Below are 284,703 nucleotides of genomic sequence, written 5' to 3'. Positions count from 1 at the left end.
CATTATCTCATTTGAGCCTCACAACCCTGGAAGGTGAGTGCTACAAATATCCTTATTCCCATTTGACAGAGGAGCAGACTGAGTCACATAGCCCATAAATGTGGGCTGGTCTTCTTACCTGAAGACCATAAACCAGATCTTCTCATGTCCATCTCTGGAACCACTCAAAAACCTAGATTTAGAATTGGGAGGAATTTCAAACATGACATTTCTGAGATGGTTTTCCACCCCAAGTCTTCCTCTCTGCCAGTCTATCTTTCTGAAATGACCTACCCAAGGTCACACAGCTAATCAGTGGTAGGCCCTGGATTTAAACCTGGCCTCGTGAGTCTAAGCCCAGTACCCTCTCCACTATGCCATGCTGATTCTCTAATGGTAGGATTAGTTAACAGAACTCAATTAATCTCTCCTTCTCCATTTCTACTGAATGCTCCACATTTTTCTATTTCTCTGATACTTAGAATTTCCTTATAATGCCTGCAGGCATAAAGTTTTTTTCTTGTTCTTTCTCTCCACCTCACTCCCACCCCTACCCTCCCAGCTGCTGTGCCATGACCTCAATAATCTCCCAAAGCCTTCTGAACCCTGCAGGGAGATTCAAAGCTCTAAGGCCAGCTCAAATGTTCAGGTACATTTTTCAAGGAAGTCAGTGGATTATTTTTATCTCTTTTACCCCTTGCTCTGAAAACTAATGGAAACAAAGGGAAGAAACCTATTTTACAGACTTCACCCAGAAGGGAGGCGAATGATGGAAAGGGTCTGCATTAGGAGAGGACAATAAAATCAATAACGATGCTAAAATGGAGTGTTGCAGGTGGGAAGCCAGATTTTAATTAGGAGGAATTATATTGTAGTGAGAAGGAAAGAACTCATTAGCACGGCTACTGATGAAAAAGCAGGGGAGGGAATATTTGGGATGAGCAAAGTAGAGAACCTTGCCCCAGGCTCTGTGAGAGACTGAATCTGAAGGTGAAATGAATTGGATAATGAACTGACTGAGCTCCTGGCATTTAGTTCAGAAAGTCACCCCTTGGTAAATTCGGGAAGGTGGTGGAAGAAGAGGAAAAGGCTGGGGAATAAGTGTGGGAGCTCTGAATGGGTGGGGCGGGGCCTGCTCTTTGAGGTAGCTCTCTGGTACGAACTGCACCCCCCACACTTCCCTCCACTGTTGTAAATGCAGAATCCAAGACACTAGCATGCCCTGTCTCCAACAGCATAGCTAGAAAACACCTCTGAGCCAAAGCTTACCATGATCTTCCAACGGAGATTCTAGGCTAAAAGGAGAAAGACATGAACAGAAGCTAGTGTGGAGAAGGAGAAGAATAGCCATAGGTCACTAAGGCTGGAAGGAACCCGACAGGTCATCTATTCCAGTCTTCTCACTCTACAGAGGAGGAAACTGAGATCTAGAGAGGTTAAGTAACTTAGCCAAAGTCACACAGGCAGTCAGTGACAGAGCTGGAATTTTAACTGAGGCCCTCTGATTCCAAATCCAGCAATCCTTCAGGCACACCACACTGATCATGGTGGAGCATACGATTGAGAGCCGAAAGGAAATCTCAACCATCTCGTTTAATTCCTTCACTTTGAACAGCAAAGTGCTACAAGTATCCTTATTCCCATTTGACTTATGAGCAGACTGAGAGAGAGACTTGCCCCACAATCATATAGCCCACAAATGTGAACTGGTCTTACCTGAAGACCATAAACCGGGTCTTCTTGTACAGTCACTTCACAGAGGAAGAAACCAAGGCCCAGAGAAGTTTAAAAACTCACCTGTGGTCACACAGCAAGTAAGTAGCAATCAGAATTTGGATCTCTAGGGGCAGCTAGGTGGCACAGTGGATAGAGCACCGGCTCTGGAGTAGAGAGGAACTGAGTTCAAATCCAGTTTCAGACACTTGATACTTACTAGCTGTGTGACCCTGGGCAAGTCACTTAACCCCAATTGCCTCTCCCCCCTCCAAAAAAAAAGGAATTTTAATCTCTCATCATCTGTCTCCTAATTCAGCATCCTTTCCACTCTACCATTCTGCCTTTCCCACATCTAGTCCAAACCCTCTACTGTTATGGAATATATTCCTTATAAAGAATAATAGATATTCTCCATAAAGAATAATAGATAAGGAAACTGCAACCCAGAAATGGAAAGGCACCTAAGATGTAAACAACATTAAAACTGACCACAGTCCAAGTCAATGTAAAGAATTCTGGACCCGGAGTCAAAGAAATTAGATTTAAAGCCCTGCCACCTACTCTCCATGTGATCTTAAACAAGTCACTTAATTCTCCTGAGCCTCAGTTTCCTTATCTAGAAAATGAGGGGGCTGGAGACCTCTGAGGTCCCTTCCAGTTCTAGAGAGATGCTCCTGTAAGCATCCTCCATTAGAACATAAACGAGTCCCTGCTGGCTCTAAACCTATGCACTTCTAGCCAAGAAAGAGAAATCAGCTGAGCCATTCAGGCAGAGCCTTGTGGAGTAACTGAGCTTGGTAGAGTCATGAATCTGGGTCCAGAATCTGGCCCTTGAGCTTTCTAGGCTCTGGGACACAATTTTCTCTGCCTGTCCTAGCGTAATGAGGCTCCTGGAACTAACCACATTAACAAGGTGTGCTACTGATAGGTACTGGAGTCAGGAAGACCTGAATTCAAATCCACCCTCAAACAGTTACTAACTGTGTGACCCTAGACAAGTCATTTAATCTCTGCCTCAACTGGAAAATAGATAACAACAGCACTGACTGCCAGGGTTGTTGTGAGGATCAAATGAGATACTTGGAAAGTGCTTTGCAAACCCCAAAGCGCTGTGGAAATGCTAGATATTATTAACCAAACTAAGGAGCCTGACTAGTGAGCCTCAACTTATTGGGAATTAAAGGACCTAGTTTCCAATCCCAGCTTTGCCAAAGCAAAGAAAATGTGCAGATTCCGTAGTGGCAGCATCAGGAGGAAGGTCATTACAAGCTCTGCCAAAGTCAAGTACATTTCATTATTATTGCGTTGTATTACTATCGGTTGCCAAGAAGCCCGGGATGAGTCCTGGATTTAAAGTGCAATGACCCGGGTTCAAACCCCAAGCCCACCACTTAACTACCTGCAAATCCCCTTCCCCTCTCTGGGATTGTTACTTTCTTCTCTGCAAATGAGAAGGTTGATTTAAGTGGTCTATAAGGTCACCTCCAAGCTCTAAAAAGCCTATCACTCTCCAATATCATGTTCTAACACCATCCCTGCACATAGGGGTCCCTAAATAGGAGCTTGATAGACACTTGTTGAGGAGAGCTTTTACGTTGGAGGGGAGAGGAATCAGGAGGGAGAGAGCTGAGAAAAGGGTTGTAATAGAGAGACGGTACTGGAAAATGACAACTATGTCGAAAAGTTTTAGTAAGACTTCTTTTTTTAATGTCATAAGTGTATCACTCTGACCCTGGATGTGTTCATCACTAACCAGCCTCTCTAGTGACAAATCCAATCCATTAAAGAGTGGAAGATTCTATACCAATTTAAGGGATTATAATTTTACAAACCTAGCATCTGTTGGCTAGCTTGTACCATCATTTGACTAACCCTGCCCCATAAAAACCCTCCATTTCCTTAATTCTCTGGATTATTTTTCTCCAAGGCTGGTATATATCGTACACCCCAATCAGGGTGCCATGGGAGAATGAGCAAGAGGCCCCCAAGCAATGTGTTCTCTGCCTCCTCAAATTCCTCACACTCTGCCTGGATCTCTCCTTTGTCCCTATCATATTCTCCCCCAGTATCTTCATTATCTGTGTACATGTCCTTTTCTGCACACACACACACTCTCTCCTCTCTCTCTCTCTCTCTCTCTCTCTCTCTCTCTCTCTCTCTCTCTCTCTCTCTCTCTCTCTTCTCTCTCCTCTCAAGCTCTCTCAAATTAGTAGATATGTCTTTTTTTAAAATATCTGTATCCCTTGCATTTAACACAATGTCTTCTACACATTAGGCAATTGATAATTGTCTGTTGGATTAAAATAAATCAAAGCACTCACCTGCCTAACTCTTCTCTTGGCCCCCATCCTAGAGAGGGGAAAGGACTCTCCAGGTACAGACACCTTAAACCTGAAGATGTTAATGCTTCCGGGTCATGTTGTAGAACAGAGACAACCCCCACCCAAAACCCCAGGATGCTGGGACCTCAATCCAAAAAGAAAAGGCAGGGACTGCCCTCTGGACACGATGCATTGGGGAGACACCCAACTAGTCAGAGGTCTCTGAACTCCAAGTGACTTCCTGTTATTTTTCACCCTGCCATTGACCCCTGGGATGGAGCCTCCAAGGAGGACTGAGCAGGAAGATAATAAAGGAAAATGGGTCATGGAAAAATGGAGCCTCAGAGGGCAGGTGGAGGGGTGAGAAGTTTCCCCGGAGCGTCTGCTCTTAAAGAAACTTTTAAAATTAAAGAAACTTTTGTTAAACACTTGTCAATCAAGCAGTCAATCAGCAAACATTCATCAAATGCCTACTATGTGTTAGATACTATGCTAGGCTCTGACGATATGAGAACCAAAATGTCTGACCTCAAGAAGCTTACATTCCATCAAAGGAGGTAATAAGTATGTGTATAAACAAAGGAGAGGAATAGGTGTTTGGAACAAATATTTCTTTGGTGTAGGGGACTCCAGGGTGAGGAACCTCCCCCCACTAAAGCAGATCAGCACCTTCTTAGCAACTTACAGTCTTACAAGTTTCCTAAAGCTTAGGTGATTTGACTGGTCACACAGGCAGGACTTAAACCCAGGTCTTCCTGGCTTGGAGGCCAGCTCTCTAGCCACTGTACCATGCTGCATATGCATGAAACAGCTACACGATAAGTATATACAAAGTCATTTAGTGGTAAGGGGGAAGCACTGACCATTAAGAAGGGTTCAAAAAAGACTTCCCATAGAAGGTGGCACATGATCTAAGCTTTGAAGAGAACTAGGGATTCTAAAAGGTGGAGGCAAGGAGTGCATTCCAGGCAGAGGGACCAGCCTGTGCAAAGTAACTGAGATAGGAGATGGAGTGTCATTTGTGAGGAGCAGCAAGAAGGTTAGTACAGAACCCTGGATTGGGAAAGACACAAAAGAAAGAAGGCTGGTTTGGGCATCAAAGGACCTGTTTGAATCCTGACCCTACAACATGCTATCTGTAGGTCCTTGGACAAGTCCCTTCACTTCTCTGTGCCTCAGATTCTACACATGCCGAACAAAGAGGACAGATTAAATGACTGCCAAAGTCCCTTCCAAGTTTCTGTTTACAATCCAAGGATCAAGGAGGGCTTCCTAAAGGAGATGACCCTGTACTTGGGCTTAACGTCTGAGTTGATGAGGAACTCGATAATTGGCGACACATACACATCTCACACTCAGCATATCCAAAACAGAATGCATTATCCTTCTCTCAAGACCCTCCCCTGTCCCTAACTTTTCTAATACTGTAAAGTGCACCATCTTCCTCATGACCCATATTTGCAATACCAGTGTCCTTCAAGATCCCCTCTCATTCATTCCCCGTATCCAGGCCCTTGACAAATCTTGTGTCCACCTTCCCAACATCTCTTGTATACATCCTTCTCTCTACTCACTTAGCCACCACCAGAGTTCAAGCCCTAATCACCTCTCACTTAGACTATTATGAAAGCTTTCTAATTGGGCTCCCTACCTCCAGTCTTTCCCCCCACTAATCCATCCTCCACTCCGCTGCCAAAATGATTCTCCTAAGTCTGACCATGTCACCTTTCTATTCGATAAGTTCAAGTGCCTCCCTATTACCTCCATGATAATTCATCCACTTGGCATGTGAAGCTCTTTGCATTCTGGCCCCTTCCTACCTTTCCAGTCATCTTATCCATTACCCCCATCCACACAGTTTGATCAGGCTATCTTGGCCTCTTGTTCTCCCTTGAACATGATACTCTATTTCCCACCTCTGTGGATTTACATCCATCATGCTTGGAATACTTCCTTTCCCTAAAAAGCTCTATCTCCTCTGGCTTCCTTCAAGACTCAGCCCAAACCCAACCTTCTGTAAGAAGACTTTCCTAGTGCTCCACAGCTCCTAGTGCTTTCCACTCACTTCCCTTCTGCTGTGTGTATCTGGTACCTACCTAGCTCTTTATGTGTTGCCCGCCCCCCCCACTAGAATGTAAGCTCCTTGAGGGAAGGGACTATTTTTTGCCTTTCTTTATATCTGCAACACCTACCACAGAGTAAATGCTTAATAAAGTTTTCTTGACTGACTAAAGATGAAGGAGGCCATTCCAAACATTGGAAACAGTCTTGGCAAAGGCAGAGAGGTTGGAACACATAGGGAATGGGCTGCAAGCACTCTAGTTTGGCTGTAGTGCAGAGTCCATGTTGAGGAGCAATATATGTCTGAAAAGTAGAGTGCTACCAGATGACAGAAGGCCTTGAATGAAAAAAAAATTGATCATTATTCATTATGCCATAGCAGACCATTAAAGTGTTGTTTGGGGTGGGGGGGGGAGGTTGGTTTTTGTTTTTCTTCTAGGAGGGGCAAAATCAGATTTAGTCACAAGAAAGAATGTACCAGCATCAGTATGAATGAAGAAGAAATTGGAGAAAGAAGAGTAGAGTTGAGAAGACCCTTTAGAAGCTATAGCAATAGTCTAGGTAGGTGTCAAATGCAAGGGGGCTGATCTGTTCTGCCCTAATATGCCAGCTGTAATGATGCAGATCCTCCAAGAGAATACTGAGATACCAAAGAAAGAGGGGCCCATGCCAACTTGGTTGTATAACAGGTTTATTAGTGTTAGTTAGGTTAATTGGATTAATTGGGAGAGTTTACTCATAAGATCCAGTCCTTGGTGGCAGGAGGATAGCATGGTATAATAGATCACCACACCTACCCTGGGCCAGGTCAGGTATTATATAGAAACAGAACAAAGAAAGCGTAGTGCCAACGATGGCCCAGGGTCACGTGCAAGTGTTCCCATGGGGTAGCTGGAGCTTCTTTTGCTATTTGCATGTACTCAAGGTAGTTTACACTCTCTGTTAGACTCAAGGTCACTTTCCTAGGCACTGGCTACCCTCCTACATTTTAGTGTCCAGTGACTAGTCATCATGGCATTGACTTACACAGCACCTCGGAGCTCGAGGAGATCTCAGCGACCCCCTAATCTGGGACTGCTCTCTACGGCATCCAGGCTAGAGGACATCTAGCTTTTCCTCAAAGATTTCAGTGATGGAGCCCTTTTGATCTCCTGGGGCAGCTCTTTGCACCTCTGTATACCTCTTTCCATACATTAAGCTGATATATATATATGTATATATATACACACATATACACATATATGTACACACATATATACACACATATATATGTATACACACATATACACATATATGTACACACATATATACACACATATATATATACACACATATATGTACACACATATATACACACATATATATGTATACACACATATACACATATATGTACACATATATTACACACACACACACACACCATATGAGAAGAAAAGAGCAAACCACTCTAGCATCTTTGCCAAGACAACCCAATGAAGACTATTGGTATGCTATGGTCCATGGAGTCACAAAGCATCAGACACAACTGAACAGCAATAAACACACACACACATGCATGTGCTTTGTGTATACACATGTGTGCATGTGTGTATATATTATATATATCTTACATATATAGGTCTGATATGTCTCCCTGCAAGTTTCTACCCGTCACTCCTAGTTCTGCCTTGAGGGATCAAGAAAAGCAAAGCTAATAATTCTCCTTCTGCATGATAGCCCTTCAAATACTTGGAAAGAGCTCTGGTGATGGGGTACCCTCTACCTCCCTAGAAAGCTTCTCCCACTTTTGAACTGCTCTTATGGTTAGGCACTTTTCCCTTTGATTGCGATCAAACCTCCTCCTTATTTATCCTTGTATCCCCTAAACAGCCTTGCATGAGTTTGGTATAAACAGTTGTTGTTGTTGTTGGTGGTGGTGGTGGTGGTGGTGGTGGTGGTGGTGGTGGTGGTGGTGGTGGTTCCTCGTTTTCAAAGACCAACGACATCACAGGGTGATGCATTGACTTACACATGAATTGGATTTCAGTGAGGCAGAGTTATACAAAGCTGTCAGCCTCACTCTCTCTTCCTGAATCATTGAAATCCAGTGGCAGGACAAAAGTCAAGACAGCTGTTGATGGTGGATGCAGTGGACAATCTTGGCATCTGGGATGTCTGATCAAGCTCTAAGCCCTCCATATTGCCTGCTTTATGACCACTGCAACAAATTGCTCTCATCCGCCCATTCCACTGGGGGAAGTCTTCACATGCTTGGGATATAGATATTCCCCTAACCCACCAACAGATGTGAGATCTGAGAGAAAGTAAACAGTAAATAAATGCTGAATCAACATGTAAAAATCATGTCCTAGCATTTTATCTATTAGCACTTATTTATCATGAATCTAAGTTAATGTTTTCCTTTTTTGATCCTCCTTCCAATTGCATCTTTAAATCTCCTCAAGATGACTTTTCTTAGTTGGGTCTAACTTAATTCCATTAAACAGATTCTGAAATGGAAAAAAAATCTATAAAGGTTTTCATAACAAATGCTTTCACCATCAAGCGGTGCCAGTGGAGGTGCCACATTTGGACTTTATCATCATGATCCTCAATTTGCCCCACAAGGAAGTGGAAATTGGCACTGACAAAAACAAAGATGAGAAAACCTGAATGAGATCAAATATACACAATGGAGACCTTACTGGAAGCAACACAGTTTAGGAGACATTGAGTAATAGATTCCTGAGAGGAAGAAACTAAGTATTTGGAGTTTATTATAATCACACACACACACACACACACACACACACACACACACACACACACACACATGGGACCAAAAGAATATCTATTGTTCTGAGTTCATCTAGTATATCCCCATCTAATGATTTATATGGCTACTTTCCCAATGGTCCAAGATCTTTGAAAATAATGTACAGTAATGACAAGGGCATCGTGGATGAAGGCTTAAGAAGGCAACACGTAGATTTTCAAAAATGAAATTCTATAGCAGACCACATCTTTTCAGTCACACAGTTAACTGGAACAACAAAGAACACAAGATCTCACTGAGATTTTATTGTTTGGGAGACTATAAAATAAGCATTTGATTCATTAGAGCAAAATAGAACCTTAAAGGGTTTCAGTGAACAAAGAGTCTCTGCCAAAATCATACAAGATTCCTTAAAAGATGTAAAAGACAGAGATTGCTTTGTTTAAAGGCTCTCTGATTTTAATATCAAACAAGACATAAAACAGGGAGACAACACATGCTCACCAAAGGTTCCAGTCAGTTAACAAGTGAAGGATTCCTTATAGATGGTAAACTCCTAAAGAAGAGCCTGATTAAGACTAGTGCTGTGCTGATTGCATTGAGCCCTACTACATTTCAGAGCTTTCTAATTAAAACACATAATCATTCAAAAGAACTTGGTTTAACTGTCCACCTTGGGAAAATGAAGTGGATAAAGAATATCTATTATCTAGACTATGGTATGCAATTATGTGGATAGCTCAGAAAGTTAGTCCATATGTATATATATATCTTTGATAAGATACTGCAAGATCAATGAGCGGGACCTGGAATTGAATAAGGAGCAAAATAAGTTGGATTGTCTTTGGGAAATGTCAAGGTTCTTAGAAACACATTGGGTACCTATCAAATGGGAAATAGCAAAACATTGTGGCATATGAACCTAATATAATATTATTGTGCTATAAGAAATAATGACTAAAGTATACAAAGAAATGTGGGAAGACTTGTATGAAGTGATGCAGAGTAAACAACGATGTAAAAGAACAGTTTGCACAGCAACCATAGTAATGGAATACAGACTTGATCAGTGCAATGACCAATCATGACTTCAAAAGACTGATGGTGGAGCATGCCTTTCCCCTTTCAGCAGAGAGGTAATAGACTAGAGAGGTTCAGAAGAAGGGAGGGAATAAGCATTTATTAAACACCTACCATATGCCAGACACTGTACTAAGAGCTTTACAAATATCTCATTTGGTGCTCACAATAACTCTGGGAAATAGGTGCTATTATTTCCCCATTTTACAGTTGAGGAAACTGAGGCAAAGAGAGATTAAGCAACTTACCCAGGGTCACCCATCTAGAAAGTATCAGAGGCCATATTTGAACCCAGTTCTTTTTGACTCTGAATCCAGCATTATATCCACTGCACCCCTTAGGTGCCTTGAAGGAGGCAGACATTGTCAGACATGGTCAATGACTTCAATTAATTAATAAACATTTACTAAGCATCTACTATGTGCCAGGTACTGTACTAAGCACTGGGAATAAAAAGAAGCAAAATAGACATTTTCTGCCTTCAAGAAACTTACAATCCAATGAACTTGATTTGTTTTGCTTGACTATACTTATTTGTCACTATGCTGCCTTGTCATCAGAGAGCTTCTTTTCGGGAGTGGAGAGGGAGAGTTAGTATTGATAGAGGGAAAAGAAAAAAGGAAGGAAGGAAGGAAGGAAGGAAGGGAGGGAGGAAGGAAGGAAGGAAGGAAGGAAGGAAGGAAGGAAGGAAGGAAGGAAGGAAGGAAGGAAGGAAGGAAGGAAGGAAGGAAGGAAGGAAGGAGGAAGGAAGGAAGGAAGGAAGGAAGGGAGGGAGGAAGGGAGGAAGGAAGGAAGGAAGGAAGGAAGGAAGGAAGGAAGGAAGGAAGGAAGGAAGGAAGGAAGGAAGGAAGGAAGGAAGGAAGGGAGGAAGGGAGGAAGGAAGGAAGGAAGGAAGGAAGGAAGGAAGGAAGGAAGGGAGAGAGGAAGGGAGGGAGGAAGGAAGGGAGGAAGGAAGGAAGGAAGGAAGGAAGGAAGGAAGGAAGGAAGGAAGGAAGGAAGGGAGGAAGGAAGGGAGGGAGGAAGGGAGGGAAGAAGGGAGGGAGGAAGGGAGGGAGGAAGGGAGGGAGGAAGGAAGGGAGGAAGGAAGGGAGGAAGGAAGGGAGGAAGGAAGGGAGGAAGGAAGGAGGAAGGAAGGAAGGAAGGAAGGAAGGGAGGAAGGAAGGAAGGAAGGAAGGAAGGAAGGAAGGAAGGAAGGAAGGAAGGAAGGAAGGAAGGAAGGAAGGAAGGAAGGAAGGAAGGGAGGAAGGAAGGGAGGAAGGGAGAGAGGAAGGGAGGGAGGAAAGAAGGAAGGAAGGGAGGGAGGAAGGAAGGTCAATAAAATACTTAAAAAAAATATACAGAAGGAAGTGCAGAAGGGGACAGAGATAAGGAGGGCAATTTTGTTACTACTTGATTAAATTTAATACTTACTTTAGAATAATAATAATCTAATATTTATTTTGCCAGTAAACAATTTCCCAGGTGACATCAAGTAACAGAGCTATGATTTGAACCCAGGTCTTTTTATGCCAGCTCTTTCCCACAATTGTTAGACATTTCATTGCCAACACACAGATCTAAGTGGAACTCTAAGACCTTAATCTAGACATTGATGTTTTTGTTCACCAACTTTGCTCTCATCATACTAGAGCTTGAGAACTGAGAATGAAAAATGAATCCAAATAATTTCCATTGACCTTCCCACTATATTCTCTTCTAGCAGGCCCCAACCCTACTAACAGCAGGGGGGAATAGTGAATTGAAGGCTACCACTGGAGTGAGGAAAATCTGAGTTCAAAATCCACCTACCTATGCCCTGCTAAACAATTGCCTTGGTTTCTTCATCTATAAAATAGAAGGGTTGGACCCATCTTCTAAGTTCCTTCCTTCCTTCCTTCCTTGCTTCCATTCACTCTAGATATATCTTGTACACACATAGTTATTTGCATGTGATGTCCCCATTAGACCGTGAGCTACTTGAGAGCAGAGACCATGTTTTTGCCTTTCTTTGTATCCCTAGCACATAGGACAGCGCCTGATACAAAGTAGGCACTTAATAAATGCTTATTGACCTGACAATTTTTAAAATATATATATAATAGAGGTTTATATTTTCACGATCCTTTTTGTTGTTATCGTTCTTTATACATTGAAACATTTGTGTTTGTTTATGATTGCCAGTTTTATAATAAAAAAGACAAAAATTAAGAAATCGCATCTTTTTTTAATTACCTCAAATGTCTCCTTGAGACAGAGACCATTCTTTAATGCCACCACTTATATGATGGTGCTGGAAGGCTTCAAGTCATAGCACACTACAACCTTCAAAAAATAGAAACTGTGAATCTTTCAAATAGTAACAGAGAGGTACGTGGTGGGCATGAACAGGCTGCAACAGAGGAATTACACAGGAGGAATAATATAAAAGATGCCATCAAAAAACTGGTATGACTAGGGGGAATAAAAGATGGGTCAATTGCATAGAAAGCACATGGGACAATCAATGGGCAACCCATGTGCTCCACTGGTAGCCATTCAATGTCAAGAGACTAAAGAAAGGTCCCCAGCACTCTGATTGAAATTCTTATGGAAGACAGATGGAAAGAAACAGGTGAACGTCTCCTGGGATAGGTAGACATGCATTGGTTCCAATCTACCCCATGGGATAGACACCCACATCAATGAAATTAAATCCATTGGAGGGAGGGAGGGAGAATCACAAGATCATAAATATGGAACTGAAAAGGAGCTTAAAAACCATCAAGTCCAATCCCCTCCCTTTAAAGATGAGGTCAATTCATCTCAGAGAGGTCAACCAAGATCACGCGGGTGGTCGATAGCCAAGCCAGGATTGAAATCCATACCCTCTGACTCCAAAGTCCTCACCATTTACACTGCACTATACTGCTGAGATCCACAACAGAAAGTTTCTCTGAATTGACATATCCAATCAAAGCAGTGTGATATAATGGGGAAAACTCTAGACTAGCAGTTCTGAACTTTGGACACTAGCCCACAACTTCCATTAGCTCTTTGTGAGTCCTTAGACGAGTCACTTCTTTGGTCTCAGTTTCCCTGTCTGTAAAACAAAGTGGGGGAGGGGAGATGCTGAACTCGATTTGCAAGGTCTCTTTTGGATCCAACAATCTATATTTTAAAGTTCCATCTAACACTGACATTCTCTGTTCTATGAACTAAGGTCCCTCTTAGCTCCGACATTCTACGCTCTCCCTTACGGCTCTAACGTTACATGTTCTGAAGTCCCATGGGCTCTATGAAGTTCTGATGTTCTGTGTTCTAAGCCTTTCGGCTCTGACATTCTACATTCCCCACATTGTACACTCTGGGTTCTAAAGTCCTTCCCAGTTATAGCATTTGATACATCACTCAGCACAGAGTAGCAATATCATCTGGCTACTTGGGAACTCATAGAAGATTGACTCTGAGCAGAGGATATTATCAGCCTGCTTTTATTGCCAATTATCATTATTAGAAAAACAAAGATGGTTCGAGCAGGAAGTAACATAGCCACACGGGAACCCGAGGCAAGGAACAGCCCTGCAGAAAGCTGCCTTTCTGGATCAGCGGGGAAAGCCTCCTATGGATTGTTGCCGTGGAAACAGAACCCCACGAACTCCCATGGATGCCATCATCACTGGGCTGGAGCGCACCCCCGCAGTGAAAGCCGGAGAGGAGTCAGTCGGGAATATCGGCATGCGCTCTCACTGCCGCAGCTGAGCCTCCCCACACCAAGCAACTGTCATCTCCAGGGGATCTGCACTGCCGCTCTAAATCTGTGAATCTGAGAGAGAAACTTAGGGGAGACCATTACTGTATGTAGTGCAGTTCCCCAGAGGTCTCCAGGAAAGCAGAGGGCTTGAAACTTCTCCAGTCCATGGGCCCCCTGGGCTGGGCAAAACCCTGCATAGACACATAGACACATAGACACTAATGGGCACCCACACATATACACAAACATACATGCAAATGGTAGGAACATACAGATAGGGCCTAGTATGTGCTAGATGCATGCTAAATGTTTGAAGGATTGATTGGCACACATTCACCCATACAAACACACACATATACAAGCACCACTCCCACTTGCCACTACAAAAAAAAAAAAACCTTCATTTTGGGAAAGTGGTGTCACTGAGACCTCAGAAAGGAATGCCATATGACAAACACTTATTAAACAAGAGCAAAGAGTTTGTCTTGTGAAAAAAAAATGCCACAAGAGACTCAGCCTCAAACCGGGTCTTTGGGATTCCTAGTTTGAGACCTCCAATGGTGAGCCCTCTTTGCCCCTAGCTGATTAGGCAATTAGAGCAGGGACTCATGAGCTTTTTTTGTCCTGGAGCCCTTTGGCAGTGAGTCTAGTGAAGCCTTGGACCCCTTCTCAGCATCATGTTTTTAGAAGCATGAAGTGAAATACACAGGGTTACCAAGGAAACCAATTATACAGACATACAGTTATCAAAATATTTGTAAAAATCTAGTTTTCATGCACCCTAGATTAAGAATCACCAAACGATGGGGCAGCTAGGTGGTGCAGTGGATAGAGCACCGGCCCTGGATTCAGGAGGACCTAAGTTCAAATCTGGCCTCAGACACATAACACTTACTAGCTGCATGACCCTGGGCAAGTCACTTAACCCCATTGCCTAACCAAATTAAAAAAAAAAAAGAACCGCCAAATGAGAGGAATCAAAGGCAATCATAGATGTGTTAGAGCTGGAAAGGAATGAAGAACATGAGTCTGACACCATCCTTTGACAGAGAAGTGAGGTCAGAGCTAGTCTGGGCTGAGCTAGTGTCCTTTTCACTAGAACCTACTGCTTCTCCCAGGCCCACTCCATTGAGGCCTGTCATTCACCAGGGAAGTTCTCCTCTTACTCACCCCAAATACACCCACTCTAGTCTTCATGTCATTGCTGTGGTGCAGTCACTTCAGTCGTGTCCAACTCTCCATGACATTTGGGATTTTTTTGGCAAAGATACTGGAGAGGTTTACCATTTTCTTCTCCAGACTCTTTTATCGGGGGGGGGGGGGCAGGAGGGCCCGGCAATTAGAGTTAAGTGACACACAGCTAGTAAGTGTCAAGTGTCTGAGGCTGGATTTGAACTCAGGTACTCCTGACTCCAGGGCTAGGGCTCTATCTACTGTACCACCTAGCTTCCCCCTCCAGCTTAATCTTCATAACTACTGCATATGTTTTAAAATTGATATATGACATAACTATTTGACTGTCTGGTATATCTGTCCACGGCTCTTATTTGCCTGTCTATATGCCCTATCCATGTATGTCTGTCTAACCTCAATTGGGTCCTCACTGTACAGTGGTTGGTTCTATCCCATTCCCCATAGAAGCCGTTACAAACCTTTTCTTCTCTCCTCAAACCTCCCATACTACTCTCTTCTCCCATCAACTCAACTGATGTCCTTGCCTTACACTTTGCTGAAGAAATGGTGACCAATCTTAGGCTCCCTTTCTCCCCTTCTGTGCAACCCTTTGGCATAATCCCCCATTCCCTCCTCCTTTACTTCAATCCCTAATAAACAGATCTTTTCCCTGGAAGCCAACCCCTCTACACATGCACTTGATCCTGTCACTTCCTCTTTTCTCCAGCAGACTGCCCCCATTGTCATCCCCCTCTCTCTCTAATTTTCAATGAAAGAAATTAAGAAGGGGCAGGAAGATGGTGCAGTGAATAGAGAACCACCCCTGGAATCAGGAGCAACTGAGTTCAAATCTGGCCTCAGACACTTGACACTCAGTATCTGTGTGACCCTGGGCAAGTCACTTAACCCCAATTGCCTCACAAAAAAAAAAAAATAAAAAGTTAAGAAATAAAGAGCTCTTTTGGTTATATCTACTAATGTCATACATTTATTTGGAGTCATTCCTCCACATTCAATCAGTCAACAAGCATTTATTAAACATTTACTGGGGACTAGGCACTGTGCTAAGTGATAGATATAAAAAGAAAAGGCAAAACATAGTCTCTGCCCTCAACGAGCTTACATTTTAATAAGAGAGACAACACGCAAACAACTGTGTTCTTACAAGATATGTACAGGGCAAATGGGACGTAATCTTAGGGGGAAGATGCTAGTGAGAGGAAGGAGCAGGAAAGGTCATATAAGCCACTATTTGTTCTTTTTAGAATTGTGATGTTAGCTCTTTCCTTCTCTTGCTAGACAGCCTGCTAATGGAGAGGCTTGGCCTGATGACTACACGACAATAGTTGGGTTCGTTTCACAGGAACTCACAGACCTGAAAGAATTCTTTTTTGGGGTCATCCTCTTGATCTACTACTCAGTGATTCTGGGTTCAGTTTCCCATCTGCAAAATGAAGGGTGGGTGAGTAAACTAGATTTTCAAGGTCCCTTCCAGCTCCAATGTATATCCAGAGGTCTGTACAGGTCCTATGTAGGTCCCATTGTATAGTGTTTGTTCTAAGATCCTCCTCCCAGCTCTTACATCCCTCCCATTCCTGACATTGTACGTTCTGTGCTCTAAAGTCCTTCCTAGTGATGGTATTGTCATTTCATCATAATAGTAATGCTAACTGGCTATCTGGGAGCTCAAGAAAGGATTGACTGAGCAGAGGGCATTATCATTCTATCTATTGCCAGTTATCATCATGAGAGGAAATATATCACGTTAAACTTGACCTAGACTGACCCTCAGCTTTCCCTCCCCACATTCTTCCTTTTGAGTGTCCTCTCCTTGCCTGCTATCTGCAATTTCTCTTGGTTCTCTGCGGAGCTGCCAGTCAGCTTCATCACCAGGGACAAGTCTATGAGGCAACGCCATGCAGTGGAAGGAGCACTGAACTTGGAGTTAACAGGACTAAGCAAGACCCAGACTCTATCTGCCTGTGTGACTTTAGGCACATGACTTAACCTCTCTGGGTCTCAGCTTTCTTCCCTGAAAAATTAGCTGGTTGGACTAAATTATCTCTCAGTTCCCCTCCAGCTCAAAACCCATGATTTTCTGAGCCTCTTCCTACTTATATGACCCACTGGCTCTAATGAAATCTTCATGACAGGGAAGTGTCTTCTGTTCACCATTGTAGCCTATGACTGTCTATTCATGTCCATCTGTCACCAATAGCACACCATCAGATCCAAACACTAGTGTGTCCAGCCAGAAGCAGGGACCAAGGCTGTCAGTGCAGCTAACTCAGCCATGCAGACAGACTGCTTTAAGGTAGTCCCAACATAAGCAATAATTTCATAATAATTTCATAACACATAATTTCTACGGTATTGTCCTCCAACACACACACAGTCAGTGCACTAACTCACCTGCACTAACATCACTAGGGCAAAGATCATTCTGGTCTCCCTTGTTATCTCAGCCACCCTCCCCACCATCTCCATCATATACTCCTTACACCTAGATCTTAGTCACCATCTGCAGGATGAGATTCTCAGAAGCCTTCTCTGCCTGTGTCTCCCACCTCACACATACCCCCTTACTCTTCTAGAGGTCAGTGTGCTCATTGTGTACATCCAAGACAGCTCAGTGTCTAATCCACCAAATGTCCTTTTGGTGTCTTCCACCACGTTGGCTTACAACCTCATCAGCCAATTAATTAACAAGCACTTATTAAGTGCCAACTATGTACCAGGCACTATGCCAGTTCTTTGGACACAACTACAAAGAAAGAAACAACTTCTACTCTCAAGGAGATTAATGGAGGAGACAGTACCTGGGCATGTATATATGTATGTATGTAATACATATATGTGTTGTGTAATACAAAGAGAACCATATGTAAGCAGAAAGAGAGATTTGGCATACATGTAAAGTAAAAACCTACAAGTATATACCAAGTAGTTAAATACAAGGGAATTTGGGAGGGAGAGTATAGCAGTTACTGGGGATGAGAAGGGGATCAAGAACACTTCACAGAGAAGATGATGCCTACACTGTGTCTTACAGCAAGAGCTAGAGGGCACAGTGGCTAGAGCACCAGACCTGGAGTCAGGAGGAGGACCTGGGTCTAAATGCAGCCTCAGATACTTATTACCTCTGTGACCCTGGACAAGTTACTTAATCTGTCTTAGCCTTAGTTTCTTCATCTGTAAAATGGAGATAATAATCGCACCTTCCTCTCAAGGTTGTTGTGAGGATGAAATGGAATGATCTTTATAAAGAACTACATAAAACACTAGCTATTATTTAAGGAAAGGGGGAATATTGTGAGAGTGAAATAAGGAGGAAGCACATTCCAGACATGGAGAGTGGCCAGTGCAAAGGCAAATTGATGTAGTATTGTATAAGGAGTAGAGAAGGCCAATTTGGCCAGATCACAAAGTGTGAGAGGAGGAGGCACAAAGAAGTGCCCACTGCATTTTAGAAAGTCGGAATATGCTCTTCCTTTGCTACAAGCAGAAACAAATGTCATTCTGTGTCATTCCTTTTGAGTGCAGGAAGTAGTGTTATTAGCTAGGAGCTATGGAAGGAGTAGGGCAGCTAGGTGGCAAGGTGGATAGAGTACAGGGCCTGGAATCAGAAATATCTGAGTTCAAATCTGGTCTCAGATACTTACTAGCTGTATAACCCTGGGCAAGTCACTTAACCAGTGCCTCAGCTATCTCTTCTATAAAATGAGCTGGAGAAGGAAATGACAAACCACAATATCTTTGTAAGAAAACCCCAAAAGGGGGTCACAAAGAGTTAGACACAACTATAAATGATCACATAAACAAAATGGAAAGAATGAGAGTCAAGAAATGCAAATCAAAACAACTCTGAGGTACCACATCACAACTATCAGATTGACCAACATGGCAAAGCAGGAAAATGACAAATGTTGGAGAAGATGTGGGAAAATTGGAACACTAATGCATTCTTGGTGGAGTTGTGAAATGATCCAACCATTTTGGACAGCAATCTGGAACTATGCCCAAAGGGCTATAAAAATGTACATACCCTTCGACCCAGCAATAGCACTTCTAGGGCTATATCCCAAAGAAATCAAACAAATGGGAAAAGGACCCACATGTACAAAAATACTCATAGCAGCTCTTTTTGTGGTGGCAAAGAATTGGAAATTGAAAGGATGCCCATCCATTGGGGAATGGCTGAGCAAGCTGTGGTATATGAATGTAATGGAATACTATTGTGCTGTAAGAAATGATGAACAGGCTGACTTCAGAAAAACCTGTAAAGACTTGTATGAGCACCAGCCCTGGATTCAGGAGGACTTGAGTTCAAATCTGGCCTCAGATGCATAACATTTACTAGCTATGTGACCATGGGAAAGTCACTTAACCCCATTGCCTAGGCCAAAAAAAAATAAAATAAAAAGACTTGTATGGTCTGATGCTGAGTGAAGTGAGAAGAACCAAGAGAACATTGTACACAATAACATCCAGGTTGTGCAATGGCTAATATTGATAAACTTAATCCTTCTCAGCAATACAAGGATCTAAGACATCTCCAGAGGCCTCATGATGGAAAATACTATCCACATCCAAAGAAAGAACTATGGAAATTGAATTGCTATTTTTTTTCTCTTCTGTTGAGTTTTGTTTCCTCTTTCTGATGGCTCCTCCTATTGGTTTTAATTTTTACTTACAACATCACTAATATGAAAATACGTTTAATAAGAATGTAAATGTATAGCCTATATCAGATTGTGCGCAGTCTTGGGGAGGGTGGTGGGGAGGAAGGGGGAGAAAAATTTTAAACTCAAAAGCATATGGAAATGATTGTTGATAAATCAAAATAAATTAATAAAAGAAAAGGAAAAAAAGAAAAAAAAATGAGAGTCTCCAGGACAGTGTGGCTTACTCTCTGTTTTCCATACACAATTTCCCATTTCCTGACTCCATGATTTTGCACAGACCTTCCCCTCTGCCTGGAATGCTCTTTCTCTTCCGCTCTGCCTCTTAGAATTCCAAGTTCCCTTCAAGATTCAGCTATTACGCTCACTTCAAAATACTTCTATTGGCTGATGTCCTTACTCCTAGATCCTCTTGATTTCCATCTAGGGCCCTACAATAAAAGGAGAGCAACACAAAAAGCTAACAGATATTAAATTCAGGACAGGCTTTATTTAACCCAACAAAAGAAAATGCAAGGTTACCCACCAAAGCCCATAGTCAAGGCACCTTCTCTAGTGGGCTTCCATCTCTTTAGGGACCTATGTAATCCTCCAGATTTATGGCACTGCCCTAGTGAGGACAATACCTTTCTACCTTCTCCCTGGGCCCCAAAATGGGGAAGCAATCTATGTTGCAAGAGAATCCAGCAACCTTCCCCTCTGGTGACTTCTACTTCCCCAGGGACCTATACAGTCCTCCAGACTTAAAACAAAATCCTTGATGTCCTTCACTATCAACAAAAAAGGAAAATAATCAAGGTTGCTAGAGAATCAACCAATCCAACGTAAGTGACCCCGCACCTTACAATGACCTATACAGTCACCCAAGCTTATGATAGCACCTTAAGTTCTCCCCTCTCAAGATGAGAGCATTCAGAGTCGGTAAAGAATTGATACCCCTGAGCAGTCCAAACAACATACAATGCCAGGGAAAGATAATGTTTGGGGTGGCTTTACAATATGTGGCTTTCTTTCTTAATATTCCTCCTTTCTGGTATTCCTACTTTTCCAGTCTTTTTACACCTTCCTTCCTTTCACACACTCTAAGATGCAGTCACACTGGCCCCCTGACTGTTCCTTGGATAAGCTCCCCACTCCACACATTTTCACCTCTCGTCTTTCATTCCTTGAACACTCTTGGTTCTCATCTTCTCCTCCTGGCTTCCCTGAAGTCTCAGACAAAGATGCACTCTCTACAAGAAACCTTTCCCAGTTCTCCTTAACAACTTCTATCTGGGAATATCTCCAATGTAACCTGACTGTAGCTTGTTTGTTTGTATGCTATCTCTCTCACTCAACCATGGGATCCTTGATGACAGGAACTTTTATCCCCAGAGCTTAGTACAAAGCCTGGTACATAGTAGGCGCTTCATAAATGTTAGTTGGCTGACTGGCTCCCAAATGATCTAGACTCTCCTCCTCTTGGTCCAGAAGGCTTGGTCAGGAACTCCTCAACTGGACTTGCATCTTCATGGCTTCTTCATTAGCCCACCCTATCTTAGCTTGTGTTCCTGCAGCTCCTGGTTTGGCCCAGGCACTCCCTAATCTTCTGTGAAATTAAGGACGCAGACTAGGTGAGCTTTAAGATCCCTTCCAGCTCTGCCATTTTATGAACCCACACACAAATGCTCATATGTCCAGCTAGTAGCCACAAACTTTGCTACTGGCATAGCCATCAAAAATGTGGAAATGGAAACATTATCATTCCCTGTTTTGTGACTTCCCCTCTCCCCAGGGTTTCATTTCACCTGGGGGTGCCACTGTTGAAGCTAAACCAATTCCTGCTTCCTTTTTTCTTGCCCACAGAAATCCGTGCCACCATTTCTATCATCTTGGTTTCTTATGAGTCATGTGCTTGGACCATCTGCAGGCCCAGCGTTTTCCATCTGCACCTCCTCGGTGCCCCCAACTTCCTCTTCACAGCATTATCCTTTTCATGTATGCTCAATAATTCTAAGTACCAGAGAACTTATGTCGATGTTCCACACCACCATGATCCTCATGCTAAGCCCTGAGAAAAAAAGAGGGTGGAAAGAATGCTGAAAGAGATCGATAATTTGGACGACTATATCTCTAACTAAATACTGTGAAGTCCCTCCCGGATCATAATGTTGGAGACAGTCATACAGAAGAGATGGATGAAGTCTATTTTCCATAGGTCATCAGTCAACAAGTATTTAACACTGAATGGAATACTGAAAAAAATAGACACGATGATCCCTGCCTTGACAGAGATCAGACTCTACAAGTTAGGGCTAACACATCTGGAACAATTAATCTTTTCCAATGATGATTGAGAGATTATGAACTAAAAAGCTGAGGATTAAGAATCAGAGGATCTCAGCACTGAGGGGCCTCAAAGGCCCCTACCCATTCTTTCTACAACATTCCAAACAAGTGCTCATCTGTAGCCATGGTTTGAAGACTTCCAAAGAGGGGGAAAACATCACCTCCTCAGGCAACCCATACAACTTTGGGTTGCTCAGTTGGAAGGGTGAAGCTGGTCTGCCTCTGCTGTTCCCCCAGCATGGTAAGAGAGAGACAGAGAAGCCATGGGACATAGGACCCATTAGAATCCACTCCAGCACAGGGTTCAGATATGTTTATCCTGAGTCAGTTAATCGTCTCCAAGGTCCTATCAGGGAGTTATCCCAAGGGAAGGTGCCATCCAGACACAGAAATGAATTTCTTTCAAACAAACAAGTCATTTTCCTAACAAGGCTTTTGCTTCTCCTAATTATCTCCCCAAGGGGCCTCTCAGTGTTCAGAGTTACCTGCAAAGACCAAGGGACCATTTCCTTTTTCTTGCCCGCACAGAAACTTTCAGTCTACCCTGTGTCCTCATGAGCTCTTATCAGACCTTTGACAGCCCTTTGTCTCCCTATTACTTATGTCTGTGTTCTGAGAGACACTGAGAAGACACGAATAAATTAACCAGGTATGATAGTCCAGGGAACCATTAAAATGAAAATAACGCCACACAGCAAAATTACATTCTAACCCACAAGGAAGCCTGCAGAAATTCAGCAAAGTTTATTTTAAGCATGTTTGGGTTCCCCTTTCTATGACCTTTCCTCGCCCATCTCTCCCCTCCTTTCTTTTTTCCCCTCCACCTAGTACCTGCCCTACATTCAGGAAAGATTCTCCTGGCAGGAGCTTAAACTTTACTATGAAGTCATAGCATCACATATTTAGAGATGAAAGGGACGCTAAAAGTCATCTAGTTGAATTTGAAAAGTTCACAAAATGCGATTTTCCACAAAATGTTGTGTGGAGGCACTGGAAATCGTCTGCTACTGCAAACCTCACAATTTATAGAGGAGAAGACTAAAGCCCAGACATTGGAAGTGACTTACCCAAGGTCATGCAGATATGGTATGTATGTAAGTACATGGTAGAGCTGAGATTTGAACCAAGGTCTTCTGCCTGCAAGTCAAATGTCCTTGTACTTGTGCAGGTGATTTTTTTTAACCCAAGTGAAAGACTTTACCTTTAAGTCTATTACATTTCATCTTGTTAATTTGGTCCATACAACCTGTCACGATATGTTAGATCCTGACTGTTGCCAAGGGGGATTCTCTCTCCCAGTTTCATGCTACCCAGAAATTTATTAATTATGCCTTCAACCATGTCACTGATTTAAAAAAAAAAAGTAGATGGAAAAAAAGCCCTGTGGTTCTCAGAGACCTCTCCAATGGTAACATCATCCCATTAATTTTGGTCTAACTTCCAACCAGCTCTGAATCCACCCAAATGCATTATCATTCAGCCATCTCTCTATCCTGTTCACAAGGACATTATCTGAGACCTTATCAAATACTTGACTGAAATCTGAGTATTTCTATTTTTCACTGACCCAACAGTCTTGTAACTCAAAAAAGGAAATTAGGTTCATCTGACATAGTGAACCCATGATCAATCCTAGTGGTCATTACTTTCTTTCTAAGTGCTCAGAGACAATCCTTTAAACAAAACATTTTAGAATTTTGCTAGGAGTTGAGGTCAAGTTCACTAGTCTTCATACCTACATTCTTCTCTTTTTTCAAAACTAGTTTTTCAAACATGTTTGCCCATTTCTCCCACTTTTTCAAAGACCATCGACAGCAGTTAAAGAATCACATCCAGTCTGGTTATTACTCCCTCTCTAAGGGATCTGTCTCTTCATTTCAATGCTGTTCCTTCACTATGGCATGAAAGGGTTTAGAGAATTTCAGACATTGGCAAGTGGATGGCAAGTAGGCGATAGAAGTATTTAGGAGTTCAGATGAAAGAGATTTTCCCCAGAGTCTGTGAAATCCCACCTCATAGGCGCCCTCTTACTCCACCTTGCTAACAGTCTTAGTTTGTATAAACAACAAGAAATGTGGAGGGTGGGGGAGGAAGCAGCTGTCCAATTTAGCAGGCCCACCAAACTCTCTGACTCACTTGAAGAAGTGCCTGGTCCTATATAGTGTTAACTGAAATATGCACTGCATCAAGGAAACATTGGTCCAGGTCCTGGCTATATCAAAGATTTACTGCATGACTTGGTGAAAATTAGTTTATCTTTCTGGGCCTAATTCTTCCCCTCTAAGAACAGCTCACATCAATAGAATGTCTTAAATCCAATTAGGGCAGGGGCTAAAAAGCCCCTTTCATAGACCCATGGGCTCCTTCTCAAAATAATATTTTAAATGTAGGAAATAAAATACATAGGAATACAAAGGAACCAAATAAATTGAAAGTTATTAAAATAAATATTTTTTTAACATCAAGTTCACGGGACCCCGTTAAGAACTCATGTTACAATTCCTTTTATGTTACAAAGTAACATAGAGTTGATCACTAGCAACTTTATGGTGATAAATAGTAATATTTAGATACAGTAATAAATGAAAAGCGCTCTGACATCCATGAAACAAGGGAATTCTACAAGTGCTCTGTTCCATGCTGCTATGGAAGTCTCATTCTAGAGCCCCCAAAATTCATTAAACCAAAAGTGGAAGCACCCTAGGGAATAGCATGCTAAGAAAAGAAGAATGCACCCTGGGACAGGAGCCCTTGGCAGCCAATTCCTTAAAGTCAAGATTTCCAAGATATCCCTCACTAAGCAGGACATCTCCCCAGATGGGCCAATCTAGAGCCACGTGGGGTCCTCTCCGAGTTCCTCTAGAGGCAGAGATAAGCCAATCTTTCCTCCCATACAGTAAACCCTAGGGATAAAAAAAAAAAAACACAAAAAAACAAACAAAAAAACCCTGATAAATACTAGGAGAAGGATAATAGAAGGATTATCTCAGGGAGAAGGAATCTTCATACTTTACAACACTGATCCAAGGTCATCTCCAGATGGAACTAGACAGACAGTGATGGAGATAGCCAGTGCCCCAAGGAGGCAAGAATTCCTAGAGAGGCCTCAGTGAGTCACACTCAAGCAGAGATGGTCTCTCATCTTCCAGGTCAGTCTAATGAGGATTCACACCCAGTCTTACACGCTCAATCACCCTTTGCTTCCTCTTCCTTCTCTATGATCCTGCCACCTGGGGGAAAGTGGTAAGTCAGTCGCGAGAGACGGAGGTGGAGAGGAGAAAACAATCATTTATTAAGCACCTACTCCCCCACGCTGGGAGGCAGGCGCTGCTGCTGCTGCTGTTCAGCCGTTTTCAGTCACGTCCAGCGCTTCGTGTTCCCTTTTGGTGTTTTCTCGGCAAAAATACTGCACTGGTTTGTCATGCCCCTTTCTAGCTCATTTTACAGAAGAGGAAAGTGAAGCAACTAGGGTTAAGTGACTTGCCCAGCCAGGGTCCTACAGCTAGTAAGTGTCTGAGGTCAAATCTGAACTCAGGTCTTCCGGACTCCGGGCCCTGCACTCTGATTATCCTCTGCACCACCTAGCTGCTCCAGGTGTTATTGTCATCTCCATTTTACAGTTGAGGAAACTAAAGTAAACAGAGGTTGCAGATAATAAGTAACTACTTAAACAATGAAAGGATGGCTTTGTAACTATTACAAAACCATAAAGTAAAGAAACAGCTAAGAAGGAGAAAAGTTTATTGTTCTACAATCAAGAGACTTAGAAACCCTTTAAAAAGCATTGCTGAATTCATTTAATAAATTTTTGTTAAACTGAGTCTAATTGGATGTGACTGGATTGGAGTGAAGTGGACTGGACTTGGCTGGATTTGATTAGATTGAATGGAAGAGAATGAGTGCGATGTTCTCTGTTACCTATGAAGTTGAGTATTTAAGGGCAGGTCTCTCTGAAGGCTGTTTCCTCCTAGACAAAATGTCTGCGGTTCAGAGGAGTTGTCGTGAGGAGTTCCCTAGTGGCTATAAGCCTATAGTACAAACAGCAGAGCTTCCCTTAGATGTGGTTACCGAGTTAAAGCTCATGACATGCTCTTCCACCCAATTCTGCTTTTTCTTTCAAAAATAGAACTCATTAAAATACCCAAGAAGAGCATCTAACCGCTAGCTCTATACACCAAGGGTAAACAAGGACAGAGCACACTAAAGAATGGAGTTTCCTCTGGAGCCCTAGAAAGCAGTGAATGCTAGCATTTATCTAATGCTACATGTTTGGCAGCTTGGGGCAGCTAGGTGGCCCAGTGGATAGAGTGCTGGAGCCGAGTTCAAACCCATCAAACACTTACCAGTTGTGTGACCCTGGGCAAGTCACTTAACCCTGTTTGTGTCAGTTTCCTCATCTGTAAAATAAGCTGGAAAAGGAAATGGTGAACCACTCCAGTATCTTTGCCAGGAAAGTCACCAAAAGTCAGATATGACTAAACAACGACATGAGTTTTGAGAAGTGCTACTATACCTATGTTATCTCATTAGATTCTCACAAGAACTCTGGGAGGTGGGTATCTTCAAAATTATTCCCATTTTAAAGATGAGAAAACTGAAGCTGAGAGGTTACGTGGTCTGCCCAGGGTTAACACAGTCAACTCTGTCCAGACTTCAAGTCCAGTCTCCTAGCCAGTCCACCAGTTGACACCTAACTGCCCCCTCCACCTCCCATATATACACAATGAGAGAGAGGAACTTGTCTACACCTTAGACATTCAAAAGGCTATTCGAAAAGATGTCCTGCAAACATTCTCAAAGGTTTTTAAATTTTCACATTTCCTCTGTTCTCCTGACTGTCCCTTCCCTGGGCCTGCAAAGTCACCTGATAACATTCAACCCACACATGCAATTACTGTCTAAGTAGCCCCTTAAAGTCTTAGGAGTCCTGACTCGACCATTATTCTCACCACTCATTATTTCATCAAGGGATATTTGGTGAGTGGTAGGTTGGGGGTTGGGTTTTCTTTTCTTTTTGATTTTTTTTAGGTGGGTGGGGCATGGGACCCTGGGGCTCCACTTAACAAGCATTAATATCTTTTACCTACTTTAACTCCTAAAACCCTCTCAATTTTCTCAAGGTGAATGATGAGATGGAGCTCCCTGTACAGATCTGGAGGAAAGCATGGCCAATAACTGAAGTATAGACTGGACTGGAAATCAAATCCTGTGGTGTGTGTAAGGAAAGGACAAAAAGCAATGATGAGTAAACAGGAGTCATAGCCAGGGAGAGAGCTCCTGACAGGTGCCTGCCGGGTAGCATCCTAGAGACCTGGTTTTTGTTTTTGCCTCATTAACAAATGACCAGTGCAACCCGGCTGACCTTTAGGCCTAGGAAGTAGAGACAGGTGGGCCTGATGGGCAGCCACTCAGGATGCACTATGCAGAGGGATGCAGGGAGGAATGCTTTTTAACATGTCATTTTATAAATGCAGATATTTTAATGCTAAGAATATTCTTCTCTCCATGGTCTATAGCTATTTATTTTAAGATACCAAGTCATATGCATTACTATAGGAAAAGCTTAAGGCTCCTACAGCTTAGCACAGTTTGCGGCATACAATTGGCAATTTATAAATGTTAAATGAGTGATCAATAGTGGACAGTTACAAACCTCTCCGAGGTGGCACAACTCCTTTGTCCTTGCTCTGCATGTTGTTGGAAAGAGAGCTGACTTTGCAGCCAGAGGATTTGGGTTCAGATCCTGGCTATTTGCTGGCTAGGCAATCATGGGCTGTCACTTACCTTCTCTGTCATCAGTTTCTTGCTGTAAAATAAGATTGGCCAAACAAGAGAAAAAAAAAACAACACTTTCTTTCTTCCTTTCATCAGAGAGGGAAGAGATTCCATGTGGAATGCTGCATACGCTGCAAGACTTAATGTGTTAACTAGTTTTATAAAAGTGCTTTCTTTTGTTTTCTTCTTGTCTTTATCTTTTATTACAAGGGACAATGTGCTGGTTAGGGTAGCATGGATTTATCTGAAAATGAAACTGATGGAAAACAAAAGAAGCATTTTTTTAATGATGGGTTGTACAAGATGACTCCAAGGTCCATTCCACCTCCAAGTCTATCATCTGTGATCTACAATCTTGCGGGGGAGGGCCAAATTCTGAGGTATCAGAATACCGGCTACTCCCACCCAGTGCTGCCTTAAGGGAAATCTGACTGGTTAGCCTTAGGGATTCAGCTTATTCCTCCAGCTACTGTCAGGACCAAAGGAACCCCCAGAATGTGTTGCCAGGCTTGGTAGTCCTCTGGCTCAGGCTCAGTAATGCTGGGTGGTTATTTCAGGTCCTGGGAGTTTGGCCAAGCTGCTAAAGAATAGCCCAGCAACATCCCCCATCCAGCACCTGAAGGCAGCAGCTTCAATAACCCAAAGAATCACAGTTCCGGTGCTGTGCCTGTCTGTGGCCTCATTTCCAATGTTCCAGCAGGCCTTGGGCCAAGTTATATTAATGGTCTTTGATCATTTGCCTCGGAAAGGTCTTTCTTTCATGGCCTCCAGAGGCCAGCCTCCCCATCCCACCCCTCACCAAAGCCCCCAACACTCCTTGTGTTATTAAGGTGATTCTAAAGAAAATAGTAACAATGAATTAGCATTTACATAGCATTTTACATGCGTTATCCTCACTACAATCCTGTGAGGTAGGTGCTTTTATTATCCTCATTTTACGTGATGAGGAAACTGAGGTTGACAGGTTAAGTAACCTTCCCAGGGGCACACAGCTTCCTGAGACTGGGTTTGAAGTCAGCTCTTCCTGACTCTAATACTCTATCCAGTGGATCACCTGGGAAGAGGGAGGAGGAGGGTGCAATCCCTGCCTGTGCCCATTCTGAGGATATCAGAGAGCTTCAGGCCTTGGCTGGTACTGAGAAAAGCCCACTTCTTATTTGGTCTCCCACATTCTCATTGCAGCAAAAACAAAGCAGCAGTGGGGGCTATGGGAGGAAATCACACCATGGTCATCTGGTTCTGCCTACTGGGACTGATGGAGAGAAAGGAGCTGAAAGGAGTCCTCTTTGTAATCTTCTTGCTGGTCCACTCAGTGACTGTACTGGGTAATTTGGGCGTGGTCATCCTGATCCGCACCAGCCCTCAGCTCCACACGCCCACGTACTTCTTCCTGAGCATCCTCTCCTTTCTTGACTTCTCCTACTCTACTATAAACACCCCTAGGTTGCTGGTCAGCTTCCTCACCAGTGACAGGTCCATCTCCTTTGCTGCCTGTGTGGCTCAGATGGCAATGATGACTCTCCATGGAGCAGCAGAATGTCTGCTCCTCGCCATCATGGCCTATGACCGGTTTGCAGCCATCTGCCACCCTCTGCTCTACCATGCCATCATGTCACAATGCTTGTGCACGGAGCTGGTGGCCATGACCTATGCTGCAGGCGCAGCCAACACAGCGGCGCAGACAGGGAATGTCTCCAGGCTGCCCTACTGCGGCCCCAACGTCATAGACCACTACTTTGGTGATGCCCCTCCAGTGCTCCACCTTGCCTGTGGTGACCAGGCTGCTGCAGAGGCTATCCTCTTCTTATCTTCTGCTGCCTTCACATTCATCACCATTTCTGTAATCCTGGTCTCCTACACCTATATATACCCTGCTCACCATCTGTAGGATGCACTCCCTGGAGGCCCAAAGGAAGGCATTCTCCACTTGTGCCTCCCACCTCATAGCCCTTTCCCTCTTCTATGGCACCATTACCTTCATGTATGCTCAGCCACGCTCCAGTAAATTCTCAGACCAGAATAAGGTTGTGTCTGTCTTCTACACCACTGTGATCCCCATGCTCAACCCTCTGATCTACAGCCTGAGAAATAGGGAGGTGAAGACAGCCTTGAGGAAGAAGCTCCAGGGAGACTCAAGAGAAAAGCTAGCCTATTCCTTCCTAGGGCAATGTCCCCTTCCTGATCCAGTGATGGGGATGTAATGGGAAAAGCCCTGGCTTTGAAATCAAAGGACCTGAATTTGAGCCTTGGTTAATCTACTTAATCTACATCACTGATGTTAATCCTCATCAGTGTGACCTTGGGCAAATCAGTGTCTCTTTCAGAGCCTAGTTTCCTCCTCTGTAAAGTGAAGGAATTGGACTAAATGAGCTCTAATTTTTTCCAACTCCAAGACTATAATTCTATGATTCTGTTTTTCTACAGGACGCCAATCCCACCTGCCAGGGCAGTGAGAATAACAAAGCAAGAAGCCTTCTGATTCCTGGGCAGCCAGGTGGTGCAGTGGATAGAAAGACCTAGGTTCAAATCCAGCTGCAGACACTTGCTAGCTGTGTAACCATAGGCAAGTCACTTCACCCAGTTTACCTCAGTTTCCTCATCTGTAAAATGAACTGGAGAAGGAGAGGGCAAAACTACTCTGGTATCTTAGCCAAGAAAACCCCAAAAGTAATCACAGAAAGTTAGATACAATTGAAACAACTGAACAACAACGAAAAGCTATTAACATCTGTAAGACGTTGGGCAAGTTCATTTGTCTCTCCATACATCAAGTCCTGCCATTTATCATCCTCATATTTTAGAGAGAAAATGGAGGCTTAATGGGACCATAACTGGATCCCCAGTCTGACACCAAGCTCAGTACAACACACTGCCTCAACGACACCATGCACTCCCACTTTACTGTAGGTCAAACCCTGACTGCCATGCTAGGCCAGTCCTAGACACCAAGCGGCTCCCAGGCCATTGCACTTCCCCCAGTCATAGCAACGAGTAAAGTTTACTTTACTTTATGAGCATCGAGGAAAGCATCAAAGGGGACAAGAAGAAGAAGGTCGCTAAAGGACAAACAGAGCTAGGCCATGGTGGTGTTTGGGGAAAGATACAATGGGGTATAATAAGGTAATACCAGGATGCTTAAGGGCGAGCGTATGCTTATGAACCACCTTTCTTTCTTTCTTCTAAGCACCAGTTGGGTAGATTGCTTTTACCTGTGGCACTTCTCCCTGAGTTGTTCCATCTTCTCGGCCCAGCTGGCAGGTCCCGGAAGCAAAATATCATTGCCCTGATTTTCTATTCACTGGGTTCATAGCCCACTTTCATATACTCAAGTAGTGGGATGTAGCGGAAAGAACTTTGGGCTTGGGATCCGGAAAGACCTGGCCTGGAATGTCTCTTCTGATAGTTATGTAACCATGGCCAAGTCACTTAAACTCTCAGAGTCTTTTTCCTTATCTATCACAGGAGGGTATTAATCATTGCCTTTCTTTATCTCACTCACAGGGTCATTGTGAGGATCAAAGAAATGGATCTGTAGGAAAGTTTTCAAAAACTGACACACTGAAAGGTTGCATGGCATAGTGAATACATGACCAGAGTCCAGAAGACCTCGGTTCAAATCCTACCCCTGACACACCAGCTGTGTGATTGTTGTTCAGTCTGTCCAACTTTTCCTGACCCCTTTTGGCATTTTCTTGGCCGAGATAATGGAGTGACTTACCATTTCCTTCTCTAGTTCATTTTGCAGATGAGGAAATGGAGGCAAACAAGGTTAAGTGACTTGTCCAGGGTCACACAGCTAGTCTGAGGCCAGATTTGAACTCAAGAAGGAGTCAGTCTTCCTGATTCCAAGCTCAGTGCTCTATGTACTATGGTGCCATGTAAGCTGCCCATTAGCTGTGTAACTATGGACGGATAAATCACTTAACTTCTATGTTCCCTCAGGCATTTCTCAAAGACTAAATGTTTCAGAAAGTAGTGAACCTGAAAGGGTGGAGGAAGTTTTTGCAAGGGCAGTTCCCCATCCTCATGAAAGCACCAGTCCAGATCAAGCTTCTACTCCCTCCTCCAATTCACTCTTTTTAACTGGACCTCAATTTTCTCTTCCACCAAAGTAGTGTTTTGGATTAGACAATCTCTCAGGGGTCTTATAGCTCTGAGTTGTATGAACACTTCGAATTACAGATTTATACCATGCCTTACATAGTTGTTTTTGTTCAGTCATTCAGTTGTATCTGATTCTTCACAGCCCTGTGGATGATAGCACACCATTCCAATGTCACATCTTTTAGCCTTTTCATATGGGCCATGGGGTTTTCTTGGCAAAGCTATGGCAGTGGTTTGCTATTCCCTTCTCCAGTGAATCAGGGTCAAAACTCTCCACTATGACCTGTCCATCTGGAGTCATGCTGTATGGTATGGCTCATAGCTTCATTGAGCCTACACAGAGCCCTCCATCACAACAAGGCATTAATTCAGGAGGGAGCCTTACATACAATAGGTTTTAATTAGTGTTTTTTATTTGAATAATCAATATATAATTCAGCTCTCTCACTGTAAATGGATGAGACCATAAAAAATAAAAAATTGCCTCGGCAATCCATTAGTAGGTACATATTCCCAAAAAAGTAAAAAGTGAATAAAGATAAAAACTAATAAAGAATAAAGGCCCAAGATATACCAAAATATTGATAGTAACACACTGATAGCAAAGAACTCGAAACAAAGTATGTTTCCACCAATTAGGAGATGGCCAGAAAAATTTGCTATGTAGATATAATGGAATATCATTGTACTAGAAGAAAATATGCATAGAAAGAATTCAGAAACCATGGGAAGATTTGTGTGGACTGAGGCAAGGTAAAGTCAGCAGAACCAGGACACTACAACAATACATATGAAAAGATTACTCAAAAAAAAGCTAAAAGCTGAGCAATTGGAAAGTCAGTGAAGGCCCAGATTATGAAACATCAAATAATGAAACATCCCTTCCCCTCTCACAGAAGAGAAAAAGAAGACTACTAGGACTGAATATTGGATACATTGCCATACTATTTTGCTTAATTACTTTGCTTTATCACAAGAGAGGGATCAATCTGGCCAGGAGGCATTGAAATGACTTATAGATAAAGAACATCAAAAAATTATACAATTTAAAAAAAAAAAAGGCCTCAGGTACCAGGACATTGCCTTGGGTATTTATTGTACATATCTGTAACCCCTGGGTATTACAAATGGTTTGATTCATTAAGCCACCTACCCTTTCTGATTACCATATAGAGTAAGAATAGACTTCACCCTATCTTTCAAGAGCTGCCATTTTAAAGAAGACAAGTCGAGGAAAGATGACTTGGTCTTCATTGTTGACTTTAAAAGATGGAAGGCAAACTATGAATGAACACTGAGGCACTACAGTGTTAGACAAGGCAAGGTTATTGATTAGTCGTGCTTAATTGTACTTCTTCCGCATAAGGATTATTGAGGTCTCATTAGAGGTCTCATTAGAAAGTGAATGCAATATTTTTTCTAAGCATCAGAACAGCATTTCTTTTAAAAAGAATTGAGCTCTCTCAAGTTCATATTTCAACTGTATGTACACATGTCTCTTACCACTGGGATGGTCTAGGCCAGTGGTATGGGTGGGTGTGAAAGAGAGACTAGGGAAATCAAGAAATGACAAACAAGGGTGACAGTAACAACATCTTAACTTGAAAACTGCTTGAGAAGAAATGGCTTGAGCAGATGTAGGCATGTGCAAATGACATGTAAATGTTATGCATATGTTGGTCCAAATTCTGTGTTCCTGTTTTCTCCATTCCAGCTTTAGCCATGGAGAAAATCTTCCCATAAACTATAGAGCTGAAGTATGGATTACCCTACCGCCATTGCCCTCGAAGAGATTCCAGCAACTTCATTAGGCCAGAGGTTTGCTCAGGGGCCTAAGCATTCGTTTAATAGAAAGAGCACTGGATTTGGAGTAAGAAGGTCAGGGTTCAAATCCTAGTTCAGCTACATAACATCTATACACAAGTCCATGAGCTTCAGTTTCTGTAACTGTAAAACGAAAAGAAAGAAAAGGGGCACTAAAGAAGAGAGGAGAAGAAGAAAGAGAAAAGGAAGAAGGAGAAGAGGAGAAAGAAGAGGAAGAATTAAGAAAATGAAGGCCTTGGTAGTTTGCTACTCATCAATTCTTACATGGATCATGCCTAGGTTGCGACCAGGAAGGTCCATTCCAAGCTAGAGTAAGGTCGACAACAGAGAAGAAGTTCAGTTTTAAAGAAAGTTTTAAGCCTAAGGCTATTTAGCCAGTAGCATCTCTGTTTTCTAAGGAGCTTGGTGTCTGGGATAAAGAAACTTCTCCTGGAAATGAAAATCTATTCTAGCCAAGGTTCAGAAAGAAACAAGAAAGCCAGGGTGGAGAGTTTAAGTGGAGGGGGCAGGGAAGTTTGTTTGTTTGTTTTCCTCCAGGGTGGACTTCTGCTAACTCATATGTGAGGACTATTGTTTTTGCAAAGGAGCTACAAAAACCTTTGAGGTTCTAAATCAAGATCACAGCAGAGTTCACTCTTATCATGAGCATGACATAACACTATAGCCAAGGGCTCTCTCCACAAGCTAGAAACAGAGAGAATCTTCATAACTGTGCCCAATGAGACCATGCCTGAGAGTAGAGAGCAGAGCCTACACAAGCCACAGGGCATCATATGACAGAAACTCCGCATGAAATAAAGGAGTGTTCAGCAGAGACTAAAACTGATAGAGATCCAGAAAAGAAGCTACATCAGGCAGAGGCATCATCACCCCAGAAGGTTTCAGCTCTTCTGCAGCGTCAGATCTGCTCTGGCCACACATGTTTCCTATTTGTTTGTGCCTCCAAATGTGGGCCCTATGTAAATTCCCTCTTCTCACTGATGCGATGACACTTGTGGGAGATTGTGCCCCCAGGTTTATGGGAGAAATGTTTTATTACTGCTCTCCTTACTATGCTATTCTATTAGATGCCTTTCTTCACCTTGAGGCAATTGTATTGTCTAGCTGGCTAATAAAGGTAAACACATGAGTTATGATGAGCCCCTTTAAGTAAGGACTTGTTTCATTTTTATCTTTCTAGTCCCAGCACCTAGCACTGTGCCTGGCACATAGTTGATACTTAATTAATCCTTGTTGATTAATTGATTAATATGGACCCACAGAATACATTGAACCTCGGCTATCCTCATCTGAGAAACCCACTCTGTGAATCAGGGTCAGGTGCCATGTAAAAGAATATCTTGCATCCCCAACAACTACTTTAGAGGCCTTAAAGATCTTCATAAGTTCAATTCATCCAACCAAACTTTTCTACTGCCAACTATGCCCAACCTGGTCTTAATGCTGAGGATACAAAGATGAAAAATTACCCAGGCCCAGTCCGCAAAGAGCTTACAGTCTAAGTTACTTACCTATCCTACCAGGGGTATATATCTATAACACAGTGCTCGGTACACGTGCAGAAGAGAAGATACTGTTGAACGGGATGGGAGAGAGTTGAATGAAATGGATAGAGCTGACACGAGAACAGAATGATCAACCTCTTAAAGCAACATCATTAGAAAACATCATTCTGATATATTCATGTCAAAGACAAGTAAGATTTTATTACTCTGAAATGAATTGGTTAGCGATCTCCAGCTACCTGTGTCTCAAAGAGGAGAAACTGCCTTGTGCCTCTTGTGAAAAGGCACCAACCTCTCTGCCTTCAACAGAGAAGGGTGTGAGCAATTATAATCAAAATCTTAGGGCTTGGAATCGGCAAAGAAAACAAAAGATAGAAATACTCAGTGTTGGAAAGGCTGCAGTAAGGCAGATACAGTAATACACTATTGGTAGAAATATGAATTGGTCCAAACAGAAAGGAAAGCAAGGTAGAAGGCTACTAAAGTGACTCAAATGTCCATACTCATTGATGCAAAAATCTCACTGCTAGGCATGTACCCAGTGGAGGTCAAACCCAGAAGAAGAAAAAGGTCTCACAGATATCAAAATACTCATAGTAATGTCTTGTGGTAGCTAACATGCCCGTTAATCAAGGGATTAACAATCATGGTGCCAGAACATAATAGAATATTAGCACACTATGAGAAATGAAAAACATAAAGAATTCAGAGAAACATAAGAAAACATAAGAACTGATGCAGAGTGAAGCAATCAGGACCAAGAAAATAACGTGCATAACGTTTGTGAAATTATAAGGACTAAGCATTCTTGGTTGTCCTGAAGAATGGAGAAAATGCACTTCCCTTTGTTCGTTGAAACAGAAAGGACCCATGAGTATGAGATGGCACATATCTTGTCAGATGTGGCTAATGTGTTGGTCGATCTTGCTAAATTGCTTTTGTTTTCTTTTTCTTTTTTAATGATTGTTACAAGGAAAAATTCAATGGAGAGGCAAGAGGAATCTATTAGGAAATAAATGTGATCTAAAAGCAAAAGATATCAATTTAAAAGTTTTGGACTTTGGGTTGAAAAGGACCTTAGATCACATGATTTCTGACCTGGAAAGGACCTTGGAGATCATGTCATCCAACTTTTCCATTATTACAGATGAGGAAACCACCAGAGAAGAAAAGCAACTTGCCTAAGGTCAAGAGATACAAGGGAACTCAGAGATCATGGAATCCAATGCCCTCATATTACAGAGGAAGAAATGGAGGCCCCAGATCATAGTCCCACTGCTACCACCAGCAGCAGCAGCAGCAAGTTGGTAGAAAAAGGAAGACAAAGACTGAGAGAAAAGGAGGAAAACAAAACAGAGAGAGTAGAAGACATGGATTTGGAAACAGAAACACACAGACAGAGTCCACAAAAGAAAGAAAGACTCGTTGGTCTCACTAAAGAAAAGACTCATTTGTTTGGACTCAATGATAGAAACAAAGTAGTTTCTTTACAGAATGAAGAAAGAAGGGTTGAGACCAAGGTCATTCCATAAAGACCTATTTTCAATAGAAAAAGATAGTTGGAAATTTTCCCCAAATAAATATTATTGGGGGAAAGGATCTCTCAAATTGCGATGGAAAAGAAAAACATTCAATATTCTTTTCTTTCTCCTTAATGAACAAACTACATAAAGTGAGAGTCAATAGAGGAGAAAAAAAATTGACACAACTACTTCATGTTCCCAGACCACTGCAGCCACCCAGGCCTGGTTTGGTAATAAAAATGCTGGTAATAGTGGTCAACTTTGTGCTTTCTTCTCCAGGGAACCTAGTGTGCCTCTTTGAGGCTTCCTCTGAGCCTCAAGGCGGTTCAAAGGTCCTGGAAAAGGGGAGATAGGGAGATAGAGGAAAAGGTGATGGGCATTCAAAAAGATAATAAAAAAAAAAAAGTTGAGTGTTTCCACTGCCAAAAAGGGTCAGGAGAAGATGCAGAATGAATGGGAAGGTAGCATACTGCCTGAACTCTCAGGGAAGTGAGATGTGAATTAGATATAATCATTCAAACTCAATGATTGTAAGAACTAGAAACTTCTGATTGAGAAGGATGATAGGCACACAGTTTCAGGGCTGCAATGGACCTTAGAAGGCATTGAATTCAACCTTCTTATTTTACAAATGAAGAAACTGAGGCTCAGAGACATTAGGTAACTTGACCAGATCCTGCAGCTAGTAGGTATGTGATTCAGGGTTTGAACCCAAATCTATCTGACTCATCATCTATTACACTGCAAGTTATGACATCTTGGCAAGTACCTAGTTTGCCATCTTCTACACCAGCAGGTGGGGCCATGGGCTTGACTAATAAGAGAGCTGGAAACGTCTCAACTAGACCTGAAGCATGTTTGCTCAGTTTCTCTCCTCCTTGTAACACTTGTAACACTTTCCAAAGGATCACAGACAGGCAAGACAGCTTTGAAAGTTAATCAATGAAATTGATTTTGTATTTTAAAAGAAAAACAAGCTGCACTTACTTGGGATCCACAGCATCAAATAGAATCTTCTTTGTTCTGCCCTGTTTATGGAAATGCTCGTTTTAATTGATGCTTATCAACATCAGAATTTAAAAGTGCCCCAGAGGATGTGCAAGAAGCAGGCAGCGGGGACAAAGATGGGAGTGCAGAGGAGGAGAAGGACAAAGAGGAGGAGGGGGAAGGAAGGCAAGACGATGACAAGGAGGAGGAAGAGGAAGCATCTAAGCCTCAAAGGGATCAGGTGCTAGGAAGAGATATAAGAGAAGTCCTGGACCACACCAAAGAGCTGTAGCCCCCCAGAGCCACGGAGCACCAATGCACATAGGCAGAATGTTAAGGAGCACGCTCAGATCTTGACCTTCACTGTTACTGTGAGGTGTGCACACTATAAGTACAAAAAGAAGATGAAAGGGAGTTCCAGCAGCTCCAGGGTCTTTCCTCTCTTGAGGAGCAGGGTAGAGGGAGGCCGGCCTTCAGACTTAGGTCTGGAGAGATGCAATGGTCTATAATACAAAGAGGGATGGACTCAGAGTTGAGAAAGGTCCCAGTCTGAATCCTTTTTGGCCTTTACTAGTTATCTGAATAGGAGCAAGGCTCTGACTCTCAGTTTCCTCATCTCAAAAGCTAGGGGACTGAAATCCAGGCCCTCTGAGGTTCCCTCCAGCTCTGAATCTACGAAATGAGCACAAAGGTAACAAAGCTCTTTAAGGTTGTCTAAAGTGCTTTGAAGACCATCTCATTCAATCCTCAGAACAACCCTGTGAGATAGGTGAAATCATCCCCATTTTACAGATAAAGAAACTGAAGATGAGACATGTTTAGTGACTCGCCCAGGGCTAGTATCTGAAGCACAAATCAGACCCAATCTTTCTGATTCCAAGGCTATTCACCACACCATTCTTCTCCTAACTACAACTGCCAAGAATCCTGGGCTCACCAAAGGAGAAGCCCTTCTGGACTGTCCATGGACTCCGTTTCAAGTGTAACAAGCTCGTCCTACGTTTCATGCCTCAGTAGCTGAGTGCTAGCGAGGGAACTGAAGATACCAGATGAGAACAGGGGACAGAACAAAGCTGGCATTCTTGGAGTTCTCTGGGAGGGGCGTGAGCCATACAGAGTATTAATTTTTTTATAATCTCCCAAGCTCAAATCTGGGTCCACATGAGTCTAGAGATGTAAAATTACATAAATATAACAGGGAAATACTGGGGGGAAAAACCCTCGAGTCCTTTATTTCTAGGCCCTACTTCTGCCAGTGCCTTGGTATATGATCCTGGCTCTCTTATTTCTCTGTGCCTCATTTTCTTTATCATTCTATGTCAAGACAACAAGCATTTATTAAGGACTTAATACATGTCAGGCACTGTGCTAAGCACTGGGGATATGAGGAAAGGCAAAAATGGTCTCTGCTTGCAAAGAGTTCATATTCCAATGGCGAGTCAAGCAAACAATTGTGAGCAAACAAGGTACAGACAGGATAAATTGGAGATAGTTAAAAGACAGAAGGCCCAGCATTAACGCGGAGCTGAAAAGGCTTCTTGCTGAAGGTGGAATTTTAACTGAGATTTTAAGGAAGCCAGAAAGGCCATGGGGTAAAGATGCTCTGCCTCCTGGGAGAGAATCCCAGGCATGGGAGATAGCCAGAGAAATGCACAGAGAAAGGAAATGGAGAATCTTAAAGAACAGCAGAGAGACCAGTGTCAGTAGATCACAGAGTAGATAGAGGGCGGCTAGGTGGTGCCATGGATAAAGCACGGGGCCAACATCAGGAAGACTCATCTTTGTGAAGTCAAATATGGCCTGAGACACTTGCTAGCCGTGTGACCCTGGTCAAGCCACTTAATTCTGTTTGCCTCAGTTCCTCATCTGTAAAATGAGCTGCAGAAGAAAATGGCAAACCATACTTCCAAATGGGGTCACAAAGAATAGACACAACTGAAAAATGACTCAACAACAACAACAAAAGGTATAAGAAGACTGGAAAAATGGGAGGGAACCAGGATATGAAAGGTTTTGAAAGCGAAACAGAGGATTTTATACCTGATACTGGAGGTAATAAGGAGCCTCTGGAGTTTATTGAATGGGAATGACCTTGACCTGAGCTTTAGGAAGGTCAGTTTGATAACTGAGTAGAAAATGGGCTAGAATGGAGAGAGACTTGAAACAGGGAGACTGCTGGTTAAGCAGGCTATAGTAATAGTCCAAGAATGAGATAAAGGCCTTCACCAAGGGTGGAGGCAGTGGCAGAGGAGAGAAGAGGGTATGTACCAGAAAAGTTTTGAAGGTAAAATCAACAGCATTTGGCAAGTGATTGGATATGGGGAGATGAGAGACAGTGAGGAACTGAAGATGACACCTAGGTGTCTGGGAGGATGGTGGTACCCTTTATAAGGGAGGAAAGATAATGAGTTCCATTTTTGACATGAGTTTAAGGTATCTATGAGATCCATTTCCAGATGTCTAATGGGCAACTGGAGATGGGACACTGGAGGTCAGGAGATGTTAGGGCTGGATAAATGGATCTGAGAGTCATTGGCACAGAGATGATAATTGAACCTATAGGAACTGATGAGATTGCCAAGAGAAATAATGGAGAGGAAGAAGAGCAAGAATTGCTTTGTGAATGAATGTACATGTCTCAAGTTGGGGACAAGAACCACTCATGCTCTCCACCAAAGCGAGGAAGTTGTGAACAAAGTACAGGAGCCTACGTCAGGAAAAGAATGAAGCAGTATGGCAGAGTGGAAAGACCTGGGATCTAATCCTGGTTTGCTTTGACCTAGTTGTGTGGTCTTGGACGAATCATTTGCCAGTGAGAAGGAATTCTGCTCCCTGAATCTCAGGATCCTCCTAGGTAGGGTTGATTTTGACTTCCAAGATTCTATCCAGCTCTAAAATGTAGGCCTTGGACTTCAAATCAATATTCAGAATCCAGAGCTAGGAATGCCATCTGGGGGCCATAAAGGGGCAGGGTCACATGGTAGAAGAATGGACAGATGCCTTGATTACCACTGGTACTCCCTAGCTGAAGAAAGAATGAGTGTGCCAGGAAGAAAGAGAGGGGTGGTTAACAGGGAGATCATCAACAGGAACTGCTCTTTCAATGTTAACAACCCCTGAGCTCTTCCTTATGCCCATTGGCATTTCCCAAGCTCTGGAAGTAAGCATTACTGCTGAGGGAAAAAAACAAACAAACAAACCCTGTGTGCTGACATAAATAAGAGGCCCACCTGCTTAACAAGATCCCAAGTGCCTCTTAATCAAATTGGCATCCCCAGAGCTCTGAGAGTCTCAGAGGACTCTGCCCAAGCCTTCCTTCTCTCTGCTACACCCTTTGAAAGCTCTCCATACCATTGCTGTTGGGTTTGCCAGCAAGAAGGAATTCTCCTCTAGCTCTAAGCTTCCTAGATCAGTTGGGAAAAGACAGAGGGTGCAAATAAATGACTCGGGGCTGGTCTTCAGTGGCTGGGCAAGGATGACATGTAAGCAACATGGGCAAGGCTGGTGATAGAGCAAAATATTCTCCTCCTCTTCATTCCATGGCCCTCAGAGAACCACATGCCACCCTAGGGGCGGCAGGATCTGGACTAGGGTAGAAAGGGCTTCCTCCGTGGAAGAATGTGAACCTGTTCCCTCTGAGGTTCCCTGATGATAAGACTGCTGGACACCTACAGTCAATCCAGAGACCCTTAATCCATCAAGGGAAAGCTAGACTCCACCCTCCACAGGTCCCACTTCCTAAAAACAAAAACAAATGACCAAGAGCAATTGAATCAACCTCCCCCAGTCCCTCTGGAAGCCCCTAAGCAGTCTAGACCCTCAAGGAGAAGGTGTGTGGTGGGTGTATCCCCTCCCCCAGGGCCTGGAGCATCTGAAGTCATGTCAGCTTATCTAGGAATGGAAGTGGAGCTATAAAGTTTGGGCAGGATGGGAATCGAACCGTCAGCTTGGGTGCAGCATTTCCAAACACCTCTGCCAGGGCCTTCTGTTTCTCAGTCAAAGCTTTTGTTGGAGGAGGGGCTAGAGATTAGTTCCAGAGAAATGAATGATGCAACATGGGACACCTGGAAGCCTCCTGACATGAGCACAATGAGGTGGACAATCATTACCAATGGTAAAGCACCAAGCTGAAGAGCTTTGTCTATCACAGTAAGTGATTATCTCTAAGTTTCTAAGTTGAGAGAGAGAAAGACAGAGAGAGAGAGGATTTAGACGAAGGGAGGGAGGGAGAAAGGGAACATTTTTTAAGCATCTACCACGTGCTAGGCACCAGGCACGATGCTTTACAAATATCTCATTTGATCGCCATAACCCTGGGAGATAGGTGCTATTATCATCCCCACGTTACAGATGAGCAAACTGCAAAAGACAGGAAGTTAAATGACTTGCCCATGGACCCACAGCTAGTAACTCTCTGAGGATGGATTTGAACTCAGATCTTCCTCACTCCAGGCCCAGCATTCCATCCAATGGGACAGCCTGTTTGGCTTATCCTCTGTGAGAACACAAGGGAAACCCGTGGGAGACTTTGCCTGAGAACCTACTGGGTCCTGGAGTGAGTTAAAGGAACCCTCTTCTGCTCCAGTAGAGTCATTCTTACTATATGTTTGGCGATGGTGAAGGCAGAGTAGGCCTTGGAGCATGCACTAATGGAAAGAGCACTGGATTTGGAGACAGAGGAATTGGGTTCAAATCCCAGCTCTGCTGCACACTGTTCTTGTGACCTTGGGCAGTCGCTTCCTCTTGCTGAGATACAGTTTCCCTTTCTGTCTCATGAGGGTATTGACCAAGGGAAAGAATGCTGGATTTGGAGTATGAGGACCTGTGTTAGAATGCACACTCTCGCACTTCTACCTCACTTAGCATCCCCAGGCCTCAGCTTTCACCTTTATAAAAGAAGGGCATACCACTAAGGTCCCTTTTAACTCTGAATCTCTAATCCCTTTGGCAGGGACTGAATGTGTATCCTGCTGTTCCTTCCACCTGAAATGCCTCACACACCCCTATCCAAGTGGCACCTCCTCCCTGACCACATTAGCATTAGTGTCCAGGACTAGAGAGATGACTGTCTAGTCCTATTCTGCCCACATCAGACCACACCTGCAATGGACATTGACAAATTGATTGGACTAGATCTATGAAATTTACAAAGCACTTTGCTTAAACCTGATCTCACACACACACACGCACACACACACACACGCCACTTTGTAAATGTGTCTAACACATTTAAAGTAACTTAAGTGTATACATTTTAAAGCAGGATTCAATAAAAAGAGAGATCACTTGGACATCATTAAACAAAGAAAGCTTCCCAGAGGAGACCTGAAAATAGCTCTGGAGGACAAGTGGGTGACCACTGGTGGTACTTTATATTCGAAGGATTTCAGGATTTTGCAGCTGAATTCAACAAATGTTTAAGTGCCTACTCCTTGTGAGGCGCTGTGCTAACGCTGTAGATTCAAAGACCAATATGGAACAATCCATACCCTCAAAAAGCTTCTCTCCTGCTCTGGAGATAAATATACACAAGTACAAATAGTACAGAATAATTTTACAAGAGGGAGAGCCCTAAAAACTGGGGGAGATGAAGAAAGTAGAACTTGAGGTGTGCCTTGTGAAGGTGTGTGGGATTCCAAGAAGGAGTGGTTAGGAAGGAGTGAGTTCTAGGTGTGGGTTAACTCATGTGAAGAAAGCTTCAAAGGCAGAAAACATGAAGTCATGTTTTAAGTATGGACAGCAGGTCAATTTAACTGAAATGAAGAATGTGTAAAGGGAAGAATAAGAAACCAATCTGGAAAGGTTGGTGGAAACCAGACTGGAGAAAACTGCAAATGGCAGGCTGAGGATTCTGTATTTTATCCTAGAGGTTTTTGTTGTTCGTTCGTGTGCAGCTCTTCATGACCCCAGTTGGAGTTTTCTTGGCAAAAATACTGGAACAGTTTGTTATTTCTTTCTCCAGCTCATTTTATAGATGAGAAACTGAGGCAAACAGGGGTCAAGTGACTTGCCTAGCATCACACAGCTAGTAATTATCTGAAGCCAAATTTGAACTCAGAAAGACCTGTCTTCCTGACTTCAAGTCTGGCACTTTATCCACTGCGTCAACAAGCTACCCATATCCTAGAGATAAGAGGGATGATGCTTGAGTATGGGGGCAACATGGTCAAATCTATGCTTTAGGAAAATCAGTTTGGCAGTTGTGGGAGGGAGGGATATGAGAAGGGAAAGACTGTAAACAAAAGTCTGGAAGAAGAATCAGGAAGCGTTTGCAATAGCCTAAGCAAGAGACAATGAAAGTAAAGTAATGAACAAAGCTACTGAAAGGTGAAAAGAAGGGAATAGATGTGATAGATGTTGGGACAAGAGAATTAACAAGATTTACTAACTGATGGGATGTGGATGGCAAAGAAGGAAGAGCTGAAGATGACTCCAAGATTGCAAACCTTGGAACCTAGAAAGAAGTGGTACCTTCAACAGAAAAATGAAGTTCAGAAGACTTGAGTTGGTGGCTAAAGAAAATCATTTCAATTCTGAGTTTGGGTTCCCAATAATATATTTAAGTGGAGATATATAATGGGCAGTTGACTTTTCAGGATTAGAGTCCAGAAAAGAGGATAGAGCTAGATATACAGCTTTCAGACAATTGTACTTAGATAATCATTGATGATAACGGAAGCTAATAAAGTCACTAAGTGAGAGAATACAAATGGAGAAAAGAGGGCCAGGACAGAGAGTCTGAGGATGTCCACATTTGGTAGGCCAGAAAAGGATGATGATCAGGGAATGGTCAGACTGTTAGGAGGAGAACCAAGAAAGCACAGTGAGGAAGTGTGCAGGAGGAGGGGTGCCCAACAATGTCAAAAACTGCAGAGAGGTCAAGGTGAGTGAGGCTTGAGAAAAGTTCTTTGGATTTAGTCTTTAAGAGAGTATTGGTAACATTGGACAAAGCAGCTTCATTTGAGTGGGGTGGGGTGGTTGGGAGCCAGCTTGCAAGGGGTTGAAGAGTGGGAGGTGAGGAAATAGAAATGAGTTTGGACCCTTCTGAAGAGTTCAGCTGTGAAAGGGAAAAGATATTTAGGATGATAGCTGGAGCAGATGGCAGCATCAAGTGAAGAATTTTTAAGGATGGGAGACTTGGGCATGTTTGTAGGCAGCAAGGAAGAAGTGAGTGGAAGAGAGATTCGAGGCAAAATAAAAAGAGGGAGTGATTAAAGGAGTAAGTTCTCAAAAGAGCCAGGAAGGAATGGAATCAAGAACACAAGAAGAGGGGTTGGCCTTGACTAGAAGGGCCATCTCTTTGTCAGACAATAGCAAAGGATAACAGAATGGGGGATAATATAGGGCTGGGGTTCTAAATGTTTTTTTGTTTCATGGGACCTTTTGGCAATCTAGTGAAGCCTATAGACCCCTTCTCAGAATAAAGTTTTTAAATATATAAAATAAAATAAATAAGATTGTGAAGGAAACAAATTATATTGAAATACATTTATCAAAGTATTTTTTAAAAGTTCAAGGACTTGTAGAGAATTTTTGAAGTATGAAATAAAGCAGGAGGCAGCCCTCACAAAGGATTTTATCAGTAAAGTACGATGTGAGGCCCTTTCCTAAAAGGGAGAGAGCAGAGATAAAGAAGACAATGTAGGAGGGTTAAGGAGGATAGACAAGATACAGAAAAGCATCTATGGGGAATGAAATAGTCAATTAGAGAAAAATGAAGTATTGAAGCTCCAACTGAGATTAGATTACATAAATTTGTAACAGACACAGTAAGCACAAATGTGTGACTTCCTCCAGGGATATCCAGCAATGCATAGCAGCAGAGGAGGCAGATGGTGAGGGTAAGACAAGTTTGGGATTTGACAAAGCATGAACAGTATAGGAGGATGCTATAGAATAGCATGAACAGAATAGAATAAGGGGGCAAGGGATGAAAGGGTAGAGAAAGGAAGGAAGGAAGGAAGGAAGGAAGGAAGGAAGGAAGGAAGGAAGGAAGGAAGGAAGGAAGGAAGGAAGGAAGGAAGGAAGGAAGGAAGGAAGGAAGGAAATTTGCCCTTACTATGTGGCAAGTTCTGTACTAAGTGCCAGAGATACAAATATGTAAATGAGACAGTCCCTGCCCTCAAGGAGCTTACTTAATGGAAGGGACAACACATTTAGGTGAATGGTAGCCAGGGAAGGGAGTTATGGTCTAGGAATTGACAAAGATGGAGTGGAACAAAAATGCAGTCCACTGACATGACCTTTCCAGAGGCAATGGTAGTGTGGATGTGATTACCGTTTTTAGAGCAAAAAGTAGAAAGTGAGATAAAATGGGAGGTGGGAGAGAGAAATGGTATAGATGGGTAGAAGGTGGCCAACATGAAGAAGAGACACCATAGTCCCAGGGAACATAGAGCTGAATGTCTTAGCTCATCAGGCATAGTCTCTGGTGATCCAGTTTGGAGGATGGAGAAGCAGCATCAGGGGCGGAAGAGAAAATAGTGCATAGCTGAACAAATTAACTAAAGGATTAGGAATGGAAAAGAAGGGGAGGGAAGCCAGATGGGATGATGATCCAAGAAAGCACTAAGGAACAAAGGGACTGGGGGACATGGGGCAGATAAAGAAAAGATAAACAGAGAGAAATGGAAGGACAGGCGGTTGTGGTCAATTAGAAGAATTTCAGAGTTTTTGTTCATGGAGATGGAGGATTTGTGATGGTGAGATCAAGGGTATGACCATCCCTGTCAGTCACTGAGAATGAGTGGAGGTCCATGGGAGTTGAGAAGGTTAATAAATTGAAAGTCAAGGGTATTTGAAAGGGCATCAACATATATACTCACGTTCCCAAGTAAAAGGGCAAAAAGTTGGGACGAAGGAAGTGGAGAAGAAAACCTTGAGGCAAAAACTAAACTCCTTGAGAAAGGAGGGGAACCTGGACAGGGTGCTAGAAATGGATGGACCATATTGCAAAGGAGAGATTGCTTAGCAACAGTTCTTGAAGGAGGATCTGGAAGTATAAGCAAAGAGCAAGGAATATTCCTACTCTTCCTTCTGGACAGTGGGTTAGGAAGTATGCAAAAAGTAGCACCTGGAGAAGATAGTTGGAGATGCAGTATCTTATGGTGGGGAGCCAGTTTTCTAGGAATGCAAGAAGATGGAAGGAACATGAATTGAATAGACCTAATACAAAGGGAATTTTGTGAGAAAATAGAGGTTCTAGATGGCAAACTTTCAGATTGTCTTTCAGAGGCATAGCTAACAAGAATATGAAATCATGGTGAACTCAGTCAACAAACAATTACATTATTTAGTTGTTTCCAACTCTTTGTGACCCCTTTTGTGGAGATACTGGAGTAGTTTGCCATTTCCTTCTCCACTTAATTTTACAGATGAAGAAACTGAGACAAACAAGATCAGGTGACTTGCCCAGGGTCACACAAGTAATAACTGCCTGAGGTTGCATTTAAACTCAGGTCTTCCTTACTCCAGGCCTAGCACTCTAACTACTGCTCCATCTAGCTGCCTCCAAATTAAACACTACAATCAAATACTAATCAAATAAATGAGAAATTGAAGTTGTTAGCTAAGTATCTTCAAGTATCTGAAGGGCTATTGCCTCTAAGAGGGCTTAGACTTCTGTTTGACCCCAAAGAACAGATATGGCAACGGAAACAGGGAATGCAAGTGGCAAAGGACAGATTATGACTCAGTGTACGGAAAAAAAAAACTTCGCAATATTAATTGCAGCCTCAAAATGAAATTGACTGCCTTAGGAGATATGTGTTGTCTCCAATTGTTAAAATATCCTCTTTGAGGATAGAGGGTGTCTTTCCTTTTGGATTTGTATCCCCAGGGTTTAGCACATAGTATGAGCTTCATAAATACCTTTTTATTTACTAATTTTATTTAGAATCTCTACTTGATAGGATGTCAGATAATCTGCTAAAGATGGTGAAGTTCGATCCTGAGGGAAGGGGTGAGGAGAGATCCTGATGAAAACATCCAGCAAACTGCTGGAGATGCAAGACTGGAGCCAGAAAGCGAGACAAAAAAGAGGCTGAAGCTAAGATAGATCTGGAAACAGATCATACCAGCCTAACCTTATTTCTTTTTGTCAGGGTCACTAGACTGGTCAATCAGGCAAATGCTTCAGATAGTTTATCAGATTTTAGCAAAGCATTTGACAATGGCTATCATGCTATTCTTATAGAAGAGATGCGGAGCCACGGGCTAGACAATAGCACAGTTAGGTGAAATTTGAGCTGTTTGAATGACCAGACTCAGAGAGTAGTTGTCATTAATGAGTAGATGTCACCTTGTAAGGAGGTCTGGGGCGAGGAGTGCCCACAAAGATCAGCGATGAGCCCCATGGGGTTTAATATTTTCATCAATATCTTAGATAAAGGCATAGATTCCATGTCAATGACAGAAGGCTGAGCTTTCCTTCAGATGGCCTCAAGCATCTTGATGAATTAGGAGGCCAGGACATCTGCTATATGTGCAGGCAAATAAGGAGGGGAGAGAGTGTATAGTTGGCTGAGGAGAGAACAAAGAGCTTGCAAGTTACCATGGGGATGAGATAAGGAATCAATAAAGACAGAGCAGCAAGACTGTTGAGCTGTACTGAGAGTCAAACTGAGATCATGCACCATGGATGTGTGGGGAATGAAACCAACTTGATTTCGTGTTTTACTCCAGTACTCCTCATCAACCCTGGAACAGGAATAGAGAATTTGAATTGGGAGAGGTCTTCACTCGGGAATGAGGAATTCGAAGTTGAGAACTACAAAGAGTACAGGCGATCAAGAGAGTCCATAAACCAGGAATTGCCAAATGAAGGGTAGAACCCTGTAGCAGCTCAGAGTGGAGACAGAGGTCAAGGTAGATTGGTATGGTAGATTGGTATGGCCAAAGAAGGCTTCCTAAATGAGGCAAATCTGGAACTGGGTCTGGAGGAAGTGAAGCTTTGGGGTAAATGGAGGAGAGAGGGAACATATCAGGACATACCAAGCAATGGGACCAATGTAAGCAGCCAGACTGAGTACAGTGGGTTTGGGGGACAATTGGGACAAGGTCTTCCAGATGATGAAACCAGTCTTCCAAACCTGTCACCCTATCAAATTCTCCTTTCTAATCATCACTGCCAGGGCACCTCTCAGCCCTTGATAGTTAGGGTAGTTTCTGATGGATTTATAGAACTGTCAAGGTCACAGAGAAAACTTTTCTGTGTGTAAGAGCCAAAGAACCTGGGTTCAAATCACACTTCTACCTGTGCATTCCAAGACCTTGATTTCACTGAAGCGCTTGCTTCTTCTGTGACATACATCATAACCATTATATTCTAAAACTTGGGAAAGGGTCTTCAAGAGGCACTGTAAGGGATATATTCCCTATTGCACAAGCAACCTGGTTATTAGGCTCTCTAACAAAGCAAAGTTGGTTCTCAGACAACAAACCTAAGACCAGTCCATACTTAAAGCTTTTTTCATTATGGTAGATGAACTTCTGCTCCATGGGCAGAGCCTACAAAGTTAGGGCTACGTCCATGGTTTCTTCAGTGGGAGACTTTAGTACCCTGATGCTATTCCATGTTCCTGGTCATATCACAAGCCAGAATTACCCTTCCGGAAGGTGGTCCATGAACCCCAAATCCCCTGAATCAAAATCACTAGTCCTTTTGTGGATCTGATCTTAGTGTGTATTTCTGTAATCATATCCATTTCTTCCTGTTAACTAGTGTGAGGGACTTTCAGGCTTATCCTCAATATATGTGTGGGAAAGGGAGAACAAGAAATTTGCATTTTTATAGATTAAGGGGAGCATATAGTGGGAAGGAACTTTACAAATTATCTAGTGCAACTTCATGCTGGCTCTTTGTATTCACCCAAAACTAAACTCATTAGCTTTCCTCAAAAACCCTCCCCTCATCCTAACTTTGCTATCACTGTCAAGGGCACCACCATCCTCCCAGTAATTCAGATTTGAAACCTAGATGTCATCTTCAATTCCTCACTGTTTCTCATCTCCCCATAACCAAACAGTTGCCAATTCCTGTTGATTCCACCTTCAAAACACCTATTTGCACACTCTCTCCTCTACTCTGGCACTGCCTCCACCCTGGTTTAGGCCCTCATCACCTCACATTTGAACTATTGCAGTAGTCCACTAATGGATCTTCCTGGCGCCAGGTTGCTCCCCAATCCAGTACTTCCTCCATTCAGCTGTTAAATTCATCTTCATAAAGCACACATTTGACCACGACACACACACATGTCTTTCCAATAAACTCCACTGGCTCCCTATTACCTCCAAGATCAAATACAAAACCATCTCTTTGGCTTTTATAGTCCTTCTTGCGCTGGCCATTTCCTACCTTTCCAGTCTTCTTACACCTGGCTCTTCTACATATAGTCTATGATCCAGTGACTCAGGCCTCCTTGATCTTCCTCAAATGAGACATTCCATTTCTCAGTTTTGAGCATTTTCATTTGCTGCCTCCCATGTCAGTGAATACTCTCCTTTCTTGTCTCCACCTCATTTCCCTGGCTTCCTACAAGTCTCAGTTCAAATCCAACATCCAATTTATCTGTATACATCTCATTTGTACATAGCTGTGTGTACGTTATTTCCCCATTAGACTGGGAGCTCCTTGAGAGCAGGAACTAGGCTTTTTGTCTTCTTTTGTATCCCCAGGATTTACGGCAGTGCCTGACACATGGAAGGTGCTTAATCAGTACTAGCTGACTAAGGCACTAGCTGGTGTGGTAGCTCCTAGGACAAGAATTCGGGTGTCCTAACTTCATATTGGGTTTCCTATCTTCATATTGGTTTCCCTTCCTCTACACTCTATGATACTAGTCTTGTGTTTAGGGAAGGCACCGGTTCACGACTCATACATAAAGAAGGATTTTATAGAGCATCTAGCCTACCCTTCCCCTATTTTATAGATGAGGAAACTGAGGCCCAGAGAGATGAAGAAGTAACTTGCCCAAGCTCCTACACTTATTCTTAGCACAGTGAGATCTGTTTAATTTCATCTCCCTACTTCTCCCTATCTCTCTGAACCCAGACCTCCAGAAGCCATGGCCCCAGTTCATGAGGGAGATTATCCACTCTTCTTTGGAACCGTCACCATGGGATGAGCTGAGTGATCACAAACTCACAGAACCTACTATATCTATGTGGCCCCAGCATAGACCATGATTCACATCCTTTCCAGCTCTCTGTGAGCTTAGTCCCCACCCTGATTTCCATCTTTTGCTCTAGTAATCAAATCGACACTACTTTTGTTCCTAAAATGGATGTATAAATCAATTGCCCTATGGTTCCTCTTACCATCCTAGTGATTTCCCAGACCAAAATTCCCTATCCACCACTCCCTTATATGTATTGTCTCTTCCATTAAAATGTAAACTACTTGAAGGCAACAACTTCTCATTTTTGTATTTATGTTTGCAGTGCCCATCATAGTGCCTGGCATATGTGCTTAATACAAGTTTTTACATTCACTCATCATTCGTCTCCACCATTTGCATAATCATTGGTCTCAGATAAGAGAAGGAAGTATCTCCTCCATGGTGTGGAGCCCAAGCTAAGGCTGGCCATGTGTCCATTTTATGTTCACTACTAACTATTCCCTTGAGTTACGTGGTAATAACAAGAAAAAATTATAATTGAGTAGAGGGGCTCCAGACCTTATTGAACAGAGCTCCTTCTGAGGAAACTCCTTCTATCTGTGTAGATCAGCACCTGCTCTGCTATTTACAGTCAGAGAGAATCCTGACACACTGAAAGGTTCAGTGATTTGCCCAACATCACACAGCAATTATGTATCAGAGGCAGGGCTCAAATCTAGGTCATTCTGACTCCAAGGCTGGTTTTTGATTCACTGTACTACACTGCCATCATCATCATCATCATCCTCATCATCGACATTTAGAGAAACCTTTAAGGTCTGTCAATCACTTGACGTGCATTATCTCATTTTACTCTCCAAACAGTTCTGTGAGACAGTTACTCCAGGCATCAGAATTTCCCATTTTAAGATAAGGAAGGAGAGACTTAATGGATTTACCCAAGATCACAGGACTAGCACGTAGCAGAGGCAAGATTTGAACCCAGACTTCTCCTGACTGAAGGCCAGGGCTCTTTCTACTATATTGTCTCTAAGCACAGTAGAAGCTGTATTGTCATGATTAATTGATTAATTGGCTGTTGATTATCATTCTGCAGATGACTCCTGGAGAGATAGCTCTTGCCAGTGGCAACTTTACCCCAGTAACTCAATTTATCTTATTGGGCTTCTCAGAGTATGCAGACCTGCAGATGATGTTTTTCTTCATCTTCCTGCTGATCTATGCCATGACAGTGATGGGCAACATGGGCATGATGGCCCTGATCTACATTGACCTCCGTCTTCACAGTCCCATGTACTTCTTCCTCAGCATCCTCTCTTTCCTTGACATTTGCTACTCTTCTGTGGCCACACCCAAACTCTTGGTCAACTTTTTAGCCACTGACAAATCCATTTCCTTCACCGGTTGTGTGGTCCAGCTGGCCTTCTTTGTGATACATGTGACAACTGAGAGTTTCCTTCTGGCTGCCATGGCCTATGACCGCTTCATGGCTATCTGCCAACCCCTCCATTACGCTTCTGTCATGACCAAGGTGACCTGCCTCCAGCTGGTGGCTGCTTCCTATGGGTTTGGTGGGGCCAATTCCATCATCCAGACCAGGAATGTTTTTGTCTTGCCCTTTTGTGGACCCAATGAAGTCACCCACTACTTCTGTGACATCCCACCGCTCCTCCGCCTGGCATGTGCTGACACTGCCACAGCAGGCAACATCCTCTATATTTTCTCTGCCTTGGTTACTCTTCTACCTGCCACAGTCATTCTCATTTCCTATGGCCTGGTCCTGGTGGCCATCGGGCGCATGCACTCAGCAGCTGGAAGGGAAAAGGCCCTCTCTACCTGTGCCTCTCACTTCCTGGCCATTGCCATTTTCTATGGCACTGTGGTCTTCACATACGTCCAGCCCCATGGAAATGACAGTGGCACAGATGGCCAGATAGTCTCAGTCTTCTACACTATCATCATCCCCATGCTTAACCCTTTCATTTACAGCCTTCGCAACAAGGAAGTAAAGGATGCCCTCCGTAGGAGGCTCCAAGCCAATGTCTTCCCCCGATAAGGCTTGTTGGGTTGGAGAAGGAATAAGGAAAGTGTGATACCTTCCAAGGTCTAGCACTGACTCACCCCAGTCCTCAAACACAACCAATGGGGTGAATAGTAGAAGAGGGTACAAACGGGCAAGGATGTTGAGTGGAAACTCTCAGAAGGAACAATAAAGAGTAAATAGCAATTACTGAGATGTCAACTGAGGGCAGACAGGACAAATGCCCCACCTCTCTCCTTTCAACCCTCCTAGACCTATCTGCGACCGAGAGAGAATCCCACCCAACCGTGCAAATTGCAGAAGAGGGTATAGATGGAAAAAGATGTTCAGTAGAAATTCTAGCTGCTCAGAAGGAATTATAAGCAGTGAACAGTAATTACTGAGGACAGACTGGACAAATACCCCAGTTTTCTCCTTTCAACCCTTCCAGAACTCTCTGTGACCAGGAGAGAGAATCCTACCGGATGGAGTAAATGGCAGAAAAGGACACAACATGGAGAAAGGATGTAGGATGGAAACTACCTACTTGGAAGCTACTACAAACAATGAACAGTAATTACTGAGAACAGGCTGGACAAATGTCCCATTTCTCTCCTTTCAACCCTCCAGACCCATCTGTGACCAGGATAGGAAAAGATCATTGTCTATATATCAATGTAATTGGTTTCCTTTATCATCCTATATATTTAATATTATGCAATTAAAAATATTATTCTGAGAAGGGGTCCAGAGGCTTCACCAGACTGACTACCAAAGGGCCACATGATACAAAAATACTAAGTACCCTTGTCCTTGAGCTTAGTACAATATCCAGTATATAATATAGAGATAAAATAGATTCTCGTTGAATGAATGGAAGCTATTCAAACTCACGAAGCTCCAGTTGTGGGGGGTAGCAAAAACTAGGGAGGAAGGCCTTCTCTCACCCTGACTGGGAAATCAGGTGAGGTCATAGATTTGAAGTTGGAAGGAACCATAGAAATCTTTATTTTACAGATATGCAAATTGAGGCACAGAGTGAAGTGACAATGGTAGGAAAAAGCAGAGTTCAGATTTAAACCCAAGGGCAGCTAGCTGGGCAGTGGATGGAGCCTTGAGGACCTGAGTTCAAATTTGCCCTCGGGTACTTGACACTTGCTAGCCGTGTGACCCTGGGGAAGTCACTTGCCAAACAAAACAAAACAAAAAAACCAGACTGAAATCCAAGTCCTCAGTCTCCACATTTCCATGCTTCCCGTATTTTTTGACCCACTTTGTTTGAATTGCTTTGAATGTCTATGATTATAAAGCTTCAACATGAAGCTCCAACTTGAGAAAGTTAAAAACAAACTACTCTGTACTAGGGCTAGAGGACAGAAATCTTGAGCTGCCCTTCCTGGCTCAAGGACAGAAAGCAAATAGAGGCTTTTCCCTTTAAAAGGCCTTTCCTGATTGATTATAAGGGTGAAAAATACCTCCCTCCTCCCTAGAGAGAAGTGGGTGACAATGGGTGTGGAATACTGCATGCATTATTGGACGCTCTCTGTGTTGACTGGTCTTTCATGTCTGGTTTGCTTTACTGTGATTGTCGTTGAGTCATTTCAGTCGGTCTTTGTGATCTCATTTGGGGTTCTCTTAGCAAAGATCCTGGAATGGTTTGCTATTTCCTTCTTGAGCTCATTTTACAGAAGAGGAAATTGAGGCAAGCAGGGTTAAGTGACTTGCCCAGAGTCACACAGTTAGGAAATATCTGGGGCCGGATTTTAACTCAGGTCTTCCTGACTCCATGCCCTGGTGCTCTGTCCACACCTGTCAAGAAATAACTGTGGTATAAAAACAAAATGTATCAACACATCTTTAAAATTAAAGAAAATAAAAGTGCTTCCTTGTAGCTGGGCTGAGTGTGAAAAGGAACCTTCCATGTACCTTCCAGTGCTTAGCACAGTGCCTCGCACGCAATAAGCACTTAATAAATATTTGACTGACTGATATGCCTGCCGTAGGCTGAACTTTGGTGATAAGCCAACTTAGTCAACCCAAGAAGGTTTAAGACACAAATGAAATAACATTGTGTCCCTTTGTATACTTCTCCAACATTTTGTGTACAGGTTAGAATAAATCTTAAGGCAAAAAATTCCCAACAGTGGGAAGGGAACTGAATTTAAAGACACGAAACCTAGGTGTGACTACCACTTCTGCTTTTTCCCATCTGTGGTCAGTCTGACCTTCAGCCAATCAGTCGACTCCTCTGGATTTCAATTTCCTCAGGTGTAAGGTAGGGGGTGGGAAGGACAGCCCATTTGGGAGAAGGCAACCAGCATGGTGAAGAGAGAGGAGATCTTGGCATGGTAGGCTTTTTTCAAGCAGAGGCTGGAAAACTACTGGTTGGCAATATTGTGGCTAGGATTCTTGATTGAGGGAGTTAAGGAGGGTAAGTGTAACATGTATTGTACATAAGTGCAGCCCCTCCTGCTTATGTGGCCTCAGAGCTAACAATTTGATTATATATACAAATATCTTTGAAGTGGGAAGCCAGGACAAGGAAGTCTTTCACAGAGCAGGAATGTGATAGGCAAGCAAGAGTAAGAGTGAGTGTGTGTGTGTGTGTGTGTGTGTGTGTGTGTGTGTGTGTGTGTGTGTGTGAGAGAGAGAGAGAGAGAGAGAGAGGAGAGAGAGAGATGAGATGAGATGAGATATGAGACACAGAGATAGTGGATAGCCAGCTGGAAGACTTGTTGGCATGTTGGCTAGTTTTGCTGAATTTTTTTTCATTATTCTACTCTCCTTTTTTTGTTTTGTATTACAATAGATAGCTTGTTGTATAGGAAAGGTGTTGCGGGGTAGGCAAAAATTCAAAAATAAAGGTGATGTCGCATAAAGGATAGCAATAAAAATTAATTTTTAAAAACAAGTGACACCTTCTCCTGCCTGTCTGCCTGCATGTCTGTGTCCAAGTTTATGGCTTTGTAAATCCAAGGTGATCAGCTGCTCTGTACCAATTAAGTTTTATTTGTCCCAACCCCCTCCCATTGGGACACACCCAGAGAAGTCTCCATAAGTTAAACACAAGTCAACAAAAGCCCGGCAGCCTTTTCCCTGAACAGGAATTGTGTTTGAGGGTGTTTTATAGCCATGGTGAGAAGTCATACTGACTCATCCATTCCACAGATCTGCAGGAAAAGTGATCTGGTATTCAGTCAGAGGTGAGCTGCAGTTCACACTAACCCAACTTGGGAGGGTGACCCTAAACACCCCTGACTGACAGCTCACCGACCCATCAGGGAGTTGATCTAGATGACCAATTCTCAGGCACCTAGCCCTGAGTTACAAAAGCTGAAAGAGGCAATCAAAGTGTTCTAAGCACCGATTCTCACTTCAAGGTCTTCTGCTCTCATCAAAGTGGGTTACCTTGAACTAAAGCAGGACCTGACCCATGGCCAAAAACAGTTTATGTATACTATGTTGGCACTTGCTCACACCCTGCCCCTCAGTTTTCTCTAAGAAGTAGCTGAACCTTCCACATTGTAAGAGAGAGGCTGCAATTCCCCCCGGTTGGCATGTACTAGGAGAAAGAGAGATATCTGATAATTATAGTAAGAAGTGACAGTAAGAAACACTTGATGGACAGCTGATCTCAGAGAGCAAGGAAGTGATGGGTTCAAATTCTACCTCTGACACATACTAGCTGAAACCCTGGGTAAGTCTGCTAACCTCTCAATGCTCTTGGCAGTTAATTCTTTAAGAGTGTAAACTGCAGAAAAGGTTAGAGCTTGAAAAGGAGTCTCCTCATCTGGGAATCCCCAATGTCAATGAAAGCACAAGTCCAGCCTCTCTCCCTAAGGGATGTTCATAATTAATAAATGCCCTTGGGTTTCTTTCAGGCTCAGGTATCTTCCCGGTCAGTTGACCCTTAGCCCTGCAGGGTTTTGGAATATTTAACTAAATGGCTTCTGGTTGAAGTGGAGGATCTAGACAGGAGACCACTCTGAATGACTGAAACTGCCTCTCTTCAGAAGCCTTTATTTCCAAACTAGGATGCCCTCTAAATGGTTGCCAGGGAGTGAGATGACGTTGTTATGCAGAAAAGAAGATATAATGCACAAGATGTCTACATGCCCTGAGACAGAGCCTCATGTTCTCAGCTACTTCTATGGGAAATGATAATGCAGCCCCCAAAATCACACCTGGAAGAAAACTCTGCCTTGGCATCTGAAGTGCGTGCCAAGGTTTGTAAAGCATTTTGCATACATTTTCTTGTTTAAGCCTCCCAACAAACTTAAATAAGAGCACCTAAGTTGGGTGCTATTCTTCTTTTTTGTTTGTTTGTTTATTTGTTTGTTTTAGGCAATTGGGGTTAAGTGACTTGCCCAGGGTCACACAGCTAATAAGTGTCAAGTGTTTGGTCTGAGACTGGATTTGAACTCCTGCCCTCCTAACTTCAGAGCCAGTGCTCTATCCATTGCACCACCTAGCTGCCCCGGGTGCTATTCTTATTTCCATTATACAGATGAGGAAACTGAGGATTAGAGAGATTAAGTGACTTGTCCAGGATCATAGAGCTGGTGTTGTCTGAGGCTGAATTTGAATCCAAGCCTTCTTCAATCCAAATCCAGTTCTCTATTCACTATACTTCACTGCTTCTCATTAGTTGACCCCACTGGAATATAAGCTTCTTTATTATAACACAGTAAAAATAAATCTATGTGAAATGATGCAGAGCAAAAAAAGTAGAGACAAGAAAAAAATATACCCGGTAACCACAACAACGAAAATGGAAAGACCTCCAGAATCCTCTGTATGTCTAGTGAAAAAAAAAATCATAGATTACTGGTTTAAAAATAGTCCAATCAATTTCGTAAAAAATGTCAGTGCTAACAAAAACCCCTATTGCAGTTTCTGAGAAGTTGGTCCCTGCCTAACCTGTTCCTCCTTTGCACTGAGTAACTGAAGTTTTTTTGTTTGTTTGTTTGTTTTGGTTGGGCAATGGGGATTAAGTGACTTGCCCAGGGTCACACAGCTAGCAAATGTTAAGTGTCTGAGGCCAGATTTGAACTCAGGTCCTCCTGAATGCAGGGCCAGTGCTCTATCCACTGCGCCATCTAGCTGCCCCAGAGTAACTGAAGTTTTGAAGACAAGGCAAAAGATCATAGAGTGGCAGGGAGGGTGGCTGGCCAGGGAAATGAATGCATTTAACATAGCAGACGTCGCACTGTGAGTGTTGAACAGCTTAAGAACCATCACAAAAGGAAGGCAGCTGGGTATGGTAGAAGCAGTGCTAAATTGGAAATCAAAAGCACTGAGCTGGCCACCCAGGCCCAGTCATGTACTAACTATACTGCTGTGTAACCTTGGGTAAGGCTACTCTCCTTTCTGGGCCTCAGTTTCCTCTTCTGTAAAATGAATGGGGTTCAAACTCTGAGGTCCCTTCAATCAATCAGCAAGTATTTTTTTTTTAGGCAACTGGGGTTAAGTGACTTGCCCAGGGTCACACAGCCAGTGAGTGTCAAGTGTTTGGTCTGAGGTCAAATTTGAACTCAGGCCCTCCGGACTTCAGGGCCAGTGCTCTATCCACTGCGCCACCTAGCTGTCCCTAGCAAGTATTATTTTTTAAGTGCTTGCTACCTGCCTAGGTACTGGCGCTACAAAGACAAAAAAATAAAAATAAAAACAACTCTGCCCTCAAGGAGTTTACGTTTCAACTGGAAGACAACATGTACAAATAAAACTACATACCGAATAAATACAAAATCTTTCAACTCAAGGTAATTAGGGAGGGAGAGTAGGGCAGCTAGGCAGTTCAGTGGAGACAGCTGCCAGATCTGGAGTCAGGTAGACTCAGCTTCCTGAGTTCACATCTGGCCCCAGACACTTACTAGCTATGTGACCCTGGGAAAGTCACTTTACTCTCTTTGCCTCAGTTCCTCATCTGTCAAATGATATGGAGAAGGAAATGGCAAACCACCAGGATCTTTGCCAAGAAAACCCCAAATGGAGTCACAAAGAGTTAGACGTGACTGAAACGACTCAACAACCAAAGGGAGGAAAGTCACGAGCAACTCAAGAGAACAAGAAGGGCTTCATGCAGAAGGTGGTGCTTGAAGGAAGACAAGGATTCTGGGAGGTAGAGGTGAAGAAGGGCATTGTAAGCATGGTGGCCAGATGGAATGTCATATGTGAAGGACATGGGTGAAGGCTGGTTTGGCTGGACCATAAAGTGAAGGAAGAGGAATAAAACTTAATGAGCCTTAAAAGATAGGTTGGAGTCAAGGTAAGAACTGTAAAAGTCAAAGATAGGCATAGGTATTTCATCTTTGAAGCAATAGGTAACCCTTTTCCTGAGGTCATGGTTCTCTTCAAGACCGAAGGACAAATAAGAATAACCTGAAGTTTATCAAGTAGGTGAGGGATATGGTCAGATCTACACTTGAGGAAAATCTCTCTGGCAGTTGTGTGGAAGAAGACAGACAGTCAGTTGAGAAAAGGAAAGTTTCTATAGTCTCAAGTGAACAATTATCTCATTAAAAAACAAACTCTGCCACAGGATGACTGCCTGAGCCTCAGAGGATGCCTGTACTACCATTTTTGACTCCTTGAGGTGTTTGTTGTATAGATGAATTGTTTATCTAATCAAAATTGCTGGGTTTTTAAAAATTCTTCAGTACCGCTTCATCTTCAGAATGAAGAACTATTGTTCTAAGGACAACCGGAAGCAACACGGTGAAAAAGGAAGAGGTCAACAAGCACTCAGATGAGAAAAACCCAGAAATAGGCAGTAAAAGAACAACTGGGCAATTTCCAATCCAAAAATTGTACTTCATAAGTACCTGGCTCTCTTTATCATTCCACCCACCCTGAACAGGTGACCTGGCCACCTTTTTAACTGAGGAGAGCCAATGTGAGCTTCTATTCCACCTCAATATTTCTTGATGTCTTTCCCACCTACCTAAGTGAAATGTAGCTGGTAGAATATTTCATTTGTGCCTTTAGAGCAGGAGCAGTTTCTTTATCTTTATATCCCCAGGCCTACCCCAGTACCTGGCACATACTATGCCCTTAATAAAGCTGGTTGATGGGGCAGTGGATAGAGCACCGGCCCTGGATTCAGGAGGACCCGAGTTCAAATTTGGCCTCAGATACACATAGCTGTGTGACCCTGGGCAAGTCACTTAACCCCATTGCCTAGCCAAAAAATAAATAAATAAATAAAATAAAGCTGGTTGATTGACTGCAGGTCAAATTTCATGGGCCAAGATGGTACTACCTGATTAGTGAACCATCATAGGACCTACTCTTCCCTTTTGTTCAAGGAAAGATAAATCATTTATTCATTTGTTTGTTTGTTTATTTATTTATTTTTGCTTTTATTTGGTGAGGCAATTGGGGTTAAGTGACTTGCCCAGGGTCACACAGCTACTAAGTGTCAAGTGTCTGAGGCCGCATTTGAATCCAGGTCCTCCTGACTCCAAGTCCAGAGCTCTACCTACTGCTGCCCCAAGGATAAATTATGGAAGTGTAAAGTTGCCTATATCATCAGTGGCCATCACTTCTAAGATATTTTAGTTAATTGTTCTCAGGGAATATACCTTGCTGGTGGCTAAAATTTTTAAAACTCAATTAAAAGGTAAAAATAATCTGGAAGAGCAGGAGGAATATGGATACTAACAACCCTCATCCCAACGGAGATCTCCAACCTCTCCATTTGTCATTACCTTACCCTCCTTCCCTTCCCAAATAATCAATAAAAATTTATTAATCACTTACTACATACCAAGCAAGCATTTGCCAGGTGCTATGGATGCAAAAACAAAGAATAAAATAATCCCAACTCTCAAGTTCCTAGTCTATAGGGTGAGATGCATAGATAGAGAACTATATAGTAGCAAAAATATATGGTATAATTAGAGAGGAAGGACACTAGCAGTTGGGCATGCAGGCTGAGTCTCAGGAAAAGGCTTTACAAAGAGAGGGATTTTCTGAGGCAGAGGTGAAGAGGGAATACACTCCAAGCATGGGGGAAAACCAGAGAGACATGGAGGAATGAGATAAAGTGCTATATGGGAGAAACAAAAGGAAAGCCACTTTTTTTTTATTGTTGTTGTTGAGGCAATTGGGGTTAAGTGACTTGCCCAGAGTCACACAGCTAGCACGTATCATGTGTCTCAGGTCACATTTGAACTCAGGTCCTCCTGACTCCAGGGCCAGTGCCTCTATCCGCTGCATCACCAGCTGCCCCGGGAATGCCACTTTTATTAGATTGTAGAGTATAGGGAAGGGAGCATATAAGGAAGAAGGAAAGATAGCTTAGGTCCTGGTTATGAAGGTATTAAAAGATAGAGGAGCTAATATTTAATCTTAGAGCAATAAGGAGCCACTAAGGGGCAGCTAAGTGGTACCGTGAATAGAGCTCTGGCCTTGGAGTCAGGAGGACCTGAGTTCAAATCCAGCCTCAGACAGCTTAACACTTACTAGCTGTGTGAGCTCGGGCAAGTCACTTATCCCTGATTGCCTCACCAAAAAGCAAAAAAAAAAAAAGGGGGGGAGCCACTAGAGTTTATGATGAGTAGATAATCGACATGGTAAGATCTTTGCCTAAAGAAAAAAGCCAAAGGAAGAACAATTAGGAAGAAAGTCAGTCAACAAACATTTATTAACAGCCTACCATGTGCCAGGCACTGTACTTAGTTCTGGGGAAACAAAGAAAGGCAGGGAGAGATGAGGAGGGGGAGAACTCCAGGCATGAGTGACATCTGGTGAAAATGAACAGAGAAGGGAAATGGAGAATCTCGGGGATCCTTGTTTTTCTCTGTGTTTAAACCACCCCTCAGTCTCCTTTGCCAGCTCCTCATCCATATCCAGCTAACTGTGAGTGTTCCCCAAGGCTCTGTCTTGGGCCTTCCTCTTTCTTTCCTTCAGCTCCCATGGTTTTAATATTGTCTTTATACAGGTGACTCATAGATCTATATATCCAGGCCATCTCTCCCCAGAGCTTCAGTCTTTATCATCGACCGCCTTTTGTTTATTTCGAACTGGATGTGCCCTGGGTATCTCAAAGTCAACATGTCCAAAAATAAAAATTCCTTCAGTCTTTCCCTCTAAACCAAATGCTCTTTCCAAATGCCCCACTTCCATTGAAGGTACCAGCACTGTCCTGGGTTTATAATCTAGTTATTTTTGAGTCCTTTCGCCCTCCGAGGGACTAATACTGGCTGGCACTTCCTGTTCCCCTCTTTGTCTTTTCCATCCATCCCTTTTTTACTATTGAATATCCCACTACTAGATAAAAGAAATGATCATGCTAATTCTGTTTTGTGTTTGATGTGAGCTGCATTGGTAGAGATTGGAGGGCTGAGCAATAGGGAGAAAAGAGAAGACACGTCCAGGACCTATCTTCAGGCAGCAGAATAGTGAGGCAGTGCAATGATTTCTTTATTGGAACACCCTACTCCTGGGGTCATCCTACAACAGGTTTTGGTTCACCAGACAGCTTGAGATGACAAATACAAGTAATACATAGAGAGTGATTAATAGCCTGAAGCAAGGGAAGGGTAGGTACTATCTATAATGGCTCGCTAATAAGGCAGTACCATCTTGGCCCACTGAATATGATCTCCAATCAATCAAAAGAAATTAGTGAACCAGAAGCCCGGAGGGAGAGGTTTACTATGTGCTCTCCTGGATTCCTCTGTCTCACTCCTCTTATTTATTCCCACAGGTGAAGTTCCCTTACTATATGTATACTGTATATACTTATATGTGCAAATATTTTCTCCCCTGATAGAATGCAAGCTTAAGAACAGGGCCTGTTCCGCATTTGTCTCTGTATGTCCAGTGCCTGGTACGCTTCCTGACACATAGTAGGCATTTAATTGCCTTTTGATTGATTGGAGGAATTGGGGATGATTAGCCAGAAGAAAAGAAAACTTGGCATGGGGGGAGTGGAAGGGAGGAGTAGAGAGTATGGGCCATGAGACGTATCTGAAGGGCACTTCTGAAAGAAGGACTACGCGTGTTCTGCTCAGTCTCAGAGCACAGACCTGGAAGGAATGGGTAGGAGTCACAAAGAGTCCTGTTTAGGTTTGGCTAAGAAAACTCCCTAACAGTTATCCAAAAATAAAACGGGCTGCCTAATGAGATTCAAGCCCAAGCTAGAAGGGTGACAGTTTGGATGGACTTGGTGGACCCTGAGGGCCCTTCCAACTCAGGCTCTGTGATCAGATTAGCTCCAAAGAGATTGAGCGGAGGGGTGGAAATCAGCACAAACTTTAAGAAGGAGGTGATGTTGCAGCTGGATCTTGAAGGACAGATACATGCATGTGTGAGCGCATGCACACACGCACGTATACATATATATGTGGATGTGGGTGTGTATTCAAAAAGTGGAGATATATGCATATTGGGGGCATTTTTTTTAAGGCAACTGGGGTTAAGTGACTTGCCCAGGGTCACCCAGTTAGTAAGTGTCAAGTGTTTGGTCTGAGGTCACATTTGAACTCGTGTCCTCCTGACCTCAGGGCCGGTGCTCTCTCCACTACACCACCTAGATGCCCCTCATTTGGAGTATTTTCAGGCACAAGTAATAATGTGAGCAAAGGCAGGAAAGAAAAGGTACGTACTGTATGAAATGGCAAGTATTTTAATGGGCCTAAAGTTTAGCATGTGAGATGCATTATTGAAATAGACTGACAATGTCAGCAAGAAACAGCCCACAGAAGACAACAATCCCACCGGTCTAGTTCCAACACTGGAAATTTCAATTTTTAGACTATTGAAATAAAAATAATCAAAGGAAGCATAGAAAGAAAACAAACGTTTCCTTAACGAGGTTAATATATTTCAAAGGGGTGGGACAGAGGGGGAGGAGAAAGGAAAAATCAACACAGAAATTTTAAATATGCCTCTGACAGGTCATAGACTCATAGAATCTGAGTTGGACAGGGTCTCAAAGGCCATCAGATTCACGCTATATGTACAAGCTATACATACAAGAATCTTTTCTACAATATCCCAGGCAAGGGACCATCTAGTCTTTACTTGGAGACCTCAAGTAAGGGGGAATAAATTACTTTATAGGTGGCTCATTCCACTTTTGAACAGCTCTGACCTTATGAAGTTTTCCCCCTATATCAAGCTTAAATTTGCCTAAACTCTCTCTCCTTGAATTTAGCAAACTATGCAACTTCTTCTGGACAGAAATATGCTTTGCAAAAACCAACACGAAAAGCAGATGAGGGCATCGCCTTTGTCTACTAGTAACAATAAATGCAGAAGACTGTACATTGAGGAGGTTGGACTAAATCATCTCCAAAATCCCCTCCAGGTCTGCCGTTCTCTTTCCATTCCAAGGCCACAGACTACCCCCTCAACCTTCAGCAATTGTCTTACATCAGATGTTCTTGTTCACAGGTTGAATACAGGAGACGAGAATGTGGATGACTCCTCCCAAGGGGAAAACAATTGGATAATAATTAGGTTATAGTTGCAGTTTAGCAAGAACGTGACCTGAAAGCCTCGAAATGGGACTAATTCCAGGAACTAGGAGAGATTCCACTGTGGATGGGACCTGCCAAGCCTGCATAATCTAATTTCCAAGCTTATTACACATTATACTTCTTCACAAACTAATTCTAGCCAAATTGATCTCTGTTCCTTGTACATGACCTTCCATCCTCCATCTTGGTGCCTTTACACAGTCTCCCCCCATACCTGGAATGCATTCTCTTCCCTTCGTCTGGTAGAATTCATGTTGTTATTGAGTCATTTTTCAGTCTCGTCCATCTCTTTGTGACTCCATTTAGGGTTTTCTTGGCAAAGATACTCCAGCTCATTCTACAGATAGGAAGACTGAGGCAAGGAGAGTTAAGTGACTTGCCCGGTGTCACACAGCTAGTAAAGGTCTGAGACTAGATTTGAACTCAAGAAGCTGAGTCTTCCTGACTCCAGGCTCTGTACTCTATCCACTTTACCACCAACCTGTCCAGGTAGAATCCCTAGCTTCTTTCAAATCACACTTTATATACCATAGGAAGTCTATAGTATAGCCATACACACACACACACACACACACAAATGACTTACAAATTTAATAGAAATGTATGTGTATGTCCATATGAATGTATATATATAACAAATCTACAAGCCCAAAGGAATGGCACATCCTTTGTCACTAATGGGTCCCTAGTTCTGGACTCATAAAGACTGGCTTCAGCACTCAGGGATCCTGCCCCCAAATCAAGGAGTCGGGTTCTTCTTGAACTTTGGGATTCATTTACATCCTTATCCTAAAGCAGAATTCTGGAGACAGTCTTTAAAATGAAACTTGTTTGGTTTAAGTCTAGGATGTTCCCAAAAGGAATGAACTTTGTACAAAGTAGAACAGGTATAGGACAATTATTTATTTCATCACAAAAGGAATGCTTAAAATACAAGACTCAAACACACATGTTGATCTAGAATTATAGCATGATACCCATAATCCCCCAGGAATACTGAAACACAGGAGGTTAAAACTTAAAGCATAAAATACTTTGTGGAGCTCTTAAAAGATATTGTACTTTTCACCTCAGATCTGAAGCCTTTCTTAATGGTAATACCTTCCTTATAAAATAGCCTAATTGCTCTTGTACACATCTTGTTTGTACACAATTGTTTATATGATATCTCTCCCATTAGATTGTGAGCTCCTTGAGGGAAGAGATTTTTTTTTTGGCCTTTCTTTGTATCCCTAGCAATTAACATAGTGCCTAGGCCCTCAATAATTACTTGTTAACTTGACTCTGCATTAAGTAACTATTAGGCTCTAGCAATGGTTTTCTCGGTTTTCTCCTACTGGGTGACCAGAATCCAGTCCCAGGAGCTCCTGCCCTCTTGAACTCAAAAGGTCAAGGCTAGAAAGATCCCTTACAGAATTACTGTTTGTTTATATGTGCTCAAGGAAGGAAACACAAAGCAGAAAACTTGAAGGCAGAGACCTGAAGCCTTGTCTAGAAGTATACATGTATTCATTACCGTGTTCTTATAGCCATCACAGCTAGTGGATGGTTTCCCTCCTCCCCAGGCTCTTCACCCCCTTCTCTCCACCTACTTCCCTGGAAGCCCAAGGCAACGTTGTTGAACACGCAAGGCACACATTCAGAAGAGATCCAAAGTAGAATTTGTTTCTCCATTTAAAGTTTATGGAGTGAACATGTCTTTCTGCTCATTAGTCAAGCCTCTTCCTGCCTCATGGGGATGAGAAGACGAGAGGCAGCACTCAGTCTTGATCTAGAAGTGCCTGGTCGAATCCAATATTCTTTAGCAGGAGGACAAAGCGCACAGGCTCATCTAAGACTCCTTGAGATGAGTCCTAGCCAGAACGCGTCACCTGCAGTGGTCAGACTGCAGGCCTATGTTGTCCCACTCTTACTCCGTGGGATTGCTGCTGTTACATATGCAAAGCTGTTTTCCCCCAGATAGTGCGCGGGCTCCTGGATTTCAGACCCAGCTTGGTTTTGTCTTTGCATAGGGGCAGCTAGATGGGGCCTAGAGTCAGGACAACTTGAATTCAAGCGTAGCCTCAGACACTTACTAGCTGTACTTGCTGAGCAAGTCACTGAACCTGTCTGCCTCGGTTTCCTCACCTGTAAGATGTAACAAAACAGCGCCTACCTCCTAGGACCGTTGTGAGGATCACATGAGGCACTAATTGTAAAGCACTTAGTACAGTGACTAGCACATAGTAAGCACTGCATAATGATGGCTATTACCATCCCTAGATCTAGCACAGCGTCTGGACCCTAGTCAACGCTTAACAATTTCTTCTGAGTGAATGTTAAGGAAAGAAAAGCACCGAGAAATTATTTTTCAGAAGCTAGCCCCCTCCCCTCCCAAAGTGAGGTAACAATATAAAAATGATTACTTTGTTCGCAGACGTGTGACTGTATCATCTACCAACATTTGGCCTCAGAGAGCGTGGGCCCTGGAAAAATCTGAGACAGGCAAAAGAGGAAGGATCAAAGCGCGATGGTAATGGCGGATGGGCCTTTCATGGAGTTAGCCAAATGGGTGATATTAATCTCCCCAAACGGTCAATTCGACAAATATTAATTAAGGGCTGATAAAGGGCAAAGCACAAGGCTAGACCTCGAAGACACAAAGCAAAGCCAAAAAGCTCCCTAATCTTAAAAAAATTTATGAGAGGTGGAGGGTGGGTCAGAGAAAGGGTCAACACAGAATAGACACATTTCATTACAAGGAAAATCAAGGTAGAATAAAACACTAATAATGGGAGTAGAGAACCACAGCTAAATGGAGCCTTGAAGGAAGACAAGAGAACGGAGGACACGTGAAGCATTTGTACAGAAGCTGTGGCACCCACTAACTCTGTCGCTCTGTCCATGGGTTCATTTGCGTCAGCCTATACCCAAGCTGGCAGGTCTAGGGGATTCCCAGAAAGGGAGGAAAGCAACGCAATTCACTCCGAGGAGTAAGAAGAGGACACTGGATTTGTCAATTTGAAGACAGCAGTTTGCGTGAAATGATGATGTAAGAAGCACATTGTAAAGAGTTAAGACAAGAGTAAGAGGAGAGGAAGCTGCCGCAGGCACCTATTATAGATGGACTTCTCAGAGTTCAGCTACAAAGTTGGGAAGAAATGGGACAATAGTAGAGATAGAAGGATCAAGTGAGAGTTTTTTGAGGATGGGGTGACCTGGGCATATCTGTAAGTAGTATGAAAGCAGCTAGTAGTCGGAGAAAGATTGAAGATAAGTGAAGAGGGATGAGAAAAGGTGAAATCTACTGGAGAGGAGATGGAATGGGATGAGATCACTTGTGCAGGTAGAGTGGTCTGCACCAGCAAGGAGCAGGGCCACTTCTCTGTGTGAAATGGATGAAGGAGATAGTGGCAGAAGGCATCTAAGTGATATCTGATGAGGAAGGAAGTGGAGCTCTCTGAGAATGGCTTCAATTTTTTTCAGTAACATATGCGGCAACATTCTCACCTGAGAGGGTGAGGGGAAGGTTTGCTGTGGGAAGCTGGAGGAAAGATGAAAAGTTTTGGAAGAGCTGTTAGGCAGAGTGGCATAATGAGCTGAAGTGAATTCTATGAGGAAGGTATAGAAGGATCACCTAGTAGTAGTGAGGGTCCAGTTGAGGTTATGTAGCATTAATTTGCAATGGACCCAATCAGAATGGTCTAGTTCTGATGGTTTTATTCACCTTCAATGAGCAACACGTGTGTAGGAATGAAGGCAGCAGATGGCGGGAGTGACCCAAGGCTGAAGATTGGCAGGGAAAAATTACAGAGGCAAGGAACTCAAGAGGACAGTGTAGAGTCAAACTAATTCAACAAGGGGTAAAATGGGGAAAGGAAGAGTGGTTAGTACAGGGGTGATGGCCTGGGAGAAAACTGAGGGCTTGAGGAATTGGAAGTCCTAGTGTGGATGAAGAATAGAGTTTGGTATAGCAAAGGAGACAAAAGAGGTAGCAAGCCAGTAGATTATGGGGATTTCAGGGTTCTTGATTATAGAGGTGGTACATTTGTGGGTGATGACATGATTAAGGGTATGACCATTTTTGCATGTGGCTGAGGCGAGGTGGAGGAGGAAATAAGTAGGATGAGGAACTGAGAGAGTAGAGTTTGAGGCACTATCTATCCCCCTAGTATGAAGGCAGGAGTTAGGGAGAAGAGAAAGATTAGCCAGGTACTGAACTTGTTAAAGAAGGAATGGGAGTGTCCTAGAGAACAACTACCAGGATGTTGATTGGTGGAAGATGTGGATTGTATGGATCTCAAAGGAGGACAGGTTACCTAGTGGTGGTGATAGGGAGAGAACCCAGAAGTGACAATGGAGAGCAAGTATTCTAATTTCCCCTCCTCAACTCGTGAGCCAAGGGGAATGAATGAAAGGGTAACCAGTGCTGGAAAGGGTGACTAGGAAGGCTGTGTCATTAAGGGGAACAAGGTCAAAATGAAAACAAGACGAGGGAAAGTGGAAAGGAAAAAGATTTTATACGAAAGCAGATTTGTTGCCTCTTGAATAGGCATCCCAGAGGGCACAGTAGAAAGGGTGGATATCATTTGGTTGGGACCTTCAGGTGGGTGGGTTGCAAGGAAATGAGAATGAGGAATTGGGTAGTGGCAGATGGGGAACGGAGTTTGGGTGCTGATCTACAGGGGTTCAGAATCACTGGAATATGCAGAGTATGACCAGATGGGCATCTTCATCAGTAAGTAAAAGGTGCCTTTCCTATTCCCTTGCATAGGCTAGAGTTCAAGCAGGAGATGTAAGTCGTGCGGTCAGATGCTAGATCTGTGTTCCTCTCCTCTTCCCTCGGAAGACTCCTCCTTGCACTTCTGCCTGCAGATAGGCAGGAGATGGGCTCTGAAAGAAAGCAAACTACTCCTCTTCCTACAGGAGATTTACTCAGCAAGAGATGGAAGGCCCACGGTGAGATGCAGGCCCTTTCTTCTTCCCAAACGAGCCTGCTCAAACCCTGTCAACTTATCTCATTGGCTTCTTCCCCTTGACTTTTTCAGTTAGACTCTGGACTGTCTGATCTCTGTGGCTTCTCATCTATCCCTTAAACCAGGGCCATCTCAATTTATGGAGAAAAGCAAAACTGCTAGAGATGACAGATGACACATACCATAGGTCACAAGCAATTCTTTTGGTGCAGAATTTCCTGGCAATAAATTCCAAAGTCCTGAAGAGAGTCACTTTCAGGCTAGCTGCTGAGAAGCCAAGATAGCCGCCATCTTTACAGTCAGGACTTTTGCTTTTAAAGGACAGAGTTCACTTGGGTCCTCTGGGAAGTATCTCTTCAAGTGCTTTATCTGAAGGGCTGTTTCCTCTCAGCAGTTTGTCTCTTCTCAAGCTGCTTTTCTCTGTCTCACACAAAGGCTCCCTTTTGCTGCCCCTTTCAGCAAATAAAATGTCCATAATTTAAAAGAGAGAGAGAGAGAGAGAGAGAGAGAGAGAGAGAGAGCGAGCAGAAGCCATGATAATGCTAGCATTTATATGCTTTAAGGTTTGCTGGGGGCTTTGCATGTTATTTCTTCTGATCCTCAGCACAGTCCTATATTATAGGTGTTATTATCATCCCTGTCTCATAGAAGACGAAAATAAGGCTGAGAGACTTTAATTTAGCCAGGGTCACACAGCCACGGAGTGTTTGAGACAAGATTTGAACCAATGTCCTCATAAATCCAGGATTCTGCCTTGCCCTCTGACTGCATTTACATAATTAAAGGCATGGGCAACAGCTTGTAGGGATACATGAAGGCAGGGGATAGAATACTAAGTTTGGAGAGACTTGAAAGCCAAACTGGGGTAGTATGAGGTAAGGCTGGAAAAGTAGGTGGGATCCAGATTCTAGAGGGCTTTAAAGGCTGAACTACCAAGATTTATTTTAGAGAAGCTTTTTGAGTAATGAAATGATAGTCAGACTTGTTCCCTTAGAAAGGTTATATTGGCAGTTGTACGGAAGATGAATTGGAAAGTTGAGAAACTGCGAAACAATTAGGAATGAATAAAGGAACGAAGCATGGGTTCGATTTTGGTTTTTTTGAGCCTGGGTTTCCTTATCTCACCCAGGCTATTAATTCAGTGACCATTCACAAGCCCAGTTCCACTATTGATTGGCTTGGAAGTTTAGATCTTCTGTTTCTAACCTCAGCTAATTCATCCCTTTGCCTCACCCTCTAGACTTGGTGGGGTCATGTGATTAGCTTTAGCCCAACTGGAGCTCAGAACTCCTGAGCTCAATCAATCTACCAACCTTAGCTCCTCCAATAACAAACATAAGTGTCAGTCACCATAGCCATTCCCTCTCATCTCAGAAACAGGTTCCCTTGCCTCTTCCATGAGGGGAAGTTGCATCAGCCAAGTACACCTGGTGGACTCACTAAGCCAATGGGCCAGTCCCCCATCACCACCCCCTCAAAAAAATAAAGTGAATTTGGAGTCCAAGAACTTGGATATCAATCCGAGCTGTGCTACTTCCTACCTTTGTCACTTCATTACTTCAGGCCTCACCTTACATATCTGTAAAATAAAAAGGTTAGACTATGTAATTTCTATGGTTCCTTCCAACTTCAAATCTATGACCTCACCTGATTTCCCAGTCAGGTGAGAGAATACCTTCATCCCTAGTTTTTGCTACCCCCCACAACTGGTGCCTCATGAGTTTGAATAGCTTCCATTCATTCAATAAGAATTTATTTTATCTATATATTATATACTAGACATTGTACTAAGCTCAAGAACAAGGATATGTAATATTTTTATATCACGAACCCCTTTAGTATAACATTTTTAAATGCATAAAATCAAAACCACAGAATTACAAAGGATGCCAATCATATTGAAATACTCATAACTATATAGATATATAAATGTATTTTAATGTACAGACCACAGGTTAAGGACCCCTGGTCTATGGACACAAAGACAAAAAAGAAACAGACCCTACTGTCAGAGAGTGCATGTTAACTGTCATGGGGGTGGACTGGGGAGTGAACATGTACATCATATATAATCTCATATTTAATTTCTAAATAATTTCTGGTGGAGTGGAAAACAGCAATCTATAGGATTGCTGTCTATAGGAGATGACACGAGCTGAGCTTTGAAGGAAACTAGGGATTCTCAAAATCAGAGGGTAAGAAGAAGCAGCCGGTGGCTCAGTAGAAAGAATGCTAGGCACGGAGTCAGGAAGACCTGACTTCAAATCCAGCCTCAGACACTTCCTTAGCGGTGTAACCCTGGGCAGGTCACTTAACCTCTGACGGCCTGAAAAAAGATCTACTACGGAAGGAAATGGCAAGCCACTCCAGTATCTTTGCCCAAAAAGCCCATGGACAGCTATGGTTCTTGGAGTCACAGGACATGACGAAGCACTAACAAGCAACTAAGGTGTGCATTTTAGGAATGAAGGACAGACAGTCTGCACCAAGGCACAGAGATGGGAGATGAAGGTCACCAGCCAGCAACAGGAGGCAGGCCAGTGAGGCTAGAAGGAATTTGTGACGCGCAGTAAACCTGGAAATGCAGGATGGAGAGAGACTGTGAAGGGCTTAAAATACCTTCTTCTAAAGGTGAGAGGGGAAGCTGGCTGCGTTTCTGACTTTCCCAGCTTTGCCACCTTGACTCAGCTGCCTTCTTATTCGGGAACACTGTTCCAGCTGCCTCTTACGTGTGGCCTTTTCCTATTAGAACACAAGCTCCTTTACTGTATCTCCTGCACAGAGCATAGCGTGTAGCCCAGAGTAAGCACTTAATGTTGTTGGCTTTACTGTCATCCTAGCTTCTATCCATCATAGAGTAGTCCTCAACTCTCTCCTGATCTTGTTTTCCATTTGACTTTTTTTAAACCTGCTATTGGACATCTTAAACTCGACGTGTCCAAAACTGAATTCCTAATTTTTTGTCATTCTTTGGCCATAGCAACCCACTGTTATCACTAGACAGAGGGCACACAATGTGATCTGTGAGGATCTCAGAAAAGATAAAAAGCTTTCAATAAAAAGAATTAAGTATAATAAAAGCACTGAAACAAAAGATATTTAGGAAGCATATAAGGGATTAAACTCCTGTGTTAATCTCTACCAATGGAGTACATACTTAGCTTATCTGGAAAACTTCTTACCACTCAATTTTCCTACTCCTTTAACCCTTGCTCTGGGTCAGTCACCTTCCTTGGGTCATTTCCCCCACTTGTGAGTTTTCTGGCAACTTTGGCTTCTTCACGAGCATTTCAGTTTATACACATATATGCAGATGGAGTCCAAACCCCAATCTGGGCCCAGTCTCTCCCCTGAACTCCAATCCCATCTCTTGCTGCCTATAGCTTATTTCTACCTCAAAGTCCTGTCAACCTCTCAAACATGTCCAAAACTGATCACCCTTCACCTACCCCTTAAAAAAATCTGCCCTCCCACCCAAAGTTGTTGCAACTGAGCACCACCACCACCTTCCAAGTTACCCAGGCACAAAGCTTTGGAGTACATTTGTCCCTTATCCTCATACCCAACGTACTGTCTCAGATATTTAAGCAGCAGCTGGACAGCACCACAGCGATCCATTGGGGCCCCTTAAAACATGGACTTCAGCAGTAGAAAAGAAAGCTTTAAGAAAGGGGTCAGAAAGGAAGGAATAAATGTGGATCAAAGACATTAGCTTAACCTGAACATTCTTCCTTCTGTATTGACCCATTTACAAGGCCAATCAACCAACCTGTGGCCAAATGAGCCGAGTTCTATATGATTAGGTTACTGTTGTTTTCCTTTTCTGCATAATGGAGAGATCTTTCAATTTGTGGAAAGGAAGGAATGAGAACTCCTGAAGCGGTTGTTATAGGAATTTTTTTTAAGTGAAGAAAGGGAAGTTGCTAATTCCTGCTAAGCTGGAATTCTCTGCAAATGATCTACTGCTGCCAGATGCAGTAACACAGTTGCCCTTCCTCTAAGAGGACCTTTTAGATTCTGTGATATGGCCAAGGGAAAGCATTTTTTCCATCAAATGCTACTGTTAACAGGAAAGTAGACAGAGGTTTGCAAAGTGCAATCTTTAAAGGTGAAGCCTACGACATTAGATAGCCAAGTGGCACACTGGCCTTGACCCATGTTCAAAACAGAGATTTGGGCAGACCATGGCCAAGTCACTTCCCCATTACCTTAGTTTTAGTTTCCTTACCTGTAAAATAATGATAGCAATACTTACCTGTTAGGATTGTAGTGAGGATTAAATGAGCTAACGAAAGGAGTTTACAAACCCAACACACAAATGCTAGTCACTATTTTATGAGGAGGGCACAGTGGATACTCAGAAATCCTGTAGCTCATGCTATTGGGCAGCTACATGATACAGTGGATAGAATATTGGGCCTGGAGTCAGGATCACAGATTCTTGAATTCAAATACGAACTTAGACACATGCTAATTGTGTGACCCAGGACAAGTCACTTAACCCTGTATGCCTCAGTTTCCTCATCTGTAAAATTAGCTGGAGAAGGAAATGGCAAACAACTCCAGTATCTTTGCCAAGAAAACACCAAATGAGGTCATAAAGAGCTGACTGAAAGCAACTAAACAACAAAGGAATAAAATATAGAATCCTCATAATCAAAATCCAGATGATTGAATGAGGACTATAAATTTTGGGGAGTCAAGAAGCCTTATTATAACTTTAACACAAGAGACAGAGGAAAACAGTGCAGTTTGGCTATGATACTTGTTTTAAAAATGTGAGTTTGTTGCAACATAGCTGAACATTTATTCTGGGCATGAGCTTATTTAAACTTGTTTTCTTCGGAAACAGAAAACTGTACTATTTCACAATAACTCATAAGCTGCAACCTTTCTGACGTCTACTTCCGTAAGCATACTTCAGGTCTTTGTCAAAGTAAAGTGTCATATTTATAGTATATAAAACTGGCGTACTATATATACCATACCAAGCTTTTATACATTCAAGGCATGGGCAACAGCTCATAGGAATACATGAAGGCAGAGCATGGAGGGACCTTAGAAACCCAGTTTAGCTGTGAGAAGAGATGGTCTGGGGGCCCTACCCCCATCCTAACAACATGGTGGAATCAGGGCAAAGATGAGCAGCAGCACAAGGCCTCCAACACCACTAATGGTACTTATATTTATTTCTTAACTGTTGAACATGTATAAAACTGTTGCTTATTAAGCACTATCTTTTTTTAAAATGTGTCCTTAGTGAATTTGTTTAACATTTAGAGTTAACATTTTCCCCCAGAAGCCCTGTAGTTTTTACATGATTTTGCTTATCTCATTGCTTTCTGGGAAAGCATGTGTGTTATAGTATAACCGACTGTACAGTTAAGAGTACTGCCTCTAGAGTTAAAGGACAGGGGGTTCAAATCCCACCAATGTTTATCACTGGTGTGTCCTCGAGCTACTTAAGGTCTGTTTCCTCATCTGTAAGATGAAGGGGGGGTGGGGAGGGCAGCTAGGTGGCACAGTGGCTAGAGCACTGGCTCTGAAGTCAGGACAATCTGAGGTCCAATCTAGTCTCAGACCAAACACTTGAGACTTACTAGCTGTGTGATCCTGGGCAAGTCACTTAACCCCAATTGCCTAAAATAAAGAAAAAAAAGACGAAGAGGTTGGCTAGATGGCCTGAGATCTCTTCCAATAATGATAATCAATAACATATAGAGCACATTTTAGTAAATGCACATTGCAGCATTATACTGATTTAAGGTCCCAAGCAAGTAACACTTGTGGCTCTTCTCTGAAGACCGCTGAAATAAAATAAATTCCATTCAAACAGCAAGCATTTGCTAAGCATCTCAGAATTAGAAGGGCAGTATGTCAGATTTACTGGAGAAGAATCAATTCATTTTTCATTTCCTTTCAGCTGTTGGAGCTATCATGGAAGTTTCTATTCTTTACCCAAATGTTAGCTCAAATATAGCACATACTTGCTGTAATGGGTTTAGCTAGCTTTGGAATCTTAGCTTTTTGTCCTTAATCTAAGACAATAGTCTTGGCTTTAAGTTTTACCAATAAAAGCTTTTCTAATTTACCCAACAATATCATGTCACATTTGAAAATGCCTTTTAGAAGCCCAAGCAAAGCTGGGCTATATATCACATCCTGATCCATCAATAGCTTTTCAAAAGTACAAATTTAGCCAAGGGACTGGCACCTCAGTTTCTTTGGAAACACTTAACTTTACACCTCTCTGAGAACTCAGGCTGTCTCTTTCCTCATTTCTGCCCTAACTTCTGGTCTTTTGTCTCCTTTAAATATCTTCTCTATCTAAAACTAGAAAATGATCTGGCTAGCTACTACTATTATTCTCCTTTTTTCCATTGACAGAAAAAGTAAAACAGCTGGAGTCCTACTCACAGCCATAAGAAGTAACAATTTCCTATTGTTCAGCCATGACCAAAGGAAGATAACAATAACAAATCCTGAATTAATGTTGTCCCTTAAACTGGTCCACTGAGAAAGGTACAGGTAGGACTTTGTATTATTATTTGTATTTCCTGATGCCTCATCCCTTTACCCAAACATATCTAACCATAAGGGTCTAAACACTTTCAAACAAAAGAATATAACTCTTCTGACATGGGTTTCAAAGAACTCACTGCATTAGATAAGTAGGACTACCTACATGGATTCAATCCAGACACGGCAAATCGCAAAGGTTTAAGAACAAATTTTGTCAGTAATTCTGTTACGACCTAGAGCTGCAATGGGAATGATGTGAAGCACTGAGATACACCTGAGGCACAAGGGAAATACAGAGACATGGCTCAAATCAATGACTCTGAATTCTTTCACATACACACTTTAAAAATTTTATTTATATAAAAAACTCATTTGTTTTTAAAAGCGTTAACAAGAAAGAGAAAAGGGCACGGAGCAGAAGACATGTCCCATGGTAGTGTTCGGTGGGGAGGTGGGATTTTTGGTTCTTCTGGAATTGAATGTTTAGTGTTTTATAGTCACACAAAAAATTTTAAAAGGTCCCCAAAGCCCATATCTGTACTGATACCCACAACCCCACCGAGAAAACAAAAGAGCACCAGAGAAAAAGAGACAAAGGTGGAGGAGGGAGAGGGGGACCACAAGGAGACCCAGTTCAGGCCAGGACCCACTCCCCTCTGTGCAGTGTGCGCGCTCCTGGGGTCACTGAGAGAGCAAAAGGCTCCCCTCTACCAGCAAGGGGTGGGAAGGAAATAGTGAGCACCCAAGCTTTAGGGCAAGGCAACTGGGCACTTCTACCCCAGCCCAACAATCAACACTTGGGGAGGTCTTCCAGTTACATTGAATGTGGCTTTGAATTTTAGTGAGAGAGGGACAGGGTTAAAAAAAAAAAAACAAAACTTAAATCACATAGCAGCTGACTCTTTTCACTACCATGCTCAAATGCACTACGCTAGAGGGGTGGAAGAGAGCCCAGACTTTCCAGAAACCCTTCAGAGATGATATTGAAATTTGGGGATCATGTCTCATAACTTTCCCCTGCCCCCCCACAACACTTTAAGATTTATCCAAGTAGGATTATTGCTGGAAATCCCAACTTTCACTGCTGGGTATAAGTATGTTAAGGCGGAAATAAAAGGTCATCCTCCCCCAGACCAAAACAATAATTTGGGTTCCTCTAGGCCCTAAGAGCCAATCACTTGATCTCCCCTCAATTTCAATGGGGAAGCAACAAAATCTAATTTGCAAAATCATTGGAAATGAGGCTGCTTCGGCAAAGAAAGGCACATGGGGGGGAGGGGACCACCCCAGGCCAAAGGCACATGGGAGAGGCAAAGCCAGGGCAGCCCCCCTGCACAGAATGAGGAAGGGCAGGAGCTATGTACATAAAAATCCTTCTCTTGGCCAACCAACCCCAGGGTAAAGCAAAAGGAGAAGGTAAAGATAAAGGGTTAAACAAAAAAAGAAAAGAAAAAAAGAAAAGCTTTAAAGCCTCCCACCTTAACTTCAGACCAACCACCTTATGTACATTCCTCCCTGCTCAAGAGATTAGGGAGCTGATTAGTTTGTTTGTATGACCTCCTTCCCCTTCCACACTCTTCAACTCACTCCCCCCAAGAACATTCCCTTAACAGCACAGCCTGATTTCCCCTTCCTAAGACTTCTGAAGCAGATTTGGCCATAACATCTGTGGTAGGATGAGGAATGAAGGGTAGAGACAGGCTCAACAAGGGGCAGTAGCTACTCACTAACAGTGAGTTAAGAGTTAAAAGTCCTTCAATGGTCCCTGCCCTGGACATGCAGGAAGAAAGGTCTACTCTGAAGGATGCCTTGGTGAGATGCCTCTTTCCCCAAATGGAATGTGCCAATATTACCAACATTCTTTGCTTCAAAACCAAAATATCCATTAGGAATAGGAGAGTAGAAACAAGAATTCATTCCTTGCCCATTAAAAAAAATTTGCCTTGCCCACCAAAAAAATATTAAAAAGGAAGAGTCTGTCAAAACATGAGAGCTTTGATAGACACCATATACACTGAAACCAACTTCTAATTCTTCCCATGGCTTTTGATGAAGAATCTCAAACTTTCTCCCAACCTCCATATAGGACCAGCAGCTCTAGGGAGAGCTGGCAAGAAATAATCTGCAGCAGTTTCTCAAGGCAGGAGAAATTGAGGCATCCTATGCAAGTGACTGAGTCAGACTCCTTAGGAGAAAACAGGGTCAGGGAGGGAAGGGCAGGCATCATTGGAAGAGGCTGGGGTTGAGGAAATGAAGGCAGCCCATATAGGGCCAATAGGGCAGGAGGCAGCCTGGCAGTTGGCACAATAGTCCAGCGAGGGAGGGGGTAGAATCATCAGTCCATTTCACCACCAAAAAATAAAAGTACATATATTATAAACCCAGATGAAGCTTGAAACAGTGGTGCTAAATCTTCTGCTGTAGGAAAAGAAAAAAGAGAGAAGAAGTTAAAAGGGATGGTAGTGAATACAGCCAAGAAGATGTAAATCTGGAGAAAAGAAAACAGCACACAATGGAGGGTCAGATCACCAGCTGAATGTCCCGGCCTCCCAGGGCCATGATCACAGAATCCCCAAAGCCCCATTATGGTCAGAGGCATTCTTTGGTGAAATCTGATCAGTTTGATTGACCCACTGCTGGCACAAAAATGCCTGATTTGAGAAGGACCTCACATGTGGCTGAAGGACATACCATGGGGGGATAAGACAACTGGTCCCCCTCATCATCCATAACCAAAACATCCAACTCGTCCTCCAGTGATTCCTGCCCTTCCTCCTGCTGTAAACACATGCAACTTGTTAGTATGGAAAGTCAAGGTGACAGAAAACCATGTTAGTGTGTGCCAAACCCTAAGCAGGTTTCAGAACTTCTGAAATGAGCAGTAATGGAACAGAAAAAGAGGGATGAACTTTCAGAAAATGGTAGTGGCAGACAGAGGGAAAGCATATGAGATACGAAGATCAAAAGATGAGGGTACGGTTAGTCATATAAAAAATGTGCTTGCAGTAATCTTTTCCTCATCTTTGATATCTCACAGAGGGTCTAAGAAACCTCAAAATGAATAAAAGCAGATCTCTTTTCTTGAAGAGCTTACTAAATCAGAGTTTAGTGAGTGTGCTTTAAAACAAACAAACCAAGAAAAAAAAAATCCTCCCGAGAGGGATAAAAAACGGACTCAGACAAGAGGGGTTATAGGATTGAAGAAATAGTTACCATTAAAGGTGTTCCTTTCAATGGTTCCATTTCACCCAGGTCCCCAGATCGGTCCAGTGTCCTATTGTGGTCTCCCCTCTCATTCAATGTGGCATAATTATCTGAGAGAAAAATCACATACAGATGCAATATCCTTGGCTAGTATCTAATCAAATACTCACCAGGCCCTTTTGTGTCCTATGCCAAACAAACACAGACTATCTGCCCTCATTTAGCTCAAAATAGATTTGGGAAAATAAGACTACTTTCATTTAATACTTAGTATTTAATTACTATATACTGTCTTGTACTGTTTTCTAAATTATTTATCATAGACTATAAATGTGATAATAGTTAGCAGTGAGGGACAAGTCACAGATTACTTCATGGAGAAGGAACTTGAAGAGTGTCTTATGAATATAATTTGCCTAGGCAAAGAGAGGGTACAGCATGAGCAGGGGTACAGAAGAAAAACACAATCTGAGGTACACATTACAATAAAAATGGGAAATGAGAATGGCTAGGGAGAATGAAATCAGCCATGGCCTTAAAAACTGGGCAAATCAGATCAAATTTTATACTACCAACAATTAGGAGGTAAAGTTACCTAGGGTCAAACCAACCAGGATGAGAAAAGATGAAATAAAAAAGAGTATATACAGCTACATAGCCTCCCCCAACTATGATGAAAACCTGCTTTCCTTATATGGGAGTTAAAAACAAGAATCTTACCTGATGATTTCGTATTTGGACCCATGCTGCTCATCTGAATTTCTTCCCGGTCAGGTTTTTTATCTAATAAAGTCAAAGTGTGGCATGTCAAAAGCCAAACACTGAGCACCCTTATTTCTAGCTGTTATTTTTTTCTTTATTAAATGTAAAAACTTAACATTGAATCTTGACACAAACTATTAGCTACTTGAAATCATAATTCAAATCACTAATAAAATAAATGCAAATCAAAACAATCTTGAGGCTTTACCTAACACTGCAAACCAGCACAGATCACAGAAAATGGCAAGAATGTCGCAGATGTTGTGGGAAGATAGTCACACTGATGCATTGCAAATGGAACTATGAATCAGTTGCTACCATTTTGGAAAGCAATTTGGAATTACTCAAATAAAGTGACTAAAGTGCCCATTCTTTGACCCATAGATTCTATTTCTAGGCTTATACCCCAAGGAAGTCACTTATAAGAAAGTCTCTATACACACCAAAATATTTTTAGCAGTACTTTTTGAGATAGTAAAGAATGATGCTTAAACATACTGTGGTACATGAATGTAATGGAACAGTACTGTGCTATAAAACTATCTAATATGATGAATACAGAGAAACACGGAAAAATTTATATGCACTAGTGCAGACTGAAGTAAGCAGAGTAAAGAAAACATACACAATGACTATGGAGCAATGTAAACAGAAAGGACTTCCCCACACCAAAAAAGTAAATGCTACAAAATTATCAGAACAAGCATGTCTCAAAAGAAGAGATGAGAAAATACTCCCACAGTCCCTTCTTTGCAGAGGTTGGAGGTCAACAAGTGCTGCACATATTTCCAGACTTTTTTGATGTATTGATCAGCTATACTGATTTTTTCCTCTTCTTTTTCTTTTTTGTCTTTAAAAAATACTATTTGTTATATGGGAAGGATGACTAGGGTTAGCAAGGGAGAAATTGAGAAAAAACTACAATTGAGAAAAAAATTAAAGACTAATAAAAAACTTATTTTAAAACAGAAATCACTGAGATCCAACACTTGGGTATACTCCCAAGAAGGGAATTATTGTGTCAAAATCTGAGTTTTTGTCATTTTTATTGAGTATTTATAGATTCTTTGCAAAAGTTTCTGCAAGTTTGAAATTCCATCAATAATGAATGAATATACATGTTTCTTTACAGTCTTATCAGCTTAGAAAGTTTTTTTGGTTTTACTTTCATCAATTGGATGTTGTGAGATTGCATATCTAAGTTGTCTTAATTTGCATCTGATTATTAATGAAGGTTAGTGTCCTTCCAAGTGATGATCTTATGTTTCTTCTTTTTTTTTCTGCAGTGACCATTATGCACTGGGGGGTTATAACACAGTTGACTGTCACTTTTATTCACGTGGAACAGCGTAAAGGATAAGAAATTCTTGGCTATGAAGTTTCCCAATAAAAAAAAATGCATTAGTTCATGAAGCACACTAGCATAAAGGGGTTCTGTAAATCTAGGATTAAACCATCTTAGGGTCACTAAGAGGTGTCAAGTAGGAGAACCAATAGCTTCTCCTTCATAAAAATGGTAATTCACCAGAGCAGACAAATATGTTTGTGTCAAGCTAATTCTCTAGTCAAAGAATCACCCAACCTTCTGCATGCATAAGCTCCAGTTTTTAACCAATAAACAAAATGAAGAAAAATAGTCTAGACTACACAGAAAACTGTTGTTCTATTCTCTAATGAAAGAGCACTGTGCAAAACAGCACGAATAGATTGGGGGTTGGGTGGTGGTATTGTTTATCTTACCTGATTTTTGGTTCCTGTCAATAAGAGGGAGGGTGCTATCATCGTAAGACTGGTTACTTTGGCTCCGAGAAGCATTATTTAGATTGACCTGGAGACAAATGTACAATACACACATAAACTTTTGAGTTTACAGTACCATCATGTCCTCTGTAGCACTATTCCCAAATCTAACTGAACTTTATTAAAATCACAAATAAGTAGGGAAATTAGCAGACCAAATAGCAAAACTATCCATTACAAAAAGATACCTGGATAAGACTGGCAGAGATATCATGGTATTCATAAATAATTTGGTCAAACAGTTTCAATGGCCTAAACTGAATTCTTATCTGCAGAGTAATAAATAGCTTTGCTGAACTTCAGATTAAAAAACAGGACTGAAGCAACTTTTTCATTTCCTCTACTGTAATAGAGACATTGTTTAATGGTATAAATGTTACCCTGGGGTTTAGTTACTTTCAAGGCTACCACAACATGAAAAAATTGAGAATGATCTCTCTCAAGAGAGGAAGGAACTGACAAAGAGAAACTTCAGCAAAGAGTTATAGAAAATAATTACTTTAAAAACTACTGGTGGAGTCTTAAATGAAGAAGTCATTGTGATGGGAGAAAAAGAAGGAATACAGTGAAAGAAGAATAGGCAGTAAGTGTAAGCAACTGTCACAGCCCCTAGAATATTCAATACCTGAAAGTCTGATTTTTTCCACCCTTCCTTCTCCAGCGGTTTCCGAAGTTCCTTGTATCCCCAGACTGTCTGTAAGACAAGTGCTGCTGCCCGAACCTCCTTTTCTGATCGATTACTACAAAGAGAAAAAGATAACAAAACAAGACTTTAGCATGAAACTAGGAAAAGCAGATAATCCTTTTCTCCTTCTCAAAATATGGAGACTATATGAATACATGCACAATGGGTTAGGCCTGTTTTGTTGATTTAATCCAGTATTTGGTCCCTGACAATGGTACTAAAGAATATGAGGGACCATGGAGGTCTCCATGACATCTGCATCTACCTTAAAAGGTGCTTTTTCCTTTAACTAGGTTTTGGGGAATGGAACAGCTCAATTTACTGTGTGAGTGTGGGGAGAGGAGGCAGGAAAGTGGGGAGAGAAGGTAGGGCTGTTGGGATGGTGGTGTTTGAAGATGGCACAGAGAAGGGCCAAGGAATGAAAGAAAAGGGAAACTTCTCTTGCAATGGAGGTCAAGACAAACCCCGACTTGTTGATCAGCACTAGTTTCTCAATGCCTTGTGTCTCTCGGAGTTTCTTGGCAGCCTCCAAGTTCTCTGCAATAACTTCATTGATAGTATTCAGAACTGAGACCACAGTATCCTCTGAAAAGTTGCGGGAAGAGCCCTGCTGACCGCTTGGCAGGTTTTTTACAAGGTTGGGGATAGCATGCTTCCCTGTAACATTGAAAGAGAAGACAGGTGAGGAAAGCTGCACCTCAAAAGGCCATAGACTACTGTATTCACCTGTATTAACCACATGAAGCTATAAAACACTGTTCCAATTAGATGATCTTTGTTCCTCCAGAATTAAGGCTTCTTCCAAAAGGGCAAGGGGAGGAGCCAGAGGTACCATGGGTTTATTCATTTTCCTAAATCTTTGATCTCCTCCCCTTCTCCAGCCTGCCTGAGGCAGGGGGAGAATTAGGCTTTACAGTATCTTTGAGAAGAGTTGATTATCATACCACAACCCACTTCAGTTAGTGCCACAGCTTCACAAGCTTATGAAACAAAGATTCTCCTCCCTGGCCCATCTCACCGATCAGTTCCTTATTTCGTGCATCCACAGCCAGATTACGAAGCGCTCCAGATGCAGCTTTCACCACTCGTTCATGCTCATTGGTCAAAAGGTCAGCTATGGCAGAGAGTGCCTTCTCTTGGCGCAGTGCTGAACGGATATACCGGCCATACTAGAAAGCATCAAATCAGGAAGAATTTTATTAAGCACCAGCTATGTAACAGAAACTGATTGAGCTCTAAGGATCTGAAGACAACAATGAAACAGTTCTTATCCTTGAGGAGCTAATATTCTAACATGGGAGAAAACAAGGATAAGTAAAACACAGAATATGTATATATGCAATATATGTAAAATGGGTAGAGGGAGTTTCGGGAGGAATGGACTAGTTACTACTGGGGATGATCAGGAAAAGGTGTTTTGTAGAAGGTGGCACTTTGAGTTCAGTCTTGAAGAGACAGAGACTGGGAGGGTTAGGGAGAAGGGGTTGGAGGTGGGGGTGGGTAAGGAAATATTATTTATTGAGTGGGGGAGGTGGGGAATGACAGTAAGACCTGAATTTTAGGAAAATCATTTCTAGTGGCTATGAGGATATGTGTTAGAGTAGGGGAAGAGGCTTGAGGCAGGGAGACCAAAGGAGGTTATTACAGTAGCTGAAGCGAGAGGTAATGGGATCTGAATTAAAATGAAAACTGTGTGAGCAGACAGATAAAAGAGACAGAATCAAGATTTGGTAAATGAGAGTAAGGAGTCAAAGATAGCACTGATATTGTGAACCTGGACAACTAGAAGGATGGTGGTGCCCCCAGAGTATGACAGAGAAGTTCAAAAGGGGGGTGGAGTGTAGGGAGGGGAAGATAATGTGTTGTTTTGTAGACATATACAGAACATCTGGTTCAAAATGTCCAACAAGCAGTTGGGACTCATCTGGGAATAATCTGAAGAAAGGCAGTAATTAAAATCACTAGAGCTGTTGCAGTAACAGAGAGCATAGAGGTCCCAGGATGAAACATGGCTATACCCACAGTTAGGGAGCAGCAAAGGAGAGTGAGGAATAGTCATACAGGTAAGAGAACCAAGAAGGGAATGTCAGTCAGCCAGAACCAAGAAGGGAATGTCAGTCAGCCAATGACTATTATTGACTATTATGAAGCAGTTCCAGTGTGCTAGCACACACAAGAAAAGTAAGTAAAACAATACAAACACCATCCCTGCCTCCAAGAAGCTCACATTCCAAAAAAGGAGGCAACATGCAAATAACTATCTACACAGACAATACATGTACTGTAAATGGAAGATAATTTTAGAAGAGCCGACCACCAGGAAGACACTGCTGCAGAAGGCTGCCTTTGAGCTGAATCTTGAAGGAAGCCGGATGGAAGACAGAATTCAAGCAGGGGAGTAAAATACAAGAAGCACGGAAAGGTGGGAAGGGGCCAAGTTGTGAAGGGCTTTAAATGCTAAAGGGAGGACATATTTTATCCTAGAGGTGAATAGGTAGCTACTAAAGTCACTGAGTGGAGGGAGCACCATGGTCAGACTTGAGCTTCTGGGAGACCATTCTGACAATAAAGAAGTGGTGTGGGGGAAAGACTTAGGGGGCAGAGAGCTCAACTAGAAAGATATACGACAGTCCAGGCAAGAGATGATAAGGGCCTGTACCAGGCTGGTACCTGTAGGGGATATAAATCAGACACGTTGTGAAGGCGGAGACAAGTGTTAGCAACAGATCTGATGTGTGGGGTAAGCGCAAGTGAGAAGTCAAATGTGGCATCAAGGTTGGCAGCCTGGGTGCCTGGAAAGATGGTGGCGCCCTCTACAGTAATATAGGAAATTTCAGAAGAGACAATTTTGGAGGAAGTTCTGTTCTGAACATGTTAAGATGCCTAATAGTAGAGGCAACCTGCTTGAGAAGACATGGAAGAGGGGTTTGCTTTGGCAAGGTGAAGGGCTACCTTTTCATTCAAAGCAAGAGTGAAGGAGAAATAGTGAGGGAAGATGTCTGCCTGCTATGAGAAGAAAAGAGGAGAAAAGAGAGCTCCTGGCAAACAATCTCAAATTTCCTGGCCAAGTATGAGGTCCTCAGCTGAGATAAGGATAATAAAGTTTTACTGTACATGTGAGAAGGATGGTGAAACAATCAGGACTCTGTATGTAAAACAAGTACATCGTTACAGTTGAGATTAGGTATCATAAATTTGTAATGGACCCAATAAATACTTCTGAATTTTTTCCAATTTTCATTCAGCAACACATGGATAGGAGTAAAACAAGCAAATGGTGAAAATCTATAAGGTCATGGTTTCGCAAGTCACGATTGGCTACAGAACACAAAAACTGAGAGTCAAGAAGAGTAACCAGGAAGGTAACAAGGAGTAACAGGGTCAAAGGCTCCGGAGAAGTCAAGGAGGATGAAGCTCAAGAGGAGGCCATTACATCTGACAGTTAAGAGCTCATTTGGTAACTTTTAAGGGCATAGTTTTAGTTGAGTGATGAAGTTGGAAGCCAGATTATAGGGGGTTTAGGGGAATGAGAAGACCAGAAGTAAAGGAGTTTGGCTAAGAGACCACAAATATAAAAGCACAGCCAAAAAGGATGGTAGACTTTAGTGGTGATTTAAGGACAAGGGTGGGTGTGTGTGTGCGTGTGTGTGATTATAATCTGCAAGACAGTTGAAAGAACATGGGGAAAAAGCTGGGGGTTATGCTATATATTATAATCTTTTTTCCCCCCTCCTCTAAATCCATTCCATTAAGGTTACTCACTGTCCAGTGGCCAGCACACAGATTCTGGATGGCTCCAGCTGAGGCCTCCAAAATGGCAGGGGTCCTGCTCTCCTTAAGAAGAGAGATATATATACGGACCACCTCAGGCTGAAATAGAAGCTCATAGCCTGCGTGGGAGACGGAGAAGAGATAAGATATTAGAATTCCCTCCCCTAAAAGAGTTCTCACATTGATGGAATATGACTGTGAATACAATAAACCACACTAAACTTCTCCAATTTGAGAGGCAGAAAACTCATATAACCACTTCCATTGCCTCTTGGGAGTTAAGACTTCTAAACTATAAGTGAGTAGCCTACAACAATGGTGCCACAGGAAACAGTCATACTCTTTTCTTCCTTCTTTTTTTTTAACCCCAGGAATACATGTCTCAGGCCTATCAGTGAGACACTTTTAGGAATTGTTTACTCCCATTTTATTTGTGGAACTCAAAGCTAAAGCAGTGAGTTAGTGATTACTTTGGTCCTAGCTCACCTATTTTTTAAAATCAACCATGTCCTGCCATCTACCCATTCTTACACTTTCCTCCCTAATAGATATATGTTGTCCAATAAATAAACCTCAACATATGTCAACAGAATGAGCTATGAATTGCTGATAAGTTTTGTGTTCCAAGGGCTTCATACTTCCAAATCAACTTTAATAGCTCAGCTAGAAGCCACTTGGAATTATTTTAGGAACAATACTAGTGCTGTATCATTTAGTGGGTAGAACCACGGTAGAGTAGAGACGACACTAGCCCTGAGATCAGAAGGTGGGTGTTTATAGCCCATCCAGGCTGTAAAACTCAGTAAGCTGTGTGTCCTTGTGCAATTTACTCAACTGTAAAGTGGGGTTAACAGTTCAACTGATTATTTCAAAGGTGTATTGTGAGAAAAGCTCCTGGGAAACCTGAAAAAACTTAAAATCATCAAATGTTGATCACCACCATTTCAAAATTCATAGATCTGAAATGAGACAGAGGCCAAATTCTGTATGAAATCTACTAATCTATCTACCAATACAACAATTCAGAAACTGTGCTGATAGATCACTGCTTTAGGAGTCCACAAATCTTCATTTAGTGCCTATTATGTGTGATGCATGAGATAGAAACAAAAAGAATCCCTATTCTCAAGGGACTTATATTTTATAAGGGAAACAACACAGACACATAAATGCATAAAATATATACAAGGAAATTTCAGCAGCTGCGGTGAGACACGAGCAGTAAGGGGCGTAAATCAAAAAAGGCATAATGTAGTTGGGATTTCAGATGGACTCTTTATATTAAATTTATTTAGTTTTAGTTTTCAGTATTCACTTTTATAGGATTTTGAGTTCTAAATCTTTCTCCCTCTCTCCACTCTCCCCTTCCCCAAGAGAGCATACGATGTGATACAGGCTACACATGTATTTCAGATGGCACTTATAAGAAAGCTTGGGGATTCTAAATTCTAGAGGTAGAGAAGGTATGCATTCCAGTAAACAGCAGCTGGAATGTTGTGTATGAAGAACAGCAAAGTAGATCAGTCTGGCTGAACCACAAAGTATGTGAAGGAATGTAGTGTGTAATAAGAGCTGAAAGGTGGACAAGTGTCAAGATTATCAAAGGTTTTCACTGCTTGAAGAGTTTGCATTTTATTCCAGAGGTAAGAAAGGAACCATAGAAGCAACCTAGTCAGACCTGTGCTGAAGCACAGGTGCTTCTGCATTATTAGCTTGGCACTACAGGCAGCTAACTGGCATAGTAGATAGAGCACTGGCCCTGCACTCAGGAGGTCCTGAGTTCAAATCCAGCCTCAGACACATAACATTTACTAGCTGTGTGGCCTTGGGCAAGTCACTTAACCCTGATCACCTCACCAAAAAAAAAAAAATTTTAGTTTGGCAGTTGTGTGGAAGATGTATTAGAGAGGAGAGACTGGAACCTGGGAGAACAAATAGGATGTGGTTCTAAATTTTTAAGATTCAAAGAGGGTTAAGAATTTCTTTCCTTTTTTTTTTTAAAGGCAATTGGGGTTAAGTGACTTGCCCAGGGTCACACAGCCAGTAAGTGTCAAGTGTTTGGTCTGAGGCTGGATCTGAACACAGGTCCTCCTGACTTCAGGGCCGGTGCTCTATCCACTGCACCACCTAGCTGTCCCTAAGATTTTCTAATAAAAGGAAAACACTTACCTCGAGCCGGGCTGGTTCTTTTGGGAAAATCTACTGTATCAGTAGTTGGGTCCTCCATGGGTTTTTTCCCTTTATAAAGGTAAAAAAAGATAAAGGGAGATAAGAAACCAAGTACCCCAAACATGGCCTTTCTTCGTACTCTTCCCTCCCTCCAGAGTGCGGATGAGTGAGCTATTCCTTCCAAACACAGCGCCTCTTTCTTTCTTTCTTTCTTCCTTTTTTTTTTTTAGCAAAGTCTCTGGGGAATAAGCCAAGAGGCAAAGAAAGCCAAAGCTGCCTCCTAGCAGAGTCATGCAAAGATAAGGACAGTGGTGGAGGCCATAGGTGGAGACAACCTATAACTATTATCACAGCCTTAGGTGCTGCCAGGAAATAGCACGCCAAGAGTCATTAGTTCAACCTATTTCACTGGGCTCTCCATACTATATTTCCTCTGCATGCACCCAAAGGAAAGGATTAAGAGGGAGGTGCTAGAAAAGCTAAAACCAAAACATGCATATTAGATATAGGCAAGCCCCTCAAAAGAATCCACTCACCTCTGGAGAACCACTCATCTTCCAGTGCAGCACCCGAAGTGGAGAGAGGAAGACAGACAGAAAGGGAAGAAAATGCAGGAGAAGGATGACAATAGGACCGCAAATAGGCAGGAAAGCACAGATGGGAAAAAGAACACAGGTGAAAAGGGAAGAGTTGGGGACAGGGGAATCCCCAAATTGGTAGGATTCTCTTCCCATTACCACCATCCCAACCATAGTCATCACTACTCCCAGGACAGCAGGGACACATATACAACATAGGGGAAACAGCAGAACAGGGATGCTATTGCAACATTCCAATCATCCAGATCCTGAGCTGCTTGCTTGTGGTTTGCATCAGGGGATAAGGGGGCTCTCTGGCTAATCATTCCCACAGCAGAAGCAAGGCCTAGGAGCTGGACCTCACCTTTGCCCTTCTTAGACCCAAAGCAGCTGGCAGCATGAGGCCCTGTGTTGTTGGCAATGTTAGGAGGAGCTTCCTGGTACCGCTCTGCCTGTGGAATCTCTCGATGGACTTGGTATGACAGGTTCCGTAGAAGACAGACACAATTCTCCACCAGCTGAGGGAATGAGGTAAAAGGCTCAATAAGGAGACAGAGAACAGCCAGATCAAGAGTAAAGAGAATTTATATATCCAGAAGAGGTGGTTAGTAGTGATCTAAGTATTAAGTATTAAACCACTGGGCCTCAAAAGAATTGCCCAGCCAATGCCTCTGGAGGGGCTGTCATACAAGTGCTGGTCCCATTCTTTTGTGGTATGAACAACAGGAGTTTGAATTAGCCTGATCATGGAACTGCTTGCTTGCTTCCTCCCTCCCCCCATAAAAAAGAAAACTCTATTTCCTAATCACAAGGTAGGATACCAACTGTTACATGATGAATAGATTAAAGAGGAGGAAGCAATTCCTTTTCAGAGAATCCTCATTCTATTTCTCTTAGGTTATCACACCAATAATAGAGAACAAAGACTGTCGTATATGAAATCATTCAGGCACAGGTTGGACAACTGAGGTCTGCCCCTCTAAGTCCCAAATGTTTCTCTGAGGAAAGCACCCACATCATCCTGTTCCCCAGCCCCGTCCTGTTCTTTTTTTTTTTTTTTACCTTGCTGTCTGAGTCCTTCTGCCCAATCTCTGCCTGAACAATGAAAATCAGGGCATCCACCAACCCATCACACTCCCGAAGTTTTCGACGGGCTTCACTTCGTTCCGAACTGACATTCCTGGGGAGAAAGGGAGAGTCTAAATTCAGAAACTCTCCCCTCTACTGTTTTTGAAATCAGTAAAGGGTTTACACAATAACAAACAGCTCTTCCTTTCGAAGCAACAAGTTTCAACAACTAAATTTGTATCACTGTAGGAGGGAATACAAATTTAGCCATTTTATCAAACAGAGGGAACAAGGTCAGATCCGGTCCTTAGAAAGATCGATTTGACAGCCGCGTAGAGAAAGGACTGGAGAGTGGAAAGACTTATGTTAAAGAGCCCAACCAATCAGCAGGCTAATACAATAGTCTGAGCACGATTTGATAAGGGCTCAGAGTGAGGAGTCGAAGATGACACCTAGACTACAAGTTTGAGAGACTGACAAAACAGTGATGACCTTCTTCTTTATCTTAAAAAACTAATCTCTACCTCTAAAACTAGGTTTGCTCAAAGATTTTTCACTATGTACTTCAACTACTCTTCCCAATGTCATCTCTTTTTTCTTAAGGCAATTGGGGTTAAGTGACTTGCCCAGGGTCACACAGCTAGTAAGTGTCAAGTGTTTGGTCTGAGGCCGCATTTGAACTCAGGTCCTCCTGACTTCAGGGCTGATGCTCTATCCACTGTGCCACCTAGCTGCCCCCAAGGTCATCTCTCTAAGTACCACTGGCATATCACATTCATGTCAAGGTAATGGAGTCCAAATGTGGCAGTTTTACCAATGCTGCTAATTTGAATAGCTCACTACAGCAATACAGGCAGATCTTTTTCCTCTTTACATCTTTTTATTATCCAGTTTTAACTACAAACACTCTCTGGATGATCTGGCGAGGAGGTATTGTTCAACCTTCCAACTTACTCTAGGTAATGTTTCGCAAATTATCTCCTACTCTAAGTGGGCAGCTTAACCTCTTCACCTGACGAGGAGATTCACAGTCTGCTAGATAGACTTGTTTCTAGGCTCTTTCTCCATTTGGCAATTTCCAGCTGACTTTTAGTAGTGCTGAACTTCTCTAGGAAATGGTGGTGTGTGCCATCACTTTTGCTCATTTCTCCTTTTTCAGACTTAACAGCTGGTTTACACACATCAGTTTAGAACTGCCATAAATTAATTGCATATCATTTCTCTTTACTTTTATCTTTCCTTCTAATCTGTTGCCAATTTAGACTTTTATTGATCAGAATGAACTCAAACAGCTGAATTTGAAGAGTCCCACATCTGTAATTAGTCATTTCCTGTAAAGATATATTGGTGTCTAGAAAACATCTGACCTCATTTTTTAAATCTTGAACATTTCCCAAAATGCTTTTGCCATCATCTCCTAGGCACACTAATTCTGGTGCTGATGTCACCAAATAAAAAGACATACATAAAGGGTATCCCAAAAGTCTCAGTGCAACTTTAAGTTTAAGATTCAGACTGCATTAAGACTTTTGAGACACCTTGTATACTGTTGCCAATTGAAATTTCTTCTAAGAGGAATCATTATGAATCATTATTCTATTTAGTTAGTCTGATTGTTTGGGTTTATTTGCAATAAGAATGTAAATAAGGATTTGGCACAGTTCTTCAAGCAGTATAACAACTTGCTAGGTCACCGGATAAAGGTTCAAGAAGTGTTTGTGCACTGTCTAAAAACTGCTTCCCAGAATAAGCCACTTTTCCTGTCTCCATCACTGAATAAACACAAGGGGCCACCACGGAGAACTTTCAGCAATAAGCCTCTCTATAGTTAGTAAGGTTGGTTGTCAAAACAACATCAGGTTTGATGTGAGGACTGTGCTCAAAGGTTTTTTAACTTTTATACTCCAGTGGCAAAGCCTTTCAGTACAAGAATAGGAGTTTTGTGGAGACTAACAACAAAATAATTCACATATGGATAGTTCTTATAGCATCTGTTGTTACCTGAGGCAGCCAGCTGTATTGGTGAGCACTGACTCCCATTCAATATGGCGAGGCTTACAATCTTCATTAGGTTCCCGCTCCCAGCCAGAATGTGGGATGATCACTTCATCTGTCAAAGCATGCAGTGCGTGGTCTACAATCTCCATCTTGATAGAGTCATGAGATGAGAGGTTCCAAAGTGTCCCTGGCAAATAAAGATTACAAAGACCTAGTGAGCTACCTCTTCAGCACTGCTCTCTCCATGTCCCAAGACAGTGCTGAAAGAACAAATATAAGATTTCTTGTGCCCAGGATCCTACCATCATTCATGTTTTCAAAAAGTAAAGCAACTTGGAAGGAAGGAAGGAAGGTAGCAAACAACTTTTTTTCCGATCTAGAGTAATTCCCTGACCCAGTAACTCTCTTTTAGCCCAGTGCTTACCTGTGATGACTTCTGTAAGGTCCATGTCACGGGCCTTTCGAAGAAGACGAACAAGGGCAGGAACACCATCACAATTCTTTATGGCAATCTTGTTGTCCTGGTCACGACCAAAGGAGATATTCTTGAGAGCCCCACAGGCCCCATGGTGTACCTCCTTTTTGGGGTGGTCCAACAGACCCACCAACACTGGGATACCCTTAAGTTTCCTCACATCGGTCTTCACTTTATCGTTACGATAACACAGGTGCTGCAAATAGGCAGCTGCATTGGACTTGACAGCATCCAGGCGGAAGCCCAGCATGGCAATCACCTCTGGCAATTCTGGCTGCCTCCAGTTAGGAGGTGGAGGACCTCCCTTTCTCAGGCTGTCCAGACTTGCTAAACTTCCCCTTTCATGTTGTGCCAGGGGAGCCCAGTAGTATTGGTCTGGGGGCACTTCCTCACCAATTATATCTTCATAGCTCCTGAATGATTTTAGAAAAAGCAAAGAAAACATAAACCAATGTGATCTAGTCTTTCCTAAATGTACCATCTTTTTGTTTTGTTTTGTTTTTTTGTCTTTTTGGCTAGGCAATGGGGTTAAGTGACTTGCCCAGGGTCACACAGCTAGTATGTGTTATGTCTGAGGCCGGATTTGAACTCAGGTCCTCCTGAATCCAGGGCCGGTGCTCTATCCACTGCACCATCTAGTTGCCCCGTTAAATGTACCATCTTTAAAGTATAAATTAGGGGTAGCGCTTGGCATTCCCAGATCTAACAGACCAACCAAGGATTTGACTTGCTTAACTATGACCAGCCTGTCTTAGCAAGTAGTGCAAAGGGCATTACTTTTTTAAGTAATGTGTTAAGAGTGTGTTGTATCACTATCTTTATATAATTAATGTCAAGGCTCTAAGCAAAGATTTTTATTTATCCACTGTTTATATAAGTAGCAAAGACCTTCCATGATAAATTAAAATCAGAAAAACCTACGTTCAGGATGCATTTGAATGACATTTTACAGCTAATGACATCTCCATGAGTAAAGGAATGGAGCTAAACCTTAAACTCATACATATTTGAGGAAACAGAGCAGGCAGATAAAGCAATGATTGAAGGGTACATTAAAAAGCCCAGGAATGGAACTTACAATCATTAACTAAAACAGGATATAAAGTACGTACACAGGAAACAGCTGAAGAGGATAAGACCCCTTGGCATACTTTATATTCTACCTCCACCCTATTCTAGAAAATGTGGGAGGCCTAGAGAACAGCACAGTCAAGAATCTCTTGCCATATCATATTAAGATCTGGCCTCAGTGTCTGTGTGTTACTTTTTTATCACATTGATCACCATCTTTATACTTCAGGCTGGCAATCAGGCTGGAATGTACAAGTATGGTTCAAATCTAACTTCTTTTCACGATTGATTCCCTTTCCATAACCTTTATTAAAATGCAGCACTCATTAACAACACAACTGGGATACTTGCCCACTAGTAATAGTAGCAGGCACTTTTCCCTTACACTGGCTCGAAGTCTAAAACAATGGAAAGTCAGTACCAAAAACCGACCACTAGAGGGCGAAGCAGCCACACTGTTACTTGATCATAACCACCAGGAAGAAACCCATTCACTATCTGTGAGGTCATCTCATTCCATTCCCCCGCCCCCCCCCAGGAGAAACGAGAATCTATTGTTTGGATATCTTAGAAGAGGCCTACAGTTTTTTTATTAGCTACATTATTAGAGCCTATTGATACTCAATGCTATGGTAAGAAGTTCTGTGCCTGCTTCACAGAAGACAATACCAACTGCTCAGTCCAAGAGTTGCATTTTTAAAAATCCCTAAAACTTCCTTAATTTTGCCTCCAAGCATAATCCTTCCCTTTTATAGGTCATTATCCCCTAAAGGTCGATAACCCTCAAATATCCTGCTAGTAGTCATCCTTGTTACCCTCATGTGACAAGAACAAAGTACTCTTGAGTCTTGGTGTGGGCTCCCTGACTGTAGAGCCTATTCATCTACCATAATAAAGACCTAAATAGAAAATAGTATTCCAATTTAATACATAAGATACAGTCTGTCTGGGAAACTGCTGAGAATCAACAAGCATAGCTTTTATTGATAACAGGTTACCATTAAAACAATTATCACAGGCTAAAGGACTCACAGCAAAACTTCAACATACATAAATTCAAAGATTTATTATGAGCCTAGCATATATAAAGGCATTGGGGAAAACATACATGGGAAATCACCTCAAACTCATTATGAAATAAAAATAGAATGAGCTAGAAGAAACCTCAAATATTTATTATGTTTGTTGTTTCTCTTCATTACACATATGAAAGAGGCCCAGAAGTTCAATGATCCAACCTAGGTCACTCAGCTAATTTACGCATGGAGGTCTCCTGATGGTCCAGTCCAGTGCTTTTTTTTTTTATATGGTACATTGCCACATTGTTTAGACTTTGACCTTGTATTACTCTCCTAGGACCGGAACAGGAAGCAGCAGAATGTTCTTGCTAGACAAGCAGGTTCTTAATCCAAAACTGTCTTGGCATACATCCAAAGACTAGGCACAGAAATCCATCTCTTTACATAAACTTTTTAATCCACTATAGAATAGAAAAAATCCTGTTGTCCGTGCCTTCCTAGGGTCAATCATTTCTCACTAAAAAGAAATTCAGGAAGACTTGTACCTGGGGCCAACGCCCTGGGGAAGATCCTTCCTAGATGACCACTATTCACCAGTGTTCTAGGTTGAGGTTATGGTATCTAAACCTCCCGTCCCTCTATGAATAATAGATGAGTCAGAGAGGAGGGGAAATGATAGTCAAAAACATAATCAAAAGACAGATGACTCAGGTTTGGTTAAGGAAGCCTCAGCCTCCCTTCTTTGACTGTTAAGTGAAATCATTTAACACCATACCAAAGAAATCAGAATCAAAGGCTTGCTTTAGAAGGTCATGACCCTATGGTAAGATTTAACACAAAATTGATAGATACATTTTTAATCTGAAACTTACTAAGTAGCTGCTAAGTATAAGGCACCCCAGTTAATAAGTGAGGATAGAAAAAAAGAAGTAAAAAAGTATCCGCTGGGGGCAGCTAGGTGGCACAGTGGATAGAGCACCTGCCCTGGAGTTAGAAGGAGTTGAGTTCAAATGCGACCTCAGACTCAAAAAACTTACTAGCTGTGTGACTCTGGGCAAGTCATTTAACCCCCAACTGCCTCACACACACACACAAAAAGTATCAGCTCTCAAGCTTAGGGCAGGGGAGAGGGACAGGTCAAAATGGATCCAGACACCATACTCTATAAGATTTGAGGAAGAAAATACAGTGATGGGTTTCAAGGAAGGCTACCCAAGCTGAAGCTTGAAGATAAGGACTGTAAAAGACAGCCATGGGGAAACGTGGTGTATACGTACTTTCAGGGCGTTTACATGTTGGGTTTGGGGAACAGTCCAAACTGACTTTACTTAATTCAGAGCATCATGGGAGAGATGTGGAGCTGGAATGGAGCTCAGAGACAAGCCCTAATTCTATAGAGGAGGGAACTGAGGCTCAGAGAGGGGAAGTAACTTGCCCATGGTCACAGAACTGCTAAGGAAAGATGAAGCATGAAGCCAGCTTTTCCTGATCCCAGGTCCAGCTCTCCACTCTGCCACACTGCCTGGAGCAAGTAAAGATCACACAGGACAAAAGCAAACGTGTGGGGTGGTTCTATGAATGACATCAGGACCCCAAACACTCAGAATGAGCCAGGGTAGACAAGGAACGTTAAGGGTAACACGACAAAGTGTGTGTAGAAGCTATCCTTAAAAAATAAGAGGATCTAAGAAGGGACAGTATTGATGACAGAGAAGTATGAGATGATGGGGAAAATAGAGAGCTGCTGAACTTTCATTTGGCTTGGTTTGGTTTTTTCCCTGTTAAAGAGAATGACCTTTGAACTGGGAAGGACTGAAGAGAAATGGTAACAAGGAGCTGAAATACCAGATAAGGAGAAAGACAGCAAGAAAGCACTTGGATGCCTTTGATGACTGTAAACCACCAGGCCTAGAATGAGCTCCACCACATGACACAGAAAGATCAGTCAGAGATGATAAGCTGAGCCATTGTCAATGAAAAAGGAAAACCATCCCAGTTTCTAAACAAAGGCAAGAAAATGAAGCCTGCAAACTACAAGGTAGCAAGCTTGACTCTGAATCCTGGCAAAATTTTACAATTTACAAGAGATAGTAGGTGAATATCTAAAACAGGGACCTGTATATCCTTGACAAGGTTATTGGATTGATAAATCAAGAGCTAATGCTAAATTTACCTAGATTTTTGCAAGCACTTGGCAAAGATACTATACTTGTGAGAAAATGGAAAGATGAGGATGAAAAAGAAAACCAGTGTAGGCAGCTGGTTTCTTATTTAAAGTAGGAAATGACCAGCACAGAATTAATGTTGGAGTGATCTCACAGGCCAACTACTTTAATCCATAAATGAACGAGGAGCATCCCATCTATTATTATTCAGTCTTTGTTTGAAGACTCAGTGAAGGGGTAGGGAACCCATTTCCCAAAGCAGTCCCATTTGACTTAAAATAGAGCTTTGTTAGATGTATTGTTAACTAGCCCCACCTTCATCGTTTTTTCTTGTGAAGTTGATTCTTGAACCCAAATTTAAGACATTTACATTCATCATTACTAAATTTTATCTTGTTCAATACGGTCTAACACTCTAGCTGACTGAGAGCTTACCCTTTGATTCAGTCATACCATTACTAAGCCACACCTCTAAGAGAAAGAGGAAAAGGACTCATATGTGCACAACATTTATAGTAGCCCCAAACCCACCTCCTGACTAAGAGGTGATGGACTTAAAATGCAGAATGAAACACTTTTGTGGACATAATCAATGTAGGAATGTTTTTGCTGGACTATGCATGTTATGAGATTTTTTCTTTTCTTTTATTTCTCGATGGGGAAAGGAGGGGTGGGGAGTGAGAGAAATAATATGCATATTTTAAAGGAAATTTTATAAATGTGAAAAACAGACTCAAACATGTTCTATAAAACGTGGTAATACCACAGAAGGTAGAAAAATGAAATTTAAATACATCAATGACCTAGAAATTTAATATCAGTAGGACAGATTTGGTAATTTCAACATAGTTAAGGAGGTTGTCATTCAGCAAAGATGACTATCAAAATCCTTAAAATATTTGTCAAAGATCACGGCTATGGTATATACATTAAATAATATAATGATTATTTTTAAAGTATGAATCTATCAATCAGATACAAGCATTTAAATATCTGAACATTCAAATGAACAGTAAAACTAAACGTTCTATATTACAAGAGATAGCTCTCTGAAAAGGGAGGTGGGGAATGATACAGGGGAAATTTTAAGCAGAGCAAAACAAAAAAGATATCAATAAAAATCTAATAAAAAACAACAAAAGATGAAAAAAAGTCAAGGTCACAAAGGCTGTGGGAAGACCACACTGTTGAATAGAATTATGGAGTGGCCAAAAACCATTCTAAAAAGCAACTTGGAACTATGCTTTAAAAAAAAAGACACCAAAATACCAGTAACCTTTTACCTAACAACCATTTACTAAGACAGAAGAGGTGATACTATCAGAGATGTAGACTGAAATATGCATTTCCAGACAGGACTCCTGTATGGATTTGTTTTCCTGTTACAAAGGAGGGCTTCCTATTGGGGAAGACGAGTAAAGTGTTCTGCGAGAAGTGTGGGTGGGTTCTAATTGAAATGTCCCCAAGAAAGGCAAGAAAAGAACACAAGTGACACTTTTTAAAAAAATACACAAAACAGAACATGAAGTTCAGAAGGGAATTCAGACAATCAGGTCAGTTTTGTGACTATCATGTTAACATACACTTAATGTTAACATATACTTAAAACACCAACATAATAAAATCTCACAATTTCATACATGATTCTTTTTCATTTCTTTGTATATGCTAATGCTCATGTTTCTTGATGTTTACTAAGTTCCCAATAAAAGAAAAAATATATTTTCTTTTAAGAAGCAGAGAGAAGAACACTTCCAAAGTGAGAAGCTCTCATCTCACTGGACTAGCCTTGTAATTACACCTTAGATCGAAAAATATTTTGATAAAGACAGAATGATCACTTCTCAGGACTGTATGGGTGCATATTACAATGCCCCATTTGGGTAACTTGCACTGCTCTGTACCAAAGCATAAGCACTAACCTAAGCTAACAATCACGACAGCTATAGCTATAAAACGGTATCTTAACTGAATGCTGTCAGAGTCAACAAGATTCTACATCTTCCCCTGCCCTGAAATCACAAAAGGTTCCTCTCCAGATCTAGGCCTACCTGAGACGTCGGCGGGGGTCAGACGGTGTCCCAGTGCGGCGGGCAGTGCCATAATCAGGCATCATACCATAGTCCAGATCATCATAGCCCATGCTACGCTGGTCATCCTCTAATCCATAAGGTTCTGGATGGAAGCGATGCAGATCCACATTACTTCCACCCACTCGAACTTGGGGTTGAGGCCCATAGACATCTTGCCGACTTGGAGCCCGATATCCCTCCATACTGGGACGGTACCGCTCCTCAATTCTCGTCACCCGGGACAGGCTACCATAGTTGTCACTGCCACTGGGATAGCCATCCTCATAGTGACGGCTGTAGCCATCTGGTGGATAATGGAAGTTCCTGGGGAGAGTGGCAGTGCCTGCCTGCCCCACATAAGGGCCAGGCCCCCCATTGCCATTCTTGCGGAAGTCACGGCCCAGAGTTTGGATATAATTGTTAGAAACTGAGGAGCCATCCACAGGAAGCCCATCTGGTCCCACTGGGACTGGCTGTACCGTTCGTGTTGTCACAGTCTTTACTACTTTCTTGACCTTGAAGGGCAGAGAAGACAGTCAACAGAACAAATTAAATGAAGGGAACCTGTCATACACTGATTTTCCCACCATGCAAGGGCACCTGAGGAATGAAGAGACTACTCAGGTAATAGCTATAGCTATGAGAGGAGGTATACTGGATCAATATTTCCTACCTTTTCTATTCACTACCTACAAAATGTTCCCAATGTCTCACTTTCCTCAATTACAACCACCCAATACTTGCTCATCCACTTTAGCAAGTACCCAAAAACCCAGCGGTAAATTCTCCCCCACGCTTCCCAGGTCTTCCTGAAGTGCCAACTCACTGTGGTCTCTGTTCGGCGAGTGGTGCCATCATCAGAAGTTTCCACAGAAACAACAGACATTGCTCCCTCAGGATCCTCTTCTGTGTAGGTCTCCACAATTGCCCCTGGTTCTTGCATCCTGGGGATGGTGCTGTACAGAAGGTGACTATGGTCCTGTATGAAATAGTGGGGGGAAAGTTACCATGATATGGCCCAAGTGAATACTGACACTGGAAAATCCAGCAAGAAGAGAGAATACTTCATAAACTCCAAAATGTTTAGGATAGTGGTGCTTCTCCATATTTGGAATTCACACAAAGGCAAAGATATGATTTCTTAGAATCTCCTCACCTTCTTGGGCAGTCAACCTGTTGATCCCTGACTGATAAAAAACTCTTTTATGAGTAACCAACCCATAAGATCTTCTAAGGAACATTAGAAAGCCCTACTTCAGGGAGCTCAAGTCATTGGTCTGAGTTGACTGTCAGAGAGAAGCAGCTAGTTTTCTAGAGCAGAAGTAAAATTCTACAGAAAAGTAATATTTTAATTGAAGGAGACTGATTACAGGCAGTCAAGAGTTTTGCTTACTAAAGTTCATTCTCAAGTATTCTTGCAAAGTCCCATTTAATATCATTGTACCCTAGGTCTAAGCCAAATTACCAATGTGCTTTCTAACAAAATGAGAAGGGAAGAAGAAAAGAACGATGCAGGCTTTCTAAATTCTAAAGGAATTACCTGGGGCCCGTTGAGTTTCAAATCTGAAAATTTTTGTCTCTCAAGGTCAGCATCGCCCACAAACCGGCCGTTCTGAAATATATACCATAGGAACAGTTTACTATATTATATGGTCTTCCTATTTTCTCTGAAATACAAACATCTCCTTTTGTTTCAGGACAAGGCCTTAAAGATGACATTACCACTCAATGTTAACAATACTGGCAAATCTGCGAGATTTGCATTCGGAAAGCCTGTATTTGAATCCTGGCTGTCATGTCACTTATTTACCTGTGTGACCTTGGACAAGTCCCTTCCACTCTCTAGACCTCATTTTCTTCATCTGTTAAATGAAGGGAATTAGACTAAATGACCTCTAAGGTCCCTTCCAGCTCTAAATCTATATTTTTTATTATTTTAATTAACCAAATTTCCTCCTGTTTTCACCTCACTGCTAGAAATCAGAACCACACCTGAGATTTAGGTAGGCCTGGATCTCTGGGACAATGCTGCCTGACAAAAGAGCCAGGAACAGGGAAAATAAACACACGTTCTCAATTTTGTGTGGAAGCCATGAAAATAAGAGTTTAAAAGGACTAGGCTGGGTTTTACCCAAAGAGACTCAATACACTGCTTCAATACCATCCTTACTCCCCAACCCTGCGGCAAACACCCATAATATCCCTCATAGGCAGCTCTTCAAAGAAGCAGAAACAGTACTCTTGTCTACCAGGTGTGAAGGAGAACCCAAATTGATCTTAAAAGTGGCACCAATCTTCACAATATCTCCACCACTGGTTTCTAAAACTATTGCACAGACTATGACCCCTTTTTCCTGGGCTGTCTTAAGAAGCATTTAAAAAAAAATGCATGACTATTACCTAAAAATGTATTTTTGCTAACCCCTCCTTCAAGGAACTTCATTCTCTTCTAGCCATAGAATAGAATTTTAAGGCCGATAAAATTCATTAAGCAGGGACAAAAAAGACCTGGCTACCTTGGAAGAAGCCCTTATACCATTATAAACACGCTTCAGAGAGAGGAAGTAAAACTAGATTTCTTTCAGTAGAGAGGAAGGGTGTGGTTTTTTTTAACCAAGTAAAATTCAAAGAAAAGACTATACTTATGATCCTGGAATTCCCCACCATCTCACTGACTCTTTACCAGTCCTACTCTCCCCTCTCCACATGCATCTTAAATCAACCTTCTTTTTTGTTGCTTAAGAATAAGTCCGAAGCAAAGAAAAAAGAAATTAAGTGGCAAGATGGGGGTCCAGTTAGGTGATTTCCCAAGGAATCCATCCTCAAAGGGAACTCACCTAACTGGAGCCCCATCTTACCATTTACTCTCTTGACTCCTCATTACCAAGGATTTTCTTTTCCATCTGTCTTTACACTCAAATAGACAGCAGAAAAAAAGTCCAATTGCTCCTACCTGTAGCTCTCTCAAAATTTCATACTTCTTATCCTGCAACAATCCCTCCACAGAAAGTAAACTGGACCAAATCCCAGACAGATTATCACATCAGGACCAGGATAAAGAAAGAGAAAACACTTCTTCTGAATACCCTGAGCTGCTAAAGTCACACCACAGACTAGCAGAGCCTCCAAGGCTGCTGGCTCCTGTGGTTAGCAGAGTTGAATAGCAATATGGTATTTGCTTTCTTCCATTTTCCCTTTACTAGAACAGGGGTAGCCAAAACCTTCCTCACAGACATGAATTACCCAGTTAACAAGGAAAGCACGCAGGGCCAGCATGAAGTGGGAGGACACAGTTGGTGGACACAGACCTATCGCTGAGCACAGTGTGTTCCCTGAGGAATTAAGCTAAGATCACAAGCTGCCCAATTTCCCCAACCATTGAGACAATTGCTTTCCCTCTCCCCTGTACTGTCCCAAGAAAGCTCCAGAAGTTAACACCAGAGGAGTTAGAGAAAATAGATGGTTTCACTGCACAGCTCTGAATTGCAAGCTCTACCGCTGTGGCTCTGCAACCCAAGCCAGAGATATCAGTGCAGCAGAACAGGCCAAAAGAAGGGTGCTCACCAAGGATGAGTTCACAGTCCTCAAAGCCGCCGCCAGCTTCCCCTAACATTCAGTAGATACCGACCCAGAAGATGCCTATTCACTGGAAAACTTTACCATAAAGCACTGGCACCATGGATAGTCCATCACCATCAGAACAGCTTCCTGGGAAGAATCTCAGTTGCTCTGGTGAGCATCTCAAAGTTCTACCTGCCCATCCAAGGGGAGGAGAGGTTACCTGATGCCGGCGGGTGAGGGTGCCGTTGGCCATGATAGAGTTGGCATCCTGTGGTGAGACACGGACACGCTCCAGTTGCGCCGAGACGTGGCGCCGCTCCTCCTCTAATGCCCGGGTCAGCTTCTCAAACTGTGCCTCTTGTTCCTTCACAGAGGCCAAGATGCTGGCGGTTGACTCCACCTCTGAGTCCTCCATGACCCTGAGGGGACGGAGCCGCCGCAGGGCAGAGTAAAGGGGAGGTGGATCACAGAGGAAGGAGGGAGATAACCTCCCCCCACACTTCACACCACTAGGAGGGGTAGGGGAGAAAGAAAAGGTCAAAGATAAGAAAAGATAGAGATAATCAATCCCAGAGCCAAAGATGTATTATACCTTCAGGTTTGTACCACAGTATAGCAAGGAAACTACCACCAAGCTCAGCAGCCCATCACCAGTGTCTGGTCAAGCAGGATTACTCTTCTACTAGTTTCCCTCAAGACATAACAAAGAACTAGATAGATAATGGGATAAATATGGCTAAGCAACTTATACAGGTGATAGGAAACCAGCATATGGCTAAAAGCTAGTCACTGATGACATAAAAGTTAGGTCTACTCCTATCTGGAAGTTCTGCTGATCTTAGCAGTGTCAGAAAGTTGCAACCCACAAAAATATCTATGCCATACCACCACCTATTACAGGGCAAACCTTGTCATGGTGGGAACCTCTACTAGGAAGGGACGGGTACCTTTTCTTCTGGAATTAACCTGTCCTAGTCTTTATGATTAGAATTGCTGCTGGGGGAGGGGGAAGCAGTTAGGTGGTACAGTGGATAGAGCTCTGGCCTTGGAGTCAGGAGGACCTGAGTTCAAATCCAGCCTCAGACACTTGATCCTTAACGAGCTGTGTGATCCTAGGCAAGTCACTTAAGCCCGATTGCCTCACCAAAAAGCATTAAAAAAAAAATTGCTGCTGGGGAAGTTAAAAATCCCTAACTAAAATCCCAAAACAGAACTGGAGCTCTCTTAAAGTATTTCAATTTCCCATTAATCAAAAAGGGTTAAGAAGCAAAATGCAAATTTAGGGTTCTGGTTCTGAACTTCCAATGTTCCTGGATCTGACAGCTTCACATTTAAGGCCAACATGGCCCCAGGCACGACTACTGCTGAGATAAACCAGGAAAACATTAACAAAGAAGGAATGAAAAGTATCCACAGAAAGTTTGTATATAAAAAAAGGAAAGTTCTGGGAATTCAGGCAGTAGGGAAATGAGCTTTAGAGTTCTGAAACATAGTTTGTGAACTCGAGACATTTCAGGTAACTGTCTTCAAAAAGCCAAATGAGAGACATTCCCTAAATCCTAATCTCCCAGTCAACGTTGGGAAGTTTTGACAAGATTATTTCATATATCATCACTATTATTCCTTCCCTATTTGTTCACATCTTGGATAAATTACTAAATGTCAATGGGCCCTGTAAGGTACCTAGTTGTTATTGCCACAATAATCAAGACTTCTGTGTGGGTTGGGGAGAAAGGGTAAAGATGGGAGAGGGAGGAATGCCAATGCCTTTCTTCTCTGTGCTCAGAGAAACACGCTAAGGAAACCATCCCCAACCATTTCTTCAACCCACTAACAGCAAATTGTTTGCTTGGCCAGAAAATCAAGGGGGAAAGGGCATTCACACTGGGGACCCTAGAGAAACAGTATAAAACTTTGTACCCCAAACAAATCACTGGGAAATGCAGATTTTAAACAAACCCACTCCACCCCCCAAAACATTTCCTTTGCCCTCTTTACCCCCCAAAATAGAAAAGTAAAAATCTTATTAAAATATATCTTTTTAAAGTTTCCATACACACCTGTTAAGAAGAGAAGGTCGGATTTGATTGGCTTAACAGAGAACAGCCCAGTCTAGATGCAAAGAGTCATGGAAGAAACATCTCAGCCACCACCAGGGAGGAAACAGGAAGGAGAAAGCTGCAGAGATAGCGGGGAGCAAGGGAATGGGAAGGAAAATAAATACACCCAATAAATAAACAGTAGGAACAGAGGGAAGGATTAAGAGAAAGAAACTCTGGGTATGGGGAGGGAAGAGGAGTTCTTCACACCAACAGTCCTTAGACTGCTGTTTCCATACACCTTCTGGCTCTACAGCACAATGGACAGACACAGCTTTTAGTGAAATCTGGATTCCAGCCCCATATTAGAGCCTCCTAACTTGAGCTGCCCACCTGAGAATCTGAAGGGAGTTATAGTCTACGCATGAAACCACCTACTTTCTCTCTGCTATGAGCAAAAGAAAAGAGAGCTGCTATCAGCAAGTCTTTTCTCTCCTTATTTCCTCCCCCTCTCCACCCCAAGGTGGAAACCAGAGGGCCCAGTCGTGGCATGCCTATAAAGGCGTTTGAGAAACCAGAGCAATCATGGGGGATGGGGAAAGGGGGGAAAGGGAGAGGGAAGGAGAGACTTGTGGGGACTAGTCTTGCCTAGCCTGGGCCTCTTGCCTCAGCTCCTTTTCCCACGCTCCCCAGAGCAAAGCCAGCCCTCTAAGACCAGTCTGTGATAGGTCCCATTTGCTCAGCTTTACCAGTTCAGGGCGTGTGCATGCAGTCTTCAGCAAGCAACCATGCCCAGAGGAGGCTGGAGAACAGGTGCCCTGTAAGTTCTTCCTATGCCAAACACACCTGCTCATTCTTCTACCACTCCTACTTCCTTCTTTGAATGCAGTTCCCAAACCCAACAACATTGCCCATGAATTTCATCTCATTTCTTGTTCCGCTTCCTATCCAAACTGAAATCTTACAAATGTCTTTCAACTATGACAAGTGTCATCCTCCAGCCTCCTGAAATTTCCTTTACAGCTCTGCTGTTTAAGTCTCTTATTTCTGCCTCCAAGGTTGCAACTATCATTCAAAGAAATTGTCTTTAGTATGTAACCTCTCCAAGTCATATAGGACTCCTTACACTTGAGTGCACAGGAAAAAAAGTCAATTTGAATCTTCTGATGTGGCAAAAACATGGAAAACGGCAAGTAGATTAAGTCTAACAAAAATTCTCCTTGTCACTTAGTTTCAACTGGAGCCCGGTTGCATTTCCTACTGACAGCCTCCACCCTGTAATCTTCCTTTGCTAAGAAAGGCCCAAACCATAACTACCATAGTTCATACAATGACAACCCTCCTGGCCACAGGGAAAAATTCTTCACCACAGTGCCACAATAGCTCCCTCTCCTCTTCTCTTCTACTAGATCTATTCCAACATGGTAAGTGGCAGCAAAAACGATAGATGAGAAAAACTTTATCTAGAGCTTCTGGTTCTAAAAACATTAAATTTCTATAGGTGAACAGGATCAAGGGGTGGGTTAAAAGAGAAAAAACAATTAGGAGTTTAAAGTCCTGAGTTCTGACCCTAGCATGGCCAAATACTTTACAGATGTCCTGTTTTCTGCCAGGAGAATGTTAGCTCCTCAAGGGCAGTCTTGATTTGGGGGTTTTGTCTCTGTGCCTGGCACAGAGGGTGTTATATACAAAAGCCTGGCTCAAAGCCAAAACCCCAAACAACTCCTAGCCTAAAGGAGCTTACACCCTATGGTCGGAGTAGGGAGAAATAATAGGTACGAAGACAAAGAAATCCAAACAGAGGCAATACGGTGCTTCAGAGAGCCTGCCTTCAAAAGGGGGAAGATATAGGTCCAAATCTACCTTTGCTGCAAGTCATGACTCTAAACACTCCTGACAGCTCTCTAGGTTTTAAGTTGTGGTATAGTTGTCTATCTGCATTGGTAGAGCTTCTTAACAGAGTTCCTTGAACAAATGAAATCACACGTCTGGATGTCAACAACAAAACACAATAAAAAAATATAATTGAGAGGGAGAAAGTGCTAATGCTTTGGGGTAGGGGGTGTGGTAAGAGGAATGTCTGATTTGTGCTTTAGAGGAAGCAGCCTGAAGTGGAGGTAAGGAAAGAATCACTACCAGAGAAAGGGAGCAAATTAGATGGAAAATCGACAGAGGAACAAATAGTAGGCCAATTTTGACTGAAATGGAGGGTAGCGGACAGGGAATAATCGGAAATGAGTTTGGACAGGTATGTGGAAGCCAGACTGTACAGGGTTTCAAACAACAGAGGAATTTGTATTTAATCCTAGAGGCAACAGGGACCATTGAAGATTTCTATGAATTGGATCCATCTAAAAGAAACAGGACAAATGATTTTTCTACTTTCGAGCGATTATAAAATGAAACAATTCAGTCTAGTCACACTTTTACTTCTTCCAAGAACACCACACAAAGCTTCATTTCTTTAGCTTTTTGAGAATTTCAGATCTAAGGTGGTCCTTAACAAGAGATAATCACACCAATCAGTACACTAAAACAGGTTCTCGAAGGTGAAATCAACTTCAAAAGCAAAGACGAGAGAGGCATGGCTGGGCACCAGTTTGATTATTTTAATGAGAGCTGGGGGTGGGGGGAGGGGGTGTTCAGTGGACTGCAATTTCTGTTGGCATCAGTATAACATGGCAGCCAAAAAAGTGACTACATCTTCAGCTGCATTAACAGTGGCTTAGTGTTTGGAACTAAGGAGGTGACTGTCCAGCTCCGCCCTGGTCAGACCACAGGTCACGTTTTGTGTTTAGTCCCGGCACATTTCAGGAAGGATACTGGTGCTATGGAAAAGGGCCAAATGAAGATCAATAAGATGCAAGAACTGGGATGTTTAGCCTGGTGAAGAAAAAACATAGGGACAATAACAGTTATCTTCAACCTAGAGACATAATTAAGCACAGTGGAAAGAGTGCTGGACTTGGGAGTCAGGAAGACTGGTTTCAAATCCTGACTCTTACATCATGTGTTAAATGTGAACAAATCACTTAACCTCTCAGTCTGTTTCTTTATCTAAAAAATGAAGATAATAACTTATTATTTTAGGGATTATATAAGGTAATGCATGTAAGGTACCTGAAAAACCTTTAAAGTGCTATATCAATGTCAACTCCTCCTATTCTACTTGGCCCCAGAGGACAGACCTGGAAACAATGGGTGGCAGTTGCAAAGAAGCAAATTTAGGCTTAAAGCAGAGGAAAAGAATTCCAATAATTATAGCTATCCAAAAGTGGAATGGGCTACCTCAGGAGATAGTGTGTATGTCACAGAGGGATTTTTATTAAGATACAGATTAGACTAAATGGACTCTGGGCTGCCTTCTGAGTCAGTGAATAAGGAGTCATATAAAATTGTACTTTTAAAAATCACAAGTCACAGAATCAGAACTGGAAGGGACATTTCACAATCTACCTAGTCCAACCAGGCCCTGATCAAGAATCCCCTAGCAGACATCTCGACTTCTCTAGAAGGCCTTACTTCAATGAGGAAGAACCCACCACCCTTCCAGAGGCAGCACATTTCCCTTTTGGACAGAATCACAGAATTGGAAGGGACCTCAATGGCCAATTCCCAAGAAACCCTAAATTGTAAAGAAATTTTTCTTCATATCTAACCTGAATTTGTGCCTACGACTTCCACCCACTGCTTCTAGTTCTGCCCACTGGGACCAAACAGCACACATTTAACCACTCACACTTGAATTTTAGATGCTCAAAACAAGAATAAATAGAGTCTCTCTTCTTCAAATAAATTTTAAAAATGTAAATGTAAAAAAAAACACCTCTCGACTTAAGTGTTGATAAGTGTATGCATACAGCAAACCAGAAAGTGAATTCCCAGTGTCCTGACCTCCCATGTTGTGACTCGAAAGGAATTTTAGAGAAGCGTTTAATTACCTAAATTAGTGTTTGCCTCAAAGGTCATGGATATCATTTTTAGTTCTTGGGGAACCCTTAACATATTCAAAAGGATAGTCATTTTGTTCCTACTGCAAAGGAACATAAATCAATACTTTACAGATATATATCTCAGCACAGAGCAATGCTTCCTACAGCAGGTTACAAGGTTCAAATTCTACCACCCTGTTTTGCTAGTTAGATATAGAGGGAGCATACTCTGAAAAGAATTCCAGTCTCTCTCTTCCCATGTTTCACTTCTAATGTCAACCCATTCCTACCAACTCTACCCCTCTGCTATTCATCTAAAGACACACATTAGATTTCTTCTGTGTCATGCCTTTCTTAGGAAAGAAATCACCTTCTTTTGCTCTAAAACCCCATTACTAAATAGCATACTTCTACAAGACCCAAAAGATTTCCTCTTTTCCTCTTAGCTACACTGCAGGGGAAAAAAATCCTTCCCCAGCCCAGAAGCCGTATTTGAGAATTGGGCCTTTACCTGGGTGGTGGCAATTTCAACGTTTCCCCATGGCTCTGCTTTATTCCAAACCTGGTTCTCTTATAGCACTAGTAAGGAAAATGAAAGGATCTTACAGGAAACACAGTGAGGGAAAAGTCTTATTTCAACACATCAATAATCCTCATGGTTAAATGTAGTTCTGTGAGCAATCTCTCTAAAGGAAGAAAAACATTCTGAATAGACTGGTGTTGAACATAAAGAGACAAGTCTGGAGTAAGGAGGCAGCTGCAAGCATCAAAAGAACAGAATACTAACTCCCTGGACTGTTCACTAGTTAGCTGCATGATTGTAAGCAGCCAGGTCACTTAACATCTTTCAGTCTTAACTGTACATCAAATGGGCTGGACTGCCGCCCGAGTCCATTTTAGTTCCATCTATGATTCTAAAACACTTTTAATTGAGACCTAGACCTCAAAAGGAGGGTGGGATAGTAGCTATTAGTCAACACGGTACTTAAATCTGTTCAGTTTTATTATTCTGACCTTTATGCTCTATCCCTCTTTCTGGTTTCAAACTATGACTTATCTGGGGAAAAAAATTAGTTAACTTCTACTTTAGAAGATGAAGGCCAGATGGGAATTTCATTTGTTTCCTTCAAGTATTCTGTGGGGCCTTTCCAGTTAAAACCATATATAATAAAATGTCTGAGAGGTGCTATACCAGCATCGTGGCAAAGCAAGGGTGTGGTTCTCAACTAAAGAGCTGGGGCCAGATCTGAAAGGCTTCTGAAAGAAACAAAACCTGCTTCTCCCCAGAGCATGCATGACACACACAGGACTGGTCTAACAAGTCCTTCTGATCTCTCAGGCCTAGCCAACTCACCTCTTCTCCTCCCCCAATCTCCATGTGCCTCTTGAGGGCCCTCCACTTGGGATTGATAACACTGAATTCTCTTAGTCCAGAAAGTCTGAGACACTGTTACCTGTGTCCCGAGCTGTACCCTTGCCAAAGGCACCTCACCTAGCCTTATAAGGAAAGGCATAGGAGAGCCAGATTTCAAAAAAACTAAGATAAGGAAGGGCTAGAAGGAGGGGCATGCCAGGTTGTAAGACCAGAGGCGGAGGAGAGGTTAAATGCCTTTTCCCTTTCTCAATCAGAGAAATCTGAGGGGGAAAGAAAGTCGGGTACACAATGAGGAGCAAGAAAGCATAGGAGAAATGAAAAGGGAGCATTTAACTCTTTGTAGTTTAGCTTTCGTTTTTTTAGTATCTCTCCTGATGATGTACCTTTTCAGTTATTTTAGAGGGCTGAAAAAGCCAAAATCTTCAAATATAAATATTCCAAATCTTTCAGGAATTCATATATTCCAATACTAGAAACAAAGCACATAGAGACCCCATTAACATCTAAGCCCTAAGACTACTAGGATCCAAAAAAATAACTTTCTGAAGTTCATATTTCTTTCTTTTTTGGGGGGTGGTGGTGGTGAAAAAGAGGCAGCCTACTTACCAAAAACTCTCCTTTTTCCTGTCATCTCAAATTTCCTACAATTTAGAGCTACCCTAAAAAGGACAAGGAAGATTTAGTTTGTCATGTTACTCATCCCAAAGCCTCTGGAAAGCAACTGGAAGCCACTCAGAGTTCTAACCTGCCTTCAGCCATGAAGGATGTTCCTTCCCCCTTGGACATGCAACAAAGAAAGTCAAGAACTTTTGAAAGAAAGTGACCAGACTAGGGGGAGGAGGGGGATGATACTTCTGTATTGGCAGCAGAAACAAGAACCATTTCCTTAAGTAATGAGAAGGGAGAAGGAAAACCTGGCTTACAAAAAGGGCCTCATTTCAATTACAGGATGAATAGCAGTAAATGTATGCTGGGGGGGGGGGAGTCAGCTGGTACTCAAAGAGAGAGGGCGCATAACTACTCATAGCTAATTTTTCTGAGAAGGCTGAAAAGGAAATGGATGAGAATACAGGGAAAAGGCAACAAAAATTATCATCTCAAACACTGGGTCCCTATTTAGTCATAGGATTCAAGCTTGCTTTACACCCAGATTTCCCCCACTTTAAAGAGTGAAAATATAAAGGAACTCCATAAAGGACAGACTGTTGAGGGTAGGAAGGTTGATTGAAAAATATGTGGAAGGAGAAAAAGTGTTAATAGTAAGTAATAACAAACAAGCCACTTGCACCTCTGTTAAACCAGACCCTAAAACAGTTAGCCTATAAGACAGGTGACTCATTGGTCACCTCCATCTCAAGAAGCTAAACCCCAGAAGTATAGCTCTTTTACGACCACGTCAAAAGCAGAAAACTTTGGAGAGTTGGGGTAGGAAGCTAAGCAAAGAAAGAAACAGCGCTGGTAGACAGCAGGACAGAGGGCAGGGATTGTTCCAGAGGTATGTTAACAATCTGCCTCCAGGGCAGCTGTGCTCCTGGGCAGTCAAAGGGGGGTTTGTGTGTGAGAGCTCACCAAACAGCCAGCTTGGCAAAAGTCTGAAGGCTCAGCCACCCAATCTACAATGCGAGAAGTGACAGATACCTATTCTAGAGCTGAGGTAGAAAGTGGGCTGAAATAACAACGAAATGAGGGAGTTGTTTCAGTCTAGACAAAAATTATTTCAAGAAAACTGCAGATACACAGCTTTCATGCAGAACCAGGAATCTCTGATCCTGCCATTTTTTTGTATTCATATCACATTAAGTGTCACCCTTGCCCAGCAGCAGGGGTCATTCTTGGGAGGAGGCCTAGAAAAAGGGCCCCCAGAACTTCACTCCTGTCTGCCTGTTCTTGGCAAAGGTTATATATCTGACAGTTAATAATCTGAATAAAGAAGAGCTTGGCCACTTCTTGCAAGACTTACATTTTTTACTCAAGTACCAAGCCCCCAAGAAAGTTTAAGCAATGAACATATTAAATGCAATACAAAAATTGTAATTGGGATGTTTCTATAAGGAATACTATGTTCCTTCTCCCTTTTCCCACCCCACATCTTCCAAAAATCCATACACTTACTATAAGACATAACTAGAATCTTAATAGACCTTTAAGTTATCACAGTATTCAGATCTAAACCTTGTGGTAAGTGTACTAGAATCCAAAAAAAAAAAAAAAAGGATAATGACCAGAATTCACATTCTCCAATCACCGAGATCTGCTAGATCCCCATATCTGAGACCCATCAGGCACACAAAGGCGGCTCTCTTCTCAGCAGGACTCTGTAGTAGAGCTGCTCTCTCCAGGGACAAAGGGATTTCACAGGAGAACCACAAAGACATTGCCCCTCTCCCGTTCCCCCACTCCCAGCTTTCTCACTTCCTGTCACAGTAGCACCAGACCACAGTCTCCCAGAAACAAACAAATACAGAGTGCTGGATTCTGGGCTGCAAGCCAAACACATTCCACGGCATCCTGTCTACCAATCACCAGCCAGAGCTCCTACTTTGCCCAGTTCAGTTCCTTATCATGTTCGGGAAAACAACCCTCCTCTCCCTGCCCCAAACCAATGCTACAACTGAAGCGCAAGCTTTTTCCAAAGCAGCAGGGCTATTTAGTATCAGGGAAGGGGAAAGGGGAGGGGGTTTAAAAATTCCTACTTGGCCATCACAGTACTTCCTCACTTTGTAGGCAGCAGGACTCTGCGGAAAAGGCTATACCTCATACCTCAATTAGATCAACCCAATGGGACAATCATCCATACCGCCCCCCCCCAAGAATGAAACCACCTTTTCCAGGCATCAACACCGCCCTGCCCCAAATCTGGCTTATGACTGCAAGACAAATCTTCCCTCACCACACAGCCTTTCCTCAATTCCCTAACTGCCCAAAGGAGAGGCAAAGAAAACTGCCCACAGAACACAGGCAGCCGACACTTTATATAGGGCTATATATGGACAACAGCTTATCACCAGCTGGGAACAAAGTCCATTCCAGTCCAGAGAGCCAATAAAGAAGGATCTCTCAGCCATAGTACAAGGGGAAATGTCCCCAAGTGACAAAAAGGTCAAGATGATTACCTCCAACCATTATCTGATATGCCCACCAACCTCTCTCCCTCTCACTCTACCACCTCCTTCCTCCTTCCACTCCCAAACACAATAATCTCCTAACAATCACAGAAGGTTGTCCCTGGTACTGTGGGTTTAGTTAGAGTAGCAGAAATGGGAACAGGCTACTTCTAATTCATGACAACAGGAGAAACAACACCCGTTCCTTTTGCTGCAAAAGAACAGTCCACTGAGACTATGTCCTAAACTTCATAAGGTCAGGGTAAGATTTGATTACTACTAACTCTTGCCTCTCCAGAAGGAAGAGGAAGATCAGTCTTCTGAAGAGAGCTGTTTTGAAATCCCACAGGACTTTGTGTTACTTTTAGAAAGGGTCTGACCAGATTTCACTCTTAGCTTCACAACTCCTTGGGTTATCCCCAGCCCCATCTGTACGGCCTCTTACACTAGTTAATGGTCAGCAACCCTTCCTCCTCCTTCTGGGCCTCTCTCACAGGCCTGCCAGATGACTGGCCCTGGTCAAAGAGAGGAGTAATATATAAGTAGTTCAACATTTGGCACAAGAAACGGGGAGATTCAGGCCACATCTATGGCTTTGCTACAACTGCAAAGAGAGGGGGTTGTAGATAATGGGAAGCCACTTGAAGTCTGAAGCCTAGGATAGAAAAGAATATTAAACAGCTCTGTGTTTTACATATTAAAAGTTATAATAGCATGTGAATATCCTAGAAAGCAATTAATAACACCTGACCATGTCTTATTAAACCACTGTCCCTTGTCACCAACATAAAAGGACACTTCTAACAGGAAACACACACAGTGGCATAAATAAAACACAAGAACTCTCATCTAAAGTTGTAAGCTGTACCTTACTCTTTCATCTTTCATAGTAACTGGAAGGTTAAAAAAAAATCTTAGAGAGGTGGCTTGGTGGATAAAACACCAGCTCTGGAGTCAGGAGGACCAGAGTTCCAATCCAGCCTCAGACACTAACTGTGTGACCCTGGGCAAGTTACTTAAACCACAATGCCTCAAAAAAAAAAAAAAAACCCAAAAAACCCCTCAACTATATACCAACCCAAACTCTTTCTCTACTAAGGCACAACTTAAGATAAATGACAGGACCAATTCAACATCATTTTGTGGAATTGTAGTACTAAAATAAATGACACTGATAGGGGCATATATTTTGAGACTCCCTACAAATCTGGGATTGTACAGGACAAAGCCCTGGAAATTAGAGACAGCTAAATCATGCCACCCTCCTCCCAGGTTCCCTGCCTCAAAAAGAGCAGGTGAGACAGAACTAGTGACTGCTGACTCAGACCTCCACTCAGTCACTAAGAGGCTAGGTCAGAGGGGGAGGAGATCAATACAGCAAACCTGGTGCAATTCAGCATGACATCATCAGATGCCCCAAGTTCTAAATGCATCTCTGTTGGCAGACAGATTTGCAAAGACCAACCAAAGAAATAATGAATGTGCAATGAAAAGCCATTTGAGAAGCTTGAGACATAACAAGACATGATCAAAATATTCTTGCTTTGCTGTCTGACCTCCCACAGCTCAGTTCCAAAGCAGGTAGAAAAGTTTTTTGGAAAGGGAAAAAATACAATAGGCATGATGTTTGGCTATACTCTAGACTGCTAACATTCCTACATGGAGTTCAGAATGCCTAAGAGTTCAGTCTCAGAATTACTAAGACTTTGCTAGTGAACTACACATCCTTCTGCAAGAGAATAGTTGAGCTGGGCTGATGAATGCACCAGCTGTTTCCACTCCCTCCTCCAATCTCTCTCCCCTTATCCCGAGGGACTCTAGTTCAAACTCACATCAAAAATTTAATACAATTGACTGGTCAGGAAGAAGAAGCCTGAACTAGAATAGCAGCAAACACGCCAACTGGCCCTCCTTAGGATGAACGCTCCCCCCCACCTTAGGCTCATTCTAAAAATAAGAATCTTCAATACCCCCTTCCCAGGAGGGTTCTCTGCTAACTGCATCTTCACAGATAATAATTTAAAAAGAGGCTTCCAACCCTTTCATTTTACAGTTAAAGAAAAAAAACAAGAGACATGAGAAGACTTGCCAGAGGTCATAGGGCAAGTCAGTGGCAGAGGTGAGATCAGAACCCTGGCCTCCAATTCTAAATCTAGTACTCTCCACAGGCTTTGCCTTGTTTGGTTTTCCAATGTCAGATGTGCACTAGGGAGGTATGGGCTTAGGTGGAATGGTAAGCTTTGTTTGTTAGTCTGTCTGTTTGGGGACAAGAGAAAGATCCCTACACCATGAGCAGCAGAGCTTCTAGCAGGACAAGGGCATGAGAAGTTGCCCAACATTCATAACACAGCTATTTGAAATGTGACATAGAAAGGAGCAGGCTTCTGCAGCAGCTCTTCAGACTTGACTGTGCCCTATCAGACTGCCCAAAGCCCAGGGAACCAGCTTATAGTAGCACCAAGTTGGTAATTCCCTCCCCTAACCCGAGTCATCCAAGGAAGGAAGCCAGAACTTCCTCTTCAGACAGGAAGTGACATCATGCCTTCCCCTTTCCCATGAAGTTCTACACAAATGGTCCTGCTGAGCCTGGCTAGACATCCTCCCCGACCTGCTACCCTATTCCAACACAGAGAGGGAAGAACTGGGATGTATTCTGGGGCATATTTCCTCCCAGCAGGTATGTCCTCTATGCGCTGCTAGGATCTCTTTCCAAGAAGGCAGCTATAAAGTCTACCCTCCTTGGAATGGCCTTGCTAGGCACTTTAGATAGAACTTGAATGGACAAGATCTAGAACATATTACATGAATGAATCACCACTAACTATGGGATTCTCCCATTATGTAACTCTAGTGTAGGGCAGGATACACCTACTACAGCCATCACCACCATTTACTCAATGTAGAGAACTGTGCTAAGTATTAGGAAGATACACAGATGAACATCATAGTTTTTAATCTCAAGGAGTTTAGTAGGAAAATAAGAAACAAACACAGGCTGCTATAAAATATATGATGTTACAAAACCGATTATTCTGTGAGGCCTGAGGGGAGAAAGATTACCGACCTAGGTATAGGGCAGGGAGGTGAGAATCCTAGAGAGAGATAGCATGTGAGTTCGGCTTCAACAGATGGGTAAAACTTCTAGTTAGACTTTAGAAACGGGAGAGGGAGGGCATTCCAGGCATAGGCCACAGTCTGAGCTAAATAGGTGGTACAGGGTGTGGTATGTTAAAATAGAGATCAGAAATCTATTAGTACCTTCAGAAGCCCATCTACTCCAAAACCTTCATTTTACCTAGATAAGCTGGCCTTGGAGTGAGGAAGACATGACTTCAAGTTCAAAATCGGACACGCAGCGATCGTGTGACTCTGGGAAAATCACTAAATTTCTCAACAGCTGAGACAACTAAGACTACATAGCCGCAGAAGAGTTGCCAATATGTATTGATAGCAGGAATGCCCTCCACCCATAAAATCACAGATCTGACCCAAAAAGACTATACAATGCTTATGAAGTATTTTACACACATTATCTCATTTGATCCTCACAACACCTTGTGTGGTAAAAGCACTACAAATATTTTTATGCCTTTTTTACAGATAAGGAAACTGAAGCTCAGAAAGTTTAAGTGATTTGCCCAGATCACATATCTAGCAGGTCTCAAAGGCAAAATTCGATCCCAGGTCTCTTTTGACTCCAAAGTCCACTGCTTTTTCCACTATACCAGATGCAAGAATATTTTCCAGAAGCTGAAAATGGATATGGGATAAAGGAGGAAAAAATTTTAAATTTTCAAACTTGGGAGACTGAGTGAATGGTGATATCATTAGCAAAAATAAGTGCGGTCAGAAAGGAAGCAAGAAGGAAAAATGCCAAGCTTAGTTTAATAACAGTTAGCATTAGTTTTAGACATGATGAGTTTCATCTATCATCCAGATGAAGATGTTCTCTAGGTATTTGGAATTGTGGGTCTGCCTCTCAGCAGAGAGGTCAGAACTAGAAATGTATGTCTAAGAGTTATTGGTACACTCAGAAGCTGCGTTTCCATCACGTAGATTTACTAAACCTATCTCCCCAAAAGGAAATACAGAGGTAATGAAATAAATCATTCTTATATAATTCATACTCATCTGACACAAATTATTCATCCTGGAATAGAGGCTCTGTGTGAACTCAGCCACAGAGACCACAGGTATGGAACGTCTTACTGGCTCCACCAAATCCTAGACAGGCACTCTACCACAAAAAGAAGGCAGAAATCAAAGAACAAACCCTTCCTCAGCACCACATGGTGGTGGATTCCAGGGTCTATAATTGTTGCTCTAGAGGACACCTCCCCCAACTCCACCCCTCAGTTCACACCAGATTGCCCATACTATCAGCCTGACAATAAACAGTTTTTTTTTTAAACCAGAACACCTTTTCAGCATGTCCCCCTAGTGAAGAAAGTAAGTAGACGGGACCAGATGAGGACTCCAGTACTGTTATGGTTCCTAAAGCACTTGCTGTCCAATTGTTTCAATTGCGTTCAGACTCTTGGTGACTCTGTTTGGGGTTTTCTTGGTAAAAATGCTGGAGTAGTTTGCTGTTTCCTTCTCCAGATCATTTTACAGATGAAGAAACAGAGGCAAACAGGGTTAAGTGACTTGCCCAGGGTGATACAGTTAGTAGGTATCTGGGGCCAGATTTTAATTCAGGTCTTCCTGACTCTAAGCCCTGTACTCTATCCACTGTGCCACCTAGCTGCCCTAAAGCACGACTTATGCTCAAATCACTCCCCCACCTCAAGACTTTCAGTATGTCCCCACTGCCTACCAAATATAAAGTCCTAAACTCCTTAGAGTGGTATCCAAGACTCTCTGTGATATGGCTCCAGCTGTTATCTGGAGCTGTCATCCTGGTTCTGCCATTGACTAGCTATACTGGAGAAGATGTTTAACTTCTAAGCTCATTTTCTCATCTGAAAAACGAATGGGTTAGAAGAGATGCATTCAAAGAATTTCTAACTGTTAAAGTCAATGGCTCTCTTTCTACAAGATGCTTTCCTCTAATACAAATTGTACACTCCAGCTCATCTAGGCCACTTCCCAAAGAGTAACTGGTTCTTCCCACTGCCCAGAATGCCTTCCTCATCCTTGCCTCACAATCTTTATCATCAAAATCCTATCTATCTTTCAAGGCCCATCTTGCATGCTACTTCCTCTGAAGTCTTTCCTGATAACTCTGTTAGAAATGACCCCTTATTGGTACTTAATCTTCCCTACTAGAATATAAACTCCTGAAGGGTAAGGACCATGTCTTATTATACAGCTCTATTTCCCCATTCTATGCCTTACATACAGTAAGGGATCAATAATTATTCATTGAAAGGGTTAGCCAATTGGGAGAATAGTAAGTTAGACTCTTGGAATAACAAAGTTTGATTATCAAAATAATTTTATATAAACAGTAAGAGAGGGAAAAGGTAGAGGATGTCTTAGGAAATTGTATGGCAGTTGGGATATACAGAAGAAAGGAAAATAGTATGCAAGGTAACAAGAAGGAGGCAACATCAGGCAGTAGAAAAGAAAATCTGGAGGCAGAGGATGTAGGTTCAAGAAATCCTTGCTCTGTCATTTACTGCCTATTTGACCTAGCCCAGGCTATATTACTTCCCTGGGCCTCAGATTCCTCAATTGTAAAATGAAAAGAGACTCAGATGAGATGGCTTCCCTGTTCTGTAGAGGGAACCACCATCCTTCCAGTCACCCAAATTCAGAACCTCAGTATCATCCTCAAATCCTCTCTTTTGTGCAAAATATCCATTCAGTTGCCAAGTTCTGTGTTTTCTTACTTCTATAACATCTCTAAACTGTCCCCTTCTCTATGGACCTGGCTAGCAACCTAGTTCAGGCCCTCAACACCTCTCTGCTGGAGTATTACTAAAAGCCTCCTTATCTGTCTTCCTGCCTCAAGATTCTCCCCTTCAATCTCTGCTCCACACAAACTGTTATTTTGGAAGCCCAGGTGTAGCCATGTTACTCCCTTACTCAAACTAGGAGGCTCATTATTGCCTCTAGGATCAAATATAAACTCCACTGTTTGGCTTTGAAATCCCTTTGTGACCCGGTCCCAATCTATCTTTTTAGCCTTATTAGACATTGCTTGCCTTCCCACACTCTACAGTCTAGTAGTCATGCTGGCTTTCTTGGAATTCCTTAAGACAATGAAGCTAATATCCTACCTTCATGCCTCTGTACTGGTCTTCCCCCTGGCCTCTCCCCATACTTAGCATGCACTCCTCCCTAACCTTGGCCTCTAAAAGTCCCTTGTTTCCTGCAAAACTCAGCTCAGGCCCCACCTTTTAAATTAAACCTTTCCTGATAACTCCAATGGCTATTATATTACTTTTCCCTCTGAAAAAGTTACCTGGCATTTATTTCGCATATAAATAACCAAGCCTGGTCCCAAAGAGATGAGATGGCAATTCTCCCTCCCCCCTTGTTAGAGGTAGGGGACCAGAGTATAGAACACTGCATGTCATTCTTCTCTGATATACTGTTTGGTTTTACCGACCTTTCCCCCACTTCAATAAAATTAATTTTACCATTTGGGACTGTGTATATATGTGTACTGTCTCCCCAGTAGAAGATAAACTCTTCAAGGACAGGGACTGTTTTCATTTTTGTCTCTGAATTTGTAGTACAGTGATTGGCACCAGGAAGTGGTTAATAAGTGCGAACCTCTAACACCTCTCCATTTAGATGAGAGTGAAATATGCCACCCACTTAACTCCCAAATCTTCAGGAAATCTGTAGGATTGTCTAGATTATTTCCTAGACCAAACAATAGTTACTGAACAAAGGGAGAAGTGAATGAAAAAGGGAGAAAAAAAATGCTTCCTGCTTGAGGTCACGTCCCAAGAATGATATGAAGATAACAGAACGACAATTAGATAGGTGTAATTAAAGAGAAAAGGAGAGGATAACCAGGTCAGGCTCTAGGGCTACACTCCAAATCAAGAAAGAAACAGAGAGACTCTTTCACAGAGGTTGCTGAGTGACTATAGGAGCCATGAAAGGGAAAGTACAAGACTGGATGATTCAGGACTGAGGGAGGAAAAAAGAGGGAGTGTTTATGTCCTTTAACTTTCTCCTAAGGGATCGGCCTAAAATAAGCAATCATTAATATTGATCTCTCTTCTTCCATTCTCAAGCCAACCAGGCAACATCTGTTTCTGATACATAAAAAAACCCATAAAATCACTATCTGATTATTTTTCCTGAAGCTCAGGAGATTATGGATGTGGTCCATCAGTAAATTTGTTGCCCAGTGGGCAAGGAGATGTTTCAGAGGATGAAAGGATAGAAAAGAGAAGATTGAAAAGCTGGTATTTCATATTAAATATTTGGCCAAGAAATTGGAAAGTCATTTGGAACAATGAATCAAAAGTCACCAAAGTGACCCTTTGACCCACTATTACGCCTATACCCAAAGAAAAATCAAATAAAGAGGAAAAGAACTCAAATGTACAAAATTATTTTAAAGCAATTCTTTTGTAGTAGCCAAGAATTAGAAAATAAAGAAGTATCATTTATTGAAGAATGTCTGAGCAAATTATTCCATGAGGACATAATTGAGTATTACTCCATAAGTAATGATGAAATAGATTATTTCAAAAAACTGGGAAGACTTGTATAAACTGATGCAGAGTGAAATGAGCAGAACCAGGAAAATAAAAACAATATAAAGCAAAACAATTTTGAAAGATCTGAACACACAAATCAATACAAAAGCCAATTTTAATTCTAGAGTACTGATGGTGAAGCTTGCTTACCTATCTCTTCACAGAAATACAGAAAGAGAGTAAACGGAAATCCAGAAAGAAGCACAGAGAAGCAGGAAAGCTTTGGAAGCTACAGGCTGAAAACTTATCGTACGTATAATTAAGAAAAGCAAGCTAAACAAAATAGAGACCAGTCGTTTCATGCACAATCCTCATTATCTATTCTACTACGAAAAGTGAAATGTTTATTGTTTATTAAATTCAAAATAAAATAAATATTTGACCAAGGGCACACCACACACTAGACCAAAAAGTACTCTCAAGAAGAAACCCAATTGGATCTAGTTCTGTCTGCACCGAAGGAAAATGCTCAGGAATAGATACAGGGTGGGGGCTATCTCCAAAGGCAAGGATAGAGCCTTCAACTTCACTCCCCAAACTTTTCCAAGGCAACTGTTTTGTCATTAATGATGACATATGATAAATTATGACAAAGCATAATTTACCTAAGCAAAATACTGATACTCCAAAAAACATCGACTGAAGATGGCAATGAGGGGAAAGGGGGAGAGACAGAGAAGAGTTACAGGACTATAGTAGCTGGTACCCTGAAACATCTATATTACTCTGAAACTTTTCTAATTCTGGACCTTGTTCTTTTGTTTTTATGGAAAAAACTTGCTACAGTATTTCCTTACGAGCTGACTTTCAGCAGGTTAGACATTCACGTGGCAAAATCTGGCCTGCTTCACAAAATTCTAAAGGCAGTCAATGGAGAGAAAAGTTTTCCAAATTCCAACAAAGGAGCAGTGAAAAAGAATCAGATTGGCACCAATTTGTCTTTTAAAATAGGTCTCCTCTATTTTAAGTGTGCTGGATATGTAGTCTCTACTTCAGTTCAATGAGGATCACTTCACCTGCCCTGAAATGGGAACTGCAGGTGCTGAGATAACTGGATTGAAAGGTTGGCCTAGTTTCTCTAACAATGTCTTATGTCTTCCACTGTCAGTTTGATAATTTGGCTTATTAAAATTCCCTACCACCAAAACCCTTTTTCCTCAAAGTGGGACCTGCAACCTAAAGTACTACAGCAATTCATTAATGTATTTCATTCAAATCTCCAGTTTCCCACACAGGAAGTAAAAACCTCCCATTAGCATTTTCAAGGAGGCCTATACAAAACCAGTAATTCTCTTGGAGACAGAATTTACCTCTTTGGCCCTACTTATAAATGTGAGTTGCTAATTAGCAACTATCAGGAACACTAGATATGGAATCCTAGCTCTGTCACTTAGTAGCTGTTTGACTTTTACCTTTGAGCCTCAACTTTCTGGTCTGTCAAAGAAAAGGCACTGGACTACATGATGACTAAAAGGCACACTCCAACATTAAAGTCCTATAACTTGATTCAATGACATTCTGCATTATTCGGGACAGTGGTAATTCTACTTACATCAGAATTACCTTCTTTCAAGACTCAGCTTAGGTGCCTCCTCTAAAAAGTCTTCCTCCATTCCCATCCCTCTCCCCACCAACTAATGATGCTCTTGCTTTCAATTTTTCTTACACTATATTTATTTACATACATACATACATACATACATACATACATACATGTAGTAGATGGTAAGCCCATTGAGGGCTGAGATTGTTTGTAACTTTGAATCCCCAGCACATGAGGCACACACTGTTAATGGAACTGAATTGCCAGTTTTACATATTTAATACAGACACAGCCTAACTAACTTTGAAGCAGCTAATCCTAACAGCAGCTTCTGTTAGCATAGTGCTTAATGGTCTACAAAATGCTATGGTTAATTTCTTTCCCTTAGAGAAAAAAATGTAGCTTATTCTAAAACAAGAATGGAAAGCTACTTTAGCTAGTTAAAATTACCATTGGGGTCAAGCACTGCACATGAATGATACTGACCCAAGTAAGAAATAAAATGAGGGCAAGTGAAAAAAGAGAAACTTTTCAGTCCTTTAGAGGAGACAAGAATGAGAAGTGAAAGGAAAAAGGAATCAGGGGAAAGGCCACCAGAAATTGCCTCACTGCTTGGAGTCCTGGTTACTTATTCCTGCACAAGAATCAAAGGTACCATAAATTTCTGATAATTGCAAATACAAAGATACTAAAATAAACAAGAATCAAAGGAACCTCTCCAAATTCTCTCATTAGGGACTGTCTTTTGGCTTATATCAGTATTCTCCAAGCTTAGCACAGTACCTGGCACATAGCAAGCACTTAATAAATGCTTGTTGACTTGATTTTCATCATAGCTTCTATAAATCATAGAGCAGGGGAATAGACCTTTACAATTCTTAAGTTCAAGCCACTATCCTTTAAAACAGCTCACATTTAAATAGTGTTTTAATATTTATAATGTGTTTTTTCTCACAACTACTCAGTAAGATACATAAAACATCATTAGCGCCATTTTACAGACAGGGAAACTGAGGCACAGGATTGAGTCAACTGGTTATAGTTAAGGTGGTACAGCTAGGATTCAAACTAAGTTCCTGCAGTCTGACAAATAAATGCTCACGAAAACAGAAGCTTTTAGAAGTTTTCTAGACATTGAAACAGAGGGTGGCTGAGGTTGATAAACAGGACATGAGGAAAAGGTGCTCATTTATAGATTCAAGTACCACCATGAATGGGAAATTCCATCCTTATAAAAGACAAATGAGACCTCAGACTAAAGATTCTAGCTTTAACAACTACTGATAATATCAGCCTGACCAGCCCCTTTGTGGTCAGTCTCTAGTCAATAAAGGCATAATTTATGGACCAGAAGAGACAACTCACAAGGTACCACCTGTCTTTAAAGAATTAAGTAGGAAAAACTTCTATTACTATTGTTAGGTTCTACTCAAGGGGCCTAATCAATGGAGAGATGTATTTGAACTCTGACACCAATTTATCGCATATATCACAAATATTTTATGCAAAGTAGGATTTTTTTTTAATCTCCAGCCTCATCTTACCACTCATTTTAGTTCACTAAAGAGTAGCTCCACAACATTTGCTAAACACAATGAAGGCAGATCCTTTCACTTAAAGACAGAAGTCCAATAGATATCTGGCAGTAAAAGTCATTCAGAAAAAATTTTAAATGCATAGTAATGGCTTTCAATAACAGAAAACTGGTTTGAAAGATAAATTTTTCAGATCCACTTTATTCTGAACCTAATGTTTACAAATGATCATTTAAGTAAAAAATGTGACTGATTTGCTAGCAACAAGCATTTTATATGAGAATAGTATGTTCTCTATGCTATATTATCACTTTATAAGACATTTTGCAATACTTTTCATATTTTTTTTACTGTTCCAATTACATTAGCCAATGTGAAGTGGGATGGAGAAGTAGGAAATTAATTATATTCTAATTTTAGTAATCTGTGCATTTTATTCAAAATGCTCCTGAATTTTTTCGAAAGTCAGGAAACTATACATTTTAAAAATTTGGTAACAGTGTACCACAGAAGAAAAAAAAACAGGCTGCTGAATGCTATCATATTTGAATTTTTCCTGTTTCTAGGACTTATAGATATATGAAGAGTCAAGAAAGTAGAAATGTTATCAGGGCAAAAACAAAGTTATTGATGATTTTACCCAATTATACTTAACTAGTATTGGTATAAAATCCTTTATAAAAGGATAAAACTATTATTGAAGGACATTTTTTAACTTGACACATTCCTCTAAGACAGACTGGTAGCTGTCATACACTACTGGATGATCTATAATCAAACATTGAACAGGTAATATCAAATGAATAAAATGTTCATATCAATGAAGAAAACCATCAAATGGGTCAAAAGTGAATACATTCAATGATGTCTATTAGTGCCACAAGTGTATCATCTTAGATTACTTCATAGACTTAATAGATACAGCAGAAGATAGTGCAAAAGCTGCAGAGTTAAAGTCTGCTGGAACACCTATCTGGTTGTTTCCTCAAAGGGATGCACACTTACGGCTCCCATTTCAGAAAACCTAACGATTCAGCAACCTCACTGGGTCCAAGTTTCTTATATCACAAATATTAAAGCATCTTTAAAAAATGGAGTTCTCCTTAAAAGAAGTCCATTTGGGAAGTCAAGTGTTAGAAGGGGTAGGGAAGAACAGGAACACTAATGAATTATTACTGAAGCTCTGAAGCAGCCCAAACATTCTGGAAGTATGCAAGAAAAGCGACTTAACTGTCCACATCTTTAGAACCAACAATCCCACTATTAGTTATATACACCAAGAAAGTCGTACGGTTAGAAACAAAAGGTCCAACATACACCACAATATCCACAAGCAATATTCTTTACCAGTAGCAAAGAAACGGGGAAAAAAAGTAGGTGCCCATCGACTGGCAAATGGCTAAGCACACTATTATATATAAATAATATATTACTGCATGGCAAGAAAAAGTGGATTTGAGAAATTCAGAAAAAAACCAAAATTTTGAGGTAGAATAAAGGAGAACCAAAGAATGCACACAATAGCAATGGTGTAAATGACAAGATCACTTCATGGAAGCCTAATTCTGAGCAACTGAAAAACCAGTGAAGATCTCACAGAACAGATAATCAATCCAGTGAAGGATGGACTAAAGAGAGAGAAAAGACAGAATATTGCATACACTGAGAGATGTAGCTCACTGTACTGTCTTTGCTTTGAAACAAAGCAGGGTGTTGAAATAAGTGACTGATTATAAATACCAATAAAACTCTTCAAAATTCAGACAATAAAAATTGAGGCCACTGACTATTAATGTGCTAAAATCCACCACAATACTTACTGAAACCTAATAAAATTACTTTGTAGAAGTGCCCCCAGTTACCAATCATTGACAAACAAAATGCATAAGTTTGGGGATCCTTTAGAAAGCCCATCATCACTTTGCCCATCCTTTTTCATCAGATCTAAAGCATTCTGAGGGAGACTTAAATTTCATCTGGGAACCTCTAACAACTGGAGTTTTGCTAAACCAGGATAGCCAAGTTCCATTCTCACTATTTAATATTTAATAACAAATTATTATACAAAGTATAAGTTTGAAGAGACAAACTACTTTCAAAATGCCCAATAAGCTACACAACAAAAACACAAATCAATGCATGCCCTCTATTCCCCATTGGTCATTCTAAACCAGAGCAGTTGTTCCTTCCTTCTAAAAAAATCTCCTTGCCAGGCTACATCAATGCTCTATTGGCAACCTTGTAGGCAGCTGCACTTCAGCAGAGAAATCCCTATTTTCAACTGAGTGCCACATTAATCCTTTTTTTTTGGGGGGGGGGAGAGAAAAGGAGATTAAAGAACAATCCCCACCAGTCGACCCCTTTAAGTAAGGTTCATGTAAAAGTGAGCTTCATCTTGTTATGAATGTGGGTTAAGTATGAAAAACAGTATTATTGAACCACAAGAACAAAAAAATCTGCTGCAGCACAGTAATGGTGCAACGTAGACATTATTTCAAATGAAGTAGTGTCATAAAAACTAAGTACTACACTTCTTTCAGAAACATTCATAGTCAAATGTATTAATTCCAAATTTACAAAAAATGATAAAATACTTTCAGCCGAGAAGAAAGTATTTCAGGTAGAAAATTAACATAACCAGTACTGGAATGTTTCATATATATATATAATCTATGATGTATATCATGTACAATAAGGATATGTCCTTATTACATGAATCCCACAAGGCATCTGGTTCTTTCCAAAAAGAGCCACATAAAAAACTCTTAAGTTTCAGTATGCTAAGGAAGGGCAGCAGTGGCTTCCAAAGATCTGGAGTAAACTAAGCCCAAGACTTTTTGGCCTTAAACTATGACTTTACAACATTTTTGCCAGAAGGCATACAATAGAGGAAAAAAAAGCTATAACTTACATGCTCTATTGTCAACAACTCAAGGTTTTTAAAAGGTGAAGATTGAATACACAGCCCCAAAGGCTGGGAGGGTTCACTCGCATTTAGATTTTGTCCTTGTATTACCGATGCTTTCTGTAGTACCAATACTTTTTGTACTACAGCCCTGGGGATCTATCGGCAACCCATCCATCCCTGCTGCTGGACAGATGACTAAGAAGCAAAGATTAGCCCAAATCATACAAAGGTTTTTTTGGAGAAGTAAAACCATTGGTGAGACCCAGACGCTGCACAGAAGGCAAGGTTCCTCATCAAAAGGTTGAAACAGTATCCATATCTGGCCCAGCCTCCTTTCCCCCATTATGGAAATAGTAGATAGTTAATAGGTTTTCCTTTGATGAAAAAAAGCAGAATATTCTGTACATTAAACCAATATGGAAAAGTTAAGTGAAGACCTTGAACAAGATGAAAACGTTGTGCCATTTACTAGGGTTTGTTTGTTTAAACCACCCTCTAGAAACTGCAGTAGTCTTGGCCTGTGAAGCAGAAGTAAAGGAGAACCTGGTATCAGAAGTAGGATGTAATGATTTCTTCAGGGCAACTCATAGTCCCTTAAAGAGCCCACAGAGGTCCATTTCTTTCCAGCTATTCTATCTTACTTCTCCTTTGAAAGACTAGTTACATTCACAAGATTGTCACCTACATCTCCTCAGGGAATAGGACAACCAGGTTTCAACTACTTGGAGCTTTCTTAAAATGGTAGTAAGATCCTCTAAATGCCATGTCAGGTAAAGGCAAATTTTATAGTCCCATTTCTGTACGCCTAAGAAAATGCAATTACAGAATTTGCCCCAAATTCAATTCCAACACTCCTGGAAAAAAATAATACAAACCCCATAACACCCTACCTTCTTCTGAGAGATTTCTCAAGAACAAAGGTCACCGGAACATTTATCAAATAGATCATGAATACAAAGGTGAAAACAAAACAAAAATATGCCTGCTTAGCCTAACACTAAAAGTGGAGGGCGTTCTTCCCACTTCCAAAAGAGGGAGCAGGTAGAAGGTACCCTTTTCCCAAGTTCCAAACCTCCTACAATTCTTGAAAATATTAAGATAAAAAAAAACCACACAAGTCTCCTTGTCTAAAACAGGCCAATGACAATGTCTAGGGCTGCCTCCACTAATTCTAGACCCCTAGGTTTCTTAACCTGGGGTCCACCAACCAAAGGATATATTTCAAGGGGGGGGGTGTCTCTGGGAAAAAATTCTGTTTTTACTAATGTCTAACTAGAAATTGGTATTTCATTCAATTATTAATTTTTAAAATTATTCTGAGGAGGTCAGTAGGCTTCACTAGACTGCCAAAGGGGTCCATAGCACAAAAAAGGTTAAGAACCTTCGTTCTAGACACTTCCTTGGGTCCTACTATCACTGTGCAGTGTCTATCCACTTAAAGCCAGACCCAGTCATCATTACCCAGCCTTCAAGAGCCTATTTTGCATTTTCAAAACGTCTTTGTAATCTTTCTCAACAGACACCCACTTTAAGGTTTTAGAGGGATAGTGGGTCAACTAGCAATTCTGATCAGTCATCCAAAAAATCTACTCAGAACCTTAGGCTGGAGTTAAGGCAGAAAAAAGGAGATGAGAAGTCTCCAAATTTTTCTACCCCTATTCAAATAAAAATGACAGCCCAAAGGGAAAATCAATCATCTCCTAGGGTATCAGTCATAAACGTGCCATCCTTTCTTTTTAAATTTAGACTGCAGAATCAAGGAAGAAACAAGTACTGATAGGGCTCATAAGAATCTTTTCACTTTGGTTCTCGGCATTACACAGAAAAGGAAGAAATTCCATTTTACTTTGAAACCCCTAAGAAAGTAACTCCCTCGACACTCTATAGTTTTGCACAGAAAAACATTTTCAAGGAAGTTTCCTAAGTAAAAAGGGGAGGGAAAAACCATTTATGGGGCTTTTAAAGGTATGATAGTTTAAGTACTAAAGGGCACTGAATTAAGGCCCATTTTGTTGCAATTGGGTCAAGAATTTAATTCCATACTTAATTTTGAGAGTAGCTCTGATTATGAAAAGGGAAAAGGGAGAAAAAGTCTCAGTCTTTAGCTAATGATTTGACACATGATCATCTAAAATTTTGTTAAATACATATAAAAAAGTACTTCACAAATAAAAAAGCTTTAAAATAAGAAAAAAAAGTCAGTGGTCTACAATGCTACAGATTTCTGGTATTTTAGAAAATCAACTAAAACTCTACTCACCCACAAAACTTGACCTTCAAGGGTTTTTATTTTTTAATTTTTTTCCTTATAAAATCCTTCAAATGAAGCGGAAACTCAAGTGTGCAAGAGTTTTCTGCTAACCTATCACCCTAAATAAATAAAAAGCTAAAATCATTTCTAAACTATTTTTCTCCTTCACTCAAATTAAATGACCTCTTAATTCCAAAACTTGTGAAATAGTTTTTGCAGATTTTTGGGGGGCGGGGACGAGGGGTGGGGGTGGGGTCTTAACAACCCAAGGTGGTTTTAAGAAAAGGGAAATGCAGTCAACGGGGATCCATTTGTTTTCTTTTAAAAGGCAAAGCAGCAGGGCCAGTACAAGAGAATGAGGCTCCCACCCACTGCACCTGGAAAAGTAAATCGGGATCCACCCAGAAGCATGAGGCTGAAATGGACTAGGGGAGTTTAATCACACTCGGGGGGGGGGGAAGAAGGGAGTGGGAAACCACTACCACAGCTTAAGCTGCAAATCTCCTTGCAACTTTCCACGTCCACAAGCAGGGCAAAAAGTAAAATAAGTTTTAAAACATATGAAAAGCCATCTGCGAAACCAGCTTTTTCAACCTCAAGATAAATTCCTGTCTCAACCCACACACAATACACCAAAAACCAACTTTTTGAATTGTTACCAAAGGTTATGTAAATGTGTTCACTGAGACCTAGAAGGCAATATACAGTCAGAAAATACACCAAGAGGCAAATTCACAGGACTGCTCTTACCCCACAGGAGCTGCTCAGCTAGCTCCCAGCGCTGGAGACCCAGAAGTTTGTTCCTTCTCCTTGCTGTTTTGCTTTGAAAAATACAATTAAAAGTAGCAAAAATTGAGAGGAAAAAAATTGTTTTAAAATCAGTTACCCTAGCTGAATTTCTCCCAAACATTCAGCACCTTTTAAAAATCCCTCTAGTTAGCAAAAATTAAAAATTCAACTGGCTAGCCTATCATGCCCCTTCTGTACACATTATCCACACACATACAACACCTCATTTGCAGACTTCTAAAAAAACAATCCTTTACAAAAAGGAACCTAAATCCTTGCCAGTATTGCTGAGAAAGACAAGTACAATAATGCAATTAATTTTTCTCCACCTCTTCCTCCTTTACGGCTCTTTCCTCTCCGTTCTCTCCTTCTCTCTCTCCTCTTCTTTTTTTTTTTTCTTTCCTCCCAGATCCAACACCTAAAATGGAAGTTGCACCCAGCCAAAGGCAAGGGAGGCTGGGTGGTGACAAACTGGTCTGCCAGCCCTACCCCCTCGCTTTCCTAAGTGATGTCAGCCTTTGAGCGCTTCCAATAGAAACCAGGCATAAATCAGGGAGCTGACCTTATCCAATAGGAAACTTTATTATAGGAATTAGAAAAAAAAAAGAGACAGAGACAGAAAAAGACACAGAACTTTTAAAAATACATATGCATATATATAACATGTATATCTAGATATATATTGCAAAAGCAAAAGATATATAATCCTTCAGGAAGTGTGGCAAGGCCTGAGCCTTAATGGAAAAAAAGGTGTTTGGTTTTTTTGGATTTATAAAAAAATCATTCCATAGAAAGAAGCCTAAGCTATTTCCTGAGCTCTCTTTGATGATGGGACTGTTGGGGATTTTGTGTATGTGTCTTCAAACCCCTTCCCCCCTGCTTTCTGACTGTGGGGGATGTCTAGGCATCTGCCACTAACTAACTAACAAACAAACAAACAAACAAACAAACAAATAAATAAATAAATAGATGGTTGATTTACGTATCTAATTAAAAAAATTTTATTGGCTATTCGTGTTTGGTGAGTCATTTCTCAACCCTCTATGTCCCTGCCCGAGAAGCTCAGGGGAGGAGGGGAGAGAGAAAGAGAATGCATTTAATCCATTTATGAGGAGACTGGGAGGGGTCCTCTTTGAAGTGAATCTCAATTCCATTGTTTTGATTTAATGTGTTTTAATTGAAACTGATTTCTGGGCTGATTACTTTCTTTAGTATAAGGCTGTCTATTCTTTCAATCAAAAAATGTGTGAACTATATAGGACAAGTGATGTAGCCTACAAAACTGTCCAGATAATTCAGCTGAGGGAATCTCAGAAAGATAATTGTATATGTTTTTCTGAACTCTAAGCAGATTTAGCTTCATGATTTCTAGTTTAACTCACACTGGACTACGCAAAAGAATTATTTACATTTCTTTAAAAAAAACTGATATGTCTAGCATAAATGATGCTCTTAGAATGTCAGGTCCTAAAGGGCAGAGGCTGTGTCTTTTAAGTGTCTGAATAGAATCCAGGGTGTAGAATTTAATATTTGATGAATATCAATAATGACTATTAAATTATGTGAGTTGAGAACTTCATTTTCATTCTGAAAGAAAAAAAAAATCCCAGTATCTGAGGAGGACAGTTTCTGATGAATCTACTTCAAATACTGGTTTTCTCTTCAGATTACTCCCCACCCTGCAAAATCGTTTAGTGGCTCCCAATAGGACAAAGTGCATTACCTTGGCCCAGCCCTTCACAATCTCACTCCACCCTACCAGCCCAAGTTTATCTCACAGCTTCCAGCAAGAATGGGCCCTGCCAATGGGGTTAACCTCGTCTCTATTCCTAGAAAAGCCCATTCATGTTTTGCTTGACTCTGGGTGTTCTCCCCAAACTAATTTTTTCTTCATTCTTCTCAGACAATTCAGACCCTATCCATTTGTCAATGACCAATTCAAGTTTCAAGTCCCACCTCTTTCACAAAGCCTTCCCAACTACGCTATGCTGATCTTTGAACCCTATATAATATAACCAGCACAAACATTAAATCCAATCCCCTAGTGTGAAATGCCTGTGCCTAAGATTTTTTGTAGGAATGGGGAAAAAATGGATGATGGTTAGAAAGTAACGATGACTTTGAATAGCTTTGGAAGAATAGTATGAGAAGTTAGTCGATAAAGGATCATAGGATTTACAGCTAAAGAGACCTTAGATAGAATTCATTAGTCCACTCTTCTTTTATGAAAGAGAAAATTGAAGCTAAGCTAGCAAACTGAAGTGAACTGCTCAAGGGCACAAATTCTTTAAGTAGCAGAGCATCTTTAAAACCCAGGTTCTCAGATTCCCAAACTAATGCTGTTCCTACTTTTTCTGGCTGTCTCGAGGAAAACAAATGTAAAAATCTAAAACAGTGAAATTGCAATCAATAAACAGTATTAAGAATTGATGACCACAATACATTACACATAAAAAGCAATAAACGTTAGCTGAATGACTCACTGATATCCTGCCTGACCAACATGGCTTCCAGGAAAAAAGGGAAGCATTTAAAGGAACCAAGTATAGGATATGATACCGTATATTACTATACTTGCAAAATTGCTTCAGATTAGCTCAGATAAGAGCAGTCACATGAACTGAGGACTAGCTCATGAAAGTGCATAACAAAGAAGTCTGTGTTTAAAAGTGGCTTTATTTTAAAACTTTAAAGTTAATCTGCAGGAAATGAAGAGGACATTCATGAGTAAATAACATTAAAATAAAGACATATAACAAATCACCAAGTAAATTAAATATGGCAAAAAAAAATTTTAAATTAAATTTATCTAACCTGAACTTCCAAATAAAGATTTCTAAACACTGAGTGGAAACTGCCTCTACAGTAAATTAGAAAAGAATTGGGGGGGAACTGCTTCATAATATTTTCCATTTCTTCATGTATATACATGTTTTATTCCCCCAGAAGAATGTAAACTCCTTTCTTTCTTCTTTCTTTCTTTCTTTCTTTCTTTCTTTCTTTCTTTCTTTCTTTCTGTCTTTTATACCAAGTGTGTATCATGGTTCATTGCATATAGCAGGTGTCTAATATTTGTTGAACTGCATTAAATCCAAAAAGAAGCAAAGTTGTATTATGAGCACGGAGAAAATTCTGTGCTTGATTCTTAAAAATACACAGAACATATTTTTCATTCAACTTCAAAACTCTCAAAGCCTTACAAAACCACCACCAGCAGCTTCAAACGCTAACACACAGGTTGATCATTTAAATTGGTGAAGTAAAGATAATGAAGAAAATTTTAAAACAGGCAAGGGATTGAACTTTAAAAAAAATAAAATCACCATATATTCATCTGCATATAAGACTACTATATTAGTCAACTTTGGAAATCTACTTTAAAGAGATGAATAGCAAGGAATAAACATTCAATCTACCAAAAATGGACTTTCGTCTTCTGTACCCTTTTTGGTTACTACATATCCCCTAAAATGTATCATTTTTGAAATCCTGAGTAGGGATTTGTAGTAACACTTGTCATTTCCTTTAAAAATTCTGCTGACCTGGGATGAAAGTGTATTTATGCTGGCTAGGATAAAAGTACCAAAAGAAGATTGTCTATACTCCTTGGTACTTAGCTTTGCCCTGATATCAACATGTTCCCAAGAAGATGGAGCAAATATAATCTTGATCTCTTTGCTCAAACTTCAACTGTCTCCTCACTGGACTGCCACTGTCTGAATCATCTAGGGATACTACAGTGAGACATTATAAACATTTAGGGCTCTGTCTTACGTCTTTGTTTTTTCCTGCTGGCTCCATCGAAATCTGTCTTCCTTCTGTTCTATTTCCTCTCAACTCTTGCTTCCTCTTAAAAAAAAAAAAAGAAAACTTGTGCGCCTTTCTCCTCTATTATTGGATTGGTATCCTCAATTTGGAGAAATTTTTGAAAATATCAATTGAATAATATAATTCAGAGCCGGAAGAGACTTTAGAGATTATCTAGTCCATTGGTGTTAAACTCAGTAGGATCCCTGTGGTACACCCAAAACCCACAAATTAACATTATCTATGTTGTACTGTATTTTTATTTATTTTGTTAAACATTTCCTAATTACATTTTTATCTTGTTCAGGCCCCACTAAGGAGTTTTGCAGTGCTTACAGGCCATAAGTTTGATACCTTTGACTAATCTAACTCCTTCATTTTACAAATGAGGAAACTGAGGCCTAGATAAAGCAAGTTGTCTAAGGTCACAAGAATTAAACATAGATCAGTAATAAAATAACAGTAAAAATAGCAATCAAATCAATATCACCACTTCTCAAAGGACCTGTCAATCAGTTTCCCTATCATTCTAATCACCGTGCCAACACACACTCTGGCCCCACACTCCCCTATGTGTGCTGTCTTCTTCTATTAGGATATAAACTCTTTGAGGGCAAAGACTATCTTGCTTGCTTGTATTTATATCCCCAGCACTTAGCATGGTACCTGGCACATAGTAATAAATGCTTTTTTATTCAAATTCAGTTTTCTTCCCACTGTAGAAAGCGGCATCTAATTTAGACCTTCAACACCATCGTCTTCATCCCTTTTACATTTCCATCTTATTCTGTTTTCAGTTTTGCCCCTTTCTCAACTCCTTACTGCAGTGTTAATACTCACCCTTCTATTTGCCTTCCTGCTTTCAGACTTGCTTTTTATCTTTGGACATCTTCCTTTTCTATCATCAGTTCTCAACTGAAACCGCACCCCTTGAGATCACTTTATCAGACTTGTTTCGTTTCAACCACACTGAACTAGACAGAATCACAGAACGTCAGAGTTAGAAGTTATCTTTGAGCTTGCCTAGCCAAAGGATTAGCGCTAGAAAGGGTATCAGATTGCCTAGTTCCAAGGTAAGCACTAACAGGGGCCTCAGAAGTCAGCCAGCCACAGGATTTTAGCTAGAAAGCTGTTAAAATGTTGCCTAGCCCAACCCACTCATTTCACCAGGTGGAAGCTCGAAGCCACAAATGGGCATCCGTCTAGAGTCAACAGATATAGCCTGTGGTCGGAGGAAATCCGAAAAGGCTGGCTGGTCTAATCCTTAAGCAATTTCCCTAAGAAGAGAAGAAAGTTTAGGGGTTCTTCTCCACTAAAGAACGACCTTTGACCAAGACAACATGGAACTTCCTGAATTGGACAGGAGTCTTTACAAATGAGCCAGTCTTGGAGTGGCTGGATGGTGTAGTGGATAGAGCACCGGCCCTGGATTCAGGAAGACCTGAGGTCAAATGCAGCCTCAGACACTTGACACTTACTGGCTGTGTGACCCCGGGCAAGTCACTTCACCCCACTGCCTCACTAAAAAAAAAAAAAAAGACATCAATCAACCCATGAGCCAGCCTTCCTCCAAGGGCACAAAGATGAACCCTTTGAGGGGGTTTAGAGCTGAGCTCGGCCTCCCAGGTCATCTAGCTCATTTTACACAGGAGGAAACTGAGTCACATCACACGGGTAAGATAGTAAGAAGCAGGTCCTCTTATTCTAAATCCAGTCAGTATTTTCCCCATTCTGTCACTGCCCCCACCCTCGGTTTTTTTTTTTCGTGAGGCAATTGGGGATATTAAGTGATTTGCGCAGAGCCACACAGCTAGGAAGTGTTATGTGTCGGATTTGAGGGCGCATTTGAACTCGGGTCCTCCCGACTCCAGGGCCGGTGCTCTGTCCACCGCCCCGCCTAGCTGCCCCCCCACCCTCGTTTTACAGACGAGGACACAGAGGCCCTGGAGGCTCCAGTTTGCTGCCCACGGGCGGGCGGGTGGCTTTCAGGCTCAGTCCGGGGCTTTCGGGGTCTCGAATGAGATCGTGCGTGTGAAGCCGTCATCGAGGCGCCCTAGGCGGGGCGGAGCGGCCCCTGAGCCGCTCCAAGGCCTGGCGACCCCGGTGACAGGCGAGCGGGGGAGGGAGGGTCCCTCGTTTACCCCGACACTCCCCGCCTAGGCCGCAGGGGCCCCGGGTTGAGCTCGCGCTGCCCCCTCGGCGACGCGCCCCCTCCCACCGCCCTCGCCGTCTCAGCCTCGAAGGCCTGAGAAACGGAGCCTCGTTCCTCCCGCCCAAACCGGCTCTCCTCTCGCGATTGGGCTTCGGCGGCGCCCCCGAACCAATGAAACAGCGTTGCCGGGCAGACTCTGAGAGGGAGGGTTTCGACGGGGAGGCCCCGCGAAGGCCATTGGGTGTGGCCGCCCGGGCCCCCATTCCAATCGAGTGGCGAGGCGGCGGCGGCGGCGGCGGCGGCGGCGGCGGCGGGGGGGTGGTGGAGGGGGGCACGTGGCCACTCGGCGCCGGCGCCGCGCGCTCGGAGCCGCGTGCCCCACTGCCCCCTGTCCCCCGCCCCCCGGCTGCTGCCCTGAGCGGCGCGGCGCTGCCCCGCACTGCCCCCTGCGGCCGTCGCCCGCACCTGCACGATGTAAGCTGGGGGGCCCCCAGCGTGGCCGCGACGACGGTGAGAGCCCGCTCTCCCAGGCACCCCTGCAGCAGGGGTCCGCCCTTCCTTCCACGCCCACCGTGGCTCCCAGGTTCCCGCAGCGCCCCGGGGCGGGAAGCAGCCCCAGGCCGGCCTGGGAGCGCGAGCTGCGCCTGGAGGAGCCCTGCCCAGGGGGGCGCCCTGGAGGTGAAGCCGGAGGGGGGGCACTAGGGGAAGGGAAGGCTACCAGCTCCGCGGGTGGACTCCCCGCCCGCTTCCGAGGCCCAGCCCGGGACGTAGCGCCCCGGGCATATGGAGCCTGGAGGAGGGGCGGGCCCCGGGGCGGCGCTCGGGCTGCGGGTGCTTGGCCCCGAGGGCCCGTCGAGGACCGCGGCGGGGGCGGGGGAGGTGTGAGCAAGGTGAATGGAGGCCCGGCGCCCCGGAGGCGCCGGCCCCTGTGGGCCTTGGAGCAAAGGCGGGCCGTCGGCAGCGCCCTGGGCCTGCGGGCCGCTCCAGCCCCCTACCTTGTGGAGGGCCTTCTTTGTATGGGGACGGACGGGTCGGACTGCTTGAGTGCATGGGCGCCTTCCGGGTTGGCCTGGGCCCGCGCGCCGGCCGCACTTCACCCTTCTGCCCTGGTCTTTCCCGATAGCCTTGATGTGAGCCCGGCAGAGAAAACTGCCTGTCGCTACAGGCGGCCTGCAGGTTGCGGTGAGTGTGGGGAGCGAAAGGCACCAGTGCAGAGGACCCTTAGCTTGGGACTTCCCTCACTTGGGCCTCAGTTTCCCCACCTGTGCAGTGAATGGGGCAGATGGGCCAGGCCTTGAAGGTCGCTTCCAGGTCTAAATTCCTGGGCACGTTCTCACCTTCCCATCTGGCCTTTCCTCTTAAATTTTCACCCGACCCACTGGCCTTCCAGCAGGTTTCAGTGACCCTGTGCCTTCCCCCCCCCCAATCGTTCCATAGCCCAGCTGCCAGATACATGTGTCCTAGGTATGCTGAGTCAGTTGATAAGCATTTGTTAAGCACCTACTACGTGCCGGGCATTGGGGGTACAAAGAGAGGTAAAAGACAGCCCTTGCTCTCGAGTTGGATTAGATCATCTCCCTGGCCCTTGCAGTTCTAAATCTTAGGAGCCTGTGAATAAATTTCGGAGTGTCTGGACTGGCACGCAGAGCTTTCCTCAGTCTGGCAAGTTTCCCTGGTCTCACACGATTTTCCCATTTACAGAATGTCTTACTGCCAAATGGCACTTGCTGTGACCCTGTGTACAAGTCCTAACTTTACTGGACCTGGGATGGCCTCTAGGGGCCTGGTGAATTATCCAAGCCCTTCAGCCCGAAATTCTGCCTTCCGCGATCCCTTCAGGCATAGCGTGTTGGTTTTCACAGCTGTTATACCTGTATCATTTTGTAATCTAGTTAATGGGGACAGAGAGAGAGAGAGAGAGAGAGTGTGTGTGTCTGTCGTGACCTTTCTGTCTCCTTCAGCCTACCCAGCTGTGCCCAGCAGACAATGAGTACTTCGTGTTTGAGCGGCATAACAAGCTACATCAGAACCTCGGTGAGCCAGGCCTTCAGAGGAGTTAAGGAATGTTACATTTAGAGTGAGTTTCTTCGCTGGAGAATTAGCCAAGTTGACAGTCCTAAAACCAAGATCCTTTACTGATTCCCAGCATAGATCCAGCTGTGTCTTCTAGATCCGGGAAGCTTAACTGTTTCTGTGCCTTGGACCCCTCTCCCAGTCTGGTGAAGCCTACAGACGGATCTCTTTCCAGGATAATGTTTTTAAATGCATGAAATGAAATGCATAGGATTATAAAGGAAACCAGTTATTATTGAAATAACAGTTATTAAAAGATTTCAAAACAAGTTCATGGACCCCAGGTGAAGACCCTTGTATCCTTGTTCTCCTACCAGGGATTGGTGCCCTGCAGGCAAAAGGCCGTAGTTCCATACAGGGAAACATTCCAGTTGGGTGCTGTTCAGACTTGTTTGGCTTCTCCCAAACACCCTGCACCCCCTGCTGGTTAGTAGGGACCTAGCAAGCTGAACCCATCCAAGTTAAGGGCTGTCACTTGGGAAAACTCAAGTGGCTTTTCCAAGGATTCTGTTGTGGTCAGTTTGTTTGGAAAGGCTGCGGAGCACCTGGGGACTTCTTTGTGAAGGATGAGGCACTTAGAGAACAGGATGGCCAGATTGGTGTTTGAGCTTATTCCCTGCCACGCGTGTTGGTGAGGGGCATGGCTTTCTCTGGAATCTCCAGCAACCATATTGGCCCCACCAAGCAATCTCGAGTTAGTGGAAAGAGCAGGGATTCAGGAGAAATCTGGGTTCAATTCCCAGGAAGTTGTGTGACTGAGGAGAAATCCTTTAACCTCTCTGAGCCTCCGTTTGCTTACCTGTAAAATGGTGGAATAGTACTAGCCTTTTCCTATCTCACTGGACTATTGTGGGGGAAAGGCTATATAATTGTGAGTTGTTTTCTCCCCTCAGTGTTTTCCAGTAAAAAAAAAAAAAAGAAAGAAAGAAATTGATAAAGCATAACCGAGTTTCTGAAGTACCATGTCTTACTTGCCAGGTGCTTGATTTGTGAACAGAGAGAAGTGTGTTTGGGGCTTTCATCATGTGCTCTCCTGAGAGCCCCAAAATCCTCTACAGGAATCCCAGGCTCTTCCGGTTAGCTTTTCTACAACTCCATCACCAGCAGCAGAGTGGTGTTTTCTGTGATGTTCTTTTGCAGGCAGAAGGTAAGAGGCTGGTTGGTGGGGTAGAAAAACCCTTTTGGGGATGGGCTCTCTAGGAAAGGGAGGAGTCTGGGCAAAATCACAGAATTTTAAAGTTGGAAGGTACCTCAGTGACCATCTAGTCTGGCCTGTACCTGAAAGGGATGGCACAGCTAGAGCATACTTGGCATGTGCTCACTAAAGACCTTGGATGAAAGGGTACCCACTACTTCCCAAGACCCATTCCATTTGAGGATAGCTCGAATCATTAGAATGTTTTTCTAGACACCAAGCCTAATTTTTTCTCTTCTACCTAGTGCTTCTAATTTTGCTCTCTGGGGTCAAACAGAACAAGTGTTGACAGCCCTCAAATCCTTGAACATAACTATTATGTCTGCCCAGCCCCCTAAACTCCCCCCGCTCAGTTTTTCCCTTCTACTAGCTGAGCATCCTGGTTCCTTCCTATGGTCTTCATTTGACAAGAATGAATGAAAAAGCATTTACTAAACTGTATATCAAGCCTTCAAGTTGAAAACTGAGGATTCAGATATAAAAGCAAAAATAGTCCCTGTCCTCAAACCACAATTTACATTCTAATGGAACAGAGGTATCTTTGTCCTCAGTTACCAAGATAGGGAATGGGGCCAGAGGAGAATAGGTTGACATACCCCATCCAGGAACAATTTTGATTCTGGGTCTAAAACCAATGAGGAGTGGGGAAAGAAAGAAAGTCTAGGAGTATAGGGAGGAGGCCTTGGCTGGAGAGGAAAGAGTAAATGGGAGCAGGGGCCCAGGCTTTTCCTGAAAACAGTGGTCCAGTCCCAGAGAGTGGAGAGGCCCCAGGAAGGAAGTTCCTTTAGGGCAACAGCTCTCAAACTTTGGTTTTACAGCCCTTTTAAACTCTTTAATATTTATTGAGCTTTTGTTTGTGCGGCTTATATCAATATCCACCATATACAAAATTAAAACTGATAAAAGTTTAAAATACTAATATATTAATTTATTTAAAAAGTGTTATGTTTATGAAAAACTATTTTCCAAAACAAAAAAAAAATTGAGTGAGAAGAGTGGAATTCTTTTACATATTTGCAAATCTCTTTAATGGATAGCTTCATCAAAGCCAGCTGTTCTATTTCTATATTCAGTCTGTTGTGATATATTGTTTTGGTTAAAGTATATGAAGAGAATCTGGCCTCATACAGATCTGCAGTTGGAGAAGGGCAGATCTTTTCTTAGTATTTATTATAAAAACACATGACCCCACCCCTACCCTTTCCCCCCCTTGAAAGAGGTCCACAAACCATGCCGCTCTAGGGAATAGTTTAATTTATAGGCTACAAGATGAAGTCTGGCCAGGGCTATAGCCAGTGGGGCTGACCCCTTTCCTAGAAGTCACACTTCTCTTAAGGCAACCCAAGGTAGTAGTCGTGTTTTTGACTGCCACATCACCCTGCTGACTCAGTTGAGCTTCTGGTCCACTAGAATCCTCAGATCTTCTTCAGACCACTTGCTGTTTAATCATGCAGTCTCCTCCCTTTGTACTTGTGAAATTGGTTTATTAAATCCAAGAATGAGAGTTTCCGTTGAATTTCATCTTATTAGATCCATCTGAAGAGTCTGGCCTATTGAGTTCATTTTAGATCTTGACTTTTATCCAACATTAGTTCTCCCAGCTTTGTTGTTATCTGCAGGTTTGTTAAAGCATGCCATCTATGCCTATATCTTCATCATTGATAAAAATGTTCAGTATCCTAGAGTATAGCACAATGGAAAAAACTGAGGTTTGGAGTCAGAAAACCTGGCTTTAAGTCCCAGCTCTGCTACTTAATGCCTTTAAACTTTCTCTAGTAGCTTAAAACTAAACTAAGATTTTTGGAATACCCTGTATATGAACTAGGGGCCTAGCACAAATACCTGTGGCATTCTACTGGAGACCTCTTGCCAAGTGACATCAAACAGTCAATCACTGTGATTCCTTGATTCCAGGCATCGAACCAGTTCCAAATCTTACACAAGAGTTGTATGAAATACTTTATCAAATACATTGCTTGGCACAGTGGATAAACTGAATTTGGAGTCAAGAAAACCTGAGTTCAAATCCAGCCTGAGACTACAATAATATGCCCCTAGGCACGTTCTTCATCTGTAAGATGATATTAATAGCACCTTTCTGCCTGGATTGATGGGAGGATAAAATGAGATGCCATTTGTCAACACTTTGCAAAACTTAGGAAAGCATTGTAGAAATGTTATCGATAGCTGCAAAATCTAGGTGAATTCGATCTCTAGCATTCTTTTGTTTTCCTAGTTTTGTTCCCTGACAGAAAAGGAAAGATGATTTGTTCGTAATGAAGCCTTGCTGGCTCTTTGGAACCACCGGTTCCTTTTGCAGATGCTCATTAACCATCTTTTTAATGACCCTTTCTAGAATTTTCCCAGGACTCTTGAAGTCAAGTCACTGACCTAGAGTTTGCAGGCTGTGTTCTCTCCTCTGTTTTGAAGAGAAGGGCCTTTGCCCTTCTCCAGGACTGGTTTCTCTCTATTCTCACCAGTCTTCCAGATATCACTGACATTGGCTCAGGAATTGTATCTGCCTTTTCTGAGCATGTAGCACATGTGGGCCAACTCACCTGGATTTTTTAAGGGCAGATAGGTGTTCTCCTATTACCTCCTCATTTTCTTGGGTGTCGACTCCCTCTCAGACGTGTTTGTTCTGCCCTTTCTAATCCAGAGGTCATTCATTCTCCTTGGCGGAGAAAAACAAGCAGAATACAGATTGAACAACAATCTTCTTCTGTCTTCAGTCTATATTCTGTTTTCAGGTAGTGTCTTTCCACCCATTTCAAGCAGCCCTACTATCCCATCTGCCATCTTCTTTCAGTGTTGCTTAAAAACAACCTAAACCCTTCTTGGTTTTTGTCAGCACCCACACTGGCAGCCTTAGCTCATTCTTAGCTTTAGCATCCTGCAGACTATTGATGGAACACTTTGTACTCATTCTCTGGGACCTTTCCTTACTTCTGTCCTCTGTGCAGTCCTTTTCAATCCTTTTCAAAAGTTAAAAATTTTCTTTTTTTGGCAATTGGGGTTAAGTGACTTGCCCAGGGTCACACAGCTAGTAAGTGTCAAGTGTTTGGTCTGAGGCCGGATTTGAACTCAGATCCGCCTGACTTCAGGGCCAGTGCTGTATCTACTGTGCCACCTAGTTGTCCTTCAAAAGTTAATTTTTAAATTAATTTTGAAAATTTTTAAGTTAGTGTGTTCCCTTTGTATCTACATTGGTCTCTTCACACAACTCCTGTTTTTCCTCCTCATTGGAGTTGTTTCCCTTTCTATCCTCAGAATTTCCTATTCATCCTTCTCAGGCTGACTTCCCCTATAGAATTTGAGCCGATGGGATGCTAGCTATCCTTCTGGAATCTGCTAGCAGATTCTGCTGGCAGAATATGGTCATCTTTACTCTACTTTCTCATGAGCTCGGGGAGAACGTGTTCAGGTCAATCCTAAGGTTTTCATATTTCTGCCCCAGTAACCAATCCTTAAATCTAAACCTCCATGTAACTGAAAACCAGATCCAGAGTAGAATTTCCCCTGATGATCGATGAAATTTTGAAGACAGGTTAAGGTCTGCTTTTGGCAGAGAGAGAGCGAGCTCCAGCCAGTGTCTGGATGAGTGAAGTCATCCAGTACTGCTGTATCTTGACTCCAAGCCAGGCTAGTGATGTGTTTCCCAGACTCCTCCCTTTTCCTTTTTTTTACTCATCACCTACTGTCCTCCAAGATGTTATGCCTCCTCAGTGAGTTCAGTACCTGGCTCGCCGTCCTTTTTCTCTTCCACGATTCTTACCTTCAGACTAAGGGACTTCAACATGTTTCTGTTACCCCCAACACCCAAACTGTCGAATTGGATGTATTTCTACATCATCCTGTTTACATGTATGTTCAACCCTACTTTGTCAATTTTAAGTAAGACTGAGGTTTCGCCCAGTGTTTACTCTTTCTCCTCCCACTCCTGCCTCCATGCTTTTTCGACTGTTCTTCTCATGCCCCCCAGTTAGGAGAAATTACGAGTTCTACCCTCGTCTTCTTCCTCCTTTCTGAACTAGTATATACTCCTTTTACTCACCCTTCTCTTTAGAACAGAACCAGTCCTCCATCACCTCTTCCTTCCAAGTCCTCTGTTTTTCTGATTTAACTCCCGCAATACCCTTTAAAGACTTAAAGTTCTGAAGGACACCTGTTTCTTTTTCCCATTAGAATGTTAGCACTGTGTTATGTACTGTCCCTTTCAGTGCCCCAGTTACTTTCCCTTTCTAGGTTCCTCTGGACTCTGCTGTTTACATTTAAAAGCTGCTACTCGGCCCTGGGCTTTTCTTCAGAAATGCCTGAAAGTCCACTCCATTCTAAAGGGCATTTTTGCCCTTGGGGAATTATACTCAGCTTTGTAGTTAAGTTAGAAGAATAACCTGTAAGTTTGTCTCTTGCCTTTTAGAACATTGTACTCTTTTGAAAAGTAGGAGCTGCCAGGTTTCATGTAATAGACCTTGACTGGTTCCTTGGTACTTGACCTGCTGCCCTCAGGCTGCCTGGGAGCTCTGGATTTTGGGGTCGGGAGGTCTCTTTCAGGAGGTGACGAGTGGGTTCCTTTGCCCTGGCTCTGATGTAGGCAGTTTTCAGTTGTGATTTCTTGGATTAGAGTATCCAGGTTTTTCTTTTGGAGTCATGCGTGGTTTCTAAGGAAGTACAGTGATTTGTAAATCATCTGTTTTTGACCTGTTTTTTAGGTTAGTTGCTTTTGATATCAAACATCTTACATTTTCTTCTATTCTTTTTTCACTCTTTTGATTTGTTCTAATATTTCTTGCTGTTGCATGGAGTAGTTAATTTCTTTTTTACTCTTTTGGTTTCCAGGGAGTTCATTAGTTAGCTAATTTTTACCACTTTCTCTTCTAAGCTATTTCATTTTTTTTTTTATCTCCCACTTCTTTTGGATGTTAATTATAAAAAAAAAGGTTTTTTTCTTTGAGACCCCGTTTGCAGTTGTAACAGAATCCTTTGTTTTTGTGGGATTTTTAGATTTGAATAATTTTTGATACTGGTCATTCAGTGTCTTTGGTTTACTCATCTCTCAAATTTTGGTTCTTGAATTAAGGCTTTGTTGAAGGCAAGCCCTGCCCCCTGGGTACTTTTAGATAGGGCGGCTTGGTCTTACCCTAGGTCCCCTGGGATCTAGTGCTGACTGCCTCTGGAGTTCAGTTCCTCTGGATCTTTGAGGTTTAGAACGCTGGCTTTTCAGGATTCTCCATGACTTCTCTGAGCAAGGACCTTGGAGCTCTGGGGTAACCTGTTCTGACCTGGAGGACTGATTGATGCTCTTCCCTAGGACTTCCAGTGATCTTGCTCTGGGTTTCTGGTCACCCTGGAGCTTTCTGGGTGTGAGCCTTATCCTTTTGCTGCTTTCAGAGAGAAAGCTGTATGGATTATATATGTCTGCCCCTGCTCTGGGAGGCCGTCACCTTATTTGCCTAGGCTGGCACTAGGTTTGCTGGTTCCCCGTCCCCACCCTCCACCTCTTTCTTACTGCTCAGGAGTTGCTGGTTGATTTTTTTGTTAAGTTCTTGGGTGGAACTTGAATTTTCCCCCTTTTTTTGTTGTGAATTAACAATCAACAACAAACATATAAACATTTCAGTATGTAAAGAACAACAAAGAAGGCATAAAAGAAACTGTGAGCTTCTATTAATGTATAGCTTAGAAATTTTGTAAAATGACTTTTAATAAATATAGATACTTTTAATGCCAAAAAAAAGCACCACTCTTCCATGGCATAGGTATTTATTTTGTGATAAGTCTGGTTTCATATGTTAGGGTGAAAACTTAGCCTTTAGTGAATGTGAACACATAGGCACACGAATGCCTTGCCTCAGGTCTGCCTGCACCTTTGCTTTTTTTTTTTTAGTGAGCTTTATTTTCATGAAGATCTGCTTTCTTTTCCTCCTTTATCCCTCCTTTTCTTCCCTCCCCATCTAAAGAGTACTAGGAGGGGCAGCTAGGTGGTGGAGTGGATAGAGCACCAGCCCTGAAGTCAGGAGGTCCTGAGTTCAAATCCAGCCTCAGACCAAACACTTGATACTTACTAGCTGTGTGACCCTGGGCAAGTCACTTAACCCCAATTGCCTGAATTTAAAAAAAAAAAGTAATAAAAAGAAAACCCCTCTTACAAACATCTCATTGGACTTCTTGATAATTGTTTGGTCTGCTGTGAATTTCAAGGTTTTTTTCTGGAGTCAGTGTGTGGGAAGTTAGGTGACCAGCCCCCATTCAGGCTGCCATCTTGGCTGAAATTTTCTCCTTCATTAATCTTTAGTCAGTCATTCTGCGCTACACTTACCCCTTTGGTTCTAGAATTTTCCCGAATATGATCATAGGATCTGGAAGGGACCTGAGAGATTACCTTGTTTAACTTAACCTTATTTTACATGTAAGGGAACTGAGGCCCAGGGAGGTTAAATGACTTGCCCAAGGTTACTAACAAAAGTAGTTCGGGTCAGAGATGAGATTTCACTGAATCACAGAATATGAGGATCAGAAGGAGCTCCAGGAGCCCTCTTATCCAACCTGCTGCCACATTACCTCTCTGGCCTCTGCTTTGTTGCTGTTATTCGGTTGTTTTTCAGATGTATCCAATTCTTCATGGCCCATTTGGGGTTTTCTTGGCAAAGATTCTGGAGCGGTTTGCCGTTTCCTTCTCCAGCTCATTTTACAGATGGGGAAACTGAGGCAAACAGGATGAAGTGACTTGCCCAGGATCACAGAGCTAGTAAGTGCCTGAGAGCATATTTAAACGCAGGAAGATGAGTCTTTCTGAGTCCAGGCCTGGCACTCTATCCTAGCTTCCCTGACTTCTAACACCCATCTTCTGCTAGAGACATCCAATGAGTGGGAACTTACCACCTCTTAAGGTGTCATTCCACTTTTGAACAGCTCCAGTTAAAATTTTTTGACCACTAGCCTAAATTTGCTCCTCCGCCTACCTATTGTTCCTCATTCTGCCTTCTGGGACCACTTAGAATAGATCTAATGCTTCTTTTTCATGAACACAGCTAAATATCCTCCCTGTCTTCCCTTGCTCTTCATAAAATGGGGTCAAGACCCTTCATTTTCCTGGTTACCCTCTTCTGGTGTGTAGAACACAACCCCCCAGGTGTGGGACTAAGGCTGAGTAAGAAGGGCTGTTACTTCCTTAATTCTCCAAGCCGTGCTTAGATGCATGGACTCTTGAGCCAGTGCTCTTTTCACTGCCACACTGTGTGCTGCCTTCTGAATCTATAGTGCTGGCCTGCCCTCTCCCTCTGGAGGATAGAACTGTTCTTCAGTTTTGGGTGTCATCACACCATGCCTCGGTGATACCTCTGAGGTCAGAATTCCCTTTCTTGCTTTAGGACTTTGAGTTCCTTGTGCTGATTGCCCAAACTTTGTGCATTTCTGCATTGATTCTCTCTTAAATTTTGTCTCATGAAAACTTCTGGGTGTCTCAAATGCTGTTTTTTGGTTATAGCTACTTTTTATGGCATACATATGTATATGTAGATGCTGTTTTCTCCCTGAGCCATCCTTTTTTAGTTTAAAGCCCTTTTGATTAGGTTTGCAGGATAGGCAAACATAGGCAAATATGTTCGTGCTAGGTAGTGACCACTCCTGGACAGAAACCTGTTATGATGTGTTGAGCCATGATACAGAAATCCAGATACCTTTGTCAGACACCGTCACGTTAGCCTGCTGTTCACTTCCCTCTTTATCTCTTGCTTTCGTTGGCCAGAAGTTAGGTGAACCCCTCCTGTGCCCCCATGATCCTCAGTTTCTTGCCCAAGACTTTGTAATCTTTCTGATCATTTATGCCCACAAGAATCATCAGATGTGGGGGTAGTCATTTGGAAGGTTCTCTATTATGTCTTGGACAAATGCCCCAGGAAGACAACAGACCTCTCAGATGATTGCTTCAGTAGCCCCTTCAGTAGGGAGTCACCAACCAGGTATCTTTTTCACCTTGATAGCTTCTGGGGCTCTACTTCCATCATTCCTGGGAGCAAAAGTAACTGCTTCTTCCTCAGAGCATCCTTCTCCCTCTTGAGAAAGAGGCATCAATTTTTTTTAAGGTATAAGTATACAGTTAGTTATCTCTTCCACATTGTAACTTTCCCCATTGCAGTTTTGATATATCGAGTGTCAACATGAGAAATTAAATGTAATTTTTTGGGGAAACCACAAATGACATGTGAAGGCCAGCAGATGACTGAAAAAGTTTAAAAACTCAGAAATACATAAAACATATGTATAGTATTGTATAATACCAACCCAGATGTTACAATACAGTACTGTAAACACCCCTTAAAAGAAAAATAAAACATTCAGACTTCTTCTCTGGTAAGAACAGAAGACCAAAATATTTTATGTGGATTTTTCAGATCGAGGGGCTGCCATGCCCCTAGCTCCCAAGCTGTGGAAGGGATAATGGTACATTTATTCTTTTCCTTTCCTTCCTCCTCTGTGTGTATTCTACTCTTTAGCCTCACGTCTGCCACTTCAGATTTTTTTTCCCCTCCATGAAAGCCTTGCTACCATTTGAGGGGAACACTTTATTGTCCCTGATAACATGGACTCTGGAGAGGTGTTCCTTGAGCCCCCTTCATCTTCTCTAGAAGAGAAAGACCGTCTTACACTTGGAACATGGACAGAAATAACTTACTCGTGACATTGTAGAATTATGGATCATACAGACATTCTGCTCTCGTTGAAGATCGTGGCAAAGTTTCTTGTGCTTTCCGTACTGAGATTCTTGAACCCAGTGACTCTTTTAGGTCCTTATTACTTGGCATCATGCGTGACCTATTGAACTTTGGTCTCAAGATTCTTGAGTCTGAGAGACTATTGAAGGGGAGGATGAATTATCTTTTAATGGTCTAATGCTTAGACTTTTCTCTCCCTAAAAAACAAACAAACAAACAACAGTAGGGGTTATTGCAGATGTTTGTGTGCATTGAAATGCCTGTAAAACTTTCTACTACTCAACAGATTGTAGGTCAGTTTGTGGGAAGTTTAGGGATTTTTTTTTTGGCAGGACTTAATTGGTAAGGATTTTCTCTTTGCTCCTTAAAAAAAAAATTACAGTCCATTAGAAATCACCAGCTTGAGACTGCTGTGGCATGATGGCAAGAGGGCTCATGTTGGAGACACAGGATTTGGGGCCAACTTATGGCTCGTAGCCTTAGTTATTACTGTGATGGTGGCCAGATCACCTCTCTGTGGGCCTGTTTCCTCATCTCTGAAATGAGGACATTGAATTAGCTCATTTCTTAATGTTTGTTCCAGCCCTAAATCACATGAGAATATGCTTTATTATAATAGCATGAGAAAGTCTTAGTGAGCAGATTCTTAGGTTTTCTCTCTTAGATTTTCCCACTTGAGCTTCTTTCACTCTTCTGGCTTGTGGTTTTGCATCTAAAAAATGATGGATCCCAGGGCAGCTAGGTGGTGCAGTGGATAGAGCACCAGCCCTGAAGTCAGGAGGTCCTGAGTTCAAATTCAGCCTCAGACCAGACACTTGACACTTACTAGCTGTGTGACCCTGGGCAAGTCACTTAACCCCAGTTGCCTTAACAAAAACAAAAACAAAAAAAATGGGTCCCCTCCTAAGGGCTGCTAGCATGTCCACTGAGGGAACTGACCATTAAAAAAGCTCTGTGATTCTGAAGTTAGGAATTTTGTTGTTGGGACAACTGGAGCAGTAGAACCCAGCAAGCTGACTTCTGCTAGTTCCCTTTTCTCCATTGGCTCATGTTTATAATGTACTTGTAGGGAGTTGCTCTCGGTTAATGGACTGATAATAATGATGATAGCTGACATTTCTGCAGCCCTGCAAAATTCACAGGGAACTTTAGTGTTTGATCTCATTTGACCCCCGGTAGCTCTTTGAGGTAGTTACTACAGGTATGATTCCCCAGAGATTTCAAGTGACTTGCCAGGGGTCCCACGGCTAATAAGTGTCAAGAAGCAAGATTCAAATCCAGATCTTCCTGACATTACACAAAGGCACTGAGGATACTGCATTGCTTGTGATTATGTTGTATTACATACAGGTACGATTTACTCACTATATTAGACACATGTCTCAAGGTAATGCTATAATGAAAGAAACATGGGCTTATTAAGAGGCAGGAGTCCCAGATTCTGGTGAGAGTGACCTCACTGGCCATCTGATCAAATCCATACCCCGGAAGAGTCCTCTCTAAAGCATATTGCAGTGACCATCGACCCTTTCTTCTTATTTGTCTGATTTCATTTTTTTCAGTGAACAAAAATATTATTTTGTCTTTTTCCTGTTTCCCATCCACTTTTGCTCATTGGCAAAAAGAAAAAGAAAATCCTTATAATAAATATGAATAGTCAAGCAGAACAGATTCCTCACTTTGATGAAATCCAAAAAATATCCATTTCCATCCGTTGCCTGAGTCCTTCACCCCTGGGATCATGGTGGGTCATTGCATTGATAAGAGTGCTGGAGTCTTTCCAAGTTGTTCCTCTTCACAGTGCTGCTGTTGTTGCATAAACTGTTCCTTCAGTCCTGCTCAGTTCACTCTGCCAAAATTCGTACAGTTCTTCCCAAAACTGCGAGACAGCACATCTTCCCTACATTTCCTCATCTCCAGGCGAAATGTTTTTTGGGGTATTTCTTTAACTAAACTTCTCATTACATGAACTCAAGGCCCTTCACCATCCGGGTTGCCTTCCTCAGGATGTGCTCTAACTTATCGATGACCTTTCTAAAACCGGGTGACCAGAACTGAACACTATTGCAGGTGTGGTCTGACCAGGGCAAAGCACAGAGTCCTGGATACGGTACCTGATACTGCATTAGCGATCTTAGTCGCCTAGTAAGAATGCCATAGATGAGGTGTTTTAAGACTGACTGCCTTCAGAGGCAGTTAGTGGCACCAGAGTGCACAGAGCTCAGGGGCCTGCAGTCAGGAAGACCGGAGTTCATATCTATATCTGGCCTTCAGTACTCAGTATCATATGACCCTGGGCAAATCGCTTTACTTCTGTCTGTCTCATTTTGCTCAGCTGTAAAATGGAGGTGATGCTAATGATAACACCTACCTCCCAGGACTCTCGGAGGATCAGATGAGATGTTTGTAAAGCCTAGCACCCATTGCGTAGTAGGTGCTTAGTAAATGGCTTGTTTCCTTTCACATCTTATCTCATTTGCTTGTTTGTGTTAACCATTGCAGCCTACTAAAAACAAACTGTTCTCACCCAGCTGCTCACACCCCTTACTTGGGAAGTTTATTTTTTAATCCAGATATAAGATTAGCATTGCTTCTTATTCATTATCATCTTAATTTGACTCTGGGCAGTCCTGTGGCTTGTTGAGTTCCTTTAGGAGCCTTATTTTTAGCAACTGTGGCCTCTGTCCCTACCAGGTGTGACCCGTTGCCTCCTCTCACAGACTGTAAGATCTCCAGGAGGGGATCTTTTATTTTATTTTTTTAAATTTTTAGGCATTTGGGGTTAAGTGACTTGCCCAGGGTCATACAGCTAGTAAGTGTCAAGTGTTTTGGTCTGAGGATGGATTTAAACTCAGGTCCTCCGGACTTCAGGGCCTCGCTCTATCCACTGCACCACCTAGCTGCCCCCAAGAGGGGATCTTTGACTCCTATAATTAGTTAAGGGGGATGTGACTCCCGTATTGCTCCTTCATACTTCTCTCCTCTCCCTCTTTCACGCCTCTTCTCTCCCCTACCCCCCAGGTAAATTGAAGCTTGTGGGGAAAGAGTGAGGGAAGGCTGGGAGCAGAGCACTGAGAACTCATCTGGAATGTCTGGGTTGGAATGGTCCCCTTTCCCTTCCCCCCAGCTACTTAAGGTGAGCTAACAAAAGATCCGTGGAAGCTCACAGGTGGTCTCGGGGCATTTGGGTCAGGTGGGCGCTTGGCTACAAAGTTAAAACTAGGGAGGCAAGGGGAGATCTCACCTGGTTTTAGAAGTTAAAACAAAAGAAAGTGAGGAGCACTCAGTCTTCAAGCATTTCTTTAGCACTTACCATGTGCTAAGTGCTAGGAATACAGGCACAAGCAAAAAGAGAGTCTCTGCCTTCAGGGAGCTTGCATTTTAATGGAGGAAGGCTGTACAGAAAAGAAGCAGAAAGGGGGTGTAGTAGAAGGTATCCAGTGGGAAGTAGGTAGACCAGTTAGTAGCCAGTGCATATATGTCTTCCGTAAGAGTTGTGACTCTTTTTCTTTTTGGTAAATATATTTATTTATTTTTACATGCATTCAATCTGCTCCTCCCATGATCTTGACTTCCATTGAACAACAAAAGCCTCCTCATAAGTTTGCATAGTCCAGCAAAACAAATTTCTGTATTAACCGTATCTGAAAATGTATGTCATGTGAAGTTCTTCACCTGTCCGTCGAGAGGGAGGTGAGTGGAGGAGTTCTTCAGACTTCTGGACTTGTCATTTATCATTACACTGACAGAGTTCTAAACTGCTGTTCTCTGTAATGTTGATATCATCTGTATAAATTGTTCTCCAAGTTCTATTCATTTCCCTCTGCATCAGTTCATTGGAGTTTTCTGAGTTTCCTCTCTCATTTTCTGTGGCACAGTACCATTACATTACATTCATATTGCCATAATTTAAATTTCCCAAGAGAAAACCTTGATTTACCCATTTGGGCTATTATGAAAAAAACTGCTAAAAAGACTTGTGGACACCTGGGTCCTTTTCCTGTTTTTCTGCTGTCTTGGGGGTAGGGGCACAGGGCTGTAGGTGTAGTAGTGGTATTTTCCTAGGAGTTATGCCTCTAAATCACCTGGTCATTGCTAGGAAGATGGTCTTGGGCTGTCCTCTCAAGGCCTTTGGGGTAGTTTTGTTACATTTGGCCCAGGGCTTTGCTTCTCCTCCTGTGTCGTCTTGAAAGGCCGATGCACGGTTGAGCAATTTAGGATTTGGTGGTGTGGAAGGGAATGCTGACTCAGGAGTCAGGAAGACCCATGTCCCAGCCACCTTTTTGCCACTAATTCAGTGTGGGACCTTAGGTAAGTTTCCTCCCTTCTAGCTAAGCCTCATTCCTTCTCTGTTTTACAGTCAAGAGCTTGATCCTAATGAACTCTTAACCTCCCTTCTGCTTCTGACAGTGATTCAAAGGTGATTTCCGTTTCGATTTGAGATCTGACTCCATAGGAGAGGAAAGGGTGGTGGGGGGAGTGTATACATGTTTGTTCACTGACTGACACAATTGCCCACTTGTGACACTGCCATGTTTGGGTGGATTCCCCTCCAGGTGAGGCAGTCCCAGCTCACTGCTGCATCCTCTCAGCCTGCAGCCCCTTCTTCACTGAGCGCCTTCAACGGGAACGGCCAGCCCAGGGCCGAAAGGTGGTATTAGAGCTGGGGGGCCTGAAGATTGGGATTCTTCGAAAGCTGGTGGATTTCCTCTATACTTCGGAGATAGAAGTCTCCCGAGAAGAAGCCCAGGATGTACTGTTAGCTGCCCGCCAGCTTCGAGTCTCAGAGCTGGAGTCACTACAGCTAGAAGGTGGAAAGCTGGTTCGGGCAGCACAGGGCAGACGATTAAATCGGGAATGCTTACAGCCCCCACCCAGTGCCCCAGTCTCTGCCCAGGTGGTTGGGCTCAGCCACCGCCCCCGAACTCCCCTGCCTCCTCCCCAGGCTGCCTGTTCCCCTGGGTCTGGGAAGCTGAAGCTCTTGGGAAAAGAGGAGGATCCCCAGGAGGAAAGCAGAGGGCAGAGTACAGAGAACTTGTCAGAGATGTCGGGCCCCTTTCCGATCAAGGGAAAAGCCAGGATCTGCCCTCCCACACAAGCAGGAAGCTCTTCACCGAAGAACCAGGGTCAGGGACCCAAGGAGAACAGGAGGGTGCCAGGCCCTGTAGCTGCTGAGCTTTTCCCACCCAGCCCCACTGTGGATGAACCTGTGTTGCCCAGGAAAATTAGGATAAGCCGCTCAAAACTCTCCCCTGATGTTTGTCCAGCCAAGTCCCCCAGTGCTGTAACAGGGCCCAGTTCAGCACCCGCCCCACCCAGCCGCCGTCTCTGGAGGCAGAAGACTTTGAGCAAGGAAGTCACAGAAGAGGAGCAGGGGCCAGGAAAAGCCAGCCTTCTGGAGGGGACCCGTAGTCCTTCCCTTCCACCCACGATGGGTGGGAATAAGCGGAGCCCTGAGGCTAGGGCAGCTAGCTCAGACTCTGCAGAGGAAGGACAGGTTGGAAGGGTCAAGCTTCGGAAGATTGTTAATGGAAGCTGCTGGGAGGTGGTCCAGGAATCTCCTTCCAGGGATTCTCAAGAGAGCCAACAGATCCCAGGGCCAGGGGGAGAATCTGGAGAGGAGACTCAGGCACCTGGGATGGGCCTCATGGAAGAAGAGGATAAACCATCTGTTGAAATCAGCTTGTGCCCGTTGGATTCCCCAGCTTGTTCGAGGCTCCAGGAGACGCTGATTCCTGCCAGTCAGTTTCCAGACCAGGCAGTGGTAAAGTCAGAATTTCCAGACGTCCCTGACACGGTGGGGAAAGAAGCTGTGTTGGGTGGAGACTGCAGGGAGCCCTACGACTTCGTTCCTGCTTTGCTGGGTCAGCCTTGTGAGGCAGAGGAATACCGAATCACCAGCGCTGCCGCAACCAGCGAGCTGGAGGAAATCTTGGACTTCATGCTCTGTGATTCAGACATTGGCCCTTCTGTAGATTCCCCGGAGAGTCCCAGGGCTGGAAACTCGAGGACCCCCACCTATCCCCTGAGTGAGCCTGAAAAGAACTGGGTAGAAGAATGGTGTTTACCAGATGTGGAGCTGTGGCCAAGAGAGTTTGCTGGATTAGAGAAGGACTTGGTCAGAGTCAGAGAGGATAAGGGATCTGTAGAGCCTCTCAGCCCCTTTGTAGCCTCTCATATGAGTGAAGGGGAAGGACTAGCAGTGCCCACCACGTGGACTTCAGAGCCTGGGTCTGCCAGCCCCCAGCCAGATGGGCAGGGAGAGAAACTGCTCTGCACAGAGTACCCTGTCCATTTTCATGCACCTTATGGAGACTTGTCACCTCCTTGCTCCAGCTGGGTGAACACTAGTTTTGAGAAACCCTCCGTCACCGATGATACACTGTACCCTGAAGGAGACCCTGTAGTGGCATGTCCAGAGATCCAGGAGGAAGAGGAGGAGCTTGATAACTCGGAGAAGCTGGGACTGTCCCCTGGTAGCCTAGAGGAAGAAGGGGAGGTTGAGGTAGTGGACTGGACAGCACAGGTTGGGCAGGTGCCCTTCCATGGCCTCTCTGTGTGGCCTGACCCCTCCTCAGAATCAGAAACGGAGGTAGATGTCTTGACGTAGTCGGGATTTCTCAGTCGGGTGGAAGTTACTCACTGAGGCTAGCAAGAGCTCCAGTGGCAGCAGAGGTAGCATGAAACAGTACATGAGTGAGGCAGGGATACTCCGCTCCACCAGGGGCTCTTTTTTAAAGGGACCCACTCCTTGCCCACCTTCCTTTTGCCTTGGGAATCAGGTGCAGGACAAGGATTATTAACTTGGGTAGGAAGTACTGGCCCATAGCCACCTACTAAGGTGCGTTTCCAATTGTATTGAAGGGGGGGAGGGGGGGAAGGTGTTCTAAATTACATGGTGACGGCCCATTCTGCCTTACTTTGGAATAAGGAGGGCAACCCATGACACGTACTGTGCTCATCACTTTTCACAGAGCTAGAGTACAGGCCTCCTACCAATAGCCTTCATCATGAAACATGAGCCTGGTAGGTATCCCTTAGTAACAGCTAATCCAGAAAAGTGAGCTGGAGGGCAGGCAGCCTAACCCAGATTCCCTAAGTTGGGAGGCATAGAAAACATCTTTCAGAAGAAAGTCAGTTTGGCAGAGCGGGAGGTTAAGGCGGGCGGATGGAACTGGGAAATGGCCCTAAGCAGGATCTTTCTAGCTCTTCATTGACGTTCTCAGGTCTTCACCCTCTGGTTGTCCAGACGGCTCCCTGCAAACCCAGGGGGAGGCCGTGTCTTCACTTCCAGGAAGTGTGTTGGGGGAGATGCACTGAACTTGCAATAAACAATTTTAAATTCTCCCTGTGGCTGATGTGTATCTCTCAGACTTCAAAGCAGGTATGTTCCAGGCTCTCTAGGCTGCCCCTCAAGAGGGAAGGGAAGATATCTGCCATCCACAGATCTGAGCTACTGGGAACCACCCTCAGAAATAAACGTCGCACTACACCAGCCTGAAACGTTCTGTATCAAAAACCCTTTATTGACAATTTAGCATCACCAGGTACACGGCGCGCCCGCCGCCGCTCCCAGAAGAAGGAACCGGAGCTTCAGGGTCATGACTGGGGGATTTGGTCATGCTCCGTCATGGACGCTCCAAACTCACTGGGGACAGACAGCTGCAACAGAGAAAACAAGTTAGGGGGCCAACTTTCGGGGAGGGAGTGAAGAGCAGGCCCTCAGGGCCCGTTCTGCTGTCTCTGCAAAGCCACGCCTGCCAGCAAGCCGAGGAAGACACGAAGCAAACCCACCCAAGACCGGCTTCCTTCTAAGACAAACCTTGTCACGGTTAGTCCTGCTCACTGGGAAGGCTCCTCACTTAAGCCACCTGGTTCTTAAGCTCCTTCACCACCTGCCCTGGCTCAGGAAACTTAAGTTTCCGTGGGGGCCCCTTTTTAATCCCGCTCCAGAGCTCCACCCCTAGGACGAGAAGAGAGAGCCTTGGGTGCCGGGACGCGCTTCTCCCATCAGCCCTCGGGCTCCTGCCGGTCTCCGCAGAGGCCCGGACTCGCTTGCACGTGCACACCGTTACTTAACCTTCAGGTGGGCCTCTCTTCGTCCCTGTGAAGGCAGCTCCGTGACCGAGTGCAGAAGAAACCAGAGCGTCGGCCTCGGACCCTCCCCCTGGCACCCGGGGAGTCTGCTCGTCTATTACGTTGAACGGGACCACCCACCATAGGTCCCCACAGCTGCGGCCCACGCTCGGCACCTCTCCGGGCCTCCCCGGGCGTCGTTTGACGAGAAGGCCCGAGCCTCGCGTGGGAGGAAGCGCTTGCCCGAGGTCCCTCCCCTCCCGAGACTGGGCCTTGGGGCCCGCACTCACGGCTGCCGTCGGGGCGCTGCAGCGTCACCTCGAAGCTGCTCCGGCGGGGCTTGGTGGGGTTCAGCAGCACGGGCAGCTCCGGGCGGGCGAGGCGCAGCGCCTGGCTCACCGCCTCCGCGTGGCGCGCGTACACGCGTCAGCTTCGGCTGCGGAGAGACCCGGGGGGGGACGTGAGCGTACGCGGGGGGGGGCGCTCCGGGGTACCGAGCCCCCTCCCCCACCGGGGAGCCCGCTTCCCTCCCTCCCCGCGCCGCACCAGTGCTCAATGACCACGCGGGCCTCTCCCACGCCCGCATCGCCGCCCTGTGCCAGCTTCTCCGGCTTCTCGGCTTCCTCGTCTGCCGCCGCGTCCGCCTTGCGCTTCCTACCGCGAGGAGCCATGGCGCGCGTGGAGCACAACGCACGCGTAAACCGCCGAGCCGGAATCCCCCGCCACCCCGCTCCGCGCGCAGTCTCCAGCCCCGCCGCCCCTCACGTGGAGGGCGGGCCCTCCGGGCGCAACCACTCGGCGCCAGAGTGCGGGGGTGGGGGTGGGGGAAACAGGTTAGCGATACCAGTGCTGCCGCTGCCCACCGTTCTGCGCTTTGGAGCAGCAGACCGCTCTCAGGAAAGCCCTGGGGGTGAGGGTGGACGGGGCCCATCGGCTCCGAAGCCTAGCAGACCAGCCGCGGCGGGGGGGGGGGGGTCGCTGCTTCTTTCCCCGCCCTCTCCAAGTGGTACGAGCCGCGCCCCTCCAGGTCACGTGGACACTCCCTTCCGCTGGTTCCCGGGCCCCTCCCATCAGGTCCGGCCCCATCACGCGTAAGCGCGGGCGGACTGGAGCTTGGGAAGAGGCGGGGCGCGGGGAGGCTGGGGAGGCTCCGCCCCGGGAGTCGGAAAGCGGCACTTCCCCCTGCCGATTTCTCTATCTGACGGGCTTGCGCACCGCACCACCTCTACCAGGGTACTTTAAATGGGAGGCCGGGTTTCTTACTCCGTAAAGTTTCAGGAAGGGGAGTCTATAGGAGTGTCAAGGGCTGGCCCATCCCCCCCAAAGACCCCCGTTATTGTGAGGAGGACTGTTTGGCAGCTGTTGTTCAGTTGTGACCCTATTTGGGCTTTTCTTGGCAGCGACACTGAGGTGTTTTTCCATTTCCTTCTCCAGCTCATTTTACAGATGAGGAAACGGACAGAGTAAAGTGACTTGGCCAGGGTCACACAGCTGGTGTCTTAAGGCCGCATTTGAGTTCAGGAATATCAATCTTACTGACTCCAACGCAAGCCCGGGCTGTATCCACCGCACCACTGTGGATAGCAGTAGATGCCCTATTAGTCGGCAGTCTGGGAGAAATTAGGGTTGGCCCAAAATCTAACGCCAAATAAGTCCCAAATGGATACATACCAGGTCACATCATCAACAAATTAGGAGAGCAAGTAAGAAATGACTTGTTGGACTGTGAAGGATAGCAAGGGAGTTCAGGGCTAAACAAGTGATAGAATCAGACAAGATAAAACTAACAATTCTGATTATATATAACTAAAAAGCAAACTAAATCTAATGAAGGAAAAATTAGATAAAAACAGGTAACTGGGGAAAAAGTCTTTCCAACAAGTTTCTGATAAAGGTTGCATTTCCATGATATACAATCCAAGTTTATAATAAAAGCCATTCCCCAACTGAAAAACAATCAGTTTTCAAAGGAAGAGCTATCAACAACCAAATAACACGTTCTAAATCTGTAAATAATCAGAAATGCAAAGAAGTGACTGCCGTTCTGCCTCACACCTCTCCAACAGGCAAAGATGATCAGGAAGGAGGAGCTCTGGGAAAAATAGATATACTCAGAGTGCAGTGTAGGTGAACCTGGGAATTGGTCCAGCCATTTTGAAATGCAATTTGGAACTGTAGCCACTAAGTTACTAAAATATGCACCCTTTGATTCAGCTATGCCATTACTAGAGCTATAGGCCCAAGAAATCAAAGGGGAAAAGGATAGATGTGAAAAAAGCATTTCTAGCAGCTTCTCGTATGGTAGTCCCAAATTTGAAACTCAGTGGGAATGGCTAACCAAATTGTGGCAAAGGGACGTAACAGAATATTACTGTGCTGTAAGAAGTAATGAAACAGGGCAGTTTCAGAGGAAATGAAGACCTATACAAACTGATGCAAAGTGAGCAAAATTATAACAATCCATACAATAATATTATAGAGAAAAAGTTCTGAAAGACTAAAAACTTTGATCAACCCAATGATAAACCACATAGGCAAAGGAACGAAGACGTAATATCCCACTCGCCACCTCCTCCTCACAGAGAGAAGGCTCACATTTCCAGACATAGCCAAAGTAGGAATTTGATCGGCTGGACTGTGCCAATGTTTACTGAAGTCTTTATTTTTTTTAGGCTTGTTCTTTTTATTTGTTCAATATTGAAGTGTGGAACATAGATTGATTGGGGAGGGGGAGAAATGAAGTTGATTAAAAAAAAAAAACTAAAGATAACCAATAAAAAGCATAACACCTCTGCCCTACCTAGGCCTTCCTCCTTCAGTCCCCAACGTGTTCTTGGTTTTCCTGGGCTCAAAATAAAGGAGTGTTGAAACTAATTAATTAACTACCTTTCTTAAAGCAACTTATACTCCATCTTTCCACACTCCCCTAGGGCAGTCCTGGTGTAAATGGATTTTATAATTAGTACCCAAATCAAAGTTAAGCTTCAACTCTTTACCAAATGTTAAATAGCAATAAGGAAGGCCAGAAAGACCTAAGAGAAGTAAGTCCACGATCCTGAAGATCTGTTAGTGGTACGTCTGACCCGAAACTTGTTTGGTCTGAAGGGTTTGCTATTTGCCTTCTGGAAGAACCACTGAAACCACAGGCTGGCAAAACCGTGACTTCTGGATTAACCCATTCTGTGTTCTTCCAGGCCCCCCAGTCCGTATTAAAAATGTTCACATTCAGATGGAAACTGCCTTCTTCCAAGATACGGAATTGATTTTCTTTCCCCTTTGGTGAAATTGCTGACCAAACTGGGGGAGATGCTTAGGCACAAAGGACATTCTTTTGTATGCCCTTCTTAATTCCTCCCCTACCCAGCCTTGGACCTAGTTCCATGTCTATTCCAGATAGGGAATAAATATAAATACTAAAAGGCATCAGTCTGTTTAGTCCCTCAGTCACAGGAAGGGAAGGGCCTGAAAAGGCAACCAGGAAAAAGCTGGAGGAAGAAGGATCTCTGGAAGGGCAGAGCTCCTATTTGTCCTTCTTGCTTTCTTCATCTGGCTGCGTGTGAGGAGCAGCAGACTCAGATGGCTCCTCAGGGATTGCATCTCGGGTCTTGGTCTGCTTCTTGGCACGCTGATACAGCTCATTCAGGCTGAACTCCCGGATCACGTTCTCCTATGGGAAGGAGACAGACACACACACACATAGAGACACACTGAATCAGAGATTCAGATTAGGTGAGAAATGATTATTAAATAACCAATTAGGGAGATCTAGGGTTTTTCCCCTTTCGATCTCATTCTCCACTGGGTCAAGTCAGCATCTGAAGGACCCTGCACATAAAGAGATCAGATCAACTTTCTCTTTAATCTTGTTCTGACCCCCAAGTGGGGAAGCCCACTGAGTTCTACTCAGGCTTGTGAGGGAGAGAGATTAAAGACACGTCCCCCAGTCCCTCACCAGAACGGGTCTGCCTCTCATTATAATATCTACTCTTATTGTTAACTAATCAAGAGTTGAATGCCACGCTCAGGAACACCCATTCTTTTCCAAGGGCATATAAACCCTTGAGTGGGTTCCATGAGGGGTCTTTGGCATCTGAGAGTGCTACTGACCCCTTTTATTATCTGCCAGCATAATTAATAAAATGATTAACTACCCAGAAACTATGTCACTCACACTTATGTCACAGGTGAAGTCCAGAACCTCTGCTGGTTAGCTGTGCCTCCCTTATATTTAGACACTACTTAAGGAGAAAGAATCTAGATGCCTCAAAAGCTGTTCTAGATGAAAGCTGTGGGAAATGAGGGAGAGGCCTTCACTTTTCCACCCTCCCTGAGCATTAGTACAGTTTAGCATTAAAAGGAAAAAGCATCCCCATCCCTAGGCTTCTGTAAGTACCTCTGAGAAAGTCCAAGAGACAGCTCGACCTTTCTTGTCAATCTGGGGTCTCCTCATCACTTCTTTCCCGCCCTGGAACAGGATGAGGGTGGGAAGCTGCTTGGTGAGAGGTGACGTGCTCACTTTGTAGCTGAAAGGGAAATGAAGGGTTACGTAAGCTCATCTCCAAGCACGTTCCTGTTCATTCCTTTGCCTGGGGCACCACATACCGAGTACTGACGTCAGGGTACCGCCCGACATCCACTTTCCCAAAATTCAGTCCCGTACAGTTGTACCTGGCAGGGAGACATTAACATTAATGTACTGAACAAGCCATAAAGCAACCGACTCCAGGGAGGGAGAGTGGTGACAAATGGAAGGAAAGGCCCTGATTTTTCATGTTCAACATATTTTAGTATTCAAGGGCTTTGGGTGGAGCAGTCCATGCAGCATTCAGGACTGAACAACGGTGAGGGGGCTGCTGTTTCCACTGTCCCTTCTGGTGTGCTACTCACTTGAGGGAGAGGTCAGCATAGATAGGAGCAAATGACTGGCACTCATGAGACCAATTGGCAAACAACTCCACAATCCACGTGATACGCTTGTCCCGTTCCAGCTCTTCCTGCCATGTGCAAGGTAAGTCATATCTGTCACCTGGATGATATAGGCCCCTGAGGAATCTCAGACCCTAGTATCTGAATCCTCACCCTCTCTGCCACACAAACACATAAACCACGTTACATTCCTGATCCGGGGGCACAAATTCCCAAACGCAGACGTTCCCCACCCAACACACACGCCTTCCCCAGGATCTCAGGGGACAGAAAGAACGACAACTCACATCAATCGTCTTGTCATTGAAGTACTTGATGTATTCAGGGCCCATGTAGAGGGGGGGTTTACAAGTCATCAGGAACACTAAACACGGAAACAGAGCATAAAAAGCAGCTCGAACCTCTCTGCAGGCCTGCAGTCCCTGCCTCACTGTAGGAACACACAGTCCCCAAAACACCACTGCATGTTCCTTTAGAGATAAGCCTGAGGCAACTGAAGGGGCGTAAAGACTTAGGGGAAAGAATGAGCCATCTGCTTTTTGATCAGGACCAGGTCCCCAGTCAAGTAAATGCCCAACCTAAAGCAGATCAGCCCATTTCCCCACAGAGTTAAAAAAGCCAGCGCCCTCACCTATGCAGAGCGTGACGTAGAGCAGGCCCATGCGAATGTCCAGGCGGAAAAAGAGGATCGCGTTGGCGACTTTACTGAACATGAAGATGTTACCTAGATGCTGCTCCACAGTGACTGAAACGCAGACGCCACAGGTCAGGCTGGAGCTGAGTGATCCTGTACCACCTTCCCCGTCCCTGTCTCCGGAGCAACTTTACCCCAGGTTTGGAAAGCTGCTTCCACAGGGCCTCAGGCCCAAGCAGCCTGGCTCCGCCCCACCACACCATGCTCTTCCAATGGAGAAGAAGAATTAGCATGGAAAAAAACCAGCCAGAACTGATAGTGGAGCTCTTCACCCACAATGAAGTCAGTGGATCTTCCCAACTGTCTCACTTCAGCTATTAATATCCCTACTGCAAGACGGGGTAAATGACCACTCCTCCCCAGCCCAGACTTTGCAGAGAGGATGAAGAGCAGCGGGGCACACTCACTTGATCTCCGGTTCTTCATCATTACGATGGCACTGAGGAACATTAAGATCTCCACCTCCCTCTGTAAGAGAATCACAGTGACTGCACATGAAAAACCATGGCAGAGAGACATAAACTGAAAGGTGACAGCAGCAACAGGTACTTAGGCACTGACTCAGCATGGGTCCCATGGAGAACTGGGAAACAGCTGCAAAGTTATAGAAAAATTGATACGAGAGAGTATTTATTGTGACATTCTATTAAATTAATATATCTGTCTCCCTCATATAGGGTGACACAGAGTGCTTCTCTGAAGTTTTCAAAGAAAAACTGTACCTTTTCTTCTGACACCAGTATAGAGGTTGTCATTGTCTTATGCTCTAACCCCAACTTCCTAAGGGTATGAGGTGGCGAGGGAGCATTATGTTTACAGATTAATATGTCTCAAAACATTGGGAAATTGTGAAACTCTCCATGCCTATGAAGCATGAGTCAATGCCATCTCCTCAACAAACAAACATACCTATTTTTTGTATGGCGGCCTTTAGTCTTGCCAAAAGTCTAGCTACCAACTTGGAAGCAGCTCTCTGAATGAGACAAACATCAGTGATCACTGAACTGCTAACAGTCCAGTCAGGAAGAATTCTGAAGAGACTTTCATACGAAAACACAATCATATTTCACTACAGGTAATCAAATTATTCTAGCCTTAGGAATAAGCATTGACCTGGGGCAACTTTATTATTTTGGCTCTTTTAGGAATACCATTGTCAACAGCAGAGCAGTCATTCAACCTGCTTCAATCTCAATGTAACACAGAGGTAAGCAAATGAGCCCAACTAACATGAATACCACAAAGAAGGCAGGTACTTCAGCTCACATCTGGATTTTCTGCCCCAATTCTCCATCTTCAATGAAGGGCAGACGGGATGAACACTGGTGAGTCTCGTGCCTGAAGCAGAAACTAGAGAAGGTTTTCATCCGATCAGCCTTTTATTACGTGCCTACACGTGTCAGGCACTATGCTAAGCACTGGGGATACAAAGGAAGGAAAAAACAGTTTCTGCCCTGGAGAAGCTCAGCGTCTAATGGGGGAGTGGAAGTGTTCAAAGTTGGAGATCAAGCCTGAGGTTAGACAGAGGAAGAGAGGGCAGGAAGGAAGAGACAAGGAAGAAGAAAGACAGTGCAAAATTGTTCACAGATTCAGAATTTTACTGTAGGTCGGGACGACCTCACCTATTAGACATATATTGGACTTCCCTTCATTTTATAGATAGGGAAGACATTTCACCTCTGGACACTGGTCTACTGAAGGCCACAGGTTCAAAGGTGGAAATATCATGAAGAACAGCAGAAACAAACATTTATTAAATGGCTGTAAGCAACGAATTATGGTGGGCCCTGGAGGGGTGGAGGAGCTCACGAAGTTTAGTGAACTGCCTCAAAGTACTTTGTAGGGCATGGGAAATAAAGTCTGGTGAAGCAAAAGTAACTTCCCCTAACTCTTTGTGAGGAAATTGAGTCCAGGTGGTAAAATGACTTGCCAGAGGTCATACCAACATTATGTGTCAAGTACAAAACAGAATACTGCCTGAATTGTGGGTGGATGGGGGTAAGGAGGGTAAGAGACAGGGAGAGAGCCTTCTGGGAAGGCTTCCTGGAGGAGGTAGCATCAAAGTTGGATTTTAAACCAGTAGGAATTCAAATAGCAGAGGTGGGAGGGAGAACACTCCAGTAATAAGAACAGAGCACTCTGTGCTGCAGGGAAGGCAAGAAGTGAGAGGTAAAGCTCTACTGTTTGGCTGAAGCAAAGTGTACCTGGATGGAGAGTAACAGGAGAGTAAATAACATGGGCTGGAACTCAAAAAAGCAACAGGCCAATAAAGGTCTCATTTCTGAGTTGTGGAGAGAGCAGATTCAAATTTATCAGAGTAAGAACCATTCCTCAAACAACAAATGGTCAAAGGATCTGAACGGATCTCTTCAGATGAAGGAATCCATGCTATCACTCAGCTATCGAAAGCTGTATGAAAGAAATTCTCCAAACCACTAATAATTAAGAGAAATGCAAATTAAAACAACTCAGAAGTTCTACCTCACAGCCATCAGACTGGCAAAACTGACCAAAAATGGAAAATAACAAATACTGTAGGCCCGTAGGGAAAAATGGCAAAATACACTGTTGAGGGAGCTATAAACTGGTGCAGCCATTTGGAACTATGTCCATAGAGCTATTAAACTGTTCATAGCAATACCTAGCAATGGTTGATCTAGCAATATACCACTACTATGTCTCACTGGAAGATAAGAGGAAAGGACCCACATATACAAAAATATTTCTAGCAGCTCTCTTTGCATTTGAAAGAACAGGCACCTGAAGGGGTGCCCATCAACTGGGGAATGGCTGAACAAATGTTGCTACAAGAATGTGACAGAATGCTAGTGGGCAGTAAGAATGAGGATGCTGACAGTTTCAGAGAAGCCTATGAAGACTTGTATGAATTGATGCAGAGAGAAGTGAGCAGAACAAGGAGAACAATTATACAATAAGAGCAACATGGGCAAGATAAACAGTTGCAAAAGACTTAGGAATTCTGATCAATGCAGTGACCAACCACAATTCCAGAGTACTCCCTGTTTCTTTCTTTCTTTTTTGTTTTGTTTTTTTTTTTTGCTTTTTGGTGAGGTGATTGGGGTTAAGTGACTTGCCCAGGGTCACACAGCTATTAAGTGTCAAGTGTCTCAGGCTACATTTGAACTCAGATCCTTCTGACTCCAAGGCCAGAGCTCCATCCACTACACCACCTAGCTGTCCCTCAGAGAACTCCTGATGAAACATGCTACCACATCCTGACAGAAGGGACAGACTCAGAGGGAAGAATGAGACAATTTATTCGATCACAGGTCAACGTGGTAATTTGTTTTACTTGAACATATACATTTGTAACAGGGGTTGTTTTTTCTTTTTTTTCTCACAGAAATGGGATGTGGGTCAGGGAACTGGAGTTGAGAAAAGGTGGATGTTTGTTGACTGAAAAACAAAATTTAATTATAAAAAGGCAAAAGGGAAGATTTTTCACCTAACAACATAACTCAGTCTCGGGGCAAATATATTTATACAGTGGTATGGAGGAAGAAGAATAGATGCAGAAAACTTTCCAGGAAGTTATGGCAATATTTCAAGAGGATGAGAAAGAGGCTAGAACTAGGATACTGGCCACATGAGCAAAGACAAGAGGTGGAATGAGGAGGAATGTCATTGTAAGGGAAACTGAGGAGAGATCCTCCCCAGCCCCTGGTGTAACTGCCTCATTACCTGACACAAAGAATGTAAATTGGAGTCAGCCTACATGGCCGAGGGTACCATGGAAATGGAACATTAAACACCTAACAAATTATGTTACCTGGGAAAACAATCCTTATCTCAGGGAACATTTTTCTCAAAAAGAATGTGTATCTGTCCAGAGACCTGATCACTCCCTGGAAACTTACACAACAAACAGGTAGTCGGAGCTCTCATCAAGCTCCAACCTTTGTTAGAATGTGTGTGTACCCTGGATCTGAGTAATCACCAGGGAGATGTACACAAAACAAGGTGTGAAGATTGTTTGTCCCTGGTTTACACAGCTATAAAAAAGGGTCATTTCAAAGGAAGATTTTGGAGTACTTTGATGCAGAGATAGGGATGCCGACTCTCTGCCAGAGGCGGATCCCATGCAGTCTCCATTGCCTCCCAGACCAGACCCATTGGGCCATGTCCAGTCTCCCCAGTTCTATGGGTATTTGAGCTCACCTGGTCAGTGAATGTGTATCCTTTGTTTTCTTATTCCTACTTTCCTTTATATTGATTATTACTTATTGCATTGAATGTTATTCTTACCTTTATTACTTGTGTGTTTTTTAATCTTTATTAATCATTGTAAAATAAATGTGATTGTTTGTTAAGTTTATCCTGAGTATGTGTCATTATATCTTCAGATCCAAACCTAAATTGAATCTGCGCAGTAGGTAATCCTTTCGATTACAGTCTATGAGACTGTGAGTTCCCAGGACAGGAAGAATCATTTTGTGCACCCTTATAGTCTCACGTGACGGTTGTGAGGTTTGTGATTACTACAGAAATGGGAGGTAGGTGGGTGTTCTAATTTCTTATTATTACATCAAAGGATACTCCTACAAGAAGGCCTGATTAATTTCTATCTCCATTAGGATGGGACATAGTGCTAAGTATACAATAGACACTTAATACAACATGATATACTAGAAAGAACCCAGGGCTTAGAAGTCCACAAATCCGAGCATGTATTCCATCTCCACTACTCAGTCAAGTTGCTTCCCCAATAGGCCTCCATTTCTCAAGCTGTAAACGACAGAATGGACTAGATCAATCTCCAGCGTCCTTCCAATTCTTAAAGCTCTTTAAACTGTTGTGAGGAGTAATGTGTCTCAAGCTGGGCCAGGATTTGGGTTGGCTGAAAAAATGAAAGGAGGATGGGGAAAAACAGCAATATGAACATTGCCGAAGAAGGAGGGATGAGCGTTCAAATACGTGATGAGCTGTAACTAAGCTCAGAGAGAAAGACAGCATGGTTTAGTGAAAAGACCAATGGATTTGGGGTCAAAAGACTAAATGATCTATGAAAAGATAAAACAATTATATTATCAATGATTAAATGGCCAACCACGAGTCTGGGAGGATTAAAGACAAAGCAAGCTACTCACCTCCTGAAAGGTGATGGACGAAATGTGCTGGAAGAGAGATTTTTTTAGACATGGCTAACAAGGAAATTAATTTTGCTATTAAGATTTTTTTTAATGAGAAGTGGTAAAAGGGAGAGAAAATAGCCTTTTGTTCATTAAAAACTTAAAGGGATTAAATGACAGTGAACAAAAGAAGGAATCAGTCTTCTGTTTAAATCCCGGCTCCGCTACTCAGTGCAGTGTGACAGACGATGGGGAGTTTCTTAACTTTCGGGCTCTACTCTAGGATCCAAGGATGGTTCTCACACAGGACTGCCCATATCTTCTTGTCCCCTATGCCTACAAGGTATTTACCACCATCACCTCTTAAAATCTCTCCTTTCCTTCCTCAGCTCAAGTTAGGCACCCCACCTCCCGTTACTTTATACGCGCTTTAAACGTGTGTGTGTATTTATTTACTTAACAATTCTGTCTCTTCCAACAGAAGGTAAGCTCCTCGAAGGCAAGGACTGCTGACCTGGAAGAAACTGACTGATCCTACGACTTGGGTTCATGCCTCAAGTACGAAAAACGGAGTCACGTCATTTCCCCTCTTCAGGCCTCAGTTTTCCCACAGCAACAATTTCTTTTCTATGTTGGCTTAAAAGACCGGAAAGGGCGCTCCTTACAGCAGAGGCCACAGGGCCTTAGCTCTGGAGCTCGGGTCATCTGGGGCAATTCTCATTTTGCAGGTGAGGAAACCTAGTCCTGGTGGGATGAAATGAGCCGCCCAAGGTCATGCCGACAGGAACTGGTGGAGCTCGGATCCATTTGGCGACTCTCCCGCACCTTCTAAATCCGTACGGCCCCTGCCACCCCGCCCCAGTTACGGCCCGGAGCTCCGGCGGGGCACTCCCACCCTGCCCTTCGGTGACCCTGCAGCCACTTCTTCCGCTCACCCAGTCAAAGTCGCAGGGGTTGCCGTCCTCGCGCTGGGTGGGGAGACCGAGGCAGACCGGCGGCAGCTTCCTCACAAGCAGGAAGGCGACCGACAGGAACGCCGACAACAGGTAGTACGGCTTGGCCAGCCATCGCGACAGCCTCGGCACCGAATACAGCAGCGCCAGCAGCGGGGCCAGCACCGCCATCTTCTCTCCTCTGAAGCAGCGACCGCCGCCGCCGCCGCCGCCCCGTCGGCTGCTCAGCCAAAGTACCTGCCGGACGCCCAACCTGTCCCTCGACCTCCTGCCATCCGGGCCTCCCGATTGGGCTGTGCCTCTGTCGCTCCGGAACCTGCGCCAGGAGCTGAATTATGATTGGATACGGCTGAAAGAACGGCCTTTCGGAAAGGCTGCCCTCTCACGGCTTCCCTCTCCTGATTGGATACTGTGAACAGGGCAGGCGGGGAGATGGGCGTTCTCTAGCTTCACTTCCTCCTATGTCATCTTAGAGCGACGGAAGTTCTTCGGCCAGTGGAGCCAGACGCATCCAATAAATAGAGGCTCCGGGAAGTGGAGGGCGGTGCTGCGCTAGAGGGTTGTCCAATGAGAGGCCGCGGCGGTGCCAGGCTCCGAGTGGGCGGAGGCGGCAGCGGCGGCGGCGGTGGCGGTGGCGGCAGAGCGGTCGATGCGATGGAGAACTTCACAGCGCTCTTCGGTGCCCAAACCGAGCCGCCGCCGCCGCCCCCAGCCGCGCTGGGCTTTGGGCCGGGGAAGCCGCCCCCTCCGCCGCCTCCTCCTCCGGGTGGGGGCCCCGGAACGGTCCCGCCGCCCGCTGCGGCCCCAGCCCCGCCTGGATCTGACAAGGCCGCAGCTGGCTGTGGGCCCTTTTACCTGATGCGGGAGCTCCCAGGTGAGCACGGCTGCTCTTGGAAACCAGCCAGTCAGCTCCTAGGGGGGCGTGAAGGTTGGGGCTGTAGGCCAATGAGCGGAAGCGACAAATAATGAGGCAAAGAGGGCGGAGATATCGTAGGTATTTCTGTAAGTCAGAGAGTCGAGGGGGCGGGACCGAATGAGCGGGCCAGCCAATGAACGGGCTTGAAGCTCATCGGGCTGATGGGAGTCTGGAGGACCTGGGTTCTAAACTTACTTCTGATATTTTGGCTTGCTGTGCTGCCCCGGCATCATGCTCGAAAGTGAGCTACCCAAACAGTGCAAGTTGTGAAAGAGGTTCGATGCGAAGCAGGATCTGGCATGTCAAGCTAGCCTGACATCTCATTGTCCACTGCTGACTGGCTCCCTTCCCAAATGTGGGCGGGTAATCTAATTCGTGCGGACCCGCCTACTGAATTTTGGGGCAAACTTGTCTTCCTTGCCTAGCCAGCCACAAGCTAAGCTGTAGCGGGGCACCTTGGTCCAGCATGTGGACGGATCAGTAGAGATGCAGTTCCAGCCTGGTTAGAGAGGTCGTGGTGCTTATCAAGAATCTCTTGAGGAATATTGGCTCTGTGTTCCCGTAGATAGAGGCATTTGTCACGGTGCAGAAGCTAACCTAAGCCTGTAGACCTACCCTAACTTGGCGAGGGTGGAAAATTACTGATTAAAGAAGGGTACTCCCACATCTGTTGGGAGCATCTGGAACCATTGCAAGATCTGTACAGGGGGTGAGGGAGGAGGTGACAGTGCTAACCGGATGGTTAGCTGAGCTCAACCTTGAAGTTCTTCATAACCTTAAAGAAAAAGGAGAGTGTATTGCCCTGGGCAGGCTAGAGGAGAAAGGAGAACTGGAAGCAGAATGGCTAGGTTTTTTTTTTTCCAGGCTAGGCAGTGGGGTTAAGTGACTTGCCCAGGGTCACACAGCTAGTAAGTATTATGTGTCTGAGGCTGAATTTGAACTTAGGACTTCCTGAATCCAGGGCCGGTGCTTCATCCACTGCACCACCGAGCGACCCCCGGAATGGTCAGTTTTTAAAAATCCTTGTCATAAGTCTAGGAATGAGCTAAGAGTCCACTAGAGTGTTAGAAGGATTGGAATGGAAAGGATGGTTAAATATAAGAGAGTTATAAGCAAAGTATCAACAGAACTTTATGAGTTTGGATATAGGAACAGGAGAGAACGAAGTCAAAGATGGTTAAGATTTCAAACCTGGTTGACATAGAAGGGTAGTACTAGGTGCAGTAGAAAGTGTTGAATTCACTTCAAAAAATCAAAATTTAAAAAAAATCCTTTTAAATCCTGGCTTTGCCACTGATTCCCCGTGGAACCGTGGATGAACCACTTAACCTGTTGGGATTATTGACCTCTTAGTTCTCTGCAAAATGTAACATGAAGGGGTTGGACTGGATGATCTCAAATGTTCCTGCTAGCTCTAGGTCTAAAACTGTGCTTCCGTTACCATTGGCAGAAATTGATAAGTAAGAAGATGGCAGTATAGAATAAATATTTCAGGGGCAGGTGATGAGTTCTGTTTTAGAAATGTTGAGCTTGCCAAGATATAGAAACAATTAGCAGATAAATATAATACCAAAAGCCACTCCCCAATAAATAAATGGTCAAAGAATATGAACAAACAGTTCTCAGAAGAATTGTAAACTGTTAGTAACCATATGAAACACTGCTACAAATCAGTGAATAATAAGAGAAATAGTGTCTGAAGCTGGCTTTGAACATTGACTCCAGGCTCAGCACTCTATCCATTGCACCACCAGGAGTGATCAACAGACATATTTTTATTTTAAAAAAATTAGGAAAAAAAATGTTGAGCTTGAGTGGACCAGAGGAACCGAATAGAATTGTCTCACAGGAAGTTAGAGGTACAGAATTGAGAAAGAAGTGACAGTTGGAGATAGAGGTGTGCCGTCATCCTCACAGGTTAAGATATTGGAAAGCAAGAGTATGGATGGGTGAGTTCTCCAAGGTAAAAGGAGAGAGTAGAGGGCTAAGAACCGAACCCTGGGATGTGAGTCCCATGAATCACATTTAGTAGGTAAATTGAGGACCATAGATAAGATTGACTAGAGAAATAGGAAGGGGACTGGGATTCTGTAGTGTTCCAGAGGCCAAAAGAGAAGGCTTTTGAAGGTCAGCAATATCAAAGGCTTCAAGAAAGTTAAGGAGGAAGCAAGGTGGATTTTGTGCTGCCTCCGAGAAGGGCTCAGAGGCCGTGCTGGCCACCTCAGACCTGAACATGGATCCTCTGTCAAGGACCCCTCTGTTGCTGTTGAAGCGTTTTTCAGTCATGTTCTACTCTTTGAGGTTTGCCATTCCTTCTCCAGCTCATTTTACAGATGAGTAACTGAGGCAAACAAGGTTAAGTGACTTGCCCAGGGTCACATAGCTAGTGTGTAAGTCTGAGGCCTGAATTTGAACTCAGGAAAAGTTCAGATTCCTTCCTAATTTTACCACCTAGCTGCCCCCAGATATCTCTAAGAAGAAGTTATTCAGCGTGCAGTGAGGTGTGGGGTGAGGTGTTCCACTACTAGGTGATTAAGAGGTCACTGGTGAGCTTTGAAGAAACCCAAGTCAATATAGTCCATTGACTGCATAGGGTCACCCTGTAAATGTTAGGAACTGGAGACCACAGGTGTGGACCATGCCACTGTTTGGTCTTAAAAGGAGACAAGTCCCTCGAGGAATTCGGAGTATATGAGGCCTGTAAGGCACTTGGAAAATCTCTAACGCGAGGCCTTCCTGGCAGACCCTTTCATGGTGTCACTTTATCAGTTAACAAGTTCCCCCCTTTGGAGGCAGAGCTCAGTCAGAGACAGCATTTTGGACACCCTGACACAGATGTCCTCTTAAACTCAACATGTCCACAGTGGAGCTCATGATCTTTGCCCCCAAATCCTTCTCTTCCCACTTCCCTGTGACTGTCAGTAGCACCGTGCTCCCCGTCACCCTGGCTCATAACCAAGTTGTCATCCTAGGCCCCCCACTCTCTCTCACTCCCTTTACCCAGTCAGTTGCCAGGCCTGTCAGAATTACCTCCGTTAACGTCTCTCGTTTACACCCTCTTCTCTCCTGTGACCCTGCCACCTTCCTGATGCAGGCGCTTGTCATCCCAGCCCTGGCCCACTGCAGTAGCTGCTGATGGGTCTGCCTGCCACAGTCTACCCACTGCAGAGCACATTCTACTAGGCTGTTGAAAAGTGAGCTTCCTAAAGCACAGGTTTAACCATGTATGTCCAGTCCCATCCCCATGCTCTCCCCTGCCCTGCCCCCACCTCAGTAATCTCCAGTAGCTCTCTGTTACCTCCAGGATCAAATATGAAACCCTCTGTTTGGATTTGAAAGCCCTTCATCGCTTGCCTAACTCCCCTCCCTTGTCTTTCCAGGTGCTATGACTTTCTTAAGGTCAGATATCACGTTAGCCACCTCAAAGACTAGAAAATCGTAATGCAGTGATCTTTTTACAGTGCAAGAGCATCCGGTACTGGCAGCAAAATATAAATAGGGCATTTCCACCCCCAAATTAATTGGGAATTAACTGGGTGAAGGCGTTTGATGTTTCTGGGTCAGAGAATAAGAAGCTGAAAGTTCCTCAGGAAGTAAAGCAAGAGTAGAGAACTTTCACCCGCAGCCCTTACGTTAATGTCCCGTTGCTTGGTGCAGCTACTGTTCAGAAAACCTTGATTGTCTTAGCGGATTGCTCTGCTTAGTACATTCAGAATAGAGCCTTATCCTAAAGGTTTCTCAAATAGAGAAAATGGTCAGTTCAGTGCTGCTATGATGGAAGCCCACGGCCCCAGGGGAGCTGCGTGCAAACCCCAGACTTCTGGCGACTCGCAGCCTCCCTGTCTTTTTCTCATTCTGCATCTGTCATCTCCCTTGCGCTTTCCCGTGTATCTCCTCTCTCACCTGTTTCTTCTTTTCTGTCTTTCAACCTGCCCCCCCTCCCCAACCTGCCCCCTCCTTTCTTCCTGCCCCTATTCGAATCAGGCCATAACATGGAACTAGTTTAAAGTCCCGTGAATATAAAGGCATTTTTACGTTATTTTTTTAAATGTCTGCCATATTTAGGAATTGTATCATTTGAGAGTTAGGATAGAAGAGTTTGCCTAGGCCAGGGGTGGGGAGCCGGTGGCCTCGAGGCCACATGTGGCCCTCCAGTTGTGGCCCTTTGGCCGAATCCATACTTCAAAGAACAACTGTTCTGTGGTATTCCGTGAAGTTTGGATTCAGTCAGAGGGCCACACTGGAGGGCCACATGTGGCCTCGAGGCCACCGGCTCCCCGCCCCTGGCCTAGTCCAACCTTTATTTATTGAAGAAACTGAGGCAAAGAGAGGCAGGTGACTTCCGGTTAGTTCATATAGCCACTAGTTAGCGATGGAGCCAGCCCTCATTCTAGTGCTCCCTGGGCCAGTTCAGTGTCTTATGTTTGTCGTAAGGAAGCAGATGCGTGAAGGAGCTCGTGATTCTCCTCCTTACTTCCTGGCAGCGGCTCTCTGTTACCTGTTCAGCTCTCTGAATCCTCTTTCCTTCCCCTTTCTCTGCAGGCAGCACGGAGCTGACAGGTAGCACCAATCTAATCACGCACTACAACCTGGAGCACGCCTACAATAAATTCTGTGGGAAGAAGGTGAAGGAGAAGCTGAGTAACTTCCTGCCTGACCTGCCGGGGATGATCGACCTGCCCGGCTCCCACGACAACAGCAGCCTCCGTTCCCTCATCGAGAAGCCCCCCATCCTTGGGGGCTCTTTCAACCCTATCACGGGCACCATGCTGGCGGGCTTCCGCCTGCACGCCGGCCCGGTGAGTCCTGCAGCCGGGGCGGAGGGGGGGGGCTGCACTCAGAGGGCACAGCCTCCACCTCTACTCATGGCGCCTCTGGGCCCTTCTTCCAGCTGCCAGAGCAGTGTCGCCTGATGCACATCCAGCCCCCCAAGAAGAAGAATAAGCACAAGCACAAACAGAGTCGTGCCCAGGACCCTGTCCCCCCAGGTAAGAAGCTGCTGCTGAAGGCCAGAAAGCTTTCTCATCTTCTGCGTCTGCTTCTGGCTGCCCTCAAGCAGTCTGAAAACAGTAGGCACTCACATTCCTCTGAGCACTGCCCTCACAAAATCCTGTAAGGTAGCTAGTGCAAGGACTATAATCCCCATTTTATAGCTGAGGAAGGTGAGGCCCAGAGAAGGGAAGTGACTTGCCCAAGGCCACACAGCTAGGAAGTCTCTGAGCTGGGATTTGAACCCAGGTTTCCTGATTCCAAGTCTAGGGCTTTTTTTTTCACTGTGCCATGCTGGCCATTCTCTTAACACAAAGCTCCTGCTGAGTGCCACTTTTATACTCCAGGAAGAGCCAGTACCCTGGGGGGGACTTGACAATGAGTCCCTGGTAGAGCCTGAGGCCCCCTTTCAAGCCACTTGGAAAATAACAGTTGTCCTTGACTCAGTTTTCATGTTGGCTTTTGAGTTCATAAGCAGTAGGAACTCTACAGGTGATACTGTCTCCTATAGAAACTCCATCCGATTCGGATCACAAGAAAAAGAAAAAGAAAAAGGAAGAAGATCCTGAGCGGAAAAGGAAGAAGAAAGAAAAGAAGAAGAAGAAGGTAGGCTAGTGGTCTCTTCCTGTAACCCAGTGAGGTCCTGTGTATCTTGTTTTTATCTTAAGGCGAATCCAAGTCCTTTCCCTCAGGTGGTGGACCTGCGGACGGAACCCCATGGGATCGTAGGCCACTCACATTGTGTAGGGCTTTAAGGGTTACCAAACGCCTTCCGAACAACAGCCCTAGGACCCAAGTAGTACAAGTATTATTGATTGTACCCATTTTACAGTTGAGGAAACTCCCTACCGCAACTGTTGCAGACCTCGTCTTTCAAGTCTCCTCCACCTCCTCCTTCCCCACTCACTCTCAGTAGAGGACTTGGTGCCTTCCGTTACCGAGAAGGCAAAGGCAGTTTGTCCTGAGTTCCCTTTGCTCCCTCAGAACTTTCCTGCAGTATGCCTCCTTCTCTTCCTTCGCTCGAGTCTCTGCCAGAGATGGTCCTTCTCTTTGCCCTGAGCCCCATCTTGGATCTCTCCTGGGGGCTTCATTCCTTCAGTCACCTCCTGTCTCTCTTCCTCATCTTCAGCTTCTCATTATCTCCTGGCTGCTCCTTTGTTGCCCAGAAGTAGGCCTAGGTCTCCCTCAGCCTCAGAAAACCTTCACTTGACTGGCTCAGCCTCTACCTCTCTTCCCTTCCAGTCAAACTCCTAGAAAAGGCCGTCTTTGTTTGTTGCTTCCATTTGCTCTCCTCTTACTCCCCAGTCCTTTGCAGTCCGCCTTCTGACCCCCCCCCCCAATGAAAGCTGCTTTCTTCTAGGTCACCAGGTATCTCTGAAACGCCAGCTCTGACGGCCTCCACCCAGTCCAGGCAGCTTTTGACATTCAACCATTCCCTCTTCCTTGATGTTCTCTCCCCCATGGGTTTTCCTGCCACTGCTCTCCTGGTTCTCCTCCTACCTGCTTCGCTAGTCTTCCTCAGCCTCTTTTGCTGGACTGTGTGCACCCCACTCTGCACCTCAAAGAAGCACCCCTTCTCTCTTTCCACCCTGTTTCTCAGTGATCTCCTCAGCTGCCACGGGTTCAGTGAGCGTCCCAAGGGAGACGGCTCCCAAATCTATATATCCAGCCGTGCTCCAGGCCTGCCTCAGCAACTGCCTGCCCGACAGCTCTACCTGGATGTCCCATCAGCATCTCAAACTCAGCGTCTCCAAAAAGGAACTCGTTGTCTTCCTCTCTCGTGTACGCTGCCCTGTTTCCTATCGCTGGCACCACCATCCTAGGCACCCCGCCCTGTCATTCTTCTTGGCTCTGCCTTCTCTGCCCCTCACGTCCAGTAGGTGTCGTGTCTTGTCAGTTCTGCCTCCACGTCTCTTCCATCCATCCCTTGTCTCTACTCGTAGTCGTGACCCAAGGCCAGGCCCCCATCACCTCTTGTCTGAACGACTGGCTTCCCGGCTTCCAGCTTTTCTCCTCTCTTTGCCATCTTCTTCAACTGCCGTGATACTTTCAATGCACAGGTGGGTCCATGTCACACATCGCATTCCTTGATCAGAAACCTTGAATGTGTTTCCTGTGACACAAGACAAACTTCTCGACTAGGCACTGATAAGGCCTTGACGGTCTGCTGTTGGCCTGCCTTTGCAGACTTCTGTCCTGTTACTCACCTTCGCTCACACAGTCTACTTTTTAGTCTAATTGGCCTGCTTGCTGTTCCCCAAACTCAGCGTTTCATGTCCTGACTCGGTGGTACCTTTGCACGGTCTGGCCATGCCTAGGATCTCTTCCTTCCCACCTCCGACTGTGAGAATCCTTAGCTTCCTTCAAGGCTCCACTTAGGTGCCATCTCCTACAGGAAGCTCTTTCTCATCACAGCTATAAGTGCTCCCTTCCTCTTCCAATTCTATTGTATTTATTCCCATTCCCAGTAGAATGGAAGCTCCTTGAGGGCAAGGACTATTTTCTTTGTGTTTATATTTCCAGCATCTAGCAGAGTGCCTCGAACAAGTGAGCCTGTGAGGTGAAGTGAGGCTCAGAAGTGAAGTGAGGCCACAGGGTTACGTGAGCTAGTGAGTGGCCAAGCTGAGTGAAACACAAACCCAGCTTTCTTGATTCCCAGGCCAGGCCTTATTCCACTCTACCCACGCAGCCTCTAGTAGTAGGAGCCTTTTGCCTACTTGTCCTTTTAAGATGGGACAAGACAGGTTGTGTAGTTTACCACCTGTGGTGAGCTCCCTGGAATCGAGATGGTTTCCCTACATTTGCTTTTGTTTTTTCCCCAGAACCGACACAGTCCAGAGCACCCCGGTATGGGCAGCTCCCAGGCCAGCAGCAGCAGTAGCCTCCGTTAACAAGACCATTGGACGACAGACAGGCCAGGGGAGCTCTTTTCTCCTACACTGAACTTGCCAACAGAAGCAACCTTGGAGGCTAGAGGACATACTGCCCTTGGAGCATTCCCCTGCGACTGGGGTAGAATGCAGGCCAGGCCAACTCTGGCTGGGAGCGAATGAGGTGGATGCATTAGGGTGGGAAGGGCAGTGCCTGTGCAAGGCACAGCCCGGTTGGCTCTGTGGTGGAGCTGCTTTTCCCTTCCCAAGGAGCCTGCTCTCCATGTTTTTTTGTACAGTTTGTCTGCTTTAAGATTTGGATTGGTTTATTAGGGCTTGGCTTCTTTTTAAAAAATTCATATTGTACCAAACTGGCTGAGTTGTAACACTTGGGTGTTGGGAGCCAATGAGGTCCTGTCCTCGAGGGACGGAGTTGAGGATGCTGCTATGATGCAAGAGTTGGTCCTTGCCATATTTCCAGGAGTAGCCAGAGGGGGCTCCATGGAGAACAAGGACCAATATTGGGTCAGTTTCCTGAGGAAAGGGTACAAAAAACGTTGGAATGCCACCCCAAATGGGATAGGGGAGGGGTGGGTGATCAGTATTAACATTGCTAAGCCTACTACATCCCCATTATCTAATGGAGAACTGAGTGTAAAGGTCTGGTCTGGCAATAATAGATAGCATCTTGCTAAGGACATAAAGAAAAGGTATTCCTCCTACCAGCTGAGTGAGCCTAGGCCCCTAAGTAATGATAGCGTATCACTTTAGCACCCTAAGGTTTAGAGTGGTCGCGGTTATCTGCGGAGACAGATTTGGAGAGGCTATCTGATGTCACACAGTTCCAAAGCTAGGAATCTTGGACGACTCAGAAACAGTCTTGTTATCTGGGGGACTCAGGGTCATCTGGCACCAGCTGTAGTTCAGTTTGAGTTAGCTGCCATAGCCTGTAGCAACTCTAGACTTGGGTTCAAGTAATTTAACCAGGATGGTTCCTGGATCAGAGCTTTTGAGGCAAACCTCCAGCACAGGCAGGTGCTTGCCTTCTCTCCTTCTCTGTTTGTTATGCCCTAGTTCTCCAGTTAAACCCGGCAGAGGGTTAACCTGCCCAGTTTCTGCAGCGTAGAGCACGTCGGGCTAAGAAGTTGTGGCCTCCAGGGCCCTGCGTTCGTTTCCCCAAGCCTCAGAGGGCAGCTGTAGTTCTCCCCCAGTGCCAGCAGGTGGCACTTGGCCCTACTTGACATTGACTGGGCAAGGGTGGTGATGGCCCTGCTTAGGTGCTGTTGCTCACAGCAGCCACCACCTTTCTAAAGTCAAAAAAAAACAACAACCGCCCTACAACTTGGACCCTGATCTTTTCCTTGACTCAGGCCATGGTTTTTGGCTTGGCCTGGCTCTGACTCTCTTCCAGCCGAATTCATCCAGCTAGCTCTCAGCAGTAGTCAGCCTATTAGGAAGGCACACTTGAACATCTGTCCTCTAATCCACTGAGAACCTTTTATACAAAACAGACTCAAGTGAAGTGTGAATCACTTTAGCTGCAGGTTTGCCTGAAGCCCAGGCCTCCTGAGCCCGACTGCCCCAGCCATCCATCTCCTACCAGGTAAAGTGTCTAATTGTAACCTGCCCTGAGGCAAGAACAGAACACAAATCAGGGGAGCCATTTAGATCGGGATTTCTTTTTATTCCTTGTTGGTTTAAAATGACTAATCAGAATAAAAAATAAAAGGGCCTCTGCCTAGAGGGAGATGGGTCCCCCTTATAGAGGCCAGGACCCAGGCATCCCCTGCCACCCAGGAGAGTTGGGCTAAAGGTAATCCCCAAGGCCTGCCCCTCTCTCCCCATTCCCAGTTTTTGGCATGTGATGAGAAATATTGCTTTTTGGATTCTTCTCTCCCGGCCTTGAATCTGAAAACTCAACTGTGAGGGTTGGGGGAGGCACCGACGGGCTGCCTGTCCCCGTTGCCCCTGCGGGGATGGGGGTCAGATCCAATGATAGGGTGGCTGGGCTAGACCAACTCCTTCCTGCTGCGCCACAGGGCAGGCAGCGGGGCCTTGCCCACTAAGGAAAATCAAGTGCCAGTGAGACTAGAAAACTAACTGCATCATCCCCAGATCTCTCCCTCCTCTGACCAAGGCCCCTGCAGAGAATGTTCTCACTCTCACCTCTCCTCTTCCCAAGCTCCTCAGGGACAGCCGAGGGGGAAGAAGAGAGGCGAAGCCACAGGGGAGGGAAGGGCATGAGTTAGAAGCTCCCATGCCTCTGCCCTCTTCCTTTTGGTCTGAGGAGCAGGGAAAAGGGGGGTTGAGGGGGGGAGCGCCCCTTTCTCTCCTGATGCTCACCCCTCTCCTCCCCTTTCCCCATCCCAGGGTAGATATATAATTTCTTTGATATTTATTATATATATATATATATATATATATATATATATATATATATATATGTACACACACACACCTGGTAACGCAGAAGAGGAAAAAATAGAATCCGTAACAATAATAAAAAAAATTATTTCTGGTTTAAAAACGATCCGGTTCCCTCCAGGGCAAGCAATTGCACAAATGTCCACTGAGTCTGGCCCAGGGGGGAGGAGGGTGATTCTCAGATAGGAGGTTACTGCCCTTGGCAGTAGGTGTGAACTCTCCCCCACCTCCCCCACCTCCAATATTGTGGTTTTTAAAAGCTCCTCATCCTCTTGGGACCTGTGGTTTGCAAAGTTGTCCATGCAGGTGAGGGGAGCCCCTGGGGGGGGGGGAGCAGGGTAGCCACTCAGGGCCCTTTGGTGTAGGCACAGAGGCGCCAAGGGCTCACACCGAAATCTCATAGGTGGTGCCGCCCACCCCCGACACCTTCTTGACTCCTCCTCGGGTGGGGCTGCTGAGGGTTGGCTGGCCCGGGCCAGGGGAGGCAGAGCCCAAGGTCTTGGGCTGCCCATTGGATTTGCTGTAGGCAGTCTTCAGTTGCACCTCATCTCTGGGGAGGGAAGGACAGATGGGTATCAGGAAATGAGGAGGATGGAATGGCAGAATGTCTAAACAGACCACAAAGGGAATAAGGACAGAGTCATATACATTTTCTCTCCTAGCCATTCACCCCCTCAGAATACAAACGTCTCCCCAATGATCCTCTTCTCTGACATAGGGAGGAAAAACCCCCACCCTTATCCTTCTTTAACACTCACCCCCCCCCTTTGTCTAGGGAGAATTTCTCATATACTCACTTCCTCTGGCACACAAGGCACATCCCTGTACTTCCTGAGGAAAGATGGGGAGGCACTAGGCCTGGCTACACGTGGCCAGGAGAAAATGAGGATAGTTCAGATGGAATCATCAGACTCCCGGGTTCACTGGAGCTAAAATGTGCTCTGAAGGTAATGACCCCTCATACAGGACAAAAAAGGGCAAGGAAAGTCTACAAAGCAACTCTTGACACTTACTTGGGGGCCAGTAATGGCTGCAAGGCAACTTCCTCTGTCTCAGGGACACCAGATGGGGTTTTTTGGCTGCTGTAGGACATGGATCGGCCCAGGTAAGGGGCAGTTGGGGCTGGCTCAGGGGACCCTAGTCCCCGGCCCCGGAGCCCTTCTGGCTTGCCAAAACGGGGAGCAGCTGGGCGGCCCAGTGGGGTCTTGCCCAAGGGCGAGCGCTTCGAATCGTCCGAAGATGAGCTGGTACGGGGGGCATGGCCAGAGCCTGGCGTTGACTGGATGCCCGAGTCTCCCAGTCCAGATTCCTCTTCCCGACCAGGAATAGGAGGTGACTGGCGCAGCAGTTTTTCCCGCTCCTGAAGGGAAGCCACAATGTGGCGCGACAGATTGTCGTACCGCACAGGTGAGGGCTCGCGTGGTGGAGGGCCAGCTGGCACCAGGCGTGGGTGCCTCTCAGCTTCCCGCTGCTGGGCCAGCCGGGCCGACAGGAAGGGAGAGGTATAGCCCAAGGGGGGGTCTGGCTCTGGCCCTGCTTGCACCGACTCAAAAATCAGGGCTGTCAGAAGGGGTGAGCAGGCTGTCATAAGAGAGGCTCCCATTGCGTGTCTGGTTGGCTAGACTCTTGTAGGAGGTGGAAGTTGTCCCCTCTGAACGAATTGACTGCAGCTGACCCATTTCAAAGCCTGTGCCTTGGGCTGACTTGAGGCTGGAGGAACGCGACCCACTTGACAGTGGGTCAAAGTGAAAGCTCTTGCCAAAAGTGGGAGAGCGGAAGCTTTCTGGTTCCAGGCTGGGCTCTGAGCGGTAGCTGGGGTGGCGGCTGCTCTCAGCAATAGAGGCTGGCTCCTTCAGGCTGTCTCCTCGACTCAGCTGACGAAGAAAGCCCAGGAGCATATCAAGACCTGGTCTAGGAGCACCCCCTTCAGTACGCTGGTACCCAACACGAAGTCCCCTGAGCTCAAGAATCCCCGGTAGTGAAGGATCCCCCACTCATGGGATTGGGTTCCACCAAGCCAGCAGCTAATGAAATGGCTTCCAGCCCTTCCCTCTTCTCCCATCTTCCCAAAGAAGCCAGGACCCTCTTTGACTCTCTGTGCCAAGGTCCCTCCCCATCCCCACTGGGGCAGGTCTTGTACCTTAGCACTTGAGGAGTGAGGTATGGCAGCGGATGTGCTGCTGCTGCTGTAGCCAGGCCTATACTTGTACATGGTAGGTGTGGGGGGGTTGTCCTTGCTCAAAAGACTGTCTGCAAGAGGAAACAGAGAAGCACAATAATGGGTCACTTTTAGGTTTGCAGAGCCCTTCACACAATGATCTCATGTGACACTCACGACAGGAAGAGAGAACTGAAGTAACTTGCCTAGGGCCCCCAGCTAGTACCTTGGACAAGAGTGAACTCAGGCTTTTCTTGACTCCCGCTATGATGTTACCTAGCTGCCCTAGCTCTCTTCTTGAAAGAGCCAGGCCAATGGAGAATCTGAAGATTGGACTGAGCAGAAAAGAGGAGGCTCGACACATGCTGCGGGTCTCAGTCAGGGTAAGGATGCCACCGAGAGCTCGACACCATTACCCAGTGTGATGGCAGTAGAACACAGGGATCACAACTTTGAAACAGGGATCTGATTCTCTAGCAGATACAGTAGGGGGTCCCCATGTCAAGGGGGCCTCCAGGCCTCCCCTCCCATCTCCCCTGCTTACAGAAGCTCCCCCATCCTGCTGTCCTTGACCATCCTGCTCTCCCCGACCATCCTGCTCTCCCCAAAGCTCTTACCCTCAGTGGTGGCTAGGCTGAGGTGAGTCCGGAGGCCCGTGTAGCGACTCAAGTCTGGCTTAGGAGGTGGTGGGGGCTCAGCATCGGCAGACTGGCTCTCTGTTACCTCCAGGCTTCCCTTGGACTAAGAGTTATAAAAAAGAAGAGGTTCGATATGGAAGAACATAGTCTTTGTGAAACTGAAGGTTACCTGGCATGAAGCAGAAGCAGGAGTCACAACTGATGTCTTTTTCTAAACAGGTGGGACAGATGGGTGATGCCAAAAGGCCCTTCTGTCCCACAAGTTCAGTACTAATTCATTCCTTCATTCCCCTCCTTTCTACCCCCGCTGCCATCGCCTGGGCTCTGATATATGAGCTATTGACTCCCTCCTTTCCTGGACATCAGCTCCAACTATGGCTCTCCACCTGCCGGTTACCCTTTATGTGTGTGCAGACCACACACTTCACAGGTGGGAGTAAGGGATAAATTCTTAACAAACAAAAGACAGAGGCAGTTACAAAAGATAAAAACAGTCCATTGTGATTACATGGAATTGAAAAGCTTCCACACAAAACAAATGCATCTAATGTAGAAAGAGAAACAAAATTGTCATGTCAAATATTTCTGATGGAGTTTGATATCCAAGATATACAGACAACAGAAACATAAGACTAAAATCCACTCCTCAATAGAAGTGTTCCAAAGATATGAATGGGGCAGCCAGGTGAAACACAGATAAAGCACTGGGCCTGGAGTCAGAAAGATCCTGCCTTAGACACTCACTAGCTATGTGACCCTCCAAGTTAACCCTGTTTGTCTGTTTCCTCATCTGTCAAATGAGCTGGAGAAAGAAAATGGCAAACCACTCCAGTATCTTTGCCAAGAAAACCCCAAATGGAGTCACAAAGAGTGGAACATGACTGAAAACAACTGAACAACAAAAAAGAGATGAACTGTTCTCAAAAGAATTGCCAACTATTAACATCCATGTTAACAGAAAGCATGCTAAAAATCATTTAAATGAGAAATGCAAACCAAAACACTCCCGTTTTCCCCTCTTAGCCAGCAAATTAGTAAATATGACCAAGGATACCAAGAGTTAATGTCAGAGGAGTTATGGTACACTAACGCATTGCTGGTAGACATATGAAGTGGAACAACCAAGCTGAAAAGCAATTTGGAATTATACAAATCAAGTGCCTAAAATAAACGTCCTTATCCTTTGACCCAGAGATTCTACCACTAGGCATATGCCCCAAGGAGGCCACGGTCAAAAAGAAATGTCTTGACAGCAGCACTTTTTGTGGTAGCAAAGAACTGAAAACATAGTAGAGGCACATTAAGTACTGGCCAGACAAACTGGTACATGAGTCACAGAAGATCACTGGACTTGAAGAAAACCCATACTTGGTCCGAAAGAAGACAGGATGAGTCTACCACCTCGTTTGCAGAAGCTGGGGTGGGTCCATAAGATTTTATTGATATATGAATTGTTTTTTCTGGATTTTTTTCTCTTCTTCCTCTTCCTTTTTTTTAAAAAAATTATGTTATATGATTCTCTGGGAGGAATGAAAGGGAAAGCTAGAGACAGAAATCTAGGTTTTAAAAATCAATTTTAAAAACTCTATGTATGTATATACATGCATATGTGTGCATACATCCATATATGTATATGGATAGAGGCTTCTCCCCTCCCCCCCCCACAAAAGAAGGCTGAGGCTGTCTGGATGTCCCGTGTGCTGTTTCCTGGCATTTGGCACAGTGCCTAGCACTAAGAAAGTGCCCACAAGAGGTTTATCTGTCTCCACCATATTGAACACAAGCCGATCCCCCAGGAGCACCACCATAGCCCCCACCTCTTTCCACTCCACTTCATTTTTCACAAAACTGCCATCATTCTCATTGGCTCATCATTCAATGGCCTGCTGACTCAAGTTCAAATACCTCTGTCTGATACTCAAGGCCACCCCCCATCAGTCACCATTTGTCAGCCTTCCCCAGCACTCTAGTTTCCAGCCAAACTGGACTATCTCCTCTCTCGCCCTACACTTTTTCCTTTGGCCTCCAGGACTTGACTTAAGCAATTATGCCTAAAATATGAACATTAAATATTAAAACTATTTCTAGTCATCCTTTTAAAATCTTTTGACCTTTTTTCAATGAACTTAAACGTAAACATTCATGATAAAAACAAAAAAGAGAGTTGTCTATCTTCATTCACTGTGTCAACCAGCTTCGTGAGCTGAGAAGGGTTCCATAAGTTTTACTAGAAGGGGTCCGTGACAAAACTGTTGAAGAATCCCTGGTCTAGTATTCCAGGTAATTTGAGGACTGGAGGAATGTTACAAATTGCATACAAGAGACAGAGCAAGGACATCACAAACCTTCTTCCCTCGTCACTGAGGGAGATGGATTCCCTCCTGACCTCACTTCCCATCCCCTAAGTCCCTCACCTTGGTTCTCTTGAGTTCCCCTTGGATACCGTTGTCCATAATTTTCACAGCAACCTGCCCATCTGATATTTCTGGTCGAAGGAAAGGAGGCCGAATCACGACTGTCTGCTCTCTCTTTGGTCTCCCCAAGTACCTGGTAGTCAAATAAAGCCGATCCTTTCTGAGCACTCACCATGCGCAAAGCATTGTAAGGCATACCAATCCTACAGGATGGGGGGGCCTCAGTTCCATGTTTACAGCACCCTGATTTATGGCAGTGAGCTAGAGAGGCATGGGGCAGAGCAGAATAAACACTGAAAAGGCCAGCACTGAGCCAACTCTCTTCATTCTCTGAAGTATGGTAAGAGCGGGCCCCTGAAGGTGAATCTAATCAGTCAACCATTTGGTTATTAGGCACCTGCTGTGTGCCAGGCATCATGATGGGGGCTAAGGCCACGAAGATCAGAATCAAGCAGTGCTGGCCCTCAAGAACTGACATTCTATCGAGCAGGGGAGACACCAGGCACAGATACAGGCACGTACAAAACAGATGTAAAATAAAGTAATAACAGGAGAGGTGGACCTCGAAACTGAGGGAAGGCTTCCTGCAGGAGACGCAGCTGGAGTTTTACAGAAACAAGAGATTTTAAGCAGAGGGGAGGTGGGAGGGCCTTCGAGGTCTTGGGGACAGCCAGGGCAAGGCCCAGATCCACTAGAGTGACAGCCACTGAGAAGACCAGGCTGACAGCACAGAGATTGGGAAGGAGAGGAATGTCTATTAAGGTTGTGAAGGTGGAGGGCTTTCAAGGCCCGACAGAAGAGCCTGTTTGCTCTCCTACAGGTAATGAAGAGCCACAGGAGTTTATGGAGTGAGGCAGTGACATAGTCAGACTTACCTTCACGTTAGAAAAATCATTTTGGGACTTGTATGGATTTGAGAGAGGAGAGACTTGATACAGAGACCAATTAGCAGGCTACTGCAGTAGCCATAATAACCTGGAGAGGCAGAGATCTCCGGTCACATTCGTGGGCAGGCCCCTCCTCCTCAGACAGCCACCTAACTCTCAAAGAGGAAGAGCCACTACTGACTGCAGTCTCCGCCTATCACTACCCCACTCTGGAATGGACTCTCGAAAGCTACATTTGAGCCACGGGAGAGGAAGGCTTTACCTAGGAGCCGAAGAGCTGCACAGCACACGGCTGACGTTGTTGCAACAGCCATTGGTGAAAGGGTTTACACCTCCCCGGAATTTACCCGTAACCTGCAGAGAGGAAACCTCTGTGAGCTAAGTCAGATGATAGGGCATTAGAAAGGAGACTTAGAAATCAGGCACAGTGCTGAGCAGGCCCCAGGGTTCACACACCACCCCCCTTCCCATTATCAGCATAACTCTTTATTGACAGTATTATACTAGTATAAAAAACTAAGCATAACAAAGTACGAAAACCCCCGCCCCCGCTGTCCTTCAGCAGCCCCTCCCGTCCGCCCTCCTACCTGTTCATTGGTTGTGCGCCCCCTGGCCACCAGCACTACGTGGAATCCCGTCAGGCCCGCCACAGGAATAAAGAACAAGCCAGCCACGCACATCACTGCCATGCTGCAGCCTCAGAGTCAAGGGAACCACCAAAGTGACATGAGCTGACTGACCCTTCCGCCACCACCCCCAGCCCGCGTCTGGGCCATTTCTGCCCAGCACTGAGCAATCTGGAAGGATACGTGACAGCCGTGCAGACCCCTGAGAGCTCCTCCATGTGGTAGAGGATATAGAGCAGGCCGAAGCCAAACACGCCCATGATGTGGGCGGTGAGGGAGAGGAGGAAGAGGAAGAAGTAGCGGTAGTTCCGTCTCCCAATGCAGTTGTTCACCCAGGGGCAGTGGTGGTCAAACTCCTAGACACAAAGAGAGACAGGCTGAAACAGGCCTGGCTGTTAACCCATTCGCCTTCTCTCAAGAGGGACAAGGGGAACAGGCCCGAGTTTGTCGGTCAGCGTGCCTAAGATAACTGAGAGGCCTCCATGAATGGGGAGGCCTTCCTTCCCAAAGCTCCAGAAGTCCCTTGGAGGCCACAGCTCATTCTCAAGGAGCTGGTGTGGCTTTCTCTACAGCAATGGCCACACTAGCCTTAACCCAGTGTACTCCCTTTTGCTAAAAGGAAATGAGGCTTAGATGAAAACGGGGACAGTACGGAGCTGGTGGCTACTTACAGCCTAGGGGAAGTGGGAGGAATTAGCAGACAAGCAGTCAAGGACAGAAAGGCGACCATATAACTGGGATCAGAGAAGCTAAGTAGCTTCTCTGGAGCTCAAGCCGATGGAACGGGAGCAAGAGGTAATTTAGACATGGGCAGAAGCCAGAAAAAATGTTTCCCAAACAACCAAGGAGGGTGGAGGTGGGAATCTCCATCCCAGTGAGACTGGGATCCAGTCAGCATGCTCCCCTTCAGAGACACCATCCTCCCCTGCCTTCTGCACATGTACAGCATGCTGATTTATGGCAGTGAGCTAGGGAGGCATGGGGTAGAGGAGAATAAACAATGAATGGGAGTTGGGAGAGGCCCGGTTTCAAATCTCCACTCTGATACTTACTAGTTCAGTGACTATGGGCAAGCCACAATTATTTTGAGCCTCAGTTTGCTTATCCAGAAAATGAGGACAATAATACCCATAGCATCTACCTTAGAGGGCAGCTTTGAGGGCCAAATTAAATCATGTATATACAATGATTTGTAAACCTTAAAGCATTATATAAATGTCATTTACTATTATGGCCTTTGCTACAGCTGATGTCCTCAAGCTCTGGGATGGAGCCAGGAAAGCCCAAAGACTAATGGACATGATTTGATCTCAGTCTCTCCTCTGAGGCTAAAAGGATTCAGCTGTGCCACCTGATGGGTAAGACGGCTCCATCCAAGAAGCGGGTCTTGTGCTCTGCCCTCTCCCTGTGTACCCAAGGCCCTTACCTCAACACAGTTGTCACAGACACTGCAATGGGAGCATCGAGGGGGACGGTAGAAGCGGCAGGTGGCACACCATTTCATTCGAACCTGGATCCCTTTAATCTCTACAGTTTTGTAAAGTGGGGCTCGAAAGTCATCCTCCTTATCCTCATCCTCTTCAGCTGTGGCAGGAGAAAGATGGTTGAATCCCATCAACCTGGTGCCCAGTGAGGGGGACATGCTGACTTCATCTCACTTCCCCAGCATACTCCTAGCTCAAAGAGCCTAGCCCCCTCTCCACAGCACAGCCAAGCTGAAGTTTTTTCCAGTCTCCAAACATGCTTTGTTTTCTCCTTTTCCAACTCTGCTCACACCGTTCCTTCTCTGCAGAATCACCTTACTATCCCGTGAATGAAAAGCCTACCCATCTTTCAAGGTTTAGCTGGGAAGCCACATCCTTCAAGCCTTCCCTAATCTCCAGAATAAGAGGTGATCTCTCCCTTTGCTGAATTCCTATGACACTCTACACATATCCTGCTGGTGATACACAAATAACCATTACAACAAGGGAGAAGGAAGCATGTGTCTTATCTGCCCCAGTAGCCTAAAAGTTCTACAAGGAAACGTGCTTTTAAAAAATCCTTATTTCCTCAACAATGCCTAGCAGAGCGTCTTATACATCGCTGACCCTCAAGAATAAATAAATCGACGAACAATCCCCTGGGGTTCCATACATTGCTGCCTCAGCCCTAGGACTCTGTTCCTTTTACCACTTATTGAGAAACTAGGAGGGAGAAAGGGGTGGGGAAGGGTGTGGCAGGGAAGTGGCCTTTGCCACCCTAAAGGATCACTGGATTAACACTGTTTTATGCCACACACAAAGGTCAGGGGAACCTTATTCTCACCAATCCTGAGCTAAGACCTACACCAAACTGTGAATACATTTCCTTGGGGACCTGAGGACTATTTCTAGTCCGTAAGTAAATCTCATAATTCCCAAGCCCCTAAGGCCTAGGGTGAACTGTGTTTGCTCTTCTTTCTCACAGAGCTACCCAAAGGGAAGAGGAAGGTCTTACCTCGGGGAAAAATGCCTGGGTCCATGAAGGTGGCCATGCTGAAGTTGGCCAGCACGAAGAGGAAGATGACAGCATTATAGATGGGCACTGCAGGTGACACATACAGGCTCAACCCTGGGCACCTGTGCAGAGAAGAGAAGAGGAAAAAGGGGTGAGAAGAGAAGCCACCTGAAGTGATAGATCTCCCTTACCATCCTGGTCCACAGAGTGTGACAAAGCTTCTCAGGGACCCAGCTGGTGTCCAAAAGCTTCCCCAGGGAGAAAGCCCTCCCCTTGTCTACCAGTCTATAGGGCTAGAGTGAATGAGGTTTACGGGTTCTCCTTCCCATTACTCCAGGACAGGAACCTACAGACAAGGACTTGTCTTTGGCTCAGTTCCTAGAACCACACACAAGTCTGGTTGGAGGTTTCCCTTTCTTTTCTCAAATCCCTGTTCCTATTTCTCACCCTCTGGACCAATAAGTCTGATTTCCCAAAGGGTATAACAAAGGGCTAAGAGAATTGCCCCCAATATCAACCCTGGGCCACCTAGGCTTGTTTCTTCCCACTAAGGAAACTGACCTCAAAAACAGCAGAGACCAATTGCTTTTGGGAACCGACCAGAATTTTCTGAAGCCCACCCCTCCCTCCTATCAAAGCAGAAGTGAGGACTAGGAACAGCCTGTGTCACCGATACCAACCATATCCCCTTCCAGAGCTGCCTAAAGATCTGGATCTTCGACACGTCCCACTGACTTGCACACCGGCTCAAAGCAACTGACACCAGTTGCTTCTCCTCCTCCCTTCCCCCACTCCCAGGTGACTCTGGGCCCTATGGCTAATGCTTCCCACTCCACTCTCAGGGGCCTGGAGTTTCTTCAAGGACTGAACTGAGTTTTATTCAAGAGAAGGTTGACAAAACAGCAAGGAGTTGTCCCCTCCCTGCCAAGATACTTCAGGCCTAAAAATGAATCAGAGCAAATGGGGCTCCCTAATTGAATAATGAGAGGGATAGGGATACTAAAAAAGCTTACCCAGCCAACTCACAACAGAATCAAAATATCTGCCAGAAGGGAATGGCCTAACTTAGGACTGAGATGGGAAACATGGCTCAGTTCCTTCCCTGAGGAAGTCCTACAGAAATCTTTTCTTTCTCTAGAGACTTCTAGGAAAGGCTGCTTAGGCTACTACATTCTATGCCAAAAGAATTACCAGGTAATGGGACAGCAGAAGCCTAGATGGAGAGCTAGAGGGTATTCAGAGGCAGCTGGTGGTGCGGTGGCTGGAGTGCTGGGCCTGGAGTCAGGAACATGGGAGTTCAAATTCAGCCTCAGATACTTAGCTGTGTGGCCCTAAACAATTCATTTAACTTCTCTTTGTTTTAGTTTCTCCAACTGTAAAATGGGGATAATCATAGTACCCACCTTACAGTGGTGTCATGAAGATCAAATGAGATATTTGTAAAAGCAATTAGCACGATGTCTGGCACACAGTGCAAAAATAAACCTCTATAAATGCTTATTCCCTTCCCCCTTCCCCTTTCCATTCTGACCATCTCACTGACAGGTAAGTTTAAGTGACTTGCCCATGGTCACAAAAGTATAAGCATCGTAGACAAGATCTGAACCCAGCTCCGACTTCTCTACTGTACTATATCGTCTACCCTGAGAGAAGGGCCTCTCCCGCTCAGCTCAAGAGGCCTTCCTTTTGGAAGACACTGGCATAATACACTAATCTACTTTGTGGCTAGGAACTAATCCCTGAACTAGGGCAGCATGTGTCCTTGTCCCCCTTTCCTAGGCTAGTCTGAAGTAAAGACTGAAGGAGCCAGAACAAGGGGCCAGATGGTCCCAGTGGCTTAATCCACAGCAGCCATGGATTCTATCAACCAACATAAGGCAAGGCTTCTCAGAAGGCAAGAGAGCCCCCAGAGAAAAGTAACCCAGCGCTCAAGAAAAGCATCAGAGGACCTGAGGGCAAGAAGCTTTGTGTCCCTGGAAATCCTAGAGAAGGTGCCTTGATTTGCCTTCAAAGAGCCCCAAGGGTCACTATCCCAGGTCTTCTGTCTCTTGCAACGTCAGAGATCAGCGACCTATCTCTCCTCTGGACAAGAAGATGAGGATGGGAAGAGGGCACCCACACTATCCTACAGGGCCGAGGGGGCTCAAGTCCAGCTCTCTGCTCCTGCCAGGAATGTACCTCGGAACTAAATTAAGGACAAAGATCCTCTGCTCTGAGTGTCTAGGGTTTACAGAAGCAAGAAACAAGGAGAGATAGGGAGGGATGGGAAAACAAGCAGAAGGAAGAGCCTCTACCCAGTTCCACCCTAAGACTGGCCTTCTTTATTCTTTGGAGGGAGGGATGAAGAAAATCAGTCACCCAGGCTGGAATCTCTCCCTAGCAGTGTCCTGTCTCCTCTGTTTCTGGGGAAAAGAGGGTGACTCACTTGACTCTCATGCTGCCTGTTCCTAAGGAAATAAACTGAAATGGGAAAGAGGGTAAAGTCAATCAATTCCCATGGGTACCACAAGGAGATAACCATGTTTAAAAAAAAAAAGTCATTCCTCAGGATAGAACAGAGACCATTATGATTTTCTTAGTTTCTGATAAAAGAAACAAGGGTTTCCCTCATCCCTCAGAAGGCCTGGAAGTTCCTGGGAAGTCATTAAATACAAGTTAACAGCCCCCATGGGCAGGTGCCAATTTCCCTGATCACTTTGATCACTGGGTTTCCTTATTCCCAAACCAAACTAACTCATCCGGTTCTCCTCCAACTGTTTAAGGCGTCCTTCTCCAGATGATGAACTCTGTCCCCTCAGAATATCTTTTGAATTTAAACCTACTCTAGCCAAGGTGCATGGGGCTAAATCCTAATCTGGTGTCACGAGAAACCATCCTCCTACAGTGACTGGCTCCAGGGAGCTGATGCCAATAACCTTGCTTTAACAAAGCCAGGATTCCTGCTCCCAGACTGCAAAGGGACCCTCTGCTCTCAGTCACGGGAGCCTCCTACGCAGGAGAGGCATGCATGAGCAAAATCTCTTCCCGGCCTGGGGAGGAGCTGTGTTGCTATGGTGCCCCGAAGGGCTCCTGGGTGACCACCCCAGGCAGCCTGTCTAAATTTGCTCTTTGACAGAGGGAGGTGAGGCATGGGCTGAGGAAGGAGCTGTTAGGGCTCGTCCTCAGCCCATGGCAATAATCACAAAGCTCCAGAGGTTTGGGGAGCGGCCTAAGCCCAGAAGGGTGGCTGACTCACTCACAGAACTCCTCTACCTACACCACCCCAGGAAAAACAGGTTCCTCTGCCCACTCTGTCGAGCAAGGCCAAAAGGAATGAGCGGAGGATGGGTTCTACTGCCCACTTTCCGCTGGGGCCTCCCCCAAATGCCTCTGTGAGAGGCACAACAAAGGAGGAGATGGAAACTGAACTGGGACTCAGGAGGATCTGGGGGAGCGCACGTATCACTGCCAGGCTATGTGGCCGTGGTAGTTAAGTCACTGAATCTCTCCCATGCTTCTGTGTTTTTTCAGCTGTATAATCAAGTATAAGAATGAAGAAGAGAGTGTTTACAAAGACCTTGGAATCCTTCTTAAAAAGCACCTGGCCCAACACTGAACACTCATTGGCTAAAAGGAACAAGGAAACATTGTTATCCGCCATCATCACTATTAATTATCATTCCAGTCCCTCTATCTCCAATTCCACTTTTCCTGTCTGAGGTTCAAAGGAAGACAGGCTACTATAAGCAGGAAAGAAGCAAGCACCTACCGAACAAGGGCTGGGCTCTTCAGCACATTCCACCAACGCCTGGCAGAAGAGAAGTATCTGGTTCACTGTGCTCACCGACATTGAGATGAGCCATGATGAACGCGCAGCACTTCCTGCGCCCCTGGGGGAGCTGCATCCCTCAGCGCCTGGGGTATGAGCGGGCTCTTCCTCACCTCCCACCCCCAGCTCCCCTCGCCTATGCTGCTCCTCTCCTTTTCCCTTTCCAAACCCCAGAAGAAAAGCACTTTGTCACCTTTGAGGAAGTCGCCCTCTTGCCCCAAAACTTGATTGATTTGTGCCCCTTCTTTGCTACCCAGGCTTCAAAATGCCAGAAACCCAGGCCTTGGTGAAGAGTAGGTGCAAACAGAGGGAGGAAAACCAACGATTACTCAATCAGTTCCATAAAGGGTAACTATAACCACTGCAGGGATGAGACAGACATTGAGGGACCAGCCAAACGTCAAACCATCTGACTTTCCCGCTGTCTCCTGGGTGATAGGGTTGGGAGGTGACCAGAGGGAGAACCTGCCCAGAAGCAGTCTTACAAAGGACTGGCTGGCCTGTTCTTCCAGGCAACAATGGCCCATGGCCATCCCTTAGAGGAATAAGGAATGCAAGCACAGATTTCTTTTCCCTACTTAATTTTACAAATAAAGAAACTGACAAGCTGAGTAATTTAGAAACAGGCTTTTTGGACCTGGAAGGGACCCGGGAGAACAGCTAACCCAACCCTTTCATTTTAAAGATGACTGAGGTCCAGACAGGTCCAGTGACTTGCCCAGAGTTACACAGCTAGCTGTGGCAGAGTTGAGACAGGAAGCCTGCTCTGATCCCTAGACTTCTGACCTTGCACTAGCGCTCTCTCCACTACTACACTGCCTCTTTGCTCAATAATATTAGAATTAATTAATTCTAATTCATTGGAATTCATTAATATTAGAAATCAAGCCTCTTGTAGTATTCTACCAGGCAGGTTCCCTTTAGTAAAGTGTAAAAAGTAAACAAACAAGCCCGAATTCCTAACACAGCCACTTAACTTCAGAACGTAAGAAAACAAGGGATGGGAAAAGGGCTGGCGAATCTGAGGAGTGGGAAGGTTGGCAGCTGTGTTCAAGCCCCCAGTGGGATAGAGGGGCTTTGAAATATCCCCCCAGCCAACACCTCATCTTTTATCGGTAGGACAGACTGATGCTTTATATTCATAGACTCTCCTTGCCTGATGAAGCAAATGAGAGGGAAAATTATTTCTAATAAGTTGAAACCCACATGATTCTGCTAATTAAATCTGCCAGTTAAAAGGGCCTCTTCCTCCCACTCCCAGCCCCCTAGGTCCCACAAGCAGGTCTTACGCAGCAGCAATATAAGGAACAAACTTAAGACTGGGGGGTGGGGGTGGGAGAATGAAAAGCAAGAATGGCTAAGGCCAAGATAAAACTAAGGAAAGGGTTGTTTTAGTGCCAGCTGTGACCTCCTTCCTGCTTTCCAAACCTGGAATGTTCTCTTTGGTCTCATACAGGACTTGAGAGGAATTTTGGGGATAGGAAGAAAAACCTGTGGGGAAAACACTACGGTCAGATGTACAAGAGATGGGAGCTCTGATGAACAATGAGATGGCTTACCAGGGGAAGAGAAATAGGAGGGCTGGCCTCCGAAATATGGAGAAAGGAGACCCTAGCCAGGGGTGGGGAACCTGCACCCTTGAGGACACATAAATTTGTTCTGCAAAATTCACCTGAGGACCTAGAGGGCCACAGGTTACCTCGAGGCAGCAGACTCCCCACCTAGACAAACAGTTTAGAAAACTTGTCCTGGGGAGGGAGCCTTTCATTGCAAGTTAAGGCAATCTCTCCTGCTCAAAATTTCCACTCCTAGACTGAAAGCACCTCCAGAGTTAACCAATATGCTTTTCCGAAGCTCATCCTTTCTCTGCCCGAGGATGAGGGGACTCATGGCCCACGAAGGGGCCCTATTTCACTGGCATTAAGGAAAGGAGAAAGTTTTAACAGAATGTAGGAAAGAGGTTAAACACATCAGCCATCAGTTGAGGAAACGCCTATTTCAGAACATTTCTCTTCTGGGTAAACTGGTGTAACCAGGCAAACACTTCACAGGTCCCTGATGAACAAGTCAGGAAATGGGAGAGATGGTGCCTCCTGCTCAGTCTAGCTCAGCAACAGTCTGATTCAAGAAAATCCCCATTAACCTACCCTCAACTGCCTACATTTTTAATACAGGTTTATGTACACACACACACACGTCTTGCCCCTTGACATCTTAGCTTCTATGTACGTTCCAAGATGCCATGATGGATATACTTCTCGTCCCAGGACCACTAGCACTGCTGCAGCCAGAATGCTTGAGTTCCATAATAAGATCCTTTGGGTCAAGTGATGGCTCCAGTTGCTGGATGAAGCAGCAGAAACAAAAACCCAAGTTCTCTCACTGTGGCCCCAGTCCTCATTGCTGGTAGCAGGTGCATGAAGGACAACGTATGCAGAAAACACAGAGTTCACAAGGGAGGTAAGGAATTAGCAGTCTACTGGACCCACTACTTTCCAGAGAACAATGGATTCCCCCCAAGGGGAGAAGAGAGTAGGGCTCTTCTCTCAGCCTTGGTGGGGCCCAGCCGGACTGGCCAGGCTGCCAATGTGGGAGCCCACAGATTCTATCATCACCCACTGTTTGGCGCTCCCTCCTTTCGAACAGACATATTACAATCACAATGAGATTTCAGCTGGCCAGCTCCACAAGACACAGAAGCTGGTAATCACTCATTTTTTTCAAGAAAGGCTCTCAAGTTTCTCATCTTAAGTTATACCAATTCAAAACCAGTTCATGTTTTATAGCATTTTAAAATTTACCCCCCCCCAAAAAAAAAAAGAGGGGAAAAGGCAGCATGGGGTAGTAAAGAAAGAGATGGAGCAGGAGAAAGGAAGACCCCAGATTAGAATTCTCCATGGGTCACGTTTCCTAGCTTTGCAAAAAGCAAGTCTCTGAACTGCTCTGAGCCTCAGGCAACTCAGTCTTATCTTAGCTGGGTTTCATCTGCCTGGGTGGAGTGCATTCTCACACCCACAAAATCCCAGATACTTGACACTGACTAAAGCTTATAACCCAACTTCCTCATGAACACCCCTACGAGGCAGGGAGGACCTTGCTCAGTAGGGGCTCGGCAGAGCTAAGGGCCTCACCTCCTCATCACTGATACAGTTAAGGATTGGAGTCAGAAGCTGAACTCAGATCACCTGACGCTAGAAGTCTAGAACTCTAGCCACCAAACCAGAAGGATTCCCTTTCCTATTTTTAGGGTTTCCTCCCTCTCCTAATTCAGAGGCAGTTTCTTTACTGGCATCTCTCTCCCAATCAAACAGTGACTCCAAAGTCAAACCAAGATTCCCCTTTGTCTTCAAAATATCCCCTCCAGTTTTCACTCTGTGTATCTACTTATCTAATCCATGACATTCCTTATTTCTCTTCCCAGAAGCATCTTACTAAGGAAAATATAGTGCTGCACGGCTGATTCATGTGGTCACAAATAAATAATCAGGGCAAAGAGAAACTCTCAGAAACTCTTCTACCCTGACCAAGTGTCATTCTGACAGACCCAAAGGGCTTCAACAACTTTGGCCTCTCTGATGCCTGGCTAAGCCAACCTTCATGACGGAAGCAGCCAAGTCCTCAGTAGGTGCTGGGTGGTGAGCAGTTGTCTCCTGGATTTCCGGCTAGTAACAAATAGACAAGCCCAGCTCTGACTTCCAGAAGCAAAGGAAACACTTAAATGCCCAGCTTCCCAAATTGAACCAAGAAGGAAAAACATGATTTCTACTCACTCCAGCATGAACTCAGAAGGCTTTCTAGCTAACCACTATACTCAAAGGTCCCTCTCTCAGGGATGTTCTAATGGAGTCCTCTTCTCGGAGACAGAAAACTCGGTCGCTGGCCTCTCCAACACACTTTCAGCCTTCTTAAGTCTAAGGACCAAACCATCAGAGTGACAGCGCAGGAAAACATTTAGCAAAAGCCATGGCTGTGCTGCTGCAGCACACAATGTCAGTCAAACGGAAAGCGCGCACTTTCCCAGTCCACCCAGTCTGAGAACTCCAGATGCCTGGCAAGAATCATCCCCATTCCCTAAGCGCCTGGTTCCCTCACACGGGTCTACTCACAACTGATTGCTTAAGCCTCCTCAGGCCTCTGACAGCTACTCCCCATGCCCTTGCCCTTCCTGGATTACCGAATGATGGGGCTCCATGGCATAATGGGAAACCCGTTATAAAGTCACCAGAAAGTCAGACAAAGGAAAGGATGCCAGTTCGAATTCCACTTACTCCCCCCTTTATTACCATTTCTCTGGGTACCTGATTGTCCCCATCACTGCTATCAAAAATCCCTAGTAGCAACTCCAGGGAATGCTCACTGCCCTGCTTCCCCTTAAGAACACCACTAGGGTCCAACTCACGTAAAGGCAAAGAAGAGGGTTGTGGCTCCCACTAGGAAGATGGCGGCTGCCGAGACGGGCACATACTTGCTGGGTTTGAATCTCTTTCCGGACTCTGCGGGCATGTTGGAGCTCTGGTGGGAGATCTGCCTTGCCGCATAGCCCAGGCCCACACAGTGGCAGAGCGGGTAAGAAAATGGGATGTGGGGTCAACGGGGACAGGGAGGAAGGGCAGCACAGAAGGAAACCTAGAGACTCAAGTTTAAAACTACTGCCCTTCCCCCTCCCAAATAAAAGCAAAAGTCAGAAGATTTCAAATGAAACAAAAAACATGGGAGGGGGAAAGGAGAAACCAACAGGTGAATAACCCCCTCCCCAGGATGAAACAGGAGGGGGGATTAAGCAGCACAACTTATACAGTTTAAAAGGCGAAAATGAGCTGTGGACTGTGTACATGCAAATGGCTGCAGACGGAGAACATGGGCAGGCAGACAGATCACAGCCGAGCTCATGGGTGGAGACAGGTCTTTGAAGGGAAAGATCAGGGAAGAATGGCACCCAGGGCAAGGGAGGAGAGGTGCTGACACGACTCCTTTAGGAGGCACAAATGCCCCTTCAACTGACACCAAGTCTCCCACACTTCCAAAAGCGTGTAGTGGGCTTATTCAAACTACGTCTTGCTCAACTTTAATCCAAGAGAAACTTCAGGTGGGTCCCCCTTCCAGCTTCAAAGAGAGTCTGTTTCCATGGCAATCTCTGCCCCCTTCGAGTAGTCTCCTTGGTGCCACATCCCCCACACCTCAATTTCACCAGGACCGGCTGCCTGGCAATGGTGGTTTAATTTTATTTATTTCTCTCTTGGCGGCTAAAGCTGAGCAACAGCTGCTGCAAGGTTGAGCTGTAAATCCTTCCCTTTGAAGGGGGTGGGGGGAAGGGAGCGGGGAGGGACAGCCTGTCTATGCTAGGTCCCTTTCTTTTATTCCAAAGCCCATCAAGGGCCACCGTTTCTGTAGAGTTCATGTAAAACAAAGAGGAAATCTGAAATCCCAGAAGCCATACTCTCCACTTGGTCAAAGCTGGATAAAGGAGCTGGTTCCACTTGGCTATGTTTTGGCAGATAATGTCAGATGAAAGAGGTTCAGAGGTTCTCCTATGGCGGGGCTCTTCTTAACCCCTTGGGGCTCTCTCCTCTCTTCACCCTTTGGCTCTAGGGGAAGTTCAGCTGGGTCACTGGGAGTCACCTAGAGAAAACAAATGGCCATGTCAGAGATTCATCGGGGAAGCTTTACCAATGCCAGCAGCACTCTCACCTAACAGGCTGCTCTCCGAGGGACTACGTCTCCTAAGGAAACCTCTTCTACTTCTCTCAGAACCAAACTGAGGAGGAAGAGATCAGAACCTTTCCTGTCTTAAGCCCAGAACTTCGATCCAGAGTGCAGGGTAAAGGGTTCATTCCCCAACTCACTGAGCAGAATCAGTTCGCTCTAGAGAGGGACTGCCAAGTCTGACCAGACACAAATGGGTAGTCACAGACTTCACATATGTAAAAAATCTTAGCCTACACAAGGGCCTGCCTACTAGAGAAAAAGAATTACCCTTTAAGCCAAGAGTGTATTGCTATTATTATTACTGCTACAAGAGAAGAATAAAGTCACCTCCAAATAAAAATAAGATGCTCCAACCCCCATTTCTCCTATTTTCATATATGTGTGTGTGTGTGTGTGTGTGTGTGTGTTGTGTGTGTGTGTGTGTGTGTGTGTGTGTATATATATATGTATACACACACACACATATATATATACATATTGCTTTTTAGTTACCTCTCTAAAGGGGTAGTGGCTGGGTAATTATCTTAGATAAGCCAGAGTTGTCTAGTTAAGGAAACCAGAGCTTTGTACTGAAAGGTGACTAGTAAAGAACTGAATGTACTTCAGGACTCTCATTTATCTTGATTTAAACTGACAAACGAAAGCAAACTTCAACAGTTCTTCCTTAAAGCGGCCCATTAGGATGTAAACTCAGCTCCACCTACTTAATTGTGATTAACAGTAACAATTATTACTGTTTATGACAGCAGCAATGTAACACTAGCCGTCCGGATTTTATGGGATGTTTTTCATCTGGTGATCTCAAAGCACTTTACTCTTATTATGCGATGACGCACAGCCTCCCTCCCTACTCTGTCAAAGTTAAGCCTAGAGATGTGCTAGAGGCCATTTAATGAGTCACTGGATCAGAACTTGGGAGTACACACCCCCCCTGACCTCCCAACATATACATACAAATTATTCTTCAGCCAGCACTCAGCCAGAGAGGGGAGAACAATTCTGAAATCACCACAGGTCAAGAATGTGACTTCTTCAAGTCCAGGATACATAGGAAGGCCCTCACTTCCCTCCAACCTCGGGAGTTCCTCCTTCACCACCCCAGAGATCCAGAGATAACGGAGATACTAAGGCACAAACTGGAATCAACACTTCCTCTCCTACCTCTAGGGGTGGTGGCCCTCAGGGGTCAGCTCCTCCCTTCTGGATTTACCAACTAAACTAGTTGTTTGTTTTTAAACTAAAAGCAAAGATTTCTTTGTTTTGTTCTCCATTTAAAGAAACTTTTAAGAGTAAATAGCAATTTAAACATACCCATACTTCAAGGAGAGGGTCTTGGTGACACAGGATTTCCAAGTTTATATAGCTAAGTGAATGACTTAATTGAAAACCTTCTACCTTTCTCAGGCGTAAGGACATGTAATGGTGAATAGGGGCAGGACTTATGATTTCACTGATGGCAGGGAACTAATAAGAAAATTCCCTCCATCAAGGCAGACTGGCACCTTCTTGGCAATTTAGTATCTTCGAGATTTGCCCACAGCACTTAGAGGTTAAGTGACTTGCCCAGGAGTCACAAAGTTAATATGTGTCAGAGGGAGGATTTGAACTCAGATCTCACTGACTCCAAGGCCAGCTTTCATTCCTATCTAAAAGCTATCTCTCAGGCTAGTTCTAATTCATCTACTTATCCCTCAACTTCAGCACAGCAGAAAAATCTAGTGGCTCAGGATTGAGAATTAAAGGTCTCAACTCTGGAAAGGAATCAATGACATACCAATCCAAAAGCATCCAGCTCTTTCCCTAACAGAACAGGGAGCTCACTACCTGGAATTCAGGAATGGTGACAAAGGTGGCCAGTTGCAAGATAAAAACTAAAATTCTTCACTTTTTATTGATAGAAGAAACTATACCCATGCACAAAAACACTTTTTCTAAACTCCAAAGATTAGAGTAGATGAACTCTAAGTAACAGTGTATTGTCATCTAGTCTAGAATATAGTATTATTTCATATTGTGCTTCATACAACAAAAATGAAAATGAACATGGGCTCATACTGTGGAAAGGCAGGGTCATAAAAGGATATAAAATATTGGAAACACAGCTCAGGCAAAACATAAACTGAGCATTACCTGAGATGTTTGGGGGATTCACATGAAAGGAAGCAGGATAAAATCTAAGAAGGCATAAAGTATAGGTGGAGAAGCTTCTCCTGGTCACATCAGAAAGATGTGGTGATTGTTGATAGGACTGATGTTACAAAGAGAGATTGAAAGGGTCTAAGTATTGAGAGCAATCTGAATCCATACCAATGTGGGAGGTTCATGCAAGAATGTATATGACAGGTCAAACTAAGATACCAGCCAAATACAATATTTAAGAAAGTGGAATGGGGAGGTTTAAAAACCATACCTAAGAATATGCTAAAGATGCTTGCGTCTTAAAAATGGCTTGAAATCTAATGGGAGCAAATGATCAAAATATAGGTACCTCAACAAGGAGTGAGGCTCTAGGAAATACTCTTCCAATAAGTAGGATAATCAAGACAGGTAGCGTTCAAGAATGATAGGGGGTTCAAGCTCCATCTGACGCACACTAACTGTGTGAATCCTAAACAAGGCTCTGAATCTCAATACTCTAGATTACTCTCCAAGACAGTAAGTTGAAGAGAAAGTACTGACCAGCACCGATAGAAAGAATGTCTTCATCTAGAAGTATCCAGGTGATGTCCATCCCCACACCGAAGAAATCACCAGTCCAGTCCCACTCTGGGGCAGGTAGGTGGGCCAGTGGATAGCGTCCGACCTGGAGTCAGGGAGACTCAGCTTCCTGAGTTTGAATCTGACCTAAGGCACTTCCTAGCTGTGTGACCCTGGTCAAGTCACTTCACCCTGTTTGCCTCAGTTTCCTCATCTGTCAAAAGAGGCAAAGAAGGAAATGGCAAACCACTTCAGTATCTTTGCCAAGAAATCCCTAAATGGGGTCACAAAGAGTCAGACACGACTGCACAAAAGTCCTATCTAACTCATAAAGTATATTTAGGTAGATGCTGACGGTAACGAACACGGATATTGGAACAATCGTCATGGCTGAACACTGAAAACTGCTAACTAAGGGCAAGGTGAACACCAGATTTACTATCAAAAGGCAGGCCAGCGTGTAGACTGGAGCACTTGCACACGTCAGGTGGGGTTTAAAAAGGGGGTGGTAGGGAAGGAATGTTTGGAAGAGATCTAGCAGAGGGGAGCGACTCTGGAAGACACTAGGAGGGTGCCGGGGAGAGCGCGACCCGGGAGAGGGAGCACAGCGCATCCCCGTGGCACGGAGAACTTGGCCGGGGCCGAGAGAACGAACGAGGCTCCCGGACGGGAAGTCCCCTGCCCAGGGTCGGGGGTCGCTGGTGGGGGGCTGCGCGTCTGTCGAAAACCCCCACTCTACAGAGGCCCAGGGAAGGGGCACGGCCGCGCCGGGGGTCGCTCCGGTCCCACCGAGGTGGCGGAGCCCGAACTCCACACTCCGACTCCGAGGGCAGAGCTCCAGTTCGGCCGCCTCGCCGACTCAGACTCGGGCTTGGAGTCCCAGTTGTGCAACCGTGGGCAGAGACTCAGTTTCCCCATCGGTAAAATGGGGGCAGCACACCTAGCACGGCGTGAGCCCCCCGGCCCGGGCTGCCGCTGGGCGTGGGGAGAGATGGGGGGCCGAGCCCCGGGGCCACCGTGCTCCCGGAGGCCGGGGGGGGGGCAGCGGGGCAGGACGCCGGCCCGGGGCCCCAGCCCGACCGGGCTCGGCGCGGCGCCCGCACGTCGGTCGCTCCCCAGTCTCTCCCTGCCGGCCCAGGCGAGCTGGGCCGGGGGTGGGGTCCCCGGGCGGCCCCGGCCCCGGCTCCCCCCTTCCCTGGAGGTCACCCACCCTCCCTCCCGGCACTTCCGGTTCCGCAGGGGCCGGTGTCCCCGGTACTCACCCCGTGCGCGGTGTCCGCCGCCACCGCCCCCCGGCCGTACCGCTCGCCAGCCCGTCAGCCAGCCAGTCTGTACGTCCGTCCGTCCGCCGGGGCTGTGAGAGGCAGCGCGCGGCCCCCGCACGCTCCACGCCCGCCCCGCTCCGCGCGGCCCCCGCTCCCCGCGCGCTCCCGAGCCCGGCGACGCTCCTTCTCGCCAGCAGGCGCGCGGCCGCTGGCCCTCAGAGGCCGGTCTCGAGCTCCCTCACGTTTCCATTGGCTGCCCAAGCCCCGGCGCGCGCTGGGTCTCGCGCGGGGCACGTTTCGCCCATTCATGCGGCTCGCACCGCCCGCCTGCCCGCCCACTTCCCCATTCACTGACCGCCCTCCTCTCGCCCCCGCCCACTTCGTTCTCAGGCGCGCGCGCGTACGCGAGGTCCTCTCCCCTTCCTCCAACCCCGCCCCCAGTGGCCTCGGCTCGCTCGTTTCCTGATTGGCTGCCAGGGCATAGCGACGTAGGCGCACGAGACGCCGAAGTTGCGCGCGCATGACCATGGGAGTCAGCAGACGATTGGGTAGAGGGTGGGCATACTGCGCAGGTGTTCGGAAGAAGGAAGCGTCGAGGGGAGTATTTCCATCTTTCTTACCCCTTCTTTTACTACTCCTCTATCCAATCCCAAAGGCTCACAAATCTGGAAACACCTATTTGCGTACATAGTACTCTTAAATAATAGTGTTTAAGGTAATCAAGCAGGCAGTCTTCCTCCCATCTGAGCCAAGGCTCTTCAAAATGCGTGGTACAGTCCAGACAAGTCCAGACAAGGGTCTAATTTGACTACTCACAAGAAGGACCCGCCCTCTTCCTGCTTCAGTCACTTCCCTCATTGGTCAGCCCCAGGGAAGCTGAAGAGTCCCTTTTGTTGGAGGAACTTTATTTAAAACACGCAGAACCTAAGTTTTATAGGCCAGCCAGAAGGCCGGGTGGCAGAGAAGATTCCCAGGTTCCTGGAAGGGTACTCCGCAGACTCCAGGCGGGGGGCGGGGGAGCTGTCTGGGAGGGGGGCCTAAAGGGGAGGAAAATTCGGGTTCAGATGACCAGGAAGGGCGGGGCAGCCGGTGGAGGCTGCCTGGGGAGAGGCTGAGAAGGGGCCTAGCTTTTCCTCCACTCCCAGTAGACTCACTGGTTTTCTAAGATGAAGGGGCCCAAGGGGTAGGGTGGAGAACTCCCTGGGCAGCTTTTAAAAGAGACTAAACCGGCCAGTATGTAGCCGAGATGGTTCAAAGGGCAGGGTTTTCCGGAGGTCGGGGACTAGACTAGGCAGGGATTTTGCAACTCTAGTGCACTTGTCACGTAATAAGGCAGCGTGGGTGGTGGCCTTGGAGTTCGGATCTCTCCTCAGACATTCACCAGCAGTGTGACCCTGAGCCTCTCATCTCACTTTATTCATCGCTAAAATGGTGTTAATGACAGCAATAACACTACCTTACGGGGCTGCAAGGATCAAATGAGATGAGCATGAAGAGCTTTGCAACCTTTAGAGTTATATAAATTGCAAGTTATTATTGCAATCTCTAATTCAGTGCAGTTCCCAACTACACTGAGAGCTAGAGCACAGGGGCTATGCCTTTCTAAACTTTGTTATATCCCTCACATAGCAGACACTTTAAATTATATTCTTATATTCTACAGACAAGTTCTTGTGGAACTCTACTAAGTTCCACACCATCCCTTTTCCTCTTCCTTACTCGTCACCAATGATAGCAAGAGCCCAATGCTGCTCACCCTTATTCAACTGGGGAAGCCATTCCCTTCTTTTGAAGGCCTGGCAAACACCATATATTATGCTTTCAATAACATGTAAAGCCTTGGGCTCTTTTCAACTACAAATTTGTAGTTTTAATTGGTTCCAGGTTCTTACTAATATTTCAGCATTAGCTAGCATGGTCAAGGGGATACAACTGTGGATTAAGAGCTCTAGGACTTAGTTCCCCTCTTGCATTTAATTCATGTGGCTTGAGATCTTTTCCCAAAAGCCTGCTTATCCTTCTTCCAAATAATTCAAAAGAACTCCCTTTCTACTTCTCACTAATATCTTGTGAGAAAAAAAACCAAGTCTACTAAGCTCCATAGAAAATAAATAGAAAGTATCTGAGAGAAATACAGGACATTATTATTGTTGTTTCCATCTGCAAAGTGCTTCAGAGTGTTTTGGAATGTTTCCTTGGGATCCATGTCAATTTCAGCTCTCAGATTTCTTTTCTGAATTTCTGTGGCTTTAAGACATGGCCATTTACCTCTCCCCTCCCCCTGAAAAAATTCTCTGTTAAAAGCAGATCGGGGAGTGCATTCAGAATGGAAGTGACATAAAAACAAAAAGCATCAATATATATTTTTTTAAATTTCGTGTTGCCTTAACTCCGGACAACTTTTCACTGTTTCAGACAAGGTGTCCGGAGTCTGTCAATAGTGACACCTCCTGGCCAAATGCAAAATTACTCCACTTCACCACCCCCCCCAACCCAGACTGAAGCATTTCCGGAGGACACTGAGCTCTTGGGACAGCACTTAAGTTCTTAGTAGGATGGCTGTCACCCTAGTTTTACAGAAGACCTGAAGTCCCAGGTCCTCCACAAATTAGAAAAGGAATAGATGCCTTAATGATTGAAAATGCTATGGGAAGAAGAATCCTCATTAGCCAAAATTTATTGAGCACCTGTTATGCAGCTAGCACGGGATATTTTACTCACAATAGTTAGTATATAACCTATAAACTTCCAGCAGCCTCTATGGGATACATTCCACAAACGTTATGACATATCTAGAGATAAATCGAGGCTTCAGCTTTACATTTTAACATCAGGTAGCAAAGCAATCCATTGATCCTTGAACTACGTACTGCCTTTGTTACAAGGGCATCAAAGAATAATGCTGTAGAATACACTTTATACTTTTTCAAAGTGCAGTATCTCATAGCCACATATGGCAAGGTATTGGGCCCCTCTGAGACCAAGGGGTAGGGAACTGTACAAAGATGACCAAGGTGTGCCTACACATATCTTGGGTTTGAGGGAATAGCATCATTTGACGACTTGTCTATTAAATGACGTTGTCCTACCTAGGAACGAAGCTGTCTCTCCAAGAGGAATGGGCTGTCTGGCTCTTTGCCACGTTAAGGCTTATATTACCTTGAAGTTTGAAGCAAGGATTGGCTCCAAGTATCAAGACAGGCAACAGGGGAGATAGTTTGTTTACTCTCCTCTGCAGCTCTCTCTTGAAGATGATGGGCACATCTGACACTTTGCCCCCACATTTATTGCCTGCCTCTTGAATTGTCCTCGGTAAGGCTGATGTCGACAGCAGATTCAGCGCCTGGCCAAGTGCAAAGGAAAAGAGAACCAACACAGTAAACTCACCAACCAGCCTCCGAGGGCATCTACAGGTCCAAAGCTAAGAGCTTCTGTGCCCAGAAGGCAGAGAATCAGGGGTCTCTCGCAGGACCTTCCCAAATGTCTCTTGGTATTAGTTCTGAGTTGTTACAACCTTAACCAAATAGACACATACCCTCTTAGTTCTGCCCCTCTCTCAAGCACTTAAGAATCAATCACACACTCTTGGGTGAAATGCTGCAAAAATATTTATTAAAACTAGAAAAATCTTTTTTAAAAGTTTGAACTCTCCTGAAAGATGTCCTTCAATTTGTGCTCCCACCATGGACAAAGACAAAAAGGATAGTGTGTGAAATATAAGTTAAGGATGAAAAGCCAAAAGGAAGAACATTATTGGACCACCTAGTAACATAGTGAAATAGGGTCAGTGTTTTCCCAGGGTCTCTGAAAATCCCAGCTGGCATCCCAGATCTACTCTGAGGCCAAGTCACCTGTCATGAACCAAGAGGAACATACAATTTCAAAGGGTCGGGTTTACCATTAGTTCTCAAAGGTGGCCTGTTTCCCACTAAACTAGTTTTACCCAGGAGTTTCTGGCCACAAGAGCCTCCAACCACCTGAGCCCTCCCCCCTGTGGATGTATGTGGAGGGTCCCTGTGACGCATGCAGAAATCCCTACTTGAGATCCATGAAGCGGATGTCCATGATGAGGAGGAAGTTCTTGGGCAGTGGGCGAGGGGCTGGAGAGAGCACAGTAAAAACCTGGTGCTCCAGGTCCACACTAGTCACCACAATGAAGCCAGCCACACTGGTCTCAGAGATGTTCTCCTCAGTACCCTCAGCTGTGCTGACACTCAAGAGGTGATGCACCATGTCTCGCCCTGGGGTAACCGGTACCAGTTTCAGCTGATTGTCTTCCTGTGACATTCCCAAAGGGAGACATGAGTCTGGGATGGTGGGAGCCCCCACCTTGTAGATTTTCACATCGGAGAACTTGACATTGAAGGCGTGGGGATAGAAACAGCCTCGGAAACCATAGAAATACTCTCGGATGCGCTCATCCCTATATTCCCTGCGGAAGTCCTTCGACCGTTCAACCACTCCTCCTGACTTGGGGAGCAGAACGGTGCGCACAAAGTGGGGCAAGTCACGCTTCAGCTCGTTGTACAGTCGTTCCTGGTCCAGCACCACCACCACATCCACCTCAAAAGCAGAAGCGGCGTGCACCAAGGCCTGGTAGCCAGAGCCCTTGACCCACCCACAGGTGTTAATGACGCAGCCACTGACAGAGGCTCGGCGGTTCACCTCACAACGCTGATTGAAGACATCTGCGAGGCGCGATGTAATCTGCAGAAGGAAGGGTCACAGTGAGAAGTGGACAGGTAGTCAAACGTACAATGGCTTCGTCCCAGTTCTGCTGTAATTTTCTAACTGATTTTCAGCATTACCTACTTCCTTTTCAGTCAGTCCCCTAAGTAGATAATCAGATTTAAAGATGTAAAGGACCTTAAAGGCCATTTCATTTGACCCTTTTGTTTTCTATTCAAAGAAACGAAGGCCTAGCAAATTCAATGCCTTGCCCAAATACCTTAATACTTTGCACAAGTATTCCATGGCAGAGCTGGGAGTCAAACCCAATTTCTCTTATTTGATCGCCAATGTCCCTTCCACTTTTCATCAAGTCTTGGGATCTATGATTTTATTGGTGTGGGAATATTGCCTTCACCGACACGTTCTTAACCCCTCCAGAACTTAATGAAGACAAAAATTCAACACACCTGAGGCCAACCTACCAACACCCTTTGGGAACCTGGCTTAGGCTGGTTCTCAGACAAGAGACATAGAGTACATTTATAACCAACCAACCCCCCATCATTTCCCCTCTACCTTTTCCCCCTAAGTCCACACCTGAAGGCTTTCTAGTTTGGTAAGAACATGCCGGAGCACTGAAAAAATCAGGGATGCTTCTACACAATGATTATGTGGCAGCAGAGAGGATGGTTTTTATGGAGGCATGATAGGAAATATAAAAAATTAACTATTAATTTCACTGCAGTAATAGTTTGGGATAAATGTTACATAAATATGGTTGGAAATCAACCATATTTCTTTTTTTCATTAATTCATTTTGATTTATCAACAATCACTTCCATAAACTTTTGAGTTTTAAAATTTTCTCCTCTTCCCTCCCCAAGACATCTTGCTATCTGACAGAGGAAATCAAGGTATTTTCTGAATTATCCTCCAGTTTCCCCACTCCAAAGCACTATATACTTACCTGTGGAATAAATTTCACCATCCAACAAAAATATGCTCACTAAAGTTTTCAGCAAAACTCAGATGTACATGTGTGCATGCGAACGAAGACACACACACAGACACACACACACACACACACACACACACACACACACACACACACACACAATGCATAGGTGTGTAAATGAGATATAAGCCACACAGCACCAATGGAAGCACACGGAACAAGAGCAGCCCCACAGCAGCCCCTTATCTCTATCTCAGTTTAGATCTTACCTTATTGTAAAGCTTGATGTTGGTGCCAGGTGTAGTGGAGCCGAAATGATAGACCAATGGGGCCTGCACAGAGAAGCCCTCCTCTACATCAGCAGGTCGCTCAATGTAAAGGGCTCCCATGGTGCCAGGAATGGACACAGAGCCTTGGCCGACATCCAGCTCCACATAAGTGGGTCTCCGGCCTAGTCGCACAGCATAATTGAGTAAAAGGCGGCACACCGTGGACTTGCCCACATCCGTAGGGCCGACTACCATCACCCGAGGACCTCGCTCTTCCTCACGCTCCGCCTGCCGTCTCATTTGTTCCAGAGCAGTGTGAGTGTTAAGATAAAGGAGCATGGGAGTGTCCTTGGAGACATAAGCTACTTCAGTGCGCCCACTCAGCTGGAGAGAACAGCCATGCCAAGTGAAGACAGCGACTTTGGCACCTGCATCAAAAGTGAATTTTTTGTTTCGTGTCAGTTCTGTGCCAAAGATCTCTGCCATGCCAGCCAGTAGTTCCAGCTGGGCTGACTGGGAGGCCTCCACCTCAAAACGTAGTTCTGTCTCCCGTTCTAATTCGAACTTAGCCAGGGGCTTCTTTTCATCACTGGATTCTTCTGCCATATTCTCTGCTTCGTGGGCACTGTCTCTGAAGCACACAGGTTAAAGATGAGAGGGCAAAAGGGAAAAACTAAGTAATTTGTTTTTGCAAAGACACTTATTAAGCACCTACTGCATGCAAACCACTGTGCTAGATCCTGTGGGAGACATAAATTTTACTTAAGACATGGTCCCTGCCCTCATAAAACTCAGTCTAGTACAGGGAGACACAAGCACAGATAAACTGTAATATATAATCTTTCATATTTTTATCACAGAGTTGTCAAACAAGGTTTTGTGGGATCTGAAGTTGACTGATCTGGATTTTAATAGGAATAGGAATCCAACAGGCCAGGAAAGGATGGACATTCTAGGCAGGGGAAAGGATGTGAGTGAAGACACAGCAGCAGAAGAGTTATAAACACACTAGAGGTGAGTCTCTCTGGGTACAGTTTGTCTAGAGCAGAGGTGTCAATCACACTAGGTGGGGCCTGAACTAGATTAAAATATAACTGGGAAATATTTGTCAAAATAAACAAAAATACATAAAACACAGACAATGTGAATTGTGGTTTTCTAAGGCAGTATGCACCCCCAGAGATCCTTAAGTACAGTTTAGTGGACCCATTTTCTTTTTGAGTGATACCCTGAACTAGAGCACAGAATACAAGGAATGGAGTAAGATGAGATAAAGCGAGAAAGGCAGAATGAGGCCAGACTATGGAGGGGTTACTCTATGGCAAGAGAATTTGAGCTTAACTCAAATTAACAAACATTTTAAGTGCCTACCATGTGCAAAGGGCTTAGGAAGTTAGGTGTCAGAAACACCAGAGTTCAAATTCTGATATTTACTGTGTCACCCTGGACAAGTCACTTAACTTCTCTCTCCTCAAGTTCCCTCCATCAGTAAAATGGGAGTAATAATAGCATCTACTTCATAATGTTGTTGTGAGGATCAAATTGCACATGTAAATTACTTTGTAAATCTTATGCTATATAAATGCTAGCTATTATTATTAAAGCAGGAGAGAAGAAAATAAGAACCAAGAATAGTAAGATACATGGCAAAGGAGAGGTCCAGAAAGTGTTCACTCCTAGATCTAAATCTATGATCCTATGTGTCAGAAACGGTAGAGACTGGATCTGGAATTGGGAAGACCTGGGCTCAAATCTCTTTCTCTGACACTTATTAGCTGTGGGAACCTGGGTAAGTCATATAAATCTTCTCTGGACCTCAATTTCCTCATCCATAAAATGGGATAAACAATACTTAGTTTAATAACCTTACATTTCTGTTTTGAAGATCAAATTAGATCAAAAGAGAAGGTTTTGCTGGCCCTAAGTCACCAAGCAAATTTTGATGGTAGTGGTAACAGTTGTTATTATCTTTCTCATCCACAACCCACCTTATATTATACTTCCTTGTGTACTTGTCTTATTTCCCATCACAGAATGGAAGCTGAAGGAGAGGGGCTACAGAATTCTGTCAAAACTAAATGGACTGTTTCAAAGAAAAAGTCACCGAAGTACAAACTATAAGAATGAGAAGAAATCTTAGACATTGAACCCCTCATTTTACAGATGAATGACTTATGAAGATGAAGTGACTTCCCCAAAATTACAGAGGAAGTTATATCTAGATCCTCAGACTTAAGAAAGATCCGCTGGTCTTTCAACTACAAGACACTGCCTCGACATCATACCAGTATCATCATAAGATTCAAAGCTACAAGGGACCTTATAGATGATTTGGTCCAACCTTTTCATTTTATAGATAAGTCAACCGAGGCCCGAAAAGATGAGGTGATTTTACAAAGGTTATACAGCTAGTAAGTGTCTGAGGCAGAATTTGAATTTAGGTCTTCCTACTCCAGGTGAGGTAGCCCATTCATACAATTCAGATTCAAACACAGTTCTCTAATTCCAAAAACAGTGGTTTTTTTCTACCACACCTATGCCATGAATATGCAAATGATGTTAATAAAGGGGTCTCCAGCTCTATCAACTTCGGGCTGTTCAATGGTCTCCTATAACTCCAAGATATCAATCAGAAGTATCAGAAGCACCCAGTAAGCACAAAAGTGTGTGTTGGTTATATGTTCCCCATAAAATGTGGTCGACCTGTAACTTTCATTTCCCACATGACTTCTAGTCTAAACAACACTTAAAAAAATTTTTTTTGGGCAAGGCAATCAGGGTTAAGTGACTTGCCCAGGGTTACACAGTTAGTAAGTGTTACGTGTCTGAGGCCACATTTGAACTCGGGTCCTCCTGACTCCAGGGCCAGTGCTCTACCCACTGTGTCACCTAGCTGCCCCAAACCACATTTTTTAAGAGATATACCTCTCCAGTGAAGAGCCCGATAGGCATGGAGTAAGAAAGCCCTGTGTTCAAATCCTGCTGGTGAATCTTACTAGCTGCATGACGATGTGTAGTTACCTTAACCTTTCCAAAATCCATTTCCTCACTAATAAAATGGAAACAACAGTCAATGCACCAACAAAGTATTTATCAAGTACATACTCTGTGCTAGGCACTACGCTAAGCATTATGCTAAGCTCGGGGATACAAAGCAAAAATAGTCTCGGTCCTCCGAGATCTTACACGATAACTGGGAAGACACCAAGCAAACAGCTATGTACAAAAGATGTAACAGCCGGCCTTCGGTTTACCAGCTCTGTAACCTCGAGCAAGTCACCTCCGCTATCGAGATCGCGATTTCATCACTTGTAACACGACGGGGTCGGCCCAGCTGGCCTCCAACGTCTCTTCCAGCTCGAACCTGCGAGACGAGGAGAGCGTGACCAGGCCACACCCCTCCCCCCAACGCTACGCTGAATAAGAACTTTGTCAAATGAATTAGTTCGTCTTCCTCCCAACAGCTCACACAGTTCTGGGCTGCGGAGGGAGAGGACCCGGTTCATTTCCTGGTTCAGTCGCTCGTAGTACCTGTGGGGCCTTGGGCAAGTCTCTTAAACGTCTCTGGGCCTCAGTTTCTCATCTTCAGAGTGACAGGACTGGACGAGATGACTCCTAACGTCCCCTTCCGGATCTACACCGCTAGGTCAGTGCCCATCCTCGGGCCTCTTTCATCTACCAAAGTAAGGGGCTAAGCCAGAACGGCTCTAAGACTTTCCGGATTTGAATTCGCCCTCCGCCTCGCACATTCCCCGCGTGAGCCGAGGCCAGGGCCACGTGACAAAGACGGTGGTCACGTGAGGACGCAGGTCATCAAGGGGAGCCCCTCCTCCCAGGAGCGCCCCCTCAGAGGCGAAGGTGGTCGTCCCTTTCCCTCCGTCCCACACGCTAGTGAGCGAGCGTCCCCACCACCTCCATTCCCACCTGAGGCGGGGGAAAACTCACGCCGATTCCCCCAGGGAGAAGCCACTCACCGGGAGCCCCGCCGGAAACCAGAGCCCTCGCGGCCCTTCCGCGGGGAAGAGGAAGCCAGACGAGGCAGAGAACCCAGCTCTTCCGGCAGTGCGCGCGAGGCCTCCCGGGAAATGGGGTTCCGGGTCCGTCCCTAACCTGATTGACTCAGCGTCGCGCGGTGCGTCCCGGGAGTTGGAGTCAGGCGATTGTTTGGATGGGAAGGCGCCTCGGAGGGCGGAGCACGTGGCGAGGGGCGGGGCCGAATCCCCTTCACTTGATTGGCCGGGGAACCATCAACAGCCGTCTGTTGCTGGGCGGCGTGTCTTCCCCCCTACCTCCGCATTCGCGCGCCGCAGTTCCTCGCTCTGCCGGGATGTTATGCGGTGGGTGCACGTTCTTGCTTTCGGGGTCTGCCTCCCCCTCGGTGATGCCCATTTCACTTTTTGGTTGGGTTGCTGATTGTGATGGCCGTGGGAAGATAACATCTCCGGTCCCCGCGTCTCCCATACAAAGCTCACATTAGAGGTCTTGGCAAAACTTACGAGGCATGTTTATAATAAACCTCCCCTTTTTTATTACTAAGGAACCTTTCAGCTGTAAATGACATAGGTTAACAGGCACATATTAAATACCTACTTAATCAAGTCAGCAAGCATTTATTAAGCATTTACTGCATGCCAGACACCGTGCCAAATGCTGGGATTACAAAGAAAAGCAAAAAACAGAACAAAACAAAAAACCAAGTCCTTGCTTCCAAGAAGCTTACAGCCTAATGGCAGAGGCAACACCAAGCAACCATATGTTTCAGGATAAACAACATACAAGTGACTATATATAATGCAAAATAAAGTAGAGGTAATCTTAACCGATGTGGTACAAAGGATTTGCAGTCTCGGGTCTTGGTTCAAATCCCACTTTTGCTATTTACTCTGGATAATTAGGCAAATCACCATCTCTCTAGGCCTCAGTTTCTTCCTCACTAAAGTGTAAAAAAAAATGGCTAATATTTACATAGGATGAATTATGTAAGAGGAACTGTGCTAAGCTCTTTACAGTCGTTATCTAATTTGTATCCTTACAACAAGGTATTATTATTATCCTTTAGAGAGGAAGCTGAAGCAAACAGGTTAAGTGACTTGCCCAGGGTCACACAGGGTCTTTGGCTGAATCTGAAGTCCAGTCTTCTTGACTCCAGGCCTACCCCTTATCCACTGTACCACCTACCTGCCCAAGGAGTATGACCAGATGACTTCTGGGGTCCCTTCCAAGACCTTACAATTCAGATCCTGTGGGTTGTTAACAATGCTCTCTCCTTCTTGAGATTCCTTTGTATGTACTTCTCTGTTCAACAAGTGTCCCTCCAGCCCTTCCCCTCCCCCCCCCCCCCCCCCAGAATGTGAGTTCTTTCAAGGCTAAGTTCTGTTTGATCTGTTTTGGTGTCATCATTGTCTCCTTTGCTGCTGTACATATATCAGGTGCTTAATGAACGCTTCGGGATTAAATTTGGTGGCGCTGGTGCTGGTGAGGAGCCATTCAGTCATGTTGGATTGAATAGAACCTGCTATTTGCAAGGGATTGAGAGGTGGGGAGGAATCAAGGCACTGCTGCTCTGCCAACCAGGATACCCATGTTAGATGGTCTGGATGAGGGCTGAGGAAATGGACCAAGAAATCCAGGAAATTTCTGAATTTCTCAAGTCACTGATAACTTTTTTTTTTCCTGGTGAGGCAGTTGGGGTTAAGTGACTTGCCCAGAGTCACAGGGCTAGTGAGTGTTATGTGTCTGAGGCTGGATTTGAGCTCAGGTCCTCCTGACTCTAGGGCCGGTGCTATGTCCACTATGCCATCTAGCTGCCTCTTCACTGATGACTTTTAAACAATGCAGGGACAGTGATGGCTTCTCATAAACATTACTCTCTGGGACCTTCAGAGGAAGCATCTTATACTAATTTTTTTGGCATTAGAAAGTAAACTGAAATATCCCCAGGGCAGATTTAAGAAAGAGGATCCGTATGTACAGAAATGTTTACACCAGCTCATCAGTAACTGCCCCCTCAGTAACCCTCAGTTCAGTGACACTGGACTCATTGCTGTTCCTGGACCAACATTCTATCTCCAGACTCCAGGCGTTTTCACTAGTCGTCCCCCAGGCCTGAAATGTTTTTATCTTCACCTCCTGGCCACCCTGGCTTCCTTCAGATCCCAACTAAAAATCCCCCCCTCTACAAGAAGCCTTTCCTGGGATTCACCTTAATTCTAGTGTCTTCCTTCTGTTGATTATTTCCTATTTATCCCATATATATTATATGTGTATGTATTACATATAATTGTTTGTATGTTGCCTCCTCCATTAGACTTAAGGTTTTTTTTTTCAATTTTTTTATTTTTAGGCAATTAGGGTTAAGTGACATGCCCAGGGTCAAACAGCTAGTAAGTGGCAGGTGTTTGATCGGAGGGCAGATTTGAACTCAGGTCATCCTGACTTCGGGGGCCCATGCTGAATCCACTGCGCCACCTAGCTGCCCTAGACTGAAGTCTTTAGAGCGGAGATTATCTTTTAGTTTTCTTTGTGCCACCACTTAGCATAGTGCCTGGTACAGAGTTGGTGATGAGTAAAATTGTATTAACTGAGGAGATGCCTATCAGCTGGGGAATGGCTCATCCGATTAGGACATATGGTTGTACTGGGATACTGGTGTGCTGCAAGACATGACAAAAGGGGTTATTTCAGAGAGACCTGGGAAGACTGAGATGAATGTCTGCAAAGTGAAGTGGGCAGAGCCAGGAGAATGATTTAAACAGTAGCATTCTAGAGAAAAATGACTTTGAAAGACGAAAGATTTATGAGCAATGCAAAGACTAATCGGGATTGCAGAGTTACCAATGATGAAGCAAGCTGCTCACCTCCTGAGCGCCTCCAGAGCTTACTTAGCAGTGCCGGGCACAATGAGTGTTTATTAACTGACTGACTGATTGGTGGACTCAAGATTTAGAATGAGACATTTGTTTTGGATGTGGCCAAGTGGGGATTTTCTTTTGCTACAGTTGTTTGGTTTTCTTTTCTTTTCTCAATAAGGGTGCAGAGAGGTGGGAGGGAGAGAAACTAGATTTTTGTTAATTTTTAGAAGCTAAATTTATTTGTAAGAATATTTTATTTTTTTCCAATTATATGTAAAGGCAATTTTAGCATTCATTTTTACAAGATTTTGAATTCCAAGTTTTTCTCCCTCCATCTTCCTAAAATGATGAGCAATTTGATATAGGTTACATATGTGCAAGGACGTAAAACATATTTCCATATTAGTCACAGTTGTGAAAGAAGAAACAGACAAAAAGAAAAAAAATAAGGTAAGTGAAAATAATGTGCTTTGATCTGCATTTAGATTCTATTCTGTTCTTTGTCTGGACGTGGATAGCATTTTCCATCATGAGTCCTTTTGTAATTGTCCTGGATCGTTGTATTGCTGAGAAGAGCAAAGTCATTCGTAATGTTCTCATATTCATAATATCACATAATATTGCTGTTACCGTGTACAATGAGAAACTAAATTTATTTTTTAAAAAAGGTCAGAGAAACTGAGGCTGGAAGAAAGCATTTTATATTTAAATGTCACCTGGTGTTGGGCAGCCAAGTGTAGTAAAGTATAATGGAATTGAAGTCAGAAATGCTGGTATGGAATTCTGCTGCCTTTTCATTGCCTTAGCCAAGTCACTTCCTTTCTGGTTTATGTTTCACATTGTGTGAAATAAGGGGGGTTCAAACTATGTAATGTCTGGGTGCCTTCCAGATCTACATTCTGTAATCTTACTCTCTCTTCTCTCTGCCCTACCCCCTACCTGGGGAATGGCTTTGTTAGAGGCAAAACGTAATAACTTTGATGGCACTTTTAAAGTTTTCAAAATTTCAGGAGGAAATTTGGTGTAGTGAATAGAGAGCAGCCCAGAAGTAGGAAGAAAGACAACTTCTTGGCACTCTAAGCATCTCTCTGAGATTATGAATTTTCAGAGAAAGTGTAACCTGCCTTGGAAGAGAGAGTTTCCTCAACTGAATTTTCTATGCTTCAGTCCGTATCCTTTAAAGTTTGCAAGGGGTTGGGATAAAGTATTGGACTGGAAATTAGAAAGAACTGGGTTTGAATAATGCTTCAGGACCCTTACCAGCTGTGTGACCCAGGATGAATCACTTAACCTCTCTGTTCCTCAGTTGTCTCATCTGTCAAAGGAAGGGGTTGGACTAGACGGTTTCTAAAACCTCTTCCGGCCCAATTCTGTGACTCTTTGATCTTATGGTAGCTCCACAACAACCCTTTTCATCAACATGCTACAGGTGTTATTACTTTTATTGGAAACCTAGCCTCAGAGCTTCCTTCATCATTAACAAAAATCCAGCTGTAGAAGGGCCCTTAGATGGATGATCCTGGATGCCTCCTCCCACCCCACCCCCCCATCTTACAAATGACAAAACAAGCCCAGAATGGGGAAGAAATTTGTCTGAGGCCACTCAGGAAATTAAGGGGCAGAGCTATAGGGATTCGACCCCAGGTTTCCTGACTGCACACGCAATGCTCCTATCTCTTTTAGCCACTACTCTTCCTCCCTCACCTTCCTGGGCTCTGCACACCACACACACCAGACTCTCATTTCGATATGTGTTGACTAAAATTGAATTGAACTCTGATCTTGGTCTCTGTGGCATTGTTCCATCATCCACAATCTGTACAAATATCTCCCATACTTATTTAATCACTGGCTTTCTCCTTACTTTTAATCTACTTTTACCAGTTGTCTGAAAGGATGTAGAGGGGTTATCGTGGAAAGCCCACTGGAGTTGGGAGACCCAACTTACAATATTACCTGTATGACCTTGGACAAAGAACTTTCCCTCTCTAAGCCTCAGTTTCCCTCTCTGCAAAATGATCTCTGAGGCCTTCAGAGAGGAAGTTCTTAACCTAAGGTCTATGAGCTTTTTAAAAAATATTTTGATCATTTGATTTCAATATATTTGGTTTCCTTTGCAATCCTGTATCTTTTTTAAGTTTTAAAACATTCTGCTGATAAGGGTCCATAGGGTTCCCTAGACTGCCAAAAGGTCCATGAAACCAAAAGGGTTAAGACCTCCTGGCTTAGGCCATCTCCAAAGGATATATGGCCACAACATCTTTTCTTTGGGATCTCACTAACGCGGTGAAAAACTCCTAATTCTGGTGTCTTCCCCTCTATAGTCAAATTCAATCCAACACTTTGTTCAGCGCCTACCTTGTACAAAGTACCATGGTGGCCTTGGGTGGGCAAAGGCAAAGAAGAAACCATCCTTGCCTTCTGAAAACTTACATTCTACTGTAGGGATAGAAAGTGCACATGAGGAAAAGAATCCAAAAGAAATACAAAGTAATGAAAAATTTCAAGAAGGAGAGAATGTCAACTGGGGACATTAGTGAAGGCATTGGAGCTGGGTTTGAAGGAAGCTAGGAAGACTGTGAGTCAGAGGGGAGGGGGAGGGCAGTTTATGTAAGAGAAGAGAGGGATGAAATCTCATCTTACACGCAGGAAATTGTTACCAGGCTAGTTTGGAACAGAAAGCCAATGAGGTCAAGTTCTATAAGGAAGCCTGGGAAGGTAGGTAGGAGCCAGATTGGGGAGGGCTTTAAAGGCCTGCTTGGGAAGCTTTTCTTTTGGTCTGGAGGCAATACAGAGCCATTGATCCCTGAGTAGGAGGGTGATATGGGCAGAATTGGAATTTTGTAGCTTTCTGGAGGATGGATGGAACCTCAAGAGAAGAGACTGGATATGAGAGACGGGACATTGCAGCGGTCCAGGCAAAAAGTTCCCTCTTTATAGTACAGTGAAGAGAACAGCAGAGCTGAGGTCCAACCTCTGATATTAATAATGCTACTCTAACATCTCCTGGCCTTCAGTATCACTTCTCCACAACTTACTCATTGTCAGCCTTGTCCCTCAGGTTCAGTTTTCACACCCATCAAATGAGGGTTAAAAAATTGACACTAGCTACCTCACCGGGTGGTTGGGATATAATGTATGTGAAACCCCTTACAATCCACAAATCAGTGTGACTTTGGGCAAATAAGTTCCCATCTTTGGGCCTCAGTTTCCTCATCAGCAAAATGAATGGGTTGGACTAGAGTCATCTTGAACGTCTCTTCCAGCTGTGATCCTTTTACTTCCCTTAATCTCTCTTCTTTTGTCTCCTTGGTCTAGAGGAGGAGCTGTTAAACTAATCCATGGGGTAGCTAGGTGGCTCAGCCAATAGAGTGACCCGGTTGAAGGCAGGAAGACTCTTCTTCCTGAGCTCAAATCTGGCTTCAGACACTTACTACAGGAATGACCCTACACACATCACTTAACCCAGTTAGCCTCAGTTTCTTCATCTGTAAAATGATCTGGAGAAGGAAATGGTGAACCACGCTAGTATCTTTGCTAAGAAAACCCCAAACGGGGGGGTCACAAAGAAAAGGAAACTTGGTATAGTGAATAGAGAGCAGCCCAGAACTAGGAAGAAAGATACAACTTCTCAGCACTCTGAGCACCTCTCTGAGATTATGAATTTTCAGAGAAAGTATAAATCTGCCCAACCACAAAGTAACCTAATCCCAGCTTCCTTTAAGGTGACTTCAGGAAGCCCTTCCCTTTGGGAAGTCTTTCTGGCTCTTTCAGTTGTTAGAGACCTCTGTCTTCAGATTATCCTGAATTCTCTTATTTGTGTGAATGTTTCCTCTTGTGTAGAATGGAAGCTCCTTGATGGCAGGGATGGCTTTGTACTGTCTCTGTGTTTTCCAAGACCTACTGAGATGCCTTGCAAAAATAATCTTAATTAATTAATTAAGCTAACTGATAGTGCTTTAAAGTTTGTAAAGCACTTGGCTGTTATTATCCCCCTTTTCTGAGCCTTGCAACAAAGGGATGAGGTAAGCATTCTAGGGACTAACATCCCTATTTTATGAGGAATGATGAAATGAAAGTTCAATGAAATTCAATGACTTTCCTATGGATCCATGATCTCATCAATTTGAGAGTTCCCTTAAATGAAACAGATCTAATCCTATCCATGCTTGCCCATGTTCTCCCAAAAGTTTGCTGCAAGGGCTAGAGCCAGTGTGTTGGAAGACGTTCTCAATTTCTCCTGACATTTCCAGGGCACCAGTGGAGCGCTCTGGCTGGTCAGCTGTCACCCTTACCATCTTTTCTTCCTCTCCTCCAATGCTTCCTTGACATCCTTTTCTCCTGTTGGCAGAGTTCTCCATAGGTTTGGTGTTGCAGCCAGCCCACACCTGTAGTGTTCCTTTCTGTTGATCTCTGTGTAACACTCATCTTTATCTCTTCAAGAACAGTGGTGTTTCTTATCCATTTATGTTGCCATATAGCATATTAGGATTGAAAAGATGGGCCTTTGCTTGGGGGAAGCTTGGGGTCAGTAAAAGAGGGATATAATTCCTGAGAAACAAGCCAGCCTGTCTTCATTCTTTTAACTCTGAGACCAGCTCATTGTCCATCTGTGCTCTATCCTAGACAGACACACACAGTTGGTCCAACATTAGAGGGTGTCCAATCAAATGCACATTGAAATCTGGGCAAAAAGCATTTGTCCTGCACTTATTTTTTCAGGAAACTAATAATAATGACAGTTGCTTCAGAAGTGGAATTTGAAGCCAGGTTATCCTGTCTCTTCTTCTATCCACTATACCACCGAACTGAATTAAGCCTTAGTAATCGCAAATTCATCTGGCTGTTGTAAATTGGAGGGGCATCATTCCAGAACTCCACTACATATATAGTTTATTCTTGTTTTTTTTTCTCTTTTAACAAACTACCACTAGTCTGTTTGTTTTGAAATCTTTATTTTATTTTAAATTTTATTTCTTTATTTGCAAAAGAAACTTTATTCAAACAAACAACAAAACCATTTAATTATGCACATGATGTGACGAGATCATCTTGTTATACAGTTGTCAGTATATTAGATAAAATATTAATACTAATGCTGTCTTTAAGCTCAAATCTGACAAGCAATTTTATTTAATATTAATCTAGTATTCAAGCCATTTCTAGCTTGGAGAAAAGAGATGTCCAAAATGGCATAGTTTCTTATGCCCTCCAACATGACTGTCTACCACAACATGATTTCAGGTAACATTTTTAAGAGTCTTGAACAAGGAAAAGAGTTGTTAAAATAATATGTGGGTTAATATTCAAGAAGGGAAGGGAATGAGTACTTATATAGCATCTACCATGTGCTGGGCTAAGTACTTTACAAGTATCTCATTTTATCCTCACAACAATCCTATGAGGTTGGTGCTGTTATTATTACCCATTTTACAGTTGAGGAAACTGGGGCAAAGAGAGGTTAAGTGATTTGTCCACGTTCGTACAGCTAATAAGTATGGTAGGCTGGATTTGAAGTCAGGTTTTCCTGACTCCAGACCCAGCACTCAACTGTTACTATTTAGATGCCACGAAAGAACGTACAATATGTGAAGGGTGTGTGTGTGTGTGTGTGTGTGTGTGTGTGTGTGTGTGTAGTATATTATGCCAAATCTATGGTGTATATATGTATCTATGATGTATAGAGTAGTAAATATATGTATATGGGTACAGATTTATAAATGTATGCATTTCAGTAATTTGAACAATAGTAAATTGCTATCTCAACCCTTATGGACCACTCCTTTCAAGGAATCCATGGAGCTCTTTCTGGAGAATCTAAATCTAATCCTTTTCTAGGAGAAAGACTTTATCCTTGGGTGGGTCCTAGAGCCAATAGCTTCAAGCTTGGAGAAGGCATTAATCTTACCCAGACAAGAGTAAAGTTTGGTTGCTTAACTTCCTCACCTTTAATCCCTTTCCCCAAGAAAGGCCATTAGGGTTTGTACTATTCACTTTCCTAAAGAGAAAGGTTTAGGAAGAGTTTTAGAAATTGTATCTCTTAGCATTTTAGAGAAATTAAAAATGAAGTTTTTAACATGCTATTACATGTATTATTCTTATATCCTCCTCATTCTGCTGCTTGAACATGGAAAGATACCCTAATAACCTTTTTTGTTTTGTTCTTTTCACTTGCAATATCTTGATAAGCTCTGTTGCCATTCCTTTTTCTGAAAGACCTTCCTTTTCACTGTCTCCCCACAGCTAACAGGAAGGATAGTTCCCGGAGGTCCTTCTTCCTCCAGGCTTTGTCAGCTTCCTCCACTTCTCTGCCTACCTAGACACTATTTCCTATCACCTTCTTAATCCACTTCTCATAATTTTTTTTTAAAGAGGAAATGGCAGCTAAATGACTTGCCTGTAAGCTTCTGAGGTCAGATGTGAACTCAGGTCCTACTGATGCCAGGGCCAGTGCTCTATCCACTGTGCCACCTAGCTGCTCCCTTAATCCACTTCTTCTATCAACTCCACATCAAGCTACCTCCTGCTTGCTCTTTTTGGGTGGGGGATAGGGACTGGACCTTCAACTTCTTGGATATAAGGAATTTCCAAATGGGTTAGTCCCTCTAGCAATGCAAGTCAGCACCTACTCTGCAATTTGTATGGTCTTAGAGTACAGATTTTTAGCCTTTTTTGTGTTGTAGACTCCTTTGTAAGTCTGTTGAAGCCTATGAAATGAGGTTTTTAAATGTATAAAATACATAGAATTACAAAGAAATCTATTTATACTGAAATTGCTGTTCAGTCATTTTTTTCACCCAGTACTGTACAACTCTTAGTGATCCCATTTGGAGTTTTCTTTGTAGAGGTACTGGTTTGCCATTTTCTTCTCCAGCTTATTTTACAGACAAGGAAACTGAGGCAAACAGAGTTAAGTCAGGGTCACACAACTAGTAAGTGTCTGAAGTCAGATTTGAGCTCAGGAAGACGAGTCTGTCTGATTTCAGGCTCTGACTCTATCTACTCTATCCACCATGCCACCTAGCAACCCCATATTGAAATAGTTATCAAAATATTTAAAAACAAGTTCACTGACCTTTAGAAAGATGCTTAAAACACAAAGAGAGGTTAACTAATTTGCCCAGGGTCGTGCAGTTAGTGTGTTAAAGGAGGTACCTGAATCCAGGTCTTCCTAGTTGCAAGGCCAGCTATTAGTTTTTTAATTAACCACAGGGCCCCTCATTCTTGTTGTCAGAATTTAGTTTAAATTCTTCCTCTCCTGGGGACACTTTCCCGATGAAATAATGGGAATTTTCGTTTGTTTGTTTTATTACTACTAGAAAGTCATGCTTCCTATTACTTTTACCTTTCCCCCACCTGAAAATTCTTCAGTACTTATGTGTGGGAAGAGAAGAAATGAACCTAGCTACAAGCAATCTTCTCTGTTCATGTATGTCAGTGATTCACTTCATTTTCAGAATGTAATCTCCTCTTCAAGGGCAAGGGCTGTCTTTGGTGCTGACTTCTGCATAGCCCTTACTGTAATACATTGGGGGGCATTTAGTGAGAAATCTTCTGATCCAAGGATTCCAGGGTTGGCTTAGGCTGCTCAGTGTTGAGTGGGGTGTCGTTGTTTCCCTGGATTGGATACACACTAAGCAGCCAATCCAGCATACTGTGTTAGTCTTATACTATGTACCAGACACTGGGAATTCAAAGACAGAAATGAAAAAGCATCCCTGCCCTCCAAGAGCTTGCATTCTACTTAGAGAAGGAGAAGGATGCAGAATGTAAACAGGTAAATGTGCATTTGACAATTTGAGAAGAAATGGGTACTAACAACCAAGGGATGAGAACTAGTGTCCTTGGATGCGTCAGCTCCTGGGCTGAACCTGAAGGAAGCTAGGGGGATCCAGGAGGTGAAGTGAGGAAGAAGCAGACTCCAGGCATGGGGGTTGCTTGAGCAAAGGCCTGGTCGAAAATAGATAGAATGCTGAGTTTTGAGAACAGCAAAGTAGGCCAGTTTACCTTGAAAATACAATATGTGAAGAGGAATAATATGTCTATGTATCTATACCTAGAGGTACATATTATACATACATATTATATACATAGATACATAGATACACATGTGCATGTATGTTATATATATATATATATATGAACTTAATGTTATATATACACATACATACATAGAGTGATATATATGTGCAGAGGGGGGAAGGGAGAGAGAGAAGGCTGGCTTGAGATTATATCTTGTAAGTCGGTAATGTTAACTGTTATTGTTTTTAAATAGAACTTTCAGGTTTACAAAACACTTTACATACATTATGTCGTATGATTCAGGTCAAAAAGCTTAGTCAAGGTTAAATCTGGGGTTTCGAAAAGAATTCGGACCATCAGTCTAAGAGTTAGCAATTGTCAGTGAGCTGACAAAGGGTCCAAGTAGTTGAGATGTTCACCCTTAGACCGGATCATCAGTGCCAAGAGTTGGAATGTTTGTTTGTTTTGTTTTGTTTTTTTCCTAGTGACTCCTTTGGGAAGGGGTTAGTAGATTAGTAGTGTCCACCAGAAGCTCTCAGTGATTTGGAGATGTTTGTTACCAAGCCTGGGGCTCAAGTCGCTGTCCCTAATCCCGGAGTCCGCCCATCTTTTGCCCTGCGTCAGGGCTGGTGTCAGGACTGAAATGTGGAAATTGATCATTGTGAGTGTACGTAGGCACTGCTCTCTGCATTTCCCTCTCCCCTTTCTCCTCTCCCTCTCTTCATTCCACCTTTCTTTCTCCTTTGCTCTTTTGTCTTCCTTAGTCACCCTGTCTTCTTCTGACCAGCCTTCGCTTTCTCCGCGCGTCTCATCTTCTGCCTCCCCACTTCCCAAGTAGCTCCCTTTCTCGCCATGATGCTCCTAGGGACGAGCCAGTTCGTCCTCTTGATTGCCTGCCACCCTGCTGTACTCCCCGCATCGGTCCCACAGTCTCTGCCCCCTCCCTGCCTCCCTCCCGGCCCGCCCCCTGTGTCTCCCAGCCCTGCTCTGACGTGGGAGGGGGAGGGGGGGGGCTGGGGGCTGGATGACTCACAGTGTTATGAGGCAGCTCCACAACATACAGCCACATTCACCCACAGAGAGAGCCCGAGCAGGAGAGACCCCCCCCATCCCCACCCCTCCCGGCCCCCAGTGCTCGATCCGGCCCCCTGCCAGCGTGCCCCGGGCCCAGGCCCTTTGGGACCCACATCCCCTTCCAGATCGAAGGCGGAAAAAAAAAAAAAGGAAGAGAGAAGAGTGAGAGACATATACATACGGAGATCTCTGGAGCAGACCTCAAGGTGAGGGGGCAGCTCCAATCGGATTTTTTTTTCTTTTCAAATTTCCTCGCTCTGCGGTGCTTTGATCTTCTTTGCAAATGCATTCATTATTCATCCAGCCGCCCTTTGTCCTCTCTTTGCTCCCTGCCTGCCTCCCTCCCTCGCCCCCTTCATTTTCCTCCTCGGCTTCCCTTGCCTCTCTTTTGGGCATCTTACAAGCCCTGTCCAGCTCCGCATCTTCCCCAGGCTTTCTTCCCCCGCCCCCCCCCCCGACTTTCGCTGCGGGGGTGATGCTTATTGTTTGGCGGATGAGATCGTTGGCCAGCTAGGGAGGAAAAAACCCTCCAGCTTCTGGCCTCCCCAAGCGAATGGACAGCACTCCAAGTGATTGGGGCGGGGGTGGTGGTGGGGTGGAAGTGAATGGTTTAAAAGCTCCAGAATTCAACTGGGGGGGGGGGTGCTGAGACCTCGGGGCTGACGAGAAGCTCCATTGTGCGCTCTGTGCTCCCCCCCCCTTTTTTTTCAATGAGGCACGGGATTAGCATCTGGTCCTAGAGCGCTCCTGTAAGGCTATCGGGGTGGTTGGATTCCTTCTCTCTTCCCCTCCCTCCCTTTCTCCCCACCTCCTCCAGGCCAGCCCCATCTCATATTAGGGCAGAAAATCCTCTTCCCACCGCTTGGCTTGCTCTCTTGTTGTTGTTTTTAACCTGCTTTCTTGCTGTTATTTGAGAGGGGCAATAATAGATGCAGTCTCCCCATCCCTATTCTTGTCACTTTTTCCATTATCCTCTGATGTTTGGTTTTGTCTCCACCTTCCTGGGGGCGGGGGTTATGAAGGGACTGACTAAAGCAGAAGGTCTTGGGCACACCAAAGTGCTTGCAGGTTTGTGGTCTCCAGGAGCAGGACAACAGTTGGCAGGAGAGCTGAAGGCAAGGAGATGAAGGAGAAATCAAAAAGCCGTCCAATAAAAGGCGCTGACATTTAAGGCTATTTGGACCATTCTGGAGTACAATGTCACCCTGAATACAACAGCTGGTATTCCTACCTGGATCATATGTAGTGAAAGAAGAGCCCCTAATGGAAACAATCTATGAATCAGTAGGGAACTTTGGCTTCTGGAGGGGAAAATAGAAATCTTTAGGAGGCAATTTGAAGGATAAGACTGTATTTGGTGTTGGAGGTAGGAGGCACTATCCTGAGGTAAGGGGAATCCTATTCTGCTCTGGCTTGATTTGAGTCCTGGAGTCTTTTCTCTGCGCCAAAGACCTACCTGTATCCCTCCAAGCAACTTGTACTTCCAGACTAGCCCTCAGTCAGGCCTTTTGAAATGAGCATAGAAGAGATTAAGGAGGTGCAAGGCCACAGTCTGCCTACTGATGAGAACAACCTACTATCCACCAGTGTAGAGCTGGAGTTTCACTGGAAGCTAGTGTTCATATTCAAAATGCCTCTTTTTAGAGAACCGTTCTTTATTCTAGTAATGTGCTTCTTCCCTTTCCCACAGTGTCATTTCTGTTTGTCCCTGTTTCAGTACTTCAGAGAGCTGTCATTTTGCTGGTACTTGGTCCACCAGTGTTTAAGACACCTCTACAATCTAGTGACTGGTCTTTAAGAGTTTCCGTGGCCAAAAAAGCCATTATCCTGTGGTTAACTTGGTCATGTGCTTCTCGAACATTGACATATCAAAGAACCACAAGTCTCTCACCAGGGCCATACTCAAAACCTTTCCAATTGGTAGAACCTGCCAAAGCTTGTACTCAGATGCCTTAGCCTTGGAGGTTCCAGGACACCCTCCAGATCTCAATGGGCCATGGAAAGAGGCCTTTAGATGGAAGTGGTCTTGCTTCATAACTTTTAAAAAGATGAGACCCTCTCCTTTGTATGAAACTTCAACTAGCCTCCCAAACAAGCCTTCCTAGAATAAGAGTCCTGGATCCATCAAGAAGGATGTCATGAAGGCTTTATTTACCCTTCCCAACTTTCTGTGCACATGCTTCCACGAGTGTGTGGGGAGTGGGGAGGGGGAAGAGGTTGTGGGGACAGAGGGGAGAATCTTTCCAGTTTTCTGGGTACATGACGAACATCGGTCACTCAAGACAAAAAGAATGGTACTTTTGAATCAAATGCTCCAGAAAGACAACTCATAACTTAGGGTACCTCCATCACTAAGAGCCTGCATCCCCAGAAGTGAGCCTTGCTACCGAGGAGCCAGGAGCTGTGACGTTCTTCCTCCTAGTGGTGAAAGAAGAACTCAACAATATGAAATACTGGGAAAGAAGGAAAGCTGTGTTCGTGTGTTCGGCAGCGCGCCGTGCCACTCCCCCCCCCCCCCCGTCCCCATGCGCGGCCGCGCCACCCCCACCCCTCCCCAAGTGCACTGAGCTACTCCTCCCGCCTTCCCCACGCACATATCCTATCTTCTCGAAGTCTTGGCACGACCTTTCCACCCTCACGTGGAAATGGTGTTTATTTGTGGGGAATGTTGTGAATTGAAAATGGGAGGATGGGAACCAAGAAAATAAATTAAGCATCTCAACTTTGAAGCGGCCCGAGACTGCACCTGGATGCAGCCATGATTTAGAACTGCCCAAATGAATGGACAACCAAGAAGATACTTGCCAGTGATGGGGCTCCTAAGCGTCCTTTGTCTTATTGTAGAGCTTTTTCTTTCAGTGAAAGCTGATGGGGAGGTTGCTGCTAGCCTCACTATCCCCACCCCAAATACTGACTCCCTGGCTCATGCCTGGAGACTGGAACTGCTGCTGGACTTGCCAGAGCAGAATTAGAATCAAGGGGACAGGGAAAAAAAATCCAAACTCTCCTAGAAAAGCGCTAGTCTTGGAGGCAGAAGAAGACAGCAGGCGAGGGTGAATAGTCACCAGGAAAACAGAGTAGCAGCATCCAGCTGCCATTCCGGGAGAGGCTCTTAACTGCCTCAGCGCTCTCCTTATGCACCCCTTCCCCTCTTCCCAGGTGACCTTCATTTCTACCTGGTTCTCGTCTGGGGGGGCCCTGGTTGGGCAGCCCCCCCACATTTCTCCTGTCCTGAAACACGGCTCTAGCCAACCTGCTTCGCTGCTTCACCTGCGATCGTCTGTGTGGGGGCTGCACGGCGCCAGCCCCCCCAGCCCGGCAGGGCATTGCCCTCCAGCCCGTCATGCCCAGCTGCGAGCCTGGCCCGGGCCCTGCCTGCCTCCCCACCAAGACCTTCCGCAGCTACCTGCCTCGGTGTCATCGTACATACAGCTGTGTTCACTGCCGGGCACACCTGGCTAAGCATGATGAGCTCATCTCCAAGGTACGCGGAGAAGGACCCAAATTTCTCCCCTCCCCTACAAACCGTGAGGGAGCTTTTCCCCAGCCAGGACCCCACCTATATGAACATCATCAGGAGTGAGCCGACCAGTCCTGATCAAAAATTCCTCCCTCATTTGTGGCATTGAGGTGGAACAGGTGGTGGGGCCATGGGGTCCCTGGTAGTCACTCTCTATCCTGTGTCTCCACAGTCCTTCCAGGGGAGCCATGGCCGGGCCTACCTGTTTAACTCTGTGTGAGTCTCCCTCTTTCCTTGTTTTTTTCCCTGTGGAGCAAGGGGCTTCAGGGTCAAGTCCCCCCCCTAGCAATCAGAGGGAAGCAAACAGGTGTTGCAGCTCCCTTACCCAGCGGTGGGACAAAAGTCCCTCTTTGTACCCTCATAGCACAGGAGCCTGGCCTGTGGTCCTCCCAGGAATTAGCCCATGGGGAGGGCTGAGATACTAAAGGCCCATCACTGGAGAAAGTAGTTCCCAGGGATCAACCAAAAAGGGGTGGGTGGGCCTCAAAAAAGGTATTTCCAGATTTCTGGGGTTAGATCCTTCTAGAGAGGATCCCTATGGGTTGGTCAGGGGGCTGACCTGAGTAACAGACCCCTCCCCCTCTGCGTGGCTGCGCTGGGCCCTCCTGTTTCCTGAGACAGGGTCAACGTGGGTTGTGGGCCAGCTGAACAGCGCCTCCTGCTCACTGGCCTCCACTCTGTGGCTGACATCTTCTGTGAGAGCTGCAAAACCACCCTGGGCTGGAAATATGTGAGTATTCTGGGAACAGGACACCTGCTCCCTGAGGTGAGCCACCCATCCTATCCAACCTTGCCCAGGCTCCCATTGCCCTCCAAGCACGTGCCATTGAGGCCATGATGGTCCGGGGGAGTACCTGCTGCCATAGGGCCAAAGGTGCTGGGAGGGAGTACTGGAGTGCCTTCCATTCACTGCTTCCCACTCTCCCAGGAGCAAGCCTTTGAGACAAGCCAGAAGTACAAGGAGGGGAAGTACATCATTGAAATGTCGCACATGGTGAAGGACAACGGCTGGGACTGAGGGGCTCAGGCAGGATGCCCCGTCCGCATGCCCCACATCCTGCCCCCATACCACGCCCCTGGCCTCAACATGCTGTCCATCCTCACACCAGTACTGTCCCCCCCTGCCCCCCCTGGGGAAAACCCGGCTCTGTCTAGCCCCACCCCACCACATCCCTAAGGAGGCCCCCTTTGGAAGAGGGGTCTGGGCTGGTCTGGGGTAGCCTGGGGGGGATGCCCAAGGGACAGGAATAATGGATGGCAATGGGGGGTAAAAAAAGTTGGGGTGATGGTTCTGGCTCCAGAGTCACAGAATTCAGATCCTTCTGCCCTTGGGGTGTTTGGACATTGGGAACTTGGCAGGGTAGAACCTCTCCTTCCAGTAGGTAGGGGTTCAGATCTGGCATAGCCTCCATATGCTTGGGCAAAGAACTCTGCTGCTGAGGCATGCAGAGCCCAGTCTGATGGCAGGTCCTAGGCCACAGGCAAGTAGTAGAAGGTGGCCTCAGTGACTGGAGTGAGACTGTCCTCCAGCTCTGGGAGCTAACGGCTTCAGAATGTGATTGAAGCAGAAAGGCAGAGAAGACCTCAATCCCAAGTCCTTGGAAGACACAGAAGGATCACTGGGATTTCCATTTCATTTGTCACTTGTTAGGTTACCTTGGCACTAATGAGGCACTTTTGCATATATAATCTTTGCCATTGGGTTGGGTGGGGGAGGCTGCCCCCCCCCCCGTGACTTTCCTCCCCAGCTGGCTTTGTCACCAGGGGGCCGCACAGGCTCCAGCTAACCGCTTCCTGGGACTCAGGCAACTGGGAATAAGGTGGAAAATCAGTGTCACAGGCCGGATTTTCCTGTGGCTGCCACCAGCGCACGAAACTTTTGTATTAAAAAGTGTTTGAGTTTATTTTTAATAAAAATGGGGAAAAAACAGCTGAGTGCAGAGGTTTGACGTTTCTAACTGTAATACCCACACCAGAAGCAGGCTCCTTGTCTGAGGGGGCTTATAAACATGGATTTCCCTTGATCTCCGCCAGGGAGCAGCAGGACTCCTTTGCTAGTAGAAGACCCAGCTCTGGCCTTTATCTGGCCCAGGGGTTTTTTGGGGAAATTTTGCCTACTTCATGATTTGTGATGGTCAGTTTGAGTCCTAGCATTCCATGCTGGAGGTGGGAGTGTTTGTGACTTCCCGAATCCAGGTATGCCTGACTTTGAGTCTGGGAATATGATGTGATCTGAGCTTAGAGATCCTTCTTGATTTCAGTTGATTCGCAGGATATTAATAACAGTTATATAGTGTTTTAAGGTTTTAAAGCCCTTTACAAATAGTACCTCATTTTATCCTCACAGCAATTTTGGGAGGTAGTTGCTATTATTATCCCATTTTTACACAGATGAGGAAACCGAGGCCTGGAGAAGCTAATTAACTTATCCAAGTTCACAAAGCTAATGAAGTCATATTTGAGGTCATGTTATACTTGAACTCGGGTCTTCCTTATTTATCGTTGGCTCTGTTCACTTCGCCACCCAGCTACCTCTAGCAGTCTCAGACACTACTTTAGATTAAAAAAAAAAGTTGATCAGTAGATTCTACCCATAATCAGCAGAATTGAAAGGGAGTGGCTCAAAGTTGTAGTATCACTGGGATTCAGTCAATCAAGGGTCGATTTTGGTCAGTTTTGACTCATTCCATCACTGAGGTACATTTAGACATCCTACTCATTAGCTGAAGTGCTTGGGGGAAGATACAGAGCACACAACCCTGAATGAAGTCTGAGTGACAGAGTTGGAAGGCATATTGGAAGTCATCTCATTCAATTCCTACCTCCAGCATAAATCTAAGTATTTCACAAAAAATGCCAGGAGCCACTTGGTCTTTGCTCTTCAGTCAACAAGCATTTATTAAGCATCTACTATGTGCCAGGCACTGTGTTCTAAGTGCTGGGAATTCAAAGAAAGGCTAGAGGCCCTTCAGTCAAGGAGCTCAAAGTCTTCATCAGTTTACATTCTCTGACAAACCCAATGAAGCAAAACCCACTCTTTTTATTCAGTACTTAAGGCTGAGGAAGAAACGAAGTGGAGTGAGGACAGTGAGGGATGGCAAGGTTGTGATAGACATAAGTAGCATGAAGCATGCCTCGCAGAGACATTGCTCCCGAGAGAGCGCTGAGGGGCAGCACACACGAAGGAAGGATGGAACAGAAGCACTTGGGCAGGAAGGGGCTGCTGCCCTACACAATGAGCCTCCCGCATCGAAGTGGAACTCTTTAGTGTTCTGGATTCTGCCTGCCCAAGGGGCTGGGGACACTTGGGAAGTAAGAATGGCTTGCCCTCAGTTTCCTCAACTGTAAAGCAAGATGGAGATGCCCTCAGAAGCTCATTTCAGTTATATGCTATTATGCTTATCTCTTTGTGAATTTCACCCCCTGCCACTAAGATTTCTGGTCTATGTGACACTATCTGTGTCTGTTCTAAAGCTGCCCTTGCAGACCATGTCCAAGCTGCTGGCTTCTCTAGATTGCTGGTATCATGGAAATCATGTCTGTTTCAGCAAATGAATTCTAATTCAAATAAATAATTTATACAGCACCTGTTACGTGCCTTGTCCTGCACCAGCAAATATGAGAAATTCAGGAATAGAATCTGGTGTGGTTCCTGCCCTGAAAGTTCTTACAACCTAGTCAGTAACACTCATCCCACAGCTTCCTCTGGAGTCTTGTCCTGTTTGCATCATGGGAGATTTGATCAGGTCCTGGGCAATCCTATGAACAGTTCAGAGGCTAAAAAGGGGGGAGGGGATCCTTCCAGGAGGACCCACCCCTTATTACCACTAACCTGTAGCTGAGGGGTTTCTGAATGGAAGAAATTACTCTCAATGTTGTTTGCTAAGGGTATTGCTTATGGGGTCAGAGAATCTGGGTTTGAATCCTGGCCCTCATGCTCACCAGCTTGGTGGCCTTGGTTTTCTCATCTATGCAATGAGGAGGCTAGTGTTCCTTCCCTCTGGAGGTCTTCAATTACAAAGACTGAATGACTGTTAGGTATGCGGTAGAGGGGATTTGTCCAAATACAGGTTGGCTAGATGACTCTGATGTCCCTTCCAATTCCGAACCCTTAAGAGTAGAGGATCTTTAAGGTGCCCTTTTAATCTAAGAGCCTGTGGTTGGGGAGAAAAGAATGGTGACTGCCTCCTTCACTCTCTCCTCGTTCCCTGAACACACAGGGCTAGAGCAGCTGGTGTGGGCTGACAGGGGTGAGCAGGCATACTTTCTTCTCTGCTTTCTTCTCCCAGTCCGAAACAAGGGGCTCTTTTGCTCTATTGTTCTCCTCTATCTCTACCCTTCCAATCCTACTCTGGGTTTGCCAGAAAAGAAAATAGGCAGTCAGATGGCCATTTTCTCCCCTTCAAGTTAAAAGTTCCAGGACAACTAGGGACCTTGTATAGGAGGTGCTTCTACCACTAAAGACTTTGACCCTCATTTAACCACAGATGGTATAGCTACCTCTCTTGCCCTCTCCCTCCCCACAGTAAACCCACAACTGTATTGTTTGTAGCACCCACCCAAATCGGTTTTTCACACGGAATTCTATCAGATGACCAGAGCTGATGTCAGTCTCAGGATGATGCTAAATTGAGGCAGATTCCAACACTAAAATCCAGCTAACTCGGGCACAAGTCGAGGAAGGGTCCGAGGAAAGAGGCCACATTGGTGCTGCTTGGTACTGCCCAGCCAATGCCCTTTTTACATTGCACTGCTAGTGACAGGTGAAGACAGTAGCACAATGTGAAAAGAGCCCCGGCCAGGAGCGGAAGCTGCCTTGGTTCTGGGGGACGTCTCCTCTCTTCTCAGTCTTTCTTCATCTCTTCCATTCCATTTCATTTCATTTCATTTTCCTCCCTCCTCTCCTTTCACCTTCTTCTCTGTTCCTTTCTTGCTTTGGTTTCACTCACCTTAGTCTTTTATCTCTGTTTTCAATCTCATCACTTCCACATTTCTCCTTTTCTTCATCTCTTCAATCCCTATTCCCAGCCTAGAGTAGACGAGGATATTTTTGCTCAAAGCTGAGATGACATGTCCTTTGGCTGCGAGGGGTTTTCAGTGGTCAAGTAAAGGGTGCAGGTACAACTGAGGACATGTGCAGACACTGATTCTTACCTTCCATTGGATCTCAGGCATTTGCTTCAGGAGGAGGTGGACGGTCCAAAAGCCTGTGTGAGAGAGAGAGAGGATGTGTGTGTGTGTGTGTGTGTGTGTGTGTGTGTGTGTGTGTGTGTGTGTGTGTGTGTGTGTGAGAGAGAGAGAGAGAGAGAGAGAGAGAGAGAGAAGGGTGCTGGTGCTATGTTAATCAACTCTTCCTCTTTCCTAAATCTTGAAACCACCTCTCTCTTTCAACTTCCCTGCTTGAAGTGAAGTTATGCTAGATCATGATGACCTTCCTGGGCTCTGAATTCCACTCCCAACATCCCTGGGCAGCAGAGTTTTCCATCTCTAGGCCTCAAAGAGATTTTGCCTGGAGGAGGGGGCTGGAGATGGGGGAGGGTAACAGGGCGATAAAGAGAGGTGGGGGGGGAGTGCCCCTGGGCAACAGAGAACTGGTACTTAGGTACATAGCCAGTCTGGCTTCAAGTGGCTGCCACTGACCCCGGGGACTTCTATTTAAGAATTGCAAAATACTGTATGGGTACAGAGTTGAGCAATGCTCAGAGGCTACCTTTCTACTTTAAGCAGAACCATAGTCAAATAACAGCAGTGAAAAAACCTGTGAGCCCCAGCTCTTGTCTGTGGGTGCCCCTGGGCCCAGAAAGCTTGCGAATAAGCACTATGCTTTAAGAATGAACCTGGGCACAAAGACTCCCTTCTTTGGCCTTTCTTTCCTGACCTTTGAGGACTTTACCTTCTCATGAGCAAATTATACAATGCCCTCAAGATCAGTAAAAGGCCAAGGGTAAGAGATAGCAGAGGAAGAAAAACCAATTGTTCATTGGGGGATACCACCAGCCCGAGGGACAGATTGTTCCCAGTGTGGGCTGTTAGTTTCCCTGGGAAATCCCTCCCTCCAGTTGGAAACAGGTTTAAATCTCAAGGACAAGACCCTCCCCAGAGCTGGTACAGAGAAGAAAAGACAAGTCAAGAGTTGATTCCTGGGGTTTGGGGATCCCTCCACCGTCTAGGGCCTTATAAGGAGGGCACAGGACCTCCCACTGAATCCCTCAGCAGCAGCAGCAGCCCAAAGGACACCCCGCCCCTCTCCTGTTTGCACACCAGGTTCCACCTCCCAGCTTCAACAGGGCAGTTTGTTCCATTGATCTTTAAACACAGGGGCCCCGTTTGCAGAGAGTCCTAATGGAAGGAAGTGGAAGCCTGGCTTGGGGTCAGTCACCAAGGGTGGGTCCTGACCTCTGCCCCCAGGGCTAGGCAAGCCAGTCAGAGCTAGCAAATGGGTCACACCAGCGAGGGACAAAGGGGCAAAGAGAGGGCTGACTGCTCCTCAGTTAGAGGGAGGCAGTCCTTCCCACCACCCATCTACTCAAGCAGGGTAAAGAGAGAAACCTGGGCTTGAGGGAAGCTATGGATACAGGAAAGGGGGAGGGGGAGTAACAGCTCCCCCCCCCCCCCCCCCCCCCCCCCCCCCCCCCGCCACCAGCTCTCTCCTCCATTTCATCCCCAAAGAGAAAAACCCTGGGACTCACCCAGTCTGGAATGGCCCCTCCCCCACCGTGGGCCCAGGAGCCAGGCGTTCCTCGAAGTTCTTCCCAAGACTGTGGTGTAGAGATCTCGAAGGAAATGGGGGGGAGGGGAGGAATTTGAATCCATCCCATTCACTCTCCGCAATGGCTGGTCTCGGTCTTCCAGCCCCAATTCCAATCCCAGCCCCAGCCCCAGAGCTGCAGGGGATGTGGGACCAAGCCCTTAGGATCTGAGAGAAAAGGGCAGGTGGAGGGTTAGCTGGGAGCAGCAGGGGCCAGGGGCTCAGGAGAGGGGTGGGCTGGTCGAATTTCCCCTCCCACCCCCTCCCTGCAGCCATGGAGACCAAAGGAGGAGACCAGGAGGGACCTGAAAAGCCAAGTTATGTGAATGGGATAGGAGAGAAGAGGGCAGCTGGGAAGGGGGGAGGGGGGGAGAAGTTCCCCCTACCCCTACCGCCAGCACCCAACTGTGCCTCCCACACACCTCCCAGCCACAGACCACACACACACACACACACACACACACACACACACACACACACACACACACATACACACTTCACAATCTCCCCTCAAACAAACTGAACTCACAGCTCTCAGCATACTCTGTTCCCCTCAACACAAATAGGCAGGACCACGTAGCCGCAACACAACTCTGAGCCACACCTCAGGTACAGACAACACAAGCACACAGTCCATTCACACATCGCTAGTTACAACTCCTATCAAGATACGAATACTGCCCACCTCTTCAGGAACCCCCAAAGAAATCAGAACACCCTTCCCCCACCAAGCACCTTTGGGAATCCCCCCCCCACGCACACTACGGTTTCACACACACCCCCCCTCCACTTCAACCCCATCTCGGTCTTAGCAGATCCCTTTCTCTCCTTGCCCCCTCCCAACCAACCAGTTGGAAAACGGCAGTTAAACCAGGCCAGCAAGATATTCCTAGCGCTTTAGAATTGTTAATTGTTGTTTTGGTTGTTTGTGTAGAGGCAAATCAGAGGGAGAGAAGATGCCCACAAGTGAAGTAGGAAAAGGAGGGAGACAAAAAGGAGGGAAAAGAAAGAATAAAGAAGGTGAGAAACAGAGACCAGAAGACCCCGGCCCTTTAACGAAGAGAAAATAAAAGGAGAAAATCTTTGGCTTTACCCTTCTGGGAGCTGAGAATATCTAGAGTTCTCTTCTTTCTGGTCAATTTCCTGCCACTTCCCTCTGCCTCTGCTCTGGCTCTTCCCTTCCTTTCCCTTCCTTTCCCTTCCTTTCCCTTCCTTTTCCTTCCCTTCCCTTTCCTTCTTTCCCTTCCCTTCTCTCGCCTTTCCTTCCCTTTTCTTCCCTTCCCTCCCTCTCTCTCGCCTTCCCTCTCTCCTGTGTCTGTCCTCAGCTCCCCCTTTCCCACTCCCTCTCTCCTGCCTTTTCCACCTCCTCCTCCTCTTCCTCCCCCCTTCTCAAGTCTTGGCTGAGATGAGATTGTGCAGCCTCCTGAGAAGAGCCGGCGGGGAGGGGAGCTGCAGGCAGCCGGCCGGCTGGCCCTCGGTGCCCTCTCTCCTTTTCTTGCTCTTCTCATCCCCTCTTCCCCCTTTTTCTCTTTCCACACTCCCTGCCGTCCATCTTGAATACTTGGGATTCTTGAATGGAGTGAGCAGGATCGCTCCCCCTGGCTCCCATTGGCTGCAGGTTAACCCTTTTGAAACGAGATCCTCCTTCCCATTGGCTGTCAGGTCCCCTCTTTCTCCCCTCCCCTCCCACCCCCTCCCCTTCTCAATAGACCATGATGTCATGGCGCTCCCCGGGCACCCCCTCCCCTGGCCTCTCGCCCCTCCACCCCCTCCCTTCAGAATTCCCCACTCCCTGCGCTTCCTGTTACACTTCCCAAGAGGATTCAGCGGGGCTGGTTGGAGCCGAAGGCAGATTGAATCCCACCCCCACCCGCACCCCTCCATGTGGCCCCAGGGTTGGGATAGGAGAAGCCCCAGTTCTCCCAGCTTTGGCTTCTCTCTCATTTCCAACCCTGTGCTTCTTCTATCGCAAATAAATATCAGAGATGATCCTAGGATTCATCTTGGACTCTGGGACTATCCTTTGGCTTGGAGATATTAGAAGGTCAGAGGAGATGATCACAGAGTTCCACCAGGACTGAGCACCCCCTTAACCCAAAGTTTGAGCCCACAAGGGAGCCCATGGAGCTCAGAGTCCCTGGGACACACCCACCCCAGGGAACACAGTAGTGTCTGGCCCCTGAGACCCTTGAGTGAGAAGCAGCCGGCTGGCCGCTCAGCTCGTGAAGGTCTGGGGCCTTCCTATTTAGTCCAGGCGGGCTCTGGAAATGAGTCCATTGTGCAGGTCACTAAAGAGCAGGATTTGATCCAGTCAGACCTGGAACTGTGGAGGAATGAAGATGCATCAGGACATTTTCCCTTCCTGGGATTCAGCTCCCTCCCTCCTTTCTTCAGGCCAGATCTTCCTTTCTGGGACTCCACAGCTTGGGCTCCTGAAGGGACATGAAATCTCAACCAGCAAACACAGAGGGAATGGAGGAGTGAAAGAAGCCTTCCTATTCACTTCCAGGAAATACATGTGCTAACTCACAAGCATGCCTGTGCCCAGACATTTAATGTCTCTTCAAAAGGAGGGAAGAAAGCCTTTCGCCAGGTGAGGCAAAAGTCCTCCCTTTGTCCCTGAGCCTCACAAAAGTGTCCTGGACAAAAAGTAAGAAAATGGAACTCAGGTCTCTTTCTGTCTCTTTCTGTTTCTCTTTCTTTCTGTCTCGGTCTGTCTGTTCTTCCCTCCCTTCTCCTAGGATTTTAAAACTAATTAAAAATGAGAGAACAGTCCTGTCATTTCACCACTGAGAAAACGGAAAGCCAGCAAGGCGAAGTGGTTCATGTGAGGCAACACAGTATGTGTCTGCACATGTTCACCTAACTATGGATCCACACTTTCATGAATAACAGCCAGCTGCTGATTGGCTGTTTGATGCACTCATTCAGACCTTACGTGGTTCCAGATCACTGAGTGATGACAGAGTCTAGTTCTAGAAGGAGATAGATGATAATACTCTGTTTATCCTCTGCCCTGGTCAGACTCCATCTGGAGTCTTGGGTTCAGTTCTGGGTGCTACATTTGAGGAAGGACATTAATATGCTGGAGTTTGCCCAAAGGAGGGATGCAGTGGTGGTGGGGATATTGGGAACCAAGCTCTAGAAGGATAGGCTGGAAGAACTGAAAGAGTTTAGTATACAGAAGAGAAGGCTTGAGGAGGGGTGGGCCGTAATGCAAGCTGTCTTCAAGCACAAGAACTGCTATGCTTTGAAGGAGGGATTTCTTCAAGAAGGCTTGGGGTGAGGGGACATCAACAATAGCCACCTTCGAAAATCCCAAGGGCTGTCATATGGAAGAGGCATCAGACTTGTTCGGCTTGGCCAGAGATGGCAGCAATGAGTGGAAACAGAACCAGAACTTAGCTTGTTGCAGTGAAAACTTTCCTACTCACCAGAGTTGTAACAAAACGACATGGGCTGCCCTGCAAGGTAAAGAGTTCCCCATGACTCAAGGGCTTCAGGTGGAAAGGATTTCCTGTTCAGGTACTAGTTGGACCAGATAACTTCTGTGGTTCCTTTTAGAGCAGGATCTATTGGCCTGTGGTTCCATGGTCTCTGCGGTCCTTTCTAAATCAGTACAGATGTTACTAAGGAGTATTTGGGAGATCAGAAAGGGGACCAGTCTGGGTTGAATGGAGAATTCCCATTGGGGAATATCAGCCAGCCCCAGGAATGGCAGAGCCCACTGAGTTTACAGGAAGGTGGGATCACCACAGCTCATTATCTGCCTCAGCTAGCCCATGAGTTCAATCGTAGGCGGGTCAGGCATACTGCAATCACTGCAGCTGTTGTGGAGACACCAGCAAACTAAGGGGATAGGATGGCACCCATGCCAAGCCATCTCCTTCCTCCCCTACGAAGAGGGCAAAGAGAAGAAACATTAGGGAAGGAGAGAAATCCCAGAACCCATCTGTTGCCTGGCTAAAAAGCAGAAGGAGGCATTGGCAGGGGCAGCTCTAGACCAGCTGGGGTAGGGGCATTGGCCAAGACTCTTGAGTTTGCCAGGCTGGATCCCTCTTTCACGTCCATACGGTGGGCAAGATGGGGACAGGAGCCCAGCCATGCAGTAGGAAAAACCTCCCTGAAGTAACAGAGGATAGAGGAGAATGGGGAAGCCCTGGCTTACGGTGCCTGCATCACCCTGAGCTCTAAAGTCCCACACTGGGATGAACCTCTTTTGTTCTGAGGTCCTCTCCCCGGCTTTGTCCTGCCCCACTCCTCCTTCCCATGTGCCCCAATCTCATCCAGTTGTCTCAGTTCCTTAGCATTCCTGGATCTCTTTTCCCACCTCCCACTTTTTACAAATGTCCCTCCCTCCACTTCAGGCAGAGTTGCCCCTATATTTCAAGTCAGAGAACTAGATATATTTAATGAGAGACATGCTCCCCTCTAGCTTCAGCTTGGGAAGTTGGCCTCTTGAAGATGAGGGTGGTGAGAGGTGGAGGGTACAGGGGAGGATGAGAGTCTGGTGCTGAGCTGGTCATGACTCTCACACCTGCTCAGAAACATGGAATCAGAGGCAGAGAATGTTCAGGTTGGAAGGAACCTTGGAATGCAGAGGGCCATATTTGGGAGGGATGATGAAAAAAGACAATAATGATAGCTCACATTTATGTAGCCCTTTCAAGTTTACAAAATGCTATCCTGGCAACTACTCTGTGGCATAAATAATGAGAGCATTTTCACCCATTTCATAGAGGAGAAACTGAGACTTTAAGAGATTAATTGTCAAATAGCCACCAAGTTTCAGAGCCATAGGATGCCTGATAGAATGAATGGCTGATGCAGAAGAAACCTTAGAACCAAAGATGTCAGAGCTGGAATGGACTTTTTGTTGGGTGATTGATGTCAGAAATGGAAGTGACCTGGGAACAGAGAATGTTGGACAGAGAAGGGAACTTTGATATGGTCTTGTTCAAACTAATTTTAGTCTAACTTTACTCCCAAGACTCTGTTCCTTTTGGGGGAACTAGTAAATGAGACATCTAGGAGCAGTGAGACATCACACAGTTCATTGTGGAAAATTAAAAAAAAAACCACATGTACAAGTCAGTCAGAGTTTCTATTGGAAAATGTGTCTGGGAATGGCTGGGGAGCGCTTGTAAATTTCTGTTTGTTGCTGTCTCTGAAACATAACTTGGAGAGGTTCCCCTTTTCCTAGAGAGTGGCCCACACCCATTCCTCGACTTCCTACTCAAAGGCCAAGGTCAAGGTTGGAGATGAAGATTGGGGATCATCTACAAGTTGTAAAGGTGGATGAGATCTCTCAGGATCCAAGACCTGGAATGGGTCCAGAAGCTTTCTAGTCCAATAAGTCCTCTCTGATTGAGAATCTCTTCTAAAATGTATCCCACATGTATTCACCCAGTATTTGTTGGAAGACCTCTCTTGAGGTGAACTACTCCCTTCTGAGACAGCCCGTTCTGTATTGGGACAGCTCTAAACAGCTTGGAAGTGTTACGTTGTGTCAAGCTTAAAATGTTTCTTTGCTGCTCTCACCCATTGGTTCTAATTTGCCCTTCTGAGCCAAGGAAACAAATTCTGATCCCACTTCCACAGAGCAGCCCTTCAAACACTTGGAGACAGCAGGCTTGTTTCCTAGATGAATATTCTTTTCTCCAGGCTGAGCGTCCTCATTTCCTTCACCTGATCCTCATAGGACATCATGTGGAGATCCTTTACTATCCTGGTCGCCTTCTTCAGGACACTCTCTAGCTTCATGTGTCCAGAACTGAACCAGATACTATAGATGGGGCCCAGTCAGGATACAGAAGAGTGAGACAATGAATGAATGAATGGATGAACGAGCATTTCTTAAGTGCTTACTATATAGAGGCACTGGGTTGTTGTGTGGTTAGGAGGCTGAGCTTAGAGTTAGGAAATCTGGAGTTTAAATCCCATATGCCCTCACTTGTCAGCTGTACAACTCCAGGCAAGTCACTGAGCCTTTCTCAGACTCCATTTCCTTATCCTTAAATAGGAATAATAATAGCACCTATCTCTCAGGGATTTTGTGTGATGAGATGACAGATGTGAGGCACTTTGCAGACCTTAAAGTGTGATATGAATGCTAGCTGTTACAATCGTGATGTGCCAAGAACTGGACTTTGTTGAAAAAATATTCTAATTCTTATTTTGCTAGTGATGCCAGGGTCCTCTGATCTGAGGCTTTTTTTAAGGAAGGAAAAGCAGGAAAAGAGCATTTATTAAGCACCTACTATGTGCCAGGCATTGTGCTAAGCTCTTTATAAACATTATCTCATTTGATCCTCACAACAGCACTGAGGTAAGTGCTATCATTATCCCCATTTTACAGTTGAGGAAAATGAGACAGAGGTTTGTCCAGAGTCACACAGCTAAGAAGTGTCTGAGGCTAAATTTGAACTCAGATCTTGCTGACTCCAAGCCCAATCCTCTGTCTACTGCACCACCTACTAGAGGTAACTCTCTGGTCAGATATATAAGATAGCCCTGGATATTAGAATAACTAAGATTATCACTTCCTTAGACTAGGACACTATTCTTTGTTAATACACCCCAAGACTAATTCTGCTTTCTCAGCTGCTCTATCACTGCCTCCTCCTGTTGGGCTTGCAAAACATGCCCAAACCCCTTTATCTCCAGAGCAGAGTGTAGCTGGAGAAACACAAAGGAGTGATGATTGAGCCTTGGGCGTGTATTCACATTTTGTTGGTCCATGACTCTATATTAGACCTTCCCAGAAGATTTTCAACGCAGTGGAGCAGATCTGAGGTCACACAGAGGGGAGGAGGATGAGCAGGGGGAGAACAGGGCCAGATATGCCATAAAGGCCCCTTGGAAGATGAGAGGAAGAAATATCTTGCCCAGGGATGCTTAATGGGTCAGCGCCAGGAACTGGATATGCAACCAACACCCACCACCCTGGGGTCTGACTCATTGCACTCTATCGGGGAATGGTGGGTACAGGATGGGAGTGGGTAATGGAGCCAGGACTGAGTGACTTTCAATGGAAACTCTTTGATCTGCCTATCTATCGAGAAGAGTCCAGGAAGAAGGGGTTGAAGAGCTGAGGTCTCTCCAAAGAGGAGCTTTAGAGTTTATCTAGACAGATTCCCCATAGAGGAAATTCAAAGAACTAGTCAGGTTTTAGTAAGAAGAGAGGACTCTTGCTCGTCCCAGAGCATAGATGACTCTAGGGGTGTCCTAGGCATTCATTTCACTTGAGTATTCATCTTTTCCTTCAAGGACAAAGGACTCAGATATCACCAGCAGAGCTATAATTAGTATTTTTTCCTCTACTGAGGATAAAAGTAGTTGGGGGAAATGGGGCAGTGATAAGTACAATTTTATGTTCATAGATGGGGTTGGACCATACTTCTCTTATCAACTATGCCAGTGAAGAACTTTTCCAGGATCTACCTCTACTCTTTTCCCATCCCCTTTGAAGGTGCAGAACTATGTCATACCATGAGATTTAAGGATGGTGGAATCTGGACCAATGAAGAGATAAAACAACCCCCCATACTCTCATCAAGTTGGCACTCTGGGACAAATCCTTAACTGGTTTACCCTAGTTAAGCTCTGATTACCAGGTATTAGGCTTTTTTTTTTGTCCTCCCTAAAATGATAACACGTTCAGCCTGTGTGTGTGCTCCATGTCAAGGGAAGATGACAGAGATCTTGTGGAGGAGCCTGTGTATATATCCAAAGGCATTTGGCCTCACACCATGAGCATCAGTCTGGTTAGAACCTCAGCCAGAAGAGTTGCTTCTGTTTTCTTCATTTCTCCAGGCAAACCTTCCATGATGCTTCTTACACAGCTGGCCACTCCTCGAGGCTTCCGGTGACTGAATGGACACTGAATTTCCTCCTACCAGGTTGATAACCCAACTTATTTTGTCTGAATGCTTGATCTTTTCCTTTTCTTCCCAGTCTAGCCTGGTGGTTAATATCTGTTGCTCTATCACCTTTCCTGACTGAGAATTCAACATGTTGGGCTCTGAGACCAGGATTTGAATCCTGTCTGTTGCTTACTGGGTGGGATGATCTTAAGCAATTCACTTTCCTCTCTCTAGTCCTCAGTTTCCCCACTTGTAAAATAAGGGAGCTAGACTAGATGGACCCTTTCTCCCCATGGTGTTTTGTATTAGTTTCCCAAACATGGCTTTTGGAGCCTCTGAGCTTTCCCCTCAATTCTGGTTATTGAAACTGGATGTTTTATTTCCAGCTTCTTCACTTTTCCAGCCCAGCGAGATTTGATGTAGGTTCCTTCTAGAAACGCTTGGGCACTGCCAATGGCCTGGGGACCTCCTTATCATGACTGACAATCTGACACCGATCCTCTAGGAAACAGGCTTGAACTTTTCATGTCTGTTTGGAAAAGGCTTTTCATTTCCACCAGCCTTAGGAGCTTCTTTTTTTCAAGAGTAAGATATGGCACTTCTATGCCAACCCACCCACACCAACCTGGCACTGGAAAGTTCTTGAGGCTTCTCACCTTTCCAACACAGCTTCTCCTCCTGGACACCCCCCCCCCCATTTTGTGTTGGACTCTTGATGCAACACAATACATGTTAATAAAGCAAAGTTCTTTTCTCTGTGGATCTTTGATACAATGGGAATATCACCTTCAAGGCACACGACTCATTCTTTCTCACGACAATGGCCTGCCTCCCTCATTGCAGGATCTATTTGCCAGTGGTCTGCACCTTTGAGTGGAGTGCTATAAAAAGAAAGCTAAATCTAGCATTGAAAGACCTGGGTTTACTTTGAAAGACTTAAGAACTCTGATCAATGCAATGACTAGCTATGATTCCAGAGGATCAATGATGATGAAAGATGCTACCCATCACTTGATAGAGAGGGGTGGCCTCAGGATTTGGAAGGAGGTATATGTATATATTTTAGTCATGGCCAATATAGTGATTTTCTTTGCTTAACTATACATATTTATCACAAGAGTTTAATTTTTCATTATTTTTTTCTAGTAAAAGGATAGAGGAGATGGGAGGGAGGGAAAATAAATTTTTATTCACTGAAAAAAATAAAATGAAAACATTTTTAAAGTCCGGGTTGAGGTACCACATCACACCTATCACATTGGCCAACATGACAAAACAGGAAAATGACAAATGTTGGAGAAGATGTGGGAAAATTGGAACACTAATGCATTGTTGGTGGGGTTGTGAAATGATCCAACCATTTTGGAGAGCAATTTGGAACTATGCCCAAAGGGCTATCAAAATGTGCATACCCTTTGACTCAGCAATAACACTTCTAGGGCTGTGTCCCAAAGAGATCATAAAAATGGGGAAAAGACCCACATGTACAAAAATATCTATAGCAACTCTTTTTGTGGTGGCAAAGAATTGGAAATTGAAGGAAAGCCCATCAATTAGGTAATGGCTGAACAAATTGTGGTATATGAATGTAATGGGATACTACTGTGCTGTAAGAAATGATGAGCAGGTGGACTTCAGAAAAACCTGGAAAGACTTGTATGGACTGATGCTGAGTGAAGTGAGCAGAACCATGAGAACCTTGTACACAATAACAGCCACATTGTGTGATGACTAATGCTGATAGACTTAGCCCTTCTCAGCAATGCAAGGATCTAAGACATCCCCAAAAGTCTCATGATGGAAAATGTTATACACATCCAAAGAAAGAACTATGGAGTATGAATGCAGATTGAAGCATATACTATTTGATTTTTTTTTCTTGTATTTTGTTTCGTTTCCTCTTTCTTGTGGTTCCTTCTATTGGTTCTAATTCTTTTTTACAGCATGACTAATGTGAAAATATGTTTAATAGAAATGTATATGTAGAGCCTATATCAGATTGCATGCTGTTTTGGGGAGGGAGGTGGGGAGGGAAGGCGAAAAAATTTAAACCTCAAAAGCTTATGGATGTGATTGCTGATAAATCAAAATAAACTAATAAAAAAAAGAAAGAGAAAAAGAACATTTTTTTAAGAGTCTGGATTGAAATCCTACTTCTGCCTTTTGCTTTGTGGATTATTTTAGGCCAGTGACTTTCCCTTTCTTTCTTAGCTTGTGTAAAATAACTTAAGTTGGCTCTAGATTATCTCTGAGATACCTTTCAGCTCTGACTCCATGCACAGATGAACTATCCTAGGGTCCTTGACTAGCAAGAATCTTCTCAGAGACTCAGGTCATATTTCCTCTTCCTTTTTTGTCCCTTCTCAGAGGCTACAGGTTCCTTTGCACTCTCATACTCAGTTGGGAGCTCATGAGCTTTGTCTTACTTTTTTTTTTTTTGGCTAGGCAATGGGGTTAAGTGACTTGTCCAGGGTCACACAGCTAGTAAGTGTCAAGTGTCTGAGGTTGGATTTGAACTCAGGTCCTCCTGACTCCAGGGCCAGTGCTCTATCCACTGCACCACCTGGCTGCCCCCTGTCTTCTTTATAGAGGCAATGTCACCCAAGGCGACAGAAAGCAGGACTCTGGGTTGGATTCCCAGTTCTTCTGCACCAATGTAATGCCACCACCATGGAAGGACTTGGAAAAACCAGTTCTAACAGGAGGATGAGGAGGCTGTAGTAAAAACAGTGATCTTTTCTGAACCCTCAGAGGCCATCAACTCAGTGGGTCACCTTGGTTGGATGTAGGATGTTTGAGAAATTGGAATCAACAATTACCTACACTGGTTGGTGTCCATGCAACCTTCTTGTTCAGTAGTCATATCTCAGGGCCCAGGTGTGGCATCTTATGGATTGAGCAAGTAGGAAGATCGATAGGCAAGTAACTTCATCTCTCTGGCCTGGGCTAGATAGATGATCAATAAGGTCCTGGAATGACTCTGGTGTTTCATACTGCATGTGTTAAGGCAGCTAGGTGGCACAGTGGATAGATCTCTGGGCCTGGAGTTAGGAAGACCTGAGTTCAAATCCTCCACACTTCCTAGCTATGTGACTCTGGGCAAGTCATTGAAACTCTGTCTGATTCAGTTTTCTCCACTGTAAAATGGGGTGAAAATGAGATGATATTTGTAAAGTGCTTAGCATGTGCCTGGCACTTAGGTGCTTAATGAATGTTTATTCTCTTGCTTTCCGTCCCTTACCTCTAGTATTCTGTGCTTTATGTGTTATGGTTCCTTCTATCACTGACATTCTATGTTCTACAGCCAGCATCATTGTACTGTAGAAGGAGTTTGCATCTGGAGTCAGATGGCCTGGATTTGAATCCCAGCTTGGTCATGTACTACCTGTGTGACTTTGGACAAGTCACATCATCCTCCTAAGCCCCAATTTTCTCATCTACCCAATTAAAGTCCTTGCTCAAAATCCCACGATCCCGAGAGTACAGGAAGGGTTTGTACTGGCCACACTAACCAGCAGGAGTGTGTGTCCCTGAATATGAGCAAGGGAGAATAAGAATGGGGAGGAGAGGTACCCGGACAACTGTAATTATGAGAAAGTGATATTAGGAGCTGAGAGAGAAATGCGGCACTAAGAGATAAGAGAAAGGCAAACATTGGAGATAAGAGGGATAGATAGTAGGAGATAAGAGACCTGGGGACCTTGAGAAATAAGAGAGTGGAGGAGAACAGAGCAAAGGGGAAATCAGATGGGGGACAAGGGCAGTACCTGGGACATTAGACAGGAGAAAACAGAGTTCCCAGAAGGAAAGAGATAAGTGAGTGTATTAGTCAGCTTGGGATCACATGCCTCAGGAATCAGCCTAAGAACCTTATTAGTCAGACTACTGATGGATAGGGCCCTGGATTTAGAGTCAGGAAGGCCAAAGTTCAAACTGTTACCCATATACTTATAGGCAAGCCACTTAACCTGTTTCAGCCTCAGTTTCCTCATCTGTAAAATAGAGATAATAGCACCAACCTCATGAGTTTATTGTAAGGCTAAACCAAGACTTTGCAAACCTTAAAGGACTACACAAGGCAGCTATATGGCACAGTGGATAGAGCATGGGATTTAGGGACAGGAAGACCAGAGATCAAATCCTTCCTCAGACACGTATTAGATGTGTGTTCCTGGGGAAGTGACCTAGCCCTATGTGCTTCAGTTTCCTCAACTGTAAAATGGAGACAATAATAGCAATTACCACTCAGGGTTGTCACCAAGATCAAGTTGCAAAGTGCTTTGCAAACCTTAAAATATTACCTAAGTGTTAGCTACCCTAAGAGGAAGAATAATTGAGCAGAAAAAGCCCTAGACTTGGAGTTAAAGAACCTGGATTTGAATTCTGGCTCTGCTTCTTAATGCTCGTATGATTTTTGAAAAAATCACTAAATCCTACAGTTTCCTCATCTGTAAAACCAAGGGTTTGATTAGCTCAGGGTTCTCAAATGGCGTTTTCTATCAAGGGCTATATTTGGCAGACTAGTCCAATCGATGGATCTCTTTTCAGAATTTTACACACACACACACACACACACACACACACACACACACGTATATATTTGAAGGAAATGCTACCTTTTAGCTAGAGTTTAATGAAAATAAAAATGTAATTTTTTTTTTCCTATCCAAGTTCACGGGCCTGCTGAAGTCTATCCACAGACCCCTGGGAGATCCTTAGATCCATATTAGGGCCCTCTGGATGAGAGGATCTCTAAGGTCTCTTCCAGCTCTAGAAGTATAATCAGTGGTTCGGGATGAAATCAATGACGCCTGCAGTTCCATATACAAACCCTGCTAGGGATAAATAAGAGTCCAAGAAGCATCTGCCCTGCCAAGTTTATTAGTAAAAGCTGAGCTTACATGGGCCCTCAAAGGTAGAAAGGAAGAGTAAAGAAGTTGGTGAGGTGTAGAGGAGTTACTGTGTAATAGCCAGGCCCCAAAGTTGGCTGCTTGAGGATCGGAAGGGGGAAAAAAGGTGGCCTGAGCTGGCCTAGGGTGTTCCGCAGCCTGGGAAAGTGCAAGCAAAGTCTGGGGCATCAGGAGCTGGTCCTGTCCAATGGTCCCCCCAAAACTCAGAAGGTGGGGTCATACACACGCCCCATGAAGACAGGGAACTTGTACTTCTGGTGCCACAGTAGGAAGATGAAGGGTTGCTTCACCTCGAAGATGGGTATGCTTCGGGCTAGGGAGATGGTGGAGGCTGCTGATGCCTCCACCCCTGCTTCATTCAGCTCTAGCGTGGTCTGGTGACGGGCAGCAGACACTTGGACCTCCGGGTCATCAGTCAGCCCACACAGGTTGAGATCATAGGAGAAGTCAAAGAATTCTGGGCCGAAGAGTCCAAGGGAGAGAAAGTCAGCATCAGTGTGACCGGTGGGAGACCCAGGGGCATCCCTACCCACAGATGAGGGACAGGCCTTGCCTTGTGCTCTCAGCCCTGGAGAATGAAGTCATTTCTGCATTCCCACCTCCCAATCCCAGGAAATGAGCTCATGAAATCTGCCTCCAACCTCCCTCTTCAGCCTCATTTACATTCCAGTCTAATTGGACCGCTACCTATTTCCAGAATTTGATATTCCAGCTCCTTCCATTTTATATTCCCAGAGACAGCTCAATCCCTCTGCCTCGAAGGCACTCCTTGATCAGCTTGGTCTGTTTCTCTCTCTCTCCCTTTCTTTCTCTCTCTCTCTCTCTCTCCCTTTCTTTCTCTCTCTCTCTCTTCTCTCTCTCTCTCTCTCTCTCTCTCTCTCTCTCTTCTCTCTCTTTCTCTCTTTCTCTCTTTCTCTCTTTCTCTCTTTCTCTCTTTCTTTTTCTTTCTTTCTTTCTTTCACATTTGACTTGCCCAGGGTCACACAGGTAGTGTCAAGTGTTTGGTCTGAGGCCGGCTTTGAACAGAGGTCCTTCTGACTTCAGGGCCAGTGCTCTATCCACTGCACCACCTAGCCGCCCCCTTCTCTTTCTTTAAGGACCAACCCAGGTGCTACCAACTCCATGCAGCTTCCCTCAATGGCCATAGCTAGAAGTGTTCTCTCCTTCCTGGAATGTCCCTGGAACACTTGGTCTAGGCCTCTCCAAAGCCCCTGTCACACACTGCCTCATATTATGCTGCTCTGTAAACACCATACCCCACAGGAAAATGTACTCATTTAAGGACTGTCACATTTTTTGTCTTTTTATCACTAGCGCCTATACCCAGTAGATGGTTAATTAATGTTTCTTGACTTGAATTGATTTGAAGTTAGATCACAAATGCTAATTCTTTGAGAACCTTCCAAAGATGTTTTAAGTGATTGCTTCTCATCTATTGAAATCCTCCTAACCCTTAAAGTACATCTCAAATCCAGCCACTTCCACCGTGAAGCCCCTCACTGGACCTTACCTAGCACTTTGTTAGATTTTAGACTATATCCTTGAAAGCAGGAATTAGCTTTCTTTCCCTTTCTCTTACTTTATTGAATTTATCAATTAACAAGCCCTATTTCTTTTTCTCTCTCTCCCACCCACCTCAAACAAGATAATGTTTGTAAAAGTACTTAGTACAGCCTTGCAGAGAGTGTCTGGTACTTAAATGCTCATTTCCTTCCTTCCATCTCCCAACTTAAAAATCAAAAAGAAAAAAAATGTAGAAATTGTTTTATTCTTTTTTTTTGTATCCCCAATGCCTAGCACATACAATGTCTGACATATAGTAAGTGCTTAATAAATGCTCATGATTGATTGATAACTCCATTACGCTTAAGAAATATTCTGTTTTCTAGTCATCTCTATATGTGTCATGACTCCTAGACTATAAAGTACTTGAGGACAAAGCCTTTATCTAAATTTTGTGTCTCCCTCACCACATCTAGAATGGGAGGGATGTGTACACAGTTGGCATCTAATAAATGTCTGTCTGTTGTATATGCTGTGTTCTCCTCTTCCAATACACCTCAGTTCCAGCTTCCTGTGCTTCACCTACTCCTTCACTGTGGCTCCTTTCAGTCTACAAACATTCCCATCTCCTCTATCCAGAAAAAAGCCTTCACTATACCCTCCTATCTTCTCCTCCTTTCTTGCCAAACTCCTGGAAAAAGATGCCTGTATTCCTTGCCTCTCCCCTCACTCACTTCTTTTTTTTTTTTTTTTTGGTTAGGCAATTGGGGTTAAGTGACTTGCCCAGGGTCACACAGCTAGTAAGTGTCAAGTGCTTGGTCTGAGGTTGGATTTGAACTCAGGTCCTCCTGGCTTCAGGGCTGGTACTCTATCCAGTGTGCCACCTAGCTGCCCCTTTTCCCCTGGTTTTGGTGACACTTCTCTCTCCCAAGATTCCTGTTTGTCCTTTCTTTTTCAGGATACTTTGTTGGCTCATACATGTCAAGTGCCATAATTGTGGGCGTACCTCAACGCTGTCATAAGACTTACTCTCTTCTCCCTCTACATCTCTCCTGATCACATCATGAACTCCCATTGGTTTCATTTTCATTTCCATGCACATGATTCTCTATATCTTGCTTCAGTATCTTTTTTGGGCTCCGTTCATGCATTTCCAATTGCGCAGTGGACATTTCAAACTGAATGGCTTATAAATATCTCAAACCCAATAAGTTTAAAACCCAACTCCTTGCATATTTTCCCCAAACCCACCCTTCTTCCAAAATTGCCTATTTCTGCCAAGGGCTCCCAGATGCTCCCATCTTCCAGGTTTGCAACCTTAGAACTCTCTCTTTGTGTCTGTGTCTCTCTGTCTCTCTCTGTGTCTGTCTGTCTGTCTCTCTCTTTCTGTCTCTCTGTTTCTCACTCTGTCTCTCTCTCTCCCCCTGTCTTTCTCTCTCTCTCACTCTGTCTCTGTCTCTCTCACCCTTCTAATCAGCTGCCAAATATTGCCATTTCTACGTCCACAATCTTTCACATTCACCCAATTCTCACTGATCACATGGCCCCTCATCATTTCTCCCATGGATCATTGCTATGACCTTCTTATTGGTCTCTCTGCCTCATGACTCTCCTTTCTTCAATTCACCTGCCAAAGTGATTTTCCTTAAGTACAGATCTGACTATGTTAGCTCTCCTCCTCAATAAACTATGGTGGCTCCCTCTTGTCTCCAGGATAAAATATGGACTCCTGTACTTGGCTTTTGAAGCCCTTTGTAACCTACCTGGAGCCCAGTAGTTTTCAATTTCATTATGAATGATCCTCCTTCCCACAATCTGCTGTCTAGACAAACAGACTTTCTTGCTGTTTCTCTTGAATGACAGTCCATCTTATTCCTTCGTGCATGGAATATAGGCTTTGTGATCTCAGTGTCTAATACAATGTCTGGCTCATAATAGGCAATCAGGATTGAGTGACTTGCCCAGGGTCACACAGCTAGTAAGTGTCTGAGGCTGGGTTTGCACTCAGGTCCTCCTGACTCCAGGGCCAGCTACTCTATCTGCTGTGCCGCTTACTAAGTGACGCCCCTCATCACAGACTTTTAATAAATGCTTGCTGACTGATTGATTGATTCCACAGATTGCCAGCATGAAAAGGGCTCCTCAGACATCCTTTCCATTCCTCCCCAGGCAAGGCTACACTTTTTCCATGGGACTGGACCCAGAGTCTGGAATTGACCCTAGTGATATATTTCTCGAAAGAACCGAGGGACTGGGATACACGAGCCTGGCTCAGGTACTTATGTGCTATGTGATCTGGAACACGTCCCTGAATCCTGAGCTTCAGCTTCCAAAGTCCCAAGTTCTTCACTGAGTCCAACACTCTCATTTTACAGATGAGAAAACTGGGGCATGAGGAAGTTACTTGCCCAGGGCCACGCAGTTAGTGTCTGAGGCAGGATTTGAATCCAGGTCTTCCTGACTCCAAGTCCAGTGTTCTCTCCACTCTGCCATGTTGCCCATCAGGGGGATTGTTGTGAGGGTCAAATGAGATAGTGGGGGTTAAAGCATTTAGGAGAGCCCCAAGCCTATCTGGATGGACCACGTTCTTATCCCCTTGTCCTCCCCAGTCCTGCTTTACACTGAGGAAAAACAACGAGGTCAAAGAGCTTACCCATCTTCTCCAAGATCTCTAGCAGGTCCTGGCTGGTGTTCACCTTGAGTCGAGGCATAGTCAGCAGGGTTGATTGACTCTTGCTCTTCTCCAGCTTCTCCAGGATGGCCCCGAAGACTGAACTGCTGAGGCCCTGTTCCACCTCAGCAAGCTGAATGCCCAAGTGCTGAGGCAGCAGGATCACCAGACTCAAGTCATCGGAGAGCGGCAGACGACCCACCTGAGGACCAAGAGATGTGGCCCCTCAGCCTTCCCGGTGCTGGCTAGATCTGAGAGCTGCCCCTGCTGAGCCCTAGGGAAGGCTCCTGCTTGCCTTGGGAGCTACAGGGCCCTAGGATGAGAAAGCCAGGCCTGGGAGGGGTCTCAGAGGCCATCTACTATGATTCCCCCATTTTCCACATATGGAAACTGAGGCTCAGGAAATAGATTTCCCAAAGATCACACAGATGTCAGAGAGAGGATTCAGACTCACGTCCTTTGATTCCAAATGGGTAGAAGCTCCTCAGGGGATGGAAAACATTAACTCTAGTGCTTCTGAGGAATTCTGGAGGAGAAGAAGGGGCCCTGCAGTGTGAGCTGTGGCATGTTGACATTGGGGGCTCAGGCAAATATTTGGTAGTCACAAGAGTCCGTGTAGTACAGCACCAAGAGTCGGGATATAGGACAGTCTGGGTCTGAATTCTGGTCCTGGCATTAATTAGCTGTTTGACCCTAGGCAAGCCACTTTATGCCACTGAGCCTTAATTTCCTCATCTGTAAAATGGGGATGACATCCACCTACTTTATTTGGCTGTAGTGAGAAAAGTGCTTTGTAAACCTTAAAGGATTTGTATGAAAGACCCCACCTGGAGGTGGAGAAAACCATGAGATATTGGATGGCTTTTGAAACTGGTGGATGAGCCAGGACACTAAGCAGCAACTTCTTTCACTCTGCAGGAGGAACAGCCATTTGCCAAGGTTCACTTCTGGGCCTCGTTCTTAGGCATCCTTCAGAACCCACCTGTGATGTCCCTTCCTCCACAAAGTCACCTTCTGTGACTAACTCCCACCTCCCCTTTGCACTGCGCTCGCTCTCTCTCTCTCTCTCTCTCTCTCTCTCTCTCTCTCTCTCTCTCTCTCTCCACTGAGCCTCTCTCCTGCATTTATAGCGACTACTTCCTGCCCCAGCACTTAATCAACCTCAAATGTTTCCCCACTTGTGGGCAGTGGTGGTGGGGTGTGGAAAAACATTAGTCTTGGCATTAGAAAACCTAGATTTCTTCTAAGCTCCAACCTCAACTATCTGCATGATCATGAGCAGCTCTCTGAGGCTCAGTTTCCTCATCTGCAAAATGAGGATAATGATCCTTGTATTTCATAAAGAAAGAGTTACTTTGGAAGTGTGAACTGCCCTCGCTAGTCTCATTCTGTTGAGAAATTGAGGGCACCACACACGTACACGCACATGTGTGCCCACACACATGCATGCACATGCATATATACCCCACACGTGTATGCACACACCATGCATGTATATGCACACGTGTGCCCACGCACATATACATGCACCACACAGACACATAGTTTTCTCAGCCTTCTGGGTTCCCTTGTAGTTTGGCCAGAAAGGCATACTTAGTCTCAGTGGGACTCATGTGAACTCAGTTGCTGCTGGTGGGGTGAAGGAGCCCAGGGATCCCTGCCTTCCTCAGGCAACCACTGGAGAGAAGAAAGTTATAAAAAGCGGAGTAGAAAGAAGAGGAGAAGGAAGGGAGCACAGAAGATGAATGAGATTCTGCAGTCCTAAAGGGAGAGTGGTTAGAGCATAAAGATCCCTCCATGTCTATGAAAACAGGAATTACAAAAGGGCCCCAGGAGGTGAGTGTAGGGTGGAGATGGTTGGTGGCAAGACTCTTTGTCCTCACCTTGGCTTTCAAATTGGGGTCTGTGAAATGGGTCACCGGGTACTTCTCACTCTTCATCATGGACACCTTCACCTTCACCTTGGAGGTTTTGGGGTAAAAGGTCTCCTGGGAAGTTTTTTTGGGGTTGAATGTAATCTTCCATTTGGCTAAAGGAAAGAAAAAAGGGAGTGGGAAGACAGAGGCAGGAAGACATGAGCCTTGTGCTGGAGAAAAGCTTAATAAAGGCTCGCATCTTCTTCATGACAATAAAAGTGCAAATATTTACTAAATTAATAGTAAATGGAGTATTTACTTAAAATTACTAAGTAACTCTTAAAGGTGAAACTAAATAATTGACCTATTCAGTTATTAGTTAAATGAATCGACTAAATTAATTAAATGATTGGTTTAAATAGGTATCCAATTGATAGATGCCTGGAAGTAATACTCACATCACTGAGTTCACAGCTCTACTTAAGTTTAAAAATGGGAAAAGGAAGGCTCACCAATGAAAGAGTGGGGCCTATTGAGGACAAGTCATTCCAAATCTCATGCTGTTTGCCCCATACCCAGCGGTGTCTGGGAGAAGAGGCATGTCAGGCTTTCTAGAAGGTTTGGTAGTGAGTGGGCTGTTAGCTCTGAGACAAAGTGTGGAAAATCTTGAGGGGAAAACGAACCTGTGGAGAAGTGCTAGGATGGGAAGAGGTTGTCCCCTGGGGTACAAGCTCATTCCAAACTTCCAGAGAGCCAGCAACACAACATTACAAAAGGACCCAAAGGTTCTGGGACTTCATCAGCATAGAGAACTCTTGGTGTGGGAACTTTCCCACATATCCAGATTTCCACTCATTTGTAACTAGGGATAAGCAATGTGGAAATGAAGTGACTTGCACAAGGTTACACAACTAGAGAGAGCCAGAGGAGGTATTTGAACCCAGGCCTTTCTGACTCTAAGCCCAGTAACTAATCCAGTGGCCTCTTATGGCAGGCAACAGCAGAAGCTGGTGTTTAAATCATGCTTTGAAACTGATCACGAGTTTTACACAAGTTGTCACATTTGATCCCTTACCCTTGAGGTAGATAGTATTGACTAGGACAAGCTTGGTCTCTGGCGGTAGGCTCTTCAGGAGGCTGACGATCTTGTTTTTGGTCTGGTTGGCCACCCATGAGTTGATCAAGGCCAAGTTCGCCTCACTGTCATTGCTCAGAACCATGGGCTGGCTGCCATACAGGGTCTGGGAGGCATTCACAAAGTTCTTCTTTAGAATCAAGTCTGGGAGAATGACAATGGGCAGGCCATGGTGAGAAGAGAAGAGGGAACCTTCTCAGCCCCTTGCCAGGGCAGCGTTTTAGCTGACCACATGTGTGGGCCAGTCTTCCTCTTCCTACTCCAGAGAATCATGGAAGCCGGTAAGGGATCTTAGTCTAACTCTTTCATTTCAGCATTGAGGACATGGAAGCCCAAGGGGTTTGCCAGAGTCAATCAGTTAGGAGCAGAGCTGGGATAACAACAACAGCAACGTTATCCTTCTCTTACAGATGAGGGAACTGGGGCACAGAGACAAGAGTCCTGCATGGGCAGGATCTGAATGGAGGTCTTCCTCCACCTAAGTCCAACCTTTAATCCTTTCTTTTTCTGTCCTCCATGCCCCCACCCTCGCAGTGTGTGCATTCACTTCATGCTTCACCAAAGCTGCGGGTCTGGATCACAAAGTCTCCTGACTTCTAGTCTAGTGCTCAGCCCAATACACCCTCCTCCTCCTTGCCTTTCCCACTCCCTTAGGCTCACACCCAGTCTTCCTAATGCACGCCACAACACCTTGGCAATCTTCCTGCCTTGCTGTACTGATGCTTCTGTGCCCTCCAAACTGGATCTCTAGAGACCATGCCCTAGGAGCTAAGCCACTCCGCTCTGGATCTCCCTTCCTGGGGCCATGATTGAGGAGAACCCAGTTTATCTAGCTGGCACCCAATCATGCTTTCTCCCATGTATCTTCCTGCTATGCTATGGTCTGTATCTGGCTCCTGCCCTTCCTCCTCTCACTGTGAGAATGGTAGTCAAATGAACACTACCAATGTTTCTAGAAAGAGTATGTATGTCAGTTGATTGCCCCATGGCTCTACTCAATATCCTTGTGACTTACCAGGCCAAAGTATCTTTTCCCAGCTACCACTCCCCAATGTGTTATCTCCTACCATTATAATGTATGCTCCTTAAGGACAGCTCTCTTTTGTATTTCTATTACCAGCCCTTGACACAATGTTTAGAACATAGGAGGCACTTAATAAATGTATTTCAATTCATTCATTCATTCATTCATTCATTCATTCATTCATTCATTCATTCATTCATTCAATGTCATACTCAGTTCTACAAAAGTCCTGTACTCTGATTTAGCAATTCTTATCATATCTATAGCTCCCCATCTTTTCCACTTCTGGAATCTCAGGACCAATGACAGGCAGTTGCCAAGTACAGCTGAGAACCCTTAGAGCTCTCTTCGGCAATGGGGAGCAGCTGACTCATCTGTCCTTGCTGATGGCCTCTCACCAGGACTGTGGAAGATCTGAGAAGCTGAGATGAAACCACTGGACGATAGGTTCTTCAGGGCTTGGTGGACACAGTCAGAGTCCCTGGGGTAAGATAGAATGTCTTCCAGATTTCCCTTGGTGGTATTTCCAGCTCCTGGGGTAGGTGAAACAGGATTGAAAGTTAGTAGTTGAGACTGGAGTCAAGGCTGGGACAGGCCACAGAAGAGGGTCTATTTTCATGCTATGGAGGCTTCTTGAGAAGCCCTGGAAAAGGGCAGACATTGAGGCTTCTCACTTCCCAACAAGGCTCTGTCCTAGGCCTTCTTCCTTTTACTCTCCCACTTGGTGAACACCTTCACTCTTATTGCTTCAGGCCTAACCTCTGAGCAGATGAGTTCCCTAATCCATATTTTCACCCTCCATCTCACCCCAGTGCTCCAATAACACACTTCCAAGTAGCAGTTGAAGGTTTCCTGGTGAAAGCTCTGCTGAGATTTCAAACTCAGCTTGTCTAGAGCTAAGCTCACCATCTCCTTTCTTACACTGGCCTCTCCTTCTAACTCCTCCAAGCCTGTCGAGGGTACTGCCATCTTTCCAGTTACCTAGATTTGCAATCTTGGAATCACCTTTGGCTCTTTTTTTTTCCTCCCTCAATCCTTGCATCTAGTTAGCTGCTGAGAAGACTCATTCCTATCTTGGCAATATCTCTTGTATCCAACCCTTCCCCTTTACTGCCCCTTGCATCCACCCTAGCTCATACATATCCTCGTGTTTTCTTGTTTAGACTACCATTTCCCAGATGATATCCCTACCTCCAGCCTCTTTCCTTTCTAACCTATCTTCCACATTGCTGCCCAAATAACCTTTTTCACTTAAGTACTGCTAGGATTATGTTACTCCTCTACTCAGAAGCCTCCCCATTGCCTAACAAATAAAACAGAAATGTTTGATCTTATCATTCGAGGCTGTCTATGAGCTAGCTATAACCTCTACGGCTTCCTTCAAGCCTTAATTCAAGTTCTATTTTCTTATGAGAAGTCTTTCCTGAGGCCCCCAGCTGCTGATGCCTTTCCTTCAAAATCATCTTCTATTTTGTATAGGCCTTGATATGGACAAATTGCTTCCCCAGCTAAAGTGTAAGCTTTTTGAGGGCAGAGACTGCGTTCCATTTTTTTTTATATTGTCAGCACCTAGGATAGTGCCTCGCATGTAGTAGGTATAGTAATAAAGCTGTTGATCTATCTCATATTACTCCCTTTCATGAAATCAAAATTCCAGCCAAACTGGATGGTTTTCTCAGATCCAGTAGGAATCACCTTTGTAACAACAGCAACAAAGTAAAGTACAACAAAAGAACAAGCCACGTATGCAAATATGTGTCACTCCACATCTAGAATCCACGACCTCTCTGCTAAGAAACAGGAGACTCGATTCCCCAGCATTTCTCTGAAGTATACATTGAACTATTCTCCATGCTTCATCCTCATCCTGTGCTTTGTCTACATGGCTTTGCTCACACTAGCCATCTCCCCAGACTAGAATGGACTCCTACCTCTTCACCTCTTTATCTGTTAAAGTCCTTCCCTTTTTTTTTTGTTTTAGGCAATTGGGGTTAAGTGACTTGCCCAAGGTCACACAGCTAGTAGGTGTCAAGTATTTGGTCTGATGCTGAATTTGAGCTCAGGTCCTCCTGACTTCAGGGCCAGTGTTCTATCCACTGCACCATCTCGCTGCCCCGCTCCCTTTCTTTGAAGTCCAACTCAGATATCCCCTATTCCATTAAACCTTTGCTGATACTCACCTCCACCTCATTCTCAAATTTCTGGACTTTGTTCTTTCTCCCCATGGTTTTCCCTTTCATTAGCTTGTAAACTCCTTAAAGGCAGGTTCCCTATAATATCTTAGCTTGGTAACCCAGCACTAAGCACAGGTTAATATCTTACAAAGAGTGGATACCTAACACAAATACTGCATATCTATAGTTCCCAAGCTTGGCCCTGAAGAAGAGATATGAGGTGGCGAGCTATGGGTGTGGAACGTCAGGCTTGTTCTATGTATTGGTTTGTTTTAATGAATCACTCCCCCTCACTTTTTTTGAATTCTTTTTTTTTTTTTATAAGTAATGATTTTCTGGGTGGGGAAGGAGAAGGGATCTATTGGGATATGAAGGTGATAATCTCTCATGAGAAATTTTTTAAAGAGATTGCCGAATTGAATTGTTTTCCAGCTACTTGGCCCTGGGAAGAGAAGGGGAGGAGAAAAAGGAGACACGGTGTCTGCTGCCTTTGGAAGGATCTCTTCCTTTGGGGGTCTAGGTTTCCCTTCCGATTCTCCTTTTCTCACAATTCATCTCTTCCTCTCCGCTCACACAGCCAAAACCCAAGGTGAAGCCCTCTTCAGCTTTCTCTGTCCTTTTCATAAAAAAGATCGAATGGATGTAATTTTTTCATCTTAATCTCATTGATGGGCAGTGTGGTGTGGAAAAAAGCTGGCTTCTGGGTCAAGAAGATCTGAGTTCAAATCCTATCTCTGGACAGGTACTGGCTGTGCGACCCTAGGCAAGATACCTAACTTCTCATTGACTAAGGTGACTCTCTAAGGTGATATGTGGCAAATCGAGAGCCAATCTGCATTGGTAAAGGAAATTTCTCACCAAGAGCTCCCTGTACCCATGAAATCCTCAGCACAGTAAACATATATATGTACGTATGTACGCACACACATTATATATGTGTGTGTTTATGTATGTATATATAATGTATTTAGTGTTTACATGACCATGAATTTCAAGAACATCCCTCCTCTCTGATCTATCCATCGAGCTTGGTCTACTCATCACCTCGCACTGAGGCTGTTGAAATAGGCTCCTAACTGTTCTCTTGGCCTCTACTCTTTGCCTTCTTTGGCCTATCTTTCACTGAATCACAGAATCTGAGTCGGAAGGGACCTTAGAGGCATGTCATCTAAGCCATACCTCGAGAAAAAGGCCATCAACAACATTCTCAGCAAGGAAAAGTGGCCGTCCAGCCTAATGGTATGGAATGAATAAATGAATGAACGAACTACTAATTTAGGAGTAGCAGGCTTTACTATACTGCCCACCGGCGGTGGGGAACCTGTGGCCCCTAAATCCAAATTTCAGTCAAAGGGTCACCCTTGAGGACCTAGAGTGTGACCTCAAGGCTCTGGGTCCCCACCCCTGGTCCAGGACACACAAAATATTACAGATCCCTGTTCTGGAAGCTGGTTCTTTCCTTCCAGGCTTCAGGCTTTCAATTTGGCTAAGCTGCTGCCAGGTGAGCTGTGGTGCCCTTAGATACAGTGGTGAGTATAAAACAATTAGTTTTCCCCCAAGTCTGGAATATCATGGCAACAGCTGTTTCCTAGGATAACCAGAGATAACTGGAGCAAAGACCCCAGCAAGCTCGTGTAATCTCCTGTGCCAAACTGGTGGAAGAACATGGATGAGGGTGGCACAGGATGGGCAGGCATAGATGGGTTGCTATCTACATCATTTGAGGGATTCATCACATTGATGAAATCCCACATCTGGTGGGCTGGAGTAACCCTCACCTTCAGGGTTAGCAACTCACCTTTCTGTGAAGGAGATAGTGTAAGTATTACTATCATCTCCATTTTAAAGATGAGGAGATTGAGGTATGAAGTGATTTGCCCATTGCTAATAAGTAGCAAAGCTAGGATTTGAACCCAGGTCCAGCATTCTTTCCCTCTTTATGTACTATTATATTTCTCTGAATGTTCTTCTCTCCCCACCCCCCATTTGTCCTTATTTAAATTCTATTCTACCTTCCAGATCTAGCAATATTACTCCATTTTCCAAGAAGCTGACTTCACCAGCTGTTCATTCCTCTGATCCTCTGTAACACTTTGTTTGTCCCACTTAAAGGGTACTCACCACATACTGCTGCATGCTATAGTCATGTTGCATACATGGCTTTTCTTCTCTACTAGACTGTGGGCTTCTTAAGGTCAAAGACAACCCCTTGGGCATCTTGGTATCCCCTGAGACCCCCTAGCAAAGAACTTCACACACAGGTGGTGCACAGGGATGAGCAGGAATAGGCCAGTACCTGATGCAATCACCACTGTTTAGAAAACTTCCTCTTGGAGCCATATTGTTATGGCAGTAGTGGGCGTAATCCCATACAGTGTGGTTGTGATTGGAGCAGCCATGAGGATACCAGAGGCAGCTATGATGGGGAGTATCCAGGTGGGCCCTTACCTAATAGGATGTTGGTGAGAAGGCTTGCAATGCTGAATGGGGAAAAGACCATATTGGAGTCTATCTTCTTCACTGATGAGAAGGCCTGATAAAGCTTCAGGGAGAAATCTGTCAGGGCTGCTCCCAACATCTTCTCTGCTTCTTGAGTCTTGATCTCAGAGCAGGAAGTGGCAGGAACCAGGCAGGTAGGTTCAGGAGGGGCCTGAGTGGTTGGCTGGGAAGTTGGTTGAGTGGGGGGCTCTGTAGGGGATAGAGTGGTTGGTTGGGTGGTGGATTCTGTTGGTGGGTGAGTTGAGAAGTTGGTGGAAAGCTTTGTGGGATGATCTGTGAGGGGTTCTGAAGGAGGTATCATAAAGGGATCCACAAATGACTTCTCGCTTGGTCTTCTGTGGACTTCTATTGTCTCCTCTGCAGCTTTTTCATTTTTTACCACTTTCTGGGATGTGATGTGGCCGTTAGAGTTATCCAGATCAGCTTCTGATTCATTCTTTCCACTTGACTGGGTCAAAGATATACCATCCTTATTTGTCTGCACCTTCTCTCTGCTACCATGGTCCACCTTCAAATGCCCAGAAGAAAGGGAGAAGTTGAGTCTTAAGGCCATAGTCCTGGAGACTAGGCCACTTAAGAATGATGTCTAAAGCCATGGAAGGGCTCATATAATCAGCCTCAGATCAGGAAAGGACCTCAGAGACCATCTAATATAATTCATATCTAAACAGGAAACTTCATAAGACACAAGACACCTGAAAAGTGGTAGCCTTTGTTTGAAGACTTCAAACGAGGGACAACCTGCTTTCTTCAGAGGCAACCCATCCCACTTCGACATGACTCTCATTGTTAGGAATTTAGACCTGACATCAAACAGCCTACCATGGTGTAAAAAACACTGGCTCTGGAATCAGATGACATGAGTTCAAGTCCCAGCTCTGCCACCTGTGTGACCTCAGCCAAGTCACTAACCTCTCTGGGCCTTGGGGGAAGGGTTAGACTAGGTGGCTTCTATGATCCCCTTCATCTGTAAGTCCAAGAGCCTATTGCCAAATTTGTCCTTTTTAAAACTTCCAGTGAGGAATGATAGTCCAGGATAGGTTCTATTCTAAGGCTACTCTCTCAAGCTCTAGAGGCCTGAAGGGAGAACTGGGTCCTACTTGGTAGGTAACCTGACCCTACAGAAGGTGGAGTCCAAAAATGTAGGGCTTTCCCATGCTATCCTGTGAGAGTGAGGTGGAAGGGGGCTCAAAGACCCAGAAACCAACTTCAAAGAAACATTTTCTTCCATGGAAAGTTAAACTTTCTTCCAGGTCTTTACCATACAGGGGCATATCTCTGATCCGTGATCCTGTTTCAACCCCATCCCTCTTTCACCTCTCACCCCTACCTACACTTGCACAGTTGGCCAGCAGGCCAGCCATCCACCCACCTTAAAGGGCAGGTAGATTTGTATCAGGAGAGGTCTGAAACCACATGTCCTGGTCCATATTTTAAATGTTTCTTGAGCTCCCTGAGAAGAGGAACTAGGGTTTTTGTTGTTGTTACTGTTTTGTTCTTCCCCGCGCCGCACCCCCCCCACACACACTACAAGGGACTTGTCCAGGGTCACAGAGTTAGCCGTGGCAGAGCCAGGCTTGAACCCAGTGACTTCAAAGGAACATAGCACGGAGGGGAGGAGTGGAGTGGAAAGAGTATCAAGTTCGCTGGCCAAAGTGATGGTCCGAGTCCTGGCTCTACCACTAACGAGCTATGTGACCTTGGACAAGTCTCTTCCCCTCTCAGGTCTTCATTTTCCTTCCCTGTAAAACGAGAGGGTCAAATTCGATGATCCCTAAGGTTCTGTCCAGTTCTAGGAAGCCTTATAAATCGGGAGCGTTTTGGACTATAGCACGGCAGTTCCCTTCTCGTCTCAGCACACAAAGAGTTAATCACGTGCCCTTCTTCCTTACCCCGCCTCCCTCCCTCCCCCCCCGCCAGTCCCCAGAGGAGTGTGTTGGGGTGGGGGCACTTACATCGGCCCGGGCTACTAGAAAGAGCAGCAGAAGGGTCAGCAGCGGGGTCAGCCGGGCGGCCATCTGGGCGTCGCTGTCCGCCTTGACCTGCTGAACCAATGCCGGGGGGTCCCGGGTCAGTCCCCTGCCTGCTGAGACTAAAGGGGCGGGCTCCAGTCCTGGTGCACTGGAGATTGGGGGTGGGGCCCAGGGCAGCCTCAGCCCTCCTTTCTCCTCATTCTTTCGTTCCAGATCCTCTCTTGCTGGGCCTTCCCCTCTTGGGCCCCTCCCCTCGGTTTTGTTTTCCTGTAATCTCTTCCATTTCCCAGCACAGCTGGCCTTCCCTCTCCCCTACCCCCACCTCACCCCACCCCAACCCTGCACCTCCCCTCCTCCTCTCCTCCTCTCCTCCCAGGCCTGGGTCTCTGTCCATCTGTTCAGCGGAGGGGGTCCAAGATCTGGCAGAAAACAGAAACAGGGCAGCAGGAGATGGGGCCCTGGATTAGGGGGGTGGGGTGGAGGTGGGGGTGGGGGAAGAGCTGAGGGGCCTGAGGGGCACAGGGGAAGAGGAGAGGAGTGGAGAAAAGTTCCAAAGAAAAAACCCTAGGGACAGTAGTGGGGATGAGATAGGTTGGGTTGGGGCCTCTAGAGTGAGAATTAAGAGACAGGAGGCCATCCTCTCCTTAAAACCAGAACAGGTTACCTTTCCCACCTTGCCCAGCACCAAACCTGCTTCCCAGCTCCTGATCAGTGGGCAGCTTCAGAGAAGAGTGACCCCAGAGTCCAACCCAGACAGGGTGGAGAGGACCAGCCCTAGCTATGGGCCGGCCCTGGACACTGGCCTGGCCTGTTAAAAATTAAGGATGATTGATTCTACTGTGATTTCCTGTAAATCAGGCTGAGCTGAAGGAGGATTCTGTGAGAAGCCCCAGTTTGTAACCTGCTGGCTGAAGGCCAGGGATGCAGCTAGGACCCCTTTGGGTTGCACAAGTTCAGACATACAATATGGAAAAATCACCATCCCCACCTTTTTAAAGGAAGTTTGTTTTTCTTCACCAGGAATTCAGTTAGTGGAAAGGACACTGGATTTGAAATTGAGAGTTCCAAGTTCAGATCCTAACCTTGCTTCCTACTAGCTGGGTGAAGTTGTTTAACCTCTCTAGCCCTCAGTTTCTGAGTCTGGAAAACAAGACAGTTGGACCAAACGATTTTTTGACCCTTTCTCTCTTAATTCTGTGATTTCCTCTCCCTACTGTAAAGGGAAACTGAGGCACAGAACCTTCCTTGTGGTAAACCAGCTAATCAAACTAGGGATTCTGACTCTTGGATCTGCTCTCTGTCTACCGGAGGAGATGCAAACAAAATGATTGGTTCCCTAAGATCACCCACAGAGTGTGGCTCAATGTCAGTGAATGAGCCAAGGGGCCAGTTGAGCTCCAGGGAGCTAATCCATGCCTCTGGAAAGACATCTGCTGTGGTGGCCCCTCTGCCCTTCATCTACTCTTTGGGTATCTCGACGTCACTGCCATTTGAGAAATGGAATGGGAACGCCTATATGGCCTATTAGGGAACAATGTCCCCAACAGATTGGCAGGGCTTGCCAGAGGTTGTGCTGATAGTTTTTAATCAACTAGTATTGATTAAGCACCTTCAAGACTTGTCACACTTGGTGAGCACTACTCACTCATTCCTGGTGATTCCCGTGGGGACAAAATGATGCTATTAGGAGGAACAGAGAAATCATTGCTGACAATTACCATGTTTGGGGCTAAAACCAAAGACCTCAGGGAAAACGGTGGCTTTTTTCATCACTGTTGTTAATTGAAGGATGTTGGTTCAGAACAGGAAGGCCGACTTGGGAAATGAACAGCAAGCTACAAAGATGGTGTCTGAGGATAGGGAATAGATTTCTGGATCACAGTTAGTTTAAAATACAGGAATAATAATTATTTGACCTAGGATGTAATATACTTAGCAGTGGTCTGTCAAAACATTTATCAGGAGACTTTCTAATCTGATCAAGAGAATTTTTAATGGGAAAATGGGGAGAGAGGAAGAAAATTGCACACATATGTCTCCCAAGCCTGGTACCAGAGACAGGAGCAGGTATAATAACATAGGAAGAACTGTAGAAGAAGAGGGCCACTAATACCTGAGTGGCCTTGGGCAAGTCATGACTTTTCCCTGGGTTTCAATTTCCTCATCTGTAAAATGAGATGGTTGGGTTAGATGACCCCCGTGGGCTTTCCTAGCTGTAGCTCTAAGATCCTATGATAATACGAGATAGTTTGCCTGATTTATTTCAGGTGCTGACATACAAATGCACAAATCATAAGGAACTGAGTGAATTAGAGGTCCCAATGCAAGGAAGCAAAGTTGCTCATAAGCATCATTGTGCCTTGTTGGGAAAGGTCTCAACTGGAATATGGCTCTGGAAGGATATGCCTTATCACAAAGAAATAGACTAAATAAAAGGGACAGGGAAATAATAGCATTAAATATGAAGATACAAGGAAAATTCAAGAACCATAGCAGAGAATATTTAGAGAGAAATCAACATGAGGGAGAAACAGAAACTATGTTGTTAAGGGAATATGCTACAGAATGTTTGAATAGAGGGAGAAATTAGATGAAGAGTTTGGGGAACCGATCAGAAACCAAAAATGGAAGTATGATATAACAGCAATGGAGGACTTCAATTGTCTACGTATCCTTTGGAGTGCTCTCCCTGATGAAAGCCAAACCAAGGAGCTTAGAAATTTCTGATTTGCCTAGATTTGTTTGTCCTTTTAAAAGAGGAGGAAGTGCCAAAGAGGACTGTTATTCTGGATCTAGTTCTGACCAATAAGGAGGAAATAGTTCCTGGGGTGGGAATGATGGCTACTTTGGGGGAAAGTGACAATTCCATTATGAGAGAGGAGAAGGAAGCCAGGCACAGTCTGTTATTGGGAGAGCAGATTTCAAAGGGCTCAGGGAAGGAGTAGGTAGGGTCCAGTGGTTTTTAATAATCTGCAGAAGTCAGCCAAAAAGGGATAGGAAGCTCTTTTGATTTCTCTCCTCTTTCCTTCTTCCCTACCTTGGGGAATCTATTAAGCTATACTGACTGGCCCCAGGATTTATGAGGACAAACTGACATGAGTGAAAGGTAAACTCAGCAGCAGGTTAAGAAGGTGGATCAGAAAAATAACTTGAATTTCTTTAAGTGCTTTGAGGTTAATAAAACACCTTTCTCACAACAACACTGTGAATTGGAGAATGCAAGTATTATTCTCATTTCTTAGGTAAGGAAAATGAGGTTCATAGAGGGGAAGTGACTTGCCTAAAATTACACAACTAAGAATTATATGGGCTGGGATTTGAACCTAGGTGTCCTGACTCCAAGTCCATCACTATTTCCACTATTCCATGTTGATTTCCCTTTCTCAAGATCCAGACAGCTGCTCATCTTTTTTTGGCGAGGCAATTGGGGTTAAGTGACTTGCCCAGGGTCACACAGGTAGTAAATGTCAAGTGTCTGATCTGAGACCGGATTTGAACTCAGATCCTCCCGACTCCAGGACCAGTGCTCTATCTACTGCACTACCTAGCTGTCCCCAGACAGCTGCTCATCACCACCCAGATTCCAACTCTACCACTCTTCACATCTACATCCATTTTAAAGCAGTTATTACAGTGAGTCCAGCAAACATGGGGACCTCCTAGATGTGTATCCAAACCAAAGTTGAATGGATTACCACCTCTAGGATTCTAGCTATCACTCTAATATACCTGAAGAAGGTAAGCACACCATCCTCACATTCTGAGAAAAAGTAAGCCTTTCTGGTGGAGTCATGGTCTTTTCAGAAAGCCATTAGCACTGCCTCTTTGAGGGTCTGGCAACTGTGTTCCATTTTTTTTCAATTAACAAAAAAAATTGTCTCTTCTTCCTACATTTGCTCCCAACATTGGGGGTGGACAAAAAGCAAAACCATTGTAACAAATCTGCATAGTCAAGCAAAACAAATTCTCCCATTTTCTATGCCCAAACATATGTCTAGTTCTGTGTCTTGAGTTCCTTATTTCTCTCTCAGGAAGTGGATAGTATGCCTCATCATCAGTTCTTCTGCAATTTTGACTAACTATTGCACTGATCCGTTTTTAAGTCTTTTCAAGTCCCTCGTCTTTAGAATGTTGTTGTTATATAATGTACTTTCCTGGTTTTGCTCATTCTGCATCAGTTCATATAAGTCTTCTCAGGTTTCTCTGAAATTATCCCTTTTATCACTTTTGATGGTATAATAATATTCTATTACATTCATATGCCATAATTTTTTTCAGTCATCCCCAATAAGTTAGTTTCTAGATTTTTGCCATTATAAAAATAGTTAACTTTTTTTTGTGTGTGCAAATGAGTTCTCTTCTTTCTTTGATTTCTTTGGGGTAGGGTAGTCATGATATCATTGGGTCAAAGGGTGTGCACAGTTTAGTGGCTTTTGGGGGCATAGTTCCAGATTGATTTCCAGAGTAACCAAAGCTCTACCAACAGTGGATTAACGTACCTATTTTCCTGCAGTCTCTCCAACATTTGTCATTTTTCATTTTTGTCATCTTTACTAATCTTATAGGTGTAAAGTGGAACCTCAGAATCACTTTAATTTTCACTTCTCTAATTCTTAGTGATTTGGAACAATTTTTAAATATGGCTATTGATAGCTTGGATTTCTTCCTTTGAGAACTTCCTGTCCATAACGTTTGACTTTATCAAGTGGGGAATGATTTTATTCTTTTAAATCTGAACCATCCCACTGTTCTTAAATTACAAAACCAAAGAATACAGAAGGATCTCAGAAAACCTTTTGATATATCCCCCTGCTCTCAGAAAAGAGGAATGCTTAACAGATTAATGTCTAGCTTGTTTGAAAAGGTTTCCATGGAAGGAAGGAAGCAAAGAAGACCAACCACTCTCTTTTCTGTGCCAGTGGTTAGTCATGCTGATAGTCCAAAGTGTTCCCTTATATCCACTTAAGACTCTCTCAATGTAACTTAAGCTCATTTGTTCCTTTTTAAAAAGCTTTTAAAAAGTGTTTTTATTTTTGAAATTCATCTTTATTTTTATATTCAAATTCTCTCATTTCCATCTCCCTTTCCCTACTCATTGAGAGGACAAGAAAAACAAAACCTGTTACAAAAATGTATAGTCAAGCAAAACAAATTCCTACATTTAGCCACATGCAAAAAGAAAGAAAATCTGCACTGAGTCCATCAGCTCTCTGTCTGGAGGCACAGTGCCTGGAATACAGTAGGTGCTTACTAAATGTTTATTGATTGATTGGATAGCATATTTTATCATGAATCCTTTGAATTGTGCTTGGTCATTGTGTTGGTCAGAGTTTCTAAGTCTTCCAACATTATCTTTGCAATATTGTTGTTAATGTATCAATTTTTCTTCTAGGTCTGCACACTTCACTTTGCATCTATTCATACAAGTCTTCCTAAGTTTCCCTAAAACCATGCCCGTCATCATTTCTTACAGCATAATAGTATTCCATCACATTCACATATCATAACTTGTTTAGCCATTCCCCAACTGATGAAAGCCCATTTGCTCTTATCCTGGGCTCTATGGAGACAGAGGATGGGTGCTGAGGGTTATAGCCATCATAGATGCAGTGTGTTGTAGTAGACAGAGGAGCCAGGAAGACTTAGGTTTAAATCTGGCCTAATATACTTACTAACTAGGCAACTCTGGGTCTCAGTTACAGAATCTGTAAAGTGAAAGGGTTGGAACCAACCTGTAATCAATCAATGAGTATTTATTAAGTACCTACAATGTGCTAAGCACCATGTGAAGTGTTAGGAATACAATTTCAAAGAATGAAACAACTCTTGATCTGGAGGAGCTTTCCTTCTAATGGGAGGAAAAACCAAATAGATACAACATATATATATATATATATAAATATAAAATATAAAATATAAAATAAAATTTATAACACAAATTATTAAAAGAAAGTTAAGTGTAAATTACTTAATTTTATAAGTAAAGAAATTAAGTATTAAGGATTTTGGGAGGGAGGGCATTATCAGTTGGGGGATAAAGAAAATCTTCATGCATAAAATAATAACTAGGATTTATATAATAATGTTTTCAAAGCACTTTACAAGTATTTTAGCATTTTATCCTCCCAACCCTAAGAGGCAGGTGCTGCTATTGTCTCTATTTTACAGATTTTACAGATCAGGAATCTGAGGCAGATAGAGGTTAGGTGACTTGCTGAGAGTCACACAGCCAGTAAGCATCAGAGGCTGGATTTGAACTTGGGTCTTCAGGTTCAGCCTTCAGCTTAGTCTTAAAGGAAAAGAGGAACTCTGTGAAGTGGAGATAGGGAAAGAATCCATTCCAGGCATGTAAAACCTCTAAGATCCCTTCCAGTTCTCTCATAATCCCTCATGTACCTAAAGTGGACAATGTTTTCCTTTAGCTTTCTCTTCTGCAAGTTGAATATCCTCAGATCCTTTCTCCTGTCCACATAGAATCTACTTTTCATTTCTTATCACTTTGTTCTCTCTTAACCTTCTCCAGCGTATTTTAAAAAAAAGTGGCACTCTACATATTTCTGTACACAGTGCTCTACTAAAGTTCTGACCAGCAACAAGTATAGTGGAAGGATTAATTCCTCATTCCTGAGTCCTTGGAGAGGGGATCTAGAAGCACAATGATCCAGGAATATTACCCATTTTATTCAGTGTTGTCTTTTAAGAACTTCAGTCTTTGTGACTTCCAAGACATTTCAGTTATTTCAAATTGTCATCCTTAAAATTGACAGAAGAGAATTCATTTCACCCATCCCAGCATTCAGGAAAGGAAATCTGACAATGCTATAGGTTGGGAGATTCTGGAAAGTGGGTCAATGTTGTAAAAGAAGATTGTGAATGGTCGTCATGCTGAGCCTCTGTAAGGTGGTTTGTTTGAGATGGAGACTTGCTGGAGGAATGTTTTTCACAGAACAGTTAGGACCATTAAAATCACGTTTATTTTGCAGCTAACTTCTTAGTCATGTCTGAGAGCCAGAAAGGAGTCAACTGCCACTAGAAATGTTGAAGGCCATGAAGTCAGATATACCTCTGTTGGCATGGACCCATGGACAATTTTTTTTTTCATTCTGTGTGTCTTGATATGTTCAGCAACTTCAACTTTCTGGCCAAAGCCATCCTCACATTCAAAACATTTATAAGTTTTCTTAGCTGTTTGAAGTCTCTGGCGCCTTAGGAGCTTGGAGTTGAGGCTGGGGTTTTATCACACTAAGACACCTATAGGATTTCTTCCCAATGTGGCTTCTCTGGTGTTTGATGAGATCCAATCAATGAATGAAGCTCATCTTTCAGCCAGGGCATGTACAGTCAGTTCTGCTATAATGCAATATATGCATTTTTAAAAATAACCACAGTATGCAAATCGTATAATAAAAGCCACAGAGCTATGGGGAAAATGGGATTAGGAGTACCAAAAAACAAACAAACAAACAAAAAACCCAACAACAACATTTCATCAGTGACACATAAAAAAAGGTAGGAACTTATTTAAAATGTTAGCATGGTTTTTATACATATCAAGTGGTTAAGAACTACATAAAGACTACAATGGTGGGCTCCACAGCCTTAGATTACTACTGATGCTGTACCTCATTTGCCACAGGGGCCAGAGCTAAGGGAGTGCAACGCATGGATTTGGACCAGCCTTTCTCTGCCCACAGTTCTGCATCAAAAGAAGTGTGATAAATATGGCACTTTACCTTGACAAAGATCTGAAACTTTCATGCAGAAGTGGGCTTTCAAAGGGTTGCAGCTTGTGAAGTGGTAGAAGGAGTTTTATCTGAAACTGATCTGAAAGTTGTAACGCTGGATGTGGATGGGCTTGGCTGGTCATCTGGATGTCTCTTCTGTAATAGCTTAAAATATATAGCCAATTTCTGCTGCATTGCTAGCCTCCTTCTTTCATACAGAAGCTGCCTGTACGGTTCCAAATTGGTGCGGATGCCATGCACCACTACTCTGCTGCGCTCAGCATTATAGTCATTATCATCGAGCCATTGCAACTGTTTTTCAATAACACTTAAAACGCCTAATAACTGGGATGTGTCAAGCTGTCGTGGTGTGGCCTTCTGGCTCTCATCATCATCATCGTCATCTTCCTCATCTTCTGCTTCCACTTGGCCATCAGCAAGTTGTTGTAAGTCTTCTGTGGTCAGATCGTTCGAGTGAGGCTCCAGAAACTCTTCTATATCTTCATCTTCGACCTCCTCAAATCCAATTTGTTTCGCCAGATCAACACAGCTTGCTTTGATTTTTTTAAATTGCTCTGAAGGTTCAAATTCTTTAAAACCATGAATCAAGTTAGGGAGCATTTTCTTCCATGCACGGTGCAAACACTCTTTGGTGACATCATTCCAGGCTTCTACGATGATATCAATGGCCATTTTGATATTAACTCTCTTCCAAAATTCTATAGCAGTTTCTGCATTCTCGCCTCCCGTAGCTGCAATTAACATTTTAAATGTTCTCTTCAGATAGTAAGCCTTAAACAGGGCAATCACACCTTGATCAAGGGGCTGTATCAGAGACGTGGTTTCTTGAGGCAAAAAGACGAATCTGACTTTCGGATTGAGTTCAGCTATTGTCGGGGAATGGCTTGGTGCATTATCAATAATTATCAGAATTTTAAAAGCCAAGTTCTTTTTCTTACAATAATACTCTATAACAGGGAAGAATTCCGCAAAAATATCAATGCAGATCTGGGCAGTCATCCATCCTTTCTTGCTATAGCGGTAATGAACACCAAGGGTGGCTTTAACAATGCCTTTCAAGGCTCGTGGGTTGTCAGAGCGATAAATCACTACCGGCTTAAGCTTCAAGTCTCCACTGGCGTTGGCCCCGAACATCACAGTTAAGCGATCTTTCGAAGCCTTATATCCTTGGGCTTGCTTTTCCGCCCTTGAGATGTAGGTCCTTCGAGGCATGCGTTTATAATAGACAATCGTTTCGTCAAAATTGAAAATTTGGTCCAACGTATAACCTTCTTCTTTAATTAATTTCTGTATGACTGCTGGAAATTCTTTGGCGACTTTCTGCTCTGCGCTAGAGGCTTCGCTAGAGAATTGGAGGTTTTGGAAATTGTAGCGATGTTTGAAGCCACTGAACCAACCACAGCTCGCCCTAAAAGGCGCCACTTCGGCAGGATTTGGAGATTTCCTCTTAAGGTCTGCGTATATAGAAAGTGCTTTCCCTTTAATGGTGAGGAAGGTGGTTCTCGACTTTTTCCCTTCGATCCATATGCTCAACAATCTTTCCATTTCTGCTATTTCTTTAGGCCTTATTCTTACTGACTTTGCAGAAATCGTAGTTGTTCCGGTCATAGATGTTTCCTTTATTTTCACGGCGTTGTCTCTGATGGCCCTCAATGTAGATTCCTTTATGCCTGTTGCTCTGGCGATATCACATGTTCTTTCATTTCTTTCAAAACGTTTTATTATTTCAAGTTTCTCCTCAATACTGAAAGTTTTTCTTTTGCATCCATGACTTGATGGTTTTGAACCAGCAGGCTTAGACATGTTTGGGATGTGGAATGAGTGTTTTATATGTGTGTGTGTGTGTGTGTGTGTGTGTGTGTGTGTGTGTGTGTGTGTGTGTGTGTAGAAAAGTTCACAAATGAAAAAAAATGCAGCAAAACACAACCTTATAGGATAACACAGGGTGAACTGAAGTAGCTGGTAGATATTTAAGGTGAGTGTGTTTTGTTCTTCCACGGCTCAGTTCAGCTGGGTGCAGTTTTCTGCATTCTAGCTGTTTTTTGTGGATGAAATCGCACATAAGCAAACTAAAATTAGCATTATGCTCAAAGGGTTGCCTAATATAGCAATCATATTGGAATAAATTCCCATTTTCAAAACAAGAGTTATAGCAGAACTAACTGTATATGGTTTTTCTCCAGTGTGGGTCCTCTGACATTTAATAAGTGTTGTATGGTGAGTAAAGCTTTTCCCACACTGGGGACATTTATAGGATATCTCTCCTGTGTGGATTCTTTGGGGGGTGAGGAGGGATGATTTCATATAGAACTGATCTCCACACTCAGTGCAAGATAGAAATTAGGTTTTTTCTCCCCCTTCGGATTGTTTGATGTTGGAGTTCTCACTAAAGGAGTTCTCACTCCCAGGGCTCTTATAGGTTTTGGGTTATTCCCCCGCCCCCTTGGCAGGGATTCTAAGATGTCGACTGTACAAGTAGCTGTAATTGAGCCCTTTTTCACATTCCACACAATTGTAGCATTCTCCCCTGGATGGATTTTTGGATACTTTTTAGGATTGGAATGGTTACTTAAGATTTCCCACATTCACTAAAGAGAGAGTCTTTCTCAAAACTTGGTCTAGTTTTAGGGTCGATTAAAATGAGGTTCCCCAGATCCCTTATCTTGGGAATGGATCTTTTCTGCCTGTTCCCTAAGACTCCCCTGCTGCTTTTCTGAAATGCACTGACTCACATGGGTTCTTCCAAAAATCCAGGAACTTTCTTCTCCTCTTAAGACCTTCCTGTGCACATCCCTTGAGAGTACTCATACATGAGACATTTCAGCTGATAACCCTTCTCATTTTTCTCCAGTCTTCAGCTGGAATAAAGAGATGAATATAATTGAAACATGCAAATTCATGAATGCCACCAAATAATTACTGAGGCAGGAAACACACACACACACACACACACACACACACACACACACACACACAAAATAGATATATCTAATCCCATCTTTTTTTCAGAACCCGGTAAAGTACAGAACCTTTCTGGATTGATCAGTATGAATGCCTGGAAAAGTGATGTATTTAGAGTCTGAGGACTGGAGTTTAATTTCCGCTCTACTTTTTACTACTGCTGTGACCTTGGGAAAGTTCCTTAACTTCTCTGAACCTCAGTTTCCTCATCTGAAAATGGAGGGTAGATTAGATGGTTTCTAAAGTCTTTTGCAGCTATAAATCTATGGTCATATGACCAGAAGAGAATTATCGGTTTCCCTAGACCTGCTCAGTCTAGACCTGGAACTCTCAAGGACACTTAAAATATTTTTTAACTAAATTTTTTTTTCTTAAATCAATGCTTTTTTCCCCCTCATGTGTATCACTACATACTAACATAACTAGCTCTCTCCCTCCCCCAACCTCCTCCCCAGTAGAAGTTCTTTCTTGTAACAAATATGGATAGTCAGGCAAAGCTAAATCAACATACGGGTCATGTCAGAGAATGTATATCTCCTTCTGTACCACAAGTCCACCAATTCTTTGTGCAAAAGTGTGTGTGTGATACATTTCTTCTTCAGTCTTTTGAAGTCATGACTGATCACTTTTTTGGGTAGAGTTCTGATTGCTTTCAAAGTTGTTTTTCTTCACTTCATTTTTATAGTTGTCATATAAATTGTTCTCCTGGTTCTGCTTATTTCACTCCGCATCAAATTATTCATATCTTTCCATATTTCTCTGAATCTACCATATCCATTATTTCCTATGGCATACTAAAATCCTGTTATGTTCATCTACACCATAATTTGTTCAATCATTCCTCAATTGGTAGACACCTATTTTGTTTCCAGTTTTCTATTACAATGAAAAGGGCTGTGATTAATATTTTTTAAAAAATTTTTATTTACTATTTTGTTTTTCCCCATGTAATTAATATTCTTAGATATATCCACCTGTCATCAACCTCCTTAGGGTACACAGTTAACAGCATTATTGCAGGACAAAGGGTATAGACAGTTTAGTGGCTTTGGGGTACAAAGTGTTTTCAAGGATAGTTGAAACAATTCATGGATCCATTTGTGCCTGGAATTCTTTCCCTCTCTGTCTTTACATCTTCCTTGGATTCCTTCAAATCTCAGCTAAAATCCTGCCTTTTACAAGAATTTTTTCTTAATCACCCCTTAATTTCTAATGTGTTCTCCCTGAGATTATCTGCAATTTATCCTGTATATATCTTGTCTGTACGCAGTCGTTTGCATATTGCCTCCTCCATCAGATTATGGGCTCCTCAAGGACAAGACTGTCTTTTGCTGGGTTTGGGGGGTTTATTTTGTAACTTATCGCAGGGCCTGGCACACAGTACAAGCTTAATGAATGCTTACTGACTTGTCTTGACAGTACATTAGTACCTTCCTACAGTCTCTCCAATAATTACTATTTTTCTTCTTTTATCAACTTTGACAATCTGATGGATGTGTGGTGGAACTTCCTAGTTTCTCTGATGTGTGTTTCTCTTATTCTTAGAGACTGAATTGTTTTCATCTGGTTGTTGATAGCTTGGATTTCCTCCTTGAGGATTGCTTGTTCATAGCCTTTGACCATGTTATCTATCAGGAGATGGCTCTTTTTCCTTTATATCCTGAGCCTTTTTCCTGGTCTCTATCCAAGGATGAATTCATCCTCCCTATTTCTTACCTCAAATAGACATTCAGCCTTGGATGGTTTACGACGTAAATGCTTCAACACTGAGTTCTTTCTTACTTTCATGTTTGTGTTCTGCTGTTTGTGTGTTATGTCCATAGCAAGCTTATCACCCTCAGTTAACAAACCTACAGGGGGCTGGGACTGTCTGTTGGTCTGTCTGTCTATCTGTCTATGTAGCTATTCCCTATGTATGTATATACCATCTATTCTTTTTCTTATCTTTTTTTAATGTCGTAGGCATTTAGGCAATTGATTATAGAACTGATGACTATTAGCATCAGATCAATAACATATAATCAATAACATAGATCTAGAATTGGAAGGAATTACAGAAGTCATGTGGTTCAACCTCTTCATTGTACAGATGAGGAAATTGAGGCCCAGGGATTTGCTAATGTCATACAGGTGTGATCTTTGATAACGCTGAGTCTCTCATGATTGTCTAACTAGAGCATGCAACTAATTTCTTATTGATTGTACAGAGGTGTACATTTGGCTCCTTTTAGACTGAAAGCTCCTTGAGGGTAGAAACTATCTTTTGCCAATTTTTGTGTCTCCAGCACTTAGCACAGTGCCTGGCACATAGTAGGTACATAATAAATGCCCTTAAGGACAGTACACTCTAGCAGAGGAGACGATGTGTATATACAAGGTATATATATAGAGTCACTGAGGGCAATTTGAAAAGAGAAGGGATTGGCATCTGGGAGGACCTGGAAAGGCTTCCTGCAGAAGGTGAGCTTTGAGCTGAGTCTTGAAGGAATCCAGGGAAACCAAGAGGCAGAGGTGATGGGGGAGAGTATTCCAGCCATGAGGGACAGCCAGGGCAAAGGCACTGTAAGTGGAGTTGGAGTGCCATGTTTGAGAACTCCCAGTGTGGAGAGGAGTAACATGTAAAAAGACTGGAAAGGTAGGAAGGGGTGAACTTATGAAGAGTTTTAAGTGTCAAATAGATGAGTTTATATTTGATCGCAGAGATGATATGGAGCCACTGCTGTTCATTGATTAGGAGGATGATGTGATTATATTTATGCTTTAGAAAAATCACATTGGCAGCTGAATAGAGGATGGATTGTAGTGGGAAGGACATTTGGCAGGGAGACCAATCAGAAGGCAATTGCAGTAGCTGGTTGAAAAGTAATGAGGGAGGGGCAGCTAGGTGGCACAGTGGATAGAGCTCCGGCCTTGGAGTCAGGAGCACCTGAGTTCAAATCTGGTCTCAGACACATAACACTCACCAGCTGTGTGACCCTGGGCAAGTCACTTAACCCCAGGAAGGAAGGAAGGAAGGAAGGAAGGAAGAAAGAAAGAAAGAAAGAAAGAAAGAAAGAAAGAAAGAAAGAAAGAAAGAAAGAAAGAAAGAAAGAAAGAAAGAAAGAAAGAAAGAAAGAAAGAAAGAAAAAAGAGAAAAGTAGTGAAGGCCTGAGCTAGTGTTATGGTTCCATGAGGGAAGAGAAGAGGATGTGTAGGAGAGAGATGCTGGGAAGGTGGAAGGATAAGATTGGCAATGTATTGTATGTGGGGTCAGAGTGAGAGATCAAGAATTATGCCAAAGTTGCAAACCTAAATAAGTGGGAAGATGGTGACATCCTTAACATTAATAATGGAAAAAAGGAAAGTGAAGAAAAGGTAATGAGTTCTATTTGCACATGTTAAGTTTGAGATGATTATAAGACATCCACTTCAAGATGTTTAAGAGACAGTTGGAGATGTGTGACTATAGGTCAGCAGAAAGACTAGGGCTAGATGTATAGACTGGGAATCACTTACATAGAGATGATAATTAAAACCATAGGAACTGACAAGAACATGTACCAAAATACTATAGAGTAAAAAGAGAAGGGGGACTATGCTTAGTGGATGTGCTTAATGGAGAAACTTGAAATGATCCTTATATAGCATGACCTGGAGTCATTGCACCTTCCTAGCTGCCCATCTCAGAAAGTTTTAGTTTATCAGCACCCTTCCTAAAATGTGGGACTGGTACTGAATGCTGTAGAATCGGATGCTCCCCTGCTCCCTCCTAAGCCTGCTGTAGGACTAAATTATGCCATCCACCCACCACAACTACAGAAATGACTAATTTGGCCTGAATTTAATGGGAAAGTTTATGAATGGGAGGATTTTTGCAATGGTTGGTCTAAGGCCAGGGGTGCGGAACCGTTGGCTTCGAGGGTACATGTGGCCTTCTAGGTCCTCAAGTACAGCCTTTTGACTGAGTCCAAGTTTTACGGAACAAATCCTTTTATTAAGGGGATTTGTTTTGTGAAGTTTGGATTCAGTCCAGAGTTCTTAGAGGGCCACATGTGGCCTCGAGGCTGCAGGCTCCCCACCCGTGGCTCTAGGTGATAGAGAATCTGAGGTGATAGCCTATGACAACAGGTGGAGGCAAGACCCACAAGGGAATACTCAGGGATTTACTAGGACTCACCTGGTCTCCCATGTTCTGTTCCAGCTGGGCAGTCCCTTGGGATCTTTTGGTTTCTTGGCACCTTCCCAATTCCATGTTCCTTTGCCTTTCTCCATCTGAGTGATGAAGTCTGGTTTGGAAAGAGAGATATCTTCAAATGGGAAGGAGAAACTATTAAAAATAAGAACAATATTATTCTGGAAAGCAACTGGGGAATTGAGTAAGTGGCTAAAATGTCCATCTTCTTTGGGCCAGAGATCCCACTGCTAGGCGTATACTCCAAGGAGATCAATGACAAAAAGAGAGGCTCCGTAGACACCAAAATATTTTTAGCAGCACTTTTTTGTGGCAGCAAAGTACTGAAAACAAAGTAGATGCCCATTGGCTGTGGAATGACTAAAGCACTTGTGGTACGTGAATATAATGGAACATTGGTATGCCATAAGAAGTGATGAATGTGATGAATGCAGGAAAGCATAGACTGACCTGAACTGATAGAAAGTAAGGTAAGCAGACAAAGGAAAACAACATGCAGGATGACAACAATAATGGAAATGGAAAGAACCACAACCACAAAATTGAACTGAATATTGAGATATTCATCTGAATTTTTAAATGGCAATGAATATTGAAAATTTCATTTGAAATTTTAAATGGCAATGTACATTGAAAAATTCATTTGAATTTTTAATTGAAGACAAAATTCTGGTTAAAAGTGAAACTATGAAATTATAAGGAACAATCTTAGCTCCAAAGAAGAGATATGGGAAGAAACCTTCTCCTGCTTCTTTATCTTTTTTTTTTTTTTTGCTTTTTGGTGAGGCAATCAGGGTAAGTGACTTGCCCAGGGTCACACAGCTAGTAAGTTTTAAGTGTCTGAGGCAGGATTTGAACTCAGGTCCTCCTGACTCCAAGGCCAGAGCTTTATTCACTGTGCCACCTAGCTGCCCCTCTCCTGCTTCTTTGTAAAAGGGGAAGATAGTCCATGGGTGTGGAATGTTGCCTGTGATGTCAGTTTGTATTGATATTTGGTGATTTTGCTGAATTTTCTCTTTTCTTCTTCCTTTTTTTTTTTAAAAAAAGTCTTTGTTATAAAGGGTGGTTCTTTGCTATCACAAGAACAAGCTACCTTTGTCAAGTATGTCCCTTAGATCTGGGACTCTTAACCTTTTTTTGTGTGTGTCATGGACCCCTTTGGCGGTCAGACAAACTCTATGGAGCCTCCCTCACTCAGTCACTGACTAAGCATTTATTCTGCAGCTACGATGCCCCCGGCACTATGATAAATGCTGAGGATGCAAAAAAGGCAAAAGACACTCCCGGCCCTCCAGGGGCTCGGTCTAATGGGAGAGACAACCAACAGACAATGACGTACAAACAAGTTACACACAGAATAAGTAGGAAATAATTAATGGAGGGAAGACACTGGAATTAAAAGGTGTTGGCCAAGACTTCTTGTGGAAGGGGGGATTTTACTTGGGACTTCACGGAAGCCAGGGAAACCAGGAAGTGGAGATGAGAATGGAGAACATTCCAGGCATGGAGGACAGCAAGAGAAAATGCCCAGGGAGGAGAGATGGAGTATCTTGTTCCTGAAATAGCAAGGAGGCCAGGGGCACTTGATCGAAGAGAATTGTTGAGGCGTATAACATGTAAGAAGACCAGAAGCGTGATGGTTGTAGTGGGAGGGGGCAGGGGTGAGGTTATGAAGGTCTTTGGATGGCAAAAAAAATGATTTTGCATGTGATCCTGGCATTTATTGAGTAGGAAGTGGCATCGTCAGATCTGTGCTTTCAGAAAATCACTTTTGAAGAACGGTTTGGAGTAGAAAGAGACGAGCCAGGCAGACTCACTAACGTATGATAGCAACTGTCTAGGTATGACTAATGGTTTTAAATGCATGAAATAGGACATGTAATATCACAAACAGAATCAATCATATTGAAATACAGTAATCAAAATTTTTTTAGAAAGTAAATTAATTGTTCTGAGGTTTAGAACTCTTGCCCTAGAGGCAGGTTATTTTTTCCAAGGAGCTATTTCTTTAATTCTAGCGGTTGTCACCAGGTAGACAACAAGGTCTCTTAGCTTCCTCCTCAAGAATCAATAATTCAGTCAAGTATCTATTAAACACCTATTAATGTTATAGGCCAGCCACATTGTCAGGTGCTGGGAATACGAGAACAAAACCCCAAAACAAGCTTGTGTATCTAACAGGAATGTGAGAGAACACACTGGATAAAAGCATTCGATTAGGCTTTTTCTAGAGAAATATATACTAGTTTTATGAGAATAAAAATGTTAATATGAATTAAATGCTGATTACCTACATTGACATCTAAAGTATAAGCCAAAAAAAATTATTTATTTAAGGCAATTGGGGTTAAGTGACTTGCCCAGGGTCACACAGCTAGTTAAGTGTCAAGTGTTTGGTCTGATGTCGGATGTGAACTCGGGTCCTCCTGACTTCAGGGCTGGTGCTCTATCCACTACACCACCTAGCTGCCCCAAGGTGAAAAAAATTTAAAGAAATAAAACATGAAGTCGTGGATAGATACCTCCTCTTTAATTACAACAATTCTCTTTAATTCAATCTTTGCTCAACTTAGTCTACTCTGGGCTTGCTCTTCAAAGCTAAGCAGTAGCTAGCTGCCTTTGAAATCGACTAGAACCATTTCTCATGATCAGATGCTTGCTCAGATAAATAACTTTCTCCTTGAAGTTCTAGCCAGGGTTCCAGGCTCTGGACACATTCTGGCAACATTTCACTTCAAAATTTGCCTCTTCATCTTGTTCTGTTCCAGCCTTCAAAACTTTAAAGGAACAAGATTCTTCTTTTGCCTCCCCACCCCTCAAAGGCATCTGTTGCTATTTCTAATTATCTGTTCATAAAACTTGGCTGATAAAACTCCCTGACTGGGCTTCTAAATTTTTTCTTTAGCTTTGATCTTTCTTCTTTTCATCCAGAACACAAAAGACAGAGGAAAAAAAAATCTATGCTAGGTCTCATTCTCTCTGGTCTGTTATGGTTTCTTATAGTTAGTATGGTAATGGATGACCACTGTAGAGTCACCCTCTGTTGAAGCTTCCCAACAAAGTTAAAGCTCGAGCGTGTGAGCCTGCACACACGTTCACAGATGTTAATTACTCATTAACTCATCTTTGCAGGTGCTGCAATTTTATAAGTTGTTTGGAACCCACTGCTTAAAGGGGCTTCCTAGGAACCCCCCCCCCCGATTTTTCTTCCTTAATGCTTTCAAACATTTGGAGCATAACCGAACAGTTTCTTAAGCATAGTTTTATAGCAGTTTTCTCATAGACTATTTTAGGAAATTGCTCCCTTAGGAGAAAATAAAGGCTCATCTATAGGAAATGATCTGGTGGGTAAGAAGGTACAGACCCAGTGGAGGTCTGGGCTCATCCCTGGGCTAATTTTGGGGTTTGAGTCTGCTCTCAGGGTGGGGAATGTAGGTATTATTAAGGATCGGGCTGGGGGAAGGGAGACTAGAGCTCTTATCTGGCCCCAAATTTCGTTAGAGGAAAGGAAAAAATTGAGTTCCATTACCAGAGGAAGATACCACCTCACCCAAACACAGCAGGTTTTACTAATTCTCCTGCATAACATCCCTGTAGAGTTCTCTTTAAATAGCGATCCGTTGTTGCCATTACTCCTGGGAGAGATACACAGCTACATCCTCAGATATTAGCATCGTCAAGGAGTGTGGGCCCTGTGCCTAGGGAAGGGCAGAGAAAAAGACAGGAGTAAATCAGTCAGGGCCAGGGGAAAGCAAGGGAGGATGGTGGAGCCAGGAAAGAAGAGAGAGAAAAAGCTGAGATGAGAGAGAAGAAAGGAATGATCTACAAGGAGACAACATGGGGAAGGGGATGTGGATGGCAACATGTGTGTGTAGAGGAAACCTACCAGATCAGGAGTCAAAGGATCTGGCTTCAGCTCCTGATGCAATTCGCCTAAGAAACATTTATTGAGCACCTGCTAAGTGCAAGGCGATAAGACTAGGTGATTTTTAATGACTTTTTAGTTGATATTAGGGTTTTTTTTTTTAAGTGTCCAGATAGAAAGGTCAATGTAATCAGTGCCAATCTTTTATATTTACATAGGACTTTTTACATGACAACAAATATGCTGTCATGCTTACATTTTGATTTTGCCTTTCCAACAACTGTAAAAGAACATGGTTCCCATTTTATAGATGGGAAGACTGAGGCATAGAGAAATCAAATGGCTTCTCAAGGTTATGCCTGAAGTAGTAATACTGCTCAGGCATCCTAATCCAGAATCAATAAGAGTCCAGTTCTTTTGAGAGAGAAACTGTGTGGCATTATAGAAAGTGTGTTCCATGAAGCATCGACAATTCATTGTTCATTGTTCAGTTGTGTCTAACTCTTCATGACTCCATCTGGGGTTTCCTTGGCAAAAGTAGTTTTCCATTTCCTTCTCCAGCTCATTTGACAGATGAAAAAACTGAGGCAAACAGTGTAAGGTGACTTGTCCAGGGTCACACAGCTAGTAAGCATCTGAGGATAGATTTGAACTCAGGTCTTCCTGACTCCAAGCCCAGCTCTCTCTCCACTGCAGCACTACCTCAAAGCGCTTGCTAGGCCATTCGGGTTCCAATCCTAGCTCTGATACTTGCTTGCTATATGGCCCCAGCTAAATCACTTCTTTCTGACCTCAAGTTTTCTAATTGTAAAATGAGGGGGTTGAACCTGGAATGATTTCTAAGGTTCCTTCCAGTTCTGATCATTTATATTATTAAATCCTTTCCACCGTGGATGTTCTCTTTTGTATGTGCTAAGGCAACAGTTTTTAAACTTTTTTTTTTGATGTCATAGATTTCCTTCAGCAGTCTGTTAAAGCCTATGGACCCCTTCTAAGAATCATGCTTTTAAATGGAAGGAAATGCTCAATTTCAGTTATAGGTTAGTGAAAATCAAGATACAATTTTTTTCTTAACCATGTTCACAGACCCCAGAAACCTATTCACAGGCTCTGTAGAATCCCAGTACTAATGTATCTTCCAACTCTGTTATTCTATGCCCTACAGTTTCTTCTGGTTCTAACATTTTGTTTTTTAAATTCTCACCCGGCTCTGATATTCTATGGTGTATTTTCTAAGGTCCCTCCCCAGCTCTGACATTCTGTTTTTTGTGTTCTAAGGTCCTTCCCAGCTCTGACATTCTGTTTTTTATGTTCTGAGGTCCTCCCCAGCTCTGACACTCCATGATCCAGGGCCCTTTTCATGCAGATTTATAAATAGGATCTGTTCTTGGTCCAAGGAGCAAAGCACGGGCCTAGGAGTCCAGATGCCTGGGTTTTACTCTGGCTTAAATTAGTTGTGTGAATTTAGGCAAATCCCTGAACAATGAGGAGGTTATACTGGATGACTGGCCAGCGCCTCTCTGATATATAATTCGAGGGGCACGCCCACCGTTACCTTTTGTGGTCCTCTCGCACAAGGACTCGACTCTACATTGTTTTCTGCACAGCCTTCCTCCTCCGCCCCTTGTCCCTAGCTGCCTCAGTTCCTTATCTTTCTGCCATATTCTCTACCTCCCCAGCTCAGAAGGCATTGCTTACCGCAAGAGGGTAATGTATAAAGAGGCAGAAGGAAGGGAGTCCTCTGATTCTGAGCCCCAGGAAGGAGATGGAATGGATGCAAAAACTGGAGCGAGACCCGCCGGCTGATGCTGCTATCGGGATCAGGAGCTGGAAACAGGAAATGCTCTTCTGCATCCGGTTGCCTGAGTGGCCTCTCTGGGATCTGGGGAGCAGGAGGGGGGTGGGATGGCTGAGAGATTAACTCTGCAACTCCCAGCATTAAGGCTAGGGACTGCAAACTCCTTCTGATAAACCCATGTTGTCCTTCCACTGATGCTGCCCTTCCTTGGGAGAAGCTAGGAAAGGTGAGGAGGAGAGGAGTCAGGATCTGGTGCCAGGGCACCTGGGTTCTTAATCTCTTGAGCAAATTATTTCCCCCTTCCTTGGCATAAGTACCCTCTCCAGTGAAAAGAGGCGGTTGGACAAAATGATCTCCCTGGTTTCACTGGCTCCCTTTCTGCAAACCTAAGCAATGTATCAACTGAGTCTGACAGCACATACAATATCCCATGGTGATTGTCCGCCATTTCTCTAATGAAGGGAGCTGCATGCATTTTCTCATCTCTTCTTTAGGGGAAAAAAAAGGCCTCTACAAGTATTTATTAACTGCCTGATATATGCCAGATACAGTGCTTGCTTGTTGATTGACTTATAAGTGCTAGGGATACAGAGACAAAAAACTGTCCCTGTCCTCTAGGAGCTTATATTCTATTGAGGTGGGGGTGGGGGTGGGGAGGAAGTATGGAGCAGTTCTTAAGAGAAGAAATCCAAGTTATCAATAACCATGTGAAAAAACACTCTGAATCACCAATAAAGTGGAGAAATGCAGATTAAAACATTTCTGAGGTTCTTCCTTCTACCCATCTGTTTGGTGAAGCTGACGAAAGAGGAAAATGGCAAATGCTGGCTGGGCTGTGGGGAAACTGACACATTAATGCTAGTTGGTGAAGCCCTTCTGGAAAGCAATGTGGAATGGTATTCCAAGATGACTGATGATGCATGTGCTTAGACCAGTAATACTACTACTGGCACTATAGCCCAAAGAGATCAAAGAAATAGAAAGAGGTCCTATATATTAAAAAAAATTATAACAGCTCAATTATGGTGGCAAAAGCTAGGAGTTGATAGAGTGTCCATCAATTGTGAAATGGATGAACAAATTACGTTACATGCATGTAATGGAATATTATTGTGGCATAAGAAATGATGAAGGGGATAGCTTCAGAGAAGCCTGGGAAGACTTATGGGAGCCAATTTATTCTATAACAACAACAACAACAACAGATTTCAGAACTCTGAATCACAATGGTTCCAGAGCAAACCCACTAGCTACCCCCTGACAGAAACGAATATACGGACTAATATATGGAATGGCACATGCATTTTGAGACATGGCCAATGTGGGGATTTGTTTTATTTGACTATGCATATTTGGAACAAGGATATTTCTTTCCTTTTCCTTTTCAGTTGGAGGAGGGAAAGAAAAGAAATGCTTTTTAACTTGAAAAACAAACAAACCCAGAACTGATTAAAAAAAAAAGCAACACTCTTCTTCTTACTTCATGTGCAAATGACCTTAAGTTCCAAGTACACAGGAAGACAGGTCTCAAGTCATTTTTCTCTGGTCCCTCAATTTCCTCAAGGAATGAGGACATTGGACTAGCTTACCTCTGAGGTCCCTTCCGTTCTGAGATAGGGAGTATATTATTTAGTATTCCTATTTTACAGATGAAAAAACTGAGACTCAGAGAGCTAAGTGACTTGCCCACAGTCACGAAGTTAAATGTCAGAAGTGGGTTTTATAAAAGTCTTATTTTAACCTTTTAGGCGGTGATGACTTCTTTCCAAAGCACTTTCATGTGCATTATCTTTTTTTACATTTATATTTTTATTTTTTAGGCAGTTGGGGTTAAGTGACTTGCCCAGGGTCACATAGCTAGTAAGTGTCAAGTGTTTGGTGTGAAGACAGATTTGAACTCAGGTTCTCCTGATTCCAGGGCAGGTGATCTATCCACTGTGACACCTAGCTGCCCTTCACGTACACTATGTTGCTGAGAGTATAGGTCCTGGACTAGAGACCTTGCTTCCCGTCCTCTGTTAACAGGTTCTGAATGATTGAGGAAGACTTCCTCAACTCTTAGTCTTAGAGCTAAGGCCCAGATTCCTGAACTAGAAGAGATGGGGTGCTTTCCCACCTTGCAGTATTAGCAAAGGTTCCCAACTTGGGGTGCATGGAATATTTGACAAATAATGACTTTGGGATAAGGATATAGGCTGGACCAGAGATTTCATTGTTCTGGGGAACTCCCTAATAAGGAACTTCTCTCTACAAATTCCAAGCATCACAGTTTCTAGTGGAGCACTAGAAAGTGGGGGGGGGGTCACTCATCCAGGGTCACATGGACAATGTGTATCTGAGTAAGGACTTGAACCCAGTGCTGCCTGGCTCTGTTATAGCTCCCCCTCCATTGTACCAGCCTGACTCTCAAGAACTATAATATACTATTGAAGAGTTAGTGGGAGAAGTTTGTAGATAGAATAAATTGATAAACACCTAACTTTGTGACACTAAATATTGTTATATACCTAATAAAATTCATTTTAATTTCTATTTTATTTCCCATATGTATGTACATGGTAAACAGTAAATTTTTTTTTAAGAAAATCTTACAGTTGATGTCCATGGTGTCATGTAGAGTTGGACACAACTGAGTAACAACAAAAATTCCGAATGTAATTGTTACCTTGCTGTTGTGAAATTCAAGACATTGACATTTAAATTCTTATTAATTTAGTCTTTAACTGTCAGGACAGGGACTTTTTATTTAAAATAAATACTTATTAAAATATTTTTTTTCATGTTAAATAGGGAGTACAGGAAGGTTTTGCTGAAATACAAAAGGGACAGCGGCCCAAAAAATGTTGGGAACCCTCAGAAAAGAATTCTAAACATGGAGTCCAGTTTGGGAGCAGAGCTGGAGGGCTTGAAAGGGACCTTAGAGGTCATCTGCTCCAACCTCCTCATATTGCAGATGAGAAAACAGCCCCACAGAGCTGAAGTAACTTGTGCAAGGTTACACCAGGTAAGTAGCAGAGCTAGAATTTGAACTCAGGTTCTCTGACATCTGATCCAGTATTCCTGCTACTCTACCACAATGAGCTTGGGTGACCCTGAGTTAGTTACTTCCAACCTCAGTTTCCTCATCTGCAAAATGAGACTGACAGTAGCACCTATCTCACAGGTCAGGTGGGAGGATCAAATGAAATGATGCCTGATATCTGGCAGCCCACTAAGTGCCACAGCGGTCTAAAGCATCCTAGTATAATACCCATACTACTTACCTTGAAGGTCCATTGGGACAATGGTGCCTTGTGAAGACATAAAGAAATAAAAGTTAGTAAAACCTCATTATCACAAGGCTCTTATGACATGTTAGTCAGAACTTATTGTCCATATTCTGCAGATGAGGAAACTGAGTCCTGGAGAGCTTAAATGATTTGCACATGGCTACCAAGTGGCAGAACCAGAATGACTTCAGAGAAGCCTGGGAAGACTTGTATGAACTGATACAGAGTGAAATGAGCAGAACCAAGAGAACAATTTATACAATAACAACAATATAAAAAAATAAATTTGAAAGACTTAAGAACTCTGATGTAGTAAGCAACCATAATTCCAAAGTACTAGTGATGAAACATGCTAACCACCTCCTGACAGAGAGATGATGTATTGAAGACACAAAGGAAGATAAACATTTTTGGACATAGCCAACAGGGAGAATTTGTTTTGTTTGGC

General features: G+C 44.2%; 11 protein-coding genes and 1 long non-coding RNA gene across 40 annotated transcripts; 5 read left to right on the top strand and 7 right to left on the bottom strand.

The window, feature by feature from the left end:
- The first annotated feature begins 28,786 nt into the window (after positions 1-28,786).
- LOC110199592 (olfactory receptor 5P3-like) lies at positions 28,787-29,780 on the top strand. The gene is made up of 2 exons (XM_020974461.1): positions 28,787-29,349; positions 29,435-29,780. The coding sequence occupies exons 1-2, from the start codon at positions 28,787-28,789 to the stop codon at positions 29,778-29,780; spliced, it is 909 nt and encodes a 302-aa protein (XP_020830120.1).
- A 21,959-nt stretch (positions 29,781-51,739) lies between these two features.
- Positions 51,740-52,699, top strand: LOC110199480 (olfactory receptor 5J3-like). The gene has a single exon (XM_020974356.1). It carries the CDS (start codon positions 51,740-51,742, stop codon positions 52,697-52,699), a length of 960 nt encoding a protein of 319 aa, XP_020830015.1.
- Positions 52,700-75,963: 23,264 nt separating this feature from the next.
- Positions 75,964-129,651, bottom strand: CTNND1 (catenin delta 1). Of its 9 annotated transcripts, XM_020974347.2 has the most exons (21): positions 129,500-129,651; positions 129,132-129,202; positions 104,088-104,205; positions 102,248-102,536; positions 100,007-100,078; positions 99,293-99,445; positions 98,446-98,981; positions 92,089-92,552; positions 91,668-91,851; positions 89,661-89,778; positions 88,963-89,116; positions 88,557-88,574; positions 88,021-88,089; positions 85,843-85,970; positions 83,099-83,249; positions 82,545-82,737; positions 82,021-82,135; positions 81,336-81,423; positions 79,554-79,616; positions 78,843-78,943; positions 78,054-78,407 (listed from the first exon to the last, which is right to left on the bottom strand). In XM_020974347.2, the coding sequence occupies exons 4-21, from the start codon at positions 102,440-102,442 to the stop codon at positions 78,246-78,248; spliced, it is 2,964 nt and encodes a 987-aa protein (XP_020830006.2). In that variant the 5' UTR covers positions 102,443-102,536; positions 104,088-104,205; positions 129,132-129,202; positions 129,500-129,651; the 3' UTR covers positions 78,054-78,245. The 9 variants fall into 9 exon arrangements, with proteins under 9 accessions (XP_078004674.1, XP_078004675.1, XP_020830006.2 ...); XM_078148548.1 differs by lacking the exons at positions 78,054-78,407; positions 129,132-129,202 and adding an exon at positions 75,964-78,047 and having other exon boundaries at positions 129,500-129,650; XM_078148549.1 differs by lacking the exons at positions 78,054-78,407; positions 129,132-129,202 and adding an exon at positions 75,964-78,044 and having other exon boundaries at positions 129,500-129,650.
- A 5,853-nt stretch (positions 129,652-135,504) lies between these two features.
- Positions 135,505-154,458, top strand: BTBD18 (BTB domain containing 18). Of its 4 annotated transcripts, none has more exons than XM_020974485.2 (4): positions 135,505-135,639; positions 137,091-137,163; positions 138,181-138,349; positions 151,668-154,458. In XM_020974485.2, the coding sequence occupies exons 3-4, from the start codon at positions 138,226-138,228 to the stop codon at positions 153,719-153,721; spliced, it is 2,178 nt and encodes a 725-aa protein (XP_020830144.1). In that variant the 5' UTR covers positions 135,505-135,639; positions 137,091-137,163; positions 138,181-138,225; the 3' UTR covers positions 153,722-154,458. The 4 variants fall into 4 exon arrangements, with proteins under 4 accessions (XP_020830144.1, XP_020830139.1, XP_020830140.1 ...); XM_020974480.2 differs by having other exon boundaries at positions 137,091-137,206; XM_020974481.2 differs by having other exon boundaries at positions 137,091-137,486.
- Positions 154,459-154,616: 158 nt separating this feature from the next.
- SELENOH (selenoprotein H) lies at positions 154,617-156,125 on the bottom strand. The gene is made up of 4 exons (XM_020974490.2): positions 155,734-156,125; positions 155,478-155,623; positions 154,934-155,074; positions 154,617-154,773 (listed from the first exon to the last, which is right to left on the bottom strand). The coding sequence occupies exons 1-3, from the start codon at positions 155,856-155,858 to the stop codon at positions 154,974-154,976; spliced, it is 372 nt and encodes a 123-aa protein (XP_020830149.1). The 5' UTR covers positions 155,859-156,125; the 3' UTR covers positions 154,617-154,773; positions 154,934-154,973.
- Positions 156,126-157,828: 1,703 nt separating this feature from the next.
- TMX2 (thioredoxin related transmembrane protein 2) lies at positions 157,829-167,134 on the bottom strand. Of its 3 annotated transcripts, XM_078148925.1 has the most exons (9): positions 166,833-167,134; positions 165,916-165,942; positions 161,215-161,275; positions 160,745-160,858; positions 160,401-160,477; positions 160,075-160,181; positions 159,790-159,855; positions 159,581-159,710; positions 157,829-158,854 (listed from the first exon to the last, which is right to left on the bottom strand). In XM_078148925.1, the coding sequence occupies exons 1-9, from the start codon at positions 167,019-167,021 to the stop codon at positions 158,708-158,710; spliced, it is 918 nt and encodes a 305-aa protein (XP_078005051.1). In that variant the 5' UTR covers positions 167,022-167,134; the 3' UTR covers positions 157,829-158,707. The 3 variants fall into 3 exon arrangements, with proteins under 3 accessions (XP_078005051.1, XP_020830146.1, XP_020830147.1); XM_020974487.2 differs by lacking the exon at positions 165,916-165,942 and having other exon boundaries at positions 166,833-167,129; XM_020974488.2 differs by lacking the exons at positions 165,916-165,942; positions 166,833-167,134 and adding an exon at positions 166,412-166,816.
- Positions 167,135-167,279: 145 nt separating this feature from the next.
- MED19 (mediator complex subunit 19) lies at positions 167,280-175,996 on the top strand. The gene is made up of 5 exons (XM_020974489.2): positions 167,280-167,724; positions 172,309-172,565; positions 172,658-172,754; positions 173,267-173,361; positions 175,578-175,996. Exons 1-5 carry the CDS (start codon positions 167,418-167,420, stop codon positions 175,644-175,646), a joined length of 825 nt encoding a protein of 274 aa, XP_020830148.1. The 5' UTR covers positions 167,280-167,417; the 3' UTR covers positions 175,647-175,996.
- Positions 175,997-177,288: 1,292 nt separating this feature from the next.
- ZDHHC5 (zDHHC palmitoyltransferase 5) lies at positions 177,289-199,632 on the bottom strand. Its single transcript, XM_078148922.1, is given in 13 exon segments — positions 177,289-178,599; positions 179,063-179,601; positions 179,603-179,923; positions 180,190-180,299; positions 180,825-180,948; positions 183,260-183,392; positions 184,409-184,500; positions 184,734-184,836; positions 184,956-185,128; positions 186,199-186,356; positions 187,251-187,372; positions 195,458-196,677; positions 199,444-199,632. Coding segments are annotated over 12 exon segments (2,145 nt in total). The 5' UTR covers positions 195,562-196,677; positions 199,444-199,632; the 3' UTR covers positions 177,289-178,433.
- Positions 199,633-203,385: 3,753 nt separating this feature from the next.
- On the bottom strand, positions 203,386-210,715 carry CLP1 (cleavage factor polyribonucleotide kinase subunit 1). Of its 11 annotated transcripts, none has more exons than XM_020974358.2 (5): positions 210,596-210,715; positions 210,153-210,296; positions 206,622-207,252; positions 204,766-205,433; positions 203,386-204,069 (listed from the first exon to the last, which is right to left on the bottom strand). In XM_020974358.2, exons 3-5 carry the CDS (start codon positions 207,225-207,227, stop codon positions 204,063-204,065), a joined length of 1,281 nt encoding a protein of 426 aa, XP_020830017.1. In that variant the 5' UTR covers positions 207,228-207,252; positions 210,153-210,296; positions 210,596-210,715; the 3' UTR covers positions 203,386-204,062. The 11 variants fall into 11 exon arrangements, with proteins under 11 accessions (XP_020830017.1, XP_020830021.1, XP_020830019.1 ...); XM_020974362.2 differs by lacking the exon at positions 210,153-210,296 and adding an exon at positions 209,902-209,985; XM_020974360.1 differs by lacking the exon at positions 210,596-210,715 and adding an exon at positions 209,876-209,985 and having other exon boundaries at positions 210,153-210,539.
- An 11,828-nt stretch (positions 210,716-222,543) lies between these two features.
- On the top strand, positions 222,544-228,018 carry YPEL4 (yippee like 4). The gene is made up of 5 exons (XM_020974367.2): positions 222,544-222,774; positions 225,728-226,052; positions 226,261-226,304; positions 226,710-226,818; positions 227,017-228,018. Exons 2-5 carry the CDS (start codon positions 225,912-225,914, stop codon positions 227,104-227,106), a joined length of 384 nt encoding a protein of 127 aa, XP_020830026.1. The 5' UTR covers positions 222,544-222,774; positions 225,728-225,911; the 3' UTR covers positions 227,107-228,018.
- A 941-nt stretch (positions 228,019-228,959) lies between these two features.
- On the bottom strand, positions 228,960-234,396 carry LOC110199483 (uncharacterized). The gene is made up of 4 exons (XR_002321997.2): positions 233,930-234,396; positions 232,778-233,004; positions 231,243-231,295; positions 228,960-229,430 (listed from the first exon to the last, which is right to left on the bottom strand). It is a non-coding gene; the product is annotated as an uncharacterized LOC110199483 (long non-coding RNA).
- An 11,166-nt stretch (positions 234,397-245,562) lies between these two features.
- Positions 245,563-261,233, bottom strand: SERPING1 (serpin family G member 1). Of its 6 annotated transcripts, none has more exons than XM_020974373.2 (8): positions 261,137-261,233; positions 260,429-260,518; positions 258,423-258,981; positions 254,199-254,333; positions 252,717-252,920; positions 251,669-251,814; positions 249,768-249,987; positions 245,563-246,068 (listed from the first exon to the last, which is right to left on the bottom strand). In XM_020974373.2, the coding sequence occupies exons 2-8, from the start codon at positions 260,489-260,491 to the stop codon at positions 245,815-245,817; spliced, it is 1,581 nt and encodes a 526-aa protein (XP_020830032.1). In that variant the 5' UTR covers positions 260,492-260,518; positions 261,137-261,233; the 3' UTR covers positions 245,563-245,814. The 6 variants fall into 6 exon arrangements, with proteins under 6 accessions (XP_020830032.1, XP_020830029.1, XP_020830031.1 ...); XM_020974370.2 differs by having other exon boundaries at positions 261,111-261,214; XM_020974372.2 differs by having other exon boundaries at positions 260,429-260,515; positions 261,111-261,214.
- Between the last annotated feature and the right edge of the window lie 23,470 nt (positions 261,234-284,703).

The sequence above is a fragment of the Phascolarctos cinereus genome, unplaced genomic scaffold (genome assembly GCF_003287225.1).
Source record: "Phascolarctos cinereus isolate Bilbo 61053 unplaced genomic scaffold, phaCin_HiC Scaffold_9;HRSCAF=440, whole genome shotgun sequence".
Lineage (NCBI taxonomy): Eukaryota > Metazoa > Chordata > Mammalia > Diprotodontia > Phascolarctidae > Phascolarctos > Phascolarctos cinereus.
The sequence above is the reverse complement of the archived record's forward strand: the minus strand, read 5'-3'. Positions and strand labels throughout refer to the sequence as shown.

What these genes read in the sequence shown, in the direction of transcription:
- MED19 (XM_020974489.2), top strand. Translation starts at nt 167,418, where the DNA reads ATGAGAGGCCGCGGCGGTGCCAGGCTCCGAGTGGGCGGAGGCGGCAGC. An exon ending in TCCGCCTGCACGCCGGCCCG is followed by an intron (nt 172,566 to 172,657) that starts GTGAGTCCTGCA and finishes CCCTTCTTCCAG; the next exon opens with CTGCCAGAGCAGTGTCGCCT. An exon ending in CCAGGACCCTGTCCCCCCAG is followed by an intron (nt 172,755 to 173,266) that starts GTAAGAAGCTGC and finishes TGTCTCCTATAG; the next exon opens with AAACTCCATCCGATTCGGAT.
- LOC110199480 (XM_020974356.1), top strand. Translation starts at nt 51,740, where the DNA reads ATGACTCCTGGAGAGATAGCTCTTGCCAGTGGCAACTTTACCCCAGTA.
- TMX2 (XM_078148925.1), bottom strand. Translation starts at nt 167,021, where the DNA reads ATGGCGGTGCTGGCCCCGCTGCTGGCGCTGCTGTATTCGGTGCCGAGG. An exon ending in CTACGTCACGCTCTGCATAG is followed by an intron (nt 160,478 to 160,744) that starts GTGAGGGCGCTG and finishes TTCCGTGTTTAG; the next exon opens with TGTTCCTGATGACTTGTAAA. An exon ending in TCTCTTGGACTTTCTCAGAG is followed by an intron (nt 158,855 to 159,580) that starts GTACTTACAGAA and finishes TCCTTCCCATAG; the next exon opens with GAGAACGTGATCCGGGAGTT.
- SERPING1 (XM_020974373.2), bottom strand. Translation starts at nt 260,491, where the DNA reads ATGGCCGCCCGGCTGACCCCGCTGCTGACCCTTCTGCTGCTCTTTCTA. An exon ending in TCAGATCTTCCACAGTCCTG is followed by an intron (nt 252,921 to 254,198) that starts GTGAGAGGCCAT and finishes TCATTCTCCCAG; the next exon opens with ACTTGATTCTAAAGAAGAAC. An exon ending in ACCCCAATTTGAAAGCCAAG is followed by an intron (nt 249,988 to 251,668) that starts GTGAGGACAAAG and finishes CTTGGTCCTCAG; the next exon opens with GTGGGTCGTCTGCCGCTCTC.
- YPEL4 (XM_020974367.2), top strand. Translation starts at nt 225,912, where the DNA reads ATGCCCAGCTGCGAGCCTGGCCCGGGCCCTGCCTGCCTCCCCACCAAG. An exon ending in GCCTACCTGTTTAACTCTGT is followed by an intron (nt 226,305 to 226,709) that starts GTGAGTCTCCCT and finishes TTCCTGAGACAG; the next exon opens with GGTCAACGTGGGTTGTGGGC. An exon ending in CCACCCTGGGCTGGAAATAT is followed by an intron (nt 226,819 to 227,016) that starts GTGAGTATTCTG and finishes CCACTCTCCCAG; the next exon opens with GAGCAAGCCTTTGAGACAAG.
- CTNND1 (XM_020974347.2), bottom strand. Translation starts at nt 102,442, where the DNA reads ATGGAGGACTCAGAGGTGGAGTCAACCGCCAGCATCTTGGCCTCTGTG. An exon ending in TGAAACTCAACGGGCCCCAG is followed by an intron (nt 99,446 to 100,006) that starts GTAATTCCTTTA and finishes TATTTCATACAG; the next exon opens with GACCATAGTCACCTTCTGTA. An exon ending in AGAAGGACTCAGACAGCAAG is followed by an intron (nt 89,117 to 89,660) that starts GTAAAAAAAAAA and finishes TCATTCCCTCAG; the next exon opens with CTGGTGGAGAATTGTGTCTG.
- BTBD18 (XM_020974485.2), top strand. Translation starts at nt 138,226, where the DNA reads ATGTGCTCTCCTGAGAGCCCCAAAATCCTCTACAGGAATCCCAGGCTC. An exon ending in TGTTCTTTTGCAGGCAGAAG is followed by an intron (nt 138,350 to 151,667) that starts GTAAGAGGCTGG and finishes ATTCCCCTCCAG; the next exon opens with GTGAGGCAGTCCCAGCTCAC.
- LOC110199592 (XM_020974461.1), top strand. Translation starts at nt 28,787, where the DNA reads ATGGGAGGAAATCACACCATGGTCATCTGGTTCTGCCTACTGGGACTG. An exon ending in CCAGTGCTCCACCTTGCCTG is followed by an intron (nt 29,350 to 29,434) that starts TGGTGACCAGGC and finishes ATCCTGGTCTCC; the next exon opens with TACACCTATATATACCCTGC.
- CLP1 (XM_020974363.2), bottom strand. Translation starts at nt 207,227, where the DNA reads ATGGCAGAAGAATCCAGTGATGAAAAGAAGCCCCTGGCTAAGTTCGAA. An exon ending in ACATCAAGCTTTACAATAAG is followed by an intron (nt 205,434 to 206,621) that starts GTAAGATCTAAA and finishes TTCCTTCTGCAG; the next exon opens with ATTACATCGCGCCTCGCAGA.